This window comes from the organism of the source record quoted next, unplaced genomic scaffold, assembly GCF_019419815.1.
Source record: "Pyrus x bretschneideri cultivar Hongxiangsu unplaced genomic scaffold, Pyrus_bretschneideri_v1 Contig4, whole genome shotgun sequence".
In the NCBI taxonomy this organism is placed as follows: domain Eukaryota; kingdom Viridiplantae; phylum Streptophyta; class Magnoliopsida; order Rosales; family Rosaceae; genus Pyrus; species Pyrus x bretschneideri.
Window position 1 is genome coordinate 10,721,376 of NW_025999723.1, and position 263,986 is coordinate 10,985,361.

At 36.7% G+C, this 263,986-nt stretch overlaps 23 protein-coding genes, 2 long non-coding RNA genes and 1 pseudogene across 38 annotated transcripts; 15 read left to right on the forward strand and 11 right to left on the reverse strand.

The window, feature by feature from the left end:
- The first annotated feature begins 1,332 nt into the window (after positions 1-1,332).
- On the forward strand, positions 1,333-3,994 carry LOC103929315 (UV-stimulated scaffold protein A homolog). Its single transcript, XM_009338491.2, has 2 exons — positions 1,333-1,620; positions 1,995-3,994. Exons 1-2 carry the CDS (start codon positions 1,441-1,443, stop codon positions 3,750-3,752), a joined length of 1,938 nt encoding a protein of 645 aa, XP_009336766.2. The 5' UTR covers positions 1,333-1,440; the 3' UTR covers positions 3,753-3,994.
- Positions 3,995-6,367: 2,373 nt separating this feature from the next.
- LOC125468762 (E3 ubiquitin-protein ligase SINAT3-like) lies at positions 6,368-10,065 on the forward strand. 4 transcript variants are annotated; one of them, XR_007251186.1, is made up of 5 exons: positions 6,368-6,568; positions 7,603-7,989; positions 8,427-8,790; positions 9,274-9,377; positions 9,493-10,065. XR_007251186.1 is itself a non-coding variant. In XM_048565127.1 (4 exons), the coding sequence occupies exons 1-3, from the start codon at positions 6,368-6,370 to the stop codon at positions 8,784-8,786; spliced, it is 948 nt and encodes a 315-aa protein (XP_048421084.1). In that variant the 3' UTR covers positions 8,787-8,790; positions 9,274-10,065. The 4 variants fall into 4 exon arrangements, 2 of the variants coding, with proteins under 2 accessions (XP_048421084.1, XP_048421083.1); XR_007251185.1 differs by having other exon boundaries at positions 8,427-8,757; XM_048565127.1 differs by having other exon boundaries at positions 9,274-10,065.
- A 2,671-nt stretch (positions 10,066-12,736) lies between these two features.
- On the forward strand, positions 12,737-14,854 carry LOC125468807. Its single transcript, XM_048565264.1, has 3 exons — positions 12,737-13,012; positions 13,207-14,203; positions 14,550-14,854. Exons 1-2 carry the CDS (start codon positions 12,737-12,739, stop codon positions 13,861-13,863), a joined length of 933 nt encoding a protein of 310 aa, XP_048421221.1. The 3' UTR covers positions 13,864-14,203; positions 14,550-14,854.
- A 2,174-nt stretch (positions 14,855-17,028) lies between these two features.
- On the reverse strand, positions 17,029-20,001 carry LOC103929321 (phosphatidylinositol 4-kinase gamma 4-like). Its single transcript, XM_048565418.1, is given in 5 exon segments — positions 17,029-17,752; positions 17,968-18,251; positions 18,254-18,460; positions 18,463-19,613; positions 19,758-20,001. Coding segments are annotated over 4 exon segments (1,755 nt in total). The 5' UTR covers positions 19,340-19,613; positions 19,758-20,001; the 3' UTR covers positions 17,029-17,365.
- Positions 20,002-23,476: 3,475 nt separating this feature from the next.
- LOC125468808 lies at positions 23,477-32,599 on the reverse strand (annotated as a pseudogene).
- A 1,181-nt stretch (positions 32,600-33,780) lies between these two features.
- Positions 33,781-38,859, forward strand: LOC103929323 (phragmoplastin DRP1B). The gene is made up of 16 exons (XM_009338508.3): positions 33,781-34,008; positions 34,113-34,176; positions 34,266-34,370; positions 34,468-34,569; positions 34,833-34,883; positions 34,988-35,049; positions 35,199-35,289; positions 35,712-35,776; positions 36,092-36,286; positions 36,493-36,612; positions 36,784-36,854; positions 36,968-37,193; positions 37,559-37,609; positions 37,753-37,981; positions 38,178-38,317; positions 38,441-38,859. The coding sequence occupies exons 1-16, from the start codon at positions 33,880-33,882 to the stop codon at positions 38,567-38,569; spliced, it is 1,830 nt and encodes a 609-aa protein (XP_009336783.2). The 5' UTR covers positions 33,781-33,879; the 3' UTR covers positions 38,570-38,859.
- Positions 38,860-39,945: 1,086 nt separating this feature from the next.
- On the forward strand, positions 39,946-41,681 carry LOC125468988. Its single transcript, XM_048565861.1, has 2 exons — positions 39,946-40,632; positions 40,972-41,681. Exons 1-2 carry the CDS (start codon positions 40,372-40,374, stop codon positions 41,611-41,613), a joined length of 903 nt encoding a protein of 300 aa, XP_048421818.1. The 5' UTR covers positions 39,946-40,371; the 3' UTR covers positions 41,614-41,681.
- Positions 41,682-44,826: 3,145 nt separating this feature from the next.
- On the forward strand, positions 44,827-46,996 carry LOC125468972. Its single transcript, XM_048565820.1, has 2 exons — positions 44,827-45,081; positions 45,750-46,996. Exons 1-2 carry the CDS (start codon positions 45,019-45,021, stop codon positions 46,386-46,388), a joined length of 702 nt encoding a protein of 233 aa, XP_048421777.1. The 5' UTR covers positions 44,827-45,018; the 3' UTR covers positions 46,389-46,996.
- Positions 46,997-47,551: 555 nt separating this feature from the next.
- Positions 47,552-50,014, forward strand: LOC125468947 (cytochrome b561 and DOMON domain-containing protein At3g61750-like). Its single transcript, XM_048565774.1, has 4 exons — positions 47,552-47,854; positions 48,118-48,807; positions 49,010-49,321; positions 49,607-50,014. The coding sequence occupies exons 1-3, from the start codon at positions 47,597-47,599 to the stop codon at positions 49,289-49,291; spliced, it is 1,230 nt and encodes a 409-aa protein (XP_048421731.1). The 5' UTR covers positions 47,552-47,596; the 3' UTR covers positions 49,292-49,321; positions 49,607-50,014.
- A 16,193-nt stretch (positions 50,015-66,207) lies between these two features.
- Positions 66,208-77,604, reverse strand: LOC125468925 (protein REDUCED CHLOROPLAST COVERAGE 1-like). Of its 2 annotated transcripts, none has more exons than XM_048565712.1 (25): positions 77,273-77,604; positions 76,948-77,065; positions 76,778-76,839; positions 75,875-75,967; positions 75,677-75,749; positions 75,157-75,504; positions 74,953-75,020; positions 74,718-74,849; positions 74,581-74,622; positions 73,970-74,494; positions 73,713-73,870; positions 73,083-73,614; positions 72,935-72,997; positions 72,741-72,842; positions 71,954-72,271; positions 71,698-71,790; positions 71,491-71,592; positions 71,300-71,404; positions 70,936-71,069; positions 70,411-70,594; positions 70,033-70,164; positions 69,825-69,937; positions 69,396-69,474; positions 66,672-68,892; positions 66,208-66,347 (listed from the first exon to the last, which is right to left on the reverse strand). In XM_048565712.1, exons 2-24 carry the CDS (start codon positions 77,006-77,008, stop codon positions 66,820-66,822), a joined length of 5,592 nt encoding a protein of 1,863 aa, XP_048421669.1. In that variant the 5' UTR covers positions 77,009-77,065; positions 77,273-77,604; the 3' UTR covers positions 66,208-66,347; positions 66,672-66,819. The 2 variants fall into 2 exon arrangements, with proteins under 2 accessions (XP_048421669.1, XP_048421670.1); XM_048565713.1 differs by having other exon boundaries at positions 77,161-77,604.
- LOC125468926 lies at positions 76,014-76,771 on the reverse strand. The gene is made up of 2 exons (XR_007251277.1): positions 76,237-76,771; positions 76,014-76,133 (listed from the first exon to the last, which is right to left on the reverse strand). It is a non-coding gene; the product is annotated as an uncharacterized LOC125468926 (long non-coding RNA).
- Positions 77,605-84,171: 6,567 nt separating the features above from the next.
- On the reverse strand, positions 84,172-86,051 carry LOC108865705. The gene is made up of 2 exons (XR_007251193.1): positions 85,758-86,051; positions 84,172-84,773 (listed from the first exon to the last, which is right to left on the reverse strand). It is a non-coding gene; the product is annotated as an uncharacterized LOC108865705 (long non-coding RNA).
- A 2,567-nt stretch (positions 86,052-88,618) lies between these two features.
- On the forward strand, positions 88,619-91,077 carry LOC125468793 (probable F-box protein At3g61730). 2 transcript variants are annotated; one of them, XM_048565253.1, is made up of 5 exons: positions 88,619-88,716; positions 89,341-89,505; positions 89,643-89,690; positions 90,024-90,194; positions 90,542-91,077. In XM_048565253.1, the coding sequence occupies exons 1-5, from the start codon at positions 88,689-88,691 to the stop codon at positions 90,604-90,606; spliced, it is 477 nt and encodes a 158-aa protein (XP_048421210.1). In that variant the 5' UTR covers positions 88,619-88,688; the 3' UTR covers positions 90,607-91,077. The 2 variants fall into 2 exon arrangements, with proteins under 2 accessions (XP_048421210.1, XP_048421209.1); XM_048565252.1 differs by lacking the exon at positions 88,619-88,716 and having other exon boundaries at positions 88,731-89,505.
- A 6,624-nt stretch (positions 91,078-97,701) lies between these two features.
- LOC125468794 (putative RING-H2 finger protein ATL21A) lies at positions 97,702-100,204 on the forward strand. The gene is made up of 2 exons (XM_048565254.1): positions 97,702-98,504; positions 99,562-100,204. The coding sequence occupies exons 1-2, from the start codon at positions 97,823-97,825 to the stop codon at positions 100,047-100,049; spliced, it is 1,170 nt and encodes a 389-aa protein (XP_048421211.1). The 5' UTR covers positions 97,702-97,822; the 3' UTR covers positions 100,050-100,204.
- Positions 100,180-102,878, reverse strand: LOC103929327 (replication stress response regulator SDE2). Its single transcript, XM_009338512.3, has 3 exons — positions 102,123-102,878; positions 100,926-101,550; positions 100,180-100,511 (listed from the first exon to the last, which is right to left on the reverse strand). Exons 1-3 carry the CDS (start codon positions 102,767-102,769, stop codon positions 100,365-100,367), a joined length of 1,419 nt encoding a protein of 472 aa, XP_009336787.2. The 5' UTR covers positions 102,770-102,878; the 3' UTR covers positions 100,180-100,364.
- Positions 102,879-105,345: 2,467 nt separating this feature from the next.
- LOC125468894 (beclin-1-like protein) lies at positions 105,346-110,256 on the forward strand. Its single transcript, XM_048565569.1, has 9 exons — positions 105,346-105,602; positions 106,310-106,644; positions 106,749-106,919; positions 107,667-107,791; positions 107,949-107,997; positions 108,491-108,649; positions 108,783-108,940; positions 109,408-109,557; positions 109,858-110,256. The coding sequence occupies exons 1-9, from the start codon at positions 105,467-105,469 to the stop codon at positions 110,108-110,110; spliced, it is 1,536 nt and encodes a 511-aa protein (XP_048421526.1). The 5' UTR covers positions 105,346-105,466; the 3' UTR covers positions 110,111-110,256.
- A 1,061-nt stretch (positions 110,257-111,317) lies between these two features.
- Positions 111,318-111,659, forward strand: LOC125468809 (non-specific lipid-transfer protein A-like). The gene has a single exon (XM_048565265.1). It carries the CDS (start codon positions 111,318-111,320, stop codon positions 111,657-111,659), a length of 342 nt encoding a protein of 113 aa, XP_048421222.1.
- Positions 111,660-113,367: 1,708 nt separating this feature from the next.
- On the forward strand, positions 113,368-117,317 carry LOC125468846 (mitochondrial inner membrane protein OXA1-like). Of its 5 annotated transcripts, none has more exons than XM_048565356.1 (11): positions 113,378-113,521; positions 113,645-113,721; positions 114,017-114,505; positions 114,647-114,737; positions 114,882-114,929; positions 115,160-115,218; positions 115,739-115,814; positions 115,937-116,068; positions 116,202-116,309; positions 116,391-116,445; positions 116,758-117,317. In XM_048565356.1, exons 3-11 carry the CDS (start codon positions 114,036-114,038, stop codon positions 117,009-117,011), a joined length of 1,293 nt encoding a protein of 430 aa, XP_048421313.1. In that variant the 5' UTR covers positions 113,378-113,521; positions 113,645-113,721; positions 114,017-114,035; the 3' UTR covers positions 117,012-117,317. The 5 variants fall into 5 exon arrangements, with proteins under 5 accessions (XP_048421312.1, XP_048421313.1, XP_048421311.1 ...); XM_048565354.1 differs by having other exon boundaries at positions 113,379-113,521; positions 114,020-114,505; XM_048565357.1 differs by having other exon boundaries at positions 113,458-113,521; positions 113,667-113,721; positions 114,020-114,505.
- A 182-nt stretch (positions 117,318-117,499) lies between these two features.
- On the reverse strand, positions 117,500-121,999 carry LOC125468845 (cyclic nucleotide-gated ion channel 1-like). Its single transcript, XM_048565353.1, has 9 exons — positions 121,823-121,999; positions 121,149-121,266; positions 119,942-120,515; positions 119,521-119,733; positions 119,121-119,422; positions 118,932-119,043; positions 118,610-118,846; positions 118,133-118,527; positions 117,500-117,969 (listed from the first exon to the last, which is right to left on the reverse strand). The coding sequence occupies exons 2-9, from the start codon at positions 121,175-121,177 to the stop codon at positions 117,666-117,668; spliced, it is 2,166 nt and encodes a 721-aa protein (XP_048421310.1). The 5' UTR covers positions 121,178-121,266; positions 121,823-121,999; the 3' UTR covers positions 117,500-117,665.
- Positions 122,000-125,567: 3,568 nt separating this feature from the next.
- On the reverse strand, positions 125,568-127,469 carry LOC125468764. Its single transcript, XM_048565135.1, has 4 exons — positions 127,296-127,469; positions 126,706-127,028; positions 126,002-126,091; positions 125,568-125,883 (listed from the first exon to the last, which is right to left on the reverse strand). The coding sequence occupies exons 1-4, from the start codon at positions 127,445-127,447 to the stop codon at positions 125,816-125,818; spliced, it is 633 nt and encodes a 210-aa protein (XP_048421092.1). The 5' UTR covers positions 127,448-127,469; the 3' UTR covers positions 125,568-125,815.
- Positions 127,470-128,145: 676 nt separating this feature from the next.
- LOC125467992 lies at positions 128,146-132,702 on the reverse strand. 3 transcript variants are annotated; one of them, XM_048565134.1, is made up of 9 exons: positions 132,329-132,702; positions 131,362-131,468; positions 131,107-131,262; positions 130,833-130,938; positions 130,400-130,585; positions 129,889-130,054; positions 129,284-129,552; positions 128,580-128,669; positions 128,146-128,461 (listed from the first exon to the last, which is right to left on the reverse strand). In XM_048565134.1, the coding sequence occupies exons 2-9, from the start codon at positions 131,374-131,376 to the stop codon at positions 128,394-128,396; spliced, it is 1,056 nt and encodes a 351-aa protein (XP_048421091.1). In that variant the 5' UTR covers positions 131,377-131,468; positions 132,329-132,702; the 3' UTR covers positions 128,146-128,393. The 3 variants fall into 3 exon arrangements, with proteins under 3 accessions (XP_048421091.1, XP_048421090.1, XP_048421089.1); XM_048565133.1 differs by having other exon boundaries at positions 129,284-129,588; XM_048565132.1 differs by having other exon boundaries at positions 129,284-129,606.
- Positions 132,703-142,311: 9,609 nt separating this feature from the next.
- LOC103929334 (DEAD-box ATP-dependent RNA helicase 31-like) lies at positions 142,312-146,743 on the forward strand. Its single transcript, XM_048565425.1, has 10 exons — positions 142,312-143,486; positions 143,562-143,668; positions 143,942-143,997; positions 144,176-144,400; positions 144,755-144,961; positions 145,069-145,155; positions 145,276-145,371; positions 145,581-145,796; positions 146,031-146,213; positions 146,308-146,743. The coding sequence occupies exons 1-10, from the start codon at positions 142,393-142,395 to the stop codon at positions 146,533-146,535; spliced, it is 2,499 nt and encodes an 832-aa protein (XP_048421382.1). The 5' UTR covers positions 142,312-142,392; the 3' UTR covers positions 146,536-146,743.
- Positions 146,744-147,540: 797 nt separating this feature from the next.
- Positions 147,541-155,193, reverse strand: LOC125468670. Of its 3 annotated transcripts, XM_048564850.1 has the most exons (9): positions 154,177-155,192; positions 153,383-153,571; positions 153,127-153,219; positions 152,848-153,030; positions 152,668-152,770; positions 152,375-152,560; positions 149,130-151,579; positions 148,324-148,913; positions 147,541-148,140 (listed from the first exon to the last, which is right to left on the reverse strand). In XM_048564850.1, the coding sequence occupies exons 1-8, from the start codon at positions 154,408-154,410 to the stop codon at positions 148,326-148,328; spliced, it is 4,026 nt and encodes a 1,341-aa protein (XP_048420807.1). In that variant the 5' UTR covers positions 154,411-155,192; the 3' UTR covers positions 147,541-148,140; positions 148,324-148,325. The 3 variants fall into 3 exon arrangements, with proteins under 3 accessions (XP_048420807.1, XP_048420808.1, XP_048420806.1); XM_048564851.1 differs by having other exon boundaries at positions 147,541-148,910; positions 154,177-155,193; XM_048564849.1 differs by having other exon boundaries at positions 147,541-148,913.
- Positions 155,194-189,808: 34,615 nt separating this feature from the next.
- On the forward strand, positions 189,809-192,402 carry LOC125468922 (zinc finger CCCH domain-containing protein 1-like). The gene is given in 7 exon segments (XM_048565698.1): positions 189,809-189,833; positions 190,427-190,602; positions 190,847-191,035; positions 191,137-191,404; positions 191,406-191,490; positions 191,493-191,926; positions 192,096-192,402. Coding segments are annotated over 4 exon segments (660 nt in total). The 5' UTR covers positions 189,809-189,833; positions 190,427-190,602; positions 190,847-191,035; positions 191,137-191,368; the 3' UTR covers positions 192,201-192,402.
- A 152-nt stretch (positions 192,403-192,554) lies between these two features.
- Positions 192,555-195,617, reverse strand: LOC103929339 (phospholipase A1 PLIP1, chloroplastic). The gene is given in 8 exon segments (XM_048565700.1): positions 192,555-193,038; positions 193,040-193,087; positions 193,305-193,721; positions 193,815-193,874; positions 194,062-194,190; positions 194,192-194,228; positions 194,230-194,564; positions 194,649-195,617. Coding segments are annotated over 8 exon segments (2,052 nt in total). The 5' UTR covers positions 195,303-195,617; the 3' UTR covers positions 192,555-192,666.
- A 51,865-nt stretch (positions 195,618-247,482) lies between these two features.
- On the forward strand, positions 247,483-250,084 carry LOC125468904 (abscisic acid receptor PYL3-like). Its single transcript, XM_048565611.1, has 3 exons — positions 247,483-247,836; positions 248,558-248,773; positions 249,701-250,084. Exons 1-3 carry the CDS (start codon positions 247,714-247,716, stop codon positions 249,914-249,916), a joined length of 555 nt encoding a protein of 184 aa, XP_048421568.1. The 5' UTR covers positions 247,483-247,713; the 3' UTR covers positions 249,917-250,084.
- The last annotated feature ends 13,902 nt before the right edge of the window (positions 250,085-263,986 follow it).

Consider the following 263,986-nt stretch of genomic DNA (forward strand, 5'->3'; position numbering starts at 1 on the left):
CACATGGCTTTTCTTTTGTTTCAACACCATCATCAGGGTCCACGGACAATGTTTGAGAGATTAAGGAGCGGGTTTTATATTATGTTGGACTAAATATGGATTAGTCGCATGACGATGAGACGATCTCTAATAAAACTCAATTAAGCCTTAATTTTATTTTATTTTATAGTTATTTTTTATTTTTACTTTTTTTTGTATTGTTTATTAGAGAAACGTGGAAGAACAACATACATGCATCAACCTAGTATTCTGTCCCCAACACATGTGAACTTGATCCGATCTTTGATGAACCAACCAAGTACTAATCTCCTGCAGGCTGCTGCATTAAATTCTAAAACACCAACTAATTCATTCTTTTAAATACCAATATCCTGCAACATTAAAATCTAAAACAATCACCGCCTCTCCCTGCGCGAATTATCGATGCATACTAAGTTAGGCATCCTTATACAAAAGAGTGGTCTTTTCGGATTGGTTATTGTGTGTCACTACCTCACACCTATCATACACATTTGAGTAAGAAGGGTCTTAGCGTCTCGCCATTGCGACTCCGCATCTTCATGGGGAATTCAATTTCACCGGATCCATGTTGGAGATAGCGGGACATATTTTTTATTTTTGCCGTCCCCAGTACTCTTATTAACTAATGGGCCCAAACCAAACGAGTTTGGGCCCTTAACCATTTCTAGGTCCACTAACTTTCAAGATAGGTGTGCCTTGGTCCCCAAGTCTTGTAGGCCTCGTTTATTACAGCGAACTAGTTCAGATTGGATTCGCTTCAAAAATTAAGCTTAATTGACTTGACTTGGATAATGAAGTGTTTGATGCAGTTCGAGAGTTCAAATCTATTAAGATCTGAGCTATTTGAAAAGGATCACATTTTATATACAAGTTAGTTGTGCGACGTCACACAACTAATGGAAAAGAAAACGAACTAGGCCAAAAATTGTCAGGGGAAAAATTGAAAACTCAGTCAGCTATTGTAGTTGGGCTGGTTTGATATTGAATTTTGCCTAACCATAAAATAAAATCGTTTGAATTCTTTTGATTAAGATTCAAACTCCTGAAGCCATTTTTACTAAAATCCTTAAATTAAAATCACATTCTTTTGATTTAAGATGGGCCTTAGATTCTTTTGGGTCGAAGAAAATATCTTCATTAAAATGACCCAAATACAAGTTGGGTTTGAACTGGGATAAGCGGGCTTTCGGATTTGCAAATTTCTAAAACATGCTATCCAACAAAATAATTTAAGAAAAATTGGAGGGTCTCTAAATTGCAAAGTCTCATATATATCGTGCCCCTCATAACTTCGGATTGTGACATTTTACCCTTTCTTGCTCAGCGCGTAAAATACCCAAATCCACAAACTATATATTATCCTCGAATTTTGAAAATTCAAAGAAGCTTCCAATCTCTGCGTGGTTGAATTGAGAAACAATGGAAGAAGAGGAAGGAGGGAAGGTTAGGGTTTTGATAGAGACGGCGACGATCTCGACCGAACCGGATGTCGACCCACACCTCCTCAAGGCCATCAAGTCGGTTGTCCGATACTCCGATTCGGAGCTCCGACTCGCCGCTCGTATTCTCATGGATCTTATGAAGCGCGAACACTCTCAGGTCCTTTCGTGCATAGAAACTCTCTTTCTTCCGTAAAAATTCAAATCCTTATATTTAATTTCTCCGTTGCTGTTTGTAGTTTGTAGTGTATTTTTCTAGGGTTTATTTTCTAGCTTGTGTTTGGTTGCCGAGAAATTTTGAAAGGGAAAATTCGATTTACCAATCAACATCTAGTTAAATTACGTGTCCTTTTCATTTTTCTGAAATTATAGGAAATAATGGTAAAAAATTGGATAGTAAGCTGTTCAATTTGGTTAGAAATTGTTGTTTAATCTCTGTTTGTTTGGGTGGGTGTTAAAAGTTTAGGGTTTCAGTTGGTACTATCAGTTGAATTATGGGAGAGAAGTTTTTGATGAAATATATAAATTTTGCAGGTGCGCTACCTCACACTTCTTATCATTGATGAGCTTTTTATGAGATCAAAGCTATTTCGAACCCTTGTTGTGGAAAATTTGGATCAGTTATTGACTTTAAGTGTCGGATTTAGAATACATTCGTCACTCCCACCTCCGGCAAATGTTGCGACTGCTCTGCGTAAGAAGGCGATAGAGTTTTTGGAGAAGTGGAATTCTTCGTTTGGGGTTCACTATAAGCAGATTAGGTTAGGGTTTGATTACCTTAAGAACACCCTTAAGTATCAGTTCCCAAATCTACAGGAAACTGCGACTCGGCTTCAACAGGAGAGAAGGGAAAGGGAGAGGAAGACGAAAAAGATCTTGTTGAAAAAGTTTGAGATTTTGGAAAAGAATTTTGCGTCAATTAAGGAAGAAATTCAATCTACTGTTGATGAGATTGGGGAGTGTTTAGAAATTGTACGCCCTAAAGAGGAAGGAGTTCCGTTTTGTCCATTAGATGAGGAAGATATGGAAGAGTTTCATTCTTATGAGTTCCGGCAGTTGCGCTTACAAGCATTGGAAGAAGGAGAAAAGCTTCATGAGAATAGTGAAAACAAAGTGGTTTTTGATGCCCTGCGGGAGCTTTACAAGATATTGGTAAAGCATTTGACTGCAGTGCAAGAATGGATCCTTGTTCTTGTAAAAGTTGAACTGACTGATAACAGATCCAGGGATTCGTATTTGAAGGAGTTCATCGATATCCGGAATAATATTCAATCAGTGAAGAAGAAGTGTGAAGAATTGGGATGCAATCTTTCAAACATTGCAAAGCACGAGGAAGAAGATTTTTGGGAGGAAGGCAAGATCGAAACAACTGAGGGTGGGAATTTTAGTCTTCCCAATAACAGAACTGGAGGTCTTGCTGTGACATCAACATCCAAGGAGGTGCAAGGTAGCATTCCTAAATGCCATGATAAGGAGAGCGATGCCAATAAGAGGCGCAGTCACGAAGGTGGGGGAAGCAATTCAGACCCTCTGAGAAGTAAGCTTCTGGCTGAAGCTCCTGAGGTGAACTGGAGCAATCATTTGGCCAGTTGGGGTTCAAAGATGGATGTATTGGCTAACCATCGGGGGTTGGAGCTTGAAAGTCATTGGGGCAGGGTGGATCAGGATGCAGTTATTCCAGTAGAAAAGATTGCGGAATTAAATCTTCAGGCTACTGTGTACAAGGAAAAGCAGGTTGAAATTCAGCCATGCCGAGCACCATTAAGCAATGGAAAACTTTGTCCAAGAAGAGACATGAGAATTTGCCCATTTCATGGACCTGTTATTCCCAGAGATGATGAGGGAAAGCCACTGAATCAGAACCCTCCAAAAGATGAGAAGGCTCCTGATTTAGGGACCAATTTAGTACAGCAGTTAACGAAACAAGCCGTGCAGAATGTTCGTGAGAAAGATAAAGAGTTGGCAAGGAAGAGAGAAATAGATAAAAAGGCACTGAAGCGTGCTAAGCTTGCCAAAATAAGAGAACACAATGAAGCGGTTTTACGAGATTCTGCAATCGCTTCAACTTCTAAATCTGCATTTATTGGAGAAGATTGGGAGCCAAGTACTAGTAGGAACCCGTCATTCAGAAACAAAAAGAAAACCCTTGCCTCCATGCTGCAGAAGAAAGAGACACCAAAAGATAGATTAGCTCGGAGGATTTTGAATACGCGAGCAAGTGCTGCAACTGTAAGACAACTTACATTGGGCGAGGATGCAAATTACCGAGAAGCCTTCCCGAATCAGTGGTAAATGGTCGCCCTATTTCTCTGCTTCTTGGCTTATTAAGAGGATTGTTACTGATTGATTTACCTGCTTTTTGTAAATTGTTACGTACATTTTCTTGACTTAAGCAATTAAGAACTTCCGTAATTAGTGAATGATTAGGGAAGCTGTCTTTCGGCCGGTTTTGTAACATATGTTAATTTTCGGATTTGAATTTTTTCAAAATGTATGCATAAAAGGGAGGTTAATAAATAAGAAGTTTGATTTTATTTCATGTGTAATATCTGTTGTGGTTTGTTATAAATGGACAGGATGACTTGTATAGCATGGCTGCACGGGCATACTGTCACGGTGACGTCACATGCTAATAATACAAAAAGATATCGTAATTTCTCTTTACGTATCCTTGTATTACTGGCACGTGACGGCCCGTGTTATACAAGTTGTTGTCGATGAAAAGGTGTAGCAGCTTCCCGTGGCTGCTGCTGCATATCAAAAACAATAACAGCTAATACAACCATACAAGCATGTGTAAAGTGTGGCTTGTTCCAGTTTGGTTATGCTGTCTGCCGACAAGAATCAATGAATCATAACCAAACAGAAGGTACAGAATATTCGGCTTCACCTACTTTTTGGATAGTTACTTGTTATGGCGGCACAAAACAAAATGGTAGTAACGTTGAGGTCAAGTCATCTTTTTACGCCTTTGTTATTTATTTATTTTTTAAACTTTGATATATTTGTCTTCTCCCATGAAAATCATGTCTCGATTTTCGCTTGATTAAGTAATTTGAAATGTTATGTTGTCAGACTATGTATTAATCGTTAATTAGGTAAATTATGTATGATGTTTAGTTAAGATTCTCAGTCTGACAACAAACATGTCAAGCAATACGGAAAGTGAAGATTCTTTTAGTTAAATAATTTCCAATTGATAAGTTTGATCTGATTACTTCATGAATGAGATAAAAACGGCTTACAAGCATGTGACCATGAATTCAGAAACGTTCAAGTGACCTTTGCAGCACTAACTCTTAATTTATGCAATAATATGAAGATATCATTGGCAAACAAAATTGTCACCAAGTTGTGTGTGTGTGTGTCACCGTGCAAGATACGTTGGATCTCTTAAACAAAAAAAAATTACATAATTGCTTCAATCGATTTTATAACTAATGAGTATCCATGGTTTAAAGTAGGATCCAATTCAACCTTGAATTGTTGGATATAAGTTTACAACATATTTGTGTTGTGAGCACCATTGGAGGTGTGATTCTTTTGTTCATGTTGGATATTTGAAAGTTTTGTTGTCGGAGATCACTGAAGTTGGTTGCTAAGCCACATGGCGTTGTCCATTGCTTTACTTGGTATGCTCTTCATGTTCGTCATTAAGCCAATGATGTTACTCGTTGTTTTGCTCGTTATACTTTTCACATTGACCATTCTTGCTTTTGGTTCGATGAACCTTTCGATTTTATTTTTCACTTGTTGTTTGAGGGTTGTAGTAGCTAATTGGCTGGCATGATTGGTTAGTATTTTGAGTGTTATTTTCACATTATTTGCTTGTATTTTCTATGTTCATAGTACACTTATATCTGTATTTATATCTGACATGATAAATTCAATAGAGCTGCATTTCAACATCATTTCCAAGTTATTATAAAATTGTGAAAAAGTCCACATTCCTTATTCAACAAGGTATCAATCTACAAGCCATAATCAACTCATGCTTCCAAATTAATCACAAAACAATGTGTTACCAAAACTGCCATCATAACATCCATATATAAAAAGCTTTATATAAAAAATTATGCCCAATAACACAAACAAGTGTACAACTTTTATAAGGATAAAATAGGACCCACAGTCGGCCAAAAAATTCAAATAAAATAGAGCACAATAATGTGCACCACATAAACCGGAGATTCATCCCGTTGTCTCCCTGGTCTTCTATTAAAAAGGCCGGCCCTAATTAAAGGCTTCTCACTTGATGGTGATTGAGCTTTGACGATATATAAAAGTTATTTTTTTGTGTTCGAAAGATCACATGTTCAATTCGAATCATAAAAACAGCAATTTTGCTAATTGTTTTTTACTACTCATCCAAAAAAAAATTCAGTTAAAACTTAAAACGAAACCCATAATTCCACATTAACAACAGCTAATTACCAAATCAGAAAAGTTAAAAATTAAGTTCCCTAAATTAACCTAGCCTACTATTAAATCCCCTCGGTAATTCTATTAACCTACCAGTCATATCAAACCGCTACTCAAAAACCCTTAACTGAAAACGGACACGTAATACCCGTTTGATCTTAATCAGACGGCTGATGTCATCTGGACTGTGACCCATCTCTTGTCTCTCTATCTGTAAAACCAACGAAGAAGAAGAAGCACACCTTTTTGTGGAAAAAATAAAATAAAATTTTTGGGTTTCTTATTACGCCCATTGCAATCCAGGATTGTCCTTTTTTTTTTTTACCCTTCCAGTTTTTTATTCAATTTTGTATAATTGTGTATTGGGGAATCATACCCATCAGTCAAAGAATCGACAGATTTCATCTTTTTTCCCAAATTTTGATTTTTTTATTTTGGGTTTCCAAATTGTTGCTGGTTTTTTTTATTTTTGTCTCCATTGAAGAATGGAATCAGACATCATTGAAAGTCTTGCGTCTTTGGATTTGATTGACGATGACGAGATCCATAGCCGTCCGATTCACCAGTTTGTTTCAGTTCCGAAGGCGCACAGCAACACCGGCAATAACATTCCCGGCACCACCAGCGTCCACGAGCTTCTTGAATGCCCTGTTTGCACCAATTCAATGTACCCTCCAATCCATCAGGTTCGCCCTTTCTTGCAATTTCCTCAATTGGTTTCCTTCTTTCTTTTGATCTTTGTTTTGCCTGTTTTGTTTTGTGAAGATTTTGAATTTTTGTGGGATTTAATTTTAAGGGGTGATTGTGTTTCTGGGTTTTGGTTGGTAGGTTTATTGGATTCTATTATTTAGAAGGTGAAAGATAATATTCAGTTTCTGAATTTTGTTATAAAGAAAAAATAATCCTTGTTATATTTTTAGGCAAACAACAATCGAAAATAATTCTAGTTTGGCTAGTAAGATTTTGAAACTTGCTTCACTTATAAGTGCTTTTCCGGAGCTCCTAGTAACAGGGAATACTAAAGAACAGAATCAGATTTCGTTCAAAATATTTTGTAAACGTGATACTTCCTGGGGTTGGTGAATATGCTTGTGTCGACATATTTATCAGTTAGTTTGTAAGGTGAAGCAGGCTGACAGGTGGGGAGCGGTAACACTACCACCAATTGATAGAGATGCTTCGGGTGCTTTATCTGCGTAAAGCTATCGTGCTTGAAATCGGGTAGACCGAGTTCATCCTATTTATTCATTAATAGGGTTTAGGGCAGAAATTTTATGTGTGTAAAGCTATCATGCTTGAAATTGGGTGCACCGATCCATGCTATTTATTCATTAATAGGGTTTAGGACAGAAGTTTATTGGTTGTTTTGTTAGAGCACTTTACTCTGCCTCACACACATACTCTTACATCTCTCATGGCTGTAGAGGCTATAGTCACAGAACTTTATGCTGGGGGTGTAATGCATCGCACGGGCTTTCATTTTAAGTGTTAGGGTGTTGACATGTTTTGATGTTTATGTGGCATAGTTCGGATGAGTAGACCTACCCCACCTACTCTGTAGCTTATTGGAATCAAGGGATACTCAATGAATCGCTATCCTTAAATTTATTTGGGATGGCTAAGCATGGGGATTCTTTTAATAATATGTAGCTGCTTGTAAAATTCATCTAGGATTAGTTGACCTTTATGGCTTATAAATCTAAACTATTTGTTTCTGCAGTGTCACAATGGGCATACCCTTTGTTCCACCTGTAAAGCAAGGGTGCATAACCGGTGCCCAACTTGTAGACAGGAGCTTGGTGACATAAGGTGTCTAGCACTGGAGAAGGTTGCTGAATCGCTTGAACTGCCCTGCAAGTATTGCTCTCTTGGGTGCCCAGAGATATTTCCCTATTATAGTAAACTCAAACACGAGGCTGTCTGTAACTTCAGACCATACAACTGTCCATATGCTGGATCAGACTGCTCCACTGTTGGGGATATTCCATTCCTTGTCTCTCATCTCCGGGATGATCACAAGGTGGACATGCATTCCGGATGCACTTTTAATCATCGTTATGTAAAGTCTAATCCTCGTGAAGTAGAAAATGCCACGTGGATGTTAACTGTAAGTACATACATGTTTCTCCCTCTTTGTATAAAACTCGTGGCTGAATGAAAATTGCTTAGTTTGCTCACCTCACGCTAGATATTAGTAGGCAGACGTTGCATAAGTCAAGAAACCATCAGTTTCCCTATGGGGGCGATAGGTGAAGTTAATACTGGAATTGCATCATTAGCCATTGAGAATAAGACTTTGTTTGGTTTAACTTTCACAATTAGAATATAAATACTTAACTGATTAGTTTAACTATCCCAATTAAAAGTGCATGATTTAGTTGATTGGTTTAACTTTCCCAGTTAATATGGGACGATAGGAATCATGGGACCTTTGATAGCAATACTTGAGACGGATTAAGCTGGGACTATATAGCAGATTGAAGATGTATGCTTTGGTCTTTGTTATGGTAGCAAACTAATTGTCTTATTTTTCATCCTTGATAGGTCTTCCACTGTTTTGGTCAGTATTTCTGTCTACATTTTGAAGCCTTCCAGCTTGGTATGGCTCCTGTTTACATGGCATTTCTCCGGTTTATGGGGGATGAAGCAGAAGCTCGGAACTACAGCTACAGCTTGGAGGTTGGAGGAAATGGCCGAAAGCTGATTTGGGAGGGCAACCCAAGAAGCATAAGGGATAGCCACAAGAAGGTTAGAGACAGCCATGATGGCCTCATAATACAGCGCAACATGGCACTTTTCTTCTCTGGCGGGGATAGGAAAGAGCTGAAGCTGCGGGTCACAGGACGAATATGGAAGGAACAGCAGAACCCAGAAGGTGGGACCTGCATACCTCTCTGTAGCTAGCCTGGTTGGATTTCTCTTTCCCTCATTTGTGTGCTAAACAGTATCTTAATGTTATTAGTGAATTAACCTTTTAAGGATTCTTTTATTGGATTATAACGTTTCAATGCTGGAGGCTTTGTACTTAGTCTGTTAAGCTTCCAGTTATCCTCTTAAAGCTGAAACACGAAACTGTTGTCTTGATGGAGTCTTGGTTAGAGTTTGATATTAGTATTAGATTAACAATCATGACACCTGTCCATAATTTCTCAAAAACCAATTGAACTTTGCTCAATGGCATTATAGTCCAAGCACGGCTCACACCGTTGTTGTTTAAATGGAGAGATAAGGAAGGGGGTGAGACAGACTGGTGTATCCTAGGGTATAGCTTGTTAAGGTAAAACGAAGGGAAACTTATGATGATTAGAACCTTGACAGCTTTCACTTTAGTTCCTAAGTTATGAAACAATCCATTATGTCCCTTAGGCTTATAATTTTTTCTACGTTTCAGGGGCGAAAGTTTGTGAAGTACCATGTACGATTGCAGTTCAAACTGACTGATAAGCAGTTGGTGAGACAGCTAGAGCTTGGGGTGTCAGTTTATATACTTGGTAGGTATGTATCAATGTCAAAGATAGAAAAACCATAAGCTTTTATCCTACGATCACTCCTTTACTTGTCTTGGAATTACTTGACTTTATTTGATATACAAAGCTCAACGTTGAGTCAGATGAAACCTAAACAAGTAGATCAGTGAGGAGTCATCGTTTCACTTTCAACCATCATGTTTGCTATGAATCGGGGGCAAAAGCAGAGATAAGATACGTAATCTTTAAGTCTCTCCAGCACTTAATGTTGCATCCTTTGGGGTTGCCATTGAAGTCTTTGATGGCAAACGATCTCGAAGCTCAAATACCGTATGTTTCATCAGCAGCAGCTTTTGTTTAGTGCAGTAGATATAGGTTGATCGTCTCATGATCATCAGATGGTGTCGCTGTACAGTAGTGGATTAGACCGGATTGGCCAGGGACTCCCTCTATTCCGAGAGTGTTTTCCTTGCCATTTTGATGACTCTCTGTGCTTCTTTTTCCATGAGAGGTTGAGAGAAACGAGAAAAAAAAACTTGAAAATATATGTACATCTGTGTGAGGTTGGAATTTGTTTCTTTTTGCTGGAAAACACTAGGCCTGAAATATAAATAGATCATAAACAATTCAGATTAGGTCACAGCTTTAATGATATTCCAACTTAATGTATTTCCAAATTTCAATTTGTATATACAAAGGGCTCACATTTCTCCTTACTTGTAAGCGAGGGATTTCAAATTCAGTTTTCCTTCAGTTCTGAATAGCGAGTGCGACACCAAATTATGACCGCCAATCGGATGTCATAGCCCAATTCCCACCCCCAATATAATGTGTTAAGAAGGGGTCAACGTTCACGTAGTAAATAGAAGAGCCTGCTCCATCTTTTCCATTGATTGGAGAGAAGAGCCAACACATACACATGATACAAAAGTCTTCAAATCTCCATCCTTCAATTGGATCACAAACAAAACGACCACTCGATCTTGCAGCCACGGTTGGCATCATCGTGGTCGTTGATGGGCAGTAGTTGCATGGTTGCAACAAAGGATCTAATCCCCATGTTATTATCCATGATCTCATGACTCAAACGTCGTTCGATTGGATCAAATGTCAGTAGCTTCTCTTTCTCCCACCGGATCAATCTGTGATCGTCACCTGATCGGCAGATGATGATGTTGAAGCGAAGGCATCGGAGTAGATTGCGCTGTACCGTATCAGGCCAGGTTTGCGGAGTACTCCCTCTAGTTGACAAGTGTCAAGATTTGGGAACCATTTATGGAAGTAGCAAAGATCTGCCACGAAGGGCCAAACTTCATCCGCTGTTGGAACCAGGCAGGTATTGTCCTTGAGAATTCATAGCCCAAGCGTTATCCGCAGTCGCCGGAAAGTCTCGTGAAATGAAACACGATATCCGGCGTTTTATCCACTTGAAACCGGCTATCGTCGTAACAAACTATGGCAATCGGATAAGGCATTCACGATTACCTTCTCCAGCTCACCAAAAGCTTCAAATGCAAGCATATGGTATAAGTTGTTGCCGAGTCCACGAAAACACCTCCATCTCCACCTGCGGTCATATTAAAAACTGAACTCGAAACATTTAGCATTGCGCCATTCTATGCAGTCTGAGCTTAAGATAGTAAAGACCAAATTTCACGTTGCTGTTGTTCTAGGTACCATTATTTTCGAATGAAATGCAATACGAGAGGTGGAGGTACGAAATCTGACAGACAAGTGAAGAAGGCTCTCTGCTAAGTCCCACAACTCCTGGTGGATGATGGTATTGTTTCGACATTAGTTAATGTTACCACTTAATCCATCATGTTCAAGCATCATGGTCTCCCTGACAATGTCCTGTGTTTGCCGGATCAAGTAGTGGTATGCCTTTTTCGTAGCATTTTTCACAAGGCTTACACTGAAACCAAATTAAATCGCTGGCCGTGTCGAAAAATCCCAATGGTGTCGACTCTTGTTGTGCCAACTTTGTACCTCATGATGTAGCCTCCATCGTCTCTATCAATCACTTCTTCATGGTCTCTATCGATCTGCACGCTGATGGAAATGCGAGGAGCTGATTTGATGCGGCTAGCAGGTGTGGCCTTGGGGTTGTAGAGCGGAGATTGAGGAGAGTCGTGGTGAATGAGACGTGCCTTGAAACCTTGGACTGGTGTCTCAGGAGAAGACATGGACGACGGAGGTATGATGATCAAATGAGGAGGGAGAATATCAGAGTTGAGGCCATGGTTGCTAGCCCTAGGCATGGAGTTTAAGCTGTAAGATAAGACCACAAAATTTACATCGGTAACCAGGGAGAATGTTTATACTTTATTGGCAATCCGTCACATGTATTTCGTCATCGTTAGTTGTCCATGTGGGCAGGAAAATTTGACCTTTTTGCATTGTGAGCGGTATATGCATAAATTTCACGAGAGAAACTTACATGCAACGAGATGTCATTGTGGCGGTATTTCAAACTAATCATTATGTAAACGCATAATGGTAAATGATAAACTTAAAATACTGATACAATATTATTCCCGTTATATTATATGTAAGTACTTAACTACTACTACTACTCCACATAGGCATATTAATGTGTAGAGTGTATAAAAGGTATAGTAAACATCATATTTGTTCACAAAAAACTTCCTATAAAGCTTTTGAAATCTCTAATTAAACGACATATGTTACATGTCGTTCTCCTTCCCGAACGACGTGTGACGAGATGCTGAAAAACCTCCCCAAAATCTCCGCCAAAGCTCTGAATCCCTTCGCTTTATGTAACCTCTCAATCTTCATCCATGGAGTTTCCCTCTCTTTCTTCACCTTTCCCTTCCAAATTTCAGGCCAATTCTCCGAACAAGAAGACCCAATTTCGATACAACATTCCCACCTTCGATCTCTACAGAACCCCATCATTTTCCATCTATTTACTCTCCTGTAACAGCAGAAAGTTTCGTTCGGTGGGCCCACCAGCCGCAGAAACTCGCTGAGGAAGAACGGAGGTGAACTGGAGGGCTCGGCGGAGGTGAACTTGAAAAATTTGCAGGCGGAGAGTTTAGCTAGAGAGATGGAAAGAGGGAACAATGGGATTCCGAGGAATAGTTCCATAGCCAAGTTCGTTAATGAGGGTGAGGGTCTTGTGAAGGCGATTCAGGGTTTTACTCTTGGATCGGAGTTGATACCAAAGCTATCTCGAGTTGGGAGATTGGTGTTGTATGGTTTCATTGCGTTGTGGGCATTGAAGAAGTTATTCACTTTTGGAAATAAAGAAGAGCGGTACTCGGAATTGGAGAAGGAAATGATGAGGAGAAAGATCAAAGCAAGAAAGGAGAAAGAGATGTTAGAACCGAGCAGTGTGGAAGTTGTTCAAGCAGCTTTGAACTTATGAAAGTTACTGGCAGAGGAAAATCGTCAAATGGTAACCCAGCTCTACAAGTTTCTCCAAGTTCCATGACCACTGCTTTTGATGATACAGTTCAGGAAATAAGTATAAGAAATATGGCCAGGCAAGCGCGACAAATTGAGATCGGGGATAGGGACAGAAACAATTTTCAGACTCTGAATGATGAAATTTCTGATGAAACTGTAAATGAAATTTCGGATGAAACAGACGCTGTCAAACGGCATGGAGACGAGCAAGAAAATATTCTACCCAACCTTGTAAATTGAGATTTCAGGCATAGTGAGGATAGTGATGAAACTTCTTCTAGTAAAAAGTCAAACTTTGTTGAGGATGGGAATAATCAAACTTTTAGTATTTCGAATATAGAAGTTTCAGATGATCGGGAAAGCACTAACCAGGATGTAACAGACTCTGAACAGAATTTACACTTACCAGACAATGGTCCTTTTAGGGAGTCCAGAAAGTCCAGCAAGTAAAACCAACGGTCATAAGGTCAGTGAAAGAAGCTAGGGAGTATCTTTCTAAACAAGATGACAAAACAAAGCTAAATGGAGAGCCCCGTTTTGAACCCGTCCCTAGAAGTGATGTTCTTGGAAGGCTACAAAGTGCTAAAGACTTTGGTAACATTGGAAGCCAGGGAGTGTTCGTGGTCAACAATGATTTAGCTTCTGTGGTTCCAAATGAAACATCAGATCCTCCGTCTACCGAAAATGCTTTCGAAGATTATGATCTGAAGGATGACAAATTTGAAGGTATAAAGAGTGATAAACCTGATGAAACCAAGAAAAGACACTTCATGGACAATGATCAAAAGCAACAGGTTTCTTTAGATCATGAAAGTAGTAACAGTGATTCAATGATAGAACCATCTGTTAAATATGAGAAGTGGATGGAGGAAAACTTTAATGAATTTGAACCTATAGCTAAGAAGATTGGAGTTGGTTTTAGAGATAATTGCATGGTTTCAAGAGGAAAAGCAGATCAAGAGTCAATTATGAGTTCGGACATGAGACAGCTTGGATCTAACGAAGAAGATGACAGCGAACTTGAATGGATGAAAGATGAAAGTTTCATCTTCTGGAAGTTGTTGTCTAACACACTATATTAAATTTCCGGGAGGACCTGAGTTTCAAACCTCTAATCCTTATTCCCAATATATTTGTCCGCCTTGATTCTACGCTTTATATAGATATTTTTATCAATACTCAACCAGTAGTTAATTCTCTTGTATTTTCCAGTGCATTGAGCTGTACACAGTTGATAATGAAGAACAAAGGATTGGATTTTATTCATTGGAGATGGCTGCGGATCTTGAATTGAAACCAAAGCCATACCATGTGATTGCTTTCGAGGACAGTAATGATTGCAAAAATCTTGGTTATATCATCCAGCCTCAAACGGAAACACTTGGGAATGGCTATGCCTTTGTTGTTGCCCAGCAACCTAAGGTAAAGAATTAATTTGTTTTCAGTTCTGAATGTAATGTTTCAGGTAGATCATCATTCTTCAGTTGCAGCTATTGGAAATTTCCCTGCAATTCATACTTCATAGTCTTAGCAAATTATCTTCTCTCAAGAGAGGCCAACTTAGGTGGAACGGCGATTTGTGTTTTCAATATCACTCAGTTAACAGTACTTGTAATGTTTTTTCATTTTAAGTCAAGAGACTTGAGATCTAATGCTCCATAGTTTTCATATGTTCAATTGTACCCTTTCAATTGTTCAGTCTAATTTTTATTGATCTGTCGAGGTGGGTTACCGATTTATCTGAATGTCCACTTATCTTCTCTCCAAGATGTTTTTCGGGAAGCCAAAACAAATGGCTTCGGTGTAACTGTCATTAGGAAAGGAGAGCTTCCGCTCAATGTGGACCAAACTTTGGAAGAAGTAGAGGAACAGATCAGTGAGATCTACCATGATAGGATCATGCGGGAGCGCTCTATGGATATAAGCTCGTTGATAAAGGGTGTATTTGCACGATTTCCTTGTATTCTGTTTTGAAGTGGTCACATTTTTGTATCCTGGCTGTCTTGATGGCAGAAAAAGACCAACACAAACAATGAAAAGTGCAATTGGTTTCAGTGGCAAGCCCGCTAAGAAGTAAGTCCTTCATTCTGAAGGAGTTGTTTCCATGCAATACTTAACAAGCACGGAACACTAAAGCATTGATTCGTGCTATTTTATATCATTGCATTTTATTTTGTGAGTATGAACATTTTCTTACATCTCTATATCTTTGATTGCAGAAAAAGATCAAAGAAGAAGCTGAAGTAGCCCAGCAAGAAAGAAAGGTGATGCTTCGTCATATACATATTCCGAGGGACAACAGTACTCAACCATGAAAGAAGTTCATGGTAATGTCAAACTCAACAAGTCCACATTCTTACTCTGGATGCACGCACAAACGCCTGACAAACTCTGTACAAGTAGCCGGAGCTCCATGACTTGGTGCCAAGCAATTACCTTTCAGGTTACCTTTTACCCAATTCACCGTTTCGCCCATTCTTATACCGGAGCAGAAGTTGCACTAGTAAAATGTACATGTTGCCCCTTCTTCTCACCCAAAGACTGGACATTTTAGTTCAGCTAGCTCTCAATCCCGACTCGGAGTGTCTCTATTGCAGAGGTGCAAAAGCTCTTATCTTTGACTCAGGAGGGCCTTCCACAGCATCGACTGATGCGGGCGCGGATCTGGTCACTTGCAGCAACGGAGCTGGTTCCTTAAAACATTAATTCCTATATTCTGTGTTGATTTGTGAATAAATATCCAACCTCATTGTGTTTGGCGCTTTTATCTTACTGTAATTCCGGCTTAATTTCACAAGCCGGAAAAAAGCAGCGGCTCATTTTCGGGTTTCTCAAGGCTAGTTTGGTATTGCTGTGTTTTTTAAAAAAAACTGATTCTGCTGTGTTGTGAGAATAAACAGTTGTAAAATAAAGCAGTTGAGTGTTTGATAAACTTTTATTTTTTATTTTTTATAAAAGAGCTTTAAGTGTAAGGATGTTTGATAAACTTTTATATAAAGCTGCCGACTATGTCAAATGACAAAAATGAGTATGATATTAAATGAAAAATAAGAATAATTTTCTTTATATTTGACAAAAAATAAAGAATAATAATTTTATTTATTAATACTCTCTCTAAAGTCTTCCTCCTGTATTTTCTCCATTTGCATCGACCAGACTTTTCCAAAAACCAAAAAAATCTCTCTAGAAGTCTCCCCACCACCCCAATTTTCTCAGTTTTTATTTTTTCTGCTCCATCTTCTTCTTTTTTATTTTCATCTCTGTGGATTCTGAAGGCGCCAATGCCGTGACTATGCTGTCTTTGATGGGTTGTTCCTCAATCTCTCTCACTTGTCTCACTGCATTTTTCTTCCTCAAGCAGTGCAATATGAGAAATCTGGGCTCTCCTAATTTGTAGAAATACGAAGATCAGTCTCTTGCAAGCAATGCAATATGAGAAATCTGGGCAAGTTCGCAATGCCAAAACCGAATCTGAATCCGAGTCTGGTTATCACTAGAAAAGATGGTGGAGTTTCTCGACGTGATTTTGTCGGCGTGGGAGTGAGAGAGGACGAACGAGAGATGGGTGAAATGACAGAGATAGAAACGATGTCGTAGGGTATGGAGTCCAAGGTCAATAACGGTGATTGTTGAAGCTAGGAGTGAACATCGCTGTGGTAGAGTCAATGAGGACGATCTCCCAATTGAAGTCGGCGATGTCTTCCAGTTGGTATTATGTGTACTTTATTTAATTTTTTAAGACCATTTTGGTTATTTGAAAGTTTCATTAAAGGACACAGCGCCTCTTGCAAATTAGGTTTGCGCAGAAGCTGTGGAAGCAAAAATAGTCGATTTTTCAAAGCTAGCTTTTGTTGGTTCTGTTTTTGGCTTTTTTTTTTCATCCAAAACTTTGAAAAAAAGATGAAGTTGAAAGTTTACCAAGACACCTTAGTACCAAACCAGTACTCAGAATTCAACTTACAGGGTTATTTTCGAGTTTCTCAGAATTCAACTTACAGTGTTAAGTGCACCGGAGTTTTAATGGAGTAGAAGAAAGTGATGAGCATGTGTTACGTTTCACTATAGCATTGGATTGTAGATTTTCCGCATCGACATGTAGATTTCCAACAAAATCATAAGGCTCATTTAACTCATTAAAACCGAAATAGTTCTATTGTATCACCTCCTCGCATGTGACTGTTAACGATGAGCTAGTCTCGTCTTATCCTTTTCTACAAAATTTATTTATTAAAAGATTAAAAACCCAATGCCAACAAATTGCCATTTTCCTATCTTATTCTTAAACATTTATCAAAATATAAAATACTTGTCTCATCTCATATGAAACAAAAAAACATCCCAAACCTAACAAGTGAAATCTCTGTCTTCAACACAAACTTCAGGTGCTGTTACAAACGGATTAGAGATTGTCACGAACGAACCACAACGAAACTGGATTTTGGTCTGTAATGAAAAGCACGAATACGAAAGGAAGTGTGGTCGATAATACGAAATTGAAGGTGTATGGACAAACATATGTACGCTAGTCACATGGTCATATACACACTTTATATACCTATGTTCTCCACATGATTCAGCATCCCATTACCAAAGTGATCTTGCAATCTCATCAAGGCGACGGTCCATAATTTGGGACACGGTCTCAAGAAAAGCATCTTCACTTGAATCCGGGAGCACAGAATCCTCTGCTTCTTGCACTATCTCCTCAATGATGGATTCCTTGTTCAGGGTTTTTCTGCACATTATGTTTCCTATAGCAAAGGGAGTGAACTGTCTCTCTGCCCCTTTCTTCAACAGCATCGTTGAAATGCAAAGTGTGCGAGCACATTTGCGGGGCATGTCCCATCCATGGAACTTCAAAATGGCAATATCTTCTTCTGCATCCAGTGATTTGATGTAATCAATGACCTCGTTAGCATAAGGCTTGCGTGCTTGTGGCCAATACAACCAGTCAAATGTAATGTCTTCAAACTGCGGGAACAAGATAATACACAAGAAATTAGTAGTACAATATCAGAAAACAAAATGAAAATAAATCTCCAAGATAATATCATGGCAATGTGCTGATGAATATAAGATGCGACAAAGTTCATGAAAACGAGAAAAGAAACTCCAAACACAATAACAACAATGACAACAAAGACAAATCACTGCCAGTTAATAAAAGTTGCAGTGAATGTACTTACTGTTTCAGGTAAGCAGTAGCCATGATCAATTGGAATCAGCACAGTCTGGCCATCTTCACCCTCTTTGCCCAGCAAAATGTTTCCAGCATGCCTGTCCGCATTTGCCAATCTGATATCTAAAACAGAAATCTTATGCACTTCCTCAGTTGGGAAAGCAGCAGGGCCCATGTCTTCGCAACTTCCACTATTCTCCATGAACTTCTGCAAGGACCCGATCTTAACAGTTGCATCCCCAGGATGGTTGAACACTTTGTGGAAGCACTTGACAATAAATGTAGGGGGACCCCAGCAAAGCCCTTTGCATTGCCACAGGGCATGCGATATCCACCCATTGGATGATCCAAGAGGTAAGCTGCCACTTCCCTAAATGCTCCTTCTCCAACTCTTGTTCCCTTTTTCAATCCTTCACCATCCAATGACAATGGCAGCCCCCTCGGATTGTTTTGAGCCATAGGCTCCTCATCAATCGGCTTAAAAACAGATACATACTTTGACCTGACGAGTCTAGCATAAAGTACGCTCCTCCTGTACCCTCCATGGACCTGATTGGATAACTCCCACTATCTAGTCCGTCAGACGTGCCATCAACCATATCCCAAATCTGCGAAGGTAATTCAATCTTGGGGTTAACAATGACAGGCTCCAACAAAAATCCCCTGTCAGGAGGTTTTTTTGGCACAACTTCATAATCTCTCTTAAAGTCATGCTGACCAGCATCATATTGTCGCTTCACATTATCTCCACCAACTTCATAGTTTTTCCCATCATCCAACTGTGACGCCACAACTGACAATTCAAAGTTCTTCTCAACTGGTCTGGCCCTAACTTTTGCAGACTTCCGGACCAACAGATGTAAGACAGCATCATTATGTTTACATATGTCATCAATAAGTCTCTGATCTTCAAGTAGTTTTCCATCATATACAACTTCTTGTTCTTCTAGATCAACAAACTCTTTACTCTTCTTTGCAATCTTTTGCTTCACATATCCAACATCTTGACCACGTTCCACATGGAAGGTAAACTCTTTCCCGCAAGTCGTTTGGACATTGATCTCTTGAAGGTCAGAAAGCCTAAGGACCAAATGTAGAATATTCCCATCAGTGATCCCGTATTCCCGGAGTATGGAATTGCTCCTAGCCAGCTCTCTACCTCCACAAACTAACTTTTGCTTCTTAGCAACAAACCCTTTGTAGGTTTGTATCCTAAGCTTCACTGATTCAATAGAGTCCGATCCCAAAACACACAGAGGAGTAGTTGACCCAAACACAGAGAGACATAGCAATATCGATTCATCCGAAGACATACACGATTGGGGAAACGGGGGCTCACTGTGAACCGGAGTAAGAACAGCAATACCGGCTGACGACATTATGCTCTTAATTCTAAATTTTCCAACAAAGTCAAAATGCTCTTCAAATCAATGCAGAACTTTCAAACCCTAGGAAAACTATACACATATTTACAAGAATGCAGCCATATCTAACCCTAAATTGACCACCCGATTGATACCCAGATGATCAAACAATACCCTAGATTCAATTCTCACAAACCATACAGCAAAAGGAACAAACTTGAATACCCTCCTCCCCTCCAAACGGAAAGGGAAAAAGTACCCGCGGATCCAACCCCTATAAATCCATCACCTGCAAACCAAAATTACAAATCCCAAGTAAAAATCCAACAACCCACAAACCAATCGGCAAAACAAAAACCCCAGAAATCGGACCCAACAAAATACCAATAAAAAAAGGGGCAAATCAACAACAAAGATGGATCACGATTCTTACCAAGAAGGAAGAACCGGAAAGCAGGGAGTGACCGAGAAGAATTCAGCTCGATTGGCGATAGGTCGTGTAGCAGCTAGGGTTTGTAAAACCGAGGGAAAATGGGAGAGAGGAAAGGGAAGGAAGACGCGTGCAGCAGCCTGTGAGATGGGAGGAGTGGAGGGTTGAGGTGTTGGATTTTGACGACGAATAGTTACTTTATCAAAGTGCCCTGGGAATGTTCGCAGAAGCATTACGACACGACAGATGGTTGCAGGGCTCACCAAGTTCAAATCCCCTTCAGTTGCGTGGCTTGCCCAATTAGGGAATGCCACGTGTATTACACCTGATTAATCCGCGAATGAGTTATGAGTTTGTTTGGAAATAACCATAAACGACCGGGTAAAAAAAAAAAAACAAAAAAAAAAAATTCTATTCACACTCATTTTTGTCTTTCATATATTTTTTTCAATTTATTTGATTTTACAATAAAAAATTAAAAAATTATATAAAATAAAAATAGGTACATAGAAGACAAAGACTGTTGAATTCAATTTTCATTTTTGTTCAACTTGAATTTAAGAAAGTGAGGTTGCAAATTCAAACATTTAGTGATTGGTAGGGTCCTATTGCCACATTATTTGAAATTTGAAATACAAAGTTGCCCTGTTGTACCAGAAACAATAGAAATTAAAAATTTGGATGACCTAATCCCCCCGCTGGCAAGCACCGAGGAGAGGCCACCAATCCATGACTTGCAATTATTTGGGAAAAGAATTGAGTTTTTTTATGTTTTTACCCGAAAGTTTTTAGAGAATTAGAATAATAAATAGCTTTAGAGATCATGTTAGTGACTGATAAGGTGATGTCAGTAGAAGAGAATCAAGTGATCATCCATGACATTAGGGTCCTTGCTTCCTATTTACAAATCGTGGCGTTTGGTTTTGCTCCTTGCAGTTGCAACAAAGCTGAACATGCGGTGGCTGAGTTTGTCTTTCGAGAACATACCTTGTATTGGTGGGATGATTTTGAACCAATTTGGCTTTTCAGTACTCTCACCGTTGTTGTTAATGTAACTATTCGTATTTGATTATATATATATATAAAACAACTTTGCGTTTGACTAAAAAGTTATGATAATAATTTTTAAGAAGGGTAATACTAGGGAGATTAATTATTTAAACTAAATTTTGTAAATCGTATGACGTGGTTGTTGATGTTAAATTACTACTTAAATGTTAATTAATGTACTTATTTCTTATTAGTAACACATCACATAATTTACTTAGTTAGTCTCCATAGCATTAGTTGGGTGGATCAAGTATAATTATCATTTTGGACTTTGCAATCAGGACTAATTGGTATCAGTCCAATTTTGGAAAGAATTTGGGTTTGGGTAAAATGAGTTACACGCTAGCTTGCTTATGTTTAGTCAAGAGTCACGTAATAGGAAATAGTCTAAGAAGAATACTCCTAAATTACATTAAAAAATTGTCATTTTCATTTCTCTATCTCTCTCATCACGTTATCTCAAGACTTTTTGATTACCCTCTTAATTTCTCATCTAAGTATTCTCACATCGATGGATTACCTTTCTGTTGATGCATATTTCTTTTACACCCAGTTATGTGATGAGAGAAATAAACGAGAATGACTAACATAGCACGCGTACACTGCCAAGGTGGCATACCGTGCCAATGAAATGAAGACATGTATAAGTTTTTATTCCAAAGATTTTTCGATGTGGACCCATTGTCAGTACTTGTCATGCTTTAAACATAAATACAATTGCAAAGGTGTTGGAATTATAAAAGAAATTTGAAAAACGTAGGTTGCAGAGTTTTAAAGTCTTTTTATGTTGTGAGTTGAGTGTCCTTACCTTTTCGCGATCTTTTATAGAACATGCATTTCTTTCAATTTAGCCTTTTATTCTCAAAACAATCCTCTATGTTCCCAATTGCTGATGTGACTTCTGCCACATCATAAGAATTTACAATGCAACTTGAGCATTATCCTCTCAAAGCTAACACAATGCCATCCATAAGCATCTTCTCTTCTGTAAAAATTGACTGAGTTAACTTGTTCAATGTGAAAGAGAGTTTGCCGCCCACAATGCCACATGTAAAGCACTTTTGAAATCTTTGAGGCTCATTGTTCGTTCCGTTCAAAATAACTTCCCATTGGGGCCGTTAGTTGAAAAATAATACACACACGTATCTTGTTTGATACAGTCAGTTTGTAAACAAACGGTAGTCGAGCTCGTGTCAGCTAAATGAGCACATGCAACTACTGTACTCTTTTTAGTGGCCAACGCCTTTACTCTTGTTGGTCACAGTTTTCTCATCAAAATATAAAGAATAGAAAGCAACCCAACTCCCAAGTTATTTGGTATCTAAATCATACGTAGAATATATGTTCTTAATTACTTCTAAGTTGCTTCATAAAAGGAGGTGGTTTAGTATATCACTTCTGCTCTCGTACATTAAAAGGAGCTTATGCTTAACTTATCATGATCTTAACTCACCAATTTACTCTTCCATGACTCACGAGCTCTTTAATAAGCAATATTACTACCATAATTTTAATAAGAAGATGGGTGATGGTTTAGACTCAAGATGCAGTAAGTTCAAAAAAAAAAAAAAAAAAAAAAAAACAAATCTTAATCACCAGAGCAATCAACCACTTATAGAAAGGAAGAGCCATTTAGTCAAGGTCGCCCTTTCCTATGGACAGAGAGTGTGACGGCATAGGTCCCTCGATTCGGAGGGACTTCAAAAAAAATTATATTACATGTTAGATTAATGTAAATAAATAGAAACAAGAGAATTTCACAAAATGATTGTTTAGAGACCAACCACGTGTCTCTATAGAAACAGACACAATAAAACCCCAATACGGAATTGGATTCTCTTCGAATCCTCAGGATCAAGAATCTTGACCGTTGGCATTAGACCTAGCGGCCATGAATCAATTTATTTCACTTTTTGATTTTTTCATGAGAAACGCAGTAGTAGCCCGTCCTTATGTCATCTTCTTCTCTTCTTTTTCTCTCTTCGTAATTGAAGCTTTAGAGGTACGGTGCTTTTCTTGGCTCTCATGGCTAGCCGATAAATCTTGTATCCGCTGTATGATCTGGTTTCTCTTCCTTATTGCCTTTCTTGGGTAGCTTTTCTTTAGTTATTGGAGGGGCTGAGTTTATGGGGTTTGAGTTTGAGATACGGGAAGAGAGGGGATGGAGAAGCACGAGTGGAAGGGAGAGGGTACTTGCTGCTTCTTGTTGACTACTGGCTGCACGATGTTTGGATGGTCAGAATAGGTTAATCCGGCGGATCAGGAGAGAATCCTAGTCCCCCTAATACCTCATCCCCTAATCTTAAAGCCCATGACCCACCCCACCTTGGTCGCCACCCCCTCTCACACACCCCAATCCAAGTGCAACTGCCGCACCTAAGGCATTCTCCTCCAAAAGGCCCAATCTCAAATTTCCTTTCCAATATTTAATAATTTTCTTAAATTTATTTCAGCTTTCCTCCCTCATTACTATTTTTTTTTCCTTCCAAATTTCCCGCCTCAAAGAGGCTCTATTTAAAGTAATTTTCCTTGTGACATTAGTAACCCATTACCATATGAATTCAGTCATTCCCAAACTCAAGGTTTGTTTTTGTCAAGAGGAAGCATACTTCAATTCTCCCAAATGGAATTTGGAATCGCAAATATGTCTCTTCAAATTTGTGTGACTAAAGTCTCGGTGTTGATGTTCTGAGTGATAAAATTAGGTCACTGAATTTTCACAAGGTGAAATTATGTAAAACAGTCCTCTTTCAAGCTAGGTTTCAGGCCTTCAAATCCTTTTTGTGGGGATCCTAAGGATCCTTATATCATAGCCGTTCATCGTACATTATGCGGTCAACTTTCGTTAGGTATTCTTTGGAATTCTGATACATCTTACAACAAATTTCCCGCCCTGTGAATACATTTCTCAAATTTGTTCAGTTAGTTAGAAGCCGGGAATCGGTTTTGCGAGGGGCAAAGTAATAACATTGCTATCATCAACTTTTTGAACCATAGTATCTCCGGAATTGAATGAAGAATTAATGTACAACGATTTATCTGGCCATGCCTACACCAAAATGGTACGTGTTTCAACAAAAATATGACCGAAATTACCTGCAGGGTCAGTTTAGGTGGCAACCAAGCTCCCTGACAACAAAAGCAAGCGGCCAAAATGCCCAGGAGAACTCCACCAATAACCTGGGAGGGAGTATGCCCAAGGAATTCCTTGAGCTTTTTCTGGCTGATGGGATGCCCTTCAAACAAGTACTCAACAACTATATTAAGGACCTGTGTCAAAGCATTCGAAATAATTAAAAAAAAAAATTAATATACTACACTGCATCAGGAGTCATCAGATCTTAAAGCCTCCTGGTATGTCAAGGACTAACAGAGGCACCCCCACACAACAATCACACTTAATGTTCTCGGGTGAAAACATACTAAGGAGTTCAAAGATGACTAAACACAATGAGACTGCACGAGATTACAAAGGAGTTACAGAATTTATAAGACTCCAGTTAACATGTAAGATGAATTGCCATTATAACTTGGGATGAGAAGGAAAACCATTGAAGCATGCATGCCACTTTTAGATTTTCCTCTCAATCATACACATTCTAGACATTCATATCGCCTTAAATTTCTTCCTTATACTTAGTTCCATGAAATGTCCAAGAAGACTGTCTTAGTTATTGTACCAGAGCTAACGCTTCATTACCCTCCAAAAATACTCTTTGCGATAATTATACGCTAAAAGTTAAAATTTTCTCCGTTTCTTCACTGAAGAATCCCCAAAAAGCTTGAGGGTGCCTTCATAGTTTGTAAGATCAATGGGTGATGTCACAAATGTTAAGAACATGCATAAAAAGAACTAAACTTGTGAATGTGTTACAGAAAGGCCCGTAGCTTATTGGTTTTAGTATCTTTACCTCAGGAATGTAACATCATTAATTTAAACCCCAATGATTTAATCAAGGTTATATTCCCTATCCAACTAACGACCAACCACATCAAGGCCTTAATCAATTAACTTTACACCTTCAAACTCGACAATCACATTCAACTGTGCATTCCTATTTAGCAGTCAATTTTCATTAACTTCATAGCCGAACATCGTTAGGTCCTTACCCCATTCAAAGGGACCAACGCACATACATCTCATATTCCTATACACAATTGGCAGTCTACTGATATACTCCAACTCCAAGAGATTCTTAAATGTCCCATAAGCCTTCCTACCAATAGTACACTTAATCAACTATGCCAAAAACCTGTTGAGAATATCCAGCTTACAAAGCAAACAATTCCTAAAAACTATAGACATATGGAAAAATTCAAAAACAATTGAACAAAAATAGAAAGAAACGAAATTTACTGCTTACCTCTGCTTGCATTCCTGCATGCCGTCGAACCCCAATAGCATCAAAACATAACAATGAGACTGAACCCCAAACAAACCGGAAAAAGCGAGTCTACAATGCTGTGACAGAGCGCCACAGAGGTTGTTAACGCCGTGTACAACGTCGAGTGCGACGACGGCATACCTTCGGAGGCATACAATATTCTAAAATCCCACTGTAGACCTTTATTAATCATCATCCAGAGATCATAACAATCAAGCAATTAATCCACGTTTTCACAACTTCGTGTATATAGTAGTAAACCATAACTGGAGAAGCTATTATGGGACTTACTTGTAGTGGAAGATATCACGATTTTGACAAGTGTTTGATCTTCCCTTCTCTGAAATCCTTTAGTGTTCCTTACTTTAAATAGGACTAGCAATCATAAGAGAACAACGTTGATTTGAGAAGAGGGATCAAGCCACTTATAAGACAACTGCTCTTCCTATGGTAGAGACAGTTACCATTAGTTTTTAAGAGTTTGTAACCAACTCTAATTCTAAGAATTAATTATATTAATTCACTTGATTAAACCATGTGTTAAGTCTCAATATATCATAATCCCTTATTTACTTGTTGTGTGACATACCAAAATAAATAGTTTGATCAACTCACATATGACAGACTCTTACATTCTCCTACATGAGTGTAATCAAACTATCAACCAATATTATATCTAAAAGTAAATGGTGATTACTGAATCATGATGAACATAATGACCTTCCAATTGAATGCAAAGGTTTATTAGTTGAACTTTAGACAACTTAATATAAAGTTATATAGTATTAGTATTCTAAAATTATAATCTAATCAAACCCAAGAAGAATTGAACGTAATAAACTTCAAATGAAAGTCCAATCATATACTCCCAAATTGTTTGACCTCATGATATTGCAAATGTCATTCTTTATTCCATATTTTCTGCACAAAATTGCAAAACATAAATATGAACCTGATTAGACTTGAGCTCTTACAAATGAATTACATTGTCATGTAAATCAACTTGCAAACTTAATAAGCACAATTTCTGATCAAAACATATACATAAGATGGTGGAAACTACCTTACTCCCACATTCAAAAGTTACACTACTACAAAAGTACCCAGTAGTGTTATTCTAAAAAACGACAAGAAAAACCTATTTATTTTGGATATTAGAAAAAAATCCGACAGAAATTCATGTAGTGGCGGATAAAAGAACCAACAACATTAGTTGTTGAGAAATCCCGTCGGATATAAAGACAATGTTGTCACATATAACCGACATAATAAAATAATATAAAAATATAAAAGTATATAAACCAAATTTATGTTTTGAATAAAAATAAAAAATAAACAAAAGTACTCCTTTATCCGACACCCATTCATATATGACATTAATGCTTCCGTTGGTAATATTCTTCAGCAATATATCTCATTATACAAAGTGTTTATACAACAAAATAAAGAAAACATACTGAAGACTTTTCCTTTTTCCTATCTTCTTTTCCCCTTCTTCTTTTCTTCCCGTTCTTTTGTCTGTACTACCTTTCTCCTTTCCCCCTTCCCCCCCCTTCTCTTTTCCTCTTCTTCTTTTGGTGCTCTTCACTACAGAACAACAGTCCATCACATGAGAAAACATGAATTAACAAAATTTCAACATGCAATTGATGCCAAAAACATCATTAAATATTAACAAATTAGATAAAATAAATGTGGTTTAAATAGAACAATGTATGAGAAATTTGATAATTAGCAAAGTAGTCATAAAAATAGATCGAATTGAACAAAAACTACAAAACCATAATAAAATTAGGGAACGACAAATTTTAGTTAACTTGAAAAAGTTGAAACAAAATCCCTCACTAAATTACTAATTACCTCATATAAGCAAAATCACTTACACACAATAGAGACATTTCTGGTGTTTGGCATAAATCATGTGTTGTCATACTAGAAAGAGAAGACGGGGAGATGAGATCGGTGACTGTCATGGAGAGAGTGATGGAGGAACTGGATGAAGTGGATAAAAAAGCATGGTAAGAAGATGAAATGAAAAGAAGAAAGGGGAGAAAAGAAGAAAGAGATGCCGGAAAGAAGAAGGGGGAAATGAAAGGAAAATGAAAGAGAAAGGGAGAAAAGAAGAAAGGGAAAAGGAGAGAGGAGAAGGGGAGAAGAGAAGGAGAAGGAAAGAAGGAGGAGAGGAGAATGAATGCAGTGGGAAGGAGAAGAAACTAGGGAAGGGAGAAGGCAGCGGTGCAAGGAAGATGGAGAGGGGTTTTATTATGTAGAATTGGTAGTACTGTCGGTTAAAACCGAAAAAAATGTTAAAATTTGTCGGAAACACTTTCCTATTGTCGTCAGATAAAACCGACAACACACTTTTCATCGTATGTGTCATATAAAAAAATGTTAAAATTGAACTCTCTTTCTTGCCTTGCAATGCATATGTATGTGTCATGTTCACATAAGGAGTAGTAATTACTTACTCACCATATATAAATATGAAAATAGATTAAACTAACTAGTAACCAAACAAGGATATCAATAATCACATGCCTATAACATTTGCAACACTAATCAAACGGTTAGTAGCCAAAAATCGTATTATATTATCTAATATATAATATGGATAACACACAACAATCTAATTGAGGAATATTACTTTACCATTTTACTCCATCTCTCTAGGTGATATTGATGCATAAACCCATTTGAGTTCCATAGAGCAATTCTGTTGGGTAAGCTCTAATACATTTTATGGGATTTATAATGATTTGTCTTTCTTATTTTACAACATTCTCAAGGGAAGGAAATGGATATTTTTGATTATTTGGTGGGAGTGCTCTCATAACAATGATCTCAAAATGTAAATGCATAAACAACACAAGATTTAAGTGGTTCACCAAATCGACTACATCCACTGGGGTTTGCTTTCATTGTATTTCACTATATATGAGAGACTTACAAATACAATGAAAGATGGCTTAAGGATTTAACAATATGTAAATGATAGATAAAAAGTAATCTTAAAGGGGTGAATGGCTCTTCTTCTTCTTTCAAAATGTTATTGTTGCTGGTGTGGTGTTGTTCTTCCCCCGTTTCTCTCCTCCCTCTGCTTTTATGGATGAAGAAATCGAATCTTCCATTAAGCTTTAAGGACATGTTTCACTTTGTTTTGCAACACTTGGACATCTTGTAATTAGAAGCAATCATTCCCATGCAAGTGGACAAATACTCAAAAGCCACGTTCCAAGTCTAAGGAATATGAATCCCACCTCTCCAATTTTGGAGGGGATGAATCATCACCAAACATTTAACTCTTAGATTCCTAGTGATTACAAACTTGCCAACTCACTCTTATTTGGTAAAAATATCAAGCCAAACTCATCATAATCCCCTTCTCCAATTCAAACTAAAAATATCTTTAATTACATATGAACATGAAATACTACTAGCTAGTTTTTGAAATAAATTGTAGCAAAAAGGATTTTACATTGAAAGTATTTTACATATTGAAAGTAGGTTCTTGCATAAAATAAATCTAATAAGATCCTTACGTAAAAATAATTACCCCCCCCCCCCACACACACACATAACCTTTTTTTTTTTTTTTTAATTACGGGGTACTACATCGCCAAAAATTCCCCTCCACGATCTGATCTCACAATCTTTATGTTTTTATTCAATTGTTTTTCAACTTCAAGTTTGAAAATTTTAAAATAGTTAAGAACTTGGGATTTTTCTGAAATTAAATATAGATATGTATATCTTGAAAAATCATCAATGAAAAGAACAAAGTAAGAATTTTCACATATGTTCTTGTTGGAAATTGTCCGCACACATCAGTGTGGATGATCTCTAAGAGATCATTACTTCTATTAGCTTTTAACTTCTTGGTTGAATTGGTCATTTTTTCTTTATAACAGTTTATGCAATTCTCAAGTTCATTAAGTTCAAGTTTTGGCAAAACACATTCTTTCATTAATCTTATCATCCTCTCTTTCGAAATGTGCCAAGTCTTATGTGCCAAAGCATAGAAGAAGTTTCATTAGTGAGCAATCTTTTCGATGCATGATGTTCAATATTAAGACATTCATGAAAATAAGTGCACTGAATTTGCCAAAGATCACCATTGAGAAATGCATATCTAGGGAGATTGTCAAATTGATTTTTAAAGAAAAATTGAATTTGATTGTCATTACCAACATAAAAAAAACCATCTTTTACAAACTGAGTTACTGAAAATAAATTCCTTCTCATGGAAGGTACATAAAGAACATTGTTTAAAACTAAAACATAGCCAATCGACAATCTCAACATAACATGACCAATGGATTCAACCACCACTTTATTCCCATTTCCAACATAAACATTGTAGACTTCCTTACTTGTTTCCTTCAGGCTTTGAAATCCCTGCAAATAATTTGTAATATGGACAGAACATCCAGTGTTAAACCACCAAGAATTGTGAGGAACAAAAACCATATTAGACTTGACGGTGACAAAAACATTAATGATTTTGTTACCTTTCCTGATGAGCCACGCCTTAAAAGCTACACAATGCCCTCTTAAGTGCTTAGTGGATTGACAATGATGACATTTCTTAAAGTGAAACTTATTTGTTTTGAGACCAGAATTGGAGTTTCCTTCATTTTTGATAGAAACATTGAAAGGTTTAGCAATTTTCTTTGGAGAAAAAAGAACCTAGCTTTTGTGCAAATGGCTTGGAGCCTTTTTAGTTGGAACTGTGGTAGCTTGCAGGCATCTTTCCTTTCCCTTTCCCAGCATGCACAACATGGACAGTATCATGCTTAGCCTTCTTCATCATTCCTTCTCTTGGTAGCAAATGGCAATCAATTCATTTATATCTGAGGTTTCCTTTTGAGTGTTGTAACTCACTTTGATATGCTCATAATCATTCAACAGTGAGAACAATGCCATGTGAACTAAGAATTGATCTGTTATTCTTACGTCCATGACATCAAGCTTGTTGGAAAGATTTAACAAGCTTGAGCAGGTGCTCCCTAACGCTTCCAACTCCATCATACTTGGCATTGATGATTTCTTAAAGATACACTCCAGTTTCAGCCTTGTCAGACCTCTTGAATTTCTTCTCGATCTTTGCCATTTAATCCTTAGCCAAATCACAAGCTGAAATCCCTCCTCTAATGTGATTTTCTATGGCATTTTGCACTATGAGAATGGACATTTGATTAGCCCTTTCCCACTTAGCAAAACTATCCCTTTTCCAGTGGTGTGCTTTCTTTAGTGATTGCAATTAGTTAAGGCAACTTGAAAGCTATGTCAAACTCCAACACCCCTAAATGCATTTCAATCTTTTGCTTCCAAGCTTTGAAATTGTTTCCATTCAGTTTCTCTATGTTGATAAGATTCAGCATATTGAAATCTACATTATTGATTCATAAGTTAGTGATATGGTGTCACCCAAAATCTATAGAACCAGTTACACCTTTAGGCAAGAAATTGTCTATATAGCAACATTAGGTTTCAAATCTTGTATAGCCAAGCACACAAAATTATGTAACACTATGTGAATACCACACCTTTAGGCAAGAAGATTTACATGCACTACATGTTTTTATAACTCACAATACAATGGTTTATAGCTGACCCAGTAGAGTTATTCTTTGGAAATATTCTACTTGTTTAATGTAAATAAACAACAAACTGATCATCATTATTGAAATCATATGAGCAAAAGAACAAATAAAACACTTTGGTGATTCATTTAAACATCAAATGATTTCACAAAATTACAATTTTTTTGTAAAAGGACCTAGTGCTAATTTTCCAAATTGTTTGTCTATGCTCCGATTTGGGCCCATGATACTTTTCCAAAAAGAGAATGACGCTATGAAGATCAAAATTTTCCTGTGCTTTTTGATGGTTTTGAATATTTAGGGTCCCAATATTATATTGTTGAAGGAAATGATCAAATTCTTCGTATATCTAGTATTTAGGTTAATATAGCTTGGTTTTGGCCCTACCGATTCTACAATTATGTCATGCATGTTATATAGGCAAGAGCATTTTAACCAAGGAAACTAGTGTGGAATCTCATACAGAAGGAAGCATATTGTATTATTTATGAATCATGAACTCCCAGTACAGAACCATAGTAAAAAATTGAAGGCAGTGGAATCCATAGTGCAGAAACTGAATTCATACATAATTAAGCATATTTTAGTGGAGATATGTAGGTAAAAACCAATAAATTTCAAATGAGATTAATACTTGAATTGGTGGTTGTGATACCACATGTAAACCTTTATTAATCATCATTCAGAGATCATAACAATCAAGCAATTAATCTACGTTTTCACAACTTCGTGTATATAGCAGTAAACCCTAACTGGAGAAGCTATTATGGGACTTACTTGCAATGGAAGACATCACAATTTTGACAAGTGTTCGATCAAGCCACTTATATGACAACTGCTCTTCCTATCGTAGAGACAGTTACCATTAGTTTTTAAGAGTTTGTAACTAACTCTAATTCTAAGAATTAATTATATTAATTCACTTGATTAAACCATGTATTAAGTCTTAGTATATCATAATCCCTTATTTACTTGTTGTGCGACATACAAAAATAAATAGTTTGATTTACTCACATATGAAAAACTCTTACACCCACTTCCTTTCCACAAAGAAATTCAGCAAAACCCTTATAGATTGTACCAAAAACTACGCGAAAACCCCGAAATGAAGGTCGGATTGGCAGCCAATTGTGCACGAAAGGACTAATTTTTACCTTGACATTGGTCGTCATGCTTAGCAGTGCCACCCCAATCCCGCTGTTGTGTAAAAAATTATTGCTTTTTGCTTCCACGAAACTCTTTGCCCCCCCGTAAGCCTGTAGGAAAGAAACCCACTTCTAGGTCCGTGAGGAGGTCAAGACTTTGATGCTTGGAGGATTGGGACCAAAACCTAGATGGGAAATTATGAGAATCCTATTTGGGTTTTAGGTATCTTGGGTTGGAAAGCTTGGGTTGGAAGGTGGTCTGTAAGAGCAGGAGATTGAAGACATTGAAGTTTTGAGTTTTCTGGATGGAGAGAGTATGAAGGAGGATGAAGAGGTTATTGCGGCGGTGGTGGTGGGAAAGAGGCTGAGATTAAAGAAAATGGGTTTGTGTTTCATTACAGATGTGCCCATGAGAGGATTTGGGTTGCAATCAGCATTTTAGAGAGAGCGAGAGGATGTGAAAAGGTGAGAGAAAGTGGAAGCAGAGTTGTGAAGGACTGGTGAATTTATATAGGATGGGAATTTGTGGCGGAGAAGAAGTCGGTTGGGTAGATTTTATGGTATTGTTGTTCAACATCCAAATGAGGAAGGAATATGCTAGAGAAAGTCTGAGTACCTTTTTCCTCTTCTCGTTTTTGGACTTTTTTTGGAAATTGATACATGAATGTTCCCGCACTTCATTCTTGTCCACTGTCACTGATACTTGAATGGTATTGGAACCATAATTTGAAATTGCAAAAAGGGTGTGCTATCTACACATTTCTTTTTTACTTCCCACACATTCTCTCAATTTTTGGCTATTGGATTAAATGAATTGAAAAAGATCAAAGGACACAAATTAACAAGGAGTGTGTGTGAAGTAAAAGCAGAATGGGCAATATATGCGTTCATCTGTGCACTCAATTGTAGGAACAGCTCCAATGGTTTGACTATATTTTGTCATAGTGTAGGATTATAATTTTCAATCTCTTGTAGTGCATGAGTTACTTTTTGTTGGGACTGGGCTAAGCCTCATAATGGGCTAACAATAATGTGGTTCAAATTTGCTTTTAACAAGAATCGAACCCAATACCTCTCACTTACAAGTGAAGAGGAATACCATTAGACTGTTGTACTAAGTGGCAGTGCATGAGTTGGTTTTAACCCTTAGGAATTGGAATGTAAATTTTTTGGAGATTCTTTTTGGCCCTTCATTGGAGATGGTTTTGGGTGAAGCCATTTTGGACGATATGGTACTCCACTGGAGATGGCCTAATAAAGATAGTTTATTATTATTATTATTATTATTATTATTAAAGGATTGCTTTAGCAAACAAAACTTAAATCAAACTGGATATCATATAGTCTTTTGTACATATTTGATAGTTTTTGCAGCTACTAAATTTTGAGGATGAACCATTCATTTATTTAATATATGTAAACAACTAAACGATATTAAACTTTGTTGATTTTTCTTGCAAAGATTTAGATGACAATTAAACATAAATGCTTATAATTGTGACATTGATACAATAAAAAATACGCTAAATTTTACACCAAGGTATGAGATGCAAAATAAATTAGTATTGAAATTTTAAAACTTATCATTTACAAGTAAAAAAAATACCATCAGACCGTGAAATTTGAATACACGAATATGGGAAAACCAAAATTTTCCAAGGCGGTTTTGGATAGGTTAGGAGTTGGGCCAAAAATTGAATTCGTTTAAAGTCCATATTAAGCTGCAGCTCCGGTAGAATCGGTCAAGCATCTTTTTGGGCTTTTAATCCAAAACTGGCCCAATTTTCAAATCTTTGGAAAAATTTCGCACCAACGACCCAAAATTCCATTTCCCGTAGTTTCCTTCTCCAACCTCCAAAATCCGGTTATTTCTCTCTCGACGCTCCCACCTCCTACTGATCCTCGAAAACGACTCGACTCAGCGATCCGAATCGTCCGTACGATGGAGAATCTGATATCGCTGGTGAACAAAATACAGCGGGCGTGCACAGCCCTCGGCGACCACGGCGAGGAGGGCGCCATGCCCACTCTCTGGGACTCCTTGCCCGCCATCGCCGTCGTCGGCGGCCAGGTCTCTCATTTCTCACTTCTCCCTCTCAAATTTCACGCTTTCTTGAATTCAATCTCATTGAATTTCTCGTTTATGGTCTCTCGTTTTCTTTCCTACTTCGACAGAGCTCCGGCAAGTCTTCGGTGTTGGAGAGCGTCGTCGGCAAGGACTTTCTTCCTCGCGGTTCAGGTAATGCATGAAACGCCGTCGTTTTCTCCTTTCTACGCGGACGCGTTGGTTTTCCGGATTGGCTTTTGATTCGTACACGTTGTGTGCAGGAATTGTTACGAGGCGTCCTCTAGTTTTGCAGCTGCATAAGATCGACGAAGGAAGAGAATACGCTGAGTTTATGCACCTCCCGAGGAAGCGGTTCACTGATTTTGGTAATTTCCTTCTCTTCTTCTTCGTTGTTCCTGCAAATTGTTTTGGTTTCTTGACTTACGTTGCAAATGCTGATCTTGCTTCGTTGTGTATGTGTAGCTGCTGTGAGGCAGGAGATATCTGATGAAACCGACAGAGAGACCGGCCACTCGAAGGCGATTTCTACCGTTCCTATCCATCTTAGTATCTTCTCCCCTAACGGTGAGACAGAATTGTCGAAAACCTTGAATCGTTGGATTTGACATTCACAAAAATCAGAATGCAGCTAACTGGTTTGATTGCTCATAATAAATTTAGAGACAAAGGTTAAGAAAAAAAGGAAAGAAGGGAGAGTTACTTACTCTGGAGCTCACAAAGTTTTTCTAATCGCTTTAGTTCTCTTTCACTAAATTTTTCACGGTAATCTTCACTAGTATTTTATCCAATCTGTTCTATTTATCTTTATGATTTGTTTATCTTGGCAGTTGTGAACTTGACATTGATCGATCTTCCTGGGCTCACGAAAGTTGCTGTTGGTGAGTTAAATTCCTTTAAGCATTTTCAAGTAGCGTTGGATAAATTCCCTTGGAAGTTGGCACCTTAGTTAAGTTGACATTGTGTCAATTTTGTGGTCTTGTAGATGGTCAACCAGAGAGCACCGTGAAGGACATTGACAATATGGTTAGGTCCTTCATCGAGAAGGTAATCTTCTTACTGTGTTGTTGAGAACATTTATGAGCTATTAGATTATGAGACTTGCGTTTTGTGTTTCTATGAGGTGTTTAGTGAGTTTATGTTTCACGAGATGAAATATGCTTTATTTACTGGAATAATATGCCTTTTCTTGCCAGCCCAACTGTATTATTTTGGCAATTTCCCCTGCCAACCAAGATCTCGCTACTTCTGATGCAATTAAGATCTCTCGTGAAGTCGACCCTAAAGGTAAGATTATAAAATGTTTCGTTATGGAATTGCCATGACTTTTTCACCTTCTAGCTAAAAATACATGGTGGGGATGATTAATAATCCTACTTAATTCCAATGATTTAAAAGAAGAAGAAAAAAAAAAAAAAAGTAATACGACTGAGCAGGTGAACAAATTTGACAAGTTGTAAACAGGAAGGGTGGAAGATGTGAAAAGGAACAAAAAAGACAAGAAGATGGTTTTAATTTGCAGCAGTGAGGTGAAAGGATATCAAGATTTCATATGTTCAACTTTTAAGTTCTGTTTCCTCTGGTTTTGAGAAATGCTCTCGTCTTCGGTTGATCAAAACATATGTCATTTCAAAAGTGGCAGATTTCACTAATTAGGAGTATTTTCTATTTACACACTTAGATTTTAAATTTGGTTTCCCATTTCTCAGGGGAGAGGACATTTGGAGTTCTGACGAAGATTGATCTTATGGACCAGGGTACAAATGCAGTTGATGTAAGTCACTTCTGAATTCATAGACAAAAGAGGAAAAAGGAAAAGAAAAATAAGAAAGCAAACGCTTTTAAGATGTGGAATCAAGCAGTTTACCTGCTCGGTGACATTTTATTGTCTTGTTTTCGGATCCCTTGTTCTAGGTCTGTGAAACCTAATGTTCTGAGTAAATTGTAAGGGTGGTGCTCTGAGATCATCAATGCTGCAAGCATGTCTTCATGATTTGTTTTGGGCTCAAAAGTCTCATTACAGTATCATTATGGCTGCCTGCATTGAGAGTTTCCAGTTTCAAGGGTTTACGTTACTTTTACTTTTCAGATTTTGGAAGGAAGATCATATAAGCTACAGTTCCCCTGGATTGGTGTTGTCAATCGCTCCCAAGCTGATATAAACAAGAGTGTCGATATGATTGCTGCTAGGCGTAGAGAGCGTGAATATTTTTCTAGTAGCCCAGAGTACAGGCATCTTGCAAACAGGATGGGCTCTGAGCATTTGGGTAGGGTGCTTTCTAAGGTATGCAGGTTTATTATCCTAAATGCATTTTATATGTTCAGTTGTTGAGCTTTCACGCACAATTATGCTCTTATAGATTATAAAGTTAGAGAAAATACTTACGAAATCCAGTCTGCTTCCTTTTAATGATATATTTGCAATGGTCAGTTTTGTTTTGTTTTACTGATGAGCTTCGTACCTATCACTATATGTCATCAAACTTTCAGCATCTAGAAGTTGTCATAAAGTCTCGAATTCCAGGCCTTCAGTCTCTTGTCAGCAAAACTATTGGTGAACTAGAGGCAGAACTAAGCCGACTCGGTAAGCCTATTGCTGCTGATACTGGGGTAAGAATATACATATAAATCGTTCCTTTTGGCTTATCCTGTACTTTTCACCATGACAAGTAATGTAGACCTAGCAAAAATTTTCTTGGGCTGTCTGTATTGTTGTATTGTATGTAGTACAATAAGCATTGCTAATTTCAGTTTCATCGTTTTTTTTTTTTTCACATGCAGGGAAAATTATATGTGATCATGGAGATCTCTCGTACTTTTGATCAGATATTTAAAGAACATCTAGATGGCGTGTATGTATTGTGCTATCATTGTCCGATTTGAAGTTAATTGGAAAGTTTGTTTTCATTTCATTCTCGTTTCCTTATTCAACCTTGGGATTTATGATAATTTCCATTTTCTCCAGGCGCTCTGGTGGTGAGAAAGTTTATGGAGTGTTTGACAATCAATTTCCAGCTGCTTTGAAGCGGTTGCAGTTTGACAAGCATCTTTCAATGGAAAACATCCGAAAGCTAATTACTGAAGCAGATGGATACCAACCTCATCTAATTGCTCCTGAACAAGGTTACCGTCGCCTTATCGAATCTTCATTGCTCTGCATCAGAGGTCCTGCAGAGGCAGCTGTTGATGCGGTATGCATACATATCTTTGCATGTAATCTCCATAGGCAATTAAACCATGGGAATTTTTTTTCTTCATATTATTAGACTGATATTGCACGAGTAAGCTAGTGTCTTAGTTTCCATGTGGCCAAAAGATTTTCATACCTGAGGGACAAATGCTTTCTTTGCAGCATGGGATGCGCACACGAATGTGTTAATAATGAGATGTTGATTTTTGTATTTTCATTCCGCACAATCTTTTAATTGTTTTAATTCTCCAACTGTTATTGCCAGTGCTGCTGCTGGTGCTAGCATAATTTTTTTTCATTGCAAACATGTATAATGTGTAAGTGCTTCAAATCATTTTTCTTGATTTTCTTTTGTCACGATATCAGGTTCATGGCATATTGAAGGATCTGGCTCAGAAATCTATCAACGAGACTACGGTAAGTTCATTACCTTGTATTCCTGAATTCTGTCCGTAAATTAGGAATTTAGGACAGCTTGTCAACATTGCTTATCATTCATTATTTGTCCCTAAACATGATTAATCTTTTCTCTTAATGGATGGTTCTTCTTTGGTATGTAGGAACTAAAGCAGTATCCCACTTTAAGGGTAGAAGTTGCGAATGCAGCATTTGAGTCCCTGGAAAGGATGAAAGAAGAAAGCAAGAGAGCAACTCTGCAGCTAGTAGATATGGAATGTGGCTACCTAACAGTTGACTTTTTCCGCAAGCTTCCTCAAGATATTGACAAGGGTGGAAATCCGACACACTCACTCTTCGACAGATACAATGATTCATACCTCCGGCGGGTTGGTGAGTTGCTCACTCTAATACCTCTATAATCATATCCAAGATTTGAATCACTTAAGAAGAACTGGGAGGTAAAATCTTAAAACGATACATATTAATGGCCTGTTTGATAACCATTTCATTCTACCATCATCATTAGGTTTATCAGTTTATGTGGTTGCGTTGATGATCATGGTTCTTTTGTGTTTGAAACAAACAGGACACAATGTGTTAAACTATGTCAACATGGTTTGCTCGAGTTTAAGGATTGCTATCCCAAAGTCCATCGTCTATTGTCAAGTACGGGAGGCCAAACGCATCTTGCTCGATCATTTCTTTGCAGAGTTGGGTGCAAAGGAGGTGAGGATTGTTCCCTAGAAGAGTGAAATTTACGAAAACATTTGAAAAGAACAAAGAAACTAAGCCTAGTCGAATTAGAGTTATACTAGTAAGATTTTCGAAACTATTTTCTTTTCGTTGCAGGCAAGGCAGTTGGCTAAGTTGCTGGACGAGGATCCGGCGGTCATGCAGAGGCGTACATTGCTTGCAAAAAGGCTAGAGTTGTACAGAAGTGCCCAGTCTGAGATTGAAGCAGTTGCTTGGTCCAAGTAGAGAGAGAGAGAGAGAGAGAGAGAGAGAGAGAGAGAGGGAGAGGGAGGGAGGGAGAGAGGTGAATAATTGCTTTGTTAGGAGTTAGAATATAGAATTAGGCTGGCAGTAATTGGTTTGATTCATGATTAGTTAGTAGTTCTTTTTTCATTAATTACGGGAATTTTGTCATCATCTTAATGACGCCCATTCTATTCTTTTGGGTTAACTTTCTTGTTAAGAAAGAGCTTATTAAAGTTTTGTTATCATTTTCTGTTAAAGGGATTTGATTTAGTATAGACATTTTTCTGCAATTAAAATTTTCTTCCACCTTTCCCTTTTCTTTTTGTTGTTGTGAGAACAGAAAAAAACATTACATATCAATGTTTAACATGCGAAAAATTATTAAATTAGATACAAAAGTAATTTTAATTATGTCCTAAATTTGCAAATTTGTCTGTGGTCATATTAACTTCTCGATAAAAGAGAATTAAAGATACACTCAGGAAGTTTCATGAGCACTGTATTAACAAGTTCTTTTTTTTTTTTTTTTTTTTTGAACAAATGATATTATTTGCACTAAAAGGGTACGAGAATGGGCTAAGTTTCATTTAGGGGTGGAGATGTTCTTAATAATATTTTAATATGAATTGCCTAACTTTTTTAATACTTTTTCTTTTTAAATACTTTTTCTTTTTAATCCCAACAGTACCAAACCAATACGAAGTACTGTGTTTGAATGCAACTATTGTCACAAAAATTTCAGGGTCCTACTCTAGGGTCAAGTTTCATTTATTACAAACGATATTATCTATATTAAAGGGAGAAAGTGAGCGTAGCCTCACAATATGCTAGTAATAATGTAGTTTAAATTCGCCTTTGACGAGAATTGAACCTAAGACCTCTCACTTACAAGTGAAGAATAATACCACTAGACCGTAATGCTAAGTGGCAAGATTAAAATATTTTTTAAAAATGTTGTATGAAGTTGTAGTTGAACACAAACCTAAAGATGTAAAATGTAATTTACCGTGCTTTAAAAGTGTTAAACCTTATCAAAATTACTTAACCTCTTTATCGACTAAAGTCACGTTACTAGTCTTGTATGATGACTAACGTTATACCTGAGGGCATGTTTTTCTATAAAACTTATTTCATTTTTTTATAAGAAAAAAAATATAAAAAATCAACTTCATATGAAAAGAAGGGAAGGACATATTTAAAAAGAGTCAATTACACTTCAATCCTACGATATGATTCGAACGTATTGTGTACCAGTCTGTTGCGTTTTTGTGGAGAAATTTTTATAAGTACTGACAGCACATATCATATGTATATTTCATATGGGTAAACAACAATGTTGATATGTCGGATTTTGAAGGTTATCCTATGTTAAAATTTAATTGGAAATATAACATCACATGACCGTATTTTGGATCACGAATATTTCCTCAATGAAGTGCAAATGTTAGAAGCCCTAAACTAGAATGTTGCAAAATCTAACTGGTATAGTGGAAGCTTTTAAGCCTGTACTAACAACCAGAATTAAGCTTCCAGCAGAATTACCAGAGTTTCCCATTTTTAGACAAACGAGAGCTGAGTCAATACCGCCCGCGTATTTTGCTCTACGGTCTAGAAACTATAACACGGTTTGACTAGATACGATCGATCACCGCGTCATTAATCAGCTCCAATCATACAGAACGGCCTCGATCTTCTGAGCTTCTCCCTCTTATATATGCTACCAAGTACCAACAATACCAACAAAAAAAAAAAAAAAAACCATATCAAACCAAACAAACAAGAAGAAAAGAGAGAGTTTATATATGAACAGTAGATCACAAACATTAAACCAGGACTGCACTAAGCGTTTTAATTCTAGTCCTGAACGTCGCGAGAGAAAAACACGTTCTAATCCCTTGTCCTTGATTGTTATTGCTCAAGTTTTATTGCATCTTCTATCATTTGTGGTTAGTGCAAACTTAGGAATTGGAACAATTTATACGAATCAGATCATTGGGACTATGAGGATGATGGAATGGTCCGTAGCATCTGCTACAAACGCTTATTTTGACACCCTAAAACTGGTACTTTTCTTCCTTGAATTTTTTATTTTCACGTTTAATTTCTCTCTTGTGGAGAAGAACTTATGATTGATTCAAGAAGTCACATGGGTTTGTTTCCCTTAGAGGTCGTTACCGAAACGGGACTTCTTGCCAGATAGTTGACACGTTATATTGTCAGAATATTACAAATTACACCAAATTGAAGTTTACCTTTTCAATTGTACAGATTGACAGTTTGAAAACATGTCGTAGCAGTCAAATAAAAGAACAATTTCATATAAACCCTAGTTTTTCAGCTGTGTATCTTGGTTCTTGTGTTGTTTAAATGTGCTAACCCCAAATTTATATTCATTTCTGCAGTGTAATGACCGCAGAAGACAATGTGGCTCATGGAAAACACAAGAGCCAGGCAGCAATGAATTTGTAGCGGCCTTGGCTGCTGGCATGAAAGCCAAACTTATAGTGGAGGTCACCTCAAGTGTTTCCCCGTCAACGATAGCCCTAGCAGCTGCTGCAAAACACACAGGTGGAAAATTGGTTTGCATTCTTCCGGAGCCAGTCCTTGATGAATCAAAGAAAGTAATCAGAGACTCAGGCCTTAAAGACTTGGTAGAGTTCAAGACCGGTGACCCTTTTGAGCTCTTGTCAAATTACGAGAACATTGATTTTTCTCTGGTTGATTGCAAGAACGATGAGTACACAAGGCTGTTGAAGTTGCTTGATGTTAACCCTAGAAAATCAGTGGTTGTGGCTAATAACTTGGTTGGTGAAAGAAAAGGATTGGAAGGGAATTTAGGAGTGAAAGAGAAGAGGGTTCCAGTAAGGTCTACAAAGCATCCGATAGGAAAAGGAATGGAGGTCACAATGATTGGTAAGAATAGTGATCAGAGAGGAAATGAAAATTGGGGTGGAGGAAGAAAGAAGACGAGTGGTAAGAGCAAATGGGTTGTCAAGGTTGATGAGAAGAGTGGTGAGGAACATATCTTTAGGGTTCCAGGCTAAATCAGTTTTCATGTTATCTTTTGGTCTCAACTTGCAAAGGGAATAAGAAAGGATCCGGATGTCTTCTATATGTGAACTCTCCAAACAAATCTCTGAAGTGATCTCGAGTCTGCAACCTCGTATTTGTTGCCTCCTCAATATGCAGGTTCCTGCAGGCAATGCTGGTTTCGCATCTTAATGTTGAATGAACTTCAACCCTGCCTGGCTATGGAAGAGGTTGGTATGTCATCATAGCCAGAGAGAGTTAGAGAACTAGTGGATTGATCACTGTACTCTTTATGTATGAAAATCTCATAATTTCTATGCGTTTCTTAAAAACTCATCAGTGATAAATGAGTATATATATAAATCAAGTGTAAGAACCGTATATAATCTGTAAAATATTTCAAATTTGATCCACTTTACATATTCATTAGTTTGTAATTCTGGCTGTTTGTTTTCCTTCTTTTTGTTGTGATTTTGGCGCTCCACTTTTTCTCCCATGCACTCATTTCTAATTTTTCTAGCCCTTTGTGCACTAATAAATCAAAGGAGAAGGGATGAACACAAAATGAGGACATAAAAAGAGCAAATGAGAGTGTGAAGGTAACCATCCTTTCGTTTCATTAGTAGTTCTTTGGTGCACAAGTTATTCAATTCTTTGCCCTTCCATCTATTAGCGATCCCATCAAACCTAAGAGATAAAACCTAATGTGACATGCAATTAAATAGATCTCTTGGCTTAATATTGTATGTTGAGAGTGAATCTCACATCAAGAAAATAAGTGACCTTATATGTCATTATAAGTAACTAACTACTCCTCATATAGCTATTTGGTTTTATTGTGAAAATTCAACTTTCTTCACGGTATCAGAACAACAATTTAGGGTAGCGAGAGGTTGGATAGGAAGCTCATAATTAAGGAAGTTGAGGTTCCACCATAAAACCAATTAGCAATATGGAAAGTAGCCCAACTATTTATAAACACATGCAAGGTCCCTTGGGCTTCACATGTAAGACAACTTGCTCTGATACCATAAGGAAGCTGAGGTTCCATCATAAAACCAATTGGAAATATAGAGAGTAACCTAACTACTTATAAGCACATGCAAGGTCTCTTCTCTCACCAATGTGAGATTCATCTCAACAACTCAATGTACTTCGGTGAGCGTTATACCTACAAGTCCTTACATGAAATATAAATTTCATTAAAAATATATGGCGCAACACATCATCACAACCTGTTTAAGGATCAAGACACCTATAACTTTTATGATAAGGACTATATATAACCTATAAGTAATTAGCTACTCCTCATATAGCCATTTGGTTTTATGGTGAAAATTCAACTTTCTTCATGGTATCTTGGATAGGAAGCTCAGTTTACTCCAGAGTGTGTTGTACTTGCAACTCATTATAGGAAAAATAAATTTGATTACAAATAACATGATGTGACACGTCAACACGACCTATTTGGGGATCAAGACACCTATACTTTTATGCAAGGTTTTAAAAGACGTTAGGCGCTAGTCGAATGACGGGCTGGGGCCTAGCTCCTAGGTAGCTAGATGGGGCCTAGGCGGGCACTTAGGACTAGGCGAATTTAAGTAAATCTATTATATTTCGTGTAAATAAGTATTTGCTTATACTTAAAATATATATATATAATTTCATCATAAATTACAAAATAGAATGACATATATATTATGAAGTATTAGAACATATTAAAAACATAGGGAACAAGGATATAAAGTGTGTTCATTTACATATGCAACAAATCTCTTACAATTTATTGTAAAAAATAAAATGCAAAATGAAAGTTATCTATTTTCTGTCTAAGTGAGTCGCAACCTAGCCTAGGTGGGTGCCTAGGCAGTCTAGGCAGGTGCCTCAGCAAGTCTAGGCGCTCTTTCTTAATTCTCAAACGTTTAGGCATTAATCAGGACGGTGGTCAGCTGTCTAGCCGCCTAGGCGGCTCTAGGTGGGAATTTTTAGAACAATGCTTTTAAGATGAGGACTATAACCCATAAAGACACATGGCTTAAATTGACTCTTTAATTTGTGGGAGACATAAGATTCAAGGGAAAACACGAACACTCAAAGACACGAAGGTGAGAATAGGTGGGAGGAAAACCAAAATGAACAAAATAAGGAGAATTCCAATTAAGAGTGAGGCAAGCAAAAGAATAATGAGATGGACGGTTGTGGGGGCAACTTCATCCCATAATGCATAAAGGAGCCCCGAAATGTGGAGTAAGGCCTGTATTAAGGTGGCTATATGGCGATGATTACGTTGGGCAAGTCCATTTTGTTGAGGAGTAAGAGCGCGAGAGTAGTGTTGTTCAATAGCCAACTCATGGCAGAGAAGAGGAAATGGATTAGCATATATACTTCGTACCATTGCCACTTTGGAGAACCTAAATAGTAGCTTGAAAAATATTGCGATAGGCCTATCAAAATTTATAGCCCATTTAATTTAAATATTAAGTAGTTGAAGGCCTAGATTGCACGTCTTGTTGTTGACAGACCTGTCAAGAATTGATGACAACAACTGCCAACTCTTAATCATGAAGACTTGATGCAATTATTTTTTAAGTGGTACATATTTAAGGGAAGTGTTGTAAATAATATTATTAATTAGGAATGTGATTGTGTAAACTTAAAATAGAATCCCAATAGGATTTTGAGATCAAATCCTCATAGACTTTGTATACTTGTAAGGCAAGAAAATCTGTTAGAATTAGTTTAAATAAAGGTACAAGAGGTGAACATACAATTCTCATACACCTGAACCCTTTTATCGCTTTTATAATTTGATTTACAACATTTACAAGTTATATAGTTATTGTATCATTTCAATGATATTATATAATTATTTTCCCAAAATAAACCATAAAAATGTGCTTTGTAAAGGTCCTCAATCCAAATCTTATAAACGACATTTGTTGATTAGTAGAAAAACGAAAATGAGACTCAAGTGTTTACCCAAAAAAGAAGCATCTGGTCAAACTATGAGTTTCCCAATTATAGACAAATGAGGCGAGTTATAGCAGCTAATTTTCCCGCATATTTTGCTCTAGGGTTTTCCGGCATTAACACGTTTTGACTACGTCCGTATGACCATCGCGTCAATAACCAGCTCTAATCATGCTTCGTTGCTTCTGAGCTTATCCTCTTTGTATATATATCGTCACCAACAAAACTAAAAAACCGAACAAACACAAGAAAAGACAAATACATATCAACTGTAGAACAGAAACAAATCCAGGCGACAATAAACGATTTAATTCTTGTCCTGAACCTGAACAAGAAACACGTCCTAATTCTTCGATTCTAATTGTTTTTTTCTGCATATATTTTTTTTCTTCTGTGGTTGGATTGAAGTTGGAATTGAAACAAGTTAAAAGAATCAGATCATAGGGGCTATGAGGATGATGGAATGGTCTGCAGCATCTGCTACAAACGCTTATTTTCATACCCTAAAACTGGTATGTACTTTTCTTGTTCCCTCTTTCTATCTTCCATTGATGTTTTTTCTTTCTTTGTCAATTTCTCTGTTTTGTGTTTTCTTCCAATTTGTTTAAGAGCATTAGAACCAATGGTTGATTCAACTGGTCCCTTAGGTTTCTTAGAAATCAAAGATACAAAGGTACACCCTATAGAATAGATCCTGTTCAAGTAAGGTCGTTGGTCCTTTGGGTTTCTAATTAGTTCATAATTTTTTTTGGAAATAGGTGTAACTATGAAAAAACGTTTGTGTTTCTTAGGGTTTTGTTGCCTTTAAATATCACTACATAAATGGGACTTAAAATCATGTCAGACGTTTGACATTTTTTTTCTTTTAATATAGCGATATATTTTGCATGTTAAATTCTCTACTAAAAGGCTACTTCATTAATTGTCTAGATTGACAGTTTGACTTCTTTTAGTAAAAGAATGTATTTTGAATGTTCTCAGACGGTTGAAAGGTTACTTCATCAATTGCCCACATTGATAGTTTGACAACAAGTGGCGAAGTCAAATAAAACGGCATGTTCATATATACTGCCCTCTTTTCAATTTTGAACCTTTTTCCTCGTGTTGTTCAAAGGCTTAATGAAGAATGTAAGCCAATGTTTCCAATGTGCTAACTCCAAATTCACACTCATTTCTGCAGTGCAATGACTCTGGGAGACAATGTGGCTCATGGAAAACACAAGAGCCAGGCAGCAATGAATTTGTTTCAGCCTTGGCTGCCGGCATGAATGCCAAACTCATAGTGGAGGTGACCTCAACTGTTTCGCCATCTACAATAGCCCTAGGAGCTGCTGCAAAACAGACAGGAGGAAAACTGGTTTGCATTCTTTCCGAGCCAGTCCTTGATGAATCAAAGAAAGTAATCAGAGACTCAGGCCTTAAAGACTCAGTCGAGTTCAAGACCGGTAACCCTTCTGAGCTGTTGTCGAATTATGAGAACATTGATTTCTCTCTGGTTGATTGCAAGAATGATGAGTACACAAGGCTGCTGAAGTTGCTAGATGTTAACCCTAGAAAATCAGTGGTTGTGGCTAATAACTTGGTTGGTGAAAGAAAAGGGTTGGAAGGGCATTTGGGAGTGAAGGGAAAGAAGGTTCCTGTGAGGTCTACGAAGAATTCCATAGGGAAAGGAATGGAGGTCACCATGATCGGGAAGAACACTGAGGTTGGCAAGGGAAATTGGCGTGGAGGAAGTAAGAGGAGAAGTGGTAAGAGTAAATGGGTTGTTAAGGTTGATGAGCAGAGTGGTGAGGAGCATATCTTTAGGGTGCCTGGCTAAATCACTTTTCATGTTTTCTTTCGCTATCAAACTTGCAAAGGGGAGAGAAATGATGAGGATATCTTTATGGTGATAAACGCTCTGTCTTCCTCGGCCATCTTGATCTGGTTATATGAAGAGAAAGCATCCATAAAGGACAGCATCCCATGTCCAGCGGTGAGTGGTGATTGTGGATGCCTCCCCTCCCCTCCAATTGTTGCCTCAGTACTTTGAATGCTGCATGAAATTTATGGAAGAATCTTAGCCATCCCGGTTCTATTTCATGTTCTGAGACAAATAATAGAAGATATACAACCTTGTTACAAGGATGCTGTCTGACTACGAAAAATGCCACTATTTTTTGTCATTATGTAGCAAAGAAAAGCCCAAATGTCTAGTGATTAATTTGTTGACTGTACTTTTTGTATGAAGTCTCTAATTCTATGTATTGCTGAAAACCTCATCAATAATTATTGTACATCAAGTCAACTTCTTTACCCGTTTTCACTTATGGTGTAATTTGTTGCTCTTAGATTCGGTTTAGGGCATGAGATGCTTTTGAATGCAATTATAAGCCCTTCATTATGGTATCTTTATGGTATCTTGTAATACACAAGAAGTCGACTTCAAAGTGCTTCATCATTCATATCCAATCATCACTTATATTTTTGTTTAATAAATATCCAAGTAATAAAATTGCACTATTTTTATTTTTTAATTATACTTTTAATCCAGTATTCCGCCGTCCCTGACCTCTTACTATACTTCTAGCCAAAACAAAATAGTACTTTTTTTGTTTTGTTATATTAGAGGGTGTCGATAGTCTTGAACTTAGTTTACTTGTATCTATCACTCTCCCCAGCCTCGCTACTGAACTAACCCAGTGGCTTAAATTTTTTTGGGGGGGTGGTGTGGGTGGTGGTTGTTTTAGTTTGCAAGAATTGGAAGATTATTAGTAAAGATATTATGTCTCGAAAATATTGATTTGGTTAACTTTTAGTCATTAATATGATAATAATTAAACCACTGTAACACTCGACATCTGCCAACACCAACCAGCATTCCCACCACCACCAACCACATTCCACATTCCATTTTCCTTCAAACCCAAGAGACTAAAACCTCCCAACCTCCTGAATGTGCTTTCTCTTTCACAACTTACATTTTCCATGGTCTTGTCACTGCCTGTTCAAGCCTTGAATCTCATTCCTAAGTTTTTGGTCTTTCCAATGGCGAGCCCTGGGTCTTGGCTGATTTTTGCTCTGAGGTTTGCTTTCAGGCTATGTATTCTGACCCTCGTCTTGGAGGCCAAGTTTTTTGTTATGGCTGATGATGACAGTTATGTTCCGGGGGTTAATAGCATCATCAGGGACAATGTTGAATCGGAGCTTTGTGACAATGATCTGAGCAATTTTATGCTACCACCATATAGTAATTCATCATCTGATCTAGTCTGCAGGCCTATTTGGAACACTTTTGTTCTGAGAGTAAGTTTGTCCTCAATTTTTATTTCATTGTTAAGTTGGTTCTGTTGAGAAATAATTTATGCACACTCCCTCTTTCTGCACACTCATGTTTATTTTTGTCCTTCGATTCTTATTTAATTTATTCAATCCAAATGTCATAATAAACAAAGGTGTGTAAGGACGAAAAGACGTGTGCGGAAGTCATTATACGGTTCAAAACTATATATATTCAACATATAATTAAATCAAACTAGCTATTTCTTTCATTTTCTTGGTTGTTGCAGTACTCTCAGACAGAAGATCATGTCGTGAACATTATATTATCTGCTGTATACACCACAGGATGGGTGGGAATGGGATTTTCCAGAAATGGAATGATGGTTGGTTCAAGTGCAATAGTGGGATGGATTAACAAAAAAGGCCAAGTAAGAATTAAGCAATACTATTTGCAAGGCTCCAAGGTGTCACAAGTCATACCAGACAAAGGTGAATTGCCACTCACTGGCATTCCTGCTTCTGTTGTGCTTCATGGACCTAGAATTTACTTGGCTTTTCAGATGAAATTCAAAACTCATCTTGCTCGTCAGCCAATCATCTTGGCTATCGGAAGCCGTTCCCCCAAGCACAACCACCTAACCATACACAATGATAAAACAACCGTCTTGTTCGATTTCTCTTCAGGCTCAGCATCTGTGGGAGAGGCACCTAGTGATTTTGGACAAATGAAGAAGAACCATGGAATATTGACTATATTTGGATGGGGTCTAATAATTCCTATTGGGGCAATTGTGCCAAGATACTTGAAGCACAAGGAACCTTTGTGGTACTATCTCCATTCAATTATTCAATTTGTTGGATTTGTGATTGGGCTTGCAGCTGTGGTACTTGGCCAGCAACTCTATACTAAAATAGGAGCCAACTTTCCAACGCATAGAGGCATAGGAATTTTTGTTCTCGTACTTAGCATCCTTCAGGTTTGTCCCTCACATCTGAATTTATTACAATAATACTATGTAGATGCATAAAACTAGCACACTTGTTGACACATTCTCCTAAAGCGGTGGGTCCTATCATTACATGTGAGACCCTTATGTAGTAGAGAATCTATCACACTTGTGTTCCGCAAAGGAATTGTAATTTCATATTTCTGAGTTTTTTACTAGAGGTAATTTTCAGATATTGGCATTTTTTCTAAGACCCAACAAGGATGCCAATAATATTAGAAAGTACTGGAATTGGTACCACCACTGGCTTGGAAGGTCTGCAGTCTTCTTTGCAGCTGTGAACATAGTTCTGGGGATCAAAATTGGAGGTGAAGGAAATGATTGGAAGGTTGGTTACGGATTTCTTGTAGGCGTAATTCTTGTCTCAGTAATTGTATTAGAAGTATTGGCAAGGATGAGAAGAACAGAGAAGGATGATATTACTCCAAACTTCCAAATGAATCCAATTCAATAGGCAGCAAGAAATATTCAAGTTTCTAAAGAGGTTTCTCTCTCTCTTTTCTTCCTTTTCTTTTCTTCGTCTTTTGTTATGCAAGATATCATATTGAGGTAAAATACAGAATGAGAAAAAAAATTGGTATGAAATAGCTACATGTATTTTTTGACATATATGAATGACGAAAGCATATATAATATGTACGTAAAATTGAGAAGTGCATAGAAAAAGCTAAGGGAAAGTCGGAAGTGTTTTTCAACATTACGTATATGTATAATATGTGCGAATTTACTAACATCCATATTTAAATTATTCATGAATGGTGTGAAACAGGATGAGATTTATATGATTAGAGTGCATAGCAATATAGCATCTCAAACTTTGCGGCATGGAATGTGATGATCCTGCTCTGTAAGATGAATGCTTTAATAGTTGATTGCATAGATGGATTTGTGTTCCTCTTGTCCAAACCTAACATTTTGGATGTGAATTCCTACCGCGCTGCCTCCACATTGTAAATCGTTTTTAATTCTTTTATTTTGTAAATTAGATATTTTTGTTGTGACATATGTTCTTATCAATATGGGATTGTGTAAAACCTATGTAGAGATAAAGTAGGAATCCTTTGGGATCTAGAAGATCTTTCCTAATATAATTTGTATTACTTGGAGAGCAAGTTTCTCTCCTCCTTATTACTATAAATAAAGGCACAAGGACTAGGGAATTAACACACAATTCCTCAAGTCTATTATCCAATTTCTTACTCTTCCCTTTGCCGCACCTCTCTACTAAATATGGGTCACAACACGAAGAGAATTTATTCGTCTTCAATCAAGGGAATATTATGTTTCAAATATTTTTAATTGATTAAATTTTGATTTTATTGAATTCATATACTTCTATTGATTCAATTTATTTATTTTTCTTATGTTGAACGTGATACAAGCTTTGGAGATGGAAAGTCGAAATTGAAGAAATAGTTTTCAACATCAAACCAGTTTATCAATATCATCACGCAATCAGGTTCTTCCAAAACAACGGTTTTTAACTCGATATTTTTACAGTCCTAGTGGCATGAACATTCACTATAATGCATGACCCAACTTTACCTTTTTTGAATTTTAGATTTTACATAAATTATGTATGCATTATAATCATAATCCCATTGAATTATGTGAATTGATATTGCTATGAATTGTAGTAAACATGCATGAATTTACTAGAATTGAAAAAAATATATGCTAGGGTTTTGGTGGAAATCCACCGAGCCGCGGCACCAAGCCGCTGAGCTCCCCTAGGACGAGCCGCAAGCCGTGAGCTAAAAGGGCCTGCAGCCCTCCGTTGACCACAAACCTCCGAGCCATCGCATCGATTAGCCATCGCGCTAAGCCGTTGGCTGTTCCAAACCCTAATCTGAAAAATCGACATGGCCGTCGTCTAGGTGACCTGCAGTCGTCCCGTGGCTCATTCCGACGACTGGAAGTCGTCCACATCGTCGTTCCCGACGAAGCCCTTCGACTTTTCCTTCGAAATCTCCATGGAGTTCGAGATTTCTCACTCCTCAGATGCTTGGAACCCTTCCCCATGGAAACCCGTCCGACTCTGCTCGGAACTTGCCGGCGCTGCAGCCTGGTTTCATCGACGGCGAGCACAACCAGGTTTTGTTGGGGTGTTCGTAACCCGACCCGAGTCCTTAGGCTTCCTCTCGGTGCTCAGGCCAGTTGGGCCTTGTTTTCTTCTCAGCCTGAAAAACAAATTTTTTCTGTTCCTTTGGGCTCGCGTGCAGCGGCCCATTTTCTAGGCGTGGCCTGCCTGACATCAGCCCGTGAGGCTATGGTGCTTCAGTGCACTGCGAAGCACACGATCGCTACCCTTCTTTGGTCCATTTTTGAGCGACCAATTTTACTTGTCTAAAGCTTTATTGGGTTTATATTTTTTCGCCCAATTCTTCCCATTGACATGAAGACCACTAATTAATTAAATCACCATATATTGTTGCCTACATGCATTTTTCAATTGCTATATATTTTTTCCTTGTATATATTGCGTTTGTTTGCAAGTATTATGAACTTAAAGTTCATACTTCCAAATCCGAAGTTTAGGAAACGTGCCATATAAACCTGAAGTTTCTTCACACACAACACTCATACTGAGACCTGAAGTTCTCCATGCTTAAATCCATTTAAACTAAACCATGTCTTAGAACCTGAATGTTCTAACTTTGATGTTTATGGAAATTTTATTTCCTAAAACACCAATCACATTCTTGTTTCTGCCATTCAACGTATTGTCAAACCGTAACATGTTCGATTTCACTAATTTGGAAGTTTCGAACAAGAAACTGCTTTATGTGGTTACAAGACGTGACACCCCACTTGACTACGACTAGTAGCGAAATCATTGTAGCCAGTTATGGTGTATAAGAGCTGAATAAGCCTCCGCCATGATCTTTATTCGAAGATTTATGCCTGAAGCATATCAAATGGAAGTATCTCACTGCCAAGGACTTCATGGTTCTTTGACTCATTATAGATTGTTTCAAATCATGCAAAGATGAATTCTTGTCTGAAACAAAATATGATCGAAACCTTTACGTCCATGAATAGGTATAATTCTGAAGTTTATATCCGATCAATTTTGACTGGAAGAAAATCTTTTCTCATCATTCTATATCTAAATTGCTCCTGAAGCAACAATATAGACAGTGGAAGTCACCAAATTCTTGAATCTGATTACTACCACACTTGTGAGAAAATGGTACCCTAGCAATTTCGGCTGGAGTCTATCGAATAATGGTGCCCTGATTCGGCAGGGATACACCAAAAATGCATGCTCTGCTTCGACAGAGATGCACTGAAGGGCATGCTCTGCTTCAGTAGAGGTGTACCGAATGGTATTGCTCTGCTTCGGCAGAGACTATCAAACAGGCCTTTCTAGTTTCAGCTGGAGCCTACCGAACCCAACTCTAGGTCTGTCTGTCTGTCTCTCTCACAATCCTATTTCGAGTTTGTTTTACAACATATGGTAGGATCAGACCTGCCAAAAGGTGATATCATGCCTGAAGCATGATCTTTGGCATCTAAAACTTCAAAAATAAGATATAGTATTCCCGAACCTCAACCCTGCAGAATCTAACTCCATTTTGACGGAATAGATCATTGGTTATGCAATTTTCCTTGCTTTTACCAATGTTGTTGAGGAGTACCATTCTCATAGTCAATCTGTGAGACTAATTTAGCTCCACCTAATATATTTGGAAGAGCGAAATTTGACATGGAATGCCTATTGGGCGAACCCTCTTGTTTTTTGGTTTCCTTTGTGAATAATTTATTTTATTCTCAGATTTAAGATTGGTGTTTGGACGTCACTATTATTCTCGAATAAGACTTAATTAATGAAATTACCACATGTGACTACAATTAAATCATGCTTAGGTATGTTTTGTGGGGAAGTTAGCTTGTCTGGCTCTATGCTAGCTTCATACCTAATCATCCCCAAACAACCTTTCAAGCTTATCCAACCTGTTTATGGGCATGGCAATGTCCTATATTGTCAAATGGTACTAATTTTACCATAAAGGGAAGCCTTATACTCATTCATTCTGGAAGAACGCCCTTTTTGAGTTTTAAGGATATTAGAGAGCACTATTACCATATTGAAACCAATGTAGAAAAATGGAGTAAAATTCCTTAGCATATTACCATATTGCACTTCCTATGAATATAGCCAAATGCATATTCTAGAGAAGATGGAATGCTTAATGAGTGTATTACACCTATTCAGGCCCACTATGTGGTCGGCCAGAAGCCCCGCGATTCTAAAGGAATTTTCACTATGGATGTACATTTGGGATATCTAGGATGATTCGTGATGCGCCGTTTTGGGCATCCTTTCACCAGAAGTGAAGAAATCATACCTGGACACATATCATCTTTTAGGACCATCCATCTTTCTACAAAGGATTCAAATGGGACATTTGTCGACTGATTCAACCACCATGCGGACCATTTAGATACTTTATTGTATTGGTTGATGTTTCTACATGTTTGTCACACATGTGGTTGTTGTCCATAAGTTGCATTCTCCACAATGGTAGCTCAAATTAACAAGTTCAGGGCTCACCACCCTAATTATCTGATCAAATTTATTTGATTGGATAAGTTGGAGAATTTACATCGAAAACTTTAACTTTCAATGGATATTGCATGTTGGTTGGGTTTTGAAGTTGAACATCCAGTCCCATGTTCATACCCAGAACGACCCAACAGAAGCATTCATTAAACGCCTTCAAATGATTGCGCGATCGATTGGTCATACGTACCAAAGTTTCCGATCTCTACTTGGGGCCATGCAATATTGCAAGCAACCATGTTGGTCTACCTGAGGCCCATCATGACCCAACCTTATAAAGCGCGTGTTAGTTGGTTACCAGATACGAACCCGACATATCACATTTGCGCGTCTTTAGTTGTGTGTTGTATATGCCATTATGCGCCGCCCTTACATACAAAAGAACAAAGGGGTCCTCAGGGAAGGATGGAAATCTATGTCGATCATGATTCTCCTTCTAATATTCGTTACTAAGAACCTTTGACAGATGATCTCTTTACCGCTCGTTTTGCGGATTGTCACTTTTATGAGACAGACTTCCCGTCGTTAGGAGGAGATAAGAACGCCAACGTTCCTAAAGAACGATGCGAATTATCGTGAACGTCCCCACTATGTCTCATATCAATCCCAATCTAAATCGTCAGAGTATAACCAAACACTTCTTCTAATCTAGCAAAAATGACGAGATCACATATACCAGCTGCAAATATGCCTGCAAAGAAGAATGTACCAAATGTACAACGAACCTTCATCCCGAAAACAGGAACGCCACAATTGTGGCCGACGCTCGTACAGTGGTGGCTAGCTAATCAATCTATCCTACGCCAGAAGCATGGTAGATCACTCGGTTCGAGGATTCACCTCCCCAAAAATGGAGTAATATGGCATGAACAAATCCGCCCCTCGATCGCTATCTCAAACCTTTTCATCTCATGAGATTAAATCCGGATTACTCCGGAGACCTGAAGTTCTTGGTCCTGTATACTAATTTGGATGAGATATGGAATTGGAATGAGATTATCATAGATGATGTTTCATTTATATGGTAACTACCGACGTAAATGAAAAACGACGATAACGAACCGCGTTCCGTTGATTAGTGTCAACGTAGAACTGATTGGTCAACTAAAAGAATCAATTGATGACGAATGAGATGGATGAAATAGTGTAAATGACGCCTTGTGGTGCAAGGTTTCTTTCATACGCCATGTGATTGATTGTAGCATTATAAACGCGGTTGTAGTATCTCTGGGATCGTGATACGAACCTACATGGAGTTTCCAAAGAACTTACATGTACTGATTCAAATAACTCTAGACCACAAGAGCATCATCTCGGTTCTTAAGAGGCTTTCACTTTGCGAATGCAGAACTATCCGAACGGATGTGGTATACCCGTCTAAGTGAATATTTGATCAGTTAGGGATATATGCCCCTGTGTGTACAAAATCCAAAATTGCTAGAATTAAGAAAACTAACTCATACCTAAATCGGACTTTAAGATGAATGATCTTGAGAAAACTCGACATTACCTCGACCTGAAGTTTCGAGCTAGCTCTAATGGTATTCTGGTCCACTACTCGAACTAGACCCAGAAGGTGTTACGTCCAAGTATACCCTAATCGTCTGTATGCTAAATGCAAATGAGACCTTTACGGAGGGTATGAAGCATAAGGTTCCATATTGGAACGTGAGGCAGCCATATCTAAGTACCATTGGTGTTTGTTGTACTTAGCTCAAATACACTAGATCAGACATCTTATGTGCTGATAATCTTTTGGCATAAAGCAGCATTGCGCCTAACACGCCACCACCCAATTTGGTGTTAAAGACGTTTTTCAGTTACTACGAATTTGGGCTTATCTATTCCTATGTATCTCAGAATAGATCACACCTTATTGATCTTCGGAATGATGCCTACCTCGTGGGATACGCTGAATCAGACCATCTGTCTAACCGCACAAGGTACGTTCCCGAATGGTTATGTCTTTACCATTAAGGAACACCGCAATATCTTGAAGGTTAACCAGATAAACCTTTTGTTGCGAAACCTTTGAATCGTTCCAAGACTCACTATGTCTCATCACGTGAGAGATATGGTCGAGAACTCTTGTTGAGCATATTCAAAATCCCTGGGATTTTCATCCATTATTGAATCCCAACAACGATCCATGAACACAACGCCGTATGTATCGACCAGATCATGATACATCTAACAAGTCAACCCCAAGCATATTGTGCCTACATCAGCATAAGCATCAGAAGATTGAAGTGAAGCAGTCCAATCCCAGACAACCTTGCCGACCTTTACAACATCATTGCCGAAATCTACCTTTTTCAGAAGCTTGTCCAAGGAATTGGTATGCGTAACTTTCTCACTTGCGATGCTTGTAGTTTCATTTGGAATTTTTGTCAAACTTAGGGGGAGTATCCAGAAGTATACTCACTTGATCTTAATATACTCTTTTTCCCTACGATTAGGAGCATTTTTTCCACTAGGTTTTTGCTACCTAACTAGGTTTTAACGAAGCACCCATCCTGGGCTGGTCATACATTTGTGAGCTCTTCTCCTTGTGTTAATGCAACTTCTCACTTTTCTCCTTTGACTATGAGCTTTTCTCCCACCTTGGGTTTTTCCATAGTGAGGTTTTGTGAGTTTTACCACCCATGCATTCTTCCGTTCGTTTTGAGACTCGCATTCGCTACTTGTGCCGACTAGACTAGACGACTTCATCAACTGCTTCTACATTTGCCTAAAGATTTGATGCGCCGTCTACTTGAGTATTTGCACACTCAAGGGGGAGTGTTGTGACATATGTTCTTATCAATATGTGATTGTGTAAATCCTAAGTAGAGACAAAGTAGGAATCCTTTGAGATCTAGAAGATCTTTCCTAATATACTTTGTATTACTTGAAGAGCAAGTTTCTCTCCTCCTTATTACTATAAAGGCACAAGGACTAGGGAATTAACATACAATTCCTCAAGTCTATTATCCAATTTCTTACTCTTCCCTTTGCCGCACCTCTCTACTAAATATATGCCATAACAGTTTTGAGCGGTTTTTCATCAGTTTGGCAGTACCCTTTTTAATTAACATTTTTTTTTAATAAACTTTATAGACCCAACATATTTTGACCATCAATATCACCAATATTGTCTCAACTTAACCACATATTATTAGGTGTTGAGCTTTATGATAAAAAGTTTCAATAATAGGAGTGAAAACTCTCATATTATAATTATATATTATTTTATCATATGACCTAAGTGAGATCTTATTTTCACATTGGTATTATTTTGGCCATATGGTCTACTTTTTTATCACATCTAACTAGTGTTATGGCCTGATTCACATTACGCATGAGAAAACGTCAACATTAGAAAGGCAATATTGGGCGTTTCTACCTAAACTCTAAATTCTAAACCATAATATAAAGCAATTAAATTGGTGTAATTATTGTCACTTATAAATGGGAGATCTAAGCTAAGACGCAATATGTGGAAACTAGGCTTGGGAATTGGATACGTTACATTTCCTAAGTTTGATATTTTTGTATTTATTTATAAAGGTTTTTATTTATTTAAGTAATATTTATTATAAGCATAAATTCGTCTTTAAGGAGTAATTCAATTGGGAATTTAAGAGATTTTAATGGAGTTTAATTGAATTGTAGAGATTCCATATAAAGTTTTGGTTCAATTTTCTCGAAATCTTTAGAGTAGAGGTGAGATTTGTGGATACTTAAAATAAACTACGAAATCTCTCTAATTCCCTCTAATTCCTCAGTTTTTTCAAATTCTTTAAAATCAATTTCTAATTGAATACACCAGGAATGGTATAAACTTGTTTAATTTCCTAATTGAATATACCTGAATTTTTAAGAATTTTAATAAAGTATCTTAAAATCCTAATTGAAACATTTTGAATTTCAGAGAATTACTTAAAATCCTAATTGAATACCCCTAAATTCATTAAAAGAATTCAAATCCCTCAAAATCTTAATTGAATATACCCGTAAAACTTCAATGAATGTTATGATAATTTCTCAAACATAACAACCTCATGTGGTGTTAGTGTAATTAGTTAGAATTACCAGTTCTTATTTTCACATAAAAATATCACTCATGCGAATTACATGAGAAAGAAGTCACAACACTCCGCTCTCAATCTTTCCTAAAACAAAAAAATGTATAAAATGTGGCTATATAATGAAATGGCCTGATATTTTGCGTCGAATTGTGATGTTTCCTATCATAGCTTATAGTTTTATTATATTTTGATTTGAGGTGTTGGAGTAAAACAATTTAAGTGCATAGGGGCTTGATATTTTGCTTCGATGATATTTTGCTTCGAAGTGTGATGTTTCCTATCATAGCTTATAGTTTTATTATATTTTGATTTGAGGTGTTGGCGTAAACTAATTTAAGTGCATAGGATATAGTCAGATAAAAAATGGATACAAATTTTTGGCTAGTACTTAATATCGGCAATAGGTCTGAAAAAGTACATAAAAATTATCAAATTTAGATATTTGTAGATAACTCTACTTCTCTACAAAAACATGGAAATTGACACTGACCTTGAATGGTTTGCTGCCCAAATATCTCTTCCCGATCAAATGCAACAAAACTTGCGAGCAACTCCGACTCTCCATGATTGTAGCATCTAATATATGAATATAATCTCTGATTATAATTAGTGTAGGATTATTACCTAAATAGGGATTAATATATCCATATATATTGTGTAATATGTTCCACACATCAACAAAAGGAAGTAATAATTCTATATGATATCATTTATTTAAGTTTCTCTCTTCGGTCCTAGGATTTTCTTCTTCTCTTCATGTCCCATACAGATACAAGTTCCTCTCGTCCACCCGTTCCATATTTAGGTATTTCTTCGCGGTCGGACCTCCGTCCTTTTGATCCCCTTTGTTTCCCACTTTTCTTGTCTGCATCAGTCACTCACACAAACCATAAAAAACCTACCAACTTCTTTCCTGTTTCTTCCTTCACGATTTATATACCTTTAATCTTTTGTGTTTCACAATCCCTATCTCACTCCTTTATTCATTTGTCCTTTATTGCTTAACCTTTTTTTTTTTTTTTTTTTTTTTTTTTAATCTAGGAGGGCCACACCATTGCAATCCTTTATTCTTCTATCTCCTAAACTTTTGGTTCCTCATATGCAACCCTATACATATGATGGATCACACCATCGCAATCCTCGCACCATTTTCTTAGCTCCTCATATTGATGTCGCCCATTATCCTGCAACCTTGGTTTCCTATGGTCGAAATCCTTGCATAGAAACCACATCATGAGAAAAATCTCTCCGACCAAATGAATGAAGATCAGCAAGGATTGATGTGAGGTATATTGCCTCGTTTTGATTTGGTTTGGTTTAGATTGTGCTCATTACTTTAGAATTACCGAACTTGGTAAAAAAATACACATTTTTCATTGATAAAAAAAAATTAAGAAAGAATTCAGTAGACAAATTAAGCATTATCATCTACTTACTACATGATTTACATAATGATATTGACGTCGCCTATTTTCTTCGGTAGAAGTCTTGGACGAACTACAAAGAAATTTTCACCATTTCTCTATGCATACAATCCTCTATATCAAGATTCCGACTCCAAAATAAGAATATGGGTCGAGACATGAATCATTTATGAATCAAACTTTGAGAACGAGTTGAAGACCAGAGAGAAATATATGTACCATAATTACTGAAGTTTTGATTTGATCACATTTTGGTCCGGAGATATGCTTTTCTTGTGCAAACATTAGAGTTAAAAAAGTTTGAACATTGTCCCTCTTATTTATCTAATTCGGTCTGATAGTTTGTTTCTTCACATATATTACGAAGTAGTTCATGGGGTACGTAAATACTTTGAATTGTTCTTGTTTTTTTTTTTTTCATTTTTTGGGCTCCTACCCTCATTTTCTACTCATAAATATTCACTCAGTTTTCAATTATTTGATTTATGTCACTCAGCTCAAAAAATACACCTTTGGGAGTGAATAGGCAATACCCATTACTTGAGATACTGCTTTGTGCCTGTGTGGGATGTATTTCCAACCGAAAAGCGCATTGCATATGATCAACTAAAACAAAACCGTCCATGCACGCTGACAATAGAATTGGAATAAAATTCCAGTTGTAAACCTTGACTCTTTTAACAGATCAATTGTTGGAAGTATGCCCTAAAGTCACTTATTTGATGTAATAGCTTTGGAATAGTTATAATGTTAAACTCTTACTTGTTTAATGGAAGGGTAAAGCTTACTGCTAATCACTATTTATTGTATCATATGTTTAAGGAATAACAGAATTCAAGGAATGTATTCAACCTAAGAGAGAAGTGATCTAAGCAAGTTAGATTAACGATACATTTCTCTTTTGTTCATTTCTAAAATATTCTTTGCCATAGAACTACCAATTAGGCATTGACAATCTACTAAAGTATGTGTTATGTGAACACAAGCAAGAGTATGACTAATCTCAAGTCATTGAGTACTAGTTTGGTACTCAATGAATGTATTCAACCTAAGAGAGAAGTGATCTAAGCAAGTTAGATTAACGATACATTTCTCTTTTGTTCATTTCTAAAATATTCTTTGCTATAGAACTACCAATTAGGCATTGACAATCTACTAAAGTATGTGTTATGTGAACACAAGAAAGAGTATGACTAATCTCAAGTCATTGAGTACTAGTTTGGTACTGCTTAATTATATACAAAACAGATATCAAAAAATGCTGCGAAGCTTTTTTTATGTACGGTAAACATTCAATTTCAAGATTTTTTCATAATTCTAGGTGAAAAAAATTAAAAACAAAAACAAAAAAATCTAAAAATTCAAAGCTGCAAAACCGAGTTTGTAAAGCCGACTATTAATCCCAAAAGGCGGGTGAACAGTATCATTAAGTAAATTTTTCAAAACTGTCGATCTTACCATCTCTCTCCTTCTTTCCTCCCAGCTCTGCTTTCCACCGCCATTCCCCAGTCTGAGTAATTTGATTTCAGATTTCTTCTCTTCATCAGAAACTCCGCAGCCAATGATCCTGCACCTAGATCAAAGACTCCGTCGAAGCCTTGGATTCAGACTTCTCCTCTGCATCTAGTGAAACACCGATCTATTTTCGCTTTCCTGTTCCTCTTGTTTCTCTTGTTTCTCATCTTCATGTTCTTCTTGTTCTTCCCATCCTTCAACCTTGTCATCTCCGAGGAAACTAACCTTCACTAACCCAAATCCCACCCACCTCCCCTAAACACGCAACGCCCAAACCACCTAAACCCCTCCATGTCGTCGTCGTCAACATCTTCATCTTGATCGGATTGGAGAAACTGTGAATTTGACTAACCTTGGCTAGATGAAGAAGACGGAGAAAATAAAGAAACGAAGAAGATGGAAAAAAACAAGGAGAAGAGAGTTCAAAGAGACACTATAATGAAATAAAGATGATGGGACAAGAGATTTCTAGAGAGATATTATAATTAAATATATTATAAATAAAAAATAAGATATTTATATTCTATCTAACATCATATATTTTTTAGTCATTTAACATAATTACAGTAGTTTTATACAAAAGTTACCAAACACTCGAGCATTGCTTTTTTTTTTTTTGTTAAAAACACTTTTACAAAAGAAGTTATCAAACACCCAACTGCTTTATTTTACAATTGTTAACTCTCATATTATAGTAGAAGCAGATTTTATAAAAAGCACAACAATATCAAACTAGTCTTAATTGTTAGACTCTAAGACAAACACATAGGTACTTAAAGGTATCAAGTACGCTGAACAATGATCAAAAGAGAGTTCTAACAATTCATAAATTGCAATAATGCAAAGTAGTCTTTTGACCTAAGGCATCATAGTTGTCTAGTGGTTAGGTACTTAATCCTTGATTGTGATAAAGACATTTCATTGCGAGTGTCTACGACATTGTTGGGGTTAAGCTATCTAATCATGTATGCATGTGAACAGTGAATGCACAATAAAGGATCTCTAACCTTCTATGGTAAAAGGAGAATACTCTAAAATATGATTCGGTAGTGTTTGGTCAAAGCATATGAATATGACTTAGGAAGAATGTTCCAAATCATATTCAATAAAATCATACAAAGAGGTATTACATTGGATAATAGACACGAAAAAAAACTATCGATTAAACAATGTGATCAAGAGTATTTAATTAGAGAAGGACCGTATTGCATTGTAGTTGTAACTAGGTAGGTTCTCCAACCAATCCTACTTAACTTGGGTAGCCATGACATACTGCTAGTTGTCACTCATGGTTTGTGGAAGCTCTGAAGATTAGAAAACACTAATCTTCATCAAATGGGGAACTGAAAGTTAGTATCAATTCATAATGGATTGTTAAAAGTGAAAATCGCCCACTGTCTCACTAATTGGAACCTAATGGATTGTACATCGAGTAAGGAATGTCAATGAGATGGCTTAACAATTAAATAGTTTAATCGAGCATGATCAAGATTAATTAATTAGTTTTGGGACCTAAACAGGTTTTGGTCCACAAGACACATAGAGTTTAGTTGTATGACAACTAAAATGAAATGAGCAATTAACCTAGCTAAAAGGAGGTTGGCCATGCTAAGGAGAGTGCCTTATTTACAAGTTTGTCACTCAAATGAAGGAGGTATAAAAGTGACCTTATAGCCTTTCTTTCATTAGGGCTCTTTTGAGAGAAAGTTTGGAGGCACAAACTCTCTCCTTCTCTCTTTATAACCGACCACTTGGGGTGAAGTATAGCTAGCAATCTTTCTTCATCCAAGTCATTCCATCTCTTCTTCACACCTCATCCTTGGTGTGGAGACTTAGATGCTTTCAATCTTGGAATCTTTGGAGATTCCTTTCCTCAAATCCTCAAGGAGCAACAGAGAAACAAAAAAGCAACCAATGAAGGAGAGAAGAACACAAACACAAGGAAACATTCAAGGAGCTCGGAGTGAACTTAAAGGCCGCATGGGTGAATCACTTGTGTAATCAATGATGAACTTCAACAATAATGAAAACTCTGTCTCTACTTCTCTTTAATTTGTAAAGAGTCTTATGGTTCACCATTCATTGGGCTTTGAAAGTCATGGGTTATAAAATTGTTTTGAGCACTTGCTTACTTTAAGAGTTATTATGTATGTTCGTATGCTCAAATATTCTCAGATGTTCTTAATTAGGACAAAATTTTTCTTTCAATCAAAACTATGATGTATAAGGCTATGTTTGATTCAAAAGTGATTAGTTGAGAAATGAGATTTTTGATAAGCTCACTTTAAAGAAAGTCTCAAATGTTAGCCTTAAATGATTATACAATTAAAATACAAACAAAGGAGTGGCAAACCTGATTCCCGTTGTAATCATGGTACTTGAGCAAGGAAGGAGAAAGGCACAGCAACACCAAGATCTTCAACAAACACCTAGCCGGATACAACTACCCTATGGGAAGCATTATGTTATGTGTTATGAGGCTTATAGGGACCAGTGTTTTTATATATACGCTAAAAGCTAGGGTTTCTATCCATAAAGGAAAACTAAACAAACTTTCTTAGCCTCCAAGTTAAGTATCATAATCATATTCAATTAAGAATTTCATCAATTCTATTTCCAATATAAGACACCTTATATAGGATTGATATCCTTAATAGATCAAATCACAATCAACATTATTCACCAATATTACATTCTTATTACATGTAGTAGATCACTTAAAGATTAATTTATATTGGATAAATCCAACATCAAACTGATAGAACCACAAGTCAGTGAAAAGCATCATAAAGCAACAAAATTTTCTTAAACACTTCTTAATTTTCAAAGAGAATCGATTTCCAAGATTGAAAATACGAGTATTTAATCTGCTTGTGTTTAAACCTGAATTAAAGAGATCTTGCACTTAAAAGTACATTTTGTAAAATATAAAGACGATAATTTGGTGTTATGTCAAGGGAAAAAAACTCAAACCCTAATATAAAAAAGGAAACTTTAACGAAAAGCTTCCAGTACTGTTCACTTTAACGAAAAAACCACATTTTTACACTAAAAAATCAATCTTGATACTTTTCACTTTACCTTTTATTTTGTCCTTATCGTTAAAACTCAAAGTTTTCAAGCTCTTTTAACTAGTTTTCCTTACTTTATTTGAGTTCGTTTGGTTTTCATTCTTTTCTTAATATCTGCATTCGCACTAGAAACTTTCCTCTACACAAGAATTTCAACATGCCGGAAACATAGTCGGGTACACCAACTGTCATAATATTAGTGGTTGTCAATTTATTTTTTCAAGTGTGTCCAACAACTTATATCATGACACTTGATATACCAAGCCGTGTTCTTAACACACTGAAAAATTTTACCCTCTACACTTATGTCAAATCCTCTCGTGCGTAGTTTAGATCCATTAATAGGTTATCACTCATCTCAGAATAAAAAAGTTTAATTTTGCCAATCATTTATTTAACTGAATAGAAACATCTTTTTTAATTTACGATTCTTATTAAACAAAGTTAGTTTGAACTAAGACCGCATCCAGAGTTAAAGAGAAGTTTCATTTTGCCACAGTATTTTAGGATATCAACTCGAGCTAGAAATTTTCTACTATGCTTCGAGTATCTTATACTTTAGAGTTTTAACTATTAAATTTTTTTATCAAAGATATAATGATTAAGATTTAATAGTAAAAAACCTTAGAGCGTATGATACTCCAAGGATGATAGAATTTTCGCAATCTTATTTATTTATTTATTTATTTTGGTTAGAGAAACGCTTTATTAAGCGTGAAAACATGACGCAAAAAATCACTTTCCAAAGAAAAGATATGCTGCCTAAATAATGAACAGAATCAAACAAGGCATGGTTAAAAACTAAAATTTAAAAAATAAAGGGGGCATGGTAACAAAGGTCCCTCAACCTCTATGCTTAGTTTTCATTTATGAACTCTTCTATTAGTTTTTTCTTAACTTTGTGTTGCATTAGTGATACTTCCGTCAAATCTGTCTTCTTTTCCTTCAAATTTAAAGGAATAGTGGTCTTTTCATACTTATAAACCAGTAAGTAAAGATCATCTCTACAAATAAATTAAAAATAAGATCGTTTACTCAATAATTAAGAAGTTTCGGTCATAAGCATGAAGTTTATTGAATAGGTCAAGAGGTATTTTGAGGAGTTCCTACTCAATCCTTAAGCAGCCAAACCTTTCTCTTTAAAAAAATTCATTCTCTTATTGTTTAGATGAAATTTCTGTTTTATCCTTCAACTTAATGTAAAAGTTGACAGAGTTAACGAAAAGAACTACTAGTGCAACAAATGACATAATTCGAGGACGGGAGAAACTGTCAACAGAGTTCATGAATGAAAACTAAACTCGTGGTATAGATGAGGAACCGTTGTTACAATTTAGCCAAAAATTAAATTAAATTAAAAATCTGAACTTGGACGGTGGTTTCACTACATAATGGTAAAAACAACAATATCAATACATCCCATGTTAATAAAGTTAAGGGTAAATTACAATTTCATACCTCAGGTTTGGGGTCTATTTCAATTCCTTACAACATCTTCAAAACATTTCACTTTCATACCTTAAGTACTATTTTATTTCAAAATAATACATCCGTTACATTTTTCATCCATTGATCTGTTAAATGCTGACGTGACTGCCACATATATGCCACACGGCTGCCAAATGTCTGCCACATGGCAAATAAAATAATTTTTTAATTTTTTTTAAAAAAACCTGAATTTTTCCTTACAACATCTTCAAAACATTTCACTTTCATACCTTAAGTACTATTTTATTTCAAAATAATACCTCTGTTACATTTTTCATCCATTGATATGTTAAATGCTGACGTGGCTGCCACATATATGCCACGCGGCTGCCAAATGTCTGTCACGTGGCAAATAAAATAATTTTTTTTTAAAATAACTTGAATTTTCTCAAAAAAAGAAAAAAAAATTGAAACCCATTATCCCTCCCCCGAAGCGACCCACATCCCTATCCCTAACCCAAAACCCAAAAAACTTGCAGCAACAAGAAGAAGAAGAAGAAGGGGAAAAAAAAAAAAAAAACCCCCAAACCCAGTTTGTCCCCTCCCTCCCCCCCCCCTCAGCGCCACGCAACCTTCCCCCTTTCCCCGCCCCCCTCAGGTCAGGATCTCGTGATTTTCGGTATGGATGGGTTTTGAAAATACTGAGTTGAGATGATTTTTTGACTGGTTTTGTGGTAGATCTACCTAATCTCAGGTGGAATTTTTGTGGATGATGGGGGATTTTTGGGAGGCGTGATGAGGGATGGGAGAAAGAGGTGGCTCGGGTGGGACGAACTGGGGCTTTTTTTTTTTTTTATTTATTTACTTCTCCCTCTTCTTCTTCTTCTTCTTCTTGTTGCAAGTTTTTGGATTCTAGGTTAGGGTCGCGGGGGAGAGGGGGGGACGGGGGAAAACACTAGTTTCAATTTTTTTTTTTTTTTTTTTTTTTTTTTTTTTTTAGAGAAAATTCAGGTTTTTTAAAAAAAATTAAAAAAATATTTTATTTGCCACATGACATATACGTGGCAGCCATATCAGCATTTAACAGATCAATAGATGAAAAATGTAACGGAAATATTATTTTGAAATAAAATAGTACTTAAGATATGAAAATGAAATGTTTTAAAGATGTAAGGAATTGAAATAGATCCCAAACCTGAGGTATAAAAGTGTAAGTTAATACTCATCTAGAATTAGATAAAGAAATGAAGAAAAAAAAAAGAAATAATAATTAGGTCATATACAAATGATCAAAATTAAAAATCAAAATCCCATTTATTGGTGTGGTCCGATAATCCAAAAATAACAAAATTTCTTATATGTGATGAACCAAAATCGTCATCCCATAAAAACCAGTCCCATACAAGTCTCAAACAATAAGCTTCCTACTGTAAACCTGCACATCCACAGTTTCACAAACATATAAACGTTCAGTGGAAAGACAAGCTTACCGTGTCAAAAAAATACTAACAAGACAGAAGACGAAAAGGAAATACGAACAAATGGAGCCGGTTATGAACTTTTAATAAAAAATAGAACTGGAAGCGCACTCAATGGACAATAAAGAGGTACTAAACCGTGTTATATATATGGCATATCGACTATTTAGTGTTCCCCAAGTTCTATTTTTTATTAAAAGGTCGTACCTATAGTATCTATATGTGCATATTCACAAAGAAAGAACTATAAATTGTTAGAAGTCCTTAGCCAGACCACTAACCTGAATTCATTTTTTGAGGCATGTGTTAGCAGAAACTGACGTGCTTGTTAACAAAAGAGCCACAAGAGATCAAGTGATTCTTGTCAAGAATCCAGCTTTTTTCTAGAAAATCCGGCTGCACCTGAGCGGTAGCAAAAACAAGCTGGCGTTATGTAGCAGTAGCTGTGCAACTTTCACTTGATGAAAAACCGGTGACTTTGGTAGCATCATTCCCTCTGACTACTCTGTTACATGTGACTTTGAAGGACTGTGAGCCATACGGTCGACTGAGCAAACTGATTGGCATTCGCAGAGTCGCCCTTCGGTTTCTCCTACCCCTTATCAAAATGCTGAAGGTTTTCTCTCCATCATTTGTCAGTTCACCGCTACTTGCAGCATTTCCATTTGGGTTCTCACTTGGTTCACTCTGAGCATGTTCAACCCCGCAAAGGTTTGAAGGATTATTTTCCTCTACACTTTCAACTGCATTGCTCATTGCCTCTGATTTCAGAAGGTTCACTTCTTGCTTAGTTTCCTCCACATTGTCAATGTCCGCTGGCAGAACTGGAGCAGAATCATCACTGTGAAATTTTGGCTCCAATGTCGATTCAGAAATTGGCTCAGCAACAGGTGTTGGGGCAGAGAAATCCATCGGATGACAACCAGGCCAAACTGTACAATGAACAAACTCGGGTGCTTTGGGGTTCACATTATGCCATGTGAAATGATTTGGATGAAACCCGCTACTAGTAACAGGAAAGGAACTGGTTCGGATTACTTGGGGTGGACTGTAAGGAGGGTACATAAAAGGCACTGGTTGTATGATGTTCGGGGTCACAGGAGGAGAATGGTATGGATGGTGAGGGGAGGAGCACATTGGATTGACCGTGGGTAAGACAGTACCAGGCCCTGGATGAAGATTCATGTTTACAGGCCAAGGTGCAACAATTGGGACATTACCTGCACCCGAAGGTATTGCAATGTTCATGGAAACCGGAGCAGCACGTGCAACAGATGGTGAGGGATTGAATGGAGCTGCTGAGGCAGACAGCTTCTTACTGGGCAATCCCCGATTATCAACCGAACTCACAGCATCGGCTACACCTTGCGTGGTAGAGTTGGAGTCACGGAGTTCACAAGTGCCAGATGGATCCGTCTCACAGATTCCCTTCTTGGGAGAACCCAAAGATTTTGGCACTCCGTCTGTCAATAAGTTATCTTCTACCGCTTCATCAACCTTAATACCGCTGGATCCGTGTCCATCCAAACTCTCCAATACCATCAGTGAAGACTTATCTTCCTTTGCATCGTTTGAAATAACTTCTCCTTTCTTCTCAGCAGCTCCAGTTTCCTCTGGTAAGTGGTCCGTCGTAACCAACACAGAGTTCTTTTCTTCAAGTATATTTTCTAACTCAGTTGTGTTTGGTTTGGAATTTCCTTTGACTTCAATTGTTTCTTCTTCTTGTGCTCGGGCACCAAGTTCCTGATTATCTGGAATGTTAATATGGGTTTGAAATTTCCCAACAGTACCTGGTGGAGCCAATGCTACTTCCTTGTAAGAAGGAGACTTCCCAAGACTGACTACAGAATTTTTCACTGGGCCAATTCCATGTGGTGAAACATTTTGACTGAGTTCTGATGGAGAACTCAAACTTGTGCTACCATTAGAGGGCTCTTCAGTATCTACTTTGGTAGACGAAGACATAGACTTGACTCTGTATGTTACACCTTTAACTATTCTCCGTCCAAACTTAGTACCTTGGGAGGGGGTTGCACAGTGATTATCTGCATAACTTCCATGAGATGTTGGCCTTTTCCTTACAAGATAATACCTACTGTTTTGATTTGTATTCTTCACTGAAGAACAGTCCATGTCACTTTCACCATATTTCTTCTGGTAATTATAGACTTTCCCAATAGTTGCCCGCCGCTGCCTAAGACGCCGCCCATATGAGCCAGCTGATCTAGGTCTGTGAACTGATTGCCAGCCATCATCACCACCATCGATATATGTTTCAGCAGGTATCTGATCGAAAACATTTGAATTTTCCTCTGCAATCTCTTCCACGGCATGCTGAGGTTCAACCGGAGCAGAGCTGTTCTCCTGGATTACATCTGTTCTATCACATGGTTCAAGTACATTTGTCTCCTGACCCTCTTCATCAGAACCCTCTTTTGTGGTTTCTTTTGAAGACTCATCGGAACTAGCTGAGCTGACAGTTTGGATGGATTTTTCCTTCAACTGCACAAAAAATTGAAATAGCTTGCTCATGTGCATGACAAGAGTTCAAAGAAAGTGTGTCTTCTAGCAGGGCATGTGCATCTCTATATGTAGTATGTACACTAGAAATGTTCTTTGAAATTTCACGCAAAATGATCAAAATGGGGGCGGGATAATTTCTATTCAGTTCAAAGTTGAACTAATATTTGTTTCCAGTAGGTGTGATTCACCATGTTACCAATGATGAAGACCTTGCACTAAAGCAGGTTTTGTTGGGGTTTATCCATTTTAATAAAGGCTTCTATCTGTTCCAAAAGTAACCAATTTTCCTACTTCAGCAATTTTGATATTTCTACTTACATTTGTTAATACCCCAGGTTTCATATGAACAAAGGATGGGTTGAACACATAATCACGAAGAAAACTCCATTTTTTCAAAAAGGAAAGAAGATAAAAAAATTGAAAAGGCATAAAGAAATGGCAAATAAACCACACATGAAAATGGGTCCGAACTCCAAACATACCTTCGTTAAGTAGCTTTTCCTCTTTCCTGCAACCTCTCTCCCTTTGGTGGGACTAATGTAGTCAAGCAAATCTGATACACTGCCAAGTTTAGAACAACATGGTATTAGAAAGGATTTAACCAAGCTTAAATCACACGTAAAAAAACAATGTCAGCAGTAGCAATGCATGTACAGGATCCACTAGATTAGACAGAGAAATTGTCTCATGACCAGAAATTCACAAGGAATTCTATATCAATGTAAGTTTCTCGGAGTGGCACATAAGCATGGAAAAGGGTCACCTCTTACCATGAAATCCTCATTTTTAAATTCCAAATAAGTGCATACGTAAATGGAAATTACAGCCGTGTCATCAGGCATAGAAACAGAAAAGCAGGGCGTATATCATAACTTCAGTGATCCATATTAACATTAACACTGTTATCAAACCTTAAGTGGCCTTTGCTGGCAATAGATGCATCAGGCTTTCGAGTCCCATTTCTGGCAGCTTCTTGCTGTTCAAAAGCCTTGGACTCAAAGTACTCAAGCCAAGCAGCAGCATCCTGCGGTGTTTGTTAAAACATGTTAGATTGGTTAATCCTCAGAGGAGGTAAAGAGTTTAAGAGAAAGGGTGGGCTAAAACAAGATGAGGATATACTTGTGTTCGTAAGTCATCTGGGCCAAGCTTTGCTCGCAGAATTTGCAAAGTTGTCTGCTCATGCTGAACACTTAAAGGGTAAGCTTCCATCAAAGAGAGAGCAATTGCAATAGCGTGGTAACTGGCTGCTGTCTGGAGAGATTTAACATTAAAATGGTTAAATTCTCAAATATACAAAAATAAATAATTTAAACTTTACTATATTAAATCAAATTTTCAGCGGTATATCATTGAACGTGCTACGACATGTGAAGTTTCACTGGTTGTCTACTTGTTATAAATTGAGTCCTCATTTTTTCCTCTAACTGTTTAATCCTTAGCTCTTAGAAGCCTTGGGACAAATAAATTAAACAACAAATAAGTGAACGAATACACAACCTGAATATGGTCTGGGCCGAGTAACCTTTGATTACACTTCAAAGCTTTGTGTAGATATCTGAGGGCAACATGCACATTTCCCAGGCCTTCCTCCATCATAGCCACATTGATATATGTTGCAGCAGTGTTTGGATGAGATGGTCCACATGTGAGATGCAAAAGATACAAAGCACGCTTTACATACCTGAACAGCAGAAATTGTGAGCTTATACAAAACGCGTATACTAATGAATGAACAGAGTATGCAGCATGCAGCAATGACTCATGACTAATTTATCTCCCTGTTTTCTTTGCCTTTAAATGGAAAAAACATCAAGAACGAACAAGAAAAGGGACAAAGCAGGTTATCTGCTCCAGTAACTAGCTCCATACATTGGATCCATGAAACAAAAACGGCAAACAGCTTGCATCCATAAGATCGTTAGAGCAACACATTCACGTCATCACTTTGAAAAATATTCCCCTAAACACGTAAACTGTGATGTTATATGCATAGAGATCCCTTTGAACAAGGAAAAAGCATACTTGAGAGCCAGCTCCGTATGTTGAAGTCTGTAATAGAACACAGCAAGATCCCCATAACTCTTCATGGTGTCTGGATGGTCAAGCCCTAATTCTCTCTCGTTGATATCCAAGGCCTTTTGCTGATAAATTGTAGCCTGTAATGGGAGCACATCAATGGTCATCCACGACATAAAACCTTTACCAAAGAAAGACAAACTTTCAATATTTTTCCCACTTTTGCACATTCCGTTCCACCTTTTACAATTGAAATATGAAACCAGATGTAGCCAATCCCTCAATTTAAAATCTATGTTGATCCAGAAAGTAACAGTTATATGATGTCAGATGTCCCAGAAACGCCAAAACAAAAGAGATGGCAGCAGACCTGATTAAAGTCTCCAGTGTGATATAAAACTACAGCAAGGAGGCTGTAAGCTCCGGCTGTCATTCGATGGTATGGACCACAAACTGCTACCAGCTTTGCAAGCGCCTGCAAATGCCAAAGTTCAGCCTGTAACCAACTACAATACCAATATAAAAAGGTGAAAGAAAACGTTCTAGCAACAGTCTGCATACCTTAGTGCCAAATGCAACTGCATCTTCAAGTTTTCCCTTATCTAAAGCTGTTTTTGATGATTCTAGGAGTTGCCTACCATCTGCCGAAGAGCAAGCAGCTTGCTGAAAATATCAGAAGAAAGGTTAAATTACAAAAGATGTCGTCACTATTACCACTTCAAAAAATCAAAAGAAAGGAAAACAGATGCTTCTAATGCCAAACGTCACCTTATGCACTGGGACTAGGCTGACAATATCTGAACTTTGGAATGGATTTGGAGAATCCATATCAAAATCCCTTGGAACCATCTCAATACCCACCTAATTGGGGGGTGGAGTTGAGGGTAGGGGGAAGAGAAAGCAAAATGTCAACACAACTTTAAAATTATAGTATATAATAAAAGTTACGGTGTAAACTTACGAAGACAGTATTCAAGAATGTGGGCCATCTCCAGAATCTAATATGCATTGTCATGATATATACCTTGTGACATAATCCACGCAGAATTGCAAATCTCCTCACATCTTCATAGTTGAAGCTGTTAAGATCCCATCCGTATCTTTTTTGCAAGAATACCTCCAGCCACTTCCACACAAGAGAATGAACACCGCAAGACCTATTTAATTCTTCATTATCCAAAACGCCCAGCATAAGATTCAATGCAGCAGCAATTGATACAGCCATCTTCTCAGTGCTACCAACGGCGGCAATCACTGCCTGAAGTATGTGCTTAAAAGCTCGCACTATCATCTCATGAATGCAAAGGGACTGCACATGGGATAGCTTCTCCGAAAGCTTGACCTGTAAAGAAAGAAAAGGCATTTCGTTCAATATGATAACCTGTTAAGCCGAATTCCGCAATCATCTACACAGCATTACAAAATATTCTGAGAGTTTCAGTTTGGAGATGAGAGGCAGTGCAAGTTAATATTTTCTATAAGTGAAGTGATTAAAGAAGATAGAGCTTTGATGCCCTATAAATAACGGTAACAGGTTAACACTGTCTAACAGTCACCAATGCATAATAAACGGAGTGCTAGCTTGAGATCTTCTGAAAATTGACATGATCTTGGTTCTTTTTTGTTCCTTCTATTACATACTTCAAAGCCACATTAACAAATTCCTCCACAAATCTGACTACAGAATAAAGTTAATGAAGTTCAGAAGAGGCATAAATACCCGGCAAAGTTGAGGACACAATTGGTTCTTAGGTAGATGAATAATATGAGACGTGTCACGTGTTAAAAATGAAAGTTAGAAGCAAACTTACAACATGCCCCAGAGAGCGCATCCGAAGACCTCTAGTATGCATGAAATCAGTCAAGGTCCGACCATCAACTGGTGAAAGTTCCAAGGAACCAAAATCTGCTACCTGCATTATACGAAAAATTTATAGAAACAAGAATCACCATAACAATACTTCCATGAAAAAAGGTAACGAGCTTTAAGAATAAAAATTTTTACCAGTTTGGGAAGAGCAACTTCAGAGTAGTACTTCTGAGACAAGTCGATCAGTTCTTGCAGAGACTGTCAAGCACACAATACATTAGTACACAATGTGAAGTACAAATAAGTAAATCTAAAGCCTCTAGTGACACCTATAATGTATTACCTTGCAGTGAAGTCCAGTTTCTGAATCTTTTAGTCGAGCAAAGGCAGCATCAGACAATATCTCTGTCAGAACATGCTCATTTTCTTTGGCATTAGTCTCAAGCTTTGATTCTACAGAAGGGGATATAGTATTTTCAGCTTCCGCAACACCACCATCTGCATGAGATTTTGAGCTTTCAGATTGCAGCTTGGTATTGCCTCCATCTGATTTTTTCTTGTTGTTCTTAAGGGATTTAAGAGGCGTCCCAAGTCCCTCCACCTTCATATCATTTTTACCCTTCTCGTTCGATGGTTTCTTATCTTTGTCTGCATTTTTTTGGTCTTGCAAGTGTTGTATCCAGCAAGCTCCTAGTTCCCATCTCACAAAATTATCAGAATCTAGCTCCTCTTTCTCAAGCTTAGCAAGACTTTCTTCTAACACCCCCTCAACAAAAACACACGAGGCCGAAAGATCTTCATGTTCCAGAGTTTGCATATGTGATGCCGGTTTATTCTGCTCTGAAGGTATTGTCTTGTGAAGTAGTAATCTTAAACTGCAAAGAACAAGGCACTAGTTAGGTCCGTATGCTGCAAACTCCATGACAAAAGGTTGGTAGCTTTACATAATACTCACTGAGGCATTATTGCGTACCTGTTGATATTAAGGGCATTAGCACCACCTTCGGGTTGATCAACAAATACAATGCTCTGAGATGGAGAACCGACTTTCTTATTTTCTTTACCCTCAACTTTGACAACTGCAATGTAACCACAATATCTGACATTGACAACACCTAGAGTGTTGACATCCTGCACACATAATTTAACAAGAATCACCTCAACTGCACCAAAGTTACGAAATAAATTGCATAAGGTAGAGACAACAATACTATTTCAGAAATAACTTACGTGGGCAGCAGTATTTTCATCTGCAGTGATCCCTTTCAGAAGGTTTCGTTGTGCTAGATTCACTTTATCCACTCCAGTTGCTTGAATTCCATCAATTTTAGTATCTACCTTAAAGCTTGCATTAGTAACATCTTTCATAACTGTGACATTCAAGTCCCCTACAATCTCGGAGTAAAGAATCTCACTGTTTGGAATTGAAAAAGTCAATTCCGGTTTTCCCATTACACGCTGCACAGCATTAATGGCTCTACAAATGGAAACATCGACGAATAGGCTGTGAAGAAGGAATGCCTTCCTATCACGAATCTGCCTCTCCTCAGCTGTCTTGCAAGGCATGGATGCAATATGCCAAAACTCATTAGCCCAGGGGATTAGATCAAATTTCCCATCTCTTCCTAGACCACCTCCATTTCCACCCCAAGTTTCATCCTCCATGGGGAGAGCAGGGAAAACTGAAGGCGACTGAGCTGAAACAGGCGGTACGAGCCACGTGTTTGCTCTAAACCCATAAGGAAGATTCCCAAACTGCAAAATATCAAAGAAAACAAATTATCAAATACAGAAATGGTAACACAAACTCATACAAGAAAGCATAATGAATGATCCTATACCTTATTCCGTTCCGAAAATGCTTTCAAGAGCTCATCATAAGCCTAAATATGAGAAATTAAACATACACATAATCAGTACACAAATAAAAAGCTAGAATAAATTAAAACCACTACAGAAACTCAAAGGCTTTACTAACATTGTCAAAGGCTCTACTGAGCTGCCGTAGCAAATCGACGAGGTTGTGACACAGAATCCGCCGCTTCCCTACGCTATAAAACCCCTTCTGGCAAGCTTCAACGAGAACCACCTTCCCATTGCAAAGCTTCACCTGAAAATTTGCCAATATAACAATGTATTTCGATGATCAGACCGAAAAATAAATAAATAAATTGTCTTTGTGTGCGTGTGGACTGTGCAGAAGAAGGTCTTACTTCAAGAGAAAAAAGGTGATCATCCGCCTCAATCTCATCGACTTGCCGTGTCGCCGCCCTTCGAACAACTGCAAAATTAATACCATTTACACACAATTTTTGCAAAAAATTCAAAATTTCTGCCACTAAATACACAAATAAATACGTCAATTATACACAAATACGTATATATGTAGAGAGAAAGAGAGGGAGGAGAGAGAGTACATTGCAAAGGGGGTGTGAGGTGGGAGAGAGAGAAGAAGTCGTAGAAAGAACCAAGCTTGAGGCAGGAGTGGCTCATCTCGGTCTCGGAGTCCACCGCCACGTCTCGCTTATCGGTTCCGGTAGAAACTTGAGACTTGGAGGCGTTGGCTGCGGCGGCCGTGGCGTTGGATTTCTTGAAGCTCTTAACCTGCGCACCCGGCGCATTTTTACCAGAGCCAGTTGAAGAAGCATCGAGCTTAGGGATTTGGTCCTTCGCCGGCAAAGACGACGCTCCGAAGCTCGTCGTGCATGCAACGATGTCGAGCACGCGTCTAACGTGCGCCGTGGCGCGCTGTTCATCGTAGTCCTCTGAGAAAAACAGAGCACAGTAAGAAATTTGACTGAGGAAGAAGAAGAAGCCTAATACGACGACGTTCAGATACTCTGGCCCAATGGGCCCTCAACGGTCCAATTCATACGGCCCATAAAGATGTATCATAAAAAATAATACAAACGACGTCGGATGCTTTTTGATAAATACCTTCGACCAACGTCAGGACGCATGGCTTGAGTGCGGAGACGTCCACCGCGTCCCTTAATCGATGCCCTCTTACCTGTCATGAACGACAATAGCATTATGGCCGTTTATTTTCCTTGTCAAACAAAAGGGAAAATTCAAAATTTTGAAATAATAAAAATGAGAAAAAGAAGAAGAAATAATGTGGGTAATGGAAATTACCTCATGAGATAGTGAAAAATTCGTAATACTACAAGTTTCCGTATTTACTGATAGTAGCTGACGAACATCAATAATCCTATCCGTCGATATTGCCTGCTCAATACCATATTATTATTTTACATAAGTAATATCCTATGCATAAGTAAATCAACTTTTGTATAAAATATGTGTAAGTACATGCCGCATCAATCCATAAAAAGTAATATAACTTTTGTCCTTGAACGCATTACATTGTGGACCTCAAAAACTAACTTCAATCCTGGGAAAGTAGGTGAAAGTAATTAGTTTGGAGACTTAGCAGTTAGTACATATTCGAATCCAACCAATGAACAAATTTAAGCATACAAAACATATGGTCTTACACTCAGTATTTAAGATATCAGCGAAATTGTCGATATTTTAGTCGATATCTGAAAAATCAATGATCGATATGAAAAGAAGGATTAAATGAAAACTTCATCCTTTATCGGTGAGATACAAGAAAATTCAATGAACATCGATGATATTTTTCACGATAGAAAATTTGCTAGAACCCATTGCAGATGGTTCCAGCAAATTTCAAACTTTTGATTTTTTTTTTTTGAGAAATTTTTCTCTAATTTTGACGAGTTGAGATACCTATCCCATTAAAAATTTCCATACTTTCCACCGATGACAACCAATATCAATGTATTTATCGATATTTCGATAAATTTATATATGATATTTTAAACACTGCTTAAACTTAAACAAGTATAATTCAACCACGGCAAGAAACCTTCAAAAGTCTGCCCATGTGAATTAGAAGCAACACAAACAAAAATGTGGTTGTCTTCCAAAGACTACAAGTAACAAGAAAGACAGAAAGATTTAGGAGTTTATCCAGTTTTTTCCTAAATTAAAAAAATATTATAATCCAACAACCTTCAAAACGACACTGCTTTCATCGGGAAGTTTCACAGTGATGTCCATAACAACAGGAAGAACTGCAGAGCAAGAAAAAATGACACAAGAGATTTATTAGTTATCTCAATTGGTGCTTAAGTAATCGAATTTAGCAATTTGAATAAGAAATATAAAATAATGATAAATACCCTTCTCTTCTTTCTTCTTCTTGTCTCCTTTTCCCTTTCCACGGCTGTTTCTGGGCGCCATTTTTGCAGCTTGTTCTTGAATGAATGAGCTTAAGCTTGAATTTGCTTAATTACCCTCCTAAACATATATATGAAGAAATTTAGTTCATTAAACCTTTGTTAATCAGATTGTAAAAAACTAGGATAAAGTTTAAAGCATAAGGCAATACTCACCACAAATTAGTAATCCATAAACTTATAAAGTTAGCACAAATATATATAGCTAAAGTGAAGATTAAGTGAAAAATATGTAATAAAGAAAACACTGAAAACTTTGAACATTTACCAAGTATTTGGAAAGAAAGAGGAAGACTTTTTTTTTTTTTTTTTCTGTGTTGAATACGAGGAGCTTGTTGCACCAATTAATAACCATGCATGTAGAAAACCATAATTAAGATAATAATTATGCAGAAGAAGATGTGGAGGAAAGCTTGCTCTTTCTTTCTCTCTCTCTCTATATCAGTTTCTCTCTCTAAGTTTGGAGCTTGAGAGTTTTGGATAACGAGGAGAGGAAGACGAAGGAGGAAAAATAGAAGATATGGAGAGAGATGGGTGTGATAAGGAAGCAAGGGCGGAGATTTAACAGTCAGAAGAATGTATTTGGCATTTTACGACAGTTTTCTGGCTTATGCAGAAACAATTATCAATTTGTATCAATTCGTTTTGTGGGATATGTATTTTTATTTTCGGTTTTTCTTTTCTAACGATATTTTAATTTAGGGGCAATAATAAGGCGAGGACGGAGAATTCAAACTTCGGTGCAAAAGAAAATCTTGATTAACTTGATCACATGGCAGCCTATGTTTCGTTCTTTTCATTTGATATGATATTCGATTCTAAAGCATAGAAATTTAACTAAATATGAACAATAAGCCATTTATATTTCATAATAATTAGGTATAAACTCGTCACCCAAGCCGATTTGCATTTTAGTTTTCTTTTTAATTCAACTAATTTTACTAACTTTTTTTTTTTTGTCAAATAATAGATTAAATGTTAGATTAGCTACCGACGGGAACAAACCCACGACATCATGCAAAAGATGAACACATTTTCATCACTGTGATAAAGAACCACTTGCAAAAGAAAACTTTTTTTTTTTTTTTCTTTCTAACTTAATTTTAATAAGGTGTAAATTATGACTGTTATCATTATATTAAGTCATATCTGTAAGTTAATGGGAAGGTTGGAAACTGTTTGGATGTTTATGCTGCACTTTGTAATGTAGGGCAAAATCTGGGGCCCAGTGCCATGATGGGTCCACTCAGAGTTGGATATCATGTAAGTAAATCAGAAAATCAGAGCCGTTAAAAAATAATTTGATCAAAAATTTATGGAGACTTACTTATCATGAAATTAGACTGGTTTTCTTGAACTGAGGAACGAGAATGTTTAAGTACTTACTTCGAACCATCCAGAGGGGTTACACTACCTTTTGTTTATTGCAAATTGATGGACAGATTGGTAAAATGATCAAATTAAATCGGTCTTTGTCCCCCATGGAGTTGTAATATTAGTGGGTACGAGTATTTTTCCTTATTGCTTGTATTATAAATTTGACAAGGGTGAATGCCAGAACGTCGTCTGATAATCTTTTCGTTTTGAGTTTATAGCTTTTATTATTTTATTGATAATAGAGAGTAAATACGATGGGAGGAAAAAAAAATGCATGAGCAATGGTTGGAAGGAACTAAAAGAAATGTACATGAAAGATTACACCAACCGAAAACTAAAACAAATTTTATTAGGTTTTGTTTCCTACATTATCCTTCATTTCCTTCATCTGTTCTTCTTTGATCTTCAGTCTTTCATATGCATTATCTTTTTATCTATCAAAAGAAAACTAAAAATGGAATCATATCAAACAAACCCTAAAAGAGTTCAATGCCCTTTTGAAACCATTACATATGAGAGAAATAACGGATAATAATCAGGTATATATGGGAGAACTTAAGGAATTGAAAAGGGCAAAGAGAGGTGGCGGGAGGGAGGAGGGAGATTTAAGAAGAGATTATGTGAATACTAACATTTGAAATTTAAGACAACCTTGCTTGGTTTTTAGTTTTTATTTTGTGAGTCAATTCATACACATTTTTTGATCATCATTCCCCTAACCGTTATTCATTCTCTTGACCCAAAAAGAAAAACGTTTCTTATTCTCATTTTCTCCCATTTACTTTTTCTGTGTCTCAAGCGAACTTGGTATCAAACGGGCATTCAATTTTTTATTTTTCATTTATTTATTTATTTATTTTTTGTGTGCTTTTTCATTCCCTTCTTTTATAACGAAAAAATTTATTTAGAAAATAGTACTATCAAACCAACCCTAAAAATGTTTTAGGGATGGAGATAAAAAAAAAAAAAAAGTAATGACATGATAAAAGAAAAACTTATGAGAATGTGAAGGTAAAAAAGTCACACATCAGTGAAATGAGAAACCTTGCAAGGGCTTGAGGTTGGGCTACTCCACATAGCCAATTTGTTTTATGGTGAAATCTCAACTTTCTTCGTAGTATCAGAGCTAAGTTGGCCCAAGTTTGAAGCCCAATGGCCACACATGCTCCACATCATCCAATTTGTGTTGTTCATGTGTTTGTCTTGAACATTCACCACACATGAGGAGGTGTGTGAGGATGTAAAAGTAAAAAAGTCTAATATCGGTGAAAGGAGAAATCTTGCAAATGCATGAGGTTTGGGTACTCTCTATGGCCATTTCATTTTATGGTGGAACCTCCACTTCTTCAAAACAAAGGATCAAATCATTTATACGTCTCTAAGTTAAAGAAAAAGGGGAAGGGATCCTCCACCTAATCCTACAAGTCCACAAATTCAGACTCTTGAAATTTGATCCAATGACCCATAAAAAGTTATAATAACTTTAGTCGTTCGATCAAATTTCAAGAGTTCAGCTTTGTGATCTTGGTGGATTATGTGGAATGGATCCGGAGAGGATCCTTTTCCAAGAAAAAGTACCAAAATAGCTCACACATAACCAGATTTATAAAGGTAGAGAATAATGCATAGCCGAGAATCTCATGCATTGAAGCCGACATGCATATATAAAAGGAAAACTAATGAAAATGACTTGAAAACTTTAAGTTTAACAATAAGGACAAAATAAAGGGTAAAGTGAATAGTACCAGGTTTGACTTTTTAGTGTAAAAATGTGGTTTTTCGTTAAAATGAATAGTACCGCGGGCTTTTCGTTAAAACTCCCATATATAAATGAATGTCTGCTTTTTTATGGTGACAGTCAAAATCAAATTAATATGTAATTTTTAAGGAATTTTAAGGAAAAGATCACGGTACTATTTACTTTAACGAAAAATCATTTTTGTACATTAAAAGGTTAATTATGGTACTATTCAGTTTACCCTTTATTCATTTTCATTAGTTTTCCTTAATTTCTATATATTTCAGGCCGATGAATTCATGCACGACCAACACAATAATTTGGGATGAGGATCCCATCTGGATCCAAATGGTGGGGATCTAAGGGATCATCACATCCTAGTCATTCATCGTATATTATGAGGTTAGTTTTCGTCAGGTACTATTTGTGTTTAATTTTAAATAATAAAATTCAAATGATTTCTGACCGCACAATATATGATGAACGACTAGACTGTAAAGATCCCTAGAATCCCCACCATTTGGATCCGGATGGGATCTTCATCTAGTAATGTGGTCTGCATCGTGATCCTTGGATTTCAAAGTATTAGGTTTCAAACCATCCATCTGTGTCATATTGTTTTCCATAATTCATGTAAAAACAAAGCCATATTGGCAAATTCAATCTACAAGACTCTAATGCATCATTTTTACGTGTATTCGTGTACCATGTGGATGGATTAGCCGCCACTCCACTACCATTGACCTTGAGAATTATGTTTCCACTAGACCTTTAAATTGTTTGATCGTTACATTTGGATTTTTTTTTTTTTTTTTTTGGATATTACAGTTGCACCATCTCGTAGTCTTGTTAATTTTCATGGTATATAAAATTATTGAGCAACGTGGTCAATATTTTATGGACTTAAACTATAGTATAATAATTAAACACATATATCATATAGTATTATAAGATTGATAACATCACGTGATAATGTGAAAAATTCACAAATAAGTCCTCATATTTAGCCACTAAGGTTTGAGATTTAAATTCAACATTTTGAAATAACAAACGTATTAAATCAAGGCTTTTAATATTAAACTTCGAGGGAAAAATAATCAAACAAAATCATTAATCTAATTGACAAATTGCATATAAGTAGATTATTTTTTGTAGTATATTTTCCTCATAATTGTCACCGTTCGTTGCGCCTAAATCAAAAACTCCCTATAGTTGACAGTTCATGCATCTGCAGATGAAGCAAAACAACAAAGTTTGGTGACCCACACGAATGAAAAAGATTTTTGGATTTGTTGTTGCTTATTGCACTGCATGACACGTTTCCATTCCATGTTGTGTTGGCCTAATTCTCTTCATTGTTTGCATGGTTCATAATTTTCCAGCATTATTTGTTGTTATCACGAAATTTGTAAACGAACCACCTGCTTTACTTTCCTTATACCGACAAATCATTTTCCACAAGATTTGGACGTCTTTTTTCTAACAATGTTTAGGAAAGTTAGTACAGTATTTGACAAGCTAATTTGTTCAATATATATTACTTATAATTGTTTTTAGAGATCCACATCATTAGAGAAAAACTTTATTAATAATCATTAAGCAAGATACAATAAAAAGATGAACAACCAAATTCAGATTAATTAACAAAAAATCTTAACAAGTTAGGGTGTTTGAATAAAATCATATGCACCTCAAATCGCTCAAAACAATCCGAAGTAGACAAAATGAAATCTGCAAGTCTATGCTATAATTATTCAAGCGAAACCGTTTTAAGTGATTTTCATATGCTTTTTTTTTTTTTTCTTTTTTTTTTTTTGTTTCTGATGCAAACTTTTCTTTGTCCTTTGATTTACTTAATTCAAGTACCCTAAATTAAAATATGATGGTATTTCTCTTCACTTGTAAATGAGAGGTCTTAAGTTCAAATCTCGTAGATGACGAATTCGATATCAAATTAGGTTGCTCATTGTGTGGCTTAACCCAACCACTCTCCTCTTAGTCACTTCTCAGACGGTTTAGTCGATAGTGACGGAACTATTATACCCTAGTTGACATAAGCCTAACACTTCAGTACAACTTAAGTTTTGAGATGTTATTTTCAAATGATAATTTAATAACAAATTAATAAAATGAAGAATGTAAACTATTTTCATCTCAAGCTTTTTCAGTTGCTTGCCCTTCTCCCACGACATTGATTCCCTCTATTATATTACACATGCAGATTATAATATAAATACGAAATATAATTATATGTACATGTAGATGTTATGGAATTTACTTGTATTCTTTTTATTTATTTAATTTTGGAAAATTATATATTGAAACCCAGTGGAAAAGATGATGCAGTTTGCAACACTAAAACCCAAATTATATCGGTGGGTCAACCAGGGCCACTCCGCAGTAGGTTTCGACAACACTCTTATCTTAGCCACTTAAACAAATTGAGTGGGGCAGTCATTTGATTGTGTTTCTGAACTTTTTTTGGAAAAATTGGAAAAAAGAACACGTCTTTGAGATTAAATTATAACTTTATGAGAAGATTTGTCAACCATTTGTTTATTAATCAGTCGTTAACACACCAAAATAAGCTATATCATTGGGCGGTAGAAAATAATATTGTGATTTTTCAAATGCCAAATAAATGAGAATTTTTCGATATTTGCACGATCTTTAGACCTATCCATAATTCCATATTACAACATGTGCTTTATTTAAATTGTCACGATATGATTTTTTTGAGATTATTGTTGGAAGGGATAAAAACGTTTTCTGATTGTGTTTGGTATAAAAACTTAGAAGCGCTTATGACTAACAGAAGTCCATGCTTCATGAAAAAAATGGTTATGAACCTAAGTGTTTTTAGAGAAGCAACTAAACATGCCATTACTTGTAACATTAATTTAACTTGGCATACCAAGTATTGCCCATGCATAATCTTTTTTGTGTACAATCTCACTTAAACAATTGGAGTAAATGCTAATTTCGCTCAAAATACACATGAAAAACTTGGTTGCAAGTGCCTAATCTTACTCAAAATATCGTGTTCTAAAACTTGAGCTTGCATCTTTCAACTATTAAGTGAAATTGAATACGAGAAAAGTATAATACCGTTTATTTTTTTTTAAAGCAAAAGTACAATACCCCTACACGTGAAGCCAACATGAACATCTTGTTACACTAGTTGACGAAAATTGATCAATAGAATAGATCAAAATTGGTATCAAAAGCAAACCACAATGGTATAAGTGGACGAAATTGAAGCCACAACTAAAAAGCAACACTTAAACGCAAACCACATGAATCACTTATGACTTTTAGCCTTAAATGATCTTCTAAATTTGTCGTCCATTTAAGTTATAACACGTGAATTAATTTCAAACAAATCAAAAAGTCATGAATGCAAAAGAGGTGGGAGTGGTATTTCATGATCCTGATTGGAACCATATACTCAATCTTTAGTGTACTTTTTTGGGAATGTATCTGTGTATGTCCCTCGTCTATGTTCAGCGTCACTTTCCCAATGTAGGTAGCTCCATTAAATTCAACACTCATTTTTACTTAAGATGGAAAAGTTGAATGCATAGGATTAAATTGACATGATTAAAGTTGAATGCATAGGATTAAATTGACATGATTAACACGACTCAAATAAGAAAGTGAATTGTTATTAGCACTTTAAAAGTTTAATTGTCCAAACTTTTTATATTTAGATGGAAAAATAAACTTACAAATGGTGCACAATAAATTTTTTGGAGTGGCCAATGATAATTTCCATAAAGAAATAAGCCTTTCCTTTTTCAAATCACTTGCTAAAAAACTATGCATTTGAAACTCATTAATGGTAGATATACCACATTTGAAGTTCGGCTTCAATACTACATAGCATTCAGTGACTCGTGTTTTAACCTTTAGAGTTGATTTGCAAAACTGTATTTTCAATCTCATCCATTTATTTTCCGTATTCCCCGTTACTACGAACCATTGATGAGAGAGAGAGAGAGAGAGAGAGTGTGTGTGTGGTGTTTTGATACATTGTCATTTTAAGAAAAGAATAAGCAAATGCAGTGTCATTTATATTGATTATTTCAAATATCAACACAAAATTGGCCTTTTTTTTTTTCATTAAGCACTACATGTCACTCTAGGTACACATATCCTTCTTTACATATTTTACACAATTCAGAGCATGTCAAAGGACGTTGCCAGAGCTTAGAGTGCTAAAATTTCATCTCACACTATCGTGTTCTCTTCTTGTCCAGAACTTGAATACCTCAGTCATAAACTGATTCAGTAGACGTACGGGCCGATTCTGGCTAAACCTCCTCCTAAACAAGCCACAACATGCAATACTTTTGACAGAGTTAACTCGAGAATATGGTCAATTCAAACACTCAAATGAACAAGTAATCACGTCAACCTTTAGAGCACGGTGAGAGGGCCATATTGAACCAAACAATAATGCCTATACTTTCAAGTGACGTGTTTGTGAACAATTGATGCGGGAATCAAATCTGAATGCAGTAAATGGCTTTCGAGGTGGAAAACGGGGCGATTAACTGTGCAGGAGGAGACAAATAGAATCTTGGTAGCTGTAGCAACAGACACTCCAGCGGAGACTCTCTTCAACAATCAAAATGGAAGACGGGGAAATTAACTGCAGGGGGATTACATGGACTCTTGCTATCAGTAGAGAACACGCAGCCACGCATATGAATAACACAACAGATAACCAAGATGGGAACAAGCTAACTAAACTCAAGGCAAAAATTAACGCCAAACATCATAAAACCTCTCATAGAAGGGAAATGCCGGCATCCATAAACAATATACTTAGTATTTAAAACACTATTAACACCGAATGCAACTACCAAACAACCAAAACCGCAGAAACTTAGCAACTCATCACATAAAATATGTAAAGAATTATACACACCAAAGATTTGTTTTAATTGCACACTATCAACACTACCATTGGAAATACTAGAGTTACCTGCAATCTGAAAACAAGAAAACACAACCTAGAGATTCAATCATACAACCAACAAGTGAAAGCTCATACAATCAAATAAAGATACGCATAAATCCCAAACTGGGTTCTAAAGCATTTTCCATAACTCATAAATCCCAAACTTTTTTTTCCCAACATTTCAACCACAACAAATAATCAAAACTCCAAATCTAGACCAAAACAACCAACGGCAATCCGGCGCAATCATATCATATTCATAGAGATGGATCAGCAGAAAGATCTTTGATCAATGTAGGAACTTCGTGACGGCAGATAGCAACTAGCGTACTAGCAACTATTAAAATGTTGGGAGCAGTCTAGGCTGGCATTCAATATTAGAACGTAACCCCACGCCTTTTCATGCGACCCATCCACTGAGGCTGATACCAGATCAAACCCTAGTTTTTAATTTTAATTTCCAAGAGGTTGCGAAAGTCACAGTGCAAAATCTTTAGCAAGGACTTGGGGCCCTCTTCGGATTTTTTTTCACAGTATTTTCTGCCGTCACAAAATTCCTGCTCAAACCTTTTACTATTTCACCATCATATCCATCTCAATATTGACAATTTTGCATATTTTCTGTGATTTTCTCGGCATCCAAACAGAAAGTTAAGGGGGAAACTGAAAAACCTGGGTAATGGCGAAGAGCTTGAGGGTGATGCTCAACCACCCCCGCCGCGGTGCGCAGAGTAGCACTACGAGCAGCTAGCTGCGGACGGAGCGGCAGATACTGTTACTGTTATATAGGGCGGCAAAGTTTTTGGGACGATGTCGTCGGGTCTATTCTCTTACCTAGGTCTGACCCTGAAGCCCAGCCCAGTTAATGCGAAGAACAAGGCCCATCAACTCTTGCAAACCTTTTGTTTTTAAAGGCCTAGAACCAAAAGTAAAATATTTTCAAGATTCTTAAAGACAGGAGTCACTACCGGTTCTGAGATTTTCTTTACGCAATGTCTCTACATTAAGGAGCGGGGAACAAATTGGTTACAAACTCGTCATTTTCGACCTCTCACTTGTAAATGAAAATGAAAAATTGGTTACAAACTCGTCATTTTCGACCTCTCACTTGTAAATGAAAATGAATACCATAAGACCGTAGTATTAATATGTGATACCATTAATTATGGTATAAAGCGTTTTTCTTGGTAAACTTTGTCATGGATCTTAAAAATAATATTAACTAATACGTAAAATTGATTAGGTTGGATTTTTGCATTGTTATTCTATACATACGGGAAAATAATTTCGGACTTTAGGCACATTGGCATGAACATATTAAGCTTGTGGTTTAAGTTCTATGGTAACTTAAATCAAAAGACGGCATAATAGGCCACCAATACTATATGATCATATATGGGAAGGATTTTGTAGGAAAATCACACACGTGATTATAAAAGTAACTTTATCTATCTCTAATTTAGGGTTTTTCAATGAGTGAATAACGAAAGAGATAGACGATCAAAGTTGTTCGGCCAGAGGAGATTGTGGTAGCACTAAATTCTCTATCATATTTCTCATCTTCATTCCACTGTAAACGAGGAGTCTGCAAGTGAAGGTCTTTTCATCAAAGGAAACACTTCAATTTTTAATCAAAGATAATCATCGTGGGTAATCTCTTTCTCAATTCCTCCTAATTCTGAAGTTGATTTATTTATAGATGCACATAAATCATTTAACCTTAGGATAATTTGGAATGATTTTAGATTTTAAACTCATGCTTAAATTTTAATTGATTCCATTGTCGTTAATTATGTAGCATGTTCTGGTTTTTTTTTTTGGCAAATGATACGTCAGTGAGCTAAATTGTTAAGTCGCAGGGAAGGGATATCGGTGAGAAACGAACCCACACCAAGGTGCATAGGCTTTATTGTTTTTCACCACTGGGTAAAGCGTCATATGTATTATGTAGCATGTTGTTGTCTAAAATAAATCAATACAAGATTTTTATACATATTTTCCTTCACTTGTAAGAGTTTGTGAGTCTTTTTGTTCACCTTAATTTTGTATATTGGGCTTGTAAATTTGTTTTCTTTTGTCTCATGTGTTCAGTTGTTTGTTGAATTATTTTCTTATGATCATTATTGTTTAAGTGAAAAATATACATTGTATATGTTATTTTGTTTGATTTTGAAATACATTGCATGTATTAATGTTTTCATGTGTTTAATTTTTCGTGTACCATTTTATGGAATGTGTTTTGCCGTTGATTTTATTCATTCAATATACCTAACTTAGACTAGTGTGACCGCTAGTGAAGAACTAACGTAAAATCCTCCACTCTCTTATTTTGCTTTAAATTTCCTTTCATTTAGTTTAGATTGACAGTTCAAAAAAGTAACGTTTCCCGCATAATCATTTTTTTAATTGCAGAAAGTTCTTGTTAAAAAGGCCATTATGCAGGAAACGCTACTTTTTTTAACTAAATACAACTCAATCTAAACTGAATGTGTTTACCCATTGGATTTTATTCATTCAATATACCTAACTCAGACTAGTGTGACCCCCGGTGAAGAACTAACGTAAAATCCTCCACTCTCTTATTTCGCTTTAAATTTCCCTTTCATTTAGTTTAGATTGACATGTATTCAGTTCAAAAAAGTAACGTTTCTCCCATAATCTTCTTTTTAACTGTATGCAGGAAACATTACTTTTCTGAACTGAATACATGTCAATCTAAACCAAATGAAAGGAAAATTTAAATCACCCAACTGTAGAAAATTTATGAATTAAATTTATGAAAATTTAAATCACTAAACTAAACAAAAAACTATCCAACCTTTTAGGTTACTTCGAATTAGTCTTAACTTTTTAAAAACATTCTAAATTAGACATTTAGTAAGTCACCAGAGACTTTACCAACATTAAAAGATGAGATGGACAAATACTAAAATTGACTTTCACTAACCGATGTCTTTAGAGTTCTATTCCCTCAAATTGACCAATTTTAGCCAATTTAAATCATAAATTTGTTAGCTAAATGACATGAATTAGGAGATTCAAATCTTCAATGATGTCTTGATAGTTTAAACATCCTTAATTTTTGTCCACGTTATCACGGAACGCTAGTGAACCTAAGAAATGTTCATCTTTCAAAATTTTAGTAATTATCTAGAATATTTTGAAAGGTTAGAACCAATTTAGAATAAAGTTAAAACCAATTTAGAAACCCCTAAAGATTTAAGTAATTATCGAAATTATCCTATTATTTATTTATGTGAGTTTGTTATGCATCAAGAGGTGCGAAAAGGACGTTTGGACAGAGATCGCCAACGATCTAGACGCCAAGTCACTAGTGATGCTCGCGACGACATGTCGTTGGTCTCATCTTGGATGAAGGGAGCATATGGAAGCACGTGTGCCTACGTGATATCCGGGTCCCTGAGCCTCGCCACTTGGCACTCAACTGGGGGAAGCTCTACGTTTCTGCCTTTGGTAAGAATCTGAGAGCCTCCAGATGTCAATTAGCATAATAATATAGGAATTAGATTAGTTTTAAGACGTATTATCGTAATTGTCTGATTAAGTGGGCTTTGCGGTTTTGCAGATGGGAGTTACTCTTACATGTTCCGCCAGCAGAAGAAGCATATCGGTGAGTGCCCAATTTTCCCCCCTTTGGATTGTTTTTGTGGTTAGAATTTTCAGGTGCTTTCATTTAATTATGCTCAAGAAGTTTATATGGTTCTGTTTTTAATGTTTGGAAGATTTACAGGAAATTTATATGAATCATTTTATGTGCAAGAAATTTACATAGGCAACTTATATAGTCTCATTCTCTTGGTCATTCGGTGATTAACAAAATTTTTTATATGTATACATTTTATTATTTTTTACTTTGGAAAAAGTTAGTGTCTTCTAAAATCTCGCCACATAGGAAGGACATGGGGATGTAAAAAAGGGGATCTTATAAACGAAAGAAAACTTTCATGTCTAAGTTTAACTCAGATGTAACTCGCTTTTTTTGGGTGTGAAGTATTGTCAAACCAAAATACATAACAAGCATTAGCTCCTCTGAAAAGGAAGTGATCCAGCCACACACCTTCCAGTACGGCTACCTTGTTACAACTTCACTCCAATCACTAGCCCTGCCGATTTTGCATCTGTTTAATTCAGCTGGTTTACTTGCTCGCACGTGTCTAATTGCATAATTCAGAGTACAGTGAAACATTGGCTATCGTACTAATGGGGTTTTCAAAGGATTTTGGATGCATCTCAGACTGGATGCGGATCGGTGCATTTTCCGTTGAATCTTCAGAAGCATTCCTAACAGAAAAGCTGATCAAACCATCAAGGCTCCCAGATGGAGAGAGCATACAGAAAATGTTGGAGTCCTGCGGCAGTTGTGTGTTGGATAAAGTTAAAACTGGGATATGGATTGCTGGTAATTACTTGAGCTGCACTCAATCATCCTGGCATTTTAGTTTAGGGAAACGAATGAAGATTAAATAGTGCTAAGGTTTAAATTTTACCACTTCAATTTAGTTAACTTGTGTTTTCAACTGTAATGGTGTTCCACAGATCTTCAACTTGCTCGATGCCACGCCTGCGAGCTCAATACTTGTGATGGTAAGGCAGAACAACCCATCACTGCTCAATATGTGTGCTTGATGGATGTGATCACTTGCCATTTGTTAAAATGCCTTCGTAAATCTAGATTAATGTGTTAAAATGTATTTTCTAAATTTTGATTAGAAACTTTAATCTTGCTTTCTTTCTAGTTCTAGAGAGAAGCAGACGGCATGTTTGCCAAAATGCTGCAGGGTGCAGAGTAACGTGATAAAACCAGAGTCACACATTATCTTACCCTTCAAAAACGACACTTGTTTTCGCAATCTGTTTACGTTTCATTGTTATATTTGTTAAACAGCGTAATTGTGAATGTTTTTCATATATATGCAGGAACGATGCAGACAGTGGATGCAAGGCATATAGAGCTGTTCTTGAGCGAGGGGTACAAGAATGGAAGTCGGGATTGCGAGCTCATCGGTCGTCATGATGTCAACGAGCATGCCAATGGTGCTTGTGGGGCAATTTTCGATATGAAACACCTCAAGGACTCTTCAACATCTGGTAACTTCAGATACTCTTTTCCTTACTAATTCTCCGTTAACCCAAAATTAGCCACTTGGCCATACTACGGATTGGTTTAGTATATGTGACACTGGTATTTGCTGCATCGGATTTTTCCCAACCACACATTTTAACCATAATTTCAACTACTCGTGTGTGTGGATCGCATAAATTGATCTGGTTTAATGTCAAAGCAGTGTTTAATCTCAAGTCTTTTTTTTTTTGTTGGGGGGGGGGGGGTGTGGGGTTGATAAGTCAATTTCATATTGTATTTTACCCTATTCTTAGTATGTTTTGGTAATTATCTTGGTAGAATTTTGATGCTTTGATTTATATTTTCAATATAGGACATCTAAATTTCTCTGGAGCAAAACAGGACCAAATGGACGAATTTTGGAGTAATTCTAGTTGAAGGCCGTTCATGAGTCACTTAGCTTGACTGTGTCAAAATATCAAAATTTTCCACCAAGCGGTTATTTTTTGGCGATAAAATAAAGGAGCAATACGTGATGCTGGAATAGTGACGTTTTGGGCTTGACTTACGTTTTTGGAGCCCAAGATGACCTCGGATGGTCTCGTGGCCTTCTGGAGATGTGTTTAGAACGTCCTGATCTTTAAAACAAGCTATCTTGGGCAGGATTTGGAGGAGATTTGAGGCTAAAACGTGGCTGGACAGTTTCTGTACAGTTTTTCCTAACTTAATTAGAACTTTATGTTTTAATATATTTTATTATTAGTTAGCTTCCTAGTGGAATAAGAGACCTGATTACTAGGGTTTGTGCGATAGCTAGAGGGGATTTTAAGGCTTTGCCGTCTACAATTTTTCTCTACATTTTCTTTAATGCAACTTTGGAGACAAAGAGTAATTGCTAGGGTTTTTGGAGATTTTCTACTTTAAGGTGTTTTCAATCATTTTCTTAATAATATTTTCTATGATTTTAATTATGAATATGCGTAACTAATTCTTTTTGCTAAGACGAAACATTAAGCCTTAGCATGAATATGTAATTTTTATTTAATTGCTTATGATTGATTGCATGCACACTTTGTGACACACCCCGACCCAGAAAGGCCACTTGGACCCTGAATCGAGCTGTGCTGACCGACACCTGGAAGGTGACGAAGCCATAAAATGTGATAGTGTATAAAAAGTGAATGAATTTGAATCCAAAAGTGTCTAAAATACCAGAGTGCGCTACGAGTGGGAGCGAACCCATTTCACGCGCGATGTCAGAGCATAAGTAAGGTACAGTAATGTGGGTAAGAATCATACCCTCAAAATATCCATCAATACTAAGATTCGCCACAAATTCTTGTCGATATAAACTCAGCAGCTAAAACCTGGAGGGCACCAAACAGAAGGTGTGAGTAAGCAATAAAACCAAGCTTCCCAAAGTTACTACCTCTCTAAAAGTAATGCCCCTAAATATAAAACCCGTATCGTTTTCCATAAGATAGTACAACATATATACATATATTCAAACCATACTCGGAAATGACCAAAACCACGGTTTGCCATCAAATCCACCATACATTAATAAGTAGGCCAAATGAACTAAATCAATACAAAGTGATATATCAGTCAGAGTCATCTAAAATGACATATACAAGTCATCCATATCTCATCAATCATGGCTAGCATATAAGTCGGAGTCACCTATAGTGACCTGTACGACTTATTCATATCTCGTCAATCCTGGCTAGCATATAAGTTGGAGTCACCTACAGTGACCTGTACAACTTATCCATATCTCATCAATCCTGACTAGCATATAAGTCGGAGTCACCTATAGTGACCTGTACGACTTATCCATATCTCATCAATCATGGCTAGCATATAAGTCGGAGTCACCTATAGTGACCTGTACGACTTATCCATATCTCATCAATCCTGGCTAGGCCATAGCTCAATAAGTATACCCGCACACGAGTCGGAACCACCTAAAGTGGTCTGTACGACAGGACTGGGTGTAAATAAATACGCTCAAGTGCTACGATCACGTGAAGGCTGGGCGAATAATCGCGGGTCACCTACGAGTCGGAACCACCTAAAGTGGTCTGTACGACAGGACTGTGCACCTACCTTGAATCCAAGGTGAGCATAAGGTGCGGGAGGTGAATATCACGTGAAGGACTGTGCCCTGGCCACGGGCGGGAGCACTAACACCGGGGTGCAGGTTTATGAGCTCTTAATGCATCTCAATATAACATGTGCAACTCATGGCAACCAATACGACAGTATCGAAGTTGCCTAACTCATAACTGTAGTCATACTATAACTCAATTGATTCAATTAATACCATAAACTCACCTGAACTTACCTAGGTGTCCTGAGTTCACCTTTGCACTTGAAAGCATTCCCAATAATTATATGCAAGTAATATACATATGGATATATCATGATGCAATCTACTACTCAACCATGTCGTAGCATTTTCAATTATAAACAATATGGTGTGAAGTGTACAATCAATAACGCCCTACTCCCAAACTACTTATTTTCAGGGATAATTATCCATAACAATCCAATTAACTCTAATTTAACTAACTAATTCACAAAACTAAAACTTGTCTTTACCAATTTCCTTTGCATTACTCAATTTCCCAAGCAAGGCTTTTGTCTCAAATATTTTATGGCTGCATCTAACGTCTCGTTAGACTGCCTACGTATCCTAAATAGGGATCAAGCCATTCGTAGTTCATATAGGTACTTCAAGCATTCACAATAATTATATGAAGGTAATATACCTAATCAATTTAAAAGTGTCGATAGAACTCTCAATAATATGCACAATAAAAAGGAAAAGATCCACTCACCTGGAGTCCACGCTATACTTCTCTAGCACGCGCATCGAGGCGTCCTGAATGATTGGTCCCTATGATCAATTATCAAATCACATCTCAGAACTCTTATCCGTAGAATATGTAATTCACATAAAACACAACCTCAACGACATTCTAAAATAGCTTGAGACCCATTGACCACAAGTCAACCGTCGATCAAAGATCGACGGTAGGGTTTACAACCCTGTATAACTTGACCCGGAAGATCCGCATATCAGATTTTCAATCCGCAACTCCCAACGATCCAAAATATGTTTCTAGAATAACATATTAAAATTTCATTACGATCCAACGGTCAGATCTCCGCCAATTGCCTAAAACAAGTGGTCGTGAACATTTATTTTACTAACTTACAAATCCAATTCAGGAAGATCCGTAAGTCGGATTCCCGATCCGTAAATTCCTATGATCTTTAAATATTACGTATTATAATGTATCCAATTTTTGTGACGATCCAACGGTCGGATCATCGATTCACATTTTTATCAAGTAACGTATCATAACGAATTTAGGTTCCAACGATCAACCTACGTCATTCAAATGACAAAACTGAATTCAAAACATTCGACATAGCCTAAAAATAGCATTGGCGGCTCACTGGGCACGCGCCGCCGCACGCGCCACCGCGAGTGGCGGTCGGCCGCCCCGACTAGCCGGAAAATCCAACTATTTCCAAAAATTCTCAAACTTCACAGAAATGAAGATCTCAGTGAGTGGAGCAACTTTTATACCTTCCACGAAGTCCAAAAGTGGACGGAAGATGATCAATTTTGCCCACGAAGTCGGCGGGTGCCTAAAACTTCCCGACGTCGATTCGTCGTCTACGGTGGTCCAACGGGGTCAAGGTTGGTTGGGTTTTGCTCCTGAGATGATGGGCTACAAAGCCCAAGTGGTGGCATCGGCCATCACTTTGCCAATTTGCCGGAAAATGGAGAAGGGTGGCCGGAGCACCATTGATTTTCGTCAACTTTCATGGCCTCAAACCTCCACATCCCGTGGTTAATCAAGGTGGTTCTTGGGTGGGTTTTGTAGAGGGGAATGAGAGCTTCAAGATGGTGGTGGTGGCATCGAAAAACTCCACCGGAGTTGGCCGGAATCGGCCTTGGAAAATGGACCCGCGGTGGGTGCGGGTATGGGTGCACGGGAAGCTTTTCCCTTGTTTTTTTTTTTTTTTTTTTTTTTTTTCTTTTCTTTTCTTCTTTCTTTCTGATTGGGCTTCCCCCCACAAAGTGGGGATTTAATTTAAATAAACACTAACCTTGAATAACCAATTTCGAACGTCCGTAACTATACCGTTATAATCCGGACTCGCAAACGGCTTTCGCATATACGTTCGTACCAATGAGTACTACGAGGATATGCTAAAAGAATAGGTCTCACATCTTTCAAGTCGATGGTCAACGGAAGTCAAAGTCCTTGCCTCTAGGGCAATTTCGTAAATTCACGCTTTTAAAATAAAATAAAAACGTAAAATTTGGAACGGGTTGTTACACTTTGAATTATTAAATACCGTAATTAAAACTATCTAATTGTCTTAATGTCTGATCACTATTAGAATCTTTAAAAAAGTAAATTAATGCAATTTTAGTTGGAAGGTTCCTTGAAATTGGCGCTAACTTCTTGTGATTAATAATTGTAATTTCACTTAAGATGAATATCATGTCTTAAGGGTTGCATGATTTTTCAAAAGGTTTTCATAAAGCATAATGAGTCTCTCATGTTCAGATTTGATCCGAACGTTCGTACGGGTTGCATGTTAGATATACGTTCTATGTTAGAGGTTCCAAGTAGAATATAAATTAGGAAAACCTAACCTTCAAAGTATTATGTGTAGATCATAAGTAATTGGTAAACATTCATAGGATTGCTAGGTGATGGTGGAACCCTAGTGTTTTCTTAATTTGATTTCTCCAAAACTTTTCCTTTTCTTTCAGCTTGAATATTGCAGATTGTTTTATTTTTATTAATTAAATTTGTTTTATTAAATTAGGTCATAAAAAGAAATTATCTCAAATTTCTATTTTACAATAATTAGTTGGAATTTGGTTTGTTTCAAATTATTTAATAATTCATGTGGAGAACGACCTTGCCAGGTCCGTTTATACTACAATAATCTTGCCATTCTTGAAAGTATTATAGGAGTTTTTAGCCCGTTTGCGTGTATGATAAATTTCCTATCAAGAAATTGGCGCCACTGCTGGGGATTATTTAAAATAATTTGTTCTAATCAGATTCTGTCACATCCCGGCCCGGGCCCCCATTACAACCTGGGCTCAACTCCACCGTAGCATGATATTGTCCACTTTGGGCCCCGACCACGTCCTCACGGTTTTGTTTCTGGGAACTCACAAGAGAACTTCCCAGTGGGTCACCCATTATGGGATTGCTCTCGCGCACTACTCGCTTAACTTTGGAGTTCATCGGAACTCCGAAGCCAGTTAGCTCCCAAAAGACCTCATGCTAGGTAGAGATGAGAATATACATATAAGGCTTATAGGATCCACTCCCCTGGGCGATGTGGGATATTACAATCCACCCCCTTTAAGGGCCTGACGTCCTATTCGACACACTTCCGGCCAAGGATTGGCTCAGATACTAAATTGTCACATCCCAACCCGGGCCCCCACCACAACCCTGGCTCGACTCCACCGTAGCACGATATTGTCCATTTTGGGCCTCGACCACGCCCTCACAATTTTGTTTCTGGGAATTCACACGAGAACTTCCCAGTGGGTCACCATTATGGGATTGCTTTCACACGCTACTCGCTTAATTTCAGAGTTTATTGGAACTCTGAAACTAGTGAGCTCCCAAAATGTCTCGTGCTAGGTCGATATGAGAATATACATACAAGGCTTATAGGATCCACTCTCCTGGGTGATGTGGGATGTTACAGATTCTGCATTAATTATTGTTGTATATATTAAAATATATATATATATATATAAATAATTAATTCATAAATTTTATTGTTCTTCTACAGATTACAACAGCGCAGATTGCAATCTATGCATGGTCAGTACACGATCAGTAGTGCAAAAATTATTTCCATTTGATCCAGAACCTGAGCAGATTTTAAGGTGGAGAAGGGAACAAAATTTGCAATGGGTTCCTTCTTTGCAGGGAATTTTTCTGCAGTCTTTATTTTCTGGGGATCTGCACAGTATGGAAACAATGGCTTTTGTTATTCCAGAGGTTGGTGACCCTTTGGGTGATTCTTTAACAGCTCATGCCACTAATATACCAAGTTGCATTACTTATCCAGAAGTGGAGGAAGGGTCTACATTCGAAACAAAGCAGCACATGTTGAATATTCTACCTACATTTCATGGGTTCTCAACCGACGATCCTTAACATGCATATTGCAGAATTTTTAATGGGATGCAAGAATATTTTCGTGAGAGGATTTTCAGCTGAATCTATTAAGCTTCATTTATATCCTTACACATTGAAAGATCAAGCAAGGAGATGGCTCCTCACACTTCCATCTGGAAGCATTAGCACTTGGGCCCAACTAGTGAAAAAGTTTTAAACAAGTATTATCCAGAAGGCCACGAGACCATCCGAGGTCATCTTGGGCTCAAAAAACGCAAGTCAAGCCCAAAACGTCACTATTCCAGCACCATGCATTGCTCCTTTATTTTATCGCCAGAAAATAACCACTTGGTGGAAATATCTAATATTTTGACACGATCAAGCTAAGTGACTCACAAACGTCCTCCAACTGGAATTACTCCAAAATTCGTCCATTTGGTCCTATTTTGCTCCAGAGGAAGTCGGATGTCCTATATTGAAAATATAAATCAAAGTATCAAAATTCTACCAAAATATACTAAGAATAGGGTAAAATATATAATATGAAATTGACTCATCAAAGGGTGTGTGGAGAAACCAACAGACTGGCAACCAAAGGCTGTCATTACTCTACATGCAGTTGCAGAGGAACGAAGGTACTAGTTAGTCGATTTTCCATAGACATAACCGAACTCAGCTTAATTGAGAATCAGAGTGACAAAATCCATTTCTAACTTTGATATTTCATCGATATTCTATATACCAGGACTTCAAGTGAAATACCATGTCATGAGAGCTGGACCTCAAGGAGAAGTAGTATCCGTCAGAATCTCACAGCAGCCCCTGTAAAGTCCCACGCCCCAAAACTTGCTTGCCAAGCTACACGAAACAGATTCCCGAAACTCCACAGGTTATTGCCAGTTGCTAATCTCCTAAAGGGAACTCAAAACGCCTTTCGAATAATCAGATACTACGAAAATATTTCAGTTAATAGCTTAATTTCCTATTAGAGATAGATTTGGTCGTTCTGGTAGAACTGATGAGTACATGATGTGCGCTACATCTACATGTTTACATGCTCACACATACTTGTGAATGAAATCAATGAACGGCTCAGATGAAATCTTTGGAATTAATTACTTAACATTAATTAATCTCTAATGATCATTCTTATGCGTAATGGATGACCAAAGGATTAATCTCTGACCTAGAATTTGAAATTATAAAATATGATTACAAAAACATATTTTAATTTGTAAAAGCTTGCTAAGAAATGATTGTGATAAGAAATGACCACTTAGTGATAATTACTTTATAAGCTTTTGACTTTTGGATTTTTATATATATAACCAATTTTATACAAAATTTATCTAAATTACGGGGAGAAATATTTAAACTCAAGTCGACCTTCGACTTTCGGGTTGTTAACGAAGCTATTATAATAACACCTTCCACCTTTGTCATTCATGTTTTAGTCCTTCTGAGATAACATGGACATCTCACACCTCCTCTTTCTCCTTCTCTTCCTCCTCTTCACCCACATCTCTGCACTCAATGATTGCCCGGCTTCCGATTGCGGCAGTGACGACAGCTTCCCAATCCGATTCCCTTTCCGGATAGTACCCAAACAACCCAAAAACTGCGGTTTCCCGGGCTTCAACCTGGCCTGCAACAGCCATGGTCAAACAACTCTAAAACTTCCAAACTCCGGCGACTTTTTGGTCAGACGAATCAGCTATGCCACACAAGAAATCCAACTTTTCGACCCCGAAAAATGCCTCCCTCGAAAGCTTCTAACCCTCAATCTCTCGGGCTCTCCTTTTGTTGCTCCCACGTACCAGAACTACACCTTCCTCAGCTGCCCGGCTTCGTTCACCAAGTCGAGGTTCACTCCCATTGATTGCCTCAGCAACTCCACCACCTCGGTTCTGGCCACCCCTTCCGCCGCCCTGGCGAATTCGATGTCCGCCACGTGCCGGATTGTTGACACATTGGAGGTTCCGGTTTGCGGGCAGGTTCTGACGGAGGACAGATTCTCAACCATCCTTGACTGGGATCTTAGTTTGACTTGGTATGAGCCTTCTTGCAGTAGTTGTGAGGTGGAAGGTGGCATTTGTGGATTTATCACCAACACCACCCAAGAACTCGGTTGCACCTTCAATTCAACAGCAGGTAATTTTCTAATTCACAAATTTGCATGATTGCAATTTTCCATTGAAAGTTTGTAAAGGGTTTCATACTCTCGTTTTCTTCTTCTGCATCATTTTTGGCCTTATTTTCGTTCCTCAATTCTCTTTTGATTTATTCAAGATGAGTAAGATGGGGTTGAAAATCACTTACCTTTGCAAGTTGTAGTTAATCATGATAAAACTTAAGAGGAAGAGTAGAAACTAAAACTTACACATTTTGACCGACCATCTATTATTTTAGAGTGATATTTCTTTTCTCAATGTTAGAAGCTATTTCGTTACGCATTACGGTATTTGTTTACACTAGATTATTACTAGCATTTGCCTACACACTTTGTGTGTATGAACACATTCTTTTAGAAAATGAGAAGGAGAGAGAACGTGGAGGGAGTGAGAGGTTTATGTTTTCGGGTTTTTTTTTTTTTTTTTTTTTTTGTTTTGTTTTGTTTTGTTTAAATATTGAAGGTATTTTAACATCACCGGTACGTAAGACTTCAATAAAAAATATTAAAATTATATTATTGCTCATCATTTTTTTTTTGTGTGTGATAGAAGACTAAGTGGTCTTTTCACCTTGGTTAACAAAAAAAATTTCATTAATTAATAGAGATTATAAGTGTTATTAATAAAAGCAATTTCAACTGTTTTTAAAAGCAGAAAATGTCCACTAAAAAAAGAATCAGTAACGAAGAAAAGTTCATCTTGCCCTTGTAATATGGCACACGGTACGCCTTCTTATCGCTTTATAAAGGTTCAACACGTTATCTTGCAGGGGCCGGGGCCAAAAGTCAAATTCCAATCTGTTTTTTTTTAATTTTTTTTAAGAATAAGAAATGGAGGAGAATAGATAATATTATTAAAGGAAAAAAACAATAATAATAATTGTTTGTAATATAAAAACATCACTAGGATCTAAAAAATATAAAAAATAAAGTGGTGGATAGATAGGCCCCTTTTCTTTAATCTACTGCATTTTGGATTCAAATATCGACATATCAAGAGCTGGTTTTCCAGCACTAACTAATGGCTTCAAATTCCAGGAGGATCAAGCTATGGTTTATATGTTTTCAGGATCATTTGCTTGTCCATCACGGTACCAGCCACCGCATGCGCAATTGCGATTGGCTGTTTTGCTTGTATCAGTGGCAGGGGTAATGCTGCACAGCGAAGGTCCACCGCGGTTAATGCAGAACCGCCACCACAACCCCCCGCCGTTGTAACAATTGGTTTGGATCAGACAACCATTGAATCCTACCAGATGCTAGTTCTTGGGGAGAGTAAGCGCCTTCCGGGACACAACGATAGCACCTGCGCTATATGCTTGTCGGAGTATCTCACCAAAGAGACGGTGAGATGCATACCAGAATGCAAACACTGCTTCCATGCTGATTGTATTGATGAGTGGCTGAAACTGAACAGTTCATGCCCAGTTTGCCGGAACAACCCGTCCCCGGCTCATGTCAACTCAACATCCCCGGCTCACGTCAACTCAACGTCGCCGGCTCACGTTGACTCAAACAATGTCTGAAATTTCTCTCCTTTTTGTATTTTTCATTGCACATGCTCACATTTTGCTGCATACAGTGGATGCCTACAATACAACATGTAGTTTTGTGGAAAAAGAAGACTACATTATGGATGCCAACGACGACAGTGAATTTCACTAAACCAAAATTGCACACATATTATTGCATCAGTCAAAGCATCATGGTATACAAGTACAAAACTAGTTAGACAAACGGGCAGAGATAGAAATATACACATCGAAACCCAGATATTCATACATTGATGAGATTTTTTTTTCTTCTAGCAAGTATAAAGTGAAATGAAGTACATAATGTTGTCATTTCTTTGCAAGGAGCTTCTTTGGAATCTTTTCAATCGGGGTAGTTTTTAGCATGAAAAGCCTCGCAGCTTGCTCCTGCAGAGTACCCCCGCATTTTAACCCACGAGTTTGCAGTTCAGACTTTAACCTTTCCCGGCCAAGAACCTACAATAGAAAGGTGGAAAGTCATGTTAATGCGGCTTACTAACGATTTGAAGTGAGAGCCCTCCCCAACTAAAATGACCCTGGTGGGCGAGATGAAGGTGAAAGGTGTGAGACAAAAGCAATGGGGCAGTGACGTAATAATTAATATGGGCATTAATTTAGCTTTCAACGTGGACATGCCTAGTCATGTTCACGAGGCGGACTATATTATACATAATCAACAAACAGGGGAAAGCGAAAATTTCTGCTTCAAGAACTTAGTGCGAGGAAGTTGCCCCTAATAGATTTAATTACAACGCCCTAAAACATTTAATTGGAAGAGTAATGGAAGCTGCAAAAACCCTAAATCGCTTTAGCAGTAACAGACATTTTAATAAAAAGATTATTAATATGATTAAAAACTTAGAAGCATACCTCCATTTCAGCCGCTGAACTGTACTCATCAAAATTCAGTGGCTTCTCTATCTCTAGAGTGTTTCCACTCGCAACTGTTTCCTCCTGAACTCCTGAATTGGACTCTGAAGAACCATTGGCTTCAGCAACAACTGATGCACTTTCAATTTCTTGCCCATGCCCTGAACTAGGAACCTTCTGGGATTGACCAACTACTTTTTTCAGATTTCCCATCTCAAGTCCACTGCAACCTATCTTTCCATCTTGATCTGCTTCAACTCCTGAAACTGTATCAGGCTCTGAACAAGTAACACTTGCACTACAAACCATCTTCTCTTCAGGAATCACTGGTTCAACCGTCTCATTCTTCTCGTTATCAAGAGATTCCTGACCAGGGCCTCCACCAAAAGGTTGTGCTCCCTGCACAACCATCTCTTTCTCTTCCTCCGAGCCACTCTCACTTGAGCCCCCACCTGAGATCTCACCATCTTGTTTCCTACCAGTCACAGAATCCAAACTTCTCTCAGTTTCTTTACTTGAATCTGAGTTATTCCCATTATTTAATACAATGGATTTCTCATTTTTATCTTCATTATCACTGTCGTCATCCTCTGAATCACTTTCGCCCATTTTCCTCTTGCCCATCCTGACAAAAACAACAAATCAGCCATCAAGACCAATGACAATCATCTTATACAAAAATATTAAAGAGAAATGGCAGGACGATACAGTGTTTCTGCAAAAACTTTCTGAAATAAAAAAATGTAGCATTTCCGAAACAAGGTTGCACCAGAAATCAAGATTATAAAATGAAAAAAAAAAAGAAAAGACATTGCTCTAAGCAACCTTCTGGCTAAACCCTTGCCTATCCTAAATGAACTTAATGGGTTCCATTCCTTCACTCTATCATCCCGATTGACCCCCGTAAATCGAAAGCAAACTGAGAAAGCAAAGAACTTGGCTTTGTTAACCAAATTATTTATATCGTGTGAGTTTTCGACTTCAATTATCATACTAACCTCTATAACTAATATTCATTTCAACTCATAAAAATAATACAATTTATCTCAAACCACCATATCACTTCCCCATTGCATTACTTTATTTCATTCTCCTAAAAGCCTTCCTCGAAATTCATAATTTCCATTTTCCAAGCACAAAATCAACATAGCAAACATAAATAAACAAAACCCATTAAAACCCAACACAAATCCTTACCAAATTTTCAGTCTTTTCGAATCTGCCACCGGTTCCTTGGCCGCCCCCTTACGCTTTCCCTTAACAGCCTCCTTAACCGAATCCAAAACCTCCGCAACACAGCGTTCCGATTGCTCCCTATACTTGGCCACATACTTCTCAGCCTTATCGTCCCCAGTCCCCACTTTCCCCTTCTTTGCAATACGCTTCAAATAATCCTCCGCCATCTTTTCGAGCATCCTCTCTTCTTCCTCATCCCTCCACTCCTCAAGCTTCTTCTCCGCATTAACATGCCGCAGCCTCCGACCACTCATATCGCGACACGCGTCGAAATTACTCGTCTTCTTCTGCCCGGCCTTCGTCGCCGCCCCACGCAGCAGCGATCCGAACCCGCCCTTTCCACCAACGAGCCGGAGCAGAAGATGCACCGTTGGGAAGTCCGGCGCGTCGGAGGAGGAGCACGAGATGACGGAATCATCCTGGAGTTGGCGAGTCCCGGTGACGAGGCGCTGGTGCTGGAGGGGTATTTTGGTGATTTTGTATAAGAGTTGCTTGATGGAAGCGGCGGGGATCTCCGGGGTTGTGAATTTTAGGGTTAGGGTTTTGCCCTCCAAAAGGTTGACGAATAAGTTGTAGGTGCTGGATTTGGTGACGGTGGATTCCGCCATTGATGCAAATTGAGGGGAGAAGTTAGGGTTTCGAAGGACGAAAGATTAGTGGCGATCGAGTCGTAGGAGAAAAGGGAAGGGTGGCTTGGTCTGGGGATTAGATATTTATGCGGTTCGCGAGTTTCCGTGTTCACCAATAACCAATCCGGGATCGCATCCCGGGTCGGGTCTTTATTTCCTCTTCGGGTAAGATAATTTGTTACTTTCGAAAAACTAATTTTAAAAAATAAAATAAATTTATTCAAGAAGAAAAACTTCGAGAACAACTGCTTCTAGTACAATGGAAGTGACGAACATTTCTAGCAATAATAAATCAAGATGTATCCCGAATAGAAGTATTATGAATAGCATAACTAATAATAAGGACATAAGCAATCAAATTCACAACTCCGAAATACATAAGCCCAAAATATAGAAGAAAAATGAAAGACCAAAGTCAAATTTAATACTTTGGGGGTGCGTTTGTTGCATCAAACTGTCTCGGACTGGACTAGCTTCAGAGACTAAATTGGACTAGCTTAACTAGACTAAGCTGAATTAGCTTAGTGAAGTATTTGTAGCAGTGTCGGACTAATAAGCAGGATAATGAAAACAGTATTGTCACCAGTTTAGTGTTTGCTCATACGAAGACTACATTATTGTTTTATATTAATTATTTTTATTAAATTAATAATATTGGATGAGAGTGAGACTTAATAAAAATACAAGCTCAAAATTCAAATTAACATAGAAATTGGAATTGAAGATTCCTTTTTTTTTTTTTTTTTTTTTGTCTGGAATTTAGAAATTAATAAGATGCAGGTGATACTAAATGCAATCAAATACATCAAGACCAGCAAGTTCAACCAATTATTTAATCCAAAATCTCTAAACACAAAATTAATTGAGCACACACCATGAACAACAACATAAAACACATGAATTATTTCCACTTGAAAGATTCTTACACTATATAAAAACCCAAAAATCAAAAGCTTCAAATAAGAAAAGATTTTACATTCACTTCCTCAAGCTCTGAATTGATGAAAACACAGAAACCCACCAGACTACCACAGCCAACCGATGATCGCAAAAAAAGAAGAAGCATAAAACTCTCATTTTTCCTCTGCTACTTCAAGAATTTGCAGACAAAAAGAACATAACAATTCAATTCCTCCTTCTTCAAAGTTTACAACTTTGAATTTGTTTCAAATAAAAAAAAAAAAAAAACGCGGAAGAGGTGGAAGAGATAACCTTGAGTCGCTGCTTGTGAGAGGAAGAGAGGCTAGACTGGAGATAGCGAGAAGCTTGTCATTGCCGTGGGTCAATCCCCCTAAAACCCCTTCATCGCCCCTACAGAACTACGAGATCGTTTTGCTAAGGACGTTGTCGATCTGCTACAGCGGCGGTTGATGTATGAAGGATGAGATCAATTCGTTTGATAGCCAAAAGGAAAGGATGAGATTGACGAAAGCCCGCTCTTGGATTTATGAGGATTTTAATACTTTATTTTAAAATTCTAATTGAATACAGGTTGAATTTCAGAGAATCATTTAAAATCCTAATTAAATACTTTTAAATTCTTTAATAGAATTAAAATTCCTCAAAATCTCAATTAAATACACCTTGTAACATACCATCGAGTTTTCAAAAGAAAATGAAAGAAAAAAAATAAAGTCAATTGGCTTTATTATATTAACACCCCATAAATGGTTAAATAAACCCCACATACTTAATATACGCCACATTTACTTTTTCAATTAAATATTATCTTTATACATCTCACATACCTCTCCATAATGCCCTCACACCCTACATTCTCAAAACACACATAATATTTCTTTATACACCCCAATTTCTTCAAATTTTATAATACTTATTCTTAATTTTGATGGATTGAATCTAGATACCCTGCTGTTCCCAGGCTAATTACTTATGTGACTGACTTGTTTTTCGTTTCCAGCTTGATAGCATTATCATTAACCGTTTTGGACGCTAACACTTATCTTAAATTTTTTTTATCTTTGTGTAGATTGGAAAATCTTATGTCACTTCCAAACTCAAGAATTATCCAAACTCAAGATCTTATGTAACTTTTCTATAACCAATAAAAAATAAAAAATAATTATCGAAAGTTTCAAGCTGTTGGTATTGCAATTCAGAGCTGGTTAAAGGCACAAGTTCTGAAGTTTTTTGAGATAGTAAATGCCGGGATGCGGTATCATGTGTGGTTGGAGAGAAAATAATTTCTTGCAGTCACAGTGACCAATAGCATTGGCATATTCACAGACATTTTGTTAGAGTTTTATTAATCAATGTGTTTGTAGTTTCATTAGATAAGATTTTGTTCAACAATGTAAGGTATGAGAGTTTTGATAATTGAAAAAGATAAATAATACGTTAAAAGTGATGTGAGATATATTTGATTTTTTTTTATTTTTTTAAAACTTAATAAAATCGAAATTACCATTGTTGAATATTAAATTTTCTGTGGCGGAGTGCCAATAGAAAATGCCAAGTCAATTTAGTTGAAAATTTATTTAAAATGAGTAATTTTTGTAAAGAAACATTTTCGTATAAAAAAAGGATCAAAATCACAAATAAACAAACAAACCGGACCGCGACTGTCATGATCTCTCTTCAGCCAAGAAACAAAGAGAAATAAACTTTGTCTCCTCTCATACGAATCCAAGAGCCTTCCACTCCCAGAAGGATTTGATGGGCGAAAGGGGTCGGAGCTTCCAGGTGGATCCGAACGTCCCCAGATATGTCTGCCAGAACTGCCGCAACTCTCTCTGCGTCATCGGCGCCGATTCCTACGCCGAAAAGTTCTTCCACGATTTCTCTCGCTCCGGTTCGTTTTCTTTAATCCTTGTATTAGTTTTGCTTAATCCGTATTATGTGTGCATGTAATCGCGCAAATTCGTGTTCTGCGAATCGGATTATAGAATCCCAATTAGTCTCTGGGGGCTTTCAATTGAAGTTTCACATGGGTGAGATTGCGAAATGGTTTTCATGGATGGGCAAATTTATATTTAAAATGGGTTGGGTTTTGATTTAGTAAAGCTAAAGTGTTGTTCTTTTTGAACTTTTTTAATTTCAATTGCTGCCCGAAAACTTCAATTATGCTGGTTTAGGCGTTAAATTTTGCCATGGAGTGTTAATTTGTTGAGCAAATAGTTTGAGGTAGATATGGGACTTGTTGCTGGGCGTCCCTTGTTGTGAAGAGCTAAGTTGGAACTCTTTCTTTGTGGAACCTTTACTAGAATGAGAGCCGGGTTGGCGTAATCGATCGACATAAGCATATAATCACTAGAATCGCATGGTGCTTACTAAAATATAAGATTTCCTGAGTTGTATTTTTTTTGCACATTTGAGTTTGTGATTTTGCGTGGAGTTAAGGGGTTTTGATAGCCTGGTGCAGTGTTACAACAACAACAAAGCCTTTTCCCACTAAGTGGGGTCGGCTGTATGAATCCTAGAAGGCCCGGTGCAGTGTTGTGTGCTGGAAATGGTTCATTGTTTTGTAATCAGTGAGCGTTTGGTGATGAACACATGCAGGTATGCAGGGCTCTTCAATGCATGGGGCGAACAGTGTGTTATCATCAATGCGGATGGACAATTCTTTTGTTTTGTTACCACAGCAAAGAGCCCAGGCACAAGGAGTCCCTCCACGTCCCCGTGGTGGAGCAGTCAATGCAGGCCAGTCTGGAAATGCAATGGATGAGTCCTTTGTGGTTGTTAATAAGTCTGAGTCCTCAGCAGATGGTGGTGGGGCTCATTTGCCATCACCTGATGGAGGACCCAATGGTCCTTTGCAGCCTAACAATTCTGGCTTTCACTCTACTATAACTCTCCTGAAACGGGCATTTGAAATTGCAAGCACCCAAACGCAGGTATGCATCAGAATGCAAAAGAACTTAACGTCTTATGGTATGTTGGTGCTGGTTATTGTTTTTTAAGTAGGTTATAATCTGTAGGCTTCTGCTAACATTTCCAGGTTGAGCAACCTTTATGCGTTGAATGCATGAGGGTTTTGTCTGATAAACTTGACAAGGAGGTTGAAGATGTGAATAGGGACATTAAAGCATATGAAGCCTGTCTTAAACGCTTGGAGGGTGAGACAAGGGAAGTGCTTAGTGAGACTGATTTTCTCAAGGAAAAACTAAAGGTGCCTATTTCAAATATTGTCTAATGCAATAATATCTCTGTGATCTGTCTATGGATAGTGAAAAAAAGGTTGTTTTATTGCCATTATGCCTTCATTCCGAGGAATGTCGCAAATGACAACTCCAAGCGTCACACATCAATTGCCTACCTCCATTTAGGTGGCACTTTTAGAGATTGTGTGGCCAGTAGGATGCATTTGTCTGCATTAATATAAATACATTTGAGCTCTCATCCTGCATTCAAGTGTTATGTTCTTTTTCTTTGTTCTGTTGGTCATAACTGAACCTCTTATCCTTATTGATTACCCTTTTTTGTAGGAAGTATTCCATGACATGCAGAATAGTTTAAAAATTGTTTAGTTTAATCACTCTGATTTCTTTGGTTTGGATGAGTGGGGAAAGGTGGTTATAGCTTGCTGATAGGATATTTACTTTGCTGTTTAGAGCATGCAGTTTGATCCAAAAATGGCACAAATATATAGGACTAGCCTATAAGCTGGAACAATCTTAGGCTTGCTATGGTTTATATTAATTGGAACCTACATATTTGTGAAGGTTTATTTTTTAAATTTGAGGCCAGGATATTAGCTTGCCTAGAATCCTGCAGCAATTGACCAAGATCAAAACTTCTTTTATATATATATAAAACCCCTTCAAAAATATGTTTGGTTTCATATCAGCTTATTTTGTATCGTAATTTTCCAAAGTGAAGTCTAATGCTCACTGATCATCTTTGTATGCTATTTAAGATTGAGGAAGAAGAAAGAAAACTTGAAGCGGCAATTGAAGAGATGGAAAAACAGAATGCAGAAGTAAATAATGAACTGAAGGAACTTGAGTTGAAATCTAGCAGATTTAAGGAGTTGGAGGAGCGGTAAATTTCTTTTCCTCATGCTGTTTGTTGAATTTGTGGGTATACTTCCTGATAAAATATTAAGTGTGCATCAGTGCGTATCAGATTTCATCTCTTATACTCACCTTCTATATGTAAACCTGGGAAATGCTAATTGTTGATTCTTAACATGTGCCAGGTACTGGCACGAGTTCAATAATTTTCAGTTTCAATTGATTTCAAATCAGGTGTGCGACTTCTTCTCAATTACTTTCTTTGCAACTCCAGCTTTTGCATTACAAGCTTCTAGGAAGTACATTTGCTCTGTATGGCTGACTTTGGGTGGATATGTCTGGCTGTTGTTTGTCTTCAACTCTTCGTAATGTAGTTTATGTTAATTCTATATAGGTTCGTCTCGTTACCATTAGTTCTTGTCTTATAAAAGAAAAGAGTTGCATACATAGTGCACATGTGTTCTGCTTGATTTCTAACTTGTGAATGGATATGTTCATTGGAGTAAAACAATCATGCTTTGGAATCATTTAAATTTACTGTGGTGAACCCCTAGTCGGATATATCCTTTATGAGTCATCTGTTTCCCCATTTCATAAGAATTGATGATACCTCATTTCATAATTTACTTGGAATAAAGTGTAAGCCGGTTGGAAGAAAACAATGTTTCCTTGGTGCCCTGTGGGTATATTGTCGTTTGTGTCTATGAAATTTATTTTTGGTTAACAGGAAGAAAGAGATGCAATTTTGGCCAAGATAGAAGTTTCGCAAGCACACTTGGAGTTGTTGAAACGAACTAATGTGCTCAATGATGCCTTTCCTATCTGGCATGATGGAGAATTTGGTACCATTAACAATTTTCGACTTGGACGACTTCCTAAAATTCCGGTTAGGAAGCCAAGCATGCATTTCCTTCTCTTTTGAGTTTGTCTTACGACCAGTTAATTGAATTTTCACTTCCACCCTTGAGACAGAAAATAGGCTCTGATATTGATGTTTACCATGGTGTGAAAATAACTAGGTTGAGTGGGATGAGATAAATGCTGCCTGGGGTCAAGCTTGCCTTCTTCTCCATACAATGTGTCAATATTTCCGGCCAAAGTTTCAGTATCGAATAAAAATACTTCCTATGGGCAGCTACCCTCGGATTATGGACAACAATAACAATACTTATGAGCTGTAAGTATAGATTATGCCTATAAAAATTTCACTATTTTATTGTCTTTTTATGTTAAGGAACTGTTATTAGCACTCCAAAAAGTCATCCTGCATTCCAAAACAAATAAAAATATAAGGTAGAAAAATTCTTCGAGGTTGACTCTTTTTTGGGGAGCTACCTCATTGTAATTTCATCTAATCTCACTATTGTAGTAAACAAACTTAGTAGATTCCCCCGGTTTAGCAGTATGTGGTGCATAAAGTGGAGATTTCAATTTACTATTTAATTGGAATCTCCCAAATGTCGAGTGGCTTGGTTAGATGATTATAAATGTATAACCAATTTTTGTATCTGTTTCTAATGTACAATTATAGATGTCTAGTGTGGGGAAGAATCTCTGGAAGTACCTGTGTACTGAAATTTAGACTCTATCAAGTTTACGCTCACCATTTTGTTGGATGTTTTGTTTAACTCGAGTATTTATTAGGTTTGGTCCGGTGAACTTGTTCTGGAGCACTCGATATGACAAAGCAATGACATTGTTCTTGACATGCCTCAAGGACTTTGCTGAATTTGCGAATTCCAAGGACCAAGAAAACAACATACCACCTGAAAAACGCTTTAAATTGCCCTACAAGTAAGTTATGCAATATGTATCGATAGTATGTTATATCATGTACAAGCTTTTTTCGCCTCTCCTTCATAAATGATGCAATATTTGCATCTATGACCATAACTTTATCTTGTTTACCCCTTCAACCATTTTAAAGCATATGACGTCTACAACACCGGCTTAAGTTCTAAATGGTCTGACGAGTTTTTCATCTGCATTGTTATCCACATACTTAATACTGTGTATAATTATTCTTTTCTATTAGGAAAGAGGATAGACTTCGGTCGTGATTCCATTATCCGTCTTGGACTTATTGATGTGCAGGATTGAGAATGACAAAGTGGAAACCTATTCGATCACTCAAAGCTTCAATAAGCAGGAGAATTGGACCAAAGCTCTCAAATACACCCTCTGCAATTTGAAATGGGCTCTGTATTGGTTTGTTGGGAACACAAACTTCCAGCCTCTTTCCGCAGTAGTGTCGTCTTCACATGCTGAAGTCTCAGGTGTAGGCTCTTTGTACTCGAGACGCAGTACCGACTCCAAGTCTGAGTTCCAAAACTCATCGCATCCATGACATAGATGTCGAATACACATCATACACCGACATGTATATAGAAACACCATAGTTTAGTCTTGTGCAGTTAAAAGCATAATTTTTAGCGTATTGTAATACTCTATTGAAGCATTCATAGTACCAGAGCAAAGGATTGCTGTTTTTTTTTTCTTTTCTTCCCCTGCAATACTTGTTGAATTTCAGATTCTTAAAAAGGAAAAAAAGCTTATGAAACTTATTTTAATAAACGGATACCCATAGTCGTACCCACCAAATTTATATAGGCGGATGATCGCGACTATTTTTCCCATCTCTTTAAATCATTAAGACAGGGACACAGGAGTTGTATAAAAGTATCATTTTGTCTCAACAAGCATATGGAATGCATGGCATCAATTTGCGAACGCACGAGAAGGGACGTTTCCTCAATTTTTGCTGATTCCTTGCATGGCTATTTAACATGACAAGTCTTTGCATAACCACAGTAATACGTTCTCCTAAATTGCATCGAAGTTTGGATTTAATATCTCACACATGAGCGTAACCAAGCTGGTTAGAATAATGTACTTTTTTATTTTTTTGCATCGAAGTTTGAATTGAATATTACTTGAATGAAAATGAAGCATGCAAAGTCCCTATTTTAGTTGTTATGGAATTAAAACTGTAAGAATGTGAGGGCAAAGTCTCACATCAGTGAGGGACCAAACAATGGACATTCGTGAGGTACCAAACCATGCAAGGGATTATAAGAAGTTGGGTTTCTCCACGTATTACCAATTGGTTTTATAATAGAACCTCAACTTTCTACCTCATATTAGAGTAGGTTGGCCCACATGCGAAACCCAATTGACACACGTGCTCCACGTCACCCCGTTGGTGTTGTTCACGTGTCATGCTTGAAAATTTGTCACACGTGAGGGGGGTGTGAGAATGTGAGAACAATTTTCACATCGGTGAGGGATCAAATCATACAAGAACTTTCAGAGATTGGACAACTTTCCATATTACCAATTGGTTTTACAGTGGAATCTCAACTATCTTCAAAAATCATCACTGACATGAATCTTGCATGATCATAAAAACAGCTGAAGAACTTGAAAACAGCAAAAACTCACACGCAAGCTTGCACGTATAAATAGAATACCTTGGTGTGTTGCAAAGACAGCTCTCAGCTACAATTAAAACTAGAGAACTAGCTAAGCGATCATCTTAAGCGTTAGCAGCAGCCATGTCTCGCCTAATCGGATTCTTAGCCGTTCTCCTGCTCCTTTCGATCACTGCACACTCGGCGCCTTCATGCCCTGCAGTGAAACAGGAGGTGGCTCCGTGCGTCACTTTCGTGAAAGGTGGAGCCGACGCCAAGCCATCGGAGGACTGTTGCAAAGGTGTCAAGAACCTGAGCGTGAATGCCGCTAACAAGGCAGACAAGGAAGCTGTTTGCTTGTGCCTCAAGCAAGCGTTGTCTACCGTTGGAACCTATAATCCCTCTCAAGTCTCTGCGCTTCCCAAGAAGTGTGGCATTTCCCTCGACCTCCCTGCAATCGACAAAGACACCGACTGCACAAAGTAATTGATACACTTCAAAACGCTTAAGGTATCACATTTCTGATCACTTTAGCTCATCATGTGACGTTGATGTGTGTTTGCTACGTTAGTTATATATTATGATCAACGGTTAATTTAGTGTCACATCAGAACAACTAATGCGGTCAGGAAATACAATTATTCTAGATTTGAAATATTACATTAACACTTATCTTTCTAATTAAGTTTCTTCATTTGAGTTACTGATTTATCTTCATTATTTTTTCATGCAGGGCTGAATGTTTTATCATGCAAAGTGATCTTATAAATAAATTGTACCACATGAATGTACTATCAGAGCATTACTAATAATGCCACTTGTATGAGAACAACCTATAAATTATAAATTACCGATATATTCTGTCCTTAATCTGTTTTTCATTATTATTGTTTTTAAATGGTTGAAATGAGGATTTTACAAATTTCAACTGTTAAAATGATTAAAAGCAAACAACAATGTCATGTCGATAAATATTACCTTCAAAAGAAATATCGAATGAAGGGTATATTGAATTACAGAAATCGTCAAGTGCCTCCTTGGCCCTTTCTCATCTCTAGTAACCGATCAAGTTTCTTCCTCCTCTCCCGCTTTTTGATTAGGGCGAGTCACTCAAGTCCCTCAACATTACGGAACACATATTATAACACGCCTAGATTCCTTAAATTTGATTAAAAAAAAATTTTCATCATTTTGTTGTGAATAGAATTATTAATTAGGAATATGATTGCGTAAACTTAAATAGAATCTCAATAGGATTTGGAGATCAAATCCTCATGAGTTTATATTACTTGTAAGACAAGAAAATTCATCATGATTAGTATAAATAAAAGTACAAGGCCAAGGGTTGAGGACACAATTCTCATACACTTGAGCCCTTTTGTCTTTGTCCTCTCTCTCAAGTGTGGGTATATCTAAAAAGAAGAACAAATGAAGGGATTCCAAAACCCTAAATCACAGAAGTCGCAGCTAAGAGTCACACTTGTTAAGTAACGGTGTCAACATATGGTATAAAAAGTATTTGTTAAGTAATACATCACCTTTTATTAATTAAAATGCTAGGTGGTACAACTTCATTCTACATTAATTAAAAAATGTGGAGTTGTTTACTTGGGAAATTGAGAGAGAAAGTCTTTCTTCTTCGTTGAACCAAAGTCCAAGAACAGCAGAGCCATAATGGTTTTCTCTATGTTCTTCTTCGTTTAGAATTAGACATTTCTTCTCGGTTTAAAGGTTATGTTGCACAACATCTACACAATCATTGTGGTTTTCTCTCTTCCACTACCAGTCCAGACCATTAGGTGGTCCTTGGAGGTCTCACAAGCGCTTCTTCAGACTTCTAAGTGGTTCCAGGGCCACCTGGGTCCATTCGCATCCACCCCTATTCCCTACTTTGAGACTCATGTCAGCAACTATTGTACCTATCGCGAACTGACAACAATAACTGTTATCTCCTAATCAAAAAGACCTGATGCGACTACATTCAAATTAGTGTTCTGAATATAATTATTAATTAAAAATGTGATTTCATAAATTAAAAGTATAATCCCAATATCGTAAGTTTGTATTACTTGCAAAAAAAGAAAAAAGAAAAAAAAAAAAAAACCATCATCTACAAAACCAATAATTGTCTACATACGACATGACGTTTAAAATACGGCATGGTACGTATTGCACGACATAGCGCTTACCAAGACTTCAATTACAACGGCACGCCGTTTCAACATGTTTGTTTTTCATTTCTTTCCAAACCTACTGTGTTGGGAATTCGTGAAAAAATGAAGCATTTCTGCTGCTAATGGATTTTCTGTCTCCTCGCCTCTAGAAGAGAACTGAGAAGATTCGGAAAGGTAATTGCTTTTCAACAGTTCTCTTTCTGTTTTCTTATTTTCTGTTTGGATCCCGAGAAAATATACTGCACCGATGCAAAATCTTATATTTTGTTGATTGTAACAACTCTTCCTGTAATGCAGTCACTGCTCTCATTCTTTTCAGCTTTCGTGTAAACCCCAGCTGGGTTCCTCAAATTCAAGCCCTCAAAAAATATTGGGTACTTTAATTCATGATATGAGCAGTCTGTTTTGGGTTCTTTTCATGGGTGCTAAGCTACTGATTCACATTTGATATGTATATATGGAACCTATGACAATGCTTCTTGAGTAGTTATTTGAATTGATAAAATTGAGGAATTGTATAAAGATGTGATCTTGGGATCCAAATGTTTCTAGATATTGCAACCCTGTAAGAGTTCATACAACACAGAACTTAGGAATGTAAGATTTTCTTTTATTTTTACCTTTTTGTTTCATTTTCGTGTAATGTTTAGATATCTGCTTCTTTTTTAGCAGAAGTTAGCTGGCATAAATGGCTTGCAGACGAAGTGTCTCCACGACAGTGATCTTTGTCACTCGACGTTTCAACCCGTCATTTAGTCACATTCTTCATGATAACAATGAGGATACTAAACCAACTTCACCAAATTCAAGTTCAACTCCATCTGTGATCAAGAGTATTTTGCCAAGTCCATACAACTCAATCACTCGATTTTGTTTTGGTTCTCAATGTAGAGAGAGGACAGGCTCATCACTGGCTTGGAAAATGGGACTTGGCTCCTTTTCTTGTCGGTATATGTCTACTGTAATTGGTGATGGGTCTGATAAGATTAATGACACTGGCTATTTTGCTGAGGTTATTGCGGATAAAACATTGGAAGTAGTAACCTCCCAAGCCCCTGCTGTGAGTGAAGTGGCTGTTGCAGCAGCGGATTCTTTCCCCCCAGTTGCTGCCCTGCAGTACTTGATCGATGGTGTCCATTCTTTTACTGGATTGAATTGGTAACAGAATTGATTTTAGAGAATTCTCTTACTTTTTATCTCTGATGTTTATGTTTCCTATTGTGTATGATTTTAAAGTCACAAGTTTTATCTTCAAGCAGTTTTCTATGAATTCTTGAAATTGATTAATTGATTTTCCAGGTGGGCATCAATAGCTTTAACAACTATTCTGATTCGAGGGGCTACAGTTCCACTTCTTATAGATCAACTCAGGGCCACTACACAACTTAATGTTAGTTGTTCATTCCCTTAAGCTCAATGGATTTGTGTGTGTGTGTCTGTGTGTGTGTGCACGTGCAGATTTGTTATTGAACAATAGAACATTCCGTTAATAACTCACTTTGTTTATTTGAGATTTTTTTCTACTGTGTTACAGTTAATGAGGCCGCGCTTAGAGGAGTTAAGACAACAGATGCAAAATATGGTATGCATTTCTTTCTTCTTTGGGGGGTGGGGGATGGTAGACAAACTGGAATCATGATAATCTAGTATGCTGAGATTCTCATCAAAATTCATCATAAGAAGCAAATTTGGACAACATCCTATATTGTCTATCTCATATTAACCTCGGTACTTTCCTCATTTGATATTGTGCACGGCATACAGTTTTCAGAAAGCTTCATTTGCAGGGTTTTGATACATTTTATTTGTTAGGCAACAGATCCAAATGTTATGCAAGAGGGTCAGAGACGAATGAAGGCATTGTTCAACGAGTAAGTAATTTGTTACTGTCTGATGTAATCACTTCTGATGTTTAACTATTTTCCTTTTATATATGCTAGCTTGTCAGTCATACGTGAACTTGGAGTTTAAATACATGCAAGTCTTTCTGTCACTATGATACATAAATGTTTTTATCTGAAGATAACCAATTGAAAAGTTAAGAATTTTAAGACCACTTCTAATTGCAACAAGTGCTTAATACTGATTGGTTTATCAACAAAATGAAAAATGGGGGATAATTCACTATTAAAGACAAACTACGATATTATTTAGAAGAGACCTAAATATAAAGCCAGAAAGTCTTCTTCCTGAATTTTCCTAGGGTAGCCTTCTCACATGAGGATTTGACAACCATTTTTCCTGTAGATTTTCATTATTTTCAGATTAAGGGAGTACATACACAGTGTGTCCTTTTACTTCTCGATTTCTTTATCATTGTTTCTCATGCAACTTTCTTGTGTTGGCATGTGCGTGCTTCTAACTATGTGAAACTTGCACGAGTTTGTGCAGATATGGAGTCACTCCGTTTTCTCAATTGAAAGGACTGTTCATTCAAGGTCCCATCTTCGTCTGTTTTTTCTTAGCTGTAAGATATCAGAGCCCTTCAGTTTTATAGAATTTTGTTCGAACTATTCGTTTAATATCTGATTGTTGTCACGACTTTCCAAATTTCAAGTTACGTTTCATTTTCTTACTCTTGTAATGTAGATTAGAAACATGGCCGAGAAGGTTCCTTCTTTTGAAAGTGGGGGGGCTCTTTGGTTTACTAATCTCGCTACCCCCGATAGTCTTCTCATCCTTCCAGTTCTAACATCATTGACATTTCTGATTACAGTAGAGGTACGCTTTGTTTACTTGGGTTTTTGATGAACATTTGGTTTTTTATATTTCTATCAGATGCTTTCTACCTTGTGTTATTGCTGTAATGCTTTTTGAAGGGCGAGCAAAAATGTGATTTTCCATTTTTTTTTAGTGCAATATGCAGGAGGGTCTGGAAGGGAATCCCATTGCCCAAACGATGAAAAACTATTCCAGAATCCTTGCTGCCATTTCAATTCCTGTGATGATGAGTTTCCCTAAGGTTTGTGAATTTACTGAATTTAATGCGTATTGGGTGTAGGGTATGTGCATAATCTTGTATTTTGCTTTGTTGTCTTTCCAGGCGCTGTTCTGTTATTGGCTGACCTCCAACATGTTCTCCCTTGCATATGGATTAGGTGAGTTCTTCCTGCAAATCATGAACTGCAATTTGTGTGTAAATGTTTCATAACTGTACTTATGAATTGAAGTTGCTTTAATCAGAGGCCAAAATGTGATTCAGCATATTAACGTCGGTTTCCTGATCCCAGTTTGTCAGCACTAAAATCACATTTTTTGGAGCATGTTAGAAAAATAGTAAAATATAACCCATTAGAGGGACCAGTTCCCTTTTGACAGAATCTGGTGATTCTTTTCGCCTCTTGAACATGTTTAAGCTTAACTTGTTTCTCTCGTATTTTGCGCTGACAGACTTTGTTGTCTTCCTTCAGTAATTAGGCGCCCAGAGGTGAAGAGTTACCTTCGCCTTCCAGTAATTCCCATGCCACCTCCTACTGCATCCAAGCCTCATTCCTTTATGTCTTCGGCAATTGAACAAGATACTACCGTTGAATCAGAACCTTCGTTATGCTCAGAGCAAACAAAGGCTGCAGACACAAGAATATCACGGACTTCAATTCTCAAGCAGAGGCTTAGAATTCTGGAAAAGAAAATCAAGGAAAAAAAGAAACAAAATAAGATGTGAACGCAACAAGTTTATGGTGCAGCGGATGATGAAAAGTTTTCGGTAGACAGGCTATAAATCAGTTAACAGAGGAATGGAATCCTTTTCGTTAGAACATGTTCTTAGACAAATAGTGTTACCCATTTTTCTACAATGTGATTTTAAGCTCAGAATCTTATATCAAATGATCCTAAAATAAAGTTTAGGTGACTGATATTGTTATTATTGTTATTGAATGACTTGACAATGACATGGCATGATGAAAAGATATGAGAGCATTTTTGCTCGAGTGGTGGTGAGCATTACCACCGCGGTTATTATCTTCAAGTGCGTTGCTAAGTGGTTATGCTGTTGTTTCCGTCAACCCTTACCTTACGCACTCATCAGTTTACCGTCTCATATGATGCACTGTTACCATATATATATGTGTAGGTTTGTTTAAGATTGGCTAATTTGTATGCGCCGGAAGAGGTTTCAAGTTCAAATGCCTGAAAGAGGATGCTGTCGAGTTTGCATAATTTGCCTGTGTTGTTATTTAATACAGAAACGAAAAGGCACATTGAGCATGCAGACTGGTTATTCCCCCCTTATCCTTTATACATAGAAAACCGTCCAGTGTGATGAAGGTTGTAAATGGCTCATAAAACAAATGGAACCCTATTTATGTGTATGTATCTAGTGATGTTCTGCAGTAAAATCGGGCTCAGCGGGCTTCTGAGGCAGCAATGCCAGCAATGTCGTTGAAGGTCTTGTGTCGCACTTAACCTTTTGTCGCAACCCTCGCAGCGCGTTGGCTGCAAACTTTGATGCATACACAGCGGCAAGGAGGCTTGGTAAGGTTCCTGCATCTCTCGTCAAAGCATCTTGCAGCCTGTCTTCTTCTTCGCGTACGGATTTTTCGAGCTTTCTCTTCCAGTGCCAGCGCCAAGCTGCTTGTATGAAACGGGCTGACCATGTTCTCCACAGCAGGGAGTAGAACCTGAAAAGTAACAGTTGTAGCTTGCAGCATAAGAAGTTACACACCAAAGACCAAAACAATCAACAAGAATACTAATCGCAATCCATATATCGGTTTAATTCTTTGCTTCTACATAACACAAGTTTCCTTCAAGTCATTAGAATTACTATAATTAGAGCCTTGCCTGAAAGTGCGTCGGAGCTGCTTACTGTGCAGGCGCCGAAACTGGGAGGCGACAAACTTCAAATCATCAGCCATGAGTGCAAACGCTTCAACCTCGGTTTTAGCTTCCACTGTCCTAGTTGAGGTGGGGAGATTGGTGGAAAAGTTTGGATCCAAGGCCCATGTAAGAAGCTCTTCTCCACAGAAGTCACCAGCCTTAAGATCAGCTGTGTTAAAGAAGCCGGTTCTTCCACCATTCGTAGTCATAGTTGCTAAATTTCCGCGCATAATAAACAGCATCTCATCTACCGGATCACCTTCTCGGGTTATGAAGCTCTTGTCCGTATACAGAACTGGCTTGAGGCGATCGCACATGGCATCCATCAGTTGTTCATCCATTTTTTCGAACATTGGCACCTACAACAAATTGAGCTGATTAACACAACTGCTAAAATTTGGATAGAGCAAGTATGCAGAAGTTAGAAATGAAAACACTCACTCTCTTGAGAAGAGCCAAGCAAAGATGGCGCTTTATGTCCTTTCGTAGGTCTTTAGGAAGGTTACGAACGAGATTATCTTCCTCAACACCTCTTGTTTCTTGCCATTTGTACTGATCATACTGTCGGATCCTTTCCCTCAATTTCTCTGGGAGCATTCGGTGTGACATCCACTGTTCTGCATCACGCCTTTTCACTCTCATTTCTTCAACCCTCACAGTTGTGGACTGCAGATACTTCTACAACATCACAAAAAAGGTCAGTATCTTAGACTTTTGATCATTCAATCCAGGACAAAAGTAAAATCGCCAAATTGACTATTACCTGCACATTTCCAATGAGCAACGAAAACAAAACTAATCCGGAGATCGATATGGCGACTGCAAATATTATCTCCCAAACATATGTGCTTGTTTGGAGGTTTTGGCCAAGTAAACTGCAAAACTTCAGAGTTTTAGATGCTACACTTCACAATTCTATTAGGAACGGAGTTAAAGGATCACGATTACACACCTAAGGTTGCGCAGACCCCACCAGAAGCAGAACAAGAATTTCTTTGGAAAATCTTTGGTCTCCGTCACACCAGACGCAAGAGCTTCATTATATATTCCAAAGTTGAACACTGATGAATTTTTAATGTTGCCCGGTTCACTGAAGGGGCAAGAAGCGTTCATCTTTGCAACAAAGCTTACATCAGTGCCACCCTTAGGAACACAGTACAGGAATTTCTTACAATCAACGTTCCCATTGCACTGATCGTACCAGCACCTGTACTCGCGTTCCACGGAGAGCAAGTACCAAAAGGCTCCAGCTATCTGGTATAACACGTTCGCTATCGTATCAGAAATGCCACATGATTTTCTTAGATATTTTTTAGGACTCGAAAACTATCAAAAGATCAAACCAAACTTACGTGACCGGCTAGCATGAAGAGCAGAAGATTGACAGCAGCCCCGGCCCATGCTGTTTCAGTCATGAAACCAGAAGTTCTTGTTACTTCTTGGCAGAGTGGATAGATCCTCCAAAATCTTGGCACATATTGCGCAACGATTATAAACTTCAACAAATCCTTTGCAACCAGTGGAACCGGACCCGAGATTGTAGGGATTATAACAAAAACTACAACCTGAACAGATTTAGCAAATCCAAAAAAAAAAAAGGTCAGAGTCTTGAGTCGCAGACATAAGTTCCAATCAGAGATATGGTTGACGGAGATCACTCCGTTTCAATAACAAAAGCATGTACATACTTCCTGTAGCTTTCGGATATTAAACAAAGAACTTCGTTTTCTGAAATTGATATGACTGAACAATTTGTCAAACTCCTGACTATACCTGTGGCAGGGGAAGAATGGCTAGAATGTCAATGATGAAGTATGAGGACAAGTATCTTTTCGCAATGGCCACAGGATCATCAATTAGCTCACCCCTCCCAAATACGCGAGAAGACGGGGCAATAAACCCCGTGCGGAACTGAAGGATGATGTGAAATACATGAAACATGTCGGTACATGATCGAAGAACACAAACAATGATCTGCAATGTCTTGTGCAAATTGAGGCATTTCTTTTTGCCATCAACCACCGCGGTATAAAAAAACAGCGGGTCCAAGGACACAGCTATGACACAAGAGAGCACAAATATCCTATTCCAATTCTGAAGGAATGGCCCCTGAGGGTGAAGAATTTTCCTCCTGGAGCCTGACTCATTTGTTAGCCGGTTACCTACAGCAGTGGAACTTGATGGTTTTTTCAAGCTTGTAAACCTGTCAGAACCTCTCTCCAGTCCGCTCCGAACACTCCTCAAAACTGCATTCACAGATGGTATCGCTCTTCTTGAATTTCGTCCATCATCAGAAGAAGCTTCCTTTTCAGAACTTAGAGGTCTCTCCAAATGCCAATCTTCAAACCTGGATAGAACAGCAAACGTAGAAAGCAGCAGAGAAGAAACTAATTAGATAAGGCAGACAACTAAATCAAGGATCAACTGCACGAAAATGTTCCTGATTATGAATTCAGTGTTTTATTCAAGTTGTTAAAAAACATGTAAACGGGTGAAAAGGGGGTAATGGTAAAAAAAAAAAAAAAAAAAAAAAAAAAAAAGATAAACGGACGGGTTGAGAAGGGTAAATGGGTAAACGAGTATTAAACGGTTACGATTAAATGGGAATGCAGTTATAGGTATGATTAACCATTTATAAACGGTTATGGATATGAGTATAACTGTTTAGACAATTACCCAATGGGTAAACGGTTATGCGGGTATGAGCATAAACGATTATGAGTAAATAACCGTAATTACCCGTCCACCATAACCGTTACCCATCCTTAGTTACTACATTTAAATGGTGATATTTAAGTAAATGTAAGTGGACTGCTGCACTAGGGTTTTTACAATATTTCAATCTCCTACTAAATATGCTGATTGCTTTTGATATTTTGCTTTAGTCATGTGAACTAGTACCATAACGCAGGTGCACAAACAATTGTTCGAAAGTATAGTAGGTGCCGAAAGTAATAGCAGCAGCATTGGACAAACTAACCTTAAAAATTTATGCTCCTTGGAGTTCATAATTCTGATATTGGATTCCTCTTATAAACTGCTCTTTGATATTGAAACCTACTTCGCTAAAACTGGAAGAGGCGCACGATATAACAGACCTAATAAGAACAGAATTATTAATAATGTCATTAACCTCTTAAGCAAGAGTGATAGACATAACAGCAATTTTCCAATAGAATAATCAGTCTGCAAAATCGACGTTTTCACACTCGAAACAAAACAACCATGCAGTGATCATTTTCTTCTAAGCTGAGTTAATCATTGTAGGCATTGACTCAAAAGTCTGAATCAAAGAAAGAATAGTACCAAAAAATTAGAAACAGGAAGAAAACATGGTAATTGAAAATCATCCATAGTTAAGCCCGATGAACACTAAACCAGAGAAAACCCTAACGAACATTCAAAAAGAACAAACTATATAACGCTCCTTTGTCCCCTCATACTAGTTAACTTTCTGTTTGGTTGCTGAGAAAAGAAAACTTCAACTTTCAACACTTCTGTGCTTATATATATTGGTATACGTTATTTTCCCAAAGAATGAAAACCCATGTCAGAAAAAGCAACACTGATGCATCAGACCTAAACCCAACAAAGATGAAGCTTCTTATTTTCTGATATTCTCAAAGTTATGAGTATTTTCTCTTCTTTTCTCACCTTATTTTCTCGAACCCCAAACAAAAAACCAAAGGCCACAGAACTTGATGATGAAGAAATCAAGGAAAAAAAAGAATATGTTACAACTTGTAGGGAGATTTCGTTTGTGAAAAAGCAAAATAAGTTTTGCAGAGAGAGTTTGCAAATAGCAGTTACACTTGTCATCGTGTGAGTTTTAAGAGAGAAATAATAGTGGGAGGGAATAAAAACACAAGACAGAGAGAGAGTCCACGCGTATGAAGAGTCCAAGTCAAGCCCAGTGGACCTCCAGGAAACTGATCGAGAATGGTAAGAGTATTGTCTAGGCTACATGGCTAGGGCCCACTTACCACCATGCCTTTTACATAGTATCTTTCGGGGTCATCAGTTTACTACGTGTTTTGAACACGTTGCAAACGTTTATTGGACGTTAATGATATTAAGGCTAAATTGTAATTACGTAAGAAAAATCTCTCATAACTTATTGGGACTTCAAATGCCTCTAGCTAATTGTCCTAACCCACGGAATTATATCCGTTCATCGTACATTGTGTGGTCAGAAATTATTTAAAATTCAAATATAAATAGTACCTAAGGAAAACTGACTACACGATGTATGATGAACGGATAAGATTGTTGTATCCCTAGGAAAAGGATCCGGCGAGGATCCTTTTCCCTAACCCATGCCCGTTTACTTACTATCATGTTAATTATTACGATTTACAATACCACCAGCAATAGTATGCATGTGCTTATTAAAGTTTTGAAAAAAAATTTACAAAAAGAAATGGCCCTTCAAGCTTTTTGGTGACGACTTTGAAACGATTTTTCGTCGCTGTCATATATTTAGCAACTATTTATGGATAATTTTTTTGTCATTCAAAGTTTATTTTATTTGGGAGAAAGACTTGAAAGACAAAATAAGGGCAACTGATATGGATACTTGATTGTGAAGCTTTGAAAAAAATAGTAAAATTATTTTGCATTTAATTTACTATACTATTCATAATTTTTGTTTTGACTATTTTAGTTTCGTTAACAGGGTTAATTTAATATTTTCAACTTTTTTTTTGTTAACAAATTTTTTTTATTAATAGATAATTTAGGGCATGTTTGGTATCTTAATAAATAAAAAAATTCATTTTCAAAAATATTTCTTAAGAACAGTTTTTTATAAGACCTAAAACCTTGTTTTGTATGATATTCAAAATAGGAAGAGATCAGATAAAAAGAGAAGAGGAGAGAGAGATGAGTAAAAAAAAATTTTAAAACTGACTTTTTGTGTTTTTCCCACAAGTAGACTAGTTTTTCAAGTTGGTTTTGAGTCCACTTTTAAAACGTAGTCTGACGAAACGAGGATTATTGACTTGAGACTCAAATTATATTTTTGAGTTAAAAAATTTGTGTTCGAGTTGAATACCAAAAAAATCCGTAGATATTCCAGATGATTCCAAGAAAGAAGATTTAATTTTGAGTAAATATACTACCCTAATCAATTTCACGTGTGTATCGTGTATGATCATTGGCACTTGACGACAAAAACGACTCGCCTTTCGTTTAAAGGGAGGGACCCCAAAACTAGGAATATGATCATCTTCAGATTCTCTTTGTAGATATACGGAAAATTAATCAATTATTTTTGTTCATCGTATATCGTGGTTAGAAATTATTTAAAATTTTTAATTTAAAATTGAATATAAATAGTATCTAACGAAAACTAGTCGCACAATATACAATGAATGAACATGAATGATTGATTCCCCGGATCCCTACAAAGAGGATCTGAAGAGGATCCTTGTCCCCAAAACCAAACCTTCTCAACTATTTCACTTTACATACTTTTTTGACTGGTAATATGTAATATTAGGGATACTAAACTTGTAGATAAAGTTTGCAAATTAAATAATATGTCACTAACAGAAATGAACACGTTTATCAACATTTAAGTAATAATCTAATCATTAACTTTCATGTCGTTTAATTTACAAATTTAATCTCTATGGCATTACTCAACCGAAAAACATCCTCAACCCCATCAACATAATCCCATACCAAAAGCACTCCTCTTAATTGCGTTTTTCACCTCTTTTTCTTTGAAACTTGTTGCATTTCTGGATTTTTGTTTTTCCAACAATACTTATTATCACACGACGTATAATTTGGAGGTCACTATCTCGACTAAGCTATCTCGCTTGTTAGGGGAGCTTAATTGAGAAAGTGTTGCCAAAACGAGTTGAAAGCAGTTAGTTCGATTGGTTTACATACAATGCACCGCATGTCGTCTACAACTTTACTTTTGGTTTACATACAATGCACCGCATGTAAATCTGACAACGGTCCTATGTTATTAAATAACACCACCAACCATTGACCCAAAAAAAAAAAAACAGAGAAAAGGGAGTCTTCTTTTGGAAAAGAAAATAGTACGTAGTATCAGTATGAATCCAAATTAATAGTTGAAGACTTTGTTTAGCATGTCAAACGTAGAAAGGTTCATTGCTTTATTATTTGAAAATGTCTTCTTTGTGCACTTGCTTTAACTAATAGTCAAATAAGTGATATTAGAACTAGGAGGCTTGTATTAATCTCAGTTGGTTTTAAAATAGATGAATTTGTAACAATGTTTCCTCAGCTTTAATTTAATTGGAGTAGAGGTCTACGAACTAAAAATCCATGACCATTGGTCTCTTAAATCTTCCAAACGTGCAGCTATCGTCATATTCGTCAACTCCGTTTGAACTTCCGTCAAAATGAGTCATGTGCCACACACGTGATGTTGAATCAAGGGGCAAATATGGAAACAAAATGAGAAAAATTGTAGCAAAGGTCCCTCAACTTTAACCCAATTGGAGAAATAGTTCCTTAACTTAAACCCAATTGGAGCAATGATCCATCAACTTTAACCCAATTGTAGCAATGGTCATTCCAACATGACTCATTTTGAAGGAATTTTGATTGAATTGACAAAAAATACCATAGTCTTTATGATGAATTAGAGACCAAATGGTCATGAATTTTTAGTTGAGAGACCATTATTTTAATTAGATTAAAGTTGAGGAATCATTGCTACAATCTTCTTTTTAGATTATGGAATTATCGAAATTTGGATGAACCAAGGTGCATAGGAAAATAGGTATGAATTAAGCTAGTCGAGTTCGAATGTCTCCATTTTGATAAAAAATAAAAAAAAAATAAAAAAAATAAAAGTTATGAATTCGAATAAAATTTCTCACAAGTAATAAAAAATTACATACTGTATTTTTCAGTCTTCGGAGTCACAGGGCGGCATTAGGCAAATTTGCACCAATTATGCAGTGATCATTTAAATATAAACAAAAGAACATTCTAATCTTGTAAATTGAAAGTAAACCTAAGTGCGTACCCAAGTTTTTGCCTAGAGCCCTCCTCAAGTTCGAAACATCATTCCGTAATTTAGATTAGATTAAAATATTACTCGAAATTAAATCCCGTATCCGGAATGTAAGGCCATGCACAGAGGCTGAAATGACCATTAGTTCTGCTTTGTTTCGCCGTTAAATTGAAAACTGTTATAATTACCAGACGGCCCAAAAGAATATCCCACCAGACGGCCCAAAAGAATATCCCAAGAAGGCTAGTTTAACTTCATCAATTTGCGAGTAATATAATTTGCTCAAATATGTGGCAATTTATTTGCTGCAATTAGCATGACAAGAATGGAATTGTTCAACTTTCCTTGGGATCTCATTAAGCTCCCATGACAGAAAAATAGCAAGATATACAGAACTAGGGAAAAGGCAGATGATTACGACTAAAAATAGCGATAATCATGCCGGTTTATCCAAATTACAGTACTGAACGTTCTCAGATAATTAAGTTTTTCGGGGAAAAGAAAATTACAATGCTAGATTAGCTAGTGATACAACAAGTTTCCTATCTGTATGCTAATACAAATCAAACTAGCTAACCAGAAATATTCTGTTCAGTCCTTCCTTAACAATTTAAAGTGAAAAAGGCGACTTTCCTCAACGTTCTCTAGGGTTTATCCTCATCTGACTGAGAGCATGGCGGTCCGGGTACAGAATCAACAAAGAACTCCTCCACTGATGCAAGGTAAAGCTTGTAAGTTATATTTGAACCCGTCCGACCAATATTATTAACCTGTAAAAACTATATATAAAATAAAATAAAAAGTAGAATAACTGATGCAATTCCAATTACCTATATCCTCTGGCTCTGGGGAGTCGAGTAAAATTTCAGAATCAGACGGTAGAAATGGGGAACCGGGATAGTTTCCTAAGGCTCCTAATTCTGCACAGAAAATCAAGGCAGTGAAATAACTAAACCGTCAGATATAAGAATTATGCAAAAGCAGCTTCATTTCAGTATTCATGCTTGGATCCGACATGTTACTTTATGTGCCTACACACGTAAGACTGAAATGCTGTAAGCCTTTCAAACGGCTTTAAATGTACCAAAATATTTGCTGCAACAAAACCTGCAGTTTCATGTTTACTCAGAAAACCCTTGCGTAATTTAAAAGCTAGTAGAAAAAGGAATGTTAAAAATTAAGTTCAGATCAATACAGAAAGTTATATTCTTGTTATACCCTCGGAGAAAGATATGAAATGCTTGTATCAGATATTGGAACTTAGAATATGCATGCTTCTGCTATATTTTGGCGATAACTCAAGCGCGTCTAGATGGAAATTGCAACTAACAATAGACACAGTTCTACCTATGTATCAAAATTTTATACAGAGATCTCTACAATAGCAGAAAATCATATATTCTATGCTAGGTACTTCAAATGCTTTATGGCCGGAAAAAGTATTAACACTTAATGACCGTCATAAATGATCCAAATAACCTTCAATTTCAAAAATATAATGTAAATCTGCCAATTGCTCAACACTACAAATTACCTCCCAAGTTTGACAAATCTGCTGTAAGATCTGATAAGCTGAAATTCCACTGAATTTGGTCCAGCGATCTCAAAGAATCCCGAGAATTTCCAGCTCCACCATCAGGTGCAAGTTGCAATCCAACAGAACTTGCCACATCGGATGTAAATGGTGTATCAAGTGCTGTGTCTACTCCCATTCCAGATATTTCTGAAGCAGAGAACGGGAAGTGGCCACTCGATGCAACTGATGTAGGACTTACAGGCATCTCCGATATGGGTGACATGGCGCTGTTTGGTGGAATGACAGGAACCACATCAGCACCACTGCAGTCCATCATAATACTTCAAAAAGAATAGATAAACAAAAAATAGTGGCCATTAGAAAAACTTTTATCTACCGAAACAGGATACAGGTGCACGAGACAAGGCAATGTCATCCAATACACTTGTTCCATAAGGAAAAGAAACTGTTTGAACCAATGTAATTCCTAAAAGAATGGGAAGGGGGGGGGGGGGGTGGGGTATCAGAGGAACAAAAAGTGTCTCTAAGGTTTAGGTAACAAATTATTTGTCATATTAAATGAGTAATCAAAGAGAGAAAATTCTCACTCATTCCCAGAATTCATCCGCATGGGATGAAAGTTGCTTGGTGCAGGTACTCCATTAACTACATGACAGTTAGACATTGCACATCCCATGGAATCGACATGGGGCTGACCCGCTGCTGGCATTGGAGGTTGCTGAAGGACGGGGTATCCCATAGGTAAGTTGTTAACTGCACTGCAAACAAGTGGCAATGAATACTAAAGACTATCACATAAAAATATCTTACTACAGATTGCCACAAACTGACAGCCATAAATAGATCCTTGTCAAACGAGAGTTCATCCAGAGTTCTTAAAAATGGAAGCATAGCTCTGTTAGCATTGAGGAACCAAATTATGATTCCTATGCATCCACCAAAAGAGATGGACATAAAGTAGAGCTAACAGAATCAATTCATGCATTTAACTTTATCCCACCATGTTGCTGCAAGCTGAAAACTTATAAACAAAAGAACATTCTAATCTTGTAAATTGAAAGTACACCTAAGTGCGTACCCAAGTTTTTGCCTAGAGCCCTCCTCAAGTTCGAAACATCCTTCCGTAATTTAGATTAGATTAAAATATTACTCGAAATTAAATCCCGTATCCGGAATGTAAAGCCATGCACACAGGCTGAAATGACCATTAGTTCTGCTTTGTTTTCCCGTTAAATTGAAAAGTGATATAATTACCAAACGGCCCAAAAGAATATCCCAAGAAGACTAGTTTAACTTCATCAATTTGCGAGTAATATAATTTGCTCAAATATGTGGCATTTTATTTGCTGCAATTAGCAGGACAATAATGGAATTGTTCAACTTTCCTTGGGATCTCATTAAGCTCCCATGACAGAAAAATAGCAAGATATACAGAACTAGGGAAAAGGCAGATGATTACGACTAAAAATGGCGATAATCATGCCGGTTTATCCAAATTACAGTACTGAACGTTCTCGGATAATTAAGTTTTTCGGGGAAAAGAAAATTACAATGCTAGATTAGCTAGTGATATAACAAGTTTCCTATCTGTATGCTAATACAGATCAAACTAGCTAACCAGAAATATTCTGTTCAGTTCTTCCCTAACAATTTAAAGTGAAAAAGGCGACTTTCCTCAACTCTCTCTAGGGTTTCTCCTCATCTGACTGAGAGCATGGCGGTCCGGGTACAGAATCAACAAAGAACTCCTCCACTGATGCAAGGTGAAGCTAGTAAGTTATATTTGAACCCGTCCGACCAATATTATTAACCTGTAAAAACTATATATAAAATAAAATAAAAAGTTGAAGAACTGATGCAACTCCAAGTACCTATATCCTCTGGCTCTGGAGAGTCGAGCAAAATTTCAGAATCAGACGGTAGAAATGGGGAACCGGGATAGTTTCCTAAGGCTCCTAATTCTGCACAGAAAATCAAGGCAGTGAAATAACTAAACCGTCAGATATAAGAATTATGCAAAAGCAGCATCATTTCAGTATTCATGCTTGGATCCGACATGTTACTTTATGTGCCTACACACGTAAGACTGAAATGGTGTAAGCCTTTCAAACGGCTTTAAATGTACCAAAATATTTGCTGCAACAAAACCTGCAGTTTCATGTTTACTCAGAAAACCCTTGCGTAATTTAAAAGCTAGTAGAAAAAGGAATGTTAAAAATTAAGTTCAGATCAATACAGAAAGTTATATTCTTGTTATACCCTCGGAGAAAGATATGAAATGCTTGTATCAGATATTGGAACTTAGAATATGCATGCTTCTGCTATATTTTGGCGATAACTCAAGCGTGTCTAGATGGAAATTGCAACTAACAATAGACACAGTTCTACCTATGTATCAAAATTTTATACAGAGATCTCTACAATAGCAGAAAATCATATATTCTATGCTAGGTACTTCAAATGCTTTATGGCCGGAAAAAGTATTAACACTTAATGACCGTCATAAATGATCCAAATAACCTTCAATTTCAAAAATATAATGTAAATCTGCCAATTGCTCAACACTACAAATTACCTCCCAAGTTTGACAAATCTGCTGTAAGATCTGATAAGCTGAAATTCCACTGAATTTGGTCCAGCGATCTCAAAGAATCCCGAGAATTTCCAGCTCCACCATCAGGTGCAAGTTGCAATCCAACAGAACTTGCCACATCGGATGTAAATGGTGTATCAAGTGCTGTGTCTACTCCCATTCCAGATATTTCTGAAGCAGAGAACGGGAAGTGACCACTCGATGCAACTGATGTAGGACTTACAGGCATCTCCGATATGGGTGACATGGCGCTGTTTGGTGGAATGATAGGAACCACATCAGCACCACTGCAGTCCATCATAATACTTCAAAAAGAATTGATAAACAAAAAATAGTGGCCATTAGAAAAACTTTTATCTACCGAAACAGGATACACGTGCACGAGACAAGGCAATGTCATCCAATACACTTGTTCCATAAGGAAAAGAAACTGTTTGAACCAATGTAATTCCTAAAAGAATGGGAAAGGAGAAGGGGGGGGGAGGGGGGGGGGGTGTGGTGTATCAGAGGAACAAAAAGTGTCTCTAAGGTTTAGGTAACAAATTATTTGTCGTATTAAATGTGTAATCAAAGAGAGAAATTCTCACTCATTCCCAGAATTCATCCGCATGGGATGAAAGTTGCTTGGTGCAGGTACTCCATTAACTACATGACAGTTAGATATTGCACATCCCATGGAATCGACATGGGGCTGACCTGCTGCTGGCATTGGAGGTTGCTGAAGGACGGGGTATCCCATAGGTAAGTTGTTAACTGCACTGCAAACAAGTGGCAATGAATACTAAAGACTGTCACATAAAAATATCTTACTACAGATTGCCACAAACTGACAGGCATATATAGATCCTTATACCCCACACAACTTACAGAAATAATAATCCTTTGACAATCACTATTGAGAATAACATTGAAACCTTAAAAGTCAAACGAGAGTTCATCCAGAGTTCTTAAAAATGGAAGCATAGCTCTGTTAGCATTGAGGAACCAAATCATGATTCCTATGCATCCACCAAAAGAGATGGACATAAAGTAGAGCTAACAGAATCAATTCATGCATTTAACTTTATCCCACCATGTTGCTGCAAGCTGAAAACTTACCAGGCATAGGATGGATCCCATTTTGTATAGGGGCCAAAGGAACCTTCGGAGGCATGGGATTATACTTCAAGAGATGATAGTGATGTTCCAGTAAATGATTGAAAAGGAGGATTTGTTTTTTCAATTTTAGCCTTATGTAATAGGCCCTGAAAAAGTCAGCATTTTCTTCTTCCAACTTCTGCCATACTGTATCAACAAATCAAAATAAAGAAAGTCAGCATTTTCTCCCAACTCACGATCACAACTAAAAAGATAAACATGTAGCGTATCAGGGTTACATATTTAATCCATTGATCCCTCATTAATACAGAAGAGACGATTATGTATAGCACTAGCAAAATGCCTAGTTATAAATCATAACATGTACAATTCCACTAAATGTAATGGCAGTAACGACAGTACAAATACTTAAAATAGGTTTCGAGTTGCCTACCCAAAGTTGTAAATCCAGGATCTATCCTTGCCCGAGTCAAGAGCGTTTTAACTACCTCATCTCTATTCATATATAATTGTAAACACCGCTCTATTAGATTCTGGACCTAAAACATTCATTTAACAGAATGTATCATAGCACAGATGAGAAACAGATTAGTCAAGCTACTCCACAAACATTATTCAGAAAAGGAAACAAAGTAAGACATACGGAACATAATAGAAAATGTAGAAAAGGAAAGAAAAGATTGCCAAAAAAAGTAATATATCCTCACAAGTTCAATATCTTGGCGTGATACTTTCTTGTTATCATTGCCTGAAGTGGATGCTGAAGCTGAATCTGTTGCAGGAGCCTCATTACTTTGGTTTTTCACTTGGTCACCTTGTGAATCATGTAAAACTTGAGTTGATGATGGATTTTCTTGCGTGCTCTGCGAATCCAAAAATAGGACTTTCTCTTTAGTCAAGAGAGAGATGTGCAAACAACCAGGTATGACACGCTAACAATGCGAAGAATTATGAAGTGGCACCTGTAAGTTCTTCATTTCATCTGAATGCAGGTGGAACACATGTCTTCAGTATGGCTCCGGTATTCTCCAAGCTAAAGGTTGTCTTTGCTGATACCAATACTCTCACACTTACAAACAACACCAATAACTATTCCATCAGTAAACAATACATATTCCAGATTTTATGCATTTAGTTTATAAGTTTCTACGCGTATAAACGAGCAAAGATGCATTTTTAAATTCGAAACACTCATTCAAAGTCTTCCCCCAACGACTCAGAGCAAAGCATTAACTAAAATTGGAAGTCCTTGTGTTGTGCTTTATCTACTTTGGTTTGGAAAATCCGCGAGTTTGAGCTTTCAAATACACAACAAGCACATGTAACAAGTCATTTCTCAAGGTGCCTATATTCTACCATTATAAGGCACTTATTGTCCCGCTAAAAACATCGAAAACGTATATAGATATATTTCCAGTTCATACAAGTTCTTTCGAAATCTTCGGTGTTTTCACTTCTGAGCAACAAAATTGAATCAAAAGCTTACATGGAATTTTCTGTTTTTGCCATACTCTTTAGATAGCAAAGAAATGCAGCATTTTTTTTTTACCACAAAACGCCTAATCTTTAATATTTATGCAAGAATTTTACACCCTAAATAACTGAAAAACTCTACAGAAATCATAAATAATTGAAAATACAGAAATTATGTGCATCCTTCAAGATCTCAGGACAACCAAGATTTTCAAAACCAATTAGTTTCGATCAGATCTCAGTCAAGTCCAAACCTTTTAGCCAATTTGCCACCTTTACACATTACATACAAGCTTAACCATTAAAATAAACTAATTTAATCATATAATTCAACTTAATAAACCATTAAAAAATTAGAGACAGAAAGACCTAGACAGAGAATACAATAAATTCAAAAAGAATCAATAGAAAAAGGAAATAGAAGGTGAAGATCCAGCATAAAATAAACTATACTACCTTAAAATCCCAGTTACAAAATCTCCAAGAAAACAAAACCGACACACTTTATTTCGACAAATTAAGGGAACCCAGTTCCAGAATCTCCCAGAAGACAGAAAAGACACTTTATTTCGACGAATTAAGAAAACCCAGTTCCCTTTTCAAGCTGAAGAGTCAACAAACATCGAACAGACACCTCTCTCTCTCTCTCTCTCTCTCTCTCTAGAAAAAGCTTGAGCAAGTACAAAAAGAAACAGACTTGGAGGCTCAAATTACAGACTATGGCTTCTACGTAGCTGGTATTAGTTCGAGATTACTTCCATTATATTTAAATAATAAAAAATAGAGAAGGAGGAGGAGGAGGAAGAAGGAGTTGGGAGTTGAAAGGTCGCAGCAAGATAGCTATGGCATTATTGGAAGGTGCAGCATGAGAGAGACTATTGTAAAGAAACAAAAAGAAGGAGAATAAGAAAAAGGAGTTGGGATTTGAGATGATATTTGGGTTTGGCTTTTATACTATTGGGCTTTCTATTTTCAAACTTATTTTTCCTCGAAATTTAGGCGAGAAATTATCTTGAAATAGAAATGTTTAAATGAATAAAATATAAATTATCAAGCTGAGTAAAATATTATTGGGAAACACTAGCAACTTTTTACTCGGAAATTCTCGTTTTACTTCACTTCCTTTGTATATCATCTTGTAAGTCTTTGAAGATCAAAACTGTCTGACTTCTTGATCATCCTTTGAAGATTAGTTATAGGGAAAATCAATCAAATAAAAGATTGTTTAATTGTTCAATTAATGTTTTCAAAATTTTAGTTCTATGTGAGAAATATAATTTGTCTATTTATCAGACCATCCTCTAAATAAAATGTCTAACTGTAAGAGTCAAATTCAATTGATGATTGATGTGGCAATCTAAAGTTTTATGTAAAATTTTGTAATTCTACAATTGAATTATCAAATGTTATTTTATTATTTAAATAGAGCTTTAAAGTTTTGTAATTATTAAAAAAAAGTTGATACAAAAATTTTATTGGTAAAATGATAATGGAATAAGTGACCACCATTAAAATGAATTAAAAAGAAATTTGACATTGATATCAATTTGACTCCAAAGCACAAAGCCTTTAAATTTATCTGCAAATAACATTTCGGTTTGAGAGATTTTTGATGTCAAATATGTACAGTAGCATTCCACATAGGATTTTGATATCTTCTTCAAAGATGCTCTTAGGTTATCTAACGACTTCTAGTTTAGCAATCTTTTATATATATGATATTTAAATGATTAACCAAAAAAATAGACTGAGTTCGAACCATTGTGAAACATTTCTGAAGAAGAAGAATAACTGAAAATGTAAAACAAAGAAAGTTTCTTTATTTATTTAGGAGTTTATAGGCTTGGGCCACGGGCTCTTCACAATTGCGCGGACTTTATTTTCTATTGGTTACAACGATAAATTTGCAAAATGGAGAGAAGAAAATAAATTAATATTAAAATCGTTATCAAGAAATTCAAGTTACATCGCACTTATAAACAAAGAAAAATAACATTCGATCGATGTACAAACACACTATTTATCTATTATTTATTTTTCACAAAATGATAATGCGTCACTATTCACGACTCACGAGGCCTCTGTGGTGCGGGCAATTGTCATGGCTCACGAGAGCACCCTTTGTTTTCCCAAATCTTCTTTTATTTACTAAAAGATAATTTTTCTTTCTTTGAAATTGAATTGAATTTTTTTTTTTTGTCAATATATTCTTTTTGTTATTTTGTTACTCATTTAATTATGTAGTGCTCTTGGCTGCTTTTTTTTTTTTTTTTTTTTTTTCTTTTCTAATGTAATAGTGTTGTTTATGAATGGAATTAACAAACCTTCTGCCAATGATACTTGGTTAAAATCGAGTAGGACAAAACTAAAATATAATGTGAAGTCTATTTACTTCTCAATTTTTATGTATTATAAAACGAGTGATGTGTGAGAAATAAAAATGATACATATACTTTGTATACATATTTATGGTACGTAAGCATATCATTGTGTAAGCTAAATATGAGGAGAGCACCGTAGCATCAGTGAGACTAGTGATATTGATCCATTGAAATTTTGGCACATGTACAACTAAAACACATCTGCTACTGCTATCCAACGTCTTATTGAATAAGTTGTAGAACTACTCACACATGTTATACATTTCTCGAAAGTTACTGCACGTTAGAGTTCAGTATTACTCACACATGTTCACACCTATAATTTCAGAGCGAGCATTTGTAGACGTGAAACTCAAGATTGACTATCAAAGCAGATCCCAGAAACCCTAGTTCTAAACCTAAGTCCTAATCGCTAGAATTCATACGTACTTAATCAACTTTCAACCAAAAAATAATTCCACGGTTCCTCGTTGTCATTCTTCTAATTCTATTCTCGTAATCAAATAACACATAAAACTCATATACTCTTTCCTAAGGGAGAGGGATAAAAAAGGAGCTTCATTAATCAAACCTGAATTACAAGGGTAATGTTATTCATACCATGTTTTCGTACCACATTTTCATACCATCTTAGGTGACATTTGACAACCACATCATTTGAATTAATCAGATTTTTAAATTTAGTTTATTATTTAATAAACTAATAATTAAGAAAAACTAGTTAATTAAATTATGATTGTGGTATACGAGAAGTCTTTCTCCTTCATTTCCTTGGGTTTTGCAAATTTTTCAAATGATATGGATGTCCACATCAAATGTCACCTAAGGTGGTATAGAAATGTGATACAAAAACATGGTATGCATAGCAATACTCGAATTACAATGATCGTATGCGTGCATGCACAAAAGGTGGCTAAAAAAATTTGAATAAATTATACGAAAAAACTCCGAACAAGAAAAAAAGAAAAAGAGCCGTACATGCCAAAGACATCAGCTTAATAGTCAAATAATCAGATAAGTCTTAGCTAACTAATGAATCATCAACCATGGAGAGGACCTGAATCTAACCACACAGAGAACCGCTTTAAGGAGGAGAATTATCTCCCCTCTTAATCTCTCATCTTCCATTTCTTTATATTTGAATGATTACGGTTAAACTACTTTAACATCTTATATTGATTTTTTTTTTTTTTTATAAAAACAATAAGACAAAAAGCAATATGTGAAATGAGGGAAGAAAAAGAGATGAAAATAGGAGAAGAGAGAATCCTACTCACTCAAACAAACCAACATAAGACCGATCAAGCAAGCATCTTAATAGGAAATACATTCGAAAGAAACGAACAAAAGTAGAAAGACATCGTGGGAGTGTGGCCATGCATCATTTAAAACTGGATTCAAAAGGCAATGCATAATCTACACTATGTGGAACATTCTTTGTTAACTAAAAAGGGTGAAAGATATTTTTGTTTTCTATCACGACAAATAAGTTAATGACAGTAATGTAATTTCATAAAACAAAATTTTGCTGTTTTTTTAAACCTCACTTATAAGTGATTTTATCATCTCTAATTTTAAAAAATAAAAAAAAATAAAAAACAAATCTCTCTTCCTTTTTCTCCATTCCCACGTTCTCATTCTCTTTCTCTCTCCTTCAATTTTAAACACAAAAGTAAAAAATTTCCTACACTTTATTTGTGGGTATATATACTAGTATAGAAAAAGAATAAAAAAAATATGAGATTTGCGGTGTGGACTTGTGGACCGACCTCTATAAGAAAGAAAAAAGCGACCATCTTAATAATTAAGGAAGATATAAGGAAATGACAAGAGTGATTGTAATAATGCATGCAAGCAAATCCAAGTTGTTGATTGTTGTTTGTTTCACTCATTTTTTCTGAATACACATGCACTACACAGCATGGTGCATATATAATAATTATTTAATTAACATATCATATTTTTATTTTTGTTCAAGACAAACGTCTGATATCCAATTTTAACATACGTTTAGGGAAGTACGTAAATTTGGTAACATACACTTTTGCAAACTTACGACATAAATATAATCATCCTTGTATTTGGTTTTGTAATTTTCTTAAGAGATCTATGCCTAGAATAAGTTTTGATACGTATTATTTATAAATCTGACGAGGATTTTTTTTTTTGTAATTTTATTTAATAAAAAGGGAGTGCCAATTATAAAACTGTGGTCCAACCATGGAAAAAATCTCATAGCCCATCAAGCTGATTTCTCCATTGTAAATTTGTAAATATATGTTTCAAGATATTATTCTGCAAATGAGACGACAGGACCACATTTGTAGTTTATATACAATCATACTGAAGTGAATTATGGCGGTTTGAAGACGACTTAGCCATTTTGGTCGTATGTAGATTCTGGATCCCAACTCGAGGAAATCTCCAACTCTTACTAAAACTCATGAGTCACTGCAAAACTCCAACTCTATACAGACTAATTCATGACAATTTATTCTGCATATTATAAAGCAACTGGAAATCAGATAGAAGTTTTTATGAGAAAATGCAAGAGTCATGAGAATCACTTTTTTTAATTTATTTTAATGTGAATAAATTATTCTTATGTAATACCATCTCCTAGTGTCACTGCAACTCATCTTTTTTTTTTTTTTTTTTTTTTTGTTTAAAATTAGTGCGGAGGTCTCAGATTCGAAACAATATGTTTGTTTATTTAGTTTGCAATTTTTACAAATTTCCTTTCATAAAAGTACTGTGATCATAAAGTTTAACTAGAAATTGTGGTTTATGTTGTTTAAAATTAATGAGGAGGTTCCGGATTCGAAACACTATATGCGTTTTTTACTCTCTAGTTTTTATGAATTTCTTTTCGTAAGAGTATAAGTTAGAAGTTTAATAAAAGCAATGATTTTTGTTGTTTAAAATTAATAAATTAGTTCGAGGTCTTTTGGTTCCCTTCTCTCAATACAAAAGTAAATTAGTTTTTTTGCGTTTCTAAATTATTGAGTTTGAAGTGTTTTTCTAAATATAATTTATCAAAGTCTTATGTGTAAAAACAGATAGTTTTTCTTATACGAAATTAGGGCACATTTTTAACGTCGTTTGGGCGCCTCCAAAATTTTAGGACCAGCCTTGCTCATCATATACAACGTTATTAATCCACATGTGATTACATACTTTATTTGAAAGTGTACTTAGAATATAGCAAAAAAATGATTTAAGATAATAAAAAAAACGTATCTGATAGCGGTTAAAATAATAATAAAAAAAAGAGTTAAAAGTGCTTATATCGGAGCTCAAAAATCATTAAAATCGGAGCTAAAATAACCGTTAAATTGTGATTTTTCGTTTGTAACCATCGAAAACTTTTGTTCCGTTATGTAATCTCTTAATGTTTATTTTTTACGATTTTTTACGTATGCAATCTCGGAGTGTGTAAAAATAAGTTTGACGGTTGGATCGTTGAAAAAAGTTTCGTAGAATGCATATCGTGTCAAAACGGTAGATTAAACAAACTCTTAGAGTTAATATTATACTTCCAATAAGTATAAAACAAGATTTTGTGGTATCCACTGGTGTAAATATTTTAAATTGAAGATCGAATTCGTTCATTTCATTCTTATAGGGTCAAGGAGTGTAGCTGTAAAAAAATATCAAAACCAGAGCTAAAATAACTATTAAAATGTGATTTTTCATTTATAACTGTCGAAAACTTATGTTTTGTTACCTAATCTCTGAATGTTTTTTTTTTTTTTTTTTTTGTGATTTTTTATGTATGCAATCTTGTAGTATTTACAAATAAGGTTGACGGTTAGATCATAGAAATTAGTTTCGTAGAATGCATATCTCCAATAAATTTGCCTAAATTTTGAAGCAGGAAAGTAATTTGTGCTAATTTTTTTTTTATGTTTTTCAAGTATTGATTATACAATATTTAGTTTGTATGATGACATTTTCATTGTATAATTATTTTTTTGTTTCTTTATCGCATATTTTACATGGGTTATTATCTATTAAACCAAACAATTATTTATTTAATTTTTTAAAAACGTATTCTATTTAAATACATAATATTTATTAAACCAAACAATTATTATTTTATTTTTTAAAATCGTAACAAAATTTTGGGAGGATTTTTGCCACCATTTTTTTCTGTCGATTATAATTGACAGTAATGAAAATTTTCTATCGGTTTTTATTTAAAAAAAAAATGTTTTTGTTTGTTTTAACCGACAGTAGTGAAAATTTTCCAAAATAAAGCCCCTCCATCTCTTCCTTGTGACGGTGCCTTCTCCCTTCCCCCTTTTCTCCTCTCCTCATTTCCTTCTCCTTCTCTTCTCCCTATCTCCTTCTCGCTTGAATCACCATGGATGAACAAGGCAGAAGCTATGCAAACTCTTGAGCACAGAGACAAGCAAAGCGCTGTAAGTCCTTCCACATGCTTCCACCTATGATTTAATTTATGTTTTTGTTGGATATGAATAATTCATATTTTGGAAGATGTCAACAAAGGCTCCATCTTATTGGGATTTCATAGATATTTATGGATTTTATAGTTAAATTGCTTATATATAATGTTATAAATACCCAAAAAATTTGTATTTGCGTGAAAAATTTTTTTATTGAAGAAACATATGGATTTCAAATGATCCATATATCAAATTCGTAACTTTATCATTTGACATTAAATTATTTAAATTTTTTTTTTCAAATGTCACTTACTACTATGGTTTAGTTGTATGATTCTCTATTTGCAAGTGGGAGATTTTAGATTCGAATCTTGTAAGTAGTAAGTTCATAACCGACGAGTTTTGTAGAAATTAATTATGACTAGCTCATTGTGTGGCTATACCCAAATCTCATCACCTTTGTGTTTTATTTCAAATAAATTTTATTAGTAGTAATTAATCAGGTTCAAATTAATAATAAAATAAATAAATTTTGGGGGGAACTTTGTAGAATAGATTTATTGAATCGATTATTATTCTTGATCGTAACCAACGAGTTTTATTCTTGAAAGTGGTTTATAATTTTTTTATTACTAATATATTTTCTGTCGGTTTTATCCGATAGAGAATGCTCTTATTTATTCATTATTAATAAATTCTCTATCGGTTATATCTGACACAAGTTTTGTCGGTTTTAGAGTATTTTTTTTGTCGGTTTTATCCGACAAAGAATGCTCTTATTTATTCATTATTTATATTTTCTCTGTCGGTTATATTCGACACAATTTCTGTCGGTTTTAGAGTATTTTCTATCAGAAAATTCATTTCCTGATGTTGGCAATTTTGTCCCTTATTATATCCGCCACTGCATTCATTTTCTGTCGGATTTTGCTTAATATGCGACAGTAATATATGTTTCTTGTCGGTTATCATAGCAAAACTAACAAATGGTTTCGTAGTAGTGAAAAAAAAAAGTTAAAAGTGTTTATATATATATATATATATATATGTAAGAAAAGTACCCGAAAAATCTTTATAAAAAAATCTATTAAATTATATTTTATGTGTATCTAATACAAGTGCTTATTTATGAGCATATATAAATGGTTTTTTAGAAAATTATTTTCAAACTAGCCCTTTAAAAATACAAAACTCTAAACTATATAAACTCCAAGTTTACTCTTATATATTACGCAACACCACATATATGAATGTGACAATCTGCCAAACTTTTTTCTAAAAGAGGAGTTAGATTGAACACAATAAGTGTTGTATAACTAAACACGTATGTGAGTTAAGAACAGTAGAGCTAGCTAATTAGGGTTGTCAACTTTGAAACTTTTAAATGAAAGGATGACATGTCTGGAGGCAGTTTGGTCTAAAACCATGTGAGATTGAATGATGGTTTTGGTACTTGGAAGTCAGTTTTCTCCAGTAAATTTTGATCTTTTTCTTCCCTTGATTCATAAGACGTACGAGTCTCATCGCATCTCATCGCATCGCAACAAAGAAAGCAACAATAATAGCATATGTATCAATATCACGCTCCTCTCAACTTACAAAAAGCCAACATTTCTATATGGCCGACCAACAAAGATATGAACTCCATTTACCTACCAAATCAAAACCACGTAAATCTAGCAACAACTCTAATGTCTATTCTCCCACCTCATTTCTGGCCGCATTAGAACCATAATTAATTTTAATTTTTTTCTCTTTTAGTGTTACACATATATTAGCCACGAGAAACAAAAATATTTTTGAAATTTTAGGTACATCAACCAAATGTAGTGCATATTGACACATTGTTTTTATCTTTTAGTAGAGCAATGATGTTAGTGGGCTAAATAGTTATTTGTTAAAGGAGAAGGGGGATAGGTAGAGGATGAACTTGTACCAGAGTGCATATGTATGATTGTCTTCTACCACTGGCGTAAAACTCTATATGCGACAATGTTTTAATTGTCACAAATAAATAAATTTAGAATCGGATCAACTATGGACTAATAAAATTGACATGACCTTCCACATAAGCTGGTATAAAAAAATCCGTAAGAGAACTTAGGAAAGTAAAAATGATGAAGGGGTGGTGGGACGAATTAGAGAGAAATGAAGAAGATTATGGGCTCGTTTGAAGTTTTTTATAATGACTGAAAAACGTTTTTGATGAAAGTGTTTTTGGAACCAGTTCTTTAGTAAAAATGCAAGTGAATCTTGAAAAAACACTTTCACCCAAAGCTATTTCAGTCATTTTCAAAAGCACTTCCTCCATCTCTAGTTCAACTATAATGAAAACTAAAACAATTAGAAACGAAATTAATGATTATCAAATGATCCCCTAGTTCTCTTGTCGTTGGATAGAAATCTTTGTTTTAGTATGAGCAGTTTTGAGACTGAAAAGCATATGCAAACTGTACACGTGAATCATTGTGAGAAGGAAAGCAGAAGAGAAACACTTTTCTTTGTCTTTTGCCTTGCTTGCTCAAAAGTCTGTTTCATCAGCAACAACATGGCAGCATCAGATTGATTCATATTTCCAGGTTGAAAGCACTAAATAGTAAAAATGTAAGCAGATAAATTATGTCCCGTTGTATCAAGACGTCCAAAATCTAAATTTCTTTTCAGTGAAAATTATAAGCAAATTTATTGGGTATGGAAAAAAGTTTATACGCGTTTTCAGTCCACAAATAAAGAAAGTAGAAGAAAAAACAACATGTACACATCGTGGACGTGGATGAACTGTTTTGGTGTGTTTTTACGTAATATTAGGGGTCCCAAGGTTGCTCATACCCATCAAGAAATTATTGGAGGGAATGAAGGACCACTTCGATATTTCATCTTCTTCACACTTTTGTCTATGTTCTTGGTAATTTTTATTAACCACTCAACGGTTGTGTTAGTCTAAAATAAGGGAGCAAACCACATTCCTTATGAGTTTGGGAAGAAGTTGAGTTACAACGAACTGTGATTTGTATAGAACTCATCTCGTGAGACACACATTAATAGATGACTATTTTTTTTAGTACATCGATATATTTTTATACTAAGGGGAGGGAGAGTTCGGCCAAGCCATATGATAACAACCTCATTTGGTATCGAATTCGTCATCCACAAGATTCGAATGTAAGACCTTTTGACTTTTACGTAAAAGAAGAATACCACCAGACCATAATATTGAGTGGCCTTAATCAACGACTATTAGATATTAATAATTGCTTCTAATATTTCTCTACACTAATTGTCATTATTAGTAGGGTATGATTGTTCGCCATGTACTCCTTATTAGATTTTGTCTTTAATTAGTACCTCTTTCCAACAATGACAACTCTATTCGACAAAGAAAACAATGAGAACTCTATATACATAGACATCTCTAAATATCATTAGATTGAGAACTAGTTTTTAGCTATAATTTTTTTTGAGAAAATACTTCAATTTCGAATTTTATGATAGTATGAAATGCTTTGTGCCTCAACAATGGCAGCTGGCCCATGACACAGTTAGGCCCAAAAGAGAGAAGATCACCCGGGTGCTCTACATATCTGCCCTGAAAACGGTGTCGTTTGGTTTTAGAGCCTATGCCCTATCCTCTCCTAAAACTATAAAAACGAACGCTCACATTTCGCTAAACCCTAAACCCTAAATCCCCATTTCTGGGGACTCCTCACACTTCTGCACCACACAAACCTCCATGAAAGCGACGTCGCTTTCAGCAACTTTCATGCCCGTCGGACTCTTACCCCAACTCCGACTCCTCAGCACCTCTGTTCCGGCGACCCGTTACCCGCCCATGAAATTCGCGCCTTCCATTTCGTCCTCTCAGGCCGTACCCATTTTGTCGCGGGTCTTCCCCTTGAGGCTTAGGTACGTAGGGTTGGGGCTTCGTCGCTCTCTGCAGACTGAGCGAGCATTTTCAACTCGGGCGTTCCGGGGCTCCAGGACCGGGTCGGGGTCCGAGTTGCCACGTGCCTACGAGAGAAGAGCGGGTGGAGCTTCGAAGAGTCTGATTGAGGACGAGGCTGAGCTCAGTGACTGGGTCAGCGAGTTAAAGAGTGACTCGCGCGGCGAATCGGAGGGCCGTAGGGGGACGGTTGGAGAGAGGGGTACCGATAGGGAGTCGTATCCGATGAAGAGGAGCAGGAGAGATAGTGACTCAGGAGATTTTGGTGATTCTAAAAGGCGAGAATCTCGATCACCGAATCAGTCTTTTTCGAGAAATTCGGGGATGAGTAAGCGATTTGATAATAAATCTGAGGGTGATAGGAAAGAGAGAGCATTTCCACCCAGAAACAGTCGTGGGAATCTGAATTCAAATGGCGATTTTGGAGATTTGAGTAGGCGAAGATTTCCGGCCCAAAATGATTCCTTTTCGAGAAATGCAGGGACAAGCAATCGCTTTGATAACAAATTTCGGAGTGATGATGACAAGGAAGACAGATTTCCCCGTAGAAACAATCGTGGGGACTCAAATTCGTTTTCAAAAGGGAGTTCGAGTTCAAGGGTGAAAGGGGAATCATTTACCAGGAATAGAGGTGGAAGAGATTCGGGTAAAGAATTGCGAGTAATGGATGATACTGAAGAGGAGGAGGTAAAACCATTTGGCGGTATTGGGGATTTTCTTAGTGAGGAAGAGAGTGACACTGCTGCTTCTGATGATGATGGTTTTGGAGTATTAAGAGAAAAAAATGCAGCTTCTTTGCTTTGTGGTTCGGATGATGAAGCGAGCAAAAGGGTTCTGCCTAAAAGTTCAGCTGGAAGCTCTGACTCTTATTTGAGTGAATCGCGGTCTGTTCAACATCAACATTTTCATAATGGATCGTTGACAAGTATCTTGTCTTAACTTATTTTGAATGATTGCAGGTTTGATCAATGTTCGGTCTCTCCGCTGTCCTTGAAAGGAATCAAGGACGCAGGATATGAAAAGATGACTGTAGTGCAAGAAGCTACTCTTCCAGTAATATTGAAAGGTTTGTTTCTTTACAAAATCATGCACCGACTTCAGGATGAGAATGCCCCCCCGGGGGGGGGGGGGCAACTTATTTTGAACAATGCCTCTTCATGAGGATACTGAAAGAAACAGAAGCTTTGTTTAATCAGGATTGCCTATAATATAAATAAGATCAAGTAACTACTGTGTCCTCTTAAAGATGTCTGTTTTTGTTTTTGCCTCTAAGATTTGATTGGTATCTTTGCGTGTCCATGTTATGGAACTGCTTATTCTACTTTGTTGTGTTTTGTAGGCAAGGATGTGCTGGCCAAGGCTAGAACAGGCACTGGAAAAACTGTGGCGTTCTTGGTATGGAATCTCATTTGTTTCTTTGTGCGAATGAATGTTCTTGTGTTAAAAAAAGATGCAACATGTATGATAAATTCCATGCTACTTTAGTTCACTTGAGGCATTGGATCTGTATCATCAGTTTATGCAATTGCAGGGGACTTTTCATCCTACTTGACATTGAGTTTATTTGTTTCAGCTTCCATCAATTGAAGTTGTTGTAAATTCGCCTCCTATTACCCGTGATAACAAGCGACCACCAATTTTTGTACTTGTTATATGCCCAACCAGGGAGTTGGCAAGTCAAGCTGCTACTGAAGCCAATAAGTTGTTGAAATATCATCCCTCTGTTGGTGTCCAAGTTGTGATTGGTGGTACACGACTTGCTTTAGAACAGAAACGTATCCAAGCCAACCCTTGCCAGGTAAGTTTTTTATTGCTGGAGAACTTTGTCATTTACTGCATCGCCCTGTTTCATTAACTTCACTTGCTAAATATAAACTGAGCTAATGATTGATTGTACATTGACATAGGTCTAGAATTTCGTGAGCTTGTCTAATAGGTGAATTACCGAATCAAGTTAGTTTATAGGCTTTTATAAAGTTGACAAGGTTTAATTGAGATGAAGGTTCGCATTAGATTCCATTACTTGATACTGGCTCTTTTATTACTGATACGATACTAACTGAGGACAGAGATGAAAATTTCTATCAACATAGTTTGATCCGTGTTTAATTGGCACTGTTTATATGCAATGTAACACGTATAAAACATACAGATTCTTGTCGCTACACCTGGAAGGCTCAAAGATCACATTGAGAATACCGCAGGTTTTGCAACTAGGCTGATGGGTGTCAAAGTCCTTGTACTTGATGAAGCTGATCATTTACTGGATATGGGATTCCGTAAAGATATTGAAAGGATTATATCAGCTGTTCCCAAACAACGGCAGACACTTTTGTTTTCCGCCACTGTTCCGGAAGAGGTTTCTCTCACTACTATTTTTTGTGGTAATGTGGATTTTCAGTAAATGCGAAGAAAACATACATTTAAATACATTGTAGATGAACACTGGTTTCTTCCTAATTGTAGGTCCGTCAAATCTGTCATATTGCTTTGAAAAGAGATCACGAATATATCAATACAGTTGAAGAAGGCAGTGAAGAGACACATGCACAGGTTGGCTTTTTTCTGACATGTATGTACGTGTATGTGTGTGTGCCCGTATTGATATGATATTTAATTTTGACAATTTGATGATTAATAATATATGTTTGATTTTTGTATGGATGATTTCAGGTCGCACAGACGCATTTGGTCGCTCCATTGGACAGGCATTTTTCCTTAGTATATAGCCTTCTTAAAGAGCATATTGCAGATGATGTTGACTATAAGGTAGGTATTGTATTACCCAAAGCCTTGGCTTGTTCAATTCATCCACCAGACTTTAGGTGTTTCCATTAGTATCGATTTAATACCATAGATATTTTTCTTAGGAAGCATGGTTTGTGTTGCCCACCATTTTGCGATCTTATATAACATATGTGAGCTGTATCACCTTTATTGCTATCTTATGTAACATGTGATTCTCATATTATGCGCAGGTTCTTGTATTCTGCACTACCGCTATGGTAACACGACTGGTTGCAGACCTTCTTGGTGAGCTGAACTTGAATGTCAGAGAGATCCATTCTAGAAAGCCACAGAGTTATAGAACCAGGGTTTCTGATGAATTTCGGAAATCAAAGGGTCTTATTCTTGTGACTTCTGATGTATCTGCACGTGGGGTTGATTATCCAGATGTTTCCCTAGTCATACAGGTAATATGCAAGATTTAAATAGAGGTTCCTTTGCCATTTATTCATCATGCAATATTTAAATTGTGGCTTTCAGTTAACCGAGTTCCATGTCTTTCTAAATCTTTTAGCTAAGTTGCTTTACCTTGTTTAAGCATCATAAACAGTTTTAGTACATTCTTTTGCAACTTCAGCTGTTGTAGATTTGAAACTAAGTCCCCTTATCATTGACCCTCTACCTTTTTTTTGCAAATATAGGTGGGCGTGCCAGCCGATAGACAACAGTATATACATCGACTTGGAAGAACTGGTCGTAAAGGCAAAGTGGGGCAAGGGATATTGCTACTGGCTCCTTGGGAGGAGTTCTTCTTGTCCAATATTAAGGATTTGCCAATATCCAAGGCTGCTGTACCGTCAGTCGATCCAGATACTACGAAGAAGGTGGGTTTTTCTCCCTCTTTTTGTCACTTGTTTCTTCCCTTTTTTCCTTGAAACATATAGTTTTATGCTTTAATGTTGGAATTGTATCTAACAGGTGGAACGAGCACTGTCCAATGTGGAGATGAAGAACAAAGAAGCAGCGTACCAAGCATGGCTCGGGTATTACAATTCAAACAAGAAAGTGGGGCGCGATAAGCATAGGCTTGTGGAGCTTGCTAATGAGTTTAGCCGAAGCATGGGGCTGGACAACCCTCCGGCCATTCCCAAGCTCGTTCTTGGCAAGATGGGGCTTAAGAATGTCCCTGGATTGCGTTCCAAGTAGCTCCGTTAGCAGCCAACCTAGTCAGTTGATTCGGTTGTCCCGATTACTTGTTAACAATTGAAAAACTTAAATTTAATGTTAGAGATTTTGTAGTTGAAGTTGAACAACGTATGCTGCTATGCGATGCGACACAGACAACACAAACTTAAACACAAACTATTGTTGTTTAAAATTTTTTTGGGATACATGTGGAAAGTTGAAGTTTGTATTTCTGAAGCTTTAAGTATTTAGTTTGTTGTACAAGCGAGTTTGCGTGTCAAATGATGAGTGGGGAAGATAAGAAAGGAAAAATAAATGGGGACGAATATAGCTAGCATTCCTCTTTCGGCAGAAAATGATTCTATACCGAAAGGTAATAGAAAACTAAACTTGGGTTAATAAAATTTCATATTTCGACAGAAGTCGATTGTTATTTCATTTTCTAGTATATTTTGTGACTTGAAACAAATTATCCTTTAGTACTTGCTCCGCTCCATCAGCTTTTGTGCTCCAGCTTTACCAAGTCCTTGATCAAAAACAGTCCGACGTCCCAACATTTCCAGCTTCTTACTCGCACTATCGAGATCATTACATTTAAGTGGACAACAAGTGTAAAACTCACTCTGAAATAACATGTCTTAAACTCTAGTGAATCTCATTTTGGAAACTACATTTTGAGGGTTCAAATTCATAAGCTTGAACTGAGACCCTACCGGGTTTAGGGTTCCAGTCTATATATAACCCAAACCCATATCCTACAGTGTCATTTAACTAACGATGAACTACTTTGTTTACATATTTCAGATTGCAGATGCACTTAGCAAGCTTTCGCATTTCTGCAAAGGAAAACAAAATCCGAGATCATGCTTTGATGCCTAAGCATGGAGATGTTTTCCAGGTTCTCGAAATATCAGCTCAAGATTGCCAGCTCGTGTTCCCCGCCCATAGGTGTTTTGAGAACCTGAACAAATTTCTCCAGAAAAATGACGCATCCAGTGTACCAGAAAAATTAAAAGAACGAAAGGATTGTCAGTGAAACCGAAAATGTTTCAATTTCATCTATGGTGGTGTTAATTGCTACACTGTTGAAAATCTTGGACAAAGAGTACATAAAAGAGATGGTACACATATTCTGATCGAAAAAACCCTAATACATTGTGTGCAAGAGATTCCTGGTCGAACAGTGTTCTAACAGTAAAATCCTAAACTCTGAACCTAAACCCAAGTTTTCTAATTCAGTAGAGTTACAAAGTGCCTAACCCTAAAATGGGCAATAAAGTCGCGGAGTCCCGCCTTCCCCCTCACCATCACATCACCATCATTTTACCACCGATCTTGTTCTTGACGAAAATGGAGTAAGTAAATTACTTTCAAGTATACATAAGAACTCCAAGCAGGCATGATGTGATCAGGACGATACCAAGACATCATGGAATGAAACAGTCTAATTCCTTCAGCTCTTGAGTATGGGGCATGAGCAGGAACCTCGGTGCTGGGATGGACAGTCATTGTAGTTTCTTCCACCATCATCCCCTCGCTGTTTGGGTAATGCTAAAGGCGGAAACTCCTCATGTATCATCTGATAGTTCCCCTGGGCCACTGATCTGGCAAAATGATCAAACTCCCCTGTTAAGATCATGGAAAGCATCACAATACAATCCCAGTGATGTGAAAGGTCGTGAACAACAAAATGAAAAGGAAACCACTCCAAATAAAATCTTCAGAAAAGTTGGCCACAAGACACTGGCATGGTACCCTGAACGATCTCCTCCCTCCCAAAACAGCAAAAGGTATACTTGAACCAACTACCTTTAGAGGTGGGGTGAAGAAGGCTGATCAGGTGAAGATCGTCGAGTAGAGCCACCATGAAACCCTTGTTCATCAAATACCCCATTCATCCGGCTCCCTTCATTTAGCTGTGCTTCATTCAAACCCGAGAATCCCACTGGTCCAAGAGAACCAAACTCAAGTTGATCTGCAGGTGGCCCGTAGCCAGCATTATGATCATAAGGATACAGCATGACAACAGGTGGCATGGAAGGGCCATTTGATGATACCCCACCAGGGTTCATGGCTGGTGCCGGATACATGCCATATGCAACATTGGTCGAACCACTCTGTGCAGTGTTTGCACGGATAGGACCATTTTGAGATTGATATGACCGGAATGAGTCCTGCCTATGTGAACTCCATGACCTTTCAGCTCTGCTCTCACTAGCTGCCAAACGGTCTACTCTTGAATTTTGCTTCTCAGCTTGACCACGACTGTGGTTGCGCCCAGAAGCTCGTGACTTTGAATTGGCATTCCAGTTCCCTTCTCTATCACCGTGGTGGTCATTTCTATCATAATTGTAATTCCCCCTTCTCGTATTTGAAGGCCGGTCCCGTACAGAAACCTTCTGAAGTAATTAAAGGAGGTAAGAGAAATAATCCGGCAGCAGGTTCTAAGTTATAATAAATCTAGGAAAATTGATTCTATATCATGTTTAACCAAAGACTTAACTTTCCAGAAACCATAAACTGGTCCAAAAAACAAGATTGGTAGGTGCAACATGCTTAATTAAAAAGAAATTTAAAATAATAATTAAGAAAAGAACAGGTTTATGTTATCTTACAGGATTTGGCAGGTAGGTCCCAGTCCCAGTACGATATCTTGGAATCTCATCTGCATAACGTTGATAACCACCAGCAGGCCTGTTAGGAACAGACTGGAGAGGAGCAAGAGGGACCAGTCGAGGTCCATAACTCATAAGCTGAGTGAAGAGATTGACGTTGGCTGAAAGAGGTCTCCCGGGACCATCCCATGGAAATCTTCCTTGTAAGTAAGCAGGGGGCACCATAACTGGTGAAGGATAAATGACAGGTGAAGTTTGGCAAAACCGTCCATATTGCAGATTCCGCCAATGGCTAGAGAAGTCACTGTGAAGAATGTCAGATTTATGCTCTGACGGCTCAACAGGAGCTACCCTTCCCATAGAGCTAGAAGTACTTAACACCTCAGGTTGATCAGCTCCCTCAGATGAATCAAAATTCTGACCAGAATCACTATTATCTGCTCCCTCTTCTCTGCAAAATTGGCTTGTTGATACATCTGAAGTTCCTGTTTCTGACGAGAAATAATTATAAGGAAGCATTGTAACAAATGGAACTGGAGGCCCCGTAGGATAAAATGTAAGCATTCCAGAATCATTTGTAGCTCTCTGTCGTGAGCCGTGACCTAAGAACACTGGAGCAAAAGGAGTCATCGAATCTGATCCACTTGTCTGAGTTTGTTCAAAACCGGTCATTTGATGCCTTGGAAAATGCAAGGGAGCAACAGGTTGAGGTCCTGTGCTTCGTTCTACCATTTCGGCTCCTAAAGCTGTAGGTGAATTCCAATCTCTGTTGTCATCATCTGCCTGGGTAGATGAATGTTCGGACACACTCTTACCTTTCCCATATGCAGCAGATGGCACTGCTGAAAGAGCATTTCGCCTACCACGTTTTTCCCTTGTTGACTTTGAGACCTTTGCTGATGATCCTTCCCAAGAACTCTCAGAGGAGGTCTTACTTCTCACTGAACTTGCATACGTGGCAGACCTAGAACTCACGGTTCGATTATCAAAGTAAACCTCATTACCTCTGTTATCTTGGTATTGAAAATTATCCACATGCTCTTCCCCCCTCATCGACTCTTGGTTTTCTTTGGTAGACTTCGGTTGAGCTTGCATAGAATTTCCTGAGGTTCCTACGCGAGATGATGGATGAAAGTTATAACCAACAGAGGTTGACTGTTGCTTGTCATCTTCCTGAAGCATTTCATAACTTCCATTATCCAGATCAAACCCACCAGTAGATCCCCTCTCTTGCTGATGCCAGAAATCAAGCTCCGTTTCGCCTGAGTTCATTTCCACAGATCCAAAATTTTCATTACCAGGTTCCACTGAATCTTCAGGATTTGAGGTCAACCCCATCCCAGGGAAATAAGGGGCTAGCGACGGTGGCATAACACCTTGCGGAAATTGCATATTTGTTCCCCAAGGAGTCTCCATCAAGGGGAAATTTGTAGGAACCATTCCACCCATATTTCTCTGGGCATATCCCATAGAAGCAAGAATGGAATGTGGGATTGGAAGTGGTAGGTGACCGGAACCCAAATTGAGTGGAAGATGAACCTGCCCATTAAAACCATGAGCTGCAGAAGATGCCATCATGTTAACAAGATCTTGCTCCTCCTGGTGCATCCCTTGTGCCGCCGAAATAGAAGCATAATCGTCAGCAACGGCACTCATGCCTGATTCATCATGGTAGTTATTTGAAACAACAGTAGCATCAGGGCTTTGGCGGGATGAGATGGATCTAGCAGATGAAGGATCATCAGTTGAAGATCTATTTCTGTGGCTTGCCACACTATCAGAATCTGGGTTTTTCCTCGTGCTATTATCCAACCTTGTCGCAGTTTGGCCTTTCCCACTCTCTGGGGCTCTGTTGCGCCTACTTTGAGTGGAAATTTCACCATATGTATCAGTAAGCTCGGGACTAGAGCGTGTCCTTGCAAAAAGAAACCTCCCTTGTAAGTCATTCACCAAGTTATCAGGTTTAGCACTTCTCTGACCTTTATCAATGTGTGCACCCAGGTCGGAATTCGTTTCCTTTCTAGTCATATCAGAGGCCCTAGGGAGGTTTGTGTTCCCATGAATCCTTTGAGTTTGAGAATGAGTTACTGTAGACACACTACTGATACCAGAGGTGCTTTCTAAAGAATAACTAGCATGCTGGGAGGGAACATTAATGGAGCCATGCATCCCCCCACTTTGAGTATCTCGACCAGAGGAACTTTCCTTTTTTTGGTTGCTTGAAATATTCCTGAGATTCTCAGATCCATGTAAATGGTCTGGATTTGAAAGTCTCAAGCGCCTCAAATCATTTCGTGGCGCATCAGGTCGATGACCACTCCCATGTCTATCCCAAGTGTTTAGAAAAAACTGATTTACTTCGAAAAATAGATCCTCTTTGGCACAATCAAGCAACCTGGCCAGCCTTTTAGCCCCAAACAAAAATGCACTGCGTATCCTAAAAAAATTACCTGGAAAACATACATAGGCAATTAGGCATACATGATTGCAATAACTAACAATTTGCACGGACAGACAATCAAGAAACAAAGTTACACCTTACAAGCAGCATAAAAATATTACGGAAGGACAAATGAAGTTTACATGTATAGTTGTATACAAAAAACAAAAAAAGATTCTTTCCATCTCCCATGCAATAACCCCATTCTCTTAAATGGGATATGGTTCTTCTATTTGAATGAGGCTATTTCCAAGTAAAAATCGCATATTGTTGCCTTCCACATTATCATGCAAGTGCTTACACAGCTGTTTTCAGCTATACTGTATTCTTTTTCCAAAGGCTGCACTGGAGTTGAATAATTTATACCTCCAAATCTTTTGCGGATGTAAATGGACCCTTATCCTTTATCAATATAAAAAAGGCATAAACACAAAACTAACATAGGCACCTTGTACATGTTCAGTGACAAAAACTGGAGCCTATTGGGAGTTTAGCGGCACATGCAAAAAGCCAACAGAAAAATCATGGTTTCGTCATCTGCTGTTCTACTTTTGGTAAAGAGGAATCTAAATCAGGTTATTTGAAGTCCACTATTTTTCAATTTATAATAACACAGTTATCTCCCAAATAGGAAACACCTTGAAAATAAACTGTTTGACTCACTTGTAATGAGCGTGACCAATAAATTAAACAAGTTATTTCTCATACCACAGCCCAATAAGACGCTGGCCAATTACAAAATATAAACTTTGGGAAGCCCCTTAGGAAGAGTTATCCAAAAGCATATAGTTTTGGAACAGCATACCTTTACTAACACTGCGTCCCAGGTTGTTGTTGATTCTCAAAGGATCAATAACATTAAAATGTTTGGAAACAAAAGGTTGGCCCTGAGTTTTTTGACCACCAGGGAAAACAGCATACACTGAGCTACAGGCATCAAGAAACAATTTGCTCAGTAGTAACTCTCCACCATCTTTTCGAGGAGGTACCGCTGCGACATGAACAATCACAAATTAAACCAGAAAAGGATTTAGAAAACGAGAAAATTGGGTTGAAGGTCAAAAGTTTACATAAGAATTTAAAGCAAAAATTCAGTACCAGATACATCTGGAAGTGAACTAATGGGGACAGGACCCCATAGGCTAACACAAAAATTATCCCAGTCAAATTTACTGAAAAACACCAGAAAACGATACAAAACCTGCACCAGCAAAGAAAACCATTCAGTGTATCCACAAAGTATAATGTCAATATAATAACCCAAGGTAACCAAATTACCTCAAGTGGTCCAGAAAATGAGTTGTTGAAAACGTGAAATATATATAAAACTAAAGTTTCCAATGCGTAAGTTGAGATAAGCCCATGATGAGCGCCCAGTATTCGGCTCTCATAATAACACCAGGCCTTTATCAGTATGATACTGCGCTTGAACAAATGATTCTGATTTATCAAATGATCAACCTGCAGAAGTAGACAATACAATTAGTCAAATCATACAAATGCTAATAACCGAAACAAGCATACAAATGTTAACAAGATATCAAATTAACCATTTACCTCCTCAAGGAAACAGAGGGTGCACAGGCCACCGAGCTGATTGAATGATATGTCTACAACAATGTTTTCCACAAGGCACTTGATTATCTTCACCTGTAGTACAAAAAGGAGTACTAAGGCTAAATCTAGTATCAAAAAAGCAAATACAAGATATAAAAGGAATCAAACATAATAACAATAAAGTACAAAAATTAACGAACATCGCCAAGAATCTCAAATAAAGGTAATACTATTAGTGATGCTAGGAAGAACTTACTTCTGCCTGAATGTACTGAACCTCTTTCACACGGAATTCAGCATTCTCGTTCTTCTCCTCATTCTCGAGCATATCACGAACTTGATGGGCCCATGTGTCCTTCATATTTGGACTCTTACTGAAGGCTGTCAGGTCAATATCTCCATCAGGCAAATACGTTTTCAGGGGTACAGACCCAAAAGTGAACACCTGCACATATTCATAAACAAAAATAAATGCATGACTCATATGAAACAGAATACATATGCACCACTAGAACAAATTAACAAAAACTTTTCATAACATAACCATAACCATTGACCCAACTTTGTCACCATAAAGGACATGCTGAACAAAAAAGAACCGGCATTACATATCATTTCCAAAGTCTCCAAATTTTACACGGTGTGAGGTCTACACACCACTCTGATCATATATTATTGATCTCCCCCTTAGTTCTCATAAACTCAATCTACAACGCTTGTGCTTTCTCCCTTCTGCTTTTAGAACCTTAAAATTCCAAATAATCCTCATCCCATAGAATTTATTGGTCTTAGAACATTATGTCTTTCAAAATTATCTGTGATAAAACAATATACAAACAATACTAACTTAGAGTTACCCAAGTTAAGTTAACTTACACATACTCGTCAAAGATGACAACAATATCATGACCGATTTCTCCCCTATAGAACCAAATGAGCATATTGCAGCAAAAATTGAAACAAAAATGTAGTTGCAGCAAAAAATAAAATTAAAATGTAGTCACAGTGTTTCAAACAAACAAATATTATGTGTATACACGCAAGTCCCACCTGGCAGGGGAAGCACTTCATGATGAGCCGCTGCACATAATCGGCAACGGCATTTCGGCGCTCTTCGGATGGTGAATTGGGCTGAATGCAGGCAATAAGCTCTGCAGTTCGCTCCTCCGCCTTCAACCATCGCTCTGAGTCGAGCACTCTCATCACCGATGCAGCTTCATTGGGCAATAGGCCATTCGGCAACAGCCCACTTGGTGGCTCTGCCCACTCCTCATGTTTGCCCATACAAGCCTAAGCTTTCCCTTCACTTCCACACCAAACAATAAGTCTTCCTTGTACCCAAGAATCCCAAAACCACCAGAAAAAAAAAGCTAACTGTTTTTCCTCAATCCCAAAAATCAATGGCAACAACTAAATTACAAAAACACAAAAAAATGAAATTCTTTGCTCAAAGGTAAACCCTTTCCCAAAAAAAAACAAAGGAAATAACCAGATAGGAATTTTCGGTTTTCCTCTTCAAGGGTTCAATTTTTCATTTGCTGCAGAAGCACTATGGTATTCAGAAACCCAGTATTTAAAAATAAAAAACCAAAAAGCTAAGCAAAAGATTAATATAAAATTAAAATACAAAATCAAATCCCCAATCTGATGAACAGATATGAACCCTAGAAAAACCAGAGGAGGATTGGAGGATTGGGGGATTGGTAAAAATAAAAGATGGGATTTTCGTAAGCGAGGAACTGAGGAAACCAACTATTGGGTACTATCGGCAAATCAGAAAATGGGGGAAGAAGTAGGAGCTCGGCGAAGAAGAAGAGGAACCCCGGAAGAAATGTGAGCAGAAAGGTAGGGCATTTAAATTGAATAGGGCTTTCAGGGTTTGATCAAAATTAGGTGTTTTTTTTTATTTTATATTTTTTTTTGGTATTTTTTTTTGTTTTCAAAGACGGAGAGAATATGGATTGGAGGAGGTGGTCAGCTTGGGGTGCATTTGTCAGGGTATTTTCAAATGAAATTGGAGAAGGAAGAGAGTGAGAGAGAGAGAGGAGGAGGAGAGAGAGGGCATCCAAAACAAAAAACAAAAACAAAAACAAAAAAAAAAAAACAGTTTTTATTATTGGTGAAATTAAAATTAATAAAATTATTATTCCAATGATCTGGGATTTAGTGTGCTTCAACCTAGTTTTGGTTTTAATTAGACTATGGCCTCCAAAGTGAGAGGTGTCTTGCTATGTACACCAAAAAATCTCATCACGACCCAACTAAAATAATTTGCAAACTTTCTAATATTAACCACTCTCTGGTAAAGATAAGAAAATAAAAATACCGACACCACGGAATACCAACCTACCTTTATGACGATCGGTGATATATTATCACCTTGCGTAATGAATTACTAGAGGTGATCATTGCCCCCAAAAGTTTTAAATAAATTTTTTAAATTACATAAAATCAAATGGTAACCTGCACGTGAAGGACTTCCTTAAATACTACTTAAATGTCATACAAGAAAACTACTATACATTACTGACTCTTTATTTTTTTTTAAATTTTTTTGAAAGGTAATCTTGCCACCAACCCGCCCCATATCACGTCTCACAACAAACTTTCTCATTGAACCCAAAACAATTATTTTTTTGGTCACTCAGTCAACTTGAAAACTATTTGTTTGGATACGGTCATTCACATACTCATTTTTATTTTTTATACACTTTTGTTCATTTTTTGTTACTGATCTTCTTCAATTTTATTTATTTGATGGCAAAAAATTAAGAGGGATGTGTGAAGTAAAAATAAGCATGTCAAAAAAAAAAAAAAATTAGAAAGAATTACTTGATCATCATATTTTTTTCATTGGGCCTGGATAAGAAATTATTGGTTCTAGTATTCGATAGAGTTGATTGCTTTTCATTTATTAAAAAGAAAAACAAATAAATAAGAAAAAAAATACAAAGATTAATGCCAGGAAGATAAAATTTGTAGACAAAATTTTGTAAACTAAATGACATAGAAGCTTATGATTGAATTATGGGTAATCCTAGGAGACTAAATTTATAGATAAAATTTTGGAAACCAAAGAACATGAAAGTTGATGATTAGTTTATTACTTCAGCGTTGATAAATGTGTTCATTCCTATTGGGGATACATTATTTAGTTTGTAATTTTTGCCTCAAAATTTAGTCTATGTGGCATTACCCTTGAATTATTACATAAGCATTGATAAACGTACTCATTTCCTATTGATGACACATCATTTGGTTTGCAAATTTTGTCTACAAATTTAGTTGACACATCATTGTGCACTCATACGTGTATTTTTCTTTCAAATATAGATAGATTGTAGTGCACAATGAGATTTTTGAAGTGTCAATAGCAATACCCTGACAAAATTCTCCTTATCAACTAAAAGATGGTGAAAATATCAAATTAACGTTGTCAACAAAACTAAAGAAAAATAACCAAAACAAAAGTTATAAGCTACATAGTAAATTAAACACAAAATAACTTTAGTGTTTTTTTTTTCTTTTCAAAGTCTCACAGTCATGTAACCATATTGCCTTCATGACCTCTTCCACGTTTTTCTTTTAAATAAAATAAGGGGGGGTGTAGTAAAAATAAGATTTGATAGGATTTTTATTTGACTTTAAAGAAGGGTTGTGATATTCACACACCCTTAATCACTCTCCCACATCCTTTTTATTTTTTAATACTTTATTCACCTCTACAATTTGAACCTCCACCTATACATATGTTTTTTATTTTTAATTTTTACACTTTAACTCCTAAACTCCTAACTTCTCCTCCATCTTTCCCCTATCTCTTTTCCTTTGTCCTTTCGCACCTTTCCTCTTTTTCTCTATGACTTCACTCCCCTTTTCCCTTTTCTCTTTTCCTCTTTGTTTTCGCTTTACTTTCCTCTGTGCCTCTGCTCCCCTTTCAAATCTATTGCCCTTCTTTATTGCTACCAGTGGAAAATCACAATGGATGACTTGAGAATAATATATGAAGAACTCCAACTAGACATCGAGTTGCAACAAATATTGGATATGGCATGCAATGAGGATGGTGTGGAAGAAATTTCAGAATGTATTCCTCCTCTTAACACTTTTGAAGGTAAGTTTCTAAAGTACTTCTAAATTATTAAGATTGATTTTGGAATTTAGGGTTTTGTTCTTTTTTTTCTTTTTTATTTGTTAGAATTTGAAATTGTCCTATAGAATTTTGCAAGACAATTTTTCATCTAAACCTACAACTACGAGACTAGAGGATATCTTTTTTTTTTTTTTTTTCATTAATAAGCATAAAGAGTAAAGGTACTTTCATGTTACCACGTGTTAGTGAAAAATTGGCAATTCTTGACAAAATGCCTGAGTCTGTAATAGCTTAGACTTGTTACATATTTTCAATTGTAATTGTTTAAGTCTAGGATGATCTCGCACACTTTTGATGCGAAGATGTTACGTGAACAAGATACTATACAGGTATGTTTGCATGCATGCATCCAACTACATTCATCTATATCTCATAATATTGTATTTGAGATAGGTCTCTTATTAAAACTACTTTCAAGATAATTTGATTGTATTTGAAGAGACTTATCTGATTGCATGTTGGTGAGAGTTATCCAACTAAATGGATTGCATGGTTGTAATTTTTTATAAGGGTTGTTACCGTGCGTGTCAAATTCTCATCAGTTTAGGATTTGTGGTGTTATAAGGATTGTTATCCAACTAAACCCTATCATTAGTTATGGAATCCTTATCAGTTCCAAACTGTTGCCATGCCTTGAGGTGTTATAAGGAAGGTTTGGAATTGGTTTTTGGGTGAGCCGCATATGCATGAATTTTGTGTTCTTCGTGAAAAGCAACTAAAGGCAGCAGTGTGTTTTTGTTAAAGAAAAAATATTTTTATGTTGCTGCCATCTTGCAGTTTCAATAGCATGCGTGTTTAAAGAGAAAATATTATTTTCATGCTAGTTTCATTTCGTTTTTTTATTGAATGTCAATTATGAAAATGTGCCTTGTGATTTTCGTAATTGATTGGTTTTCAAACAAACACCTCATCATATAAACATTTTGCATGATCGAGTTAGTATCTTGCAAAGTTCGAGGGAAAGGTGATTGACGATCACATTAGTATCATACCACTTCAACTTGAAGATTGAAGAAAGATCGAGTAGCAAAGCGTGAAGACAAAGCTGCCAACTGCTATAGGTGTTTAGTTGATGAGTTTTGTAAGTCTTCATGTATTCTTTCTTTCTTAGTGCTTCCTGGCTTGGTAGCCTAAGGATTTTCCCAGTGGTGGGTTTTGCCTCGTTAAATCCTACATCATGTGTGTGTTCTTTATATTTATGTTGAATATTGTGTAGGATTAAGTTTGCATAACTATTAATTTGAACTATAATTTGGATTAGTTTTAAGTAGAAAGTTAATTTATATCTCTAGGTTAGATTAGTACCCATCCTATAACTTTCAATTGGCACCAGAGCAGGTCACTAAAAATACCTAGTGAGATCCGTGGGTAGTCTAGGATGAATCGGGCTATGGGTTCAGTTTCTCATCCACCACATTTTGATGGAGACAACTACGCTGCATGGAAGGCAAAGATGAAATCATTTCTCTGGGCGCTTGACGACAGAGTGTGGCTTGTGGTTGAAAAAGGCTGGGAACCTCCAACAATTAGTGAAACAAAAGGCGAAGGACAATCTTCTGTAACTATTTCTATGCTTAAGCCTAGAAGACAATGGAACGAAGATGAACGCAACATTAGCACATTCAATCAAAGAGCATTGAATGCGTTATTCACTGCCGTTTCGCCTGAGCAATTTAATTACATCAGTAAATGCTAGGCCTGGCAAACGGGTCGTGTCTATCGTGTTCGTGTCATTTTCGTGTAACACCTGTTATCTTAACGGGTCGTGTCGTGTCACACCTGTTATCTTAACGGGTCCTTAATAGGTCGGGTCACTTTACCCGTCTTAACGGGTCCTTAATAGGTCGTGTCACTTTACCCAACGGGTAAAGTGACCCGACCCGTTATGACCCATTATGACCCGTTAAGAAATAAATATATTTTTTTTAAATTTGCACATACCACACATTGCCACATAAATATTACTTCAAAACATTAAAACATTTCTCGTTCAAGTACTATATCTACACTCGAAAATAAAAGCCTAATAAAAAAAATAATACATACACTACTAATATATTACAAATATTAAATGTGCAAGGATAAAGAGTTTTTGTTTTTAAGATTGTAAGTCTTTCTCAAAAGTTTACACCTCCATTTACAAAATCTTCAATTTACATCGATCATCATGAAATTGTATTCAATTTACACCTACATCTATATAATTATTATAGTTTTTACTTTTTAGGAATATAAAAGTATTAAATTAATGTATATAATTATTAATATTATAGTTGATTCATACTTTTATTAAGTATATAAATTATAACATAAGATTTTGTGATATCCACATCCACTAGTGTAAATATTTTAAATTGAAGATCAAATTCATTCTTTGTATTCATATAGGGTCAAGGAGTGTAGCTGTAAAAATTCATCAAAATCAGAGTTAAAATAACCGTTAAATCTTGATTTTTCGTTTATAACCGTCGAAAAGCTTTGTCCCGTTACTTGATCTCTGAATGTTTTTTTTTTTGTGATTTTTTGCTGATGTGATCTCCAAGCATATACAAACAATTTTGACGGTTTGGATCGTTGAAATTAGTTTTGGAGAATTCGTAAAACGATAGATTGACTAACACTTAGAGTTTATTTATACTTTCATTAAGTATAACATAAGATTTTGTGGTATCCACTTGTGTAAATATTTTAAATTGAAGATCGAATTCATTCATTGTATTCATATAGGGTCAAGGAGTGTAGTTATAAAAAATCATCAAAATCGGAGTTAAAATAACCGTTAAATCGTGATTTTTCGTTTATAACCGTTGAAAAGCTTTGTCCCGTTACTTGATCTCTGAATGTTTTTTTTTTTGTGATTTTTTGCTGATGTGATCTCCAAGCATATACAAACAATTTTGACGGTTTGGATCGTTGAAATTAGTTTTGGAGAATTCGTAAAATGATAGATTGACTAACACTTAGAGTTTATTTATACTTTTAAGTATAACATAAGATTTTATGGTATCCACTTGTGTAAATATTTTAAATTGAAGATCGAATTCATTCATTGTATTCATATAGGGTCAAGGAGTGTAGTTATAAAAAATCATCAAAATCGGAGTTAAAATAACCGTTAAATCGTGATTTTTCGTTTATAACCGTTGAAAAGCTTTGTCCCGTTACTTGATCTCTGAATGTTTTTTTTTTGTGATTTTTTGCTGATGTGATCTCCAAGCATATACAAACAATTTTGATGGTTTGGATCGTTGAAATTAGTTTTGGAGAATTCGTAAAACGATAGATTGACTAACACTTAGAGTTTATTTATACTTTTATTAAGTATAACATAAGATTTTGTGGTATCCACTTGTGTAAATATTTTAAATTGAAGATCGAATTCATTCATTGTATTCATATAGGGTCAAGGAGTGTAGTTATAAAAAATCATCAAAATCGGAGTTAAAATAACCGTTAAATCGTGATTTTTCGTTTATAACCGTTGAAAAGCTTTGTCCCGTTACTTGATCTCTGAATGTTTTTTTTTTTGTGATTTTTTGCTGATGTGATCTCCAAGCATATACAAACAATTTTGACGGTTTGGATCGTTGAAATTAGTTTTGGAGAATTCGTAAAACGATAGATTGACTAATACTTAGAGTTTATTTATACTTTTAGTTTATTTATACTTTTATTAAGTATAACATAAGATTTTGTGGTATCCACTTGTGTAAATATTTTAAATTGAAGATCGAATTCATTCATTGTATTCATATAGGGTCAAGGAGTGTAGTTATAAAAAATCATCAAAATCGGAGTTAAAATAACCGTTAAATCGTGATTTTTCGTTTATAACCGTTGAAAAGCTTTGTCCCGTTACTTGATCTCTGAATGTTTTTTTTTTTGTGATTTTTTGCTGATGTGATCTCCAAGCATATACAAACAATTTTGACGGTTTGGATCATTGAAATTAGTTTTGGAGAATTCGTAAAACGATAGATTGACTAACACTTAGAGTTTATTTATACTTTCATTAAGTATAACATAAGATTTTGTGGTATCCACTTGTGTAAATATTTTAAATTGAAGATCGAATTCATTCATTGTATTCATATAGGGTCAAGGAGTGTAGTTATAAAAAAACATCAAAATCGGAGTTAAAATAACCGTTAAATCGTGATTTTTCGTTTATAACCGTTGAAAAGCTTTGTCCCATTACTTGATCTCTGAATGTTTTTTTTTTGTGATTTTTTGCTGATGTGATCTCCAAGCATATACAAACAATTTTGACGGTTTGGATCGTTGAAATTAGTTTTGGAGAATTCATATGCCATCAATCAAGTTCTGTGTGTGTGTGTGTGTGTGTATATATATATTTATTAAGTAGATTTAAATCTATTTATTTTGTACGTATAAATTATAATTGACTGGTACACAGAATAGTACATACATCACGTGTCACGTGTGTCATTATAAAAATAGTGAGATATGTCATGACAGTCATGTGTGTGATAAAAAGTTAATAACTTAAAAAAAAAAAAAAATTTCTCACCACTTCTATTAATTTTCATTTTTCCCTCTCTTTTTTGTTTCCTTTTCAACTTTTTCTTATCATTTTCACTTTTCCCTCCAACATCTTTCCCTAATTCCCTCACTTTTTTGTTTCATTTTCAACTTTTCTTAACATTTTCATTTTCCCTCCATTTTTTTTTTCAAAAAGGGCGGCAAGTTGGCAACGGCAAGAAATTGATTATTGAAATTTGAATGGAAAGAAATCACATCAAATTTCAATGGATGCAAAATCATGCAATGCATCATGCATATTAAATTATTAATTAATAATTATTATAGTTTTTATAAAATTTAATATATATATATAATTATTATAGATAGACTTAATATTTTGGGGGTATAATTATTATAGTATATATAATTATTATAATTATTATAAATTTTATAGTTAATTTAATATATATATATATATATATATTATAATTTTTAGGGGTATAAAATTGTAAAATTAATGTATATAATTATTATAGTATTTTTTTAGGGTTATAAAATTATAAAAATAATATTCTGCTTATCGTGTATCGTGTTACCCACGTGTATACCCGAACCAACCCGTTATCTTAACAGGTGCTTATCGGGTAACCCGATAACGACCCGATTCGTTATCGTGTCGACCCAAACACCTGTTAATTTCGTGTCGTGTCGTGTCGGGTTATCGGGTCGTGTCAGAAATTGCCAGGCCTAGTAAATGCACAACGGCGAAAGAAGCTTGAGATATTCTTGAAGTTACTCATGAAGGTAACTCCACTGTCAAAGAATCCAAGCTTCAAAATCTCATCACACAATTTGAAAATATGAAAATGCTAGATGATGAGAGTTTTTCTGACTTTTATGCTAAGCTTAGTGTAATTGTCAATGGTTGTCACAATCTTGGTGACAACATTCCTGAACATAGAGTTGTTAAGAAAATTCTAAGATCTCTTCCTTTAAGGTTTTATGCGAAAAGGACAGCTATAGAAGAATCGAAAGATTTAAGCACTTACAAGTTTGAACAATTGATTGGATCATTACAAAGATATGAGTCTGACTTTACCGAAGTCAAGAAAGGAAAAAAATGTTGCCTTCAAAGTCAATAATGAAAAAGTGAATGAGGATTCATTTGAAAACCTGACTCAAGATGAATTTGCTCTTCTCACCAAACAAGCGAGGAAATTTTTGAAACTCAGAAGTTCCAGGGGACGTGAAAATCGAAACAACTTTGATTCAAACTCCAAAGTTCCTCGTTCTCGAGATGTCTCTCATGGAAATTCTTCTAAGTTTGTCAAACTTGGTGAAAAGAAAAGTTTAAATGACAGAGACAAGTGTTTTGAATGTCAAGGGTATGGACATCATGCTCATGAATGTGCCAATACTCTTAAAAAGCTAAAGGATGAAAAGAACAAGGTGTTAACCTCCACTTGGAGTAACAGTGACTCAGAAAAGGACACAGCATCTGAAGATGATGATGAAGTGGTTGCGTTTGTTGGAATCTTCGATGGATATGAGACTGATGACTCGGTAGTTGAAGAACCTGATTCCGTAAAAGTCTTACAAAAGTATACTGCACTTTATGATATCACCATGAAAGTGAAGAAAGAAAAGGATGAACTGAAAAATAAACTTATGCAGCTTGAAAGCGAGAAGAAGGAAGTAGAGATTGAGCATCAATCTCAAATGGAACATGCAGAGAAGTTACAAGAGTCAATGTTGGAAAAGCTACATGTGCTAGCATCAGAAAAGAAAGTAGTGATAAACCCTTTGGAAATTTGTGTACCACTAAAAATAAGCCAAATTCTGTGAGCACCTTTGTTGATCCAAGAAATTTCATTAGGTCAAAAACTTTCATTCCTATTTGCCACTTCTGTGGAAAAATAGGACATATCAGACCTAGATGTAACAAACTTCGAAAGGAAGATCGAACTAAGCACACCACCCATTGGATTTCTAGGAAAATCAAATCTCAAAATGAGATTTGTTGCTCATTCGAAGGGATGAATAGAATTTCAAAAATAATGCTCAATTCCATCATTCCAAACTTAAAGCAAGTATGGAGAAGAAATGAGACTCAAGTTTGCTTATTGGATAAGATGTCACCATCATTTGATGAAGACCATCTTACATGTTTGGTGGCCTTCACTGACCTCTCAACTTGTCAGTCTGATACTTGGTATCTCGACAGTGGTTGCTCGAGGCATATGACTGGAGACAAAAGATGGTTCACAACCTTCACCGAGGATTGTAAAAATGGAGCAGTCACTTTCGAGAGAGCAAGGATTGTTGGAAAAAGAGAAATCAAAACTCTAGGAATTACATGCTTAAATGATGTCATTGTTAGTTGATGGACTTAAAGCTAACCTAATTAACATTAGTCAAATTTGTGATGATGATGATGCTGAAGTATTTTTCAATAAGTTGAAATGTAGTGTGAAAGTTGCTAGTGGGATAGACATTTTTGAAGGAAAAAGGTCTAAAGACAATTGTTATTGTGTGAATGCAAATGAATCACATGTGCCAAATATATGCAAAGCATTGATTATATTTTGATTTATGGCATAAAAGATTAGGCCATATGAATTGTAAGGATATGATCAAGCTTTCCAAGAAGGAATATGTGAGAGGTTTACCAATGTTGGCTGGAGAACTTGGAATTTGTGGAGAATGTCAAGTGGGAAAGCAAATAAAGAGTTCACACAAGTCAACAAACTACATCTCAACCTCACGACCTTTGGAGCTGATGCACATGGACTTGGTTAGATCGGTATAGACCTAAAGCATTGGGGAAAAGAAATACATACTTGTCTTGGTGGATGATTTCTCACGTTTTACTTGGGTTGCATTCTTGCAAGAGAAATCTGATGCATTCAAAGCATTTTATGGCTTGTTGAATAGAATTCAAAATAATAGAGTTGTTTCAAATGATCGTGTGATAAAACTTAGAATTTGAAAACACATCATTTTTTGAGTTTTGTGATGAAAAATGAATAATTTTTCTGCTCCAATCACTCCTCAACAAAACGGAGTTGTTGAACGGAAAAATCGTGTATTGCTTGACATGAGTCGTGTCATGCTGACTAGCGCTCGTTTGACAAATCATTTTTGGGCTGAAGCAGTTAGCACCGCTTGCTATACTGCAAATAGAGTCTATCTTCGACCTGGTACAAAGTGCACACCATATGAGATTTGGAAAGGAAAGAAACCAAACGTGAAGCATTTGAGAGTGTTTGGTAGTATATGCTACATTTATAGAGATAGGGAAATGTTAGCAAAATTTGATTCATGAAGTGATATTGGAATTTTTCTAGGATACTCTCTCACAAGTAGAGTATACAGAGTGTTCAACAAGAGAACTAAAAATGCTCATGGAGTCCATTAATGTTGTTGTGAATGACTCCTCCTTAAGTATTAAACAACCTGCTTTAGATGAAGAATTCCTTCAAAGTAAATTAATTGATGAGTCATCCACTACTCAGGTTGAAGTGCACCAAAATGTTGACTCAACAAAAGCTTTGAGAAAAGCACACAAGCAAGTGCAAAAAGATCACTCCAAGTTCGACATTATTGGCAACGTAGAAGATAAAATGCTAACAAGAAGCAAAACTATTGCTGAAGTAAACTTCACGTGTTACATATCAAAGATTGAACCAAAAAATGCCAAGTAAGCTCTTTTAGATGATGATTGGATAATGGCCATGCAAGAGGAATTCAATCAATTTGTTAGAAATGATGTATGGTACTTTGTTCCTAGACCCAAAGAAACAAATGTTATAGGAACAAAGTGGGTTTTTCGGAACAAAACTGTTGAACATGGTATCATCACGAGAAATAAAGCTCGTCTAGTTGCTCAAGGATACACTCAGGTAGAAGGTTTGAATTTTGACGAGACATTTGCTCCCGTTGTGAGATTGGAGTCCATTAGGTTGTTACTTGTTTTTGCATGTCATCTATGTTTTAAATTATATCAAATGGATGTCAAGAGTGCTTTTTTAAACGGAGTACTTCAAGAATAAGTATACGTGGAGCAGCCAAAGGGGTTTGTTGATCCAAAACATCCTGATCATGTGTATCGGTTGAAGAAAGCTTTGTACGGTTTGAAACAAGCTCTTACACCATGGTATGAAAAACTCTCAACCCATTTGTTAAAGAAAGGATATACTCGAGAAACTGTTGACAAAACCTTGTTCGTTAAAAGAATAAAAAAGGATGTGATGATAGCTCAAGTGTATGTGGATGACATAGTATTTGGCTCACCATCTAACATACTTGTCAAAGAATTCACTGAAGTTATGCAGAGCGAATTCGAAATAAACATGTGTGGGGAATTGAATTTTTTCTTGGGATTACAAGTCAAACAAGTTGAAAATAGTATTTTTGTCTTTCAGACAAAATATGCAGTGAGCTGGTTAAGAAGTTTGGTTTGGATTCAGCAAAACCAGTCTCCAATCCCATGGCAACAACCACAAAACTTCACAAGGATCCAAATGGAAAAAGTGTTGATCAAACACTTTATAGGAGTATGATTGGAAGTTTGTTGTATCTTACTGCTAGTAGGCTTGATATCTCTATAGTGTTGGTGCTTATGCACGATATCAAGCTGATCCAAAAGAATCGCATTTGGAAGCTGTCAAAAGAATCATCAGGTATGTGCAGTGGCATGGTTGATTTTGGTTTACATTATTCCTTTGAAACCAATTATGAAATTACTAGATTTTCAAACGCCGATTGGGCTAGAAATACTGATGATTGGAGAAGTACTTCTAAAGGATGTTTCTATGTTGGAAATAATCTTGTCGCTTGGCATAGTAAGAAACAAAATTGTGTTTCCTTATCCACTGCCGAAGCTAAATACATCGCTGCTGGTAGTTGTTGTACACAATTGCTTTAGATGAAGCAAATGATTAGTGATTATGGCATTAATCAAGGCACCTTCTTTATTTTCTGTGACAACACTAGTGCTATAAACATTTCCAAGAATCCTGTTCAACATTCTCGTACCAAACATATTGACATTTGTCACCATTTTATTCATGTTCTGGTTGAAGAGAAGGTTTTAATATTGGAGTTTATTGCCACTGAACATCAACTTACAGACTTGTTTACTAAGCCTTTAGACACTCATCGTTTCGAAACTCTTCGAAAGGCATTAGGAATTTGTCGTGTTCTTTAAACTCTATTTTTCACTTTTCATTTTTACTTAGTTGTTTAATATATATATATATATATATATATATATATATATATAAAATAAAAAAAGGGGTTCATTTTTTTTCTTTTGTCTGCCTAACTTTTGTCCCCTAAATTATCTGCTTTGTGCTAAACATAATATGCTTTGCCTTAATGGTTGTTACTATATGTATGTTTATTGATTAAGCATGCCTACTTGGTTGAAACTCCGCACCCTGTGAGCTTTTGTGCCTAAATATAGTGTGTGCATTTTTCATACACTCTTATTTTTTCATGTATGCGATCTTATGTGTTTTGATTCTCTAGAACTTGCTTTGAGACCTCTCAAAACTCTGTATCATATATTATTCTATTTTGGAGACGATAGTAAGCATTAGGACTTTCCACCATTGCCATATATGCCAGTGCCTTTAATTTTTTTCCCCTAGTTCGCCATTTTGAGCCTTTATGTAAGCTTTTTGTTCTTAAACTTTACTTTTTCTTCCCAAGCCTTTTATATTACAAATTCCCTCCCTTCTAAGAAGCTAGTAGAGTACGTTTTTCAAAGGAGAGAGATCAAGATTATTTAAAAGTTGAATATACAAATTTTGTGAAGAAAATTCACTACAAATGAAGCACAAAAGAAGAGAAAAGGACAAGAAGTCACTATGAATTAGAAGTGAACTACCACCCTTCTACGAACTCACGTGTGTTGGTTTACATGAAGAGCAAGAATCATCTGAAATGAATTGTGCGGTGGTATGTCTCAAATCCAACCGTTCCATTGAGTGCTAAGTTACATGGTTCATTGTTGTATTTCTCTCTTGGTTTCATTTCCAACTACTCTATTAGTCTTCTTAGACTTTGTGTTTCCTATCTTCTTCATTTTGTTAACCAAGTACCCGAAGCCTCATTACCATCCTTCACAAAGACCTACTTGATCCAATGACGGTAATTTTTGATGTGTGGAGACGAGATTGATTTGCAAGCCTATGGTAGAATTTTCATATAATGATCTTTTTGAGAGTAAACACTTCATCTCAAACACTTTGAGTGCCATTTGAGAATATTCCTTGTGAGTTTAGGGGTTGATGTCGAGTTGACTTGTTTAATCATATTGCATTTCTATAGTCACGATTGTTTTGGCTATCTCTCGTTCGTATTATGTTTCAGTGGACATTACAAAAAAAAAAAAAATGTTTTTGTCCTTTTCTTTGCTTTATCCTTTCCGATTCTAGATTAGGTGTCTTTTTTTTTTTTTTTTTTTTCCTGATTATCTTATTGGTCTTTTAGTTGGTTTTGAACTTGGACTCATTTTTTTTCTTCTATATTGCCTTGGTTTTTTTCATCTTTGTTTCTTTATTGTACGTGGCCTCCATCTTTATTCTTTGCTGTCGACCTCCTCTTTGTTTTACACACAGTTTTTTCATCATGGTTTCCTCACGCAAGTCTACACGTTCTCATGCTTTGAAAGGCAAGACTCCTAGTATTACTCCTTCCTTCTCTTCTCCCTGCACACGGTCTGTCACTCGAAAGTTGTTTGCGTCCCCACCTGCTTAAAACTAACCTAGAGATATAAATTAACTTTCTACTTAAAACTAATCCAAATTATAGTTCAAATTAATAGTTAGCAAACTTAATCCTACACAAATATCAACATAAATATAAAGAACACACACATGATGTAGGATTTAACGAGGCAAAACCCACCACTGGGAAAATCCTCGGGCTACCAAGCCAGGAAGCACTAAGAAAGAAAGAACACATAAATACTTACAAAACTCATCAACTAGACACCTATAGCAGTTGGCAGCTTTGTCTTCATGCTTTGCTACTCGATCTTTCTTCAGTCTTCGAGTTGAAGTGGCACGATACTAACGCAATCGTCAATCACCTTTCCCTCGAACTTTGCAAGATACTAACTCGATTATGCATAATGTTTATATGATGAGGTGTTTGTTTGAAAATCAAATCAATTACGAAAATCACAAGGCACATTTTCATAATTGACATTTAATAAAAAACCAAATGAAATTAGCATGAAAATAATATTTTCTCTTTAAACACGCATGTTATTGAAACCGCAAGATGGCAGCAACATAAAAATAATTTTTTCTTTAGCAAAAACACACTGCTGCCTTTAGTTGCTTTTCACGAAGAACACAAAATTCATGCACATGCGACTCACCCAAAAACCAATTCCAAACCTTCCTTATAACACCTCAAGGCACAGCAACAGTTTGGAACTGATAAGGATTCCATAACTAATGATAGGGTTTAGTTGGATAACAATCCTTATAACACCACAAATCCTAAACTGATGAGAATTTGACACGCACGGTAACAACCCTTATAAAAAATTACAACCATGCAATCCATTTAGTTGGATAACTCTCACCAATATGCAATCAGATAAGTCTCTTCAAATACAATCAAATTATCTTGAAAGTAGTTTTAATAAGAGACTTATCTCAAATACAATATCATGAGATATAGATAATGTAGTTGGATGCATGCATGCAAACATACCTGTATAGTATCTCGTTCACGTAACATCTTCGCATCAAAAGTGTGAGAGACCATCCTAGACTTAAACAATTACAATTGAAAATATGTAACAAATCTAAGCTATTACAGACTCAGGCATTTTGTCAAGAATTGCCAATTTTTCACTAACAATCTCCCCCTTTGGCATTTCCTTGACAAAACCCTCAAATACAATATTTCAAAAAAAAAAATATTGAAACTTATGCACTGAAGTCTGTAATCTGCACACATTAAACAAAACACCCATGACGTACAAAAGATAGATGGTGCAAGTTTATTAAGAAATAAGAATAATCATTCAACCATTCTTCATCGTCCAAAAGAGAAATAAAAATAAGCTTTATTAAGAACTAAAGATAATCAACCAAACATGATGTATCATCCAACTAAAAGAAACTCACTAAGCCAAATATTCTCCTAGCTAAACTAAAATCGCTCCCCTAACTACTAACTAAAACCACGTTTTGGTGGCTTGTGCTGAGACATAATTGCAATAAAGCAAGTATCTCTTAATGCAATGTTTTGGTATAAATTTGATATAATGCATATAATGCTTTGGTATACATTTTACATATGAAAAGTATATATTCCATATATATATATAAATGTTTTTGGTGTGTGATATATAGGAAGTCAAATCAATGATCGATGAGCTAGATAAAATGCTCTTTTTGTTGGCGAAATGTTTTGAAAGCGAGAAGACCTCATTGGTAGAGTTTGCAAAATAGCATTAATGCAATGGTATGTGACCATTATTAAAAGATCCAAGATAAATAAATCAATATATATATATATATATATATTGATATTGGTTGCGATAGAGGCGGGGATTATCAAGCCTCTAAAACTTCACTAGATCAAAGAAAAAGAAACTCAGGTTCTTGCTTCATAAACAGTCCATTTGAAGTTAGGGGGTTGTAAAAAGAAGCGTGGAGAATTTTGGAAGCTAAAGATAAAAAATTTGTTGCATAGCCATGAACTTTTGAATGACTGTGTGGACATCTTTCTTGTCGTCAATTTTCACAAGAGGAAATCATACAGATTAAATAAATGAGTAAGGCTGGTATACCACCATGTCGAAATTCTCTCTTCGCTTCAGCAAAGCAATCATCATCTTCAAGTAGTTCCCAAAATATCTATAATCAAATAGCTAAGGTTGTGAAGCAGAGGCTAGCTAGGCGTCGAGTTATTCAAGCATTATTAGAAGAACTTGGTAAAGGTGGTTTCACTTATAACATTGAGTATGATCAGTGAAGGTCACTTGACTCATTTAATCTTTGCTCGTCAATTGTCTATATTGTTGACCAAGGGCTACCCATATGTCTTTGTGATGGATTTCACATATAAGACTAACAAGTCTAAGATGCCATTACTAGATATCATAGGAGTTTCAAGTTTCAACACATCCTTTTATTCTTGTTTTGTTTTCATAAAAAATGAGAAAGAAGAGGATTATGTGTGTCTCTAAAAATGTTTAGTAAGCTTTCAGGAGTTGATAATCATCCTATGGTGATTATATCGGATAAGGAGTTGGCATTAATGAATGCTATACGCATTGTCTTTCCGAGTACATCCAATCTTTTGTGCATGTGGCATATTGCGAAAAATATACTCGCAAATTGTAAAGCTCATTTTGAGGAAGAAGCTAATTGGATTGATTTCATTTCTACTTGGACAATTTTAATCTAATCTCCTAATGAAACATCATCCAATGAAGCTTGGAGTAGTTTTGAAGTTAAGTACAAGGAGAAAAAAATTGTTTTGGCATATATTCTTAGTATGTGGCTTCCATATAAAGAAAAATTTGTAAGTGCATATTCTAATAAAGTTACACACTTTAGTAACCGTGCTACTTCAAGAGCCCAAGGTGCACATGCAACGCTAAAACAATATCTTCAAGTTTCAACTTGAGGTCTTCGCAAGGTAAAAGAACAAATATGCCTTGCTATTGAAAATCAATTTCAAGAAATCAAAACTCAACTTTTCAAGTGATAAAGTTAAAGTTTCACACAAGTTTCGATTTCCCTTCTTCAAAGAGGTTGTTACTCATGTATCTAGATTTGCATTGACTAAGTTATATAATTAATATAAAGCATCAAGTTCCTGTAATCTTCCATCTCAATGTAAGGGTCATTATCTAAAAAACGATGGGTTTTCCTTGCGCACATCATGATTAGTGAGATGAATATTGAAGTCTCGCAACTAAATAACATACATCCACAATGGAGGATTGATACAAGATTGTTTCTTAATGATCGTCATGCAAGCTTGAACAGTGAACAATCAAATAAGCGGTCTTCTATTGGAGTTTAAAGATAAATATGAAAAGTTGCACCTTACTCAAAAAGAGAATATTAAAAGTCAACTTATTGAATTTCTTGATACTTCTCTTCCCTTAATTCTTGAACCTAATGTTAAACCTCACACAGGTCGTCTAGTAGGGTCTAAAATAGAAAAGAATCAAGCTCTACAAAGCGTGGTCCTTCAAATTTTGAAATAATGGAGAAGACTCGGAAACGTGCTCAACATATATGTTATTATTATTTTTATTTATCTTTTAATATTGTCTACTATGGTTATGATCATATATATACGTATAAATTAATGTTCATTGTTTATAAGTGTGAGGAACATAATGATTTGCCAAATAAACTTTTTGTTAATAATAACTTAGGCCATATCCAAAGGAAGGGACTATGTTTAGCCCCCATCCAAATTATAGTCCCGTAAGAAATTATTGTTTTAATGAACAGTGCCAGATCACATTCATATACCATCTCCAACCAAAGAAGGCTATTTTTAGCCTCCTCAATAATTTATTATTTTAAGTTTGTTCTTTAATTTTTTTTTTTGGTTAATTGAATTAAACTACCATATCAAAATAAGGTTTCCGAACATATTTTGAGTGTCACTTGTCACTAAATGAATAAGCCTCCGGATATATTTTGAGTGCCACTTGAAGATGTGGCCATTTGAAAATTATTGAAAAATTAAAGAAAATATTATTGGAAGAGGTAAGAGAGGGATGTGTATGAAAAGTCTTTGCGGTAAATAGAATGAAAATAATTGAAATAAAATGAGGTAAGATAGTATGGAAGGAAGAAAAGGATGTGAGAAATGGTGTAGAAATGTCTTAGGTATTCATAGAAAAAAAAAATAGAATTTTTAAATTTTTATTTAATTTCATCTTAAAAAAAAATTCAGCTGGGCCCAATTGAATGGCCCGATTGGTGATGGCCTTAGATGTGTAAAGAGCACACGAAGGTACACATATTTTGTTGATTTTTCTAATAAAAATATTAATTAAGTTTGTAATTTCTTTTCTTTTGTTTACATGTTTTCATTTTCTTGTAGGTTGGAGTGAATGGTTTGATTCATCTCTCTTTTTGTAACATTGACATCTTCTTTTGAACACAAAATTAAGGCCAACCATAGTGCATACATGATATGAAAGCTTGTAATGATAGATGATATATTTGTTGGAACATGAGGATGCTATTATGGGGATTAAATGTATTTGGATTGCTTAGTAGTATTTTGTACAATTCATGTAACTTATGCATATATGCTATATCACTAGGTAATCGTTTTAGCTGATAAAAAAAGGTAATTGTTTTATTTTTATTTGTTGTTGAACTTTTTTTTTTAATATATAATGTTTTATTTTTATTTGGTTAAGGTCTTCTGGTTAGGCATATATGACTGAGTGTTTTATGGTTGGGTGATTTAAAAAGTGTAAAACAAAATAATAAAAGTATTTTAAAATTCCAAAGGTTAAAAAGTAGGAAAGGCATATATGGAAGATCAAATAGTACAAGATGAAAAAAGTACTAAAAAATGAAAAGGGTGTGGGAGAAGTAATTAAGGGTGTGTGAATATCATAACCCTTAAAGAATGAGTTAATCACAATAACACCCCCTTTTTTTGTCAAAACAATAACATCTCTTGAGGTATATCGTGTTTTCATAAAACCTCCCTCACGTTTGAAACATTACACTAATACTCCTTGAGGTTCTAATTCACTTTCAACATAACCCATTTCGGGTTGACATCACCTTAAAATATTTTCTTAAAAACAAATTTCTGTCATTATTAATTTTTGGGTAAATTACATAAAACTACCTCAACTATTGGGTTAGTCACAGTTTCATACCTCATCTTTAAAAAATGTCAATGTCATACCTCATCTTACGAATTTGTTATAATTTCATACCTTCTGTCAGTTTGTTTGTCAATTCTTCCGTTAAATAGTGACGTGGCTTAAAAAAAAATTAAAAAAAAAAATTAAATATTAAAAACTAAAAAAAATATAATTTTTTAATTTTTTTTTTGCATGGGGGACCCACCCCTTATCCCCCTCACCTTTCTTCCTCGCTCCCGTCTTCCCAACCCAAACCCAGATCCAACCCCAAACCGACCACTCCTATTCCCACCACGTGCCTCTCTTCTCTTCCTTTATCGCTTTCTCCACATGTACATTCACCTTTCTGGAAAGCCTGGCAAATGCCCTGCTCCTCCCTCTTCCTATGCGCCTCCTCTTCATCTTCCTCCTCATTCTTCTTGTACTTAGTCACATGGTCAACCCTAATTGTCCGGGCAAACACCCCGCTCCTCTTCTTCCTCTGCGTCACATTGATTCTTCATCATTCATCGCTACACAAAGCAATTGATTGGTGTGAAGAGATGACCATCAGATTTACGGCTGTTTGGGTCGACAATTTTGCACAAGAAATTGCTGCCGTCGATCATTTTCTCACCCATTTCCCCATCATCTCCTTTGACATGGAGTTTCCCGGATTTCTCCGTAACACACCTAGAAGTGCTTCTGACGCTCTCCGTTACCGAGCTTTACTTTAACGTCAATTCCCTTAAACTCATCCAATTGGGTATCACCCTCTTCGACGATCTTGGCAACATCGGGGGAACCTGGGAGTTTCAATTTCCGGGTTTTGATGAGGAAACCGACCAGTTCGATCACCCTTGTCAAAGCCAACGGCTTGGATCTTGAGAAATTCTAGAAATTTGGAATTGACCTGGAGGTTTCGAGGAAGGTTTTGCTGAGGTTTTGCAGATGCACAGAGGGCGGCTTCTATGGGTGAGCTTCCATGGCCTCTATGACTCGGCCTATGTGATGAAGCTCATGAAGGCCATCGCGAGCTCACCTACCAAGTTTGCCGCTATGGCAGGTATTCTATTTGAGAGGGTGTGTGACTTAAAGTTTATGGCCAAATTCTATTCGAGCCTGCTTGGGGGTGAAATTGGAAAAGAGAAAAGGGGGTTAGAAATAGAGAGAGCGGCGGAGGAAGAGAAGAGAGGCACCTGGTGGGAAAGGGAGTGCCTGGTTTGGGGGTGGGATCTGGGTTTGGGTTGGGGAAGACGGGAGAGAGGAAGAAAGGTGAGGGGGATAAGGGGTGGGTTCCCCATGTAAAAAAAAAGTATTAAATTATTTTATTTTTTTTAGTTTTTAATATTTAATTAATTTTTTTAAGTCACGTCACTATTTAACAGAAGAATTGACAGACAAACTGACGGAATGTATGAAATTGTAACAAATTCGTAAGATGAGGTATGACATTGATATTTTTTAAAGATGAGGTATGAAACTGTGACCTACCCAATAGTTAATGTAGTTTTATGTAATTTACCCTTAATTTAAAAAAAAGATAAAAAATCCTTTTAAAAATAAATATCATCTTAACCAATATATAAGGCCGTATACAAAACAAAAAAAAGAAGGTAAGAAATGGTACCATATGTAGGAGAAGAAAATGTAATGGAGCTAGGGTTTCGTAGGGGCTGGCGGCACGGCCGATCTAGTCTCCTTTGGCTGGAATGGGTCGATTGGATTCCGTGTTGGAATCCAGTGAATTCGGGTGAAGATAATTGGTGTTCTAGGGTGGCTAGAGTAGGATTGATAATGATTAAGCTTGAAGATAATTTTGATAAGATTTTGGGTAGAGAATAAGCTAATTAGGCTTATGAGGACTAGATCACTTAGAGTTGTTTGCTGTAGGGTGACCTTAGTGTTAATTCGGGGCACACAACCTCCTTTTTGGATGCTAATTGTTGTTGAGTGGATTCCTATAAGGGGAATTGAGAGCTATGGGTATTGGGTTCCTCTTAGTCTTTGGCTAGATTCTTAGGTTAGTTTTTTTATTTCTTCATTTTCGTAGTTACTTGTGGGAAGAAATTTCGATTTGTGAATTTTGGATTATGTCTAGTAGAGTAGGAGAAAGTTGTGCTGTTGCTGGTGATGTTATGGCATCTAGCGGGGCAGCTGAGGCAGTGGTAAGTGATAGGCTAATTATGGGGGTTTTAAGTCCAAGGAAACGCATCCAAGAGGAGGTTGTAGCAAAAGCTAAAGGAAGTACAAGATAAACTAATGGCCAATCAACATACTCACAGTAATATTGAGTTGGAATTGAAAATTAGAGAGGACTTAGATGAGGTGCTGAGACAAGAGGAAGTTATGTGGGCTCAAAAAGCAAAAGTTAAATGGTTTCAACTAGGTGATCAAAATACAAAGTACTTCCAAACGATGGCAACCATAAGGAAAAAACGAAATGCTCTAGAGAAAATCAAAAGATTCTAATGGCTACTGGTGGTTCAAAGGGGAGGGGCTCAAATAAGTTTTTGTGCAGGAGTTCAAGCTGCATTTTTCTTGTAGGAGTGCACCTTCTTTGGAAAAGTTGGAGGCCTGAACTGCAAGTCTTCAACCTTGCATCGAGCATCGTCACAAGTCCCAACTCTTCCAACTAATCACGAAGGATGAAGTGTGGATGTTGTGAAGAGCATTGGTCCTTTTAAGGCCCTAGGGTATTGGAGCTGCATTCTATTAGGATTGCTGGGAAGTGGTTAAAGGTAATATAATTTCTATGGTCAGTGATTTCTTCCAAAACAACTCTAGTCTTAAACTTATAAACCATACAAATATAGCTTTGATTCCTAAGGCCGAGAACCCAGAAACAGTTAGTAATCATAGACCTATTAGTCTTTACAATGTTAGTTATAAGATAACAACAAAGATAATCATTAATAGACTTAAGTCGCTCCTGGATTTTTGCATTTCCAAAAATCAGAGCGCTTTTGTCCCAGGTAGGTCTATTCAAGATAATATTCTCATTGCTCATGAGTTATTTGCTAGTTTTAAAAACAAGAAAAGACGAGTAGCGACCATGGGTGTTAAATTGGACCTCGAAAAAGCTTAAGACTTCCTAATTTTGGATTACATTAGACATGTACTCCTTAAATTTGGTTTTGAAAGTAAGTGGGTTAATTTAATCATGGAGTGTATTACCTCTGCCTTGTTTTCGGTTTTGGTAAATGGTACTCCACATGGGTATTTTTATCCTAAAAGAGGCATTCGTCAAGGTGACCCTTTGTCGCCTTATATATTTATCCTTTGTATGGAGCCACTATTTCGCAATTTTAATTCATTGGTAAACAATCATAAGTCTTATGTGGGCATCCTTTCTTCCCCGAGAGGTCTGAGAATTTCTAATCTTGTTTTTGCGGACGATTGCCTTCTGTTTGCTAAAGCTATTACTAAGGGAGCTAGGAATGTTCTTAGGATTCTCAATTTGTTTGCTGATGCCACAGGCTAGCAAGTAAATTTCCACAAATCATCTCTTTATTTCTCCAACAACACGGTTAACCAAACTAGAATTGACATAGTAAATATTCTTCAAATCCAACATAAAACTACTATTGGTAAGTACTTGGGAATAAATAATATTTTTTTGGAAAGATCCTGTAAATGAAAATGAGTTACTAAAGCAGGTTAAACAAAAAATGTCTAGGTGGAAGGCTAGTACCCTTTCGAAAGCCGAAAGATTGACTTTTATTCGTTCAAACCTTATAGGTATGCCTAATCACGTTATGTCTTGTTTTAAAATAAACTTATGAAGAAGATTAATAATGAGTAGGGATTTCTTCTGGGATACCCCATGGCCTATAATAGTTTATGTACACCGAAAGAAATGGGTTGTCCGGGAATCAGGCACATTGGCCACTTCAATAATGCGTGTTTAGCAAAACTCAGGTGGAAGGTGTTAGCCAATGAGAATAACTGATGGGTCCAAATAGTAAAGAATAAATACCTCAGAAATGATTCTTTTTTAAGTAGCAAGATTAAGCAAAATCACTCTCTTGCTTGGAAATGTATTATGAATTCTATAGACGTTGTGAAGAATGAGATGAGGTGGATTGTGAGTAATGGTAAGAACATATTGTTTTGGTCCTATCATTAGGCTTTTCCTTACCCGTTATTTCATTCTATTCCAGAGAATGCGAGAGTTAGCATTAATTGGGATCTTAAAGTTAGTGATTTTATTACTACTAATTGTTGGGATGTAACAAGACTCAATGAGACAGTTCATCATGACATTGTTAGGAAGATTCTTTTAATCCCTCTCCTTAATAGGGATATAGAAGATAAGTTAACTAGGGGAATTACCAATAATGGTGAGTTCTCAGTTAAGTCTGCTACTTGGCTTCAAAACCAAACAAATAACTCAAATACAAGAAGTTCTCTTTTAAAGCGTATATGGAAACTTACCTTACCTCCAAAAGTTAAAATTTTTGCTTGGCTTTTGATTAATGATAGACTTCAATCCAAATTGCGGCTAAGTAGGTTTGTTAATAATATTGATAAAATTTGCCCTATTTGTAAAGGAGATGATGAAAATAATTCCCATCTTTTTGCTAATTGTTAGTTTGCGAAAGCAATATGGTCAAAAGCTACCCTTCAGGTTATGGACCTTTTTAGTAATAGGCATAGTCAGTTCCAAGATTGGTTGGAAACTCTTAATTTTAATGAGGATGATGGTTTATTTGATTTAAGCAACGCTATTATGTTATGTTGGCAAATTTGGTCTGAAAGGAATAATCTGTTTTTAGGGGAGTTCCTCCGAACCATGTGAGTGGGGCTGCCATTCCCTGCAGTGTTGGGAAGGCATTTTGGAACACTAACAAGAAGAAGTCTAGAGTGGATTTGAGTCTTGCTAATAGTTGCATCAAATGGATGCCTCCGACGGAGCCAGATACTATTAAGCTAAATTTTGATGGCTTAGTGTGTAATGACAAAGCGGAGGCGGCTTTTGTTCTCAGAGATTTTGGTGGTCATGTGATGGGAGCAGGATCCTTTAACCTTGATGGAGCTACTATTACTTTTGTAGAGGCAATGGGCTTAAAGGAATGTCTTAAGCTTGCTAAGGCCAAGGGCATTTGGAAGTTAATCATGAAGGGAGATTCCAAAGTGGTGATCGAAGCAGTGTTAGATAACTGGGATGTTCCTTGGAAGATTAAAACTATCATTGAGGAGGCTCGGTTTATTGTTGCTTCATTCTGGTGGGTTGAGTGGAGACATGCCTTCTGGGAAGCCAATTTTGTCGCAAATGCTTTGGCACATTTTGGGCTTACTCTTACTTCGCCCCACATTTGGCACCTTCGAGTGCTTTACCTACTTTCCATTTTAACTGTTTGGGAATGGATGTATTAGAGGTTTTTTCTCTTTAATGAAGGTTTTTCTATCAAAAGAAAAAAAATCTTAATCAATATAAGAAAATACATTTTAGTAGAAAACCTTCTAAAAATAATTATTAATTACTTGAGACCTCTTCGACCACCCTTGGCACATTGAGAAGGTAGAGAGGACCCCGTCATACAATCTGAGACTGATCGTGACGACACTGGTGGCGTGTGTGAGAGATGCATTAGGCCTGGTTTTCGAAGCGTGTGGGGAGGGATTGGGCTTATATTGGTGGTCCATATAAGGCAGCAAAGGAGCCGATTTTGGAGCTGAATGTAGTGATGGACTCTTAATTTCATGGTGAATTTTAGTGGGTAATTAGTCTTTAGGGAAAACAAAGTGAATCATCTTGGCTAGCCAATTTAGGTTAATAATCATGGTGCCCTATGAAACATCTCATGAGAGAGAGAGAGAGAGAGAGAGAGAGTTTTGGGGCTGCAAAATTTGGGGATGGTTGCTGGGAAAAATACGGGAGGAGAAGAAGAAGATGCACGACAAGGAGATGCTTGTGTGCGTGTGTGTGTGTGTGTGTGCGTGAGTGTTTTTTTTTTTTTTTTTTTCGTTTTTCTCTTTGTTCAAAAAGTTTTTTGTTTTGCAAACAATTAGTTTAAAGAGTAAACTTGTCCTTGAGGGGATATGTGAAAGTGAATTAGAACCTTGAAGGGTGTTAGTGCAATGTCTTAAACGTGAAGAGGTCTTGTGAAAACACAATAAACCTCAAGGGGTGTTAGTGTAATTAACTATTTTAAGAATATATCCAAATCCAGAGGTAGTTGAGTATGATTTTAAAAAAGTCCACGCAAGTTTAGGTGTAATGAAAATTTCAAAGATTTGTTAGGATTTTAATGAAAGAGGGATTTTGATGGATTTGAGAGCAAAAAGTTTATATAACCAAGACCAAAAAGAATCCCATCTCACCCCTTAGAATTTCAAATCCAGCAATTGCTTTTAGTTTTTACGACTTTGCATGTTTCACTTCTGAAGGCTTTGCATGTTACAAATCAAGCACCTACATGAGACCGCTAACACAGACATTGCAGAAGCATATCCAAAGACTTAGTATCACAATCCAAACCAACTTCTTCCAAGTTTCGATTGTCCACTACATCGAGACTGACCCGTCCCAAACATTTGGATGATCCTTAGAAGACATTCACATTATATTTTTCGAACTTCAGGTGGTCTTGGAATCACTTTGGTCCCTATTTCCATCCATTTGGTTATGGGATTCTGGCTCTAGTTTTGGTTTTTTTATTGATTAAGAAAATTCAAATTTCTGCTTAAACCTAATTGGTTAATGGCAAATCAAAACTTTATTGATAATCATCAAAAATGAAAGTTTCAAAATAAAAACTTTGTATATGGTCCAATATCCTAGTGGATAGAGTGTTGAATACAAATAGGTCAATGTGAAATTTAAACTGTCTATTAACAAAAGGTTTTTTTTTTCTCTTCATTGTGCACTTCTTCTCATACGCGTCCTTTTCTTTTTTCTTTCAAAAGGGTTTTTGTAAACACTTTATTAAAAGACCAAATTAACATTGTCAACAAAACTAAAAAAGTAACCAAAATAAAAGTTAGGAGCTACATAGTAACACAAAGCATCACAACCATGTAACCATATAAGTTGCCTTCATTTTCTCTTCCACGTTTTTCTTTCAAATAAAATAAGGTGGGCTAGTATTGTCAAACTAGGATTTGATAGGATTTTAATAGATTTTAAAATCTGGTTGTTGTTAATTAGGATTTTAAAAGAAGATTTTAAAGGATTTTAAAGAACACATCCAAATCCAGAGGTAGTCAATTATGATTTTAAAAAAGTCCACAAAAGTTTAGGTGTAGTGAAAATTTCAAAGATTTGTTAGGATTTTAATAGAAGAGGGATTTTGATGGATTTTGATGGATTTAAGAGCAAGATGTATATATAACCAAGACAAAAAAGAATCTCACCTCATCCCCTAGGATTTCAAATCCAGTAACTGCACAATTATAGAGGTCATAGAGAGAGGTCGTGGCAATAGTAAAGAGAAAGAGAGAGATGTGTAATTGTGAGGTGTGTTCTATTCCACCCCATTGTGCTTTTTTTTATAGTAGTAGGGAAGGTTAATTCCTTACCCTTTTAGGATTACAACTCTTAATAGGTAATCAACTCCCAATAGGAATATAAGAGATATTCCTAGATACACTAGGATTTATACAATCACATTCCTAATCTAATAAGACTGCAACACTCCCCCTTGAGTGTGTAAATACTCAAGTGAATGGTGCATCAGGTCTTCAACGATGAAGTAAGTATAGTTGATGAAGTCGTTGACATAATGAGCGAATGCGAGTCTCAAATCAACGAAAGAATGCATAAAAAGGTAAAACTCACAAAAGCTTGCTATGGTAGAACCCAAGGTGGGAGAGAACCCATAGACCAAGGAGAAAAGTGAGAAGTTGCATTAAGTCAAAATTATACGACTTCTGGATGTAAGTAGAAAAGCTCGCAAGGGTATGATCAGCCCAGGATTGGTGTCTCATGAAAACCTAGTTAGGTAGCAAAAACCTAGTGGGAAAAATGCTCCTAATCGTAGGGAAAAATAATACATTAAGATCAATTAAGTATACTTCTGGATATTCCCCTTGAGTTTGACAGAACTTCCAAATGAGAGAACTACAAGCATTGCATATGAATTGTTAGGCATACTAATTCCTCGGACAAGCTTTTGGAAGGTTGACTTCGGTAGTGACGTTGTGTAGAGGTTGGCAAGGTTGTCTGAGATCGGCTTGCATGACTTCAATCTCCTGATGCTTTGCTAATGTAGATGTAGGCGTAATATGTCTTGGTGTTGACTTCTTGATGTATCATGTCTTGGTTGGGTTGATACATGCGGCATAATCTTCATGGATTGTCATTGGGACTTAACGATGGATGAAAACACAACAAGTACTTCGAATATGCTCAACAAGAACTTCTAACCATGTCTCACTTGTGGCATAATGAAGTGAGATGAGTCTTGGAACGATTCGAAGATTTCACAACTAAGGTCATATCATGGACCTCTAACATATTACGATATCCCTAATGGTAAAGACATAACCATTTGGGGATTTTGCCTTGTGCGGGTTTGATAAGTAACCAACGTTAGCATAACAACAAGGCAAGCATCATTCCGAGGATCAAGGGGTCAGATCCGCTCGAGATGCGTTGAAATTTACCCAAATTCGTAGTACCTTCAGGGTACATCTTTAATACCAATTCAGTGGTTGTGTGTAGGTGTGGTACTGCATCTTTACTAATAGATCAACAACAAAGGAGATGTCCTGTCTAATACAATGAGCTAGTGCAAAGTTGAACTTAGATTTGGAATTTCGAATTCCATAACCTCTTCAAAGGTCTCATTTGCATATAACGTATGAACGATCATAGGTATACTCCAAGGTAACACATTTGGGGCGTAGTTCGACTGGTAGACCAAGGTATCATCAGAACAACGCTTGAACTTCACGTCAATGCATAAACGAATTAAATTGAATCAATAGTATGTAGATCAATTCAATAAAATAATAAATTAATCATAAAAAAGAATGATTAAAACGTAATACTCTCCTAATTGAAAATCAAATTCTCTTTAGCGCAGCGTTAAGAGCATGTTGATAACGTGTTCTAGGCATAATTTACTGAACAATTATGGAGGCCATAAAGAGAGGGCGCGGCAATAGTAGAGAGAAAGAGATAGATGTGTAATTGTGAGGTGTGTTCTATTCCACCCCGTTGTGCCTTTATTTATTGTAGTAGGGAAGGTTAATTCCTTACCCTTTAGAATTACAACTCTTAAAAGGTTTATTTATTTCTTTTTTATCATTGTGCACTTCTTCTCATATGTGTCTTTTTCTTTCAAAAGAGTTTTTGTAAACACTAAAAGAGAGTTAAAAGACCAAATTAACATCGTCAACAAAACTAAAAATATAACCAAAATAAAAGTTAGGAGCTACATAGTAAATTAAACCCAAAATAACTTCTTTTTTTTTTTCTTCACAAAGCATCACATCCATGTAACCATATAAGTTGCCTTCATTTTCTCTTCCACATTTTCCTTTCAAATAAAATAAGACGGGTTGGAATTGTCAAACTAGGATTTGATAGGATTTTAATAGACTTTAAAGTCCAGTTGTTATTAATTAGGATTTTAAACGAAGATATTAAAGGATTTTAAAGAGCACATCCAAATCCAGAGGTAGTCGATTATGATTTTAAAAAAGTCTACACAAGTTCAGGTTTAGTGAAAATTCCAAAGATTTGTTAGGATTCTAATAGAAGAGGGATTTTGATGGATTTAAGAGCAAAAAGTATATATAACCAAGACCAAAAAGAATCCCACCTCATCCCTTAGGATTTCAAATCCAGTAATTGCTTTTAGTTTTTATGGCTTTGCATGTTTCACTTGTGAAGGCTTTTGCATGTTTCAAATCCAGCACCTTATGAGACTGCTAACATAGACAATGCATAAGCATATTGAAAGACTCATTATCACAATCTAAAACAAATTCTTCCAAGTTTCAGTTGTCCACCACATTGAAACTTATGCCTCGAGCCCTCATGTTATGGAACATGTGTAAATTGGGGAAGGAAGGTAAGGGAAAGAATACCTGGTGGATGGGGTTCCGCAGAGGGATCACAAGGAAATAAGACTTGGTGGTTGTGGCAGATTCAAGATTTGAACCTTGGGTGTCCCACTATTACATACAAGTTTTTTATATAGAAAGAGCACGAAGCGTGTAAAAAAATATTCAGCTGGTTATCGTTGATCGTTTGGTGGGCTTATTATCGTCAGCCAAACCATGTTGCACGCATATCAACAGATAGCGGCATATGCCGAAGGAATCTAATGAGTGACATAGAAAGAATTTGTCGAGTGTTGTTGACACAACCTGTTAAGATATGGCTAGCATACATCACATCAAACATTTAGTAGACATAAAAATGACTCGTACCAAACATTCAGAGAATCCTCAGAAAACCTTTATATGTATATTTTTCGGACTTTGGATGGTCTTGGAACCACCTTGGTCCCTACTTTGCCTGGTGGATGGGAATCTGGCTCTAGTTTTGATTTTTTTTTTACTAATTAGGCAATTCAAATTTCTGGTTTGATGGCAAATTAAAACTATTAATAATCATCAAAAATAAATTTTTTGCATATGATCCAATATCCAAATGGATATGGTATTGGATTTTCACTCGTGTCCCGGATTCGAAACTCCCTCATCCCTAAACTATTGTAATAGTTTTGAATCATCCCCTTCCCTTAATAATAGTAATAATATTAAAAATTGAAACATTCGTTGGGAACTTGATCTCTTACAACATTTTGTAGGTTGAAAATTTTTCTTGAGGTTTGTGGAATCATGTTTTGGGGTACTGCAGAGGAGGGAGGGGAAGAGGAAAAGTTTTTCATTTATGTTTTGTTATTAAAAAAAGGTATATATAAATGAGTCCAAATTTTCTGCACCCAAATACCCTGTGGCCCCTCTAAATATGTAACACGTGTCCACCCACTCACTAATCTTAACTCTGTTATTTTTTCTGTTATCCTTAAACTTATGTTATCTATTAAATTTTTGGAAAAAGAAATTGCAAAAGGCATATAACATCTAGACTCGACCAAATATCCCTTTGTCAGTGCAACTCTCCTTCTTCCTCGTTGTGGCTTCCAAAGTTCTCCGTTTCATGATCAAGCATTGAACCATGGAACCAAAAATTCATATGCATAGAGTAGAGCACGACCCTGGAGAAGGAGCAACTATAAGTTAATTTTTTTCTTATTTTATTTGTGAATGGGACATGTGAAGGGGTTGAGATAGATTAGTTAGTGGAGATGGTTGTTTGTGTTTTTTATTATTGCAGGCCTTTGCCCAGATTTTGGTCTTTAGTTCCATTTTAATTTTCTTAGTCTCCATGTCCAAGCACTGTACTGTGGAGCCAAAAATTCATGTGCAGAGTGTTGAGCACAACATAGAAGATGAACCATGGAGTCAAAAAAAGCCCGTGCTAAGAGATTCATCTATTAACTTTCCTCCCGCAAATGACTATGTAGAGTACAAGTGCAGAGAAGCGCCACAAAAAGGTTCATCGAAACCACTGACGTGGTGCATGGTTTTAATTGAGCACAAACAGGTGTTCAATTACAATTGAAGTGTTATGACCTACTACAAATGAAGAGACTTTTAGTTGTTTTCTTGTCAATGGAGTTAACTTCTAAAAAATCCTCATCGTCAATATGTTCGAATTCTGGAGTTTTTATCAAATAATATGTCATGGTCTCATCCAAAGAAACTAAACTACTATCTGATATCAACTAATCCGTGCTAATACAAATTGAAAGATCACAAAACCTTGATATAACCATAATAGATGAAGATGCCAACAGCACTAGCAGCAATGAAATTGGATACATGAGAAAAGGTCATGAAATATTGATGGCAACAATTCATATGCTTATCAGCTTATAAATATCACTAGACCATACAAGAATTGAGTGAAATCCCGATTTTAAACCTAAGTAGTTTTACTCACTCAGACTCTACCATGCGTCGAGAACATATTAGCATGACTCTTTGAAAAATACATGGACAAAATCATCAGTGCTACAATCCTTTTCCACTCATTCTCCAATATCATCTTAGTTTTCATTTTGTACGTCTATATGCTAACTTTTCTCTTGGCTTGTAAATTGAGATCCAAGCAAATCCAGTTCTTCTTCCAGTTGTGTCTGCATTCATAAAACATGGAATGAAATAAAATATATCATTGTTTATGTACAAATTACTCAAAATAAGCAGTATAAGTTTTTAGATTAACTATATTGGTAGCCATGTTCAAGGAACATTACCGATAACTGCTTACGATAATATAGCCTCCTATGTGGCTTTGCTAGCGTATATATAAGCATGCACACAACACAAATAAAAATAAGTTTAGCGAGTAACATACTTCAAATAATGATAAGGTGAATTACTAAATACACTTTAAAGTGATAATACCTAAGCAAATTGAAATGGTTGTCTTAATTGCATGTGTGGAGGCGTTACATTTTGCTCATGGACTGGAAAACTCGTGTTTAAATTATTGCCACCAGAAAGCTATGCAATGCATGGGTTGGACAAAGAAAATAAAAAATGACTCAATAAATTTAAGAAGGAAAATGAAATGATAAGCAAACACAAGTTAAAAACTAATAATGAAACTTGAGGAATACCTGAACAAAGTTTGTAGGTAACTGATTCATAGTTTGGATTGGCACACCCATGGTTAAATTATAAGCAGTATGTTCATGGTAGTTGATAATACAAATTAGTAACTAACTTAACGCACCCTTATGAAATTATGTCTACGAATTAAAGATAAAACATACCTGTTGGATTGGGAGGGTGGAAGCCATAACACTTTGTGTGGCAGAGTACTTGATGTATGCAATGCCTTTTTTCTAGAACTTTTCTTTTTTTGTGGCCTTTTCCAAAGCACTTTTTGGCCTACTAGATCCATTAACTGATCTTTCTTTAGTTTTAATTCCTCTTACTCTAGTGTTATGATCGCCATCCACATAAATACTTTCTTCAAGCAGAGACAGATTATTGACAGCTGGGGAGAGGGCCTGAGGAGCTTTTTGAATTTTGTTTTCCTTGAAGGATGCTTCAACATCTGCCAATGTGTTCGTAAGTGCCTTTATAGCAATTTCATACGCTTGTTGAGATTTTGATACCCTTATTGCTAATTGAATATTCAACTGGCATATCTCTCTATAGCGCCTTGCTACTTCTAACTTTGGGTCACTTTCACTTGTCATGCAAGTAGATTTTGCACTTTTATCCTTAACATTTCTTGCCCATCTCTTCATAATGTATTGAGTAGGAATACTCTTGATATTTTTTGTAGAGAGAACCTTTAAAGCATGAGCACACAACATTCCGGCAAACTCGAACTTCTTACAACTACAAGATATGATGTTGTTGATTGAGTCATATGTGACAGTATGATATATATGCCTTCCATGAGGAGCAAGTCCATATTTGCTCACTGTACCACCCTCACCCAATAAGTTCAACACACAATCATGAACTTTACATAGTTCATTCTGAAATACAGTAAACACTTTTGGTTGTAAACACTAGCTGTATGCTTCAAGATTTCAATTGGAAATGACAACGCTATAGAACTTTGACTTGCTTTAAAGTCGGTCTTTAATTCTTCATAATGGCGATCCTCAACTAGTATCTGAAAATGGTTAAAAAAACGCAGCAAATCATGTTTGTAATTGGCATACCTCTTTAGAGAACTATTCATGCTTTCGCTACGTTGGGTGGTGGTGATATCAATGCAAAAATGATGTCACCCATAAACCAAAGCCCATTTCTCTTTTATGCAAAACATTCCACGTAACCAATCATCACTTTCGAGATTATATTTTTCAAGCATGTTACTCCAAGCATTTATAAACTATTTTTCCTCCTCCTAATCATATATGCAATGGCTAAAGTCTTTGGAAAAATCCTTAAACTCTTCAAAAACACTACTAAGGTGTTTCGCGAGATTTTGATATATATGCCAAATGCATAATCGATGACATGTCTGTGGCCATATTTCAAGCAACGCTTTAGCCATTGCAGCATCTTGGTCTGTAAGAATGGTTTGTGGTCTTTTTCCTGACATGGCCTTGGCCAAAGTGTCAAACAACCACATGAAAATGGAGGTAGTCTCAGCATACAACAATGCAACACCAAATATAACTATTTGCTTATGATTATTCACACCAACAACATAGCAAAAGGTCTTCCTTCTCTATTTTTCCTATAGGTTGTATCAAAACATACCATATCACCAAAATAATCATAATCAACCATCATTTTTGCATCTGCCCAAAAAATGTTAGTTATCAGATCATCTTCATCCACTTGTATTGCATAAAAAAAATTGGGATCGTTCAATTGCATTTTTTTGCAAATATTCCAACACTCCGCCAATATCCCCTATCTTCATTTCAGTTGTTCGCTTAGAACGTAAGTAATTCCTATAATCCTCAGGAATAAACCCAAGATTTTCACGATCACCAGCTTGTCTACTAAAAAATTCAATAGTTACTTTTGGAGCAATTCCTGAACTATCAGCCATATCAGCTAAGGTTTTTTGGGCAACACTAATGTTCCTGTGAGCTCTAAAAAAATGTGTCTTAGACGGACTTGTTGTCTCATGTGTATGCTCGGCAACAAAGTCAACCACAAGATACTTACCAGGTATGGGAGAATTTTTTTGCAACCTTGTTTGGCACCCAAATCTAGTCTCAGGAAGATGATGTTGAACATTATCATCACGTTTATTAGGTCCAGGGTAACCTTGAGCAGAGCAAACAAAAAGCCTGTCTTTGAACGTGCCGTCTTCCCTTCTATGTGCATTACTTCTTCTAATGCCTAAGCCAACATGATATGCATAAGTCTTGTAAAAATTATATGCTTGAACTTCTGTTTCAAACTCCAAACCAACTGTTGGAATGAATCAAAACAATATTTTCACCATCCGTTATATCATCTAACTTTTTGCACTGCACTCGCCTTCAACAAAATTATTCATGGAAGTATCACCTTCAAAATCCAGCTTACGATGTGCTTCAGTTTGATACTTCATAAAGTTCTTTGTGATGTCCATATTTTGAAAGTAAAAAGAAAGATTGTCCACAATTAATTGTGATGCTTCCGAGACCATAATTGGAATGGAATTAAAGACCAAAATCTAGGTAAAGGATAACAATGGTAAAAAAACAAACAACCATCTCCATTGACTAATCTATGTCAACCCCTTCACATGTCCCATTCACAAATAAAATAAGAAAAATTTTTACTTACAGTTGCTCCTTCTCCAGGGTCGTGCTCTACTCTATGCATATGAATTTTTGGCTCCATGGTTTAGTGCTTGGACATGGTAATGAAGAACTTTGGAAGCCACAGTGAGGAAGCAGGAGAGTCACGCGACAGAGGGATATTTGGTAGAGTCCATACGTTGTAAGCCGTTTGCAATTTCTTTTTCCAAAAATTTAGTAGATAACAGAAGTTAACAAAAGTTTAAGGATAATAGAAAAAATAACAAAATTAAGATTAGTGAGTGGGTGGACACGTGTCGCATATTTAGAGGGGTCACAGGGGTATTTGGGTGCAGAAAATCTGGACTCTATATAAATGAAAAGAAAGTCTTTCCAAATCCATCCAAATGTATAAACAAGGTCCAGACAACTCCTCCAAAATTCATATAAAAATCCTTTCAAATCTTTAAGATTTAACAACTCTTATCAAATCTACGCTTACAAATATATTTAAAATCCTTCCAAATTCTAATTTGACTACATCCCTGAACTCTCACTAAGAGAATAGTTATCTAAAATCAATCGTTAAAGATATAAACAACTTCTTCAATGACAAAAAATTATTTGAAGGTGCCAAAAGGCTTTAATGATCAAATTTTATTTTCAAAATTTAATAAACACACGCATAACATACGTTAGTTATGCCAAGTTTTCCGGTGTTGGGTGCAAATAGCAATTTCCAAGGCTATATCTAAAATTGAAAACTTGGCCAGCAAGGCCACGGAGGCACTGTAGAAGTCCATCCCCAAAAAGCCCAACTCAGTTTCCAATTCGGCAGAGTAGTCCCCGCTTCCAGCACCCCTTTCTTGTTCTTCTTCCTTAATACCCTCGCACCCTTCTCTTTAGGGGGGCTCAACGGTGTTTCAGACAGGGATTGCAGAATCACGACCAAAAGGTTTCAACTTTGTTAATTGTTATGCAATTCAGAAGCAACTTCTTAGAGTTAATCAATTTTTAATTTTTGATTAGCATATACTCTATTGATATGAAGTTTGGATTCTTATTATTTTTTATTCTCCATATAAATTCTGGGTTCAATATCTTACACGTAAATCTCATACTCCACATACTCAAATCTCCATTTATGTAATGAAATACTTACTACTACTGTTGATATTGATTCAACATTTGATATCAATGGCAAAGATGGTTTAGATAATTATTTGGGAGGATTAAGGAGAATTACTTTGGGAGGATTAAGAGTAAATTTTTCATTCTCCTTGTAGTAGAGCTAGTTGTGGCCAAAACTTGGGAAACTTTTAGATTTTTGTGAGCTTAATAATTGGGATTAATCAAACTCTTTCGAAAAAGTGAAAAGCTTAATTGGGAGATATGGATGTATTCGCAGAAGAAGGAAAAATGTTAACTTGGGAAACTTTTAGATTCTTGTCAGCTGGATTGGCAGCATTAGGGTATATATTAGAGACTAAGACCAGTGTCTATAAAGCGCATGAACTTGGGTATATGAACTCCTTTTGGTTTTAGCAGGAAAGAAAGGAATCAATTAGTTAAAACAGAAGCCAAGCTTGATATATATTCAACAATTAGCTTGGAATCCTGGTTCCGCCCTGATTATGGGCTCAAGGATTCATGCGTCTTCCCTTTCGTTTCATTTCTTTCCCAGGAAAGAAACAGCAATTTTGCAGGACTTTTTTACCATAATGGTAAGAGTTTACTGGTTTAGTACTGAGAAACCACATGATACAACGACCCTACAAATTTCTTTCTCGTTCTCTTCAATAAAGTTTAAATTTTCTCTTTCTATTGGTCGAGCCATTTTCTTTTGAGTTGCACTTTGTTTTCCATTGTTTATTAGTGTTGGTTGATTTCCATGTATGAACCTTTTTTTCTTTATTTCTGGAGTTTTTTTAGTTAATTTATAAAGTGAATTTTGTTTTCCGCCAGCAGCCATAAAACGAGAAATCCAGAGCTACCTCTCCAATTCTTAGTTCGGCCATTCAGCTCTAATAGACTCAAGTTGTGGCAATTGACCTAGGCCTTGGAAACTGTACTTTGTTCTACTTGCTTTGGTTTCCTGCGTTTCTTTTTCTTGTGTCTACATGGCAGATTTGGGTGAAAATAAAGAGCCTGGGGAAGGTATTTTTGGTTGTTGATGAATGTTTTTTGTATGCTTACATTGCATATGCTCTATACACTATTCATAGCTTTTTTTCATTTCTCGTTTGCAACTTCTTCAGAAGCCATCAAGGAGGCAAAACATTAGAAAGCGAAGGACTGATGAAGATGAAGAGGAGGATGATTCAAAATCTGGGACATCCTTATCAAACCAAAGAAAGGCCCCAAAGGCTGCTGGCAAGCTCTTTTTTCTAACGACCCTCCAAGAGCTCTGTGTCTGATGACAGAGCAGTCTTTGAGTTTGAGTCTTCAAATGAAATCCAAGTTGAAAATGATAGCAGGGCAACAGCGACTATGGAGACTGAGACTGAGTTCTCCAGAGATGCACTGAGCAGTTCGAGAAAGAGTTCTCAAGCAGGCAGAAGAGGCTTTGAAGGGAAAGGGAAAAACCACCGGCAATGAAAAGTTGTATAAGGGATCCATGGATATACTGATTACAAGGCTGGGATCCGAAGAGAACTAACAGTAGCCAGTGAGAAAGCAGGAGGTGCCCATGGGCCTCTCAGGGCCTCTGCTCACATCAGGACTTCTACGAGATTTGATTATCAGCCAGACATCTGTAAGGATTACAAGGAGACTGGTTACTGTGGGTATGGAGATTCCTGCAAGTTTATGCATGATCGTGGGGACTACAAATCTGGCTGGCAGATGGAAAAAGAGTGGGATGAAGCAGAGAAAGCGAGGAAGAGAAAATTAGCTATGGGTGACGATGATGTGGATGAGTCTGAGGAAGATGATGATGATGTAGATGATGGCTCGTTGCCCTTCGCATGTTTCATCTGCAGGCAACCATTTGTTGATCCTGTCGTAACTAAGTGCAACCATTACTTCTGTGAGCATTGTGCACTGAAGGTGACCCCTCTTTCTTAATGTGTCATCCGCTTTCTTGTTGTTGCCATAACTTTATGATATTAAATTTTGGTTTTTGATTTATGAATCAAGTATATCAAGTAGAACAGTCTCTTTCTGTTTCTGTGTGTTTCTTTCAAGCATTTTCTAACCTTATGCTTTTCATTCACAGCATCATTCGAAGAACAAGAAATGCTTTGTCTGCGACAAGCCTACTCTTGGCATATTCAACACAACTCACGAGATACGAAAAAGAATGGCTGCGGAGGGTAAATAACCGCTAATACTTATTATTTCAAAACTTTAAAGATTTGTGGCAGGAATGGTTCTTCCCCTCACCCCCTTTGGTTAAGTGTTGAAGAGAAAGTTCACTTTTCGTTGTATGATAAAATTTGGAAATGCATAACAATGGTGGCAAAGCTAGTGGAAAACTTTATCCTCTTCTTTGCTAATCGGAATTAATAGTCAGCTTTGTTTGATTTGTAGTATCGGAAAGCATGCTTGTGCTTATTTACTCATTGTTTAGTATTAAAGAAAATTTAAGACAAAAAAGATATTGGAAGAAAATACTTTACAGTAATATTACAATTCTGTACTTAGGACGTAAGGTTGAGTTCATAGATACAGTGATGGTTAGGATCTAAGAGATGTACACGAAACAGAGAGAACGAAATAAGTCCTCTACTTATTTTCTTATGAACATCTTCTATATGCATGTCGAACCCCACCCACAAACAGTAATTTCAAACTCCCGTGAGTATCTTCTTAGTTGCCATCCTGCTGCTGTCCAGATTACTTTCATGGCTCCAGGAGTGTGGAGATGGTGAAGTAAGTAGCGGCCGCACGAGATTCCTTTGTTTTCTCACTCTCCGAACAACCGTCCTTGTGTATTTCCTTAGGACCTCATTCACAGCCTTTAGATAGTTGCTTGAGTCATGGTCTCGTAGAATTGTACCTTCTGAACCATAAGCTGTAGGATCACTTAGGGTTTCTAGTGGATGCGGGGAGTTCAAGAAAGTTGTAAGGACACTTGAAGAGAATCCACGTTGGGTCTTGTCCAAAGCATATAGGGCGTTCCCCGGAGGAAGTAGAGGGTGTGGAGGAGATGAGTTCTCAGTCAGGTTGGAGAATGAATAGTTTGCCCATCGGAGAATATAATATTTTCTGCATAGAAACACACACAATAAGAAGTGAATTAGAAAACTTGCCTGCACTAAAAGTTCAGTAGGTAGGTAGTCGATATCAAATTCTTGGTTCTCATATAACATTTTATACTGCGTAGTTGAAGCCTTATGTGCATGAATGATATTCTCTGAGGTTAAATTGGTAAAATTTCAGGTTACTTTAAAGCTGTAACCCATAATTTGTGAAGGATGCTTACATTTTTTGTTAGACAAGGGTGTGACCGAAATGAACCACTTAAACGCTTGAGAAGTGTAGCCACATAGTTAGGGTAGTTGCAGGAGAAGGCTCTAGGGACGATATCTCTATGCATCATCACGGAATGGATTTGACTCTCATCCACGCTCAGTATGTCAAGTATTTTCTGCCCTCCGCAGAACACAAATGGTGAGCCAAATGTGACAACTGGTTGAAGAGTGGAGGGTTTTACACAATTCCTACTCAGCAGCATCAAGTGGACTAAGAGAGAAAGGCTTCCTCCAAGAGAGTGGCCTGTGAACTGAAGCTTCGCTCGCTCACCATGTCTATTCAAATGTTCGGTTATTTCTGGCATAAATTGCTTGTACATTCCCTTCGCTGCTTCGTAGATTCCTCTGTGAACAAGTACATCTGTCCCCTGTACAAGGATATGAAAAGGTTTGATTAATCATTTTTTTTCCTTCTGAGACAGTATCAAGGGAGGTCTCTGTAAGACTCTATCTATGCTTACCTCAAATTTCGTAGGTTCGAAGAAAAGATTTGCCTGCCAGGATGCAAGGGAGTCGGAACCCTGCAGGTAAGAACAATTTGCATGTCAAAGCATTTACAAGTATGCTACTTGATATCTCCTTGTTTCAGAAATCAGAATGATTTTGCCACATGAAATCAGCCTATTTAATCCCACAATTGGATTTGAAAGGCTGTTGGAGAGCTATTATCAAACACATATCTAGTGGGATGAAGGGCAGAAAGTTTACCTGAATCACAAAACAACGAGTATACGTACTGGAATCATCACAGACAAACCATTCACAAGGTGAGGAGTTGAGTGACTGAAGGTCCTCTGCTGTTTCTTGTTTCTCCTTTTCCCCTGCTGCAACCATTGCTGTCATTGCTGATGCTGCCATGGAAACTGCAACCTCTGGCTTGTAGCTTCGAGGTGAGTACCCTCCTTCCTCTCGGGATTTTCGCCATCACCCTCCTGCTGCAATTTGGACCCGGGTGACATCCTATCCGTATCGCGTGACCGCACATAAGATGCGGCTGAGGCAGCAATGTTGTAAGCAACAGCAGGACGGCATGGACGCTTGTACTCAGATTCTACAGCTTTCTCCAAACTGGATTCACTAGCTACTTCAGCAGCTACAGGTACACGATTAGAGTCGTCATCTAGTTTAGCTTTGATTTCATCTTCTTCGGCTTTCTTTTCTAGTGAAGTTGTTACTAATTGTAGGTCAAAATATCTCTTTACATCATTTTCCTGCACGAGTTAGCAGATGAATTTATTAATCTTGTTAGAAATATTGAAGCTCGATTTGTGAAATATGCTGAATAAAAAACGTACCTTGAGTTGTGGTATCGCATAGGCCATGTTGCATAAGAAGGATAACTTGGAAAACAGCTTGGTATCAGACCATGGCACTTGAACCAAAAACCTCCGGAAAAATTCAGGACTGATTTCTCCCTCATCGTCTTCTGCAGCATAATCCACCGCACAGCCACCCTCCTCACTGCCACTTTCACACTCACCATTTTCACCCGCTTCACAGACGCTGTCTTCATCCGCATTGTCCTTTTTCTGCCTATTCCTCCATTTACTTCTGATTTCTACAAGTCTCTCTACCCAATTGGTTCTTTTTCTCTCCTCACTGGCGCTCTCCCCAGAGTTCTCCGTACTCATGTCCTCCCCTACGCTCATATGATTACTCATGTCCGGATCAAAGAATGATCTCACCGAGTTTGGGAGAATGGAACTCGAAAACTGAAACGGGAAAATCCCCACGGAACGGCTGTTCTTTAGTTTTGGTTCCGTTGCTGCTGCGTGGATACGATTGATGCGGCAACAAAGATGGTTGTCCGACGAAGACCTCCGCATGGTAGCACGAACGTAAAGGTCTTGGCTGGAGTTAGACTGGCGGAGACCATTGTGCTCTTTGGAAATGTCTACAGTCCTGGCGGAAGCGGCCGAGGTAGGAATAACTAGTGAACTGCATGCCATGATTGGACCAGAACTGCAAGTAATGAAGCGTTTTCCTGGAAAAATATTCAAACTTTTGGTTAGCTAAGAACTCAGAATTATTTGATTTTTTGGCCGAGTTCTTGAAAGCAAATCTGTTTATGGTAATGGACTTTTATAATCATACACTAATCAGATCCAAGCTCCTCGTTAACAACGGTGCATTGCCGAATTACGATTTTGTGCACAAGACTAATTACCAATCTTGGAATAATGCGTTTTGTGGTAAGGGTTTTGAAGTCATTTGACATAATAATTAGACAAAATATAGCTATTGTCTTGACAAAAGACAGTGAAATCCGAGGAACATAATAAATCCGTTAGCTTGTAATATTCTGCCAAACTATGAACCCACATGCGTAGGGACAAAAATGGCGGGAAAAACCATGCAACTTTTTATGCTTAAAATGAGATTGCATTGGGGGCAAAACTATTCGCCAATTATTCTTTAAAAGTGAGACTCTTTATAGATTTTTCCATCATTCTTCATCCGCTTTCATTCCTTATTTCTCCTAATTCCTCATTTAACCGATGTATATTTTCTTTATTAAAGTATCGCTAACACAAACTATAAAAACTTAAAATAAAAAAACGAAATCATCATGAAACGAACTTTTACTTTCTCATTTCTTAAACCCCTCAAAACCAAAAGAACATCTAGCAAGCACTGTAACTCTTACGTGTCATCAGTTTATGGAGATGAAACCAAAACACAACTACGTACCATTATGTCTCTGCCTGTGTACTTGGAACCAAAACAGTTTTTGGTACTTTAATTGGATGTTGATTTCAATGGTTTTGCCTTGGCTCACCCGACTGACAAGATTATCACCATCCCTAGCTTTAAACCAGCCGCCTTGCTATGATCTGTTTAGGAATTAATCGCACTTAAATTATTTTTCTAATCCCTTTTTGCCTTAACATCTTCAACCAAAACAAACCTGTAAATTTTTGTCTTGTGTTTGGAGTTCTAGGACATCTTCTAACTACTTTTCCTCTATAGAGATTATCGTGATTAATTAGTTAATTAACAGAAACTTAGAGCCGACAGTGTTATTAAAACAAACTCATTGACTCAAAACTCTAATTAGTTACGATCACAAAATTCTAGAACTTGAGACCTCATAATTTTTCTCAAGTTAATCAACGAGATGAGACAAATGACTTCACACTAATTAAAATGATGTCTTCAAGCAAAACAACCGTTTTCAATCATAACAAACATCTGAACATCCTTAGTTGATTGGTATTCATGTGGTGATAGGGTAGTTAGAAGACAACTCTAGTAAAAAAATTAAAATTTAAACTTTTGTAGTGAAGTTTGTTTGAATTTAAGCCCAAAATTAAAATAAAAACCCTTTCATCATTCCTCTCAATATAAAATGATGAAACACGATGTGGCAGTTACATTTGTCGCTTGAAATTGAAATGGAAATTGAGATGAGGGCAAATTGGATTGAAAAGAAACCCTTCGACGGCAAGGAAGGCGTATAAAAACCAAATGAACCAAATAATAATCAAAGGTTTAACTAAAATTTTACACACTCATCAAAATCAACATCAATTAAAAATTAAAACAAAAAATTTCATCTAGAAAACCTCTTTCAATACTTCAGTGAGCAGCTTAAACAATTTCAACAACCCTCTTAGATTTCTCACGGAGAATCCTGACACCCATCTTATTCGACTTCTTGGTTTCATTGTTCGACTCTATATCTCAATAGACGATTTCAGTTCGATCCCTGTTCAGACTGGGAGGTATGAAGTTGAGCGCATAATGAGTTTAAAGAAATAAAAAGACAAATTTAGTCTCACATGTGAGTGTTATGTACTAACAATTAATAGAAAGTTGACGAAACTTTCAATTTTGGATCTAAATCCTAACGAACTTCACTACATAAGTTTAAATTCTAATTTATTTACCACGTAGACTATTTTCTGATTACCATTCACTCGATCGACTATTAATCCAATTAGGCCCAAATGTTATGATTTTTCAAAAAAGGGAGTGCAAGTAAATTTGGCACTAAACTTTGCATTTGGATCTTCTCACTTTATCAAATGGCATACGTAATTTTTTGCACAAAAAAGGAGATCTTTAAATGCTTTTGGCTAATGAAAAACAAAAAATATGATGTCAAAAACATTGAATGTCTTTTTTTTTTTTATTGGAAAATTAATGAGAAGGGTTTGAAAATTCTGAGTTTTAATAAAAAAGACAAAAAAAAATGTGTTGTAAGTGAATAATATCAGGAATGATTTTTTAGAGTAAAATTGTCATTTCGTTAAAAGTAAACAGTACCGGAAGTGTTTTGTTAAAACATTTTTTTTTTTTTACAAAAAATGACATGTATCATTTGAAAATGGTGAAAAGGTCTAAATGCAACGATTAATGCAAATAGGGTAATGTAAATTTGGTTTAAAAATTTAATATTCCTAACATTATCCCTGCAAATATTACTAGCATTTCTCTTTCAATGATTTATGTTTTTGGTTTAAACAAACATTACCAAAAGTAGCCAAATTAACAAGGAAGTCAAGAAAAATAATTAAGGGTTCCAAGTCTTTTTATGCCCTAAGAACATCTCAATTGGCAGGATGCAAATTTAGAATGCAAAAATCATATTTACTTCTTCTCCTTGAGAAATGTGGGGATGAAGCCAATGCATTTATAATTAACAAAATTTAGAAGAACCCAGAAAAGATAGAGATTAATTACCTCAAAGAACTAACCCTAGCCTTCACATGTACTCCATAGCATCCACGTCGTGAGGGAGATAGAGGACTGAAAGAAGCTCTAACAATGGAAGCGGATCACTATATCCTTTCAGCCGGCGAACCGGAAGTTCCTGAAATTATTCTGCAGCGAGGAAATGCAGTACTGGTATATCAAAACTGAATCTGGACCGGGACAAGATTCTAAACAATCGGGTTTTAGGGACCAAAATCTTTTATGTTGGTGTTGAATTTGAGTTCGGACTTGTTCTTCCTTGCGGGTTCTTAATGTTTCTGCAGAGAGAGTGAGATCTGGCCTTTACTATAATTGGAGGGTTCTGGTTTTAATATGTTGAGGGGGTTACAGAAACAGCCATGAAGAATCTGTTCACGTGGAATTGTGGAATAATTGAGGAGCTGCCACCTTCGAACCAACTTTTTATGGTCCAAAATACCCTTATGATTCTAACTTTTCTTCTTGTTTTTAATTGGGTTTGGGGCTATTATATCATGAATTCACCAACCTTAACTATATAATAATTGAAGTTTTGTTTAAAAGAAAATATTGGTTAATTGGTCTGAGAAGAAAACAGTATGCTAGTAGCCACTATTGTTATTGTACCACCATTAGGTCCATTATATGAATCTTAAATCTTTGCTATAAAATGCTTTTAATAAATATCAAAGTTAAAGGAGAAGATTAGGGTTGAGGCATGATAGTTGAAGGTCATGAGGGTGGAAGCTTCTCTAACTATTGGGCTTCCGATAAAATTTTGGTTTCGTCACTAATTAAATTCAGTTTTGAACACTAATTTAATACGAGTGTAAATCTCGTGCAAAATGCACATATGGTTGTAAGTAGTTCCACATCACTTCATATGAAACATCTAAATATGATCTAAAATGTGATAAGAAAATATGATACATGTCGAACATCTCTAAGCACATTTCTTAGTATTTTAAAACTTGTGTCAAACCTAAAAAAAGAAAAAAGAAAAATGTATTTAGTAATCAGGGGTGTTTTTGTCAATTTGAGCCCATAGACTCTTTTTCACCTTGGAGAACTTGTGTGAGAAACATTGCGGGTATGAAAAGACGGAGTTCACTCCCCCTTTTTTTTTTTTTTTTTTTTTTTTTTTTCCTTCTCTTTTCTTCTAATCTATTTGAACGATTACGATTAAGTCATATTACTATTTTATGTTGATTTCTTTATAAAGAAAGAAATATAAAGTGAAGAGTGTGAGGGAAAGAGAGAAGGGAAGAAAAAGAAAAACAGAAGGGGAAAGAATCCTAGTGTTAAAATGACGGTCAGTCACTCCTCTTCATGAAAAGGTTGTGTCACAGGGACAACTGTGCGGCTGCATGCAGCACCCACGCCCAGTAGCTTACACATTTCGTCCACCGACTGGTGTACTCTGCTGCTGCACCTCCTGTTTCCCTCTAAATTACAGCGGCGTGACGAGAAGTACACTCCAGATATTTTTACTTCCTTCTAAAGCCCACCGAGGCCACGTCAAGCCCGTATCCGCACAGAAACAAAGCCTGTTTACATGTTTTGGGCCCTATTTTTGGACTTGGGCCCATTTTTGGATTAATTGGGTTCTACTTGAAACCAAATGTTGCGTAGGACAGGGCTAAAATTTTGAAGTCTTTTTTTGATAAAAAAAAAAAAAAAAATTTGTGGAGTCTATGTTTGGGGTAGTGTGGGAAATTCATGCAATCTACTCTCTCGTTTGTTTTTTATTTTATCTTATTCAAGGGTTATTAAACTACATGTGGATTCAAACTTGGATGCATAAAGAGCATTATGCTATTCTAGTTAGTTTGGTCATGTCCAACTGATAACTACGGGTATTGGATAATCGCTCGGGTGGTTAATTATGTTGTGGATGGTTTCATCAGTTGACTCACTCCTTCTTATTGTTCATCGATTGAGGTGTGGGAAATGGACATTTGATTGCTAGGGGAAGGATGTCAATGCAACTCGTTAAGTATAAAGTTTCAACTTAGCGCATATTGATGCGGTGAGGAGCTTTCATATAAGTTATAAACTCGCAGCATGCTCATCATTTTTATGATTGAACCACGTATGAAGGTTTTTTTTATTTTTTATTTTTGGTTCTTTTCTTTCTTTCTTTCTATCCAAGCAAAATTAATGAGGAGACAGAGTAATTGAAATTTAGACGTCAGATGTGAAAAACACTTTCAACAGCTATAAGTCTCTTGATATACTTAAAAATTTTATTTATGTACCGTACGTGCGATGAAGTTGGATCAAGGTACTTCGAATCGAAGAAAAAGGTAAGAACATATATATGCTTGTAACAAATTGCTTTGGGATAATAAATATATTAGGGAGCGTCATTCGTACTCATCGATCAATTCACTGTCTAGTGTTCCAAGATAATATTAAGAATATTACAAGTAACACATAATATCCCCTTGTAATCATCCCGCAATGGTTGAGACTGTTTAGTTCAGTCCAAAGAGTCTAATTAAGCATGCCAATTCAACGCATAATTTCCCAAGTTAGGCTGAATATCTCTGTGAAATTGTATTTAATTATTTTCCTTTTTCTTATATATGGAGGGTCAAAGAAAAAAAGACTAAAAGAGCGTGGGAGGTGGAAAACTGTGGGAAACGTCGATACCAAGTTACAAACAAGATGATGAGATTGCGAGATCCTCTAGGTTTGATATTAGGATTCCAAAATGCACATTCATTTACTTTTGATGCTGTAGGAATGAAGCGATATTCAATGGTGTGGGGAGACTGGCGCCTCAACCAGAGTTGTGGATTTGATGTCGGTGGAAGGTATTTTCCATGACATTCGAATCCTAGTTTCTCACCTTAGATCCGTTGTTCAGGTATTCACCTCGGCAATGCAACAAGGAATCACATCTTGTGGCTGCATATATGTTTAGGGTGCGTTTGCTGCACCGTACTATCTCGGACTGGATTAGCTTCAGGGACTAAGTTGGATTGGCTTGACTTGGACTAAGCAGGATAATAATAGCAAAGTGTTTGGTGTAGTGCTGGACTAATTCATAGACTAAAATGATTTTAAAGCCCAAAATATTTTTTTTATCATTTTTAATTTATTTTTACTCTAAAAAACCAAAGACAGTCAAATATTATATTATAAAATATATATTTTTTTTAATTTACTTTCCTTTCCCCTATCTTCATTGTTTCTATCAAACTCTGCATCTAACCCCTATCTCTCTACTGCTCTCTTTTCTCCCAATTAGTCAAATCTCCCTCCTCTTTGCCTTTCCACTTCTTGCCTTCCCAACAGATTTGGGGTTTTTGCAATTCCTAAACTCCCCCTTCTTCGTGTTTTGGTCGAATCATGTGTTGAGACATCGCGTTGTTCGTCGTCAAATCTTCAAACAGCTTCTGGGGAGTGGTGAAATCGGCTTGCAGCAAGGCCCGACGAGCTAACTGGAGGCGAGTGGGGGATTGTGGAGTGAAGGGAGTGAGAGAAGAAGGTGACTTGGGGTTGGAATGTTTGGATTTCTCGAGACACTGCAAAACCCAGAAACGGTCTTCGTAGTCCGACACTTTTCGGGTTCTCTCGCTAAGACCCCCTAGCGAGCTCTTTAGTCCATGCGAGTCCCACCTAATCTCATTAAAGTTAGTCATTTCTGTTAACAAAAACTTGACTACACTAACTCTTAGTCTAGTCCAGTCCAATAAAACTTAGTGAGGGCAAACACACCCTTAAAGAGCAAGGATTGTATCAATAATGAATGGATGATGTTGAGCCATGGCTCTTCACACCCTTGCAGCATGATTTTAATGTTTTCGTTGGTATTTGATTATTAATAAAATGTAAAATTAACATTTCGTTTGAAAAAAATAAAAATTTACAGCAGCCAAAAGTAACAGAGAACCAAGTCTCTCAAAAATATTCAATCTCCTTTGGAAGCAAAGCTATTTGTACCTGAAAAGTGTGAATACTACTTTTATAAGGAAAAAAAAAATGAAAATAAGCAAAGTTGTAGACATGCAAATTTCGGTGAAAGTAAATGTTCATTAATGCATTAAATTTCGACATGTGAGAGCTTCCATGGCATGTACATATGTCTCACAAATCGTACACATGGCCTGTGCTTCATCAAAATCAGACGACCAAGATGACAAATGTCAACACTTGGCGGAAAGTAATATTTGACTTTAGTTTAAATTAAACCAATTAAGTAATTTAAATTTAAATCAAATGAAAATGCCAAATTGGGAATATTGATATTAATTTTTTTTCAAAAAAATTTGATTTTTATTTGATTAAATCAAATATTAATTAATAGAGTAAAATCACATATCACGAACCAAGACACAAATCAAGTCTTGGTTCTTTTGTAGGAAAACTAGAGAACCTATAAATACGAGGTTCCAAGACAAAGAAATGGTCTAGAAAAATCATTCACACCCAGATGCTGAAGCTTTGAAACTCTGAAGTTTTGAAACTCTAAAGCTCTCAAACATCTAAATTCCCCAAATTCTTAAACACTTGGAAGAATTCAAAAAACTTTATGCATTATTCGTCAAACCTTTGAAAATTCATCGAACACTACTACCCGTGCACTTCATCTAAGATTAAGTAATTCTAACTCTCGAATCAACAACACACATCTACGTATCTTTGAAGATCGAACTAGACGGAACTTTGTAAGCAGAGATTGTAACTTTATGTTCAAAATTATATAAATTATTTATTTTATACACGTATTCTTATTTAATTTGAGATAAAATTTTGATGCTTACAGCTTTCTCTTCCAGAAGTTTGTACTCGTGGTAGATTGTGCATATGATAACTGCGACTTTCCATGCGGAACAACCCTACGACGACACGTCGTTCCTCACATTCAAGCCTTGATGTTACGTTCTACTTTGGAGGTTTTTTTTTTTTTTTTTTTTTTTAAATTATATATTCCTTTGAAATTAGGTACTTTGGGTGGGGTGGTGGTGGTCCAAACCAAAAACTCTAGAATTATTTGTTGTATTATTTTAGAATAGCTTCATGAATCTTATCATTACTTTCCCTTTTCTACAACACTCTGTCCTTGTTCATTTCTCTTCGTACCCTAAAAAAACAAAAAATTTCCTTTCCGGACGAAATAATTTAGTTGGGCAAATAATGTTTCGTCACCTATTTACTTGCTGGACGACATTTTGTTGGCACTATCCTTTGCGCAAAATCCGTTGCTTAAATGTTTAACCGACAAATTATAGTACTTCATCAGACAAAATGTATTAGGTCAAGTAAAGTGCGTTGACATACTTAGCCCACGAATGAAACTTGCCCAAAGACATCATTTCGTTGAGCATCCAAAAATTAAAAAATGGGCATTTTAATATAGGTGCCTTGGTTTTTAAATACTTAGACTAAACATCTGTTCCTTTTAATATTTTGATTAAACATTCTCCTATAAATTTGGGGATTAATTTCATTTTATATTATTTGGTAAATTATCTCGTTTCTTTACATTATTCCTGTGCATTTACAATTTAAAAAATTGTCATTTGTTGATAAAATTATGAAAATCTGAAATCTTCATATATTCATCTACAACAATGGTGTTGTATCTTGATTCATAAAAACGTACCTAAAAGACAACTTGCAATTTAGAAAAAAGAAAAAGACAACTTGCAAAAGTTTTTTCTTTGAATAATTGGACAATACTTAATACCCATATATAAAATGTAGATACAAACAATAAAATAGAAAGGTACTAAAACATACATATTGGTACATTTGGAATAAATGTACCTAAAACCCATTGGTACACTTCAATTCAACATGGGCACATTTTAATTCAACATGGATACATTTCAATTTAGTAATGATACATTTTAATTTACTATGAAGGCGTTTCAATTTGGCATATGCACGTTTTAATTTAAATTTAAGTTGTGTTGGTACATTTTAATGTTTTTTCTTAAAAAAAAGGTACATTTCATTTGAATCATAGTTGAATTCTAACGAAGAAAATAGAGAATGAGAAATAACATTAACCCTTAAAGTACGTAGTAAAGATTGTATAAAACAAAGTTAGAAGCGATTTAAATATATTATCCTATTGAAAATTCTTAATAATTTAATTCTCTCAGCCCTCAATTAATTTGGTTATTATCTATCTGGATATTGTTGAATTTTTAAATTGAGGGAAGGATAAAGATAGTAATAGATTTTAATAATATTATTTGAGGCCACTTAGTATTACGGTTTAATGATATTCCTCTTAGTATAAATACTATCATTTGTCCAAAAAGAAAAACATAATATTATTTGTGGACTATTATGATGTAGAAATTAATTTAAAATAAAGCATCTAAATCAGGAATATACGTGAAATTGATGGTTTAATCAAAAGTTAAAGCACTTAAATCTAAAGTTAAAAAAAAAATTATGAAGTTAAAAAGGAATCAATGCTTAATCTAAAAATGTCTAAAATGAAGCATCTAATTCTAATTTATTAAAAAAAATATTTTGCCTAATGAAATAGTAGTCGAGCAATTAATTTAAAGAAAAAAAATATGAAAAAAATTCGTCAAGCAAACGTTATATATATATTTTTATAAAATTTGGAATTTAAATAAATATTTAGTGTTAATTATATTAAAATAAAATGTAAAAAAAATATTTAATTATATTAACTGAAATAGTTGCACAAGTGTATGTTAAATATCCTAAACTCATTACTGCTTGGGTGGCTGTTGGGATAGCGGTTGAAGGTGGCACAGAGGATCGGGAAGGCAAATGCTAGAAACTATCATAGCCTGGGCCATACGTATCTTTGAAACTTCTCCTCTCGTTGGCCTTGCGCTTCTTCCCTATCTTCTAAGTACAGGTGCGCAACTTCTTCTCGTTGGCACACTTCTTCTTCTCGTTCGTAGTCCCATTGTCTTAGACTCTAACTGCTACAATTTGGAAAACGTCCCACTTGGATTCTGAGAGCTAGATGTAGAAGATCCCTCGAGGTCCCGAGCTCAACCACTCCTAAGTAGCGTATCCCTTTGCCTTTCCGTTGCTCAAACATGTCCATCAGTAATTGTAGACCTCTGGATCAAGTGTCCTCTATTGGCGTGCTGGGAAAGGTTGGTGATGCACTCGTCTTTCTTCTGCAACATAGAAGCCTATGAAAAAAGAGAAACCAATTAAGATTATCGATCCTAATTTTAATATTTTTTCTAGTTTAATGAATTTGAAATTAAAATTTTGAACGATACATAAATCTTGTCATCCACCTGATTGCCACAAGGCATGTGCATCCCCCCCAGCCTCAATCTCTAGGAAAGGCGAACTCTTCTCATGCCGTTCCTCGACCCTGTAAACAAGGGGTCAAGAACCAGAGTGATGAAGGTACAACTTTGCTTCCCGATTAGCCCTATTTGTCACTGATTTTCACTTTGGATTAAAAAAATTAATTAAATTAAAAAAAATTTAATTTGAAAAGACAAAATTTGAATTAATTTTTTTTAAAAAAAAAAACTTAATTGCCTGAAATACAGAACTATGAAAATTACCGCACAACCATTCCCACTCGAACTTCTGTGCAAACTCCTGGTGTAGATTAGTAGGAGTGTAGATGTAAATAAATATCAAATAGGAGATAAAATAACGGTTAAATCGTGATGATACGTTTGTAAACGTCGAAGGATTTCGTCTCGTTACCTAATCCTAGAAACTTGCATTTGGGTATTTTTTGCATGTCATCTCGAAGTATATACAAACTACATTGACTGTCAGATGTTGAAATTAATTTTGCAGATTGCGAAAATCATTGAAGGAATTTAATATGCCAAAATATCCCTCACGTTTGCTCGACTAAAGGTACCTAAACCCTAAATCCATAAAATATACCTTTGCCTGAAGAAACTTGAAGGGTTTGTCGAGTAAAAGGTGGCACAACACGCCGATTTTTTCTCTTGGCGTTGAAAACTTTGCCTGATGAAGATAAGTTTGCCTGTCGAATGACATTCAATTCGCCGGGCAAGGGCTTTGAAAAACTCAAATCATTGACCACTGTTGCCCGACGAACTGTTTTATTTCATCGGGTAAAATTACTTTGTCCGACAAAAATTGATTCATCGGCAAACTTTCGTCGGGCATATATTAATTTCTGATAGTGAGTGACATTAAATATCTGATATTATCAAGAGGTTTATCCAATCGCAAATTGGATATATTTGCAAACATGTCTCTCTGTTCTCTATAGAAGTCAAGGAATGAACAAACCCATAGGATTGTGCAAGATTAATGACTAATATTCCTCATAATTTCTCCTTCGATCATTTGAAACCATGCTATAATTGAAGTTCCAATTCAAACTTTCAAAGCAGTCCCATTGCCTTCCCAATTCCTTGTCAAAAGAATGAGACATTGTCTTTTCAGCTAAAGCGGAGAATTTTCTAGCGCTTATACTTTTGGAAAATTTTAGAAAACTAATTAATTAGATATCCAATCCCGCCTCACCCTACCAACATATAGGTTTTTTTTTATTTTTTTATTTTTATTTTTTATTTTTGCCAAACACCAACATAAAGCTTACATCATATATATGCAATGGTGTGGTTTAAAATAAATTTTTAATCTAAAAAATTTAGGTTATAACTCAAAAATAGTTTTTCTCCTTCGATGGTTTTGGCTTCAAATTTTATACCGAGATTATTAAAGAATAATTTTAGCCTAATTTTTTTTAAAGTAAAATTTATGCAGATTATCCTAATTTATTTTTATGAACATTTTTAATTTAAAATTATTTAAATTCTGATAAATAATAATAAATCACTAAGCCTATTACATGAAACATGAAGGTCATAGAACAACAATTACTAATACAAATGATAATTAAAGCATTAAATAAAGATTAATAAACGATAATTAAAATACTACATAAAATCACAAGAATTACTAATACTAATAATATGTTGTGTGAGAAAAATAAATTTTGTGTGGATAGAAAGAAAAAAGAAAGAATTGTATGAGGAGAATGAATTTTGTGTGAATTTTGAATAAATAAATAGGCATTTATAAAGCTTTTGGGTCAATTTTGACTTAAATAATTTTTAATTGTTTTGCCGTTGGATTTGATTTTGGGCAATTAGATTTTTTTTTGCTGTTAGGTTTGCTCATATTCAATCTCATGCTTTTGATTTGATGTAAATATAAATTTAATCTAATAGGAAAACTAAATTTGGACTGTTGGATCAACCAACGGCCGTTGGGCTTGTGGGTAGTGGTTGGCAAGGGCACTAGTGCAGGACCCAGCATCCGATGCCTTGTCGCGTGAGATATGTTTGGTGTGTCTCTGAGCTGCAGTACATGCAGGGGCAAAGGCCACCACTATCCTTGGCTTATTTTTTGGGGGGAATTTGGTCCAGAAACAGGTTTTAACATTCATTTAAAGTTTAGCCCAATGATTAGAAGAGACTTGGAGGGGTTTAAAACTCAAAATTTGAGTTTGAACCCAACCAAACCAACCATTGGACATCGTCTCAGTGTGAGTGAAAAATAGGTCAAATCTCCATATATCAAATTGATCGAACCAAACCAATTTGACTAGTTCGGTCTGGTTTCAACACTAGAAAAATGTAATTCTAGACCAAATCAAATTAAACCGTAAGTAATTGGGTTTGGTTCTTCGACCAAAAAAAAAAAAAAAAAGAAAAAAAAAGGGGTTTGGTTCGTTTTGGCTTATATAGGAGCAACTTCAATAAAACCAAATTGTCTATACTAATATTTTCTATTACTTTACACTCTCCGTTTGATTATCATCATTTATTTAGTAATTAATATATTTCTTCTCTCACAATGATATAAAAGATTGTTAATCTTTCACTTTAGGAAACGTTATGTCGTTATGATATTAGAGATTTAAGAATCCAAGTGGTGGTTGAAATGTTGGGACGATATATTTATGTGCTTGAAATTGTTAACATATATTATTGTTAAGTTGATGATTTTGTTTTAACTGTCAAATATAAGTTGTGTTTCACTAATTTTAGCTCAAATCGAACAAAACAAAGAGAATTCGTGAGAATGTGAAGCACAAAGTCCCACATCGATTAATCACAAACATCAAAGGGACTTATAAGTAATTGGCTATATTCTATATTGCCAATTTGTTTTATTGTCGAACCTACTTGTAAGTAGTTGGCTACATCCTATATTGCCAATTTGTTTTATTGTCGAATCTCAACTTTCTACCCAAGTAAAAGAGCATTTCGCTTCTAAAAGATGAGTTTTTAGCACCAAGCCTACCCTGGCTTAAGGGTGGCTCCGCTCTAGCTAACACCCTCACTGTTTGTTTGCTCATACATAAGAGAACGCGAATTCCTATTTCGAAATTTGTTGTGGAATTCCTAAATCCTAAAGCTACTAAACCCTAGTTTACAAGAAAAGAGAAGTTGAGACTGGAAATGTCTAGAAAAGTGATGTACCAGGGTTTATACGGAGGAGTTGTGCCCCACTTTACAAATGATCCAATGAAATTCACTATCAATCATATTCATAGACAATGGCAAGAAGGAAACTCATAACACTATAATTTTGTCTCTTGAAAATTTGGATTTTCCCAATCGTGTTTCACCATATAGCCCCATTATTTTTCACCTAGTTGCATGCCCATGAATGCATAAGTAACAACCAAATTAAAGGAAAGGAATCCTTGTCAAACTGCTTTAAATTTCTTATTTTTGGGATTAAAAAGAGCATCTTCTTTATATTTTCAGACAACTATTGTTGGAGTTTTTGAGCTCCTTTAGTCCCACATCAGGGAACTCAAGAGAACTTGAGGTCCTTATATTAAGTTAGTCACCTTTATTAGTGATTAGCTGTTGAACTATTTGGAATGAGGATTGAGGTTGGACCACACTAATTGTGTGGATTAGGTTTGATGATTATACCATAATATTAATATTAATATTAATTAATCAAGACAAGGGCCTTGGGCCTTGGCACCTAAGAATTAAAATTAATCAGATCATTAATTTTAAATTTGAATTAAGTTTTTAATTAAAATTAATTAAAAACGTTTTGATTAATAGACACAACTCTTAGTTGTGTAGCTTTAGATACATCTAAAAGGTATTTGAAGAGGTATAAAAGAGCCTATATAACTGAAGTCTCAATTCCATCGTAGATTATCTTTTTCTTTTTCGTTCATTTCCGTACAAACTTTCCAAAGAGTAAACACACAAAGCAAATTGGCTAGAATTCTATAATTCAGTGCGGGTTGTAGAATTAGGTAGTTGTATCCTGGTCGAGCAGATGTTGTAGAACCACAAGCATAAGAGTGGGATGTAAATACTGTTCGAAGGACATAAGTTTTGTACTAGCCTCTACCTATGGTTAATCAAGTTAGTACCATTTTTAATTCCTGTATTTATTTCTATATTTCATTCTGTATAGCAAGTATTTGTTGTTAATAAAGTATTAGAATTTCAAGTTCTATTATGACTATCGTGACAAAAGAAAACTGAGAAAATAAACTTTTTAGTGAAGATGATGTAATGCTACAGATACTATATTGTCATTTTATTTTCAATTTACTGTACATATCAAAGAACTGTTGATATTTTCCTAACATGAGCTGGAAAGAGGGGTATTAGAAATTAAGGATTTATTTATTTTATTTTATTTATCTGAAGATTAGAAATTAAGGAATGAGATTACCGTTTTTGTGCATTTGTTTTACCATTTATTTCCTTTTTCTATACTTATTGAAAAAAAAAAGGAAGTTTTCTTATTGTTAGGCCCCAAATTGAGAAAATGGGGCATAAAATTACATTTTTCTTCATATGACTGACAGTTTTTTAGGAGCACCTTTTCACTTAGAACTGAAGAACAATACTATTAGATTGTAGTACTAAGCAAGGAGAATAAAATTGGTATCAAACTCACAATTCAAGAGAGTCAACCTAAGATTTCTCACTTACAAGTGAATATGAATACTATTATATCGTAGTACTAAGTGATATGATTGTGACTTAAAATTAAGTGACACAAATAGATTAATGGTTGAGAAGTAAAAATTTGAAAAAAAAAGTATGGCTTAAGAATGAATAGGCTTTGCCACTTAATACTATGATCGAATGATATTCATCTTTATTGGTAAGTGAGATGTCTTATGTTAGATTCTTATCAAAGATGAATTTGAACCACATTATTACTAGTCCATTGTGAGACTTTAGCCCACTCCCTCACCCCATTAGACCTACTCTAATCATTGGAGTAAAACTCAAATTTTAGATTCTAAACCTACCCTAACTTGCTCCAACCCTTGGACCAAATATGAGTTTTAACTCAAAAATTTTAAGGCAAATTTAGTCTAGAATTCCCCCCGAATTTGTGGGACTGACCCACCATATATTTGTATTTTTTTAAAATTTATATTTATAAATTCATTGAATCAAACGGCTAAGATCTAATATGATTAAATCTAATGGTAAAGAAAAAGATCTAACGGTCCAAATTTAAGTCCAATCGCTAAAATAATTAAAAAAAATTCTTTCATGTGTTTCATATTCTTTCATAGTATTTCACGAGTTTCATGATGTCGGTTTAGTGATTTTTTTCAATATTTATCATAATCTAAATATGTTTAGGTTAAATTGTTCACAAAATTAAATTAGGATAGTCTACATAATTTTTTTTTATGTTTAAAAAGTTACTTTAAGAATCCTAAATAATTTTTTTAATAATCTCGGACTAAAAGTTTAACCCATAAGGTTAGAGTAGAAAATATATTTTTGGGTTTTAACCCAAAGGTTGAAGATGATCTTAGTGTAGATAATATTGTTTATTAAAAAAAAAATTGAATAGGTTATTGCAACAAATTATTCTTGTCCCGCAGAGTTTCAAATTGATTATCTGGCAAAAAAAAAAGTTTCAAATTGATTAATGTTGTCATTCATATTTGGGTGATTCCGACTTTACTACCCTTAAGTTTTGCCAAAATCAAACTTTACTACATTTACTTTTTTCGTGTCATTTCATACCTAAAGTTTAATTTTCTGCACTTTGATACTTCCGTTAGCTTAGCCGCTAACTTTTTTGTTAATTGATGATGTGGCAAGTCTTGCCCACTAATTCTGACTTTAATATTATTAAGTATCGTGAAATTTACAATTTGCTACCCTTCGTTTTTTTCGTCCTCACTTTTATACCTAAAGTTACATTTTACTCCCAAATTCATGTTTTCGTTAGCCTGGGGCATCAACGACTCCATTAAAGCATGACATGGCACTTGATTAGATGATGACTGTGCAGAAACGTGACATGGTGGGCCAAGCACCACGTACGTTTTGACTGGACAATGACTGTGCAAAAAGGTAATACTATGGGCCTCGCAAGGTGTACAAGATGGTTTAAGCAGAGATTTTAAAATGCATTCCCGCCAAATTAAAATTTTCAAAAACTTAAGTGCAACATATGCTACCATGTGGACAAAAACCCAATTCCTGCAAAAAAAAAAAAAAGACTTTTTAAATTTTAATTTTGTCAAAAAAAACATTTTTATTTTTTTAATTGCTCCATAGGTCCATGTAAGGCTACAATGCCACGTTTCTATACAGTAGTCAAGCATCATGTCACGCTTTAACCCTTGACGCCCAGTTATAGAAATATGAATCTGGGAGCAAAATGTAACTTTAGGTATGAAAGGGAGACGAAAAAAAAAAAAAAACTAAGTATAACAAAGTGCGAATGTCATGTCATTACCAGAAAAGTTAACAGCTAGGATAAAGGAAGTATTAAAGTGGATGAAAAATCAAACTTTAGGTATGAAAGTGACACAAGAAAAAGTAAGGGTAGTAAAGTGTGGTTTTGGCAAAATTTGAAGGTAAAGAGAATTACCCTTCATATTTTGTCCCCGATGTGTCTTAAAGTTCGATTCCATAAATAAAAATAAAAATTTGTTTGTGCCTATATTCAATCCTTTTCTGTCAAGCTCATTGATCTAAATTTTAGGTTTTAACGCAAGGATTAGAGATGGTCTTAAGATAGATATATCATGATGTACCAAGTAATATCTGTCTAGAAAAACAAAAACATGTAATTGGTTAGCTGCATTTAACCCTTAAGATAAATATATTATTGTGAATAGAAGAATATCTAGCTGCATTTAATCCTTGATTTATCGGAAAAAGTTCGAGGTAATCAGGTAACTACTGCGGATATGAATAATCTTATCTTCCTCAATGCGTGTAGGGTGCTGTTTTTTTTTTTTTTTTCTTTGAACAACCGTATTATCTACATTAAGGGGGAGGGGGTGGAAAGTGCTAAGGCCAATTGGCTGCAACTTGGTGAGTGAAGACAATTAACCTTAGGTTCAATTATTGCCAAAAGCGAATTTGAACAATATTATTGCTAGCCCATTGTGAGGCTAGACCCACCCCCTCCCCCTTAAGAGTTATGTGGGCTGAAAGTGCTAAGGCCAATTGGCTGCAACTTGGTGACAAGAATACTTGCTTTTTTCAAACTATGGCCTCTATTCACAAGGAAAGGAATGAAATTACTGAGGTTAAGAATGATAATGATTTTTTGTTGTTCACTGAGGATGCTCTTGAGCAGGTTTTTGTCCGTGATTTTAAAAAGAGGTTACTTGTGTTAGCCCTCCTTCGAATGAGGATCTATGCGCCCTAGCAGATATTTTACAACCTTGCATTTTTGGAGATCAAAACATAAATTTGATGGCTTCTGTTTCTGATGATGAAATCTGGGATGCAGATGCAGTAAATGGTATGGTGCTCTTAGAGCAACTCCACCCCTAAAGACTTTGTGCCAGCACCCAGCCCATTTATCCACTTCAGTGAATAGTAATAGACTTTAATGAACAGTAATAGGCCAAAGCATCTCTACCCCTAAAACAATGTGTTGACACCCAGTCTAAAAATGCGCTGGCACAAACGATCTCCACCCCACTTTCGTAATTTTACTCCACATTTCTCACTTATCCATCTCATTAACCGTAATCGGGTCATGAGTGGTGTGAACCCAACATTCATACAACGTAACATCTTCAATGAGCTTCCATGAAGTCATTTTTTTCTCCCAAAGTGTACAAAATATTCAAATGTAGAAAGTGTAGAAAGTGTAGAAAATATTGAAATGTGGTGTAAGGTGGAAGATGAGGGTTAGGTATTTATAGAAAAAAAAAATTAATTTTTTAAAATTTTTCTGTATTTAAAAAAAAATTCATAATTTTTAATAAATTTTAATGTTGTTAATTAATCTGGACTGTTGGATTTGAAAAATATTCAAATCTAATAGCCAACGAGCTGCCACGTGGCCAACGGTCAAAATTCTGCCCGTTGGGCCTTTTTTTTTGTTTTATTTTTATTTTTGGTGAAAAAAACGTGGACCGTTGATCTGTGATCAGACAGTCCATTTTAAAAGTCAAATTTAAATTTTTTTTACCGTTGGAAATCTAACGGTCTACAAAAACTAGCCGTTGGAAATCCAACGACAATGAGGAGGGCCACGTAGCCCTCATCCAGGTGAACACAAGTGGGCTAACAAGTGGGCCCCGTCGCGAGTGTGCTGTACGCGCCAGCCAAATAGGCCGGCCTCTGGGTTTGTCCGAAATGGGCTGGTCTGTTGCCTGGCTTGGGCTGGATGCCAGGCTGTTTTGAGGGCTGGAGCACTTTGATAGGGTGCTAGCCTCACTTTTGGACAGGGTGCTGGGCTATTCCACCTCTGGTGGAACTACTCTTAAAGCCCTTGGGCCCGACAGACTCAGTGCTGGCTTATTTCATAGTTGCTGGGGTCTAATTAAAAACTCCGTTATTTATTTGATAAAAGATTTTTTTCATAACGGAACTAGTTTAAGACTCATAAATCATACTAATTTCACCTTAAGACTCATAAATCATACTAATATCACTTTGACCCCTTAAAATTGATAACCTGGAAGCTGTTAGTAATTACATACCCATTTGTTTGTGCAATGATAATTATTAAATAATGACTAAGATTATTACAAAACGATTGAAACCGCTCATGGATCTTTCTATCTCTCAAAATTAGGGGGCTTTTGCTCCCGGAAGAGCTATTTAGGATAACATTCTAATCGCTCATGAAATGTTTGCAAGGTTTAATAGAATGAAAGGACAAATTAGAGCAATGAGTGTCAAGTTGGATTTGGAGAAAACGTATTATTTTTTAAATTGGGACTACATTAGGTATGTTCTGCATAGATTTCGTTTTGATAATCGTTGGGTTTCTTTGGTCATGGGCTACATTACTTCTCCATCTTTCTCCATTTTAATTAATGGTAGTGCTCATGGTTATTTACCTTGAAAAGAGGAATTAGACAAAGGGACCCTCTTGTTGCTTTATATTTTCATTATTTGTGTGGAACCTTTAATTAGACATCTTAATGCTTTTGATGGTTATATTAAGTCCCATGTTGGAATTTTGTCTTCCTCTCGAAGACTTAAAGGGGTGAACTACCAATTTAGTCCCTCAATTATCAACTGAGTGCAAAAATTAGGTCCCTAAACTATTTTTTTTTTTTCCAGAAAAATCAGTCATTGAATTATAAAAATCTATCAATTACATCCTTAATATTAGATTCGAAACTACTATATTCAATTTTTCGTCAATTTAAGTCACGTTACTTGCATGTGATACACGTTGGAAGGTAGATTGATAATTTTTCATAAAGAAATAATGTATGGAGTTAACTTTGGAGGGTATATTAGATATTAGATTTGCAACCTATATGAAATGTTAAAGGCTTATGGGTGAGACAATGACAGTATTACACTCTAAAGTGTGTCAATTGACTTAAGTTGACAACAAATTGGATAAAATAGTTTTGAATATAATAGCATGGATGAAATTAGCAATTTTTAATGAATTTAGAGACTTATTTTACCAAAAAAATAATCTAGGGACCTACTTTTCATTGAATGATAGTTCAAGGACTAAATCAATACTTCACTGACTTAAAATTTCAAATTTACTTTTTGTTGATGACTGTTTGCTTTTTGCAAAGGCTACTCCTATGGGAGCGAGAAATATCCTTTCCATTCTTAATCTTTTTGCTAAAGCGGTAGGTCACAATATCAATTTTCGTAAGTCATCTCTTTATTTTTCAAACAATACTAGTTCTCAAATTAAAAATAATATTGTTAATATTTTACAAATTCACCATAAAACTACGAGAGGTAAGTATCTTGGTATCTCCATTATTTTGTTTTGGAAGGATCAAGTTAATGGTAATGAATTATTAAAAAGGGTCAAGCAAAAGCTAGCTATTGGAAGGAAAACACTCTTTCTAAAGCTAGAAGAATTATTCCTATTAATTCCAATTTAATAAGGAATGCGGGGATTTCTTTTAAGGAAGGGACAGAAAGATCTTCCCAGTGGTCTGGGATACCGTGTGTACTCCCAAGAATATTGGTGGACTAGGAGTTAGACGTATGGATTATTTTAACAATGCTTGTCTTACTAAGTTAGGCTCGAAGGTGTTCATTGACGATACTAATTGGTGGGTGAAGTAAAAAGCACATATCTTCGTAGTAAGGAATTTCTGGAAAAAAAAAAATCAGACAAAATTACTCCTTTGCTTGAAGGTTTGAGGTGGAGGGTGGTAATGGTCAGGACATTTTATTCTGGACCCACAATTGAGTTTTTCCTTACCCTTTTTTCCATCTTTTACCTAATATTGATGGCCAAAACATTAAATTGGGATTTGAAAGTGAGTGATTTTATTGATAATAACTGCTGGGACAGGGAAAAGCTCTCTGAAGTAGTCAGCTATGAGGTGGTGAAAAAAATCTATAACATTCGTATTCCTATTCAAGAAACAGATGACAAGTTCATTTGGGGCCCTATTACCGATGGTAAGTTCTCTATTAAGTCGACTACTTGGATCCAAAAAGGAACATTGGTGCAATTAGCTAGACATAAGGTAATTAATAAGATGTAGAAGCGTAATATCCCCATTCCTCCAAGTGAAGATGTTTTTGTGGCTATTTACTAGGGAGAGACTTCAAACAATAAAAAGATTTAGTCTCTTTATGACTAATATTTATAAAATATGTCCTTTTTGTAATTTGAAAGAGGAAGACCAAATGCATTTATTTGTTAACTGCAGAGTTACTCAGCTGGTTTGGAATTTAGTCTATGTTGCGCTTGATAGTTTTAATACCAACAATTTTTTCTTTGTTGTGGATTGGCTGGATTCTTTAGGGTATGTGGTCAAGGAACGTCTTAGTGATTTTTTTATTTTTATTTTATTTTTTTTTTTTTTTTTGTGTTGGCAAATTTGGAACGATAAGAATAATTGAGTTTTTAGGAGTATTATGCCATTGCTGCTGAGGACTAAGTTCTTGGCTCTTTCTATGGGCGAAAGATTTCTTAAGTCCAATAATAAGGCTGTCGGGAAGTATATGTGACATCCCACATCGCCCAGGGAAGTGATCTTAAATGTATATTCCCATCTCTACCTAGCACGAGGCCTTTTGGGAGCTCACTGGCTTCGGGTTCCATGAGAACTCCGAAGTTAAGCGAGTAGCGCGCGAGAGCAATCCCATGATGGGTGACCCACTGGGAAGTTGCTCGTGAGTTCCCAAAAATAAAACCGTGAGGGAATGGTAAGCCCAAAGCGGACAATATAGTGCTACGGTGGTGGAGCGGGCTCGGGAAGTGGTCCGCCCCGGGCCGGGATGTGACAATTTGGTATCAGAGCCTAACCCTGGTCGCGAGTGTGCCGACGAGGACGTCGAGCCACTAAGGGGGGTGGATTGTGACATCCCACATCGCCCAGGGGAGTGATCCTTAAATGTATATTCCCATCTCTACCTAGCACGAGGCCTTTTGAGAGCTCACTGACTTTGGGTTCCATGGGAACTCCGAAGTTAAGCGAGTAGCGCGCGAGAGCAATCCCATGATGGGTGACCCACTGGGAAGTTGCTAGTGAGTTCCCAAAAATAAAACCGTGAGAGAATGGTAAGCCCAAAGCGGACAATATCGTGCTACGGTGGTGAAGCGGGCCCGGGAAATGGTCCGCCCCGGGCCGGGATGTGACAGTATACCAATGATGAATTGACAATTATTAAATGGCATCCTCTGGACAAGGATTATGTCAAGTTAAATTTTGATAGCTCAATGGCAGGAGGCAAGGCGGCAACGGGTTTTGCTATCAAGGATCATAATGGGATTCTCATTGTCGGTGAAGCTTTAAATCTTGATGGGGCCACCATTTCTAAGGTGGAGACTAGGGTTCTAAGGGAGGGCCTCTTTGAGAACGGGTGTTACGATGATCATTGTTAAGGGTGATTCTAAGCTGGTCATTCAAGCAGTGTTGGGGAGGAGCGACACCGTAGAATTTAGTGCATATTATTGAAGATATCAAGTGGACAACGGCTAAATTTAGTAGTATTTGCTGGACTCATATTTTTAGAGATGCCAAATTTATTGTTCATGCCTTTGCTTGTCAAGACCTCCTTATTTCTAATTGTCATTTTTGGGATCACTGTACCCTCATTTGCTTTTGTTTGTACCATACTTGACCAATCCCGAAACTACTAAGCACTGGTCAACAACATACCATCAAGGACTCACCAGGAGGCCAATCACAACACGACACATGTCGGTATCAGAGGCCAATTACAACACGACACGTGTCAATGTCAGAACAAAACTAGAAACTCTCTTCTATAAAAGGGGATCATTTTCCCATAATAATCCCTAATGTCATTTGTACTAAACTATTCACTAGAACTTACTAAAAGAAAGCTTGAACCTATGTATTTATGTAAACCCTTCATAACTAATGAGAACTCCTCTACTCCGTGGACGTAGCCAATCTGGGTGAATCACATACATCTTGTGTTATTTGCTTCCCTGTCTCTATTCATTTACATACTTATTCACACTAATGACCAGAACAATCTAGCGAAGGTCACAAACTTGATACTTTCTTTTGTACCAAAGTCCTCGCCGATTTTGTGCATCAATATTTAGCTCTGTATGTGGGAATCACACTTATTCCTACTCTCTCCAGCTTTGCCAAACTGGTTTCCACCATTCGCACACTTTCTTTCGACCAGGCACCCCTCTCCAACATGGGGAGTGAAGGAGCCACAACACGCAGAACGACACCCCCTCACACTTAGTGCAAAGCAACGAAAGAAAGAACGAAAGAGGTTTGCTCTTCAGGCTAAAGTCGATGAGCTAGAGGCTCAGAACAACAAGATAGCGATAAAGAATGAGATCCTTTAGGAACAGTATGAGAAGCTCTTCGGAATGCTCCATGAAGCTAGGAATACTCAAACATACGAACTCATCACCCTTGGGGCACCACCTGGGTGCCCCCCAACACGGGGGATCACCTGCCTTCAACATGGATATCCCTAATGGGGAACGAGTTACTCATCAAGGTGTTGATCAACATGAGACCTTTCTCAACCCAGTTGCTTCGACCCGAAGCAGGAGAAGTGGAGGAAGACACATTTTTGTAGAAGGAGTAGAAGGATCAAAAGCTGTTTATTGCGACTGTCGGGACTTCCTGAGGCAACGTCGAGAGAACCTCATCCACATAAGCTCAAAGGTCAATGACCCAAGGGTTTCTGAAAGGTTCGGTCCTCTCCCATGCCCCAAGCCAATTGCTAATCTAGGGAACGAACGACATGTCCTAGAGGAATATGAAAGGTACAGGGGACTTAGGGGCGTTTCGACAGGCTCGTCCTGGAAGTCAGTACGGTAAGTCCAAAGAAAAATCCCATGCCCTTGACCAAGCTTTCCTACTTCCAAGAGGAGATGAAGACTTACGGAAGAAGGATCCAGCAGTACCTGACTCCACTCAAGACCCCCTTGTCCTACAACTCCTTGAGGAAGTAAACAAGTTGAAGGCCGAACGTCAGGCCGAAATACCTGACTGGAACTAACCTAGGCTTGGCCCTCTTACAAGGAGGATCCTCGACACCCCCTCCAAGCAAAGACAAAGCAGAAACCTGGCTTACAACTCTACACTGGAAGGGAGGACCCGATTGAACACCTTAACCTCTTTGAGTCCACCATGGCATACCAGATGCATACTGATGAAGAACGATGTCTTCTCTTCCCCTCTACCCTCTCTGGCAGAGCTCTGAATTGGTATTGCCGTCTTTCGCCTGAGATAGTAGACTTATTTGAGGAACTGAGGAAATTATTTGTCTTTCAACACATTTTCCAGACAGATCGCTTGCATTCCGCAGATGACTTGTACACTATTCGCCAGAAACCGGATGAGTCATTACGAAAGTATGTTGGCCGCTTCAACCATGAGTATTCTCGCTGCGCTGAGGCAAAGACAAGACTGCCCTTAAAGCCTTCACGACAGGCCTACGCGACTGTTTCTTCAAGTACATGACCAATGCTAACACTTTGAAGACTTACTCTGAGGTAATGGCACAGGCTTATAACCATGCCTCCGCCGAGGCAATGACATATCAAGGGAAACTTTCTACAGCCATCCCTTATAAGCAAATGGGGAATGAAGCCAAATCTAACCAAATAAGAAGACCTCAACCTTCCAAACAACAGCGACGTTTCCCCCTGCCCTACCTAATAACTTGCCAAGTCAACATGCGTATCATTCTCAGGGCAAGATGAAAGACTTTCATCCTCACCAGTCTCATTTTAATAAAAAGAGTAAGGGGCACTATTGCAATAACCAAAGGTATCACCACGATAATACCCGCCCCCAGGCAATCAATGCAGTGGGCCAAACACGTGTCAAGAATGGTCCTACCCCGAGGTATGAGACATACACACCTTTGAATGCCACATGCACGACCATTTACCCCAGTATAGCTTATTTGATACCAAAGCCAAGGCCAAGGGAGCCAGATTTCAAGTCCACGAAGAACACAAGCATGTTTTGTGGTTACCACGAGTATAATGGTCATGATGGCGAGAAATGTATCACACTCCGTGATCATATTGAAGCTTTGGCACATGAAGGAAAAATTGACCAGTTTCTCCTTCACCCTCCACGGGATAACCGTAACCAACACCAAGTAAATATGATATATTCCATAAGCGGTGGCATACCCATATTTGAATCTTCCGACAAGGCCATGAAAAACAATGAACGAACATTGAAGCCTGGCCACCAAGTGTTTCACGTGGAAGACATCAAGGAAGGCATGTATCAAAAGCCTAACTGGGATCCAATATGTTTCTACCCTAAGGAAGAAAAAGGTATCAACTATCCTTACAACGACCCATTGATTGTAGAGGCTCACATAGCTAACTTTAATGTACGACAAATTCTGGTAGACACGAGGGCGTCGGTCAATATCGTGTTTGCTGAAGCTTTCAAAACACTTAATGTAGCTGAACACTTGCTCAATCACTCGGTTTGTCCTCTGATAAGCTTCTCTGGTGATGTCGTGCAACCTTTAAGGAGTGTACATTTACCCTTCACCATCGGTACAGGCCCGTACACAGCCACCATTACCACTAACTTGTTGGTGGTTGACTACCCAACAGCATACAATGTCATCTTTGGGCGCACATGCATTAATGATCTCAAGGCCATGGTATCCACACATATGTTGTTGATGAAATTTCTAACCCCCTATGGCAATGGTTACATCAGAGGAGATCAACTTCATGCACGATCATGTTACAATACTTCAGTCAAGCAACAACACTTGCATGTACCCAAAGAAACACTTTCTATACATGACCAAGTTATCAAGACCAGCTCGGACAAAGCCAACTTGAATATTCACGGTGGTAACAATCAACCTGACGATCCTCGAGATGACTCTTTCACTCAGCAAGCACAACCTGCTGAAGAGTTGGAGAAGGTCTCTATTTCAAAAGATTATCCAGATCGCATAGTGAAGATTGGCACCACTTTGTCACCACCTATTCGGTTGACATTGATCTCTTTTTGCAAGAGAACACTGAAGTCTTCGCCTGGTCATACGAGGACATGACAGACATCTCTCCTGTTAAGAAAAATCCGACCAAGGAAATTCTCTTACTTCAAAAGATCTTGTGGAGAATGTGTGTCGACTACACCGACTTAAACAAAGAATGCCCGAAGGATAGCTTTCCCCTTCCTCTCATTGATAGACTTGTAGACTCTACAGCAGGGTGTGAACTCTTGAGCTTCATGGATGCTTACTCAGGGTACAATCAAATCCTCATGAACCCTTCGGACCAAGAACACACGGCCTTCATCACTGATAGAGGACTATATTGCTATAAAGTCATGCCATTCAGCCTAAAGAATGTAGGGGCGACTTATCAAAGATTAGTCAATTCAATGTTCACTGAACAGATTGGGAAAAGCATGGAAGTTTATGTTGATGATATGTTAGTCAAAAGCAAACATGCTAACCAACACATTGCCAACTTATCTGAAACCTTCTCCATCCTGAAGAAGTATCGAATGAGGTTGAATCCCAACAAATGCGCTTTCGATGTGGGCTCTGGAAAATTCTTGGGCTTCATGATTAGCCAACGAAGCATTGAAGCTAACCCCGAGAAGATCAAAGCAATCATGGACATGAAAGAACCAGTAACCTCAAAAGACATCCAGAGCCTTACTGGCAAGGTGGCAACCTTGACCAGGTTCATCTTTAAGGCTACAGACAAATGCGCTCCTTTTTTCAAAGCACTTAAAGGAAGTAAGAAGTACATCACGTGGACCGATGAATGTGCCAAAACATTTAAGAACCTCAAGGAGTGCATAAGTAAAGCCCTCTACTTTCCAAACCTGAAGTTGGCGACAACCTAATTGTCTATCTATCTGTCTCAGCTTCAACAGTTAGTTCCGTCCTCATTCGTAGGGATGGTAGTATCGAACGACCTGTCTACTACGCTAGCAAGGCTCTATAAGATGCGGAGACACGATACTCTAACATTGATAAATTAGCTCTAGCATTAGTCATGTTTGCTCGGAAACTTCGCCTCTACTTCCAAGCATACTCCATCATTGTGCTTACCAATCACCCCCTTCGACAAATACTTCAGAGTCCTGACACTTCAGGGCGAATGATCAAATGAGCCATAGCACTGGGAGAGTTTGACATCTCCTACCACCCAAAGCTAGCTGAAAAGGGCTAAGCAGTTGCAAATTTCATTGCGGAATTCACTTATCCCGTTGCTATTTCTCCTACATCTGAGGCAGCGACTTCATCACCCCTGGAAACCCGGAAGGTAGAACCAATACTCCTAGTATGGACTTTATATGTTGATGGCTCATCCAACCAACAGGGTTGTGGAGCAGGACTAGTCCTGACTACCCCCGACAAAGTGGCAATGAAGTATACTCTTTGCTTCAAATTCAAGGCGTCAAACAATGAAGCCGAGTATGAGGCCCTTTTAGCAGGCTTACGTTTGGCCAAACACCTTGGAGTTAAACAAATTAATATCTTCAGTGACTCCCAATTGGTGGTTAACAAGGTCACGAACAACTTTGACGCTAAGGATAACTCTATGGCAACGTATCTTACGCAAACGCAACTTTTGCTCAAGGACTTCCACTACCAGATCTCCCAAGTCCCTCGAGCGGCCAACAGTCATGCAGACGCTTTGGCTTGCCTCACCTCAGCAGTAGAATACAAGATTGGGAGAAAAATTCATGTTGAATTATTGGCAACACCAAGCACCATGGTCACAAAAAATGTGCAACTTGCAACAGGGGGATAACTGGATCACCCCAATTTATAAATTTCTTATTCATGGCACTCTCCCAAATGATAAAGTTCAAGCTAAACAGATTCGATACAAATCTATCCGCTACCTATTAATGACTAACTCTACAAGCGAGGTTTTAACCTACCATACTTACGGTGCCTCACACCTGCGGAAGCGGAAATTGTCCTTCGAGAAATACATGAAGGAGTCTGCGGAGATCATGCTAGATCTCAATCCCTAGCACACAAGGCTTTTCGCCAAGGATATTACTGGCCAACACTCCACCAAGATGCCATCAGAATATCCTGCTCATGTGATAAGTGTCAACGCTACGCAACTATTCATCACTCCCTCCCGAGCCTCTTACTCCTATGATCAGCCCTTGGCCCTTCGTCCAATGAGGACTTGATTTAATCGACCTAATGCCTGCAGGAAAGGGCAAGGTCCGCTATGCAATCGTTGCAATTGACTACTTCACAAAGTGGGCCGAAGTAGAACCCTTGGCAACCATTACTGAGGCAAAAATAGAAGACTTCGTATGGAAGAACATCCTTTGAAGATTTGGCATTCCTAATGCGATAGTCACAGGACAATGGGCGACAGTTCGACAACAAGAAGTTCAGGATGTTCTGTTCTAAGTTCAACATTAACTTATGTTTTGCCTCCCTAGCTCATCCCCAGTCTAACGGACAAGTTAAGGCCATCAACAAAATAATTAAGCGCACTTTGAAAACCAGCTTAGACAAGGATAAAGGTTGTTGGCTAGAATTTGCACCCCAAGTTCTTTAGTCATACCGCACTTCATATCGGACTTCAACTGGAGAAACTGAATTCTCACTTGCCTTTGGTACAAAGGCTGTTATCCTAGTTGAGCTTGAGCAAGCAACGTTCCGAGTCCAGAACTACATGCAAAGTGAAAATGACAAACAACTCACCCTCAACTTGGATCTAGTCGAGGAACACAAAAACCAAACTCACTTGAGGAATGTCGCCTACAAGCAGCGCATCACTAACTACTATGACTCAAGAGTCAAACCTCACTCATTCAAAGTGGGGGACTGGGTATTGAAGAAAAGACTACTCTGCGACAGAGTCCCGAGTGAAGGCACGCTTAGCCCAAATTGGGATAGACTGTTTGAAGTTATTGGCATCAGTCGCCCTGGTTCTTACAAGCTCAGGAGCTCCGATGGCAAGACTTTTGGCCATCCATGGAACGCTGATCACTTGAAGTACTATTACAAGTAGACTTACACTGTACAAGTGTTGAGCTACGGCCATTCGACATCCTATGTAATGAAGGCCATTTGGCATCAATTCAATAAAGAGGTGATTTGGACAACTTGGTCCTAACTCCCTTACATCCCTATCACTGAAACGCTCAGGTTTGAAGCTTCAACACGAATGCTTACAACATGAAACTTATATCCAAACAAGGGATCCCTTCATGCATAGCAAAACATTCATAAGCGTCACTTATGTCAATCAACATAAACATCATACATTCCAACACATTCATACATAAACATCATACATTCCAGCACATCCATACATAAGCCAACTGTGCTTCGAAAGGGTTCAACATACTTTGTGTCATTCGACACTTGCTACAATGTGCCTCGATACCTTGCCTTGTTCTCACCAACCAAGTGATGAAAGATGAAGAAGGAACTTATTTTCATGCCACCAAATAGGTGACGAAATGTACAACTCGTACTCTCCTTTATGCCACCAACCAGGTGATGAAATGTACAACCCGTACTCTAATATCATTTGGCAACTTGCCACTCATGCCACCAACTAAGTGAAGAATGAACTTATCTTTGTGCCACCAACCAGGTGACGAAATGTACAAAAGTTCAACACCAAAGTTTCACCTACAAAGGTTCAACTCTCAACTACGAAGCTTCAACACAAAAACTTCAACACCAAAGTTTCAACACAAAAGCTGCAACACCAAAAACTTCACCTACAAAGGTTCAACTCTCAACTACAAAGCTTCAACACCAAAGCTTCAACACAAAAGCTTCAACACCAAAACTTCACTTATAAAGGTTCAACTCTCAACTATAAAGCTTTAACATCAAACAAAGCTTCATTAATGGAGAGCAACTACAATTCTCAAAAGCTTCACATACTCTTAATCAAGATAGTGTGAAGCAAAATCAATTTATGGTGCCCAACAAAGCTTCAACACAAAAGCTTCACCTACAAAACTTCAACACTAAAACTTCACTTACAAAACTTCAACATCAAAGCTTCACCCAAAAGAGAAAAAAAAAATGAGCCTAGGCCTCCCTTTCTTTAGGTTTAACAACTTTCATACCAAATATATATGAAGGAGGAGTTTTGGGTAACCACTTAGAAAGGAAAATGGTGAAGTTTTGTTTGGAAAATTGCCTACTAGCAAGACGTCTCCCTCGACCGGATACTTAGGGGACTCCTACCATATACCACTACACATTGGTACTCAGAAATTTCGCGACTACTCAGTGCTTTGGATTTTTCAAGTCCCCAACCGAGAAGTTTTCCTCACTCAAGAAATTAAGGGAGCACTACTTCAACCTACAGGGTCCACCTACGAAGTTTCAACATGCAAACTTCAACAAAATAAAAAATTCAAAGAACTTAGTGAATGATACCTCATTGTATTTAACACAACACGTTGAATGAAGTGAAGCTTATTTATTGATATCTTCGATAAATTACAAATACGTGCATACACATGAATCAAAACAAACAAACAGGAGGGCGCCTTCACAAAGGATGCTCAGGAGAAGTCTCAACACTCGGCAAAGCCCCAGAAATAGGAGGCACCGGAAGGTGATTATTTGGAGCCTAAGTACTGGGCAGAACCCCAGAAAAATGAGGCACCAGAGGTTGATCATTTGGAACTTCAGTATATGGTACAGCCTCAGAGAACGAAGGCAATAAATGCCTTTTGAACAAACTCATAAACCTCTAATGATCATTTAAAATCTGACCCTCGGATTCCTGTAACTGGTCAAGCTTTCTCTTCATGGTTATAGCATACCTATGTGTGAGCATGTGCAACTGTCTATTCTCGTGCTAAAGCTCCCTAATCTCCTGTTTGAGACTTATCACTTCAGCCGCCAACGATTCAACTTGGCGGGTTCGAGCAAATAAGCGTTGGGCCATATTAGACACAGAACTTGCACATTGAACACTGAAAGCCAGAGAATCCTTAACAGTCAACTCATTGGATCGTTTGGAAAGTAGTCTGTTGTCTTTGGGAGTGAGAAGATTCATGGCCATCACCGCAGCGGTCATATCATTCTTCATCACAGAGTCCCTAATAGTAAGGGGACAAGTAGGAGATAAGAAGGATGGGCGCTATATGTTATCCTGAGGAGACATGACTACCTCTTCTACAGCATTCAAGTCCAAACGACGGTCGGACGAGCCAGACATTCTCAGAAAAGATGAAGAAAAAATAAGGTACAGTAAGTCTCAGAAGTACGAAAATAAGGGAAAAATTCCTACAAGCAATAACTTTCAGAATGGACTCCTTGAACTTAATTGGTGCTCTTATAAAAGAAAGAGCCAGATTTTCAATAGGGCTGCTTGTTCAAAAATCGAAGAGGCACCACTCTCCAAATTTCGAGAAGCAGGATTTCCTGAGTTAAAATTTATTAGCAATCTTTAGACACGACATCAGTTCCTCGGATACCAAGGACAACTTTGCCAAAGAACTCTGACAAAGTTAAGACAAGTAAATGTTGAAGGCCCAGTTACCCTACTATTACCCACAAGGATAAAGGAACAGCATCACTACTTGATTATTGGAAAATCCTTATGTGTGCCAACCTCTGTGCTCCGTGGCAAAGCAGACTTGCAAAAATGCCCAACCTTTCTTCACATCTGAGAAAACACTCCCAACAAGATTGCTTTCCCAAAAATCAAAGAGGCACCACTCTCCGAATCTCAAGAACCATATCCCCAACAAGATTGCCTGCTCAGAAATCGAAGAGGCATCGCTCCCCGAACTTTGAGAAGTCAGATTTCATTAGATAAAATTTATCCACAATCCTCACACGCAACATCAGCTTTTTGGATACCACAGACCACTTTTTCAAAGTGCTCTGACAAAGTTAAAACACGTGAACTTTGCAGCGACCACTACATTGCTCTGACCGAGAAGGGTAAAAGAACAGCATTACTACTCGCTGTTGGGACAATTCCTATATATGTCGACCTCTATCCTTCAGTTATACAAAAGATTGAAGCATAAGGTTTAACGGCGAACTAGAACAGATCACTACAGCACGATGCCCTTCTTGTGGAACCACACAATCCAGATGGAAGAGTCTAAGTCAAATCCAGGCTCGACATCATTGCTCTAATTGAAGAGATCGAGAAGCCTCAACAACCTTTTGCTAGCACCGTTGTCGAAGAACTAAGCTTCGCCATACCACATCTACTACTTTGTCAAACAGCAAAAGTATCTCATATCATCAGGATCGAACATACTCCAGGTTTGACGTACTTGTTTTGACCCTCAAATTCTGGAGTCGGCTCACTCTTTTGGAGGAAACCAGAAAACCCTCCAGCCCAGTTCAAGAATACACCTGTGGAAAGTCAAGTAGAATAAAGCGCGTGCCAATTCATCCATCTTCTCCAAAAACAAAAGTACCTCATATCATCTCTCTCCTCTGTTTCTTCTCTTTATCCTTGTTGTTGAATGAGAGACAAGGAGAATGAGTACAATCAGCTGGAACCCAAGATCAACCTACCGATCTGAGACTGATTGCTTGGAACGCTGATTGCCTACTTTGTCTGTCACCTTCTTCGGTAAATCTCCTCATTTAGAGACTTAGGGGACTTCTACTATATGGTTTGTATCGCACTTGACCAAACCTGAAACTACAAGTAAGCTTCAAATGAAAATGATACATTACCTTGTGCGTCAACGCTAACTAAAGATACCACTCTTGGATGAAGGAAAAATACTTCCAAAAGAAGATGTCACATCTACTTACAGGACAGAGAAGGCAAGTGAAGGCGACACCACACTTCGGTACTTGGAAGTTTCATGATTACTCAATGGCTTGGATCTTGCAAGTCCCCAACCGAGGAGCTTCCCTCACCCGGGAACTTAGGGGAGCACTATTTGTACCATACTTGAACAATCCCGAAACTACTAAGAACCGGTCAACAACATACCGTCAAGGACCCACAAGACTTTTCCTCCAACCAGGAGGCCAATCACAACACGACACATGTCGGTATCAGAGGCCAATCACAACACGACACGTGTTAATGTCAGAACAAAACTAGAAACTCTCTTCTATAAAAGGGGATCATTCTCCCACAATAATCCCTAATGTCATTTGTACTAAACTATTCACTAGAACTCACTAAAAGAGAGTTTGAACCTATGTATTTGTGTAAACCCTACACAACTAATAAGAACTTCTCTACTCCGTGGACGTAGCCAATCTGGGTGAACCACGTACATCTTGTGTTATTTGCTTCCCTGTCTCTATTCATTTACATACTTATTCACACTAATGACCAGAGCAATCTAGGTGAAGGTCACAAACTTGACACTTTCTGTTGTATCAAAGTCCTCGCCGATTTTGTGCATCAACAACTTTAAATGCTATTCGGTTTGATTCTGCAAGGAACGGATGTTATCGAGGTTTTTCTCTTTAATGTATTGTTTCTTTTGGTTAAAAAAAATGTAATTGGTTAGCTGCATTTAAAAGAAAATAAAATAAGAATAATGATGGCAAAAAACAGTTTGCCTCCGATCCTTTACTTTTGGTTTTTAATGTAGAGTGTTTCATTATTAAGGCCAATTAAATACAAGAGGTATCATATGAATACATTTGCTCTAATAACTAATTTCTTGATCTAGAGATAATTCACACAAATCAAAAATAATTTTAAAAGCCCACACGGTACCACAATATATAGACCAATATAACCAAGGATCCCTAAGGGCTGGTTTGGTATTGCTGTGCTTTGAAAAAAAGCTGCTTCTGCTGTGCTGTGAGAATAAGCAGCTGTGAAATAAAGTAGCAGAGTGTTTGGTAAACTTTTTTGTAAAAGTGCTTTTGGAAAAAAAAAAAAAAAAAAAAAAAAGCAGTATTATAATGTTTGGTAAACTTTTATGTAAAACATATGTGAAAAAAAAGCCGGTTTTTCAATGCTGGGTTTTGCAGCTTCTTGTTTTTGGCTTTTTTTCCAAAACTGTGAAAAAAAGCTAAAGCTGGATGTTTACCAAACACAAAAACAGCTCCCAGCTTTTTTTTATACCAGTTTTTTTCAGAATCACCTCAATATCAAACCAAACCTAAGTCGATCAGTCATAAAAACAGATGAAAGCAACAGACTAAGCAACGACGCCCTCACATAAAGCCAATGGAAATAACAAGGCCACCACAATCACTGAAGTAACACAAACAAATCGTTGACGCAACACAAAAGCTACTAAAACTCGCTTCAAGCGCTACAAGGAAAATTAATACATAAAATAAAAAATAAAAAAAATAAAAAACAAACTAATTAAAGGCGGTAAAGTGTCCACAATGAAGCAGTGGTTACAAATGTGGCATGTGGTAAGTGTTGTAGGGACATAGGGTCGAAAATAAACAGAGGCTTGGGTGGCAAATGACTTCCATGCCAGAGCCACCCTCGTCGCCACCGCATCACGAGCCTATAACCTGCATAAACCGTCGTCGCCATCGCCTCACAAGCCTATTCCCTGCCACCACCACAAGACCAAAAAACCAGCTGACCGAGCCATAGCCTACAAGGGCAAGGCAGGAAGCCCAAGCTACTCGAGAGGGAGCCGCAACAGCTTTAGATGTACAAATATAACCGTTACGAAGACTCAAACAATCACTTTCATAAACCACGACTAACACGCTCAATAGTTCAAACCAATATAATTAGGCCAAAATCATTAGGATAGATCATAGCCTGACTGAACTAAACTAGAGAAACAAACTGACTTTTTTTTTTTGGTCAAACACAGTGACCGTATCCTTAATTATTGTTAAATTTGCCTTATCTTGCTCACTTTTCTGCTTTAAATTTTGTTAGAAGTATGAAGTTTCTTTATTGTTTTTAAAATTTCGTGAAATTGCTTTGTTGAAGAGAAACAAAGATTAGGTCGAACCTGAGTGACCGAGTCCACTTGTTGTGATAAAGACCTCATAAGAAAGAAAGGAAAAAACAGTATTATTTACACCTCATAATTGGGGTAAGTTTTTAGGTGCGTTGTACGCAGACCACTTGATCATGGGACCACATTCACACGTATGTGAGACTTTTTTATTTTGAGTCCACCTATTATGAGTTGGTCCCATCGAATTATCTACAAGTGTCGTATGCAAATGGTCGAATATTAGTACGATAATCTCCCATAAATAGACCCATCTTAAGATTTGTGTTCAAGGTGGACCATCATTTTGTTTTTCTTTAGTTTGCAATACCATTGAGATTCACTGTATAGCATGCGCAACCGTGGAAAGTCATGTAATGCTCCAGTTCTAAAGATAAGCACACAACACGTGAAGGCTTACCAAACCTTTTCTTGTAACGTGCAACTGTGCAAGTTGGCGGGTTGATAATCACTCAAACCCTATCCACTATATTATTCAATTCGGATTCCTATAGTTTGAGAAAATTGAAACCTCAAATCTCTTAGAGAAAAATATGTATATTAAACTTTGAAAGAGTTTCAAGTTCTAATTCCGAACTATAGGAAGAAAAGTGTCACTAAACAAAATCTAGCTCGTGATTCCATTAACAAGCTTAAACCTCTGGATTAATATTATTGAGCACACGCCACTTAGTACTATAGTTTGGTGGTATTTTTCTTCACTTGTAAGTAAGAGGTTTTAAGTTCAAATATTGTAAATAGCGAATTTGATTCCAAATTAGGTTGCCCACTGTGTAACTTAGCCCAACGCCGACTTCTCTCAGTGTAAAATATATCGTTGAACTTAAAAAATATATCATTGAGCACACAAAACAATGGGAGCTTTTAGTTTAAATATTTAAAAAAATCTAAACTAAAATACCGTATTTTTAATTTAGGTACTAGTTGCAAAAGTTAAGCTAATTTGTTAAAATGACAATAATACCCAATCCTACCAATAAGGCCATATCTATTAACAATCCCAATGAATTGTGACCAACATGCAAACGTAAAACTTTTTTAGAAGAAAAAAGTTCCATTGTGTAAATCGTTTAGTGCCTAGGGTATAGTTCTCGGATTGGGCTGTGTCCAAAACTCGAGACCTACACCCTAAGCCCTAAGCTTCCCTTAAAGACATTCTAAAACTCTAAACTTAAAATGATCAACCGCAAACCTTGATGGACCTTCTAAAACATTAAACTCTCAAAGTCAACCCCGGACTCTGAGGAAACTGAGAGTGCTGCCTTTGTTGGACAACAAAGTACGGTGGAGGCGGCCCAACTGTAGGGTATTAAAGGTTAATTAGGACGGTGCCTAGTGTGGGAAGTCCTTTAAAGGGAGGATACAGTTAGGTTATGAGGGACTTTGTAGGGCTGTTGCAAATTTTTCAACAACACGGCTATGGCTGAAGTTGTGGCGATTCGAGCGGCGTTGATGGTATGTAGCGAGATGGATTGTGTTGTGGTGGATATCAAGTCTAATTTTCAATTATTCATTAGAATGCTTAATGGCGAGTATGCTATGTGCTAGTTTGGAGTGTTTTATCCATGATATTAGATACTTGGTGTCTCAACTAGGAGAGGTGAGGTTTTTGTTTGTCAAGCGGAAAGGAAATGTCGCTGCTTATGTTGTAGCCTCATATGTTACCTCACATGGAGGTGCTTTCTACTGGGATGCTCTTGGTCCCGAGTTTCTATTTAATATTCTTGCTGAAGATGTAAACGTTTCTATTATAATTTAATAAAATTTATCATTTGACAAAAAAAAAAAAAAAAAAACCTCAGATGGTAATCTGCCATGTCTTTTATCTTCTCATAGGCTCATATGCAATAAAATTTGTGGCGTGTCCTAAAATATTTTATTGGACTTGGTAGTTTTCCTTAAATTTGGTATTTTTCTTTAAAACCTATGCTGATATTTAAAATGAAGGGTTTTTTTTTAGCACCCCTAGATACTGTTGATAACACCTCACAAAAGAATGTAAAATATATAATCACTATTTAAGGTCATAAGATTTTTTATTTAATATATATTTTTAGAAGGGTCGAGAAACTGACTATGGTATAAAATTATAGAGTAGGGTAATTGAGAAACAAGAAATGCTGCGTTTTGCAGGATGTACCCAAATTATCTTTCTTGAAATGGCGGTGATTTCCTTGGGAACTTTAGTTTGTACGTTTATACATATCAAACAAGAGATTAAATTAAATTGAACTCCAAAAATTATATATTTAGATGGAGACCCAAGAAGAAAGAAAGCAAGCTTATGGGACGAACACACAATTTTATTTTATTTTCCATTTTGAAACAAACATACAGTTTGTTGTGGGTGGAAAGTGTGGGATGTGAGGGTAGTACTGAAAAATATGAGGAGTGTTTATTAAGATAAATTGTAATTTTAAAATTACATGTGAGGTGTATTAAGTAAGTGAGGGTGTATCAACAATATGTGAGTTGTGAATAAAACAACCCTAAAATAAATTTACCTCACAAATGAACCATCCAAAATCAAATATGAGTATTGTTTTATATGAAGTTATAATTAAATAAATGTAACTTACATAATAAGTCTAAAGTCTTTGTTTTCTTTTTAATAAAACCAAGATTAAATATCTAAAGTTTAACATATGTAAATTATGCATATATATAATCAAATATAATTTCAAAAGTTAATTCTTAGATTTAACTAGTACTATGTCTAGTGACATTTCTCTTCATCTGCAATAAAAAAATAAAGTTCAACTGTTGTAAAAATTGTTGGAAAGAATATCTTTCATTCAATGAATAATTAGATTACAAGATTATTGTATATATATACAACTCATTTACACATGCCACTACCAATCACTCTTTAACTAACAAACCACACACCTCAACAAACAAAACAAATGTCCAACTAACTCTAAGTGTTATCCAACTGAATCATTTACACAATTACCCTCAATATCCCCTTTTCAAACTGAGCTGAGGATTACGAAGGGAGAGTTTGGATCGTAGAAGTTGAAATATGTCCTTAGAAAGAGCTTTAGTACAGATATCTGCTAGCTGATCCTATGTGCAAACATAATGAATAGAGACTTCTTTGGCCAAAATCTTTTCTCAAATGTAGTGGTAGTCAATCTTAACATGCTTGGTACGAGCATGAAACAACGAATTCTTGGCCAAAGAGATAGCAGAAACATTGTTACACTACAGTTAAGGAATAGAGGGAGGTTTGTAGCCAATATCAACTAACAACCTGTAGATCCAAGTGATTTCTGCAGCAGTGTTGACAAGTGATCGATACTCAGCCTCAGTGGATGAGCGAGCAACAATGGTTTGCTATTTGGCACTCCAACTAATAATGGATGAGCCTAGAAAGATGCAAAAACCTCCAATGGACTTTCTGTCAATTAAGCAACTTGCCTAATCAACATCGGAGAGTGTTGTAATGGATGAAGTGGATGAACTTTTTGAAACCACAATCCTGATAGGAGCATATTTATACGACTTTGTTAGCTTGTTTCTTTGCATTTAGTAAGTTAGTTTCTATTTATTATAGTGTTTTAAGCTATGTTCGTGTGTTTGTAGGTTTAAATGACAAAGTTGGCAAGAAAGTGCAATTTGGTGCTATTTGGAGCAGTTTTGGGCTTGGAATGGATTGCATATGCATGGAGATGGACGAATTTGAAGATCAAGAAAGGCTAGGAATGTGATTAACATCTGGAAGAATTAAATTGAAGACTTGGAAGATAAGGAATCAGCTACAAAGAAGGAATATTATCCAAATTTCCTTATCTTATCCAAACCTTATCCAACCTTATCTTATCTTATCTTATCCTAATCTTTTCCTACCTTAATTCCAAATTCAAAGAGGACTCATTTTCACATTAAATCATCTAAATATTAGGTTCTAGAAGCCCTATTTTCGTGCCCTAAGTTTATGTTACATGTAACCCTTCTAGAAGTTCTAGAATCTGTCATAAGGACCATTCCTTGTCCTCCTTGGAATCTGATTGAAAGTGTCCTTATTCTTTGGTGATTTGGAGTCCTAATTCCTCTCATTTTCAGCCCAATTTCGTGTCTTCCCTTTACCCTATAAATACATGATGCCGCAACACTTATAAACCACCACCCTCTACCCCAAATTCACACACCATCCACACCTCAAGAGCCTAAATTTAGAAAATCCTCATTATGCGCAGCAAGGAAGGAAGGAGGAGCCACCTGGAGTGTTTCTAGGTGTATTCTATCTTTGTTTTTAATGTTTAAGTTTAATTATCTTTGTTTTGCAAACATGTAGGAGTTAAACTTGTTTTAGCTAAAGGAGATTTTGAGACCATGATTATATTTGCAATATGAATTGATTACTTTCAGTTGTGATTTCATAAATTGTGAATACAATTTACTTAACTGTTTGATTAAGAACTTATTCTTATGTGTTGATTAAAAGGGCCCGCTTAGTTTGCATGCAGGAATTTGATGCTAGAACATAAGGGAGTTTCATCTAATCGTTATGAACTTCTATTCATAAGTAGTGGAGGTTGCTAGTCACAATCGTGTTAAGTAAATTCCTGGCAAGAGTATCATGCTTTTCATAGTTAAGAATGCCTTGTCAATGCTTATGATTTTCACAAAGCTTAATGATCTTTGATTGTATCTCTATTATGTTGTTCATATAGGGAACTATTTAAGAATAATTTGGTTGCCGATGCGTATTCCATTCAATTCAATGACTTAAGGAAAATCTGAGGGTTAATTATTGCTATTCACGGTTAATCTAGGGTGTTGAGGTTCATGGTTTATTGGAAAAGCAACTGGAAATCAATTTGTATGCAAGTGTGTCATGTGTGAAGAAAGACCCTCTAGCTAGCTTATCACCCATATTTACTCCCTAATTTTGTCCAAAGTTATTTAAGTCTTTAAATCTATTTGTTTTTACCTTAATTTCATCCAAAATCCAATCCCCCTTTACTTGGTTGTGTCTTTTAGTTAGAATTTGTCCAAATTTATGTTTTTAAGTGTTTTGAGTCAAAGTAAAGTTAGAATTTGTCCAAATCACCCTTTAGAGTCTAGTTTGAGTCTATTTGATTGTTTTATGTTGTTTTAAGTCTTTTTAGTTTGTTTTGAGTCATATAAGTCTAGTTAAGTGTTTTTGAGTCTAGTTTAGTGTTTTAGAGTTTAATTTAAGTAGATTAGCATCCCTTCTAATCCCCGGCTTAGAACGATCCCTACTTACACATACTACAATCATAAGGTTTTAATTTGAGTGTTAGAATATTTCACATCAAATCTCATATCAATAAAGCCCTTAAGATACCTGAAGATTCTTTTCACTACTTGAAAGTGAGATTGCTGAGGACTATGCGTGAATTGGCAAACAAGATTCACAGCAAAGGAAAGATCGAGCCTTGTCTAGGTTAAGTATTGAAGAGCTCCCATTAGAGATTTATATTTTGTAGAATTTTCCAATAAGGGAGATGTGTGATCCAATTTGGAAGTCCTCAGAAGAGTGCCACAAGGTTTGGCTCCATCCATTTTTGCTTTCTTCAACAGATCTAGTATGTATTTGGTTTGAGAAATGTAAATGGCCTTGAATGATCTTTTCACCTCAATACCAAGAAAGTAGTGCAGAGCACCCAAATCCTTGATGGCAAACATAGAATTGAGCTAAGTTATGACTGTTTGCAAGTTGGAGGTAAGGGTCCAGTGACAGTGCTGTCATCAACATAAACCAAGATAAACACCATTGGATTTGTTTTGACAAATAAAGAGTGATCGAATTGAGAACCGGTGAATCCCAGAGAAGTCAAATCTCTGGAAGTTTTTCATACCAACCACTTGGAGCTTGTTTTAGTCCATAGAAGGACTTGTGGAGATGACATATATGAGTAGGATGAATAGGGCCTGCAAAGCCAGGTGGTTATTGCATAATCACAGGTTTAATGAGATTACCATGCAAAAATGCATTGCTTACATCCAGTTGATCGAGAAACCAGTCATGTTGTGCTGCCAAAGTGAGGAGAATTCGAATTGTGATAGGTTTAGCGACTAGACTAAATGTCTCAGTGTAATCTAAACCTTCTTGCTAGTGAAAACCTTTGACAACTAAACATGCCTTGTATCTGTCAATAGTAACATCAGGTTTCCTCTTAATCCTGAAGACCCACTTGCAGCGTCCTATATTGGTAAAATGAGAGTTGGGTACTAAAGACCAGGTTCTAGTTTGTTTCAGTGCAAGGAACTCATCTTGCATAGCTTTAACCCAATATGGATATTTAGAGGCTTGAAGATAGGTAGTGGGAACATAATCATAGGAAATGTGAGAATGTAAATGGTGCTCTGTTGCAGTGAAAGCTATAGGCTTGTAAATACCAGATTTTGATCTGGTTTGCATTAGATGAATGTTGATTGTAAGATTTGGAGATGGTGGAGATGCACTAGTTGAAGAGGCTGGAGAAACTTGAATATGCTCAGGTGGAGAGACTTGAGTATGCTTTTGAGTAGAGACACTTGATGATACATGAACAAGTGTGAATTTTCTTGTAGAAAATGTCAACTAAGATAGAATAGAGTGACTAAGAGAGACATTGGATGATGTTAAAGTTGAGCTTGCTGCAGGAACTTGCTTGTGAGAAGGAAAGCTTAATTCATAAAAAAAACATGTCTGGAAACATAGATCTTGTGTGAGGTAAGATCTAGACATTTTTAACCCTTGTGATTAAGACTGTAACCCAGAAAACACATTGTTTGCTTTTAGGATCCAACTTGGATTGAGAATAGGGCTGTAACCAAGGAAAACAACTGCAACCAAATATTTTTAGTGTCTGATAAGAAGACGATCTATTGAACAACAATTCCCATGGAGAAGCCTTGGATGCAGTTTGCATTCTATTGATCAAATAAACTGCAGTAGCAAATGCATGATCCCAATATATATGAGGAGCTTGAGATACTGTTAATAAGGTCCTTGTTGTCTCAACTAAGTGTTTGTGTTTACGTTTAGAACAACCGTTTTGTTATGGGGTGTGAGGACAATTGAGTTGATGATTAATGCCACGCTCAACAAGAAAGTTGGAAAATTAGGAGCTCAAATATTCATCACCAGAATTAGATGACAGAGTCATAATTTTGATACCATCATATTCTCAACATGAGCTTTGAATTTTACAAAAATACTGAGGACATTAGATTTGTATTGCATAGGAAAAACCCAACAATATTTTGTAAAATCATCTACAAAGATGACATAATACCTATGGTGATGTACAAAAGAAATAGATGTTGGCCCCCAAACATCTGTGTGAAGTAGTTCTAAAGGTTTACTTGTATGACAAGGTACATATACAAAAAGCAAGTTGTGTTTCAAATGAGGGATATGTAACACATTATGAAGCTTAAAATTGTAATGAGGAGTATGTAAGTGAGAAGATCCAGAGTGAAGAATTGGCATACCTTTGCCATCTCCAATATAAACTTGCTTAGGTCTTGTGTAAGATTCTGGACTCTAAAGATTGGTATACAAGTTGGTTATGTGATTACTAGTGCCAGAGTCAACAAGCCACGTTGGAGAAGGTGCATTGGTACTGGCAACCATAGTTGAAAGAGAAGAGTGACCAATGAAATTTGGATTCATACGTCGAGGACAATCAAATGCCTCATGCCCAAAGTGTTGACAAATTTGGCAGGGAACTTTCTTACCGGAGGAGTTGAAGTTGGAGCGACCACCACGATTGTACCTTTGATAGCTTTGGCAAGTGGAATTCTATTGAAAATTGTTGGATCGAAAAGTGCCTTGACTCTGAAAATTTATAGGGTTTAAGAAAGAGCCTCAACCTTGAACATTGTTGCGATCCAGACGACGGCCTTAGGAAAAAGGAAAATTGGAGTTATGCGACACCACAAAAGCTTGAAAAGTAGGTATTAGAAGAATACTAGAAGAAGAATGGAAGGCTTGAAACAGCGAGGACTAAGTTGTTTTCTTCCAATTGGTCAATTGAATCTCTTTATTAAGAAAAAAGCTATGGAGTTCATCAATTGTTTAGAACCAAGGCGAAACTGAATTGCATCAATGAACGAATCATACTCTAGTGGAAGGCCGTGAAGTATGATAGAAATCAACTTGAAATCTTCAATCAGAGATCCGATACTGGCAAGAGCATCATCAATCTCTTCAATTTGTTGAAGGAATTGTGCAGCAGAGGAATCTCCTTTAGTTAGGCTTCGAAGACAAGATCGGAGCTCATGAATGTGCGATTGAGAGGTTATCGCAAGTCTCAATTCCAATTTAGCCCACAATTTTCTAGAAGAATTGACTCCATAGTGTAAGGAATTAACGAATTAGAAAGTGTGGAGTTAATCCATTTGAGAATGTTCTATTTATTCTCAAACCAGGTAACATAGGTTGGATTCAGAGTGCCATTTCCATTTGCATCAGTGAGCAATTGAGGCGGTGGAGCAATCAAGCCATCAATGATGCTAGTAAAGTTGTAGCAATGAAAACTTAGAGCGAACAAGGCACTCCTGGTCAAGTAATTCAACGTGGTCAACTTGATCGACACCAGAGATCCAATGTTCTAAATCATAATTGAAGGAGTTTGAGATGCTCTAGAGAATTAGGGCTTGAATCGATTATCGGAGGAGGATGAATGCGAGAACCAAAGTTAGAAGAGGGAGAAGCCAAAGCTGCAATTGAAATTTACAAAAGAAATTAAAGTTTACAGGTGCAATAAGCTTCAAGAAAGAGGAAGCTTGGGGATGAAGATTTGCAAGAAAACTGCGCAGCAAAGGCATAGAGGATCTAGTTGCTAGACAAAGGCGGGTGATACCATGTTGGAAAGAATATCTTTTCATTCAATGAATAATTAGATTACAAGATTGTTGTATATATATACAACTCATTTACACGTGCCACTACCAATCACTCTTTAACTAACAAACTACACACCTCAACAAACAAAACAAATATCCAACTAACTCTAAGTATTATCCAACTGAATCATTTACACAATTACCCTCAATAAAAATAACAAGTTCGATAGCACATTATTATGGGGAGTCGGGGACCCATTATGTTGATTAATCCAAATCTTCCCACTTTTTTTTTAAATTTTTTTTAACAAAAAATATTATTTACACTAAGGGGGTGGGAGAGTGAGTTAAGCCTCACAATGGGTTAACAATAATGAGGTTCAAATTCGCCTTTGGCGAGAACTGAACTTAAGACCTCTTACTTACAAGTGAAGAGGAATACCGCTAGACTGTAATGGTATTCCTCTTCACTTGTAAAAATGAAAAAGAGATTACATGTAGATAGGAGAAGTGGGGGAAGAAGGTCCTAACCTAAGGATCGGGAGGTTTGTTAATATCGACCGAAATAATATTCACAAAGACGAACAAAGTTGTAAGGAGGTGGGGTTCCTAAAAGATGTGGTTTTGTATAAATAAGAGAATAATTTATTTTTTATTTTGGCTTAATTATGAGAGAATAAGTTTGAAATTGAGCAGAGAAAAAAATTAGGTTTTATAAAGGTAGAAAAAGACAATATAATGGACTAGAAAAAAGAAAGAACGAAGGAAAAAAAAAAAAAAAAAAACCAAAAACTGGCCACTTGGCTTTTGTTTTTCAACACCCAAGTGTGCCATCTCCCTTGTCTTGGGTCGATTTCACATGGAAAGTGTGAGGAACTCAAAAGCAAGTGGCAAGCATAACACGCACAAAAGCTAAGGGAAGCAAACACAGCTTGCACCACTAGTTGGAAATAAGACAAAGGGAGATGAATCTATTGCATGCCAAGCATTGACAAAAGGACCATGTTTCTATTTATCACATTCCATATATAGGTAAAGTCAAGAGGATAAAACCCTAGATGATACTAATCCCAATTATCCCTTGGCTTGAGGGATTGGACTACTACTTTAATCATTATCCCTTATCTTTATTCCAACTAATTGATAATTATCCTTTGATGTTGGATGTCGGTGGAATCACGATTCAGTGTAGACGTTAATATTCGAACTTTCATTCGGATATTGATGTCGAATCGTAAAATTTTCCTCTCGGCCGGTCAATTGACAATGTTTAGTATTTGGCATTATCAATTAACGACACAAGTTTTTGCCTTAGGTTTAGAGTTCGGATTTTAAATGTTGAATTTATATAAGGTTTTAAGTTTATTCTATATACCAAAAAAAAAAGGTAACTGAACCAGAGCAAGAATTGGGGTCACACTATAATGTATCAAAAGCAAGTTGCGATTGACACTTTATTATACAATTAGCCGGCTCACATAAAGCGTTGAAATGAAATTCATAAATTAAAGTCCTACTAAAAGATTTTTTTTTTTTTTTCGTTTGTTTATATATCGATTTATCAAAACTTATTGTGTTGTAAAAGAGAATAAAAAAGGGTTTTAAGTTACCAACATGGTATGTTTAAAAAAAAAATAAGACATGTTTGATATTGTTTATGAAATAACTGAAAGTATTTTAAGACAACTAGTAGCGATTATTAGTCTTTGATAGAAAAATATAAAAATATGGCATAAAAGTACTTTTTGAATGCTGAGTAAAATTACTTACTAGTTGTTTTCTGGACAATTTCAATTTAAAAATAGAAAAAAAAAATTTATTATAGATTAATAAAATGATCATGGGTCAGGTACCTACTTTTTTCCATTTTTTCCAATATTCAAATAACGCAACAGATTAAGCTTCTTTTTATCAAAATGATTTTATAGCATTTTGATTTTTTTTTTAATCAAAGTTTTTGTATGCTTCTAATAAAAGTGTTTCATAAAAAGTAATTACTACGTAAGTAATCCCAACTAGGCTACATAATGAAGCGGGTAAACAGCTTAATGGTGACTAATGGGACCAAGTAGTCACTAATATGTCTTTTACCCACCCAATTAACCACTAATCGACCTTTTATTCATCTCATTTTGTACAACTAATTTTAGTACTTCATCAATCATATCACTTGGTTTGAAGTTTATGTCAAATAAGAAACTCTTTAATAGGGATTCGAAAACCAATTGGTAGTCATTAAGGGCTCGTTTTGTAGGTTGGATGGGATTATGCATTAAAAATAGATTGGATTGGTAAAGACATGTAAGACATGATTTGTAATCTATATACAACGATATATTAAATAACCGAATTTATTTTGTATTCAACACCAAACATATGAGTAAGAGACCCTAAATTCCTACCGCATAAGGTCCAACTTGAAAGCTTGAGAGTATTTGTAAAAGCAATATTATCATATGGTGTTAACAATTCATCTTTTATATCATAAATAAGTGACTGAGTTTATACTTTGTAATATATTATGAATAATTTTTCACATGTTATAATATGTGTGAATTAATAAATAGAAAAATTAATGAAAAAGGCTTGAAAACTTTGAGTTTTAACGATAAGGACAAAATAAAGGGTAAAGTGAATAGTACCAGGATTGACTTTTTAGTGTAAAAATGTGGTTTTTCGTTAAAGTGAATAGTACTGCGAGCTTTTCGTTAAAACTCCCATAATAAATCTTGCCACAAAATGGTTCAAAATGAGGAAATGGAAAACAATTTATCCAAATGTCCAAATCTCTCCCAATTTGCTATTGAGAGGTGACGAATCATAGACCGTATTCTAGAATATTTTAAAGGAAACTTTAATAAAAAGCTCTCTGTACTATTCATTTTAATAAAAAAACCATATTTTTATACTAAAAAGTCAATCTTAGTACTATTCACTTTACCCTTTATTTGTCATTATCGTTAAAACTCAATGTTTTCAAGTCATTTTTATTAGTTTTCCTATAAATAGGGATATGCTCAAATTTAATGTATTTTATACGTTAGAGTATCCTAAAATTTTAACTATCTTATTTATAAGGTATTTTAATCAAAATAGTTCCTGAAATTGATATCTCCTCACTTTGATCTCTGAGATTTGAAATTGATAGAAATGATTCTTGAGTTTGTCCGCCACCAATTATTTTGGTCATTTCGTGAAAAACTTCGGTTAAATAAGAACCAAAATAACAAAAATATCCTTAATTTAATAAACAATGAACCAAAATGATTTGACAAAATTTGAGAGTATTTTTGTCATTTTAGTCTTATTAAACGGAGAATTTTCACGGAATGACCAAAATAATTGGCGATGGACAAACTCAAGAACCACTCCTATAGATTTTAAATCTTAGAGATCAAAGTGAAGAGTTATTCTGTGATGACCTGTCCCTAATTTTCCATGTAATTTTCTTCCCGAGTGTGTAAATTGACGTTTATGCCCTTTTTGGCAAAGTGGAACTTGACGTGGATGTAGTTATTCGGCTTTTAAATTATTTTTCTCATATCGTAATTAATTAGTACTCATTCTTATGAATACGTGAACGTGAGTTAGACCCAAATCGGACTTGTAACGAAAAAGTTACATTTAGTGAAAGTGAGTTAACAACGGGTAAATTTGTACACGAGTGTTCAATGTTGGAAACACTGTTGGAAATGTGCCCTAAAACCAATCATATGATGATACTTTACGGACATTTCAGAAAGTTAAACTAATGTAGTTTAAATGTAAAGGGCAAAGATTATTGTTTGAGCCGTCTCATATAAATGTTATATGCTTAAACGATAAGTCCAAGGAATATGTGATTGGAAGAATGCGATCTAAAGAAGTTAGATTCATGAGACCATTCTTTCGTTGACACATCCTAAACGTTCCTGATCATAGGATTCTCAATTGGGCATTGACAGTCCGTTAAGATCAGTACGTGCTATGTCTTCTCTCAGGGAGAGTGACTAGTCTCGAGTCATTGGTGTGTATGACATCAAGACAAGTACGTAGGTGCTCAATAGAGAATGAGTTCACTGAACACGATCAATGAAGAGTTCTCATATTCATGTCACATGAGAACTCATGGTTAGGATAATGCAAATTAGTCTTTTGACCTGAGGCATCACAGTTGTCTTATGGTTAGGTCCTTAATCTTTGATTATGTCAAAGTCACTTCATTAGGAGGGTGTCCAAGGCATCGTTGGGGTTAAGCCACTTAGCCATGGAGGCAAGTGAATGCGCAACAAGGGATCTCTAACCTTCAAACTGTTTGAGGGAGAATACTCTATGATATGATTAAGAATCTTTGGCCAAAGTATGAATGAGATTTAGGAATGTGTTCCAAATCACATTCAAGGTAATCATATAAGCACAAGACTCACATTGGATAGTAGACATGAATAAACTATCAAACCAAACAATGTGGTCAAGAGTATTGTATTAGAGAAAGACCGTATTGCATTTGTAATCCTAAAACTGAATAGGTTCTCCACCTCTTCTGATTAGCTTGGGTAACCATGACATGCTGCTAGGCGTCAACCATGGTTTGTGGAAGCCCTAAAAGTGCATTAACACTAACGGGAGAATTGAAAGTAAGTTTCAATTCACAATCGATTTGAAAGAGTTTGAATCGCCCACTGCCTCGCTAAAAGGAACCTAATGGATCGTTCACCGAGTAAGGTAGAGTTTGAAGAAACAACGGAGATGAGTAAGAATAATTAAATGGTTTAATTATTTATCCAATGGCAAGGATTAATTAATATGTTAATTAATCAAACGAATAAGTTCGTTAAAAGACCTCGGGATAGTTTTGGACCTTAAGGCCCAATGGGCTTCGAACGTCAAGTCCATTGACTTAAGTTGTATGACAACTTAATGAATAATGATTCACAAATGCCCAAATAGCCCAATAAATCCCCTTAGGCCGGCCATTGAAGCAAAGGAGTGGTTTTGGACTTATTTACAAGTTTGCCACTCAAATGAATTAAGGAATAAGTATGACTTAATAGCCAAAATTCATTAAGGGTTATTTTTTGGGGGAAAGGATGAGAACACAAGCTCTCCTTTCTCTCTAAAAATTTCGGCCAACCTTGGAGGGATCATCTAGCAATCAAACTCCTCCAAGGTCACTCATTTCTTCTTCATTATGCCTTGGTGATGAATAATTAGAGGTTTTCAATTTTGGGAACTTGGAGAAATTTTTTCATCCATCCAAATCCATGGATCTAAGATGCAAGGAATGAAGGCCCTCTCTTTGGGTGATTAGCCTTTGCTTATGCAAAGAGGAATCTACAAAGGTATTGATTTCTCAACTCACTTTGTTTTGAGTTGAGTCTTGGTTCACCTATCTACTAGGCTTTGAATTTCATGGGTAAATGTTTTGTTTTTAAGTGCATACAAGCATGATTCCGCCTTTAATTGTTAATTGCATGCTATTGATGTTGCTTAAATGAACATGTTTTTCACAAATCTTCCTTCAAACACTGTTTCAGATAGGGTGAGTTAGATTTTACAAATTTTATGTACATTTTATATTGTACAAAACCTTATCCCTTCCCTCTTTAAAATCTCTCCCGTGACTTGCTCTACCTCACCCACCAATCAACTTTACTCCCACATTTTCTCCCACACACACACACACACACACACACACACACACACACACACACACACACACACACACACACACACACACACACACACACACACACACACACACACTCTCTCTCTCTCTCTCTCTCTCTTATCCAATCAGAAAAGCCTTCTCTCTCTCTCTTATTCTTTTCTCCCTCACCCGTCACTCTCTCTTCTCTACAACAACCTTACACCATAAAAAAAACTTCACAAATCGAACCTCAAACCACCACCATTAAACTCCACTCATCCCCACGAGTCCATTCGTACAAATCGATCTTAAAATGGACGAGTTTTGAGCTTCCAACTTGGAGCAACTCGGAGCTCCGACTAGGGTAGAGGTTCCTCGTCGATTTCCAGCTCGTGGTACAAAGTTTTGGGAGATTTGGAGGCTACTATACAACTCCCCGTGACCACTAACCTAAGTTGGGATAGGAGCCAACGTCGAAACATGCAGTTTCAAGGAGTTGAAAATAGGTCCGAGACTTTCGAGCTAATTTCAGTCCATTTTCGTCCACTTTTTGGACTTTTAAAAGGTATAGACTTGTTCTACTCTTCATAAGCTTCATTTCCATATAAAGTACGTCAAAAATGGTTAAGAAATGAAGAAGATATGAAGTTTTAAAAATTTTCTAGAATCTAGTGGAAATTCTCCAATTTCCCGCAAACCAGACGACGGCGGTAGATGGTGGAGGACAACCAGAGAAGAAGGAGAATATTTCGTTAAAGGTAATGGAATATTCTGAAGCTGTTAGGTAAAGTCGTTAATATTTAATGGAATATTTCGTCAAATCTGACATAATATTCCTTTGTCATTTGTCAGCGTGTCAGGCGCGTGGCATGTGCATGGGCGCGCGTGTGGCCGTGACCTAACGGTGCGTGAGGGCTCTTTCGGCCTCCGAGCAGCGCGTGCTTGACGTGTACGGTTCCGTGATGTCGAGTAGAATGTTTTCGTATATTTAAACCCTCCGTTTGAGCAAACTATGGAGGATTTTCCTAGCCTTTTAGTATATGTCCTAATTAATTTATTAGTAAAGTTATTTCACATATAGGTGAGACTTACCCCGAGAAGGTACAAGGACAAACAAGGTTAGGAGGCTACGATTCATCGATGTATCAGTGAGTGAACATTTGTTTTTATATATTATATATAAAGTTTATAGTTTCCACATATGCTTTTGGATTGATTTTACGCCTATCATGCCATGTTCTATTTAATTTTAAAAATGCCATATTATTGTTGAGATTTTTATATGTTGTCATGGCATGTTCACATACATTATACTTGCTCATCATGCATGCTTGGACTAGTGTTGTACTCGCCTAAGCTAAGACCAGGCTTTATGTGTATGTTCACATCGCACCGTACGCTCACATTGGATTCATTGTAGGTGCCAGTCCTGTCGTACAGGTTGCAATAGGCAACTCGGACTCGTATCTGATGAGCCTAGCGCCAGTCTTCACGTGATTGTAGTACTATAGTGTATATTATGATTACACCCAGTTCTGTTCCTGTTAGATTCCTTCTGCATGAAGTCGTGTGTTAGCATAGATTGATAAGCACCTGATTTTATTATGCTATTGTTGAGATATTATGATTGGCGTATTCCTGGATTTATCATTGATTTACATTTGATTTCACACTTATACGTAGTATGATTTTCTGAAAACTATACATGTTTTACCGCTAAGGGTTAGTATGTTCAGAAAATAAATATGTTTTATAAACCTTTGTTTTTGTCCACTCACCCTTCTGTTTTTTGCCCATCCAGGACCTAATTAGCTGAACACCCTGTGGCGTACGAGGAATCTTCGGCATATTTTGACATTTCCATAGATAAATGTAGGGGCTTTTTCCCGATTGTGTATTAAGTACTTTAATTAGTTTCAACTGCACTACTTATGTCGTACTGTCATCTATACTCTGAACAATTGTGTTTTATGGGTTCTTCCCACTACTGTGCACTCTCTACTTTAGATTAAATAAATTTTAGTTTTGTTTTAAATTTATCCATATTTTTCTTATGCATCTTTTCCTTTTTGGTTACGTCATTCTCGGATGTCCGCCAACATGTCTCAACTCCGGTCAGGATGTGTCATATTCCAATTATAATATTCAACTGCATTAAAATAATGTGAAAAATGATGAATGATCTGTAACAGTCATGCTAGCAATTAAGCAAAGGAGGCAAGTGGGCTTCATCCCCAACCCCACTCCACCAAATCTCGACTTTAAAAATCATCCACTTACTCAGTGGCTAATAAAACAAAAGCCAGCAGAACCCATCCACTCAACCCAAAAAGCTAGCTACCCAATACAAACCATCCCCACTTGACCACCCAACAAACCAACCCAATTCCAAGCCAGAGAGTGGACTGTCACTACACAATACTTCACCACCATGTAACCCTACACAAAATTTGGGGACAATTTCCAACAATTTCCTATTATTTTACTAATAAAAAAAACTGACAAGGGCTTAAAGCCCTTTTTTAATAGAGGCCTCTAAATGGGTTCAAGAAATACTCGTTATTGTTAAGTTGGCTAGAGTTTTACTCTCCAGTTTAAATCTCATTAGTCCATAAGAGTAACCTATATGTTACAGTCAGGCCATCGTCAATCCAGGATTATAAATCACATTTAGTACTAATATTGATAAAACCAGTCTAGAAATAAAGGATTGAAGGGATTTGAGCTAAAAGAATTAGGCTAACTTTGGCTTCAAAACAGACAACATTTAGCCCCAAGACAAGTTATGTTTGGTAAAAGAAAAAAAAAGTAAAAAAATATGTAGGAGAACAAAATATAGCCGAGGTTAGAGATGAAATGTCTTTAAAATATTTTGAATGTCAAAAATATAGTTAAAGGTTGCGTTTAGTCTTTATGATTGAAGATGAACTTACATCGTCATTGTAGTATCTAATATTAATGATATGACAAAACATTTATGTCTACATTCACACAGGACGTTACTGGACCGTGTACACGTCTTGTAAATCTACATGTAGTTTAATTAAACTAATTGTAATTACCATATTATTTGTAATTTTTTATTTACTTGTAAATTAGAATAAATAGACCCAATGGAAGAAAAAAAGGGCTTTGGGCTTAATTTTTGGGACTAAAAAATTGTCTTGTCGGTGGGAGAGAGTGGACTCTCCTCCTCTCATAGTTTTATGATAACCCGCCAAGCTAAGCTACTTTTTTCACACCAAAAGCCTCTCTCTCTCTCTCTCCCTCTCTCTCCTCAAGAAATAAAGAAAAGCATTTTTTACTCTCTCTCTGGAAGCGTCTGTCTTGTATCGCCTTCTTCTCCCGTTGTCCTCGTTTGTTTGTAGAGAATAAAGAGAGGAAGGAACGGTTTGAGGGATTGAGAGATTGAAGGGAAACAATACTTAATCGGAAAATGAGCAGCGGCGGCGGTGATTCGATGGAGGCGGAGTACATACGGAGGCACCACAGGCACGAGCCCAGAGAGAACCAGTGTACTTCGGCTCTGGTCAGGCACATCAAAGCCCCTGTGCATCTCGTAAGCCTCTCTCTCCTCATCTCTCTCTGGACTGTATATCGAGCTTCGAATTGTGGTTCTTTCGATTTTGGGTGGTGTTGATTTGTTTGACCTTTTGTTAAAGATAGGATTTTCTTGGTGGGTTTGACTTTTTTTGGTTTCGAGATCTGGGAAATTGGGGACTATGGGAATTTTTGGGGGTTCTTTTTTGTGTTTTTTTCTTCTGGGTTTTGTTATTTGGTTCAATTGGGTCGGATATGCGTTCAGATTCGAGTTTGATTGTTTGTTTCAATGAATTTGTTGTTGCTGAAATGTAATATTTGTGTAGAGGATGGTAATTTATGGCAAAATTAAGATGGTAATTTAAGTAATTTTGGTTTTGTTTGTGATGATTTAAGAAAATTGAATTCCAAGTGGTTTGGCTTAATAATTCTCCCCTTTCAGTTTGTTGTGATTGTTTTTGTAGTTGCTGAAAAGTGTAAGAAAATCCTTAGGAACTATGAAAATTTGAATAAGGGGTGTTTCTTTTTCTTTTTCCATTTTTTTCTTAAATTTTAGCTTGCACGCAAAGAAAATGTTTCCTTTTTTGCACTTTCTCTATAGCCAAACAAATTGTTAGTTTTTTTAATGGCAAAGACCTAGTGGAAGCTTGACGCTTGCCTTTTGGGTTCACTGTTGCTATGTTTACGATAAGACTAATTTGTTGATTTAGTGGTGTGATCAAGTTGGTGTCTTTGATCAGGTGTGGTCATTGGTGAGGAGATTTGATCAGCCCCAGAAGTACAAGCCGTTTGTTAGTCGGTGCACCATGAAGGGGGACCTTGGCATTGGGAGCGTTAGAGAGGTGAATGTTAAATCTGGGCTGCCCGCAACAACCAGCACTGAGAGGCTGGAGCTTCTTGATGATGATGAGCACATTCTTGGAATCAAGATTGTTGGCGGTGATCATAGGCTAAGGGTAAGAAGTTTTCTTGTGCCTTTGCCTACTGGTGTGATCTTGCTTTTATCCATTTGATTGTCAAATAGGAAGTAAGCTTGTCTCTGTTGCTGTGTGCCTGCTGTGTTTTATGCCACGCATACACATTTCACAACTCCACGCTACACAAATAGTTTCAGATTAACCTAACTAAAATTTCTGGCACACATGGCTGTAAAAGTAAAAAAAAACAAGAAGTTTTCAAACAAAATAAACTGCTTTATAGATTTGTAGTTTGGGACTGTTCCATCTGCGTGCCTGAGGGTTTCATGTATGTTCTTTTGTGTCTGTTCTTTAATCAGCAGAATATATTTTAGGGTTCTCTGTGCGTGAATAGATAATGAGTGGCTGTTTAGCTTGGAAATGCTTTTGATAATGTTTCCTTTTGAATATATTGATTTTCGAAATCAAGTTGTCAATAATTGATTTGTTTCACTTTCTATTTTTAGAAAGAGTGAAGATAGTTTGTTTTTAACTGGTAGCAACTGCTGCTTGTTCATGACAGCCATGGCCACTCAGACGTTGATGCGGCAATATGTATGGATAGGTCCCATCCGATTACCTCACATGCTATGTATGCATGGTATGAGGAGTGCATGTAATATGTGCCTGCAAATAGGGTTTAGGGTTCCTTAGTGATTGCCCGTAACATTCTCAACGTATCTCAGAACTTAATCTTAAAACATGTAATATTGATAACGGCAACATTTGTCTGTTTTCAGTATACAGACAACGCTGCCAGCATCCGGCCATCACATGCATGAAATATGTATTTTGTCAATTTATTTGCTCAAATTAGTTTACAATTTTTTCATTGATGTTTGGAAAATATTCTTTTTACACCTGTATTATTATGTGGTACAGGAACGCCTTCCTAACCTCATTTCTATATGTTCTTTGAATTTGCAGAACTACGCTTCAATTATTACTGTACACCCTGAGGTTATTGAAGGAAGACCGGGGACACTTGTTATTGAATCCTTTGTGGTGGATGTGCCTGAGGGGAATACCAAGGATGAGACATGCTACTTTGTTGAGGCCCTGATCCGGTGCAACCTCAAGTCTTTGGCTGATGTCTCAGAGAGGATGGCTGTCCAGGACCGAACTGAACCTATCAATCATTAGTGGAGTTGGGGAATGGCACAGGAGTACGATAGGCTATAGGTAAACCAAGCATGTGGTTTTTTTGTCTCAAATGCTGTGTAGAGATAGTCGGAGCTTTCCTTCCATTCACCGAAGTTTTGGATCTTTTGCATTTCTGACTGATGAACATCCTTCCTACCCTCTTTCCAATTGCTCTCGCATATATTCTTCTCACACTGGAAATGATTGTGCAGTTTCTCGTATTCATGTCTGATGGACGAGCTTTATAGGTTTTTATAAGCTCTCCATGGATGGAAAGGGAAAGCTACTGTGAGTTTTATTGTTCCTGTGTTTCGTGCATGGTGATACCGATGTTAGTACGACTCTGATCTGTAAATATTTATCTTGGAAAGAGATGGTATCTATGGAATTGGGGTTTTCATGTAGTGCAGGGAGGATTCAGGGCTTCGAACCGCCGTTGCGTTGTTGTTTGTTTTTGTATATACCTTATGTATTTGCATTCTTAATAAATTATCGTAAACGCGTTACTTGTGTCTTTCTACTTGGTGGATTATATGTCGATGCCTCAATAATAATGACCTATCCTTTCGTATGTAACTTCAGTGTTGTGGAATTCAATGAGAATATCTGCACAGATTGATGAGAACATGCAATGGAGCTTCCGTCGTATAATCGCAACCGGCTGGCATCCCTACACGGGTGAGCTCTGTGTAGGCTTCACTGTTACAAAGACTGGCCTTAGCAGTCCTCCAAACCTCTATGCATTACAAGGAGCATTCACCGAAAACTTGACCAATTGGGGTGAAGTTCTCACCCCATCTGCCTTGATCTTAGCTCCGTCTGGGCCGGTTGAAGCATTTTGTAGCCCTCCCTCCTTACCAGCAGTCATTGCAAGTACACTCGCTTTCCCTGAAATGGTGAAACCGAACACCGTCCTCGAGGAAAATCTCGCGTTTACGCACTAACTACATGTATTTTGCTGCTGCATGGCAATCGTAACAAACTCGTGTGTTCTTGGTCACCCTGATGGTTTCTCCACTTTTCGTATTCATCAGTCCGTAAGCAATGGCCAACTTCTCCGTGCCACTTTTCGTATTCTTCTTTTCCACCTCATTCCCTAATTTCTTCATCTCATGAACCAGATGATACAATTCAAAATATACCTATCCTTCATCGGTATGAGGTTTTCCCTTGTGCAGAAAACATATGAATTGTCTGATCAAGACGTAACTGGCTGGATTATGAGGTTCCAACTCAAAGTGATTCTTTGCTGCAATCTCTGCAAACCTCAGGTTTTTACGGATTCGACAGGATGTGATAAAAGCACCCTATATAGTTGCATCCGCTATAAAGATATGTTGAGCATAAACTACAGTTATAGAACCAATTAATTTGATTTGAGGGTGCATTTTTACTCAGCATCATAACTGTATGGTGGGTATACACGTGAGCTAGGGATCCCAGCATCACTTATCATCTCATGGGCCAGCTTCCACATCTTCTTGGATTCTTTGCTCACATGTATATATTCTTCAACCTAGCTAATTATACATAATGCTAAAGAGATCAAAATTTTAAACTAAGCTTGCAACCCAAATGACATGTCACTAATAAAAGATAAGCATGCTAACTGACACTTAATTAATAATATAATCATCTACAATAACATTATTTAATTTAAAAAACTTGGTCTTTTTAGCATTACCCTGCACTGTCTACCGCATCTCACCCCTAAGCTGCACTTGAAAGTTCGGACCAGCTTAACTATAATTAATTGGTTAACAAGAGCATGAACTATCAATGGAGGTTTACATAAGAATAAAAGGGCCAATTGTATCTGTCGACCTCATTGTCTCTTTGTTTCATTCGGATTGTATTATCGGCTTAGATTTTTATTAGTTCTTTTTGGTGTTTCCCTACCGGCTTCAATCGATTACTTCATCAGATCCATCTATTCTCCTCAAACAGGGTGACGAGTACAAGCATAATCTACTTAGTTAGATTATCTTTTTTGTTTTATTCAGATCGTACTTTACGATGCTTGAAAGATGAATCATTAGGCCATCTCCAACCAAAGGAGATATGTTTAGCCTCCGTCCAGATAGGTCTGCAAGAAAGTTATTTTTTAATGAACAATATCAGTCTATATTCATATATCATCTCGAATTGAATGAGACTATTTTTTAGCTCCCTTAATAATTTATTAATTTTAAGTTTGTTCTTTAATTTTATTGGTTAATTGAATTAAACTACCATACTTCTAAATGAATAACTCTCCATATTTCTTATCCTTATGTAATTTTAATAATTTTCCGGAATGCTCTGTTTGTTTGGCTTCAAAAAAAAAATTAATTAATTTTTCGGATAAGAGTTTAAAGAATGTGAAGAATTAAAATAAAATGAGGTAAAATAGTGTGGAATGGTGAAAATGATGTGAGAAATGGAGTAGAAATGTGTTAAAAAAAAAAAATCAAATCCAGTGGCTAGCTGATATTAGCTAGCAAGTGGGTTGCTAACAGCTAGGCCCAACATTTCGGGCTGGTTGGCTAAGAATGTCCAGCCCGCTGGCCATATGCCTGGATTTTGGCCCGGTGGGTTCCAAATTTTTTTGGCCTAGCCCTCCATTGAAGTAGATTTTGTGTTAAAAAGAGCCATGTTTTAGCCTATGCCCTTTGACCAGCTTGGTTGGAGATGACCTTACTTATATTATTGCTCCATCTGTGCATACCTAGTTTCAACTCGTAGTTGTACCATGCACAACCATTTATCCAATATGACGTAGGACTATAAGAGTAGTTCAGATTGGCGAATTCTAGATGTGAATAGTAATGTTCGCACGAATAGTGTGTTTATGCGATGAACAATGTTTTTGGAGTTTTTAGAGTTCATCTATGTCTCAAGATATATCGTTTCATTCAATCAAATTCCTATAGTATCGTGCCTTCTTCTCAGAGTTTGGATTCCTCATTTTGGTTTCCTAGCAACAAGGTGTTTTCTCTTCGGCTTCTTCGTGGAATTGCATTCGTAGAGTTTGGATTTCTCATTTTGGTTTCCTTGCAACAATGGTATTTTCTCTTCGGCTTCTATGTGGAATTGCATTCATTGTGTGGCTCCGAAAATTCCTTGGGATCACTTAGTGTGGCATAATGCTTGTATTTCGCGTGTGAATTTTGTGTTATAGTTAGCCGTCAAGAATAAGCTAACTACGCTTGACCGCATTGGTCAATTTTCTTCTCGTGCCAATCTCAACGGTGTGCTTTGCGACTTTGACTTGGAATCTCATTCCCACCTCTTCGTTGAATGCCCCTTTACTGAAGGTCTATGGCAGCATGTGTTGATGAGGTGTGGGGTTCCTTGGTTTCATCCTCTGTGGCCTTTTTTTGTGGACTATGGCAGCCCATTGGTGTGGGAAATCCCTTCCCGTGGTGGTTAGAAAGCTCTCTCTTGCAATCACTGTCTATTGCATATGGTGTGAAAGGAATAACCGCATGTTCAACAATTGTAGAAAAACCCCTGCTGCTCTTCTTCAGTTGATCACTAATACGATCCGGTATTGGCTATGTACTTTGCATGTTAAGCTCTCCACCATTAACATGATGGTCCTCCATAACAAAAAAAAATGTTGTTCCTTAGGCTCTAGGCTTTCTTGTCATCTTCCCCTATGTGGGTTAGGCTTTGTTTTGGGTTTCTTTTCCCTTTCGTTTGTGGGTGCTTTGAGAGTTTCTCTGTGCCTGCTTTATGTTTCATGTTCTCTTTGGGCTTTGCCCCGTTGATATTACTCTTTATTTAACAAAAAAAATGACATAATAAAGATTGCTTTCAAGCGTTTAACGACGCCCAATCACACACATCACTACAAGAAAAGTAGGCAATAATCACTAACATTGGCTAACTTTTCTTGTCATACATGCATGAACATCTCCAAGGTATACGAGTTATACGATTCTCCAAAATTATAGTTTCTACAATAACCTAAATCATTTTTTTTTTCAAAACCTAAATTATTTAATGAAACCAATTAATTTGATTATTTTCCATTTGGTTTTGAGAAGCTTAAAGTGGAACTCTTCATGGACTCTGTCATCTCATAGTTTAACATTAATTTCCCTATCAATATTATAAAATATTGTGCTAAAAACATAATGTGGCAAAAAGTTTATGAAGAATTCCACTTTTAAGAGAGTGACTCTAAAGGAGTCGTGGACTGCATAACAAAAAAGAATGTTAGTGTTATGTGGAAAATTTTCTCCATTGTGTTTTGGAGGCTTTAGTCGTTTCTCAATGCTGTCAGATGCGATGGGTGTCAAGGCAGACAAATAAAGCAGCTCATGCGGCTGCAGCGAGGGTGAGAAACCACAGATGGGCGTTGGTTCTTGTTCTTTCAAGAGATGGGCTTCCTTGGCCCCTTTTAATTAGGTTTTTTTTTTTTTAACTGGATGGCTTAGGGCCATCCTTTTGTGCCTTTTGAGGCTTGGCAGTGCTTTCCTCTTTCTCTTTTTTTTTTTTTTTTTTTTTTTTTTTTTAAATTATTTTTTTTTTATGGGAGTTTAAATGTATCAACTATTTGAACATGGAATATCATTGTTCATGTTTAGTTCCGTTTCTTGAACATGGGATATCATTGTCCATGTTTAGTCTCCTAATTAGCATTTCTCTTTGGTTTTAGTAGTTAATTATTGTTGTATCATCGTATTATCGAAAATCAAAAGTCAATGACTGTGGAGCGTTCATTAATTGCTGATTGTATAATAATGAATTCTAACATTTTCATTTACAATACTTAATCATTAATAAAATAACGTCTAGTGAGATACAGATCCTTTGTGCTAAAATGGACCTCCAATGATGACGACCTATAGCTCGGATAAGCTATGGCTAAAATCACGGTCGATCTCTCATATCTCACAAAGGCTATCCCACGAAATCACATGGAAGAATTTATAACAGAAAGATTGTAAGCAAGAAAGCAAGAGAAAGGAAGAAATTGTGTTTCAACAAATACTCTTTTCGCAAGTTCCGACGAGCTTTTTATATTCTTCCACATATATATACGCAATTCCTTTACTTGTACTCGAAGGCTTTGTTGCCCGATGTCACATTGTATATATCAAAAGTGTTAACCCTATCAATGAAATCCATCTAATTATATCAAATCATACATATGGTATCAATGAAAACATTCTTGTGTTCGGCCTCCCTCTCTCTCCTTTTTCACGTCAAACACTTACTCTCAAAGTACTTAATTTCAAGCCCTAAAAGATTATCAACTGCATCCGATTGGTGTGCTAGAGAAATGTAATGCGGAAATAAAGACGAAATAGCTAGGTTGGAGAAATACAGCAGCAAAAATCAAATTGTGCACCACCGTTTGAACAAATTGTCCTCTATCGCCCTAGTTTTTCTCAATTGTTGGAGAACTTGTGAGGAGTCAACCATGCTTAGGAAACAATATTTATCGTATTAAGTGGAGCATTTTGTTTAATTAACAAATATCTTATATGGCCACTTAGTACTACGGTATAATGTTATTTCTATTCATTTGTAAGTGAGAGGTCTTAAGTTCGATTCTCGCCAAAAGTGAAGTTGAACCACATTATTTTGGCAGATCCATTGTAAGGCTTAGTCTACTCCTCCACTCCCTTAGTGTAAATACTATTGTTAAAAAAAAAAAAAAAAAAACTGTCTTATAGTTTACAAAACTGAACATGATTTGGATACAACGATTATTTGAAAACTGCACGTCACTCACCTATTTGGTTTGTGTCAATTAAAATAAATATTAATTAAAGGTATCTTTATTTCATTTGCCTTAACTGGTATAGGGTCAAATAAAATTTCAAAGTCGGGATAAACTCTATTGGGGTCAGTAGCCGCCATTGCTCCATATTGACTCCGATACTGTTGTACCCGTATTTTTAATTTCACCAATTTAGTGCTATTACCTTCCAAAATTCCCGCAATTAGCCATTAGGTGCAGTCGGACGTTACCTAATTGGTAACTTTTCTAATAGTATTAGTTACTTCAGCATGCATGTCATCAATGCTGAAAATGCAGTGCAGATGTTTTAAAGTGTTGATGCAGCAAAGAACATTTGGTATGAACCTGTTTGGTCAGTTGAACGGGATTGTACCTTAGAAATATGATTGGATTGGCAAGGGCTTGTAAAACAAGATTCGTTAGACAACCCACTCTATTGTAGATTCATAACCCATCATACCAGTCATGTTCCTCTTAAATTTTGACACACCAAATAGCTGATGGGACTCAAGTTCATTTTAGTTGATCACAACCTATCTCATCCAGCCAACCAAACGGGGGCCTAAGGTCCTATACATCTCAAGTTCTCTATTATACTTTTTTTACCATTTTCTATCTATCTTAAGGAAACATGCTTACAACTTAAGAAATCTTTGGTAAAAATATGAAAGACTTTAAAGGGCAGTGACTGAAAAAGTATAATTATTGGATAGTGAGAACAGAGAAGCTCTTACACAAAAGAAGGAAATGTTGTTCGCTCTCCGCAGAGAGTTTGATAAACTATTGTCAAGTGCATGGAAGATCTCGTGAGCTCCACATTCGGATCAAGCAACAACGAACCATATATGGAAGCAAGGCACGTCTTGTTCCATACCCCGACAATGGCCTCCGGCCATGTCTCACTTGGTCTCGTAGAGATATTGAGATGGTAAAAGTCGGAAGCCCTTGAGGGGGAGAGAACAACCAGTGCTTTGAAGCTTGATGTATTAAGAGACCTGCAAATACTTGTTATCCTTCTAAATTTTGAGCTACGAGCATGCATATTTATAGGTTGTAGATGTGTAATTATTGTAAGCGCCGATTATATATAATTGTTCTTTAACAACACGCAGAGGACAGGTATCCTAGTACATGTTACGCAAAACATGTTAAATATGATCGGCACATACAATAATTTTTCGTGCGATGGAAAAGAGATGAAGTTGGACATAGACTATGGAGCAATTTTGAGGATGTGAAAGGTAAAAAAGTCACATCATTTAAAAGAGAAACACTGCAAGAGCTTACAAAGGTTGGGCTACTCTCCCTCTATTGCTAATTGGTTTTACGGTGGAACCATGGTATTACTATATTAGAGATTGGTAATGTATGAAGCTCAATAGCCACAAATGCTCCACGTCGCCTAATTCGTGTTGTCCACGTATTTGGTTTAAAAATTCGTCACACGTAGGTGAGGGGGCGTGTGAGGATTTGAAGGTAAAAGAGTCCTACATTAGTGAAATGAGAAATCTTGCAAGGGCTTATGTTGAGTTATTCTCTATATTGTCAATTGGTTTTATGGTAGAACCCCAACTTTCTTTAGCAATGTGGGTTGAGACATGTACTACACTTGATATGAGTGGCATAACAAGAGATCCTTAGTGATTGTCTCCCAAAACCAAATGGACGAAAGCAAGTGACTCTTAGGAGCCTATGCAAATGATCAATCACCAGAAATTCAGAACTGAAGAATAATAACGCAGTGGTTTTATGTATTAGGTATCGATCTCCTACCATAGAAGGAAATAATATTATTCCTCATCATTTTCATATTCAACACTAATTCCACAAACGAATATAATGCGCAATTTGGAACTTAAATATTTTAAAGCTATCAGTTTCTTCATCCAATCACAAAGGTTTGAAAACATGAGCCAGCTTCCAAAACATCTTGAATCCTTTGCTTTCACACCTCTTCGTCAATCCCAAATGACATGTTCAGAAACTGCACTATGTGCCGCATCTCACCCCTAAGCTTCACTTGAAAGTTCAGACCACCTTAGCTATAGTTAATTAATTGATTAACATTAGCAAGAACTATTAATTAGTGGAGGACCAAGTGTCTCTGTCCACCTCATTATCTCTTTGTTTCATTCGGGTTGTATATATCTGCTCAGATTATTGTTAATTTTCTGGAGTTTTCTACTTGCTCGGATCGATTACTTCACTATCCATCTATTCGCCTCAAAACAAGTGACGAGTATAAGTATAATTAATCTACTTGGATTAATTATTTTTTATTTATGTACTGCTTGTACTTCACCATACATGAAACCCTACCTTTTATTTTGGTCGAAAACATATGAAACCCTGGCTACCACTAGTTTGGACGAAATTGAACAGTGAACCTGCGTCGCGGCCCAAAATCTAAGAGCTACTGGTTGCTTCATCTATTACATATAAAGCGAATAGATCAATGAACAGTGCCGATTTGTTGCTTAATCAAGTACGTATAAAGCAAATACAGCAATGAACCGCTTCGACAAAAATATTAGGACAAAATTGCTCTTTAACCAAAAAAATCCAAAAGCAGCTCAATATAATATATCAAATAATACAGGAGTAACTTGGTAATTTGGTCATCGTAAAATATAATATATATATAAGTGGGAAGAGAGAAAATAATAAAAAAATAGAAGATGAGTGAAAGTTGATGATGCTCACATGAGGGGAAGAGAAAAATATAATAAAAAATAAGCAAAATCATGAATATTGTGTTCAAAACAACAATAGGCTAACAATAATGTGGTTCAATAAGTTATTTATTAAATATTATTTTCTCCATTTTTAAATATGTTCAAAACATCTTGAGAGGCGTGTAATGCTGGTTATAAAAAAAGTTCTTTCACAAGTGGATAATAATGTGATTAAATTACATTAAATTAGTTATCAAATCATTGTTTTTTTTTTCTTTCAATAAACGATATTATCTACACTAAAGGAGAGGAGTGAGTTTAGTCTCACAATAAGCTAACAATAATGTGATTCAATCAGTTGTTTATTAAATATTATTTTCTCTATTTTTAAACATGTTCAAAACATCTTAAGTTATAAAATTAAAAATAAAAAAAAGGCATTTTGCACGCGGATAATAATGTGATTAAATTAGTTATCAAATGATTTTTATTTTATTTTTAACAAATGATATTATCTACACTAAGGGGGATGAGAGTGGGCTTAATCTCAAAATGGGCTAGCAATAATGTGATTCAATCAATTGTTTATTAAATATTATTTTCTCTATTCTTAATGTAAATTCTATAAAGATCGATTTTATTATGTGAATTCAGCTGCTTTAATTGGTCTATGAGAGATTTCTTCTAGCATGATATAAGATTATTCATTTACTTCAAATATTTGACTTTCCTTTTGTCAATTTACGTATATAAATACATTTAAAACATATGAGTCGGTCGTAATATGTTGTGGTTCAAAAAATGCCTTTGTCATTTTAATCAGTTTTTTTGTGCCTTTTTTTTAATTAATACCTCACAATAAGATAGTAATAATGTGATTCAATTTCTCTATTTTAAAACACGTTCAAAACATCTTAAGAGGCGTGTAATGCCGGTTATAAAAAAGGTCTTTTGCACGCGGATAATAATGTGATTAAATTAGTTGTCAAATGATTTTTTTTTTAATAAATTATATTATCTACACTAAGGAGGAGGGAAATGAACTTAGCCTCACAATGGGCTAGCAATAATATGATTCAATCAGTTGTTTATTAAATATTATTTTCTCTATTTTTAAACACGTCCAAAACATCTTAAGAGCCAACCTCCTCATAGAGTCTTGAGATGGCAGGGAGCCCAATTCAATCAGAAGGATAAGGCAATAGAGTGACAAATGAAGATTTGCAGTCTACCATGATCCAAGTGCTAAGGAGCACGGAGAAGATTTCTGTGGAAACTTTGAGGAGAGGTTAGTAGGTTGTGTTCAATTACTAGGGCTTTACAAAGGAAGTTGGAAGTGGAGTTTTCCACACCAACTTATGCAGTAAAAAACAACTTAGCTAAGGAAGGTCCGTGATTGAGTCTGGAGAAATAAGATATTGCAACAACTATTCCACCTTTGACCAATGAGAGAGGGAGAAGAGGAAAAGCCAAAGAAGAATTAGTAATCATCTATGGTTTGATCTTAGAAAAGTCAGTGATCACATCTATGGTTTGATCTTAGAAAAGTCAGTGATCACCCATGGACCGTGTTGAACCATATATTTTCACAAAGAAAATAAATAATGGACCTTAACAAAAAAAAAAACAAAAAAAACAAAAAAAAGTGTACAAGTGTTTTACGGGTCAAAAAAAAAAAGAGGGGGGGGGGTGTGGAGGGGGAGATGGTGTGATCCCACCAAAAAAGTGTACAAGTGTTTTACGGGTCAAGGGGATGGTGTGATCCCACCACGTTCTGAGACTTAAGAGGTGGTTGGCTTCTAGAAAATCTCAAAGTCCCACGCCTTCAACTAGAGCCAATGTGTTGGCTCTTCCAAACGGCTCCGCTTTGAAAAAAATGAACAAGGTGAACATGTCGAGTGAATTATTTGTTCTCGTAACAATTTTTTCTCAACATAATTTTTGGCACGTTTGGTGGGATCCATTCATCTTTTCATCTCTAATTATGAATAAATGAAATTGTGTACGCTAGATGTTTTCTTATAGGAAACGAGACAGCACCACAAGTCCTTATTTACTTCTGTGAGCTTCTCACAACTCATTTCAAGGCTAGACGTGCAAATCTAGCTGGATATCGAATGTCATTTATCCTTGATTAAGCACCAATCTCACTCAATGTCCAAAAGCCAACTCCTGGAGTTGAAGCCAGCAAGGCAGCTGTCAAATTCGTGAAGCCTATGTAGAAGAAGAATCCATCAAAGATCCCAAAAAATGCGAAGAAACGAATTCCTAAAAGAACTTAGTAAGAAAATATGTGAAGATGCTCTCGTGGAAGCTACTGAAAGCATCTCAACTGTAGCTGCTAAGGCTCCACTTGCATCAACCAAAGCTGTGAAAGCCAAAAATTGCAGAGTCATCAAGACCAACGCACTTGCAAATGATAAAGCTTGCACCACAACTAAAATTGTGATTGGCTCAACCCCAATCCCGTTAATCACTGCGGAGCTTGTGAAGGTGGCTTCTTTTAAAGAAGAAAAAAAAATACCACAAGGTGCAAACAACTTACTAAGAGAGATAATACCGTCTCAAATACCCAATTGCAAGCACGATATATTGAGGGTAAAGTCAAGGTTGCTAACACACATCACCCATGATGGCAGTCCAAAGTGATAAATCATGTTAAGTTAAAGAAGAAGGATCCAGAAAAATATGTCAACAATGAAACAATGAGAGTTCAAGCCCACATACAATGGCATCTCCAAAATCTCAAGTGAAGTAATGGGACTTCATGCTAGCTCAAAATCACAGGGGGCATTCCTCGATCTCCAAGCCAAGCCACGACCATGTATAGGAACTATCAAGCAATCAATGACTCGAGTAAGACTACATGAGTCTCGTTACAAGGTATTTACCTCGAACAACATCTCTAAATGGTTGAAGAGCAAAAATGAAGACGCCGAGTCTATGCTCGAAATTGCAGCATTAATTGCATGGCTAGCTGCTAAGGCTAACAATAATGGTGACGAATCAATTGAATTTACCCACAACACACGACCAGGGGCACTTGAAATAAAAGACGGGCAAGCTACTATTGATGAACTCCGACGCTAACTGGGACTAAAGTCTTCACAAAATGTGCCTATGAGCTCTCTCATGCCAATGGGAAATTCATATACCCATGCATCAATGGAAAGCTTATGAAGAAGCTTTATGCCTAAATAGTGCCTAAAGAACTCTAAGAGGAAGGCATATATAGAGGACGCAAGCAAAGGAAAAAATCATTTCCTCTGAACTAAGTATGGCTTAATCCTTCAAAAAGGTATGTAGGCAGCCTAGCATTAAAGCTAGGTGCAGCAGTAAAAATCAAATTCCTGAAAATCAAGGGATGAACTGCTTTTGACTTGATTCCTTAATGGGGTAGTTGTCACATCTCAGTCTCGACTTCGTCGTAGCACGACATTGTCCGCTTTGGGCCCCGGCCACGCTTTCACGGTTTTGTTTCTGAGAACTCACACGAGAACTTCCCAGTGGATCACCCATCCTGGGAATGCTCTCGCCTGAACTTGCTTAACTACGGAGTTCCCATGGAACTCGAAGCCAGTGAATTCCCAAAAGGCCTCGTGCTATATGGAGGTGGGCATGTACATATAAAGCACATCACCCCCTCTTCATTGGTCGATCTGGGATGTTACAGTAGTAGGCAATCTAACCCAAAAATTAGATGCAGCCATGAATCACCAAAAACATATTCCTTCCACCAAAAGTATTGCAAGTAAATTGTTGCCTAGTCAGAAGAATGTGTAAATATATCTCATTCATAGTGAAATCAAATTGCAAAAGGAGTTTGCTATGCAAGTCTTCATAGATAAAAAGCCCGAGGGGGACAAGGGTTTTGTGTCTCTTTTCAGTATCACCATGCTCATTGTGGTTAACATCCATCAGTGACCAGGCGTGAAACTTTTTGCTTGAACCCTACAAGCTTTGATAACTCCATCATCTGGGGAAAAAAACTCAAAAAAATTGGAATTCATTTGGCATACGTCCGCCACCTAACTCTGCTTTCCATAGGGACAACGAGCTTGATAAAGTCTAATGGAAGATATCAGTCTTACGTTTGGCCCTTAGAAAATGCTCTTTCTCTCTTGTCAAAAGCTTGCTTAACAAACGAATGCCCGTGCAGACTCATATCTGCAAAAGAAAGGCGCAATACATCAGTCCAAGCCCACAAAAATTATCAAGGCTCATGCATGCGAAAATTTCTTATACATGATGCTTGAGGGGGCAACTGTTGAACCATCTATTTTCATAAAGAAAATAAATACTCAACCCTACAAAAAAACGTGAAAAAGTGCTTTACAGGTCCAAAAAAAATAAAAAAATAGGGGATGGTGGGATCAAACCACGTTCTGAGACTTAAGAGGTGGTTGGCTTCAAAAAAATCCCAAAGTCCCACGTCTTCAACTAGAGCTAATGTGGTGGCTCTTCTAAATGACTCCATATTAGAAAAAGGAACGAGGGTGAATTTTTGTCGAGTGAATTATTTGTTCTCGTACAATTTGCTCAACAATCCGATCTCAAAGGAGAAGGGGCCTACATGGGTGAATTGGCCCGAGGTAGTCCTAGTCACAAGCATGTCAAGAAACACAATCGAGCAAAATGGAACTAATGCCTTAACATCCAGTTCAAATGGAGGAGCCAGTGGAAATAATATGCCCACAATAGTCACTAAACCACTTCCTTATAGGCCTCCACCTATGGTCAATAAAATGAGAGGTGGGATAGCCCGATGCAGTGCTTGAGATGCCCATTTACTTTGAAAATAGCCTGAAGTAAGGAATATCTCCATCCTTGCCAAGTAATGTGGTAAACAAGCAACTCAGGAATGAGATAGCTGACTTAAAGAGACTAATAATGCAGAATGCTAGGCCACAAGCCCACTCGATGTTTAGGGTGACCTACCAAAACCCTTACCTTGCATACATTGATGAACAAAAGCTAGCAGCTACAAGCTGAGGTTGTTTGGGGATTCTTTAGTTGGGCTGACTTCGCAATGGTATTCTCTCCTACCTCCTAACTCCATTGCCAACTGGGAGCAAATGAAGATGGCTTTTCATGAGCAATTTTACAGGGTGGAACCTAAAGTAATTATCAATGACATGGCGGAAGTCAAACGGTATGAACATAAGTCCACAAAAGACTTCATGATGAGATTCAGGAAGATTAGAATGAGGTGCCAATTTCCTATAAACCATGGGTAGCTCATAGCCATTGCTTAAAAAGCTTTGAGGTTACCTCTAAGGAAGAAGTTCTATGATGTACAGTTCACTGAACTACAAGAATTGGTGAATGTAGCCGCTGAATATGATAAACTTTTGGTTGAAGAGTAGCAAATAAAGCATTCTTCAAAACCTGTCCCTTTCTACCAAAATAGAGTTCCAATACACCAATTGGAATTTGAAGGCATATAGCAAGGGAAAGACATGGAAATATATATCGTGAGTTTTTAATCCCCCTCGATGAGAAATATCTTGCAAATTCTCTTAAGTTCATTGGGAGACTATTTATGTATTTGCCACGGTGAAGTCCTTCCATATGATGTTTGGATTATAAAGGAATATGGAGTGACAGAATCTTGGACCTTGCTTTCTTCTCTTGAGAAGTCCGTGCACGACACATTGA

Bases quoted from the DNA above. Each gene is read 5' to 3' on its own strand.
- LOC125468793 (XM_048565252.1), top strand. From the start codon at position 89,307: ATGGGGTTTTCAAAGGATTTTGGATGCATCTCAGACTGGATGCGGATC. The intron at 89,506-89,642 runs GTAATTACTTGA...GGTGTTCCACAG, and splicing joins AACTGGGATATGGATTGCTG to ATCTTCAACTTGCTCGATGC. The intron at 90,195-90,541 runs GTAACTTCAGAT...TTTTCAATATAG, and splicing joins CAAGGACTCTTCAACATCTG to GACATCTAAATTTCTCTGGA.
- LOC103929323 (XM_009338508.3), top strand. From the start codon at position 33,880: ATGGAGAATCTGATATCGCTGGTGAACAAAATACAGCGGGCGTGCACA. The intron at 34,371-34,467 runs GTAATTTCCTTC...GTGTATGTGTAG, and splicing joins GAAGCGGTTCACTGATTTTG to CTGCTGTGAGGCAGGAGATA. The intron at 34,884-34,987 runs GTGAGTTAAATT...GTGGTCTTGTAG, and splicing joins GCTCACGAAAGTTGCTGTTG to ATGGTCAACCAGAGAGCACC.
- LOC125468794 (XM_048565254.1), top strand. From the start codon at position 97,823: ATGGACATCTCACACCTCCTCTTTCTCCTTCTCTTCCTCCTCTTCACC. The intron at 98,505-99,561 runs GTAATTTTCTAA...TTCAAATTCCAG, and splicing joins CACCTTCAATTCAACAGCAG to GAGGATCAAGCTATGGTTTA.
- LOC125468845 (XM_048565353.1), bottom strand. From the start codon at position 121,177: ATGAACTCCAAGGAGCATAAATTTTTAAG. The intron at 120,516-121,148 runs GTTAGTTTGTCC...TGTTCTATCCAG, and splicing joins AAGGAGCATAAATTTTTAAG to GTTTGAAGATTGGCATTTGG. The intron at 117,970-118,132 runs GCAAGGCTCTAA...GTTACTTTTCAG, and splicing joins CAGCTCCGACGCACTTTCAG to GTTCTACTCCCTGCTGTGGA.
- LOC125468809 (XM_048565265.1), top strand. From the start codon at position 111,318: ATGTCTCGCCTAATCGGATTCTTAGCCGTTCTCCTGCTCCTTTCGATC.
- LOC125468670 (XM_048564850.1), bottom strand. From the start codon at position 154,410: ATGGGCAAACATGAGGAGTGGGCAGAGCCACCAAGTGGGCTGTTGCCG. The intron at 153,572-154,176 runs GTGGGACTTGCG...GAATATGTGCAG, and splicing joins TGAAGTGCTTCCCCTGCCAG to GTGTTCACTTTTGGGTCTGT. The intron at 152,561-152,667 runs GTACTGAATTTT...TTCATGTCGCAG, and splicing joins TTCACTTCCAGATGTATCTG to CGGTACCTCCTCGAAAAGAT.
- LOC125468764 (XM_048565135.1), bottom strand. From the start codon at position 127,447: ATGGGATACCCCGTCCTTCAGCAACCTCCAATGCCAGCAGCGGGTCAG. The intron at 127,029-127,295 runs GTGAGAATTTTC...TTCTTTTTGAAG, and splicing joins CGGATGAATTCTGGGAATGA to TATTATGATGGACTGCAGTG. The intron at 126,092-126,705 runs GTAATTTGTAGT...TTTTCTGTGCAG, and splicing joins AGATTTGTCAAACTTGGGAG to AATTAGGAGCCTTAGGAAAC.
- LOC103929315 (XM_009338491.2), top strand. From the start codon at position 1,441: ATGGAAGAAGAGGAAGGAGGGAAGGTTAGGGTTTTGATAGAGACGGCG. The intron at 1,621-1,994 runs GTCCTTTCGTGC...TAAATTTTGCAG, and splicing joins TGAAGCGCGAACACTCTCAG to GTGCGCTACCTCACACTTCT.
- LOC125468925 (XM_048565712.1), bottom strand. From the start codon at position 77,008: ATGGCGCCCAGAAACAGCCGTGGAAAGGGAAAAGGAGACAAGAAGAAG. The intron at 72,272-72,740 runs GTAAGTTTGCTT...CTTTCTTTACAG, and splicing joins TGCGCTCTCTGGGGCATGTT to GTCAAGCTTTCGGAGAAGCT. The intron at 71,405-71,490 runs GTATGCAGACTG...TGGCATTTGCAG, and splicing joins CAGTTGCATTTGGCACTAAG to GCGCTTGCAAAGCTGGTAGC.
- LOC125468846 (XM_048565355.1), top strand. From the start codon at position 114,036: ATGGCTTGCAGACGAAGTGTCTCCACGACAGTGATCTTTGTCACTCGA. The intron at 114,738-114,881 runs GTTAGTTGTTCA...ACTGTGTTACAG, and splicing joins GGGCCACTACACAACTTAAT to TTAATGAGGCCGCGCTTAGA. The intron at 115,219-115,738 runs GTAAGTAATTTG...GAGTTTGTGCAG, and splicing joins ATGAAGGCATTGTTCAACGA to ATATGGAGTCACTCCGTTTT.
- LOC125468807 (XM_048565264.1), top strand. From the start codon at position 12,737: ATGAAAGTTACTGGCAGAGGAAAATCGTCAAATGGTAACCCAGCTCTA. The intron at 13,013-13,206 runs GTAAATTGAGAT...TGGTCCTTTTAG, and splicing joins AAAATATTCTACCCAACCTT to GGAGTCCAGAAAGTCCAGCA.
- LOC125468972 (XM_048565820.1), top strand. From the start codon at position 45,019: ATGAGGATGATGGAATGGTCTGCAGCATCTGCTACAAACGCTTATTTT. The intron at 45,082-45,749 runs GTATGTACTTTT...TCATTTCTGCAG, and splicing joins ATTTTCATACCCTAAAACTG to TGCAATGACTCTGGGAGACA.
- LOC125468988 (XM_048565861.1), top strand. From the start codon at position 40,372: ATGAACAGTAGATCACAAACATTAAACCAGGACTGCACTAAGCGTTTT. The intron at 40,633-40,971 runs GTACTTTTCTTC...TCATTTCTGCAG, and splicing joins ATTTTGACACCCTAAAACTG to TGTAATGACCGCAGAAGACA.
- LOC125467992 (XM_048565132.1), bottom strand. The intron at 130,586-130,832 runs GTAGGCAACTCG...TTGTTGATACAG, and splicing joins TCCTGGATTTACAACTTTGG to TATGGCAGAAGTTGGAAGAA. The intron at 128,462-128,579 runs GTACTTGGAGTT...ACCTTGCATCAG, and splicing joins TCCAGAGCCAGAGGATATAG to TGGAGGAGTTCTTTGTTGAT.
- LOC103929327 (XM_009338512.3), bottom strand. From the start codon at position 102,769: ATGGCGGAATCCACCGTCACCAAATCCAGCACCTACAACTTATTCGTC. The intron at 101,551-102,122 runs GTAAGGATTTGT...TGTTTTTGTCAG, and splicing joins TCGAAAAGACTGAAAATTTG to GATGGGCAAGAGGAAAATGG. The intron at 100,512-100,925 runs GTATGCTTCTAA...TTTCTATTGTAG, and splicing joins GTTCAGCGGCTGAAATGGAG to GTTCTTGGCCGGGAAAGGTT.
- LOC125468762 (XM_048565126.1), top strand. From the start codon at position 6,368: ATGGAATCAGACATCATTGAAAGTCTTGCGTCTTTGGATTTGATTGAC. The intron at 7,990-8,426 runs GTAAGTACATAC...CATCCTTGATAG, and splicing joins ATGCCACGTGGATGTTAACT to GTCTTCCACTGTTTTGGTCA. The intron at 8,758-9,273 runs GTGGGACCTGCA...TCTACGTTTCAG, and splicing joins GGAACAGCAGAACCCAGAAG to GGGCGAAAGTTTGTGAAGTA.
- LOC125468947 (XM_048565774.1), top strand. From the start codon at position 47,597: ATGGCGAGCCCTGGGTCTTGGCTGATTTTTGCTCTGAGGTTTGCTTTC. The intron at 47,855-48,117 runs GTAAGTTTGTCC...TGGTTGTTGCAG, and splicing joins GGAACACTTTTGTTCTGAGA to TACTCTCAGACAGAAGATCA. The intron at 48,808-49,009 runs GTTTGTCCCTCA...GGTAATTTTCAG, and splicing joins TCGTACTTAGCATCCTTCAG to ATATTGGCATTTTTTCTAAG.
- LOC103929334 (XM_048565425.1), top strand. From the start codon at position 142,393: ATGAAAGCGACGTCGCTTTCAGCAACTTTCATGCCCGTCGGACTCTTA. The intron at 143,998-144,175 runs GTATGGAATCTC...TATTTGTTTCAG, and splicing joins GAAAAACTGTGGCGTTCTTG to CTTCCATCAATTGAAGTTGT. The intron at 144,401-144,754 runs GTAAGTTTTTTA...TAAAACATACAG, and splicing joins TCCAAGCCAACCCTTGCCAG to ATTCTTGTCGCTACACCTGG.
- LOC125468904 (XM_048565611.1), top strand. From the start codon at position 247,714: ATGAGCAGCGGCGGCGGTGATTCGATGGAGGCGGAGTACATACGGAGG. The intron at 247,837-248,557 runs GTAAGCCTCTCT...GTCTTTGATCAG, and splicing joins TCAAAGCCCCTGTGCATCTC to GTGTGGTCATTGGTGAGGAG. The intron at 248,774-249,700 runs GTAAGAAGTTTT...TTGAATTTGCAG, and splicing joins GCGGTGATCATAGGCTAAGG to AACTACGCTTCAATTATTAC.
- LOC125468894 (XM_048565569.1), top strand. From the start codon at position 105,467: ATGGGCGAAAGGGGTCGGAGCTTCCAGGTGGATCCGAACGTCCCCAGA. The intron at 106,920-107,666 runs GTGCCTATTTCA...ATGCTATTTAAG, and splicing joins TTCTCAAGGAAAAACTAAAG to ATTGAGGAAGAAGAAAGAAA. The intron at 108,650-108,782 runs GTTAGGAAGCCA...GAAAATAACTAG, and splicing joins GACGACTTCCTAAAATTCCG to GTTGAGTGGGATGAGATAAA.